A 243,793-nucleotide genomic window follows, 5' to 3' on the forward strand; every position below is an offset into this window, starting at 1 on the left:
GTGTGATTATTTCTGGCTGGCTGAAATACCTCATAACTCTTAATGTTAACAGTACTTATTTCTAAGACTTTTAAAAACATTTTAAAAATAATTTTAAAGACCATCAACTTCCCAAGCTGAAATATTACAGAATATACTGTATAAAACTAAAACAAGCATTTTCTTGTTTAACAATGCATGTAAGATTTTTTAAAATTATATAGCGAAGGAAAACAGAATTCCAAGTTCTCAACTAGCAAAGGATTATAAAAACATGTTTGCAACTGATATAATTTCCATACATGCATTTTCCTTGAGTAATTTTATTGTTCTGAAACATTGCAAAATTTACTGAGACCTGAATAAAATGGCATCATCATGTTCCAAAGTGCACATAAAGAATGAAGCTTAACAGATATATATATACTAATGTACTATGCTTAGAATACAAAAGTGGTGAATTTATAAAGTAGTTGTCTGATATTAGAAACTTCAATGTTGTTTTAAAAAAACTGAAATAAGAGTTATGGGCCATATTCAACTTAATAGTGTAAAATTAGCACTAGAGCAAGATTTGCTGCTCCATCCCTACATAGGTGCCCTGTGCCATCTGCAGATCTGCCCATAACAGATTTAGGGGGCACACAGGTTATGTCAGGGGAGGAGATCTGCTTAACGCTACCTTGAATTCAACCCTTTATTTTTAGTTTGACCAAATAATAAAATTTTCATAGCTTTTTCTGTACAGTAACAAAAAAAAGATACAACCTTAATTTTCAAATTTGTTTTCTCTAGGGTGGGCAGGATATCCTCTCCATGATGGGACAGTTGATGAAGCCTAAGAAAACTGAAATCACAGGTACAATAGTTGTCTCACTTTCAGCCTGACCCCTATGCTTATACAGAAGTAAGTCCCACTGAACATGGTGAGACTTGGGTGTATAGTATTGCATCCTTAAGCTTTCAACAAGGCAGAAGGAAGGATAGTCGGAATGTACAGGAAGCGCGATGTGCATTACACAGTGCTGCTAAAGTTGAATGGGTTTCGGAATATTGTGTTCCAGCAGTTCAGTGACTACTCATGTGTAACACTTGAGAAGTGCTACATAGGGCATCTGGTTGGTACTTGTGAGCATTGATCAGAATCTGGTGGTGTTGCCTCCTTTCCCCAAATGGGGCACCAGCAGAACAGGCATCAATGCATCAGCTGTTACTTCACTCTTACACTCTTTAAACAGGCTTTATTCATAGTATGTTTTACATTTATTGACCTACAATTTTGTATACATAGTTGAGCACTATAGCATGTGCCCTACATTCAGCATCCAGCATTTTGAAAACATTATCAAATCCTGAAAATATCAGTCATTGGTCATTTATTCAGAAGTTATGCGGCCTTTTTTGAAGTTATCCACAAACTGCAAGGATGAGAATTTACCTTACTGAATGTGAATAGTATGCATGGAAGGATAGCACAAAAAAGTAGAATCCTGGAGTTTTGGCAGATAACAAATAATGGGCTTGCAAAAGATCTGAGATTGAATCCCCAGCATCTTCAACTGGGACTGGAAAGACCCCTATCTGAAGCCATGGAGAGTCATTGCAAGACAGTGTATTGTTTACATTGTAGACAGTTACTGAGCTAGATGAACAAAGTTGTCTGACACGCTAAATTTAGAATAAGGACTTCTATTCACCAATCTTCATTTATTTTTGTTTGTTTGTTTAAAAAAAACCTGGTGTAATCTTGGGACAAAACAGCAATATTTACAAATATTGAATGTGGAAATCCATTAGTAAGATTGGTTTCCATCCAAAAATAAGCAGCTGAGTAATGATTGACTTGAATCCATAATTATGCAAAACCATTGTCTCAGCCTCATCCATTTTAAAGGAGTTTAATTTAATTTAAATTTTCTTATGCATAAGATTTTTGTGTGTGCATCTGTTCAGAAAAGGATACTAAGAAGTTGGTGCAAAAGGGGCCGCTCTTTTATTGTAAGTTGTCTTGGAGCTTTCATTATAAATAAATCAGGTTATTAACCTTTATCTTTCCCTTAGACAAGCTTCGAGGAGAGATCAACAAGGTGGTGAATAAATACATTGATCAAGGCATTGCTGAGTTAGTCCCCGGAGTTCTCTTTGTGGACGAAGTTCACATGCTGGATATTGAGTGCTTCACATATTTGCACCGAGCGCTGGAATCTTCTATTGCTCCGATTGTCATCTTTGCTTCCAACCGGGGGAACTGTGTAATCAGGTACAGTGCTTAAAGCTTAGTCCTGCATGGTTCTCGTCTTCCCATAAGCCTCAGTGTTAGCTGCTTCAGCACAAAGAGCTATGATCTTTGGGAGCTTTTTATCCGTGGTGCTGATACACCTGTGATAATCATCTTGATGGGTCACAACCATATCTGTTGCTGCAGGGCTGCTTAAGGGCTTCACTGCAGGAAAAACCTTCACACTGCGATGACCAAGAATTAGTAAGTTTCTTTAGAGTCAGGTTTTTCAGGATCTTAATTTTTTTTCTCCCCCGGTGCGCATCCCTAGATCTGTTCCTTTACAGTTGCTTTGCTTGTCTTCTCCATAATGTTTCAAATACCACATGTTCATATCTTTTTTTTTTTTCTTAGTATCCGGCTATAGTGGTTCATCTGTTGGCAGTCTTTGCACATGCTCATCTTTCATCCCATACAGTCAGGTTTCTTTTTATAATGGCGCCATCACCCTCAGAGGTGATCTGTCGTCTTTTAATAATTTGGAGTAGGTTTTGTATCTCCAAACGGCTTTGAGCTGCACTGCTTTGCTGTGAACAAGTTTACATATTGCACTTGGATAAAAAGAACCCTGCAACATCATTTCCTTAATAAAAAGAAATAAATGTCTTGTTTACAATATTCCCTTTCTTTTTCTTTTTGTAGCATGTTCATTAGATTTCGGGTGGGCAAGGGCTTTTTTTATTGATTTTTGCTCCAACACTTAAAAAAGCATTTGGTGCTTCAGAAATAATAATAGCAACGCCACTACCTGTTTTCCCTTTTCATAGTTTAGCTGGATCCCATCTTGTATACTGTTAACAGCTAAATGCTAGGCTGGTGGCTTTCAGGTATTACTGCTATTTCTGCCTTTACTTAAATAGACTACTTGTACTCATCAAAGATTCATCCCTATTCATTACTGTTGTCTACTTCTTGTGTCACTTCGTAGTCTGCTTACAGCATTTTTTCCTGAAACTTGGTTTATTTCACTTATTAAAAACATATCTCACCGTTTCCTAGGCAGCTAACAAAATCCACATTGTGTAAAACAGTGACAATGGAATAAATTGTGCTTGTCTTGATATAAATTGAAAAAATAATTAAAATGACGATTTCTCTGGCATTGAGGGTTGCTACCTTCTCTTTCCTCTACTGCGAGCAGTTTGCCACAGAAAACATGTCAAATGGTGGGATTTGCCCCTTCTGGCACTCGATTGGGATGGGAAATGCATCTCTCCCACTTGCATATATATATATATAGGACAGAAAATAACTCTGAGAGACCAATGTTTAGAAAAGCTATTTCAAAGCAGCATTAGTCCACATGTCTGTAAAGCCTTCCACTATTGCATGATTCACACACACCTATATTTGCTGAAGAGGGAGGCCCTGCCAGTGTATAAGGGACCACTAAGAATTAAGTATGGGCTTTTTCTTGAACGTCCACATTCTTTGCTGCCCACCAACATTTTATACAAGCTTGGGCACCTGCTCTGCAACCTGTGTGCAGAAGACATTGGCTTAGATGCAAAAGTGTCTTGTGCAAGTGGAAAGATTCTTCCACAAGGCAAATTCTACCAATTTACTTGTCCCACTGTAATGCAACCCCCCCCCCCCAGTTTCCCATCCCTTTCCCTTAATTGAGCAACTATTGGGGGGTGAGGGGAGGGTGCAGGAAAGCAAGTGAATTTATGAATATGTACTATTTATTTTCTGTTTTAAACCACTTAGCCACCCACTTTTAAGACGCTTGGGGAAGGGATTTAATACCCACAAATCATAATATGTACATTTGGACAAAAGGGTTGAGGATGGTAGAGAAAAGAACATGCCCAGATCCATTCTCTTATCCTAGTGGAGAAGAGACCCAGTCCACTTTTTTCTCTTGCCTTACTTGCACTTTATGCTCTGCATGTTATAGATTTTTAATAAACTTAGATTACTGTGAAGTAGTGTTGTCTCCAGATACTTGGAATTAAGGCCTACCACACCATAAACACCTCCAGTCATCTTGTCAATATGTTTCTCCTTAGGCCAGGTAACAGTAGAAGTGAACCTCTCAAAGTTAAAGAACAGTCTGCTTCTGGTAATTGTTGGGTGATTTCTCCTCATCAGCTCACAGTGTTATCGGTAGACTCTTAGCCTGTCTTCCTCCTTATAATTTGTATCACACCCAATCTTTCATCGGCTTTTGCACAAGATATTTTGGCCCCATGCAGTGAAAGCACCTTCTTTTGTAGACAGAAGTTTCCTATGAACCAGGACTAAAATTGTATCAATAGTCTTTCATGTTGTGTTGAAAGAATTTTGAGTTCATGATTCTATTATTAGAAATAGAAGCCGCTATTATTTAGAGGAGGGGGAATAGATTAACATTCTACTCCTATGCTCTGCTCCTCCCTCCCCTCTGCTCCTCATATTCCACAACTGAGTAGGATCATGATTTTCTAGTAATCTCCTGAATAAGAAATATTTTTAGATGAAACTGGAGTGCCCTCTAATGGAGAACAGAAGATATTGTTGTTATTATTATTATTTGTTATTTATTGAATTTATATACTGCCCTATACCTGGAGGTCTCAGGGCGGTTCACAGAACAAAATCAAAATATAAAACCACAAAATATATAATCAAAATAAAAACAGCAACCCAATAAACGCCCCCCCAAAAACACATTTTAAAAGGGCAAAGTCATTTTCTTGTTTTACATAGATACAATATATTGGTGGGAGTGGAAGGCAGGAGTTTTCATCAGTCAAATACTTCACAGTATTTGCACTAAGATTGCAAATTAAGGTACCTTGTGATGACAGAGTTTCACCAAGCTTCTTCTTGAATCCAGATTTTCTGTTGCCTAGCTCATTTATGTAGAATACTAGCCAATCTTCAGGAGAGGTATGTCAAAGTCTGCCTCTTAGGACAGTGCGACGTAAGCCACCACCAACCAATATAATTTCTTAGTGTGTTGCTTTGAATGTTAGAAGAAAAGCTTCCCACCAGCAACCCTATTAAGGTGATAAATAAATATAAACCTGAACTTTTCTTTATATCCTTGCAGAGGTACAGAAGATATAATCTCTCCTCATGGGATACCTCTGGATCTTCTGGATAGGGTGATGATAATTAGAACCATGTTATACACGCCACAAGAAATGAAGCAGGTAACTCTCTTACTTATGTAATATTTTGTCGGGCAGGCAGCAAAGGTCCCTCTCTAGAACCTCAGCCAGTGGTGCGGGGTGTGAAACACTACTGGCTTCTTACCTATAACATGACTGGTTTGCAGGATTTGTTTTTTAGAAAGTTTTGGGGTCCTATAATTTTTTTAAACAATATTTATATGCTGGCTGATAACAAAGTTCTCAGAGTGGCTTACAATAATGTGAAAAATATTTAATACAGTAATATACGTGGCCCTTTCCAGAAGGAAAGTTTCGTCCAAGTAGGAATTCATCCTGCAGGTTTCTTGCTTTGAAACTATGAAGGCTATGGTTTCCTCTTTAAGATATTATTATTATTATTATTATTATTATTATTATGTTTTATTTAATTTTATTTTTAAATGTCTGCTGCGTTCTTTGCTATTCAGACATCACCAGAAATGGTTCGCAACAAAAGTAAAAACCTGCAACTTCTGATAAAATCAGAACAGCTCTCCAATAATGGGTAAATAAACAGCCCACAAAAAGATCTGTTTAAAAACAACCCATAAGTCAACAGGAAAAGTGCTTTAAAAATGCCAATAAGTATGAAGACTGTTCCACTCTCCATATTTATCTCCATGTGAACTGATTTTTTAATTCATCATAATGGTAATGTGATGGGAACAGATCTTCATTACACTTCGCTTGAAAGGGCGGTCCTGCTTACATTTTTTGTGTTTCTTAATTCCAGATCTTAATTTTTTCAATATTTGCTCAGTTTGAAATGAAACCACTCCATGTTAGTATTTGAAGTATGTGCATTTGTAAACTCCTGGGGTTCGTATTCCGTCAGTGATTTGCTTACTGTATTCTTGGATCCATTTTATAGTTGATCTAGACGAGATTTTTTCAATGATTTGCTAGAGCAACAGTCCAGTAAGCAGCAGGACTCCTCTTGGTGCAAGGAGCATTGATTATAATCCTTGGGTGCCATTATGAGGCATCTTGTCAAAGATCCCCCCTCATTAGTGTCTCAGTGCTGTGGGCTGACACCATACGGGAGCCATTACGGTTTATCATGTCAATTCTTTGTATTATTTAGAAGATAGTGTCAATGGCGGAAAGCATTGTCACCAGATAATAGTCTCTGCTGCTGAATAAGTGCCAAGGTGAAGCAGAGGCATTTATTGAATATAAACGTACCAGCAAAGGCTCATTTCCTTTGGTATGAGGAAGCTTTTGTGTGGTGCCTTCTTTCAAAATATGCCATGGTATTGATGCTTGGGATGTTTTTGTGTACCTGACAGGATAGCTGTAGCACCTTGATATAGATTACAGCAGAGGTGGCTAGAGGATACAGCTGTACAATGAGGTTTTCATTTCAATATTAGCATAATACTATGTATTATAATATTAACGTTGGGCAAAGTAATTGAGAGTGGCCAACTGCAGCTGTGCCTGGGTGAAAGGGATTATCTAGCCCAATTTCTGCCTGGCTTCAGACCTGGGTATGGCACTGAAACAGCCTTGGTCCATCCTAGTTATTAACTTTCATCATAGAGTGCTACCCTGTTGATTCTGCTCAATCAACCCCTTGGTAGTGTTTGATACTGAACATTAGGAATAACTTAATGAAAGTAAGAGCTGTTCAACAGTGGAACAGACTCCCACAAGAGATGGTCGACTCTCCTTCGTTGGAGGTTTTTAAGCAGAGGTTGGTTGGCTGTCTTTCGGGGTTTCTTTAGTTGTGATTCCTATATTGCAGGGGGTTGGACTAGATGACCCTTGGCTCCTTACCCGCTTTTGATTAATTATATGCTGCAGTTTGCCCTCTTTTGCATCTCATTTGGACAAGGTTTAGATTTGCTTAGTGATGTGTTCAAAGTGCTGGTTTTGACCTATAATGCCTTAAATGGCTCAGGACCGCAATACCTCAAGGACTGCCTCTTTCCATATGAACCATCCTGGACCCTGAGATCATCTTCTGAGGCCCTTCTTCATGTGCCTCCTCCTTGAGAGGTCTGGAGGATGGCAACATGAGAATGTGCCTTCTCTGCAGTGGCTTCCCATCTGTGGAATGCTCTCCCCAGGGAAGTTCACCTGGCACTTTCTTTATACACCTTTAGGCAGCAGGCAAAAACGTTCCTTTTTAACCAGGCATTTGGCTGATTTGATTGACATCCTATGACCTTCTAAAATGTGGGTTTTATGGGGGGGGAGTTATTGGGTTGTTGTTTTTATTTTGATTATCTATTTTGTGGTTTTTTTATATTTTGATTTTATTCTGTGAACCGCCCTGAGACCTCTGGGTATAGGGCGGTATATAAATTCAATAAATAAAATAAAATAAACATTGTCCGCAGCAGATGAGGAAAGGCAGGGCACAGAATAGGATTCTTTCTTTCTCTCTTGAGCCTCCCCTCTTCCTCAGGTGCTTCCTCACCTGACACTGCTAAAGAGTTCTGTTCCCCCACAGTTTTAATTGACCCTATGGAGAGGGGGAAATGAGGCTTGGGGTTTTCCAAGAGCAGTTACACCCCTTCTCCCCGCACACAGCCTGCAAGTGGGGCTTTCCACCCTTATAGTTCACAGCAGCAGTGGGTAACCTGTGTGCCTTCAGATGTTATTATACTCTCAACTCCCATCAGCCCTGACCTTTAGCTGGGGATGATGGGAGCTGGAGTCCAACCCCTGGTTTCAAGGATCCTTTGGCATGCCTCTCTGTGACCAGCTCTTTGCAGCTGAGTTGGGGAATGTTCAGTTCCAAGTACCATTTATATGCATTCCTTTAAATGCTTACCAGTTGAAAAATGCCTCCTTGTCCCTGTCCCCACCAAAGTAAGATTTGCATGCATACCACCAGAAGACTGTGTGCCTACTGTAGGAGCCACCTGCATTCCAGAACTTTCTCCTATTTTGACATAGATGTACCTGCACAAAGAACACTACCTTGCAAGTAGGGAATGTGATATGGTGTGACTCAATAATCCAAATAGGTATTTGATTCTTGCATGTAGCCTTAGAGTGCTTTACATATTCTGGGTTGACTATGGCCCCCCCATAAACTGGCTACAGAGATTATTTGCTGGATTGTGTATTCTTTATCTGTTTTTCCAAAGAAGAAAGTATTACACAGGCCTTTAAAAATTATATTCAGGTTTAGTCTTTATCTCAGTTGTAGTGGTTTAAGGGTTGGGAGTCAAAGAGAGATTTTAGTTCAGGTTCATTCAAGAGCCTGTGCACATTCAGAGGACTTCTGATTTACCCTGACCCAGTACCTAATCATCAGCCATTTTTACGACTTGACATGATATATTGTGGGTTGCTGATCAAGGAACACAACTCCAAAGCCAACTTAGGCATACAGTTCTTCGGATCACAGTCAAGTTGAATATCAGCTAGAAACTCCATATTGGTGGGGGGATTTGTCTGATGTACTTATATTCAAATTTGATGACTGAGACTATTTATAGGAGCACTGTTTTTTCTTTTCTTTATTGATATATTGATATCTCAATACATATACAAAATGTTTACATAGTATAACATATACATTATACTTGTAAATTCACATTTTTCTGTAGGAGCGCTGCTAATTGTCTCCTTGTGTTTCAGAAGCCTGACTAGCTTCAGCTGGAAGTCAGGCATTTAGTGTTGCCCGTCCCCAGCTGTGGAATACATTTCTAGCAGGTGGAAGACTTTTATATATGTCACCAGGCCTGTTCAGAATGATTTAAACTATTTAAGATGAATGAGTCATTTTATGATTATTCCATATTGTTTTTATGGGTGGGGTTTTTTTGTAAATTTTGTTGAACAACATCTGGTAGTTTTGTATGAGGTGCAGTCTAAATATTTTAATAAACAAAATGAAGTATTAGCCTTAATATTTTGGTCAAATTTGAACACTCCCAAGAGCAACTTCAAATTCTAATGCTCCTTAAACTAGCTGCCTAGTATGTGAAGCCCCAATTCTGTGCTCATCCCCCTTCCCCCTCTTCCGCACTCCGATTCCCTTGGTGCATTTTTATGGCTTTAATTTAAACGAGTGCTTCTTGATATCTTGTTTACAAAGCTGCCAAAGTGAAAAATACCTGTATTATATGAGACTCGCAGTTCCAGAGTTATCTCAACACTACAACACAACATCATTATCCAGTCTGCCCCTTATCACTCAGCTGGTAATACGGACTGCAGGGAGCCTGGTGCCACTTTTGTTACAGCTCTATGTGCTCAGGCTTATTGGTGATATCTTCTTCTTCAACTTTACAAAGATCTTCAAACTGGTACAAGCTGGAGACTGTTCTTGATAGATTAGATTTATCTGAGAGGTTTTGTGGGAGTAGTTGAACCTTGCAGAGAAACTTACTTATTTATTTTACCGTCTTATTTGTCAAGAGGCTAAAATGTCTGGCATGCATTTGAGCAACTAAAGGACAGTTGAGACTTTCCAAGCAAATTGTTCTGAAGATTTATTCCAGGTGGGGTACGGATGATCTGTGATTCTGTAGGTCACTATATGTATATTCCATATCATTCTCATAGTTTAGGAGTTACAAAGGTTCTTGAGGAATGCCCCAAAATATTATTCCATTTGCAACCCGAAAGGATCCCTGACTCTGTCGCAGTTCTAAATTGGATGCAGTGAAAATGGATGTTAAAATAAACCAGCCCGTGTTTAAACTATGTTTTATATATGATTTGCATGTGATGCTAAGGTGTGTTCACAGTTTTAAGAAATGCATTTTTTAAAGTCCAAACTGTGTTAAATATATTTTTCTGCTTTAGATCATAAAGCTTCGTGCCCAGACAGAGAGTATTAATATTAGTGAGGAGGCATTGAATCATCTTGGAGAAATAGGCACCAAAACAACATTAAGGTAAGCTTGTTGACTATAAATGTCAAATAATGACTGGTTTTGGAAATGGTATGAAGATGGGCAGAAACAGGTAGCTAGGGGGTAACCAGCAGACCATTGTGGATTTCTGGTGAAATACTAATTTGCTTGAATGACGGAGCTCAGAGTTCCACCAGTGTTGCATAATCCACTTTTATTCATGACATTCAATTTCTGCATTTAAGGTAGTTCCTCTTTATTATTAACATATGAAATACTTGCATATACGTAACTTACAGACAAGCTAAATTATAGGAGTGAAAATCCTTTGCAGAAATTAATAGTTGTATGATAATGATTGGTCATTTTAATGGACTGCATATTACTTATTAAACTGTTTGACCGCTCCTTGCCATTTTTGCAGGTTGATACATTCAGTAATTTTGGACATGGGAGCCCAATGTCTTTTGCAGCCACCCATTGATGGCTGGCGAAATTGATTCTACCCACCTTCAAGGCTAGTGACATTTTTGCAAGAGTTAGTAAATTCCAGACCACATGAAAATAGCCATTGCAATAGAGTTCTGTAACAATCCTAGCAGGATATATAATAGAATAGATTCATGTGCAAAGTGTGGCCGGCAGATTGTTTTTACAACTTCCTTGCAAGGCAGTGAGGAGTCCTGAAAGTAGATTCTAGTGCTATTGCGAATGTCACTGGGGGGACCAGGGTCTGAAGAACTGCACTCATTTCCGAGCAATATGAAGTTGTGTTTCTCAAACCACAGCCTCATTTCCACATCACAAATAGCTTTTGAAATTCTTCATGTTTTTTCATCTGGTATGGGAGGTGGCATCACTGCTCAAAGTGGGAAGAGTCAAGTTGGTGGGTGTGCTTTAAGTGGCTCTTTGGCTCTTGGCTTAAATGTTTAATTTTCCCAGCTATAAGGTGCATTGGACATTTCTAGAAGCTAGGTTCATTTATTCACCCTGTGGAATATTTCTGTAAGTGTCTCTTTTGAGGAGTTTTCTCTGTTCTACTTTGTAGCTGGCATGTTAATTTGACACATGCTCTTATTATTTTGCCATAGGTATGCTGTGCAGTTACTCACACCAGCCAATCTGCTAGCCAAGATAAACGGGAAAGACAGCATAGAAAAGGAACAAGTTGAAGAAATAAATGAACTCTTCTATGATGCCAAATCCTCGGCAAAAATACTGGCGGATCAACAGGAGAAATACATGAAGTGAAGAAGTTTGTTAGCCTTTCTAGTCCTCAGAGCCTCTTTTAACATTCTCCAAATTTTAACTTTCACTGGAACTGAAAAGTTCTTAAATATCACAATACTGTTTTGTAGCAAGAAGAAGCATTTCCTTTGTTCTTAGTTCACCGAGTTGGAATGAAATCATTTCGATGTCTGTGGTATCTTCTTGTTTCATATATTGAGTGCCTATATGAAATGGATGCAGGCTGGCATACCCTTATATTCCTCTTCTAGATTTAATTGCTAAGTTGCTTAGAAAAGACAATTTATTTTCATTGTTGGTTTTGTTTAAAAATAAATGTGAACTTGTTTTTAAAATGTTTTAAGTTTGACAGACTAGTGGTGTTTTGGAGTGTCCATCAAACCTTGTCAACAAAGGATGGATAACCCAGTAAAAGTGATGCTGTTGCCTACATTTTCATTCTTCGGAATGAAAACTTGAAGGTGCATTCACTTGGATTCTAGGCTTTTGCTTGGTTTTGGAGAGGTGGGCCAAATTCTCCAAGTTAAATTGCTGAATAACCAAACTTGGATGTAGCACAGTTTGTCACTCTCCCAGGTGGCAAACTGTACATGTACCTGCCCGTGTAATAGGAAATACCCCTGCATGTTTAGTCTTAAATATCTGTGCTGTATTAATTACAGGAATATGGCAGACGCATGGGTGGCTGTTTCCAGGACAGACAGTTCAAGTACAGTAGCACCAGTGGAGAGGAAGCATGGAAGAGCAGGGCAAGTGGAGGTGTGATGGGATAGATTGCCTCCTGGACAGCTATTTAAAAGACTGATCTTGTCTAGAAAGAGTAAACACTCTGGTGTCCAGTCTTGCAACAAGCACTGAGTATGTCTGTCTGGAATTAGAGTTGGTGGGGAACAAATGGGCCTTTAATTCTAACCCCTGCTCCTTCTCAGTGTGACTTGAGTAGAGACCAGCAGCATCACAGAATGATGCTTACAGAGCACAGACGCTTGAGGGGCCTTGCACTAGTGGGCCATGTTTAGCCGCTGCAACCCAAAATTCCTTTAGAGATCTAATACCACTCCATGAAGCTTATACAATGTGTTTCATAGTACCAACTTTTCGCTCAAATTGTTGTTTTCTAACATGATTGCAAGCAACAGTTTGCTAAACACATTTACGCCCAAGCCCATGTTGGATGATAGCCAATAACTTCAAAGACCTTGGCACTGATGGAAACGGAAGAATTCTTACACACTCTACACTTTCTTCTCCATAGTTGTTGCTTTGTGTGTCTTTCACTAAGCTAACCTTCACAACAATAATGATTGGTATGATGTATGCAATCCCAAATTAAAACTGAACTTCCAGTTTACTATTTTGAATGTAACAAAATTGTGAAGTTTATGACACACATAGTTCATTCTAAACAGAAGAATGCAAGCCTCTGTGAAGTGTGTGCTGCTGCTGAATGTACCAAACTAAGGTCTGTGTAGACTTCTCTGATGCAACTAGCAGTGCTTCTAATCAGGCTTTGCCAGCTAAGCCCTTTGAGAACCTAATGCATTCTTTATAGCAAAAATATAACAACCAGTATCCAATGGTGAGTGTTCCCAGATGGAACAAAGTGGGAGGCTATTTTTGGCAATCTCTCCTTCCCTTTGCAGCACTCCATGCCCCCTATAAAACTTCAACAAAAGGTTGAGGGACTCTCCAGAGCAGATATAAGGGGGAGTATAGGATTTTGATGGCAATAGCTAAAAATTGCCTCATTCTGCTGATGAATTTCCTACAGGCAGAGGACAATCACCATTGGCCATCCCCCTTTCATTTGTCATACAGCTCTAATGGTTTCTTATGATCAAGTCATCTGCCCCTGATCCTTCCTCATGCAGCTAAAGCTAAATGGCAGCAGGTCAAATTTGTAATGAATGATAGTGAAAATAAACTGCAGTAAAAAAAAATCCTCGCCAGAAAAACTGCAGTGTATTGAAGTCTGTTTGCTCTGAACAACTCTTATGTAAATCATCTGCTTCTGGGTATGGTGAGGTTTCCTGTAAATTTGTCACGTATGATACTATTGTGATCTGTTTTACTGCTTTTTATAAAGAATGCCCATGCCTGAGAAGTTGAGCTGATTCACCATAATTATTCATGGTACATGGAGATTTCCAGAGCAAAGTACTTTTCTCAAAACTTTTCATGTGTCCTAAAACAAAAAGTACATGCGCAAGTCACTTGTATATCTAAGTACAGTACGAAGAGAGGGACTTGAACATCACCTGCTCCTTCACCATAAAATGATAAGGATTAATTTTTCTTAAGAAAAAAAGGTCATATAAGTTTTCCTTTCTGCATCAGTCAGAAGTGTGAGTCATTTATAAATCAGATTTCAGTTGCTTGTTGGACCACACACACAAGTAACGTATTTGAAATTCATAATCGGATCTTGGGGAGCAGGTAGAGTGGTCTTTGTTTCTTTGTGTATTTAATTTATACACTACCCCTCATCAGAAAACAAGGTGGTTTACAAAATACAACACAAATGTTATCCATCTACACAACGTAAAAATCAAAACAATTATATAAATGCAATTATAGGAGAGGTTATTTTAGAAGGTCTGGGCCTGAGCCATTTAGGGCTTTAAAGGTAAGTACCTTGAAGTGGCCTGGAAACAAGCATGTGTGTTCTTGTATAGCAAAGTTGTTAAATACAGAACCTGCAAACATGTACAATGAGCACTTGGGATCTCCCTCTGACCCTCGTGAGGAGAGAGGGAAGTTCCATTGTGCAAGCAGAGATTATTGTGTTAGAGCAGGGCTGTTCAGCAGCAGCAGCAGTAGTAATTAAATTTGTATACCATGCAGCCCTCAAAGCCTTTCTTGTCAGCCCTCAGAAACATTTGACCACACCCTGCAGCCCTTGTGCTGCTTTCCCAAAGACGGGTAAAGAGGCACTGGGTTTGGGAAGGAGGTGTGGGATCTAGGACCCTGCCAGAGTCTCACACCTAGGGGTGCCATATTTCAAACTGAAAATTCGGACAGAAAAGTTGTTGAGCAAAATTAGCAGTTTTTGATCTATTTTTATGGGAAATCGGCAAAAACAGCACTGCCGACATGGGCTGCCATATGTCTGGATTTTCCCAGACATTTTTCCTATTTCCTATTTCCTACACTGCTGCCAACTGCAGTATTCCAGATATGCCTGAGAAATCCTGGACATGTGGCAACCGTACTCACGCCTCCTTCCCAAAGCCCAGCACTTCACTTAGCCAGCTTTGGGCAGGCAGCACAAGGGCTAGATGGTGGCATCAGATTTCGCCTCTGTTTGATTCCATTCCGTATATTTTATTTTATTGTGGAACAGTTTGCAAAGAGACAAGCACCATGCTTCATAAAGAGCAGGTATTTTAAAAAAAATCCAGGAAAACCAACCAAGCTGTAATATAAAGGATTAAAACAACAGCAACCATTGAATGCTAAATTGTACCTGAATGTTTATCTGGTCTATTAAGTGATTCCCATCAGAATTACTGGTGTCAAAGCTCTGCCCATGAAAATGGCCGTCATATAACTGATAAACAGTTCAATTGAAAGAATAACAGCACCACGCACTATAACTGTAATTCTCCTTTAAAATCAATCGAAATAAGAGTGTTCTTATATATGGAGGACACGATGATCTAGCAGAGGGAGAAATCCCATCTCGGTTGCTTAAGGTTTCTTATTAAATCTGGAAAAAAATAACTGCATTATTTTAATTCAGCTCTGCCCATTTTCCAGAAGTGCTGCACTTATTGCATTAATCTTCAGAGCGAAGTTTTTACGACCGATTGCCTGCAGACTATGAGAAGTTTCTCCATCCATTAACCACAGAGAAACGGGCCCTGCAGGGTAGGAAAATATTTGTTACATCTTATCAGGGTGACACATAATCTAACAACAATTACAGCAGGCCCATATTTTGTACTATTTCAGTTTCGGTGTGAAAAATAGTTCTAATATTAAACCTGTGGTGGGTGGGAGCTGCAGGAACCAGTTGAATATTATAAGCTTAGCAGTGGTGATTTCCCTTCAGGTTGTGGGTCTCGTCATTACTGGGATACGGCCCTAAGGAAGTGACTACACATAAATCCAGTGTACGTGCCCCCTATGCAAATGGCACAGTGTGCACTGGCAAAGCAGCTTGAAGGATGATTGCATCCATATCAATATGAAGTGCTGAAATTGCATTCTCCCCATGCTTGATGTTTTTGTTAATGTAAAAGCTTTTCGAGGCACTTCAGGTCACTCTCATTCTTCCAAAGGTTAAAAATGCAGAAGAAGTGTTTCAGCCTTACCAAGAGAGAGAGAGAGGGAGAGAGAAGCTACAATAAAAATGCAGGTTACCATAAAAGGTTTGCAAAATTATGTGTGCCCTGCCTTTTTTGGTGCAGTAAGGTAAGGTAAAAAGGTAAAGGACCCCTGGATACTTAAGTCCAGTCAAAGGTGGCTGGGGTGCGGCGCTCATCTCACTTCAGGCCGAGGGAGCCACTGTTTGTCCACAGACAGCTTTCCAGGTCATGTGGCCAGCATGACTAAACTACTACTGGTGCATGGAGGACTGTGACAAGTGCCAGAGCGCACTGAAACACCATTTACCTTCCCACTGGAGCGGTACCTATTTATCCACTTGCACTGGTGTGCTTTCAAACTGCTAGGTTGGCAGAAGCTGGGGCAGAGCAACAGAAGCTCACCCCCTCACGTGGATTTGAACCACCAACCTACTGATCAACAAGCCCAAGAGACTCTGGTTTAGACTACAGCACCACAGGCGTGTGTATGTGCAGACCAGACTGACCCACCTTATGCATCATCCCTAAGACATGTTGTACAATAAAGAGAACAGGGACAAGTAAAGAACCAGAGACGTCCGCAAGACAAGGAACAATTAGAGTTAGGAAACAATACTATATGCCAGGGGTGGCTAACACATTTGGGGGGGGGGGTTGTTGTCTCCCCTTACACACATACACACGTTTGGTTATTTTTTAAAATCCTATTTTTTAAATACTGCACCAAACTGTCCCATGCAGCCTCCTTTATTGTGATACCACAATGCTAAAAGGTTTTTTTGTTCTTTTTTTAAAGTAATAAATTTGATTTTAAAAGAAAGACTATACTGGTTTCTCCTTGGGGAGGGCACTTGGAAGAGGAAAGGGTTCAGAAAGCTGAAGCGTTTTGTATCGATCCCTAATATAAGCTGGGATCCACACAGTGCAACAAGTGGAGAAAGAATGCTGCATTAAACTGGAGCTGTGTGTTTTCCTGTGTTTGCTTCTATTATTCCTACTCCTGCTGAAGAGACTAGTAGCTGTTTAAATGGATCAGCTTGTTTCTTCAGCAGTAGGATTTGTGGAAAACTTTGTCCTGTCCGTCCTTTCATTACTCACACGTGTCACTTCCTTGGATTGGGGCAAAGGACTATGGGATCCAGCCCCCTCTACTGGACTAATTGGATTGGGGTGGCCGTTAAATCCCTCCCTAATAAGGAAAGCTTGTCTTGTGGTGATGGTTCAAGGCAGAAAGAGGCTTATTGGGACAGGATTGGCAGTTTGTATGTAAACATTAGGAATTTAACTCAGGTGCATACAAGGATGTGACAGGTAACCAGCAAGAGTTTTACTGCTTTGGAGATCAGCGCCCTCTTTTATCACCTTTAGTCATGCCACAGTAACAGCACTGGGCAGCCAAATGTAGACCATATCAGCCCTACTTAATTTTCAGTCTTTAAAAATGCAAACCTGTGTTACATACTGAAATAACACTAGATTCTGATGTTGCCAGGGCCCTCTCAGTGTCAGCTTATGAGGGTGATTGATGATTTGTCATTACCCACAGCATAAACTCAAAGTCTGTTAGGAAAACTGGGGACGTGAACACCAGAAGCCAGGGACTGAGAACATCATTGTTTAATTGGATTCTCGGCCTGAGGCTGAAGCAATAACATTTCCTTATCTTGTTCATCATTAGACACACACACACACACACACACACACACACACACACTTGTTTCCATTTTACAGATGTAAAGTTGCTGGTGCTTGGAAGATACTTATGGAAAGCTATCCAAGAAACAGCAACAACTAGAGGATTCTGACACCGTATTTCCCTGCTTTTCTTTTGAGAAAGTATTATAGGGCAGTAACCGGAAGATGAAATGGTCCTGCAAACATGTCCATTTAGGTATCTTGGCTGTGTATTTATTTATCTGCAATTACATTGCAAAAGTGTTTATGTGGGGAATGGAGGGAGGGCAAAGCACATTGTCAGTCTTCTATTCAATTTTTAAGCAGTGGTTTTCAAAAATTTCAACCTTCAGCAACTACTTTTATACCTTCTCATCAGCCCCAAAATTCCTGTACATTGCAAAGGATTGTAGGGCATGTATTGTGTGCCCTGCTCAGAGCACAGTTGAGCTCAACCGTTGCCTCCAGTAAATGGGCAGTGGTCCAATTGTCTTCTAAAGCTGCCCACTAAGAGGAAAATCAGTAGTGGTGAGCTAACTTTATTTCAATATAACTTGTCTACCAGTACAGATCTCACCAGTGAAGAATCCCCTGATAAGTTTCCAATGAGGCCCATGGCTCACTTGTGTTTAAGAACACAAGTTTGGGAAAAGCTGGTTTTGAGGCCTCCTGGAGGTTGGAGGGGGCAGGTGAGGAAGAAGTTCCATTGTGCACACAGACAATGGAGTAGCGTGGGGGGCTTTGGTGCATTTTTTGAGGGGGTGAGACTCTCCCCTCCACCCTCCTCTATTCTTAATGAGTTATTATAAAACAAGAGACAGATATTCTATATGTGGACCATACCCTCCAACATTTCTCCAATGAAAACAGGGACGTCCCATTCCATAATGATAATTTTACTATTTATGCCCCACATATATTACTGGGTTGCCCCAGCCACTCTGGGAAGCTTCCAACATATAAAAGGTAAAGGTAAAGGTACCCCTGCCCGTACGGGCCAGTCGTGTCCGACTCTGGGGTTGTGCGCCCATCTCACTTAAGAGGCCAGGGGCCAGCGCTGTCCGGAGACACTTCCGGGTCACGTGGCCAGTGTGACATCGCTGCTCTGGCGAGCCAGAGTCGCACACGGAAACGCCGTTTACCTTCCCGCTGGTATGCGGTCCCTATTTATCTACTTGCACCCGGAGGTGCTTTCGAACTGCTAGGTTGGCAGGCGCTGGGACCGAGCAGCGGGAGCGCACCCCGCCGCAGGGATTCGAACCGCCGACCTTTCGATCGGCAAGTCCTAGGCGCTGAGGCATATAAAAACATAATAAAACAGTAAACATTTAAAATACTTCCCTATGCAGGATTGCCTTCAGACGGATCGGGGGTTGGATAACTCCATACCCTGCAACATTTTTCCAATGAAAATAGGGACATCCTAAGGCATGGGTAGGAAAACTAAGGCCCAGGGGCCGGATGCAGTCCAATCGTCTTCTAAATCCAGCCCACCGACGGTCCAGGAATCGGCATGTTTTTACATGAGTAGAATGTGTGCTTTTATCTAAAATGCATCTCTGGGTTATTTGTGGGGCTTAGGAATTCATTTTCCTCCTTCAAAATATAGTCCGGCCCACCACAAGGTCTGAGGGACAGTGGACCAGCCCCTTCTGAAAAACTTTGCTGACCCCTGACCTAAGGAAAAGTGGGCCATTCTGGGATAGAATCAGAAACTGGGACAGCTTCTCTAAATCAGGGACATCCCTGGAAAATAGCAACCCTTGGAGGGTCTGCTGCAATGACTGGCAACAACTCTCCAGGGTTTCAGGACTGGAGACATGCTTTCCTACTGAGCTACAGCTGATCAGAAAATGCTCTGACATGGTAGAACCAAGCTATAGACCAAGCTTGCTCACTCTCTTAAGCATTAATATATGAAAGCAGCTTTACTAGTTCCTGCTTAACATTATGTGAGTCAGTCTTGAGCTCTTTCTAGATAATAATTTGAATAGCAAACATTACATCCACAAAGCATACGAGTCATGTGGACATATGTCATTCTCTCCATAGTAATCTGAGGCTGCAGGAATGTGATCTTCCTCTTGCTGATATTGCATGTAAATATCTCCACAAGATCTCAGTACTTCAAGAGTGGAATGAAGGCAGCAGAAAATTCTAAATACATTAAGGTAATCCTGGATACACCAGCCAACAAAAAAACAGGCTGATGTGTCAGATGACACAATACAACCTCTTAGTTCAGCACTAATCTATAAAAGAATATATATGGCAACATGGAAAATGACAATGTCACTCTTGGTCTGTTCCAGAAAAGGAACAGTATTAGTCTGTTGTGGCACAAATCAGAATTCTGTGGAACTTTAAAAATTAACCATTTTATTGTAGTTTAAGATTTAGAGACTATTTCACTGGATCCGTAACAGAGACAGCAGCACTGTAGAAGAAATGTCAAGTACATGAACCAAGCAAAGTTAAACTGCAGTCTTATGCACATTTATATGGGAGTAAGTCCCATATCCTACTATAAACACAAACACATATAAACATGCAAAGATTGTGCTCTAAGCTCCATGTATTTCTATGGGAGCCAGCTAAGAATGTGCTTAACTCTGCCATTTACCGTAATTCAATAGGATCCTAATGTGCATAATGCTGGCTGGATTCTGGTTCAATTTAACAGAGCGAGGAAAATATAATGGCAATATTTGAGACAGACCCCAACAGTAAGAATAACACTGCACTTCCTGCATTTCTCATAATGTCACTGCAAGGGTGAAGTACTCTTGCCTATGGATCTGTGCACCCATCCTTGCACTCATTCCCATGGGAATGAAGTGACAAAGGGTCACCTTACAAGTTGACCCATAACTTCTGAACCAACATTTATGGAAGGGATGAAGCAAGAAGTAAGACAGAACTCTCCAAACTGTGTGTCACGACATGTTAGTGTGTCAGCTGCAGTGTGTCGGTGTGTTGCACAAACACTCTCCGCACTCCTCTTGGGCCTGGAAAGGGGTTAGTTTAACCTTCAGTATGCAGTAAAACTGAATTACTGTGTCACAAAATGGTGCATGTCTAAAAAGTGTGTCACCAACGTGAAAAGTTTGGAAAGCTCTGGATTAAGAAAATGGAGACTCTGGGGATAGAAGGCACCTCTCCTGGAGGACACTCTTTGCCCCCATAAAACAGGAAAATGGAGAAAAGGATAGCTGTAAGGATTATGCTCATAGCCCAATGGTACACATTGAGTTTCTGTGATTTTACAATGAGATGAAAGCATAAGCTTTAGCTCACCAAGTATGGCTCTGATCACAGCCTCTTGGCAAAGAAGAAAAATGAAGTTTCCAAAGTTGATGTTTCTGTGGGATGGATGGATGGAAGGAAGGAAGGAGAAAGTCACTCCTCCCCCGCTGTGAGAGCATCCTCACTTTGAGGTGGCTCAAACGTAACAGGAAGTTTCAACCCAAAGGTCCGCACACCATCCACAAACCCCATATTGATGGCACTGTCGCTCCCGGCAGCCGCCATCACCCCCGGCTTCACTTTTTGATTAATGCTCTTCCAAACTTTCCCTGGCTCCCTGCGCTCCCACTTTCTGTCACACTTCTCATTATGAATGTATCTTTGCATCGAGGAAAGCGGGAGGAAAAATTGTTCTTTCAGGGTGACAGCTGAGCGAGGGCTATATTATTAAAGGTACCAATCATAGGTGCCCAGCTATCATCTCACGATGAATGCACTTGTCAGGAGAGCGAGGCGGCCGGTGGAGGGGGGTGGGAGAGGAAGGAGGGAGCTGGTGGGACAGCACCGCTCGCTTTCTCTCTCTCCTCTCCCCCCACAACACCCACCACCACCAACACCCCCGCTTCTCTTTCTCCTTTAATGTTGGCCACCTCTGCTTGCCTGAACTTGGACCTTCAGCGGCGACAATTTCTCTGGCCTCGACAGCACGATTAATTTCTCCTGCCCTCCGCAGGGCCTGTGAGTGCTGTGGAAGTCCAGCTGGCCTGCTGCTGATAAGATGTACCTTTTGATTTGTTTTGTCTTTGATTGCCTTTTCTGTCACCTACAATGGCTGGCCGCCTAGAGACCTTCACATCGCCTGACTGACGGATCTATTTATCTATAGGCCTCTCCCTGCTTCTCCCGGCTGGTCTCCCCCACCACACGTCCCCCTTTCCAAACCTCCACGTCCCTTCTTCCCTTCTCTCTCTCCCCCCCCCCTTTCTTTCAAACCACCACCTTGTACCACTGAAGTCCCAGCCTAATAGAAGCTGTGAAGGCTCATCCACCATAAAATACATCTGCCATCCTCCTTCTCTCCAAGATAAAAGCCTGTCAGTGTTACTTTCCAATTCCAGGCAGCTTGATTAATGGTGAAAAGCCACGGCAAGATCGACTTCTGGTTTTTACAAGCGCTGTCAGCCGGCCCAGGGTTATGCGAAACACACACTCATACAAAACAAAACAAAATGAGAAAAGGTTGGGTGGGGAGGATGGGAGGTGGGGGGCGGAGGGAGAAGCGGGAGGGGGGAAGAAATGTAACCAAATCATATGAGGTTCAACACTAAATAAAACAGGAGCCTGGAGAGCCATCAACTGGCTGTCACCCGGGTGCAGAAATATGTTCGCTGGCTCATTGTACCAAGGCAAATTATGCCAATAATAAATCATTGTTGAAGGAAGATTGTTGATAATTTTTTTTTTTTGGGGGGGGGGAAGGTGGCATTCAGTGGAAGTATTGGGACACCTGCTACTGGGCCCAGAAAGAGCGGGGGTGAGATTATTAGTCTTGTCATTCACGCTTACACTATACTAAAGAGAAAGATGCAAGAGGCCCGAAATTCAGTACAGAACGAGAGATTGGGGGGTACTATTTAAAATGGTAATCTAAAATAGTAAAATAATGATTACATTCCACACAGGAATGGGCATGGAGGTTTGCGTGTGTCTCCAAAGTGAGGCTTAGAACACTAGTCTTCAAGGTTTTGAAAACTAGGATCTAGTTTTAACCCAAATATGCATTTGGGGACCCATATCTTATTTTTTTGAACCACATATTTGTATGTCTGACTGCTGCTATCACAACCCATCCCAAATCAGAGTCCCTCTCCACCAGTTGAAGATCAATGGTTCCCTTCAGATGCTTTGGATTACAAACCCCATCCTGGCTGCTCACTCCTAACTCAAGAGCATTTATGAATCTCAAATAGCAACAGTCCCCAAATTTATATTTGGGAAACACCCCCCCCCCCCCTTATTTCCCTATATTTTTGAAACTCTGCTTGGCCTCTGTTTCCTGTTCTTCACTTGCTACTTTCTCAAAGAGATTTGAAAGGGGTAAGGGGTTAATAGAATCATAGAGTTGGAAGAAAGCATACTAATACTTACATTAAGGTTTGCTCTCCTGTATCAGACATGGCTAAACTCCAGATCCAGCCTTCTCCAGAGATCCCAACTCCCATTAGCCCCAGCCAACAGAGTCAATGGTCAGGAATGGTGAGAGTAGGGAGTCCAACTATACCTGGAGGGTCAAAGCTTAACCGCTCCATCTGTATGTTAGAAAACATAATTATTAAACATTAAACTTGAATAACACTTTCTACAGTTCACCTGGAACAGGAAAAAGGTGATTTCCTTGCTCATTCCTGAATCCCTTTCTTGTCAATTAAACCTTCAGACATTATTCCTCATAACAGTGTTTCATATGTTAAGTACTGAACAGCTCTGGTTGGTTCACCAGCTACAGCAATTCCTTGAATGAGAGCTTGTTTTCAGTGATCCATGATCTAATAATCTCCTGGATAGATGACTGCAGCGCCTTTTACACGGGGCTATTCTTGAAGACAGTCCAAAAGTTACCAGTGATATAGAATACCACTGCTAGATTATGGTGTAACAGGGAGCGGGTGGCTCTGTGGTCTAAACCACTGAGCCCCTTGGGCTTGCTGATCAGAAAGTTGGTGGTTTGTATGAGCACAACGGTGAGCTCCCATTGCTTCTGCCAACCTAGCAGTTCGAAAGCACACCAGTGGCAGTAGATAAATAGATAGCACTGTGGAGGGAAAGTAAATGGTGTTTCCATGTGTTCTGGTTTCTATCATGGTGTCCCATTGCACCAGAAGCAGTTTCATCATGCTGGCCACATGACCCGGAAAGCTGTCTGTGGACAAATGCTGGCTTCCTCGGCCTGAAAGTGAGATGAGTGCCACACTCCATAGTCGCCTTTGACTGGACTTAACTGTCCAGGGGTCCTTTACCTTTACCTTTTATGGTGTAACAAGAGAATATCCTATTATCTCCTTTCCTTAAGCCACACCACTGGCTATTTGTGAGTTACTGGGACCAATTCAAAACATCAGTACAGTGATACCTCTGGTTAAGAACTTAATTCGTTCCGGAGGTCTGTTCTTAACCTGAAACTGTTCATAACCTGAAGCACCACTTTAGCTAATGGGGCCTCCCGCTGCTGCCGCTGTGTGATTTCTGTTCTCATCCTGAAGCAAAGTTCTTAACCCGAGGTACTATTTCTGGGTTAGCGAAGTCTGTAACCTGAAGCGTCTGTAACCTGAAGCGTCTGTAACCTGAGGTACCACCATACTAGCAGCAGAGGTTTCACATGACTTGGGAAACAAGTATGGCATTTTCATCAATACATTGAGACCTCTTGAAATTCGTAAGCTGTGGAAGAGATTCTACTCATAGGACCTAAAACAGGGCACTCTCAGTGGCAGCATCCTGGCTGTGGAATTCCCTCCCAATGGATCCCCCTCTTTAGCTGCATTCAGCAAGCATGTAGACTTATTGTTAATCCAGGCCAAAGAGTTTTATGAAGTTCTTATAAAGCTGATGTTAACTGATGACTGAAATATGTTACAGTATTGTTTTAAAACACTTTAATGTAAATTTACTATTGTGAGCCACCCTAGGCCCCCTTTGGGAAGGAAGGATGAGTTATAAAATTGAACTAATAAATATGTAACTAAATAATTAAATATTCCATAGTGAATAAAGATGCAAACAATTAAACTTTTCTGCAATTTCCCATGCCTCCTTTGCTAAACCTTTAACATCTTTGGCATTTAACCAATTCCCTGGCTAATTTCCTGCTTCTGTATTTAAATAAATTTGATGTTCTCAGCAATACACTCCTCAAATTATCTTTTATTGGGGGTTGGGGAATTTATTTTGCCAGCATTTGAAGATTGCATCCTGGTTTGGTGAATTGTTCATCTAACACAATATATACCCAGGTTACAGGTGAGCAGTCAGCTAGCTGGATTAATGTTGGCCCACAGTTTGAATTCATGCCATAGGCATTTTGAGCAATTCACTGTATCTGGCAGCATATCAATGCCCAACAGGGCTAACCACAAAAGACACATGGAAACTTACAAATAGTGTTGTGGATCCACACTGAATTTCAGCTACTGGTGCAATGAACAGGTGTCAAATATGAAGATTCAGTGTTCTTCTTTCCAGGTCCCTCATATGGCCCATGATGCTGCTTCTACAGTCCACACAAAATCCTACACCATCTCCAGGAATCTGGTGCTCTTAGAAGTGACTTCCCAGTGGTAGCTACTGATACTGTCCTCCCATTCCTTCCATATTACCACTGAGGCTTCAGAAAAACAGAGAATGGGAAAATGCTACAATTACCGTATTTTATTTTTTCCGTCTATACGCCGCCCCCCATGTATAAGACGGGGGACTCCAATTTAAGAAAATGGGGGGAAATCTATCCGTGTATAAGATGCCCCCAAATTTTGGACATTATTTTTTTTGGGGGGGGACTAGTCTTATACACGGAAAAATACGGTAGGCCAATCATTGGTGGCAAAGTCGAAAGTTTTAAATTAAAGTTGAATTGACTTTTTTGTAATAAATTAAGGTTTCATCCCCCTCTCACACTGCACCATCTACTAGTTGAGGAACTTTACTACCCTAGTTTGGCACCTTCTGACAATGCTCCTCAGTAATTAAAAAAAGGGAAGAATTGACTTATCTATTAAAAAAGAAAAAGAAAAAGAAAAAAGATTCCACCTTCTATCAAATTGATGTTGCAAGGCCTCTTAACTACAATATAACAACCAACCTATATTAAAACAGAATCAAACAATGCAGTCACAGCATGAACAGTAGTAGAAATCACAGGGCTGAATGAGGACATAAAAAAGGAACAGTTTATTTCCCACCATCTCAAATGCCCCCCAAAATAGCAGGGTCTAACTTGTCATCTGAACCCCATTACTGAGGGAGTCATGTGAGCCTCCTTTGGAAGGAGGCAATTACACATTGGTGTAATTTGGAAATGTGGGCAAAATTGCACTCACTGCTTGGTCTGGAAGGTGGAATATTTTTTTTAATTACTTCCCTTTTTTAATTACTCAGGAGCATTGCCAGAAGTTGCTTTATCCCCACATCTGAATTCTGTTCAGGGAAGAATGCCAGCTGTGGTGGGCTGTTAGAAACAGCTCAAGGCTACAGACTTCTGGCATTATCTATCCATCCTCACTTTCTCCAAAAGAATGTGTGTGCATGCTTATAAAACCAACCAGTTAGAAGTGAGGAGTTTGGATTAAGTGAGTGGATCTCTCTGTATATCTGGATATCTAAAGTTTAACCTCTAAGACTAGATAATCGTACTTAGTAATAGTTCATGATGCACCAGTATCTCTTCAGCATATGTGTATAGTGTGTCTTGTATTTTGTCTTGAGACAATAAACACCTAACACCAAACTGTATGGGCAGAGAGTCTTCGTAGCTGACAACTGTGAAAAGGCTAACAACTAGAGAGTAAGAGGCTTCTAATACTCTTGATGGACTTCTCTGCTGCAGCTATGCACACTGCTGATCACACTGGTCAAGGTGTGATATCATAAAACTATATGTTCCATGATCTAGGCATCACCACCAATAAGGCCATGTCTTTGATTGTCATCCACTACTAATCAGACAGCAAGGAAATCTGGAGCAGGGCCTCAAAATCCTATGCAGGTAAGGGGGAATGTTCATGGGGTATAAGCCTGCCCTTAAGGCATCCTGGCCCCAGATCAGGGGTCAGCAACCTTTTTCAGCCATGGGCCGGTCCACCGTCCCTCAGACCATGTGGTGGGCCTCGGCCCAGTATACCTGAAGGAGCGTCTCCACCCCCATTGTTCTGCCCGGACGCTGAGGTCCAGCGCCGAGGGCCTTCTGGCAGTTCCCTCATTGTGAGAAGCAAAGCTACAGGGAACCAGGCAGAGGGCCTTCTCGGTAGTGGCGCCCGCCCTGTGGAACGCCCTCCCATCAGATGTCAAAGCGATATACAACTACCTGACATTCAGAAGACATCTTGACAGCCCTGTTCAGGGAAGTTTTTAATGTGTGATATTTTAGTGTATTTTTGGTTTCTATGGAAGCTGCCCAGAGTGGCTGGGGAAACCCAGCCAGATGGGCAGGGTACAAATAATAAATAAATAAATAAATAAATAAATAATAATAATTATTATTATTATTATATTTTGAAAAAAATAATAATGAATGAATCCACGTGCCCCACAAATAACCCAGAGATGCATTTTAAATAAAAGGACACATTCTACTCATGTAAAAACACACTGATTTCCAGATTTTATGTGGGCCGGATTGAGAAGGCGATTGGGCCACATCCGGCCCACGGTCCTTAGGTTGCCTACCCCTGCCCTGGATCACCCATTAGGAACAAGGGAAATTATTAGAAAGACAGGTGTTACCTAGATTTTGGGCCACAGTAGAAAAAGCTATCCTTTAAGTAGCACATGAAGTGCTTAAATCTATGGACTTAAAAACTGAATTTCATCAGCACCCTTTGATCAGAATTGCACAAGCATTGCTCCAGAATTCTGTGATGTATGCAAGCGTTGCAATTCAAATCCCTGAAAATCTTGGGCTCTGTGATGGTATAGTAGGAAACTGCCTTATAACATGTCAGACTATTTGTCCATTTAACTCAGTATTGACCATTCTGACTGGCAGCAGCAATCCTATACATAAGTACCTGGAAATAATTTCCCTTTAAGCCAATGGAGCTTCCATGTGAGAAGAAATGCATAGGATTTCACTGTTAATAATAAATACACCAAAAAACAGCCTTTGAACCCAGCCCCTTCCACCAATCATTTGCCTATCCTATAGGAGCCCCCAACCGACACACCCTTGCTCCACCCCCCCCTCCCGATGCATGTTTGCTTTCAGCTATGCAACAGTTTTCACTATATATGCATTAATGCTCAAAAGGGATAATTAGTTATCAGGTTTAAAACAGTTCACTATATCTTTGCTGTTGAATCCATTAATAAAAGTCGTTAGCTACTCAACAGCCTAAAATTAATGATGCGGGCAAGCCTATTTGAATCAGAAAGCATTATCCTCAATGCTGCATTTGAGATGGGATGGGAATGGACAGATGTTTTCTTTCCTTTGTTACTTATAACCTCTTTGACACTGCTAGGACATCAGCCTCATTTATCACAGGGGATCTGTTTCCGAGTAAGGGTACTGGGGATCAGGAGAAAAGTTGTGGGAAATGGTTGGTCTTTAAGCTGTATTCCACACTGAGATGTGCAAAGTTAGTTCTCTTTACCTATGGCAAATCAATTAATAAAAAAGTGTGGGGGGGGGGGTCATCCCTTAAAATGAGAGAGAATAATGACCAACCTACTTCCCTGACTCCCCTTGATAGGATGGGATGATCAAGCTTGGACTAGTCACTCCCTGCGTCAACAGAGAATTTTCACATTAAAGGCAGCAGCCCTGACACACAGAATTTAACAGGGAAAGCTTCTCTCTCCCCTGCCCCCACCACCCAGTGCAAAAATCCATGGTGTGAAAACCCTCACTTGCAACTTCTGTGCACCCAGCTGCTGCTAAAAAGCACATGAGCAGACTTTATTCTGTCCTTGTTTCAGGGAAGAGTTCACTGCTCTCCTAACAATAAGTTGCACTGCTAATGTTTGCTACTAGCAGGGTTCCCATGCCTAACAGATGTAGGGCATTCAGAAAATTGGCAAGTGAAGCCTTCCCCATTATTAAAGGTGTGTGCTGGAAAGGTGGAGAATGAGAGCTACCAGTATTGTCCATCTAGCAGCAGATTGAATGCAGTTAACTAAATTATCATTCCTCCCCCTTACAACCCATCCCCGGGCACCTCCAAAATCTTTGGAGAGCTGGTGTAAAGATGTGGGGTGCACATGGGAGCTGCAGGGTGGTGGAAGAGGAGCAGCCGTCTGCTCATACATTGTTCGATGTCACCCATAAGAAGCTAGGGGAGAATGCAAAGTAGCAGTGGCGTAGCGTGGGGGGTGCAGGGGGGCCCGGCTGCACCGGGCACAACATCTGGGGGTTAGGGTTAGGGGGCGCAAATCCACGGGTTAGGGGGCGCAAATCCATGGGTTAGTGGGCGCAAATCCATGGGTTAGGGGGCGCAAATTACTTGCCTTGCCCCGGGTGCTGACAACCCACGCTACGCCACTGCAAAGTAGTATCAAAAGTAGCTCAAAAGAGGAAACAGAGTTTTCGGAAGGAGATTGAAGTATCTGCAGCAGGTGGTGTATGTAAAATGCAAAGTTGTGGAGCTACAACTAGTATGCTTGCACTTCAACTTTTGTTTGTGTGGTGTTGACTCTGAATAGATTATCTGAAATTTGTGCTGAAGCTGGAAATAGAAATGTCATTGGATCCCGGTTTTGCATGGAGCTGCATCATTCAAGAACAAATAAGCCATCTAGGTAGGTTTGTGGGGGGTTTTGGTTCCTCTCCTAGTTTCACCCATCCTTCATTATTTTTACATCTATTATAAAAAGTAAAATTGCTGATTTCTTCTGCTTAGCTGCATTTATTTCCCCCAGTGGATTGTTTTAGGACTGCATTTGTTCGAATGAAGATGGCTGGGGCAGGTGGTGGAAGTGGAAAGAGACTGCAATTGCACCTAGTTGTTTCATTTTTCTCAGCTTGGTGATTATTGTAGAGTTTGGACAATGACATAAGTTTCTAACTCTGAAAGAGGGCATTCCATCACTAGCAGACAGCAGCTAAGGATGGGATCCTCAGCGTCAGATTTAGTGGATTTCCATTCAAGCTCTGTTTTGCAGTATGCAAAGAAGAACTGGGAAAGAAAAGTTGCTTCTGTTCAAGTGGATGCAGTTTTTAACACACTATGTATCTTCATAACATTATGCCTGCGCTCTCACCGACATATTGCAAGTGTGAAACTGTGGACAAGAGCAGGCAGATCCACAATACAGTAAGGACACAGCAGCACAGGTGCTTTTCAGAGATGCAATGGTCAGCACCATCACTGGATACATATTTCAATGCAGATAGTTTCAAGCAACAGCAGCATTTCCTAAGGCAGATAATGAAAGTCATTATCATTAATGGGGTGCCTAAAACATACTAAGCACTCTGGAGAGGGTGGGGGAGCAGATATCGGCCCCTAATGACTTGATACTTAAGAAGTGAATGAGAATAGCAAAGAAACAGGGAAAACACATAGGATGGAGAGGGGAACCTTGTACCCCAGATGCCAACTCACATTAATGTATCTGACGTCAAAGGAGGGCAATGTAGCATCCTATCTTTGGAAGGTAGCTACTAGTTTTACTTGAATGCATCTAATTTTAGAGAGCGAGAGGGATGTAAAGAGATGCTGTCATTGAGCCACAGATAAGGCCTGCATTAGCAATATAGATCTTCCTTTTCACACGCTTTCAAATTCATTCAGAAAATGTGCAGTCAAGAGCCTATTCCTCGAACTTAGTGTTACCATTACTTACTTGGCACCTGCCACATGGTCCTGTGCACTAGAAGTTGGTCTTAATGTTTCTCTTCGTCTGTGGCCCTAACATCCGTCAGACTGCTGGCTGTACCATTGGGGTACAGTGCTCTCTTTGCACTGGAAGGTGGGGAAGGGGTGGATCGGTTTTGATCTTGTACCCACTTCACTCCTTAGAACTTCCTGCACATATTCAGAGAGACTCTGCATAATAGTCCCCATTGTCAGAAAACTCCTTGATCTTTCCAATTCAAATACCAACGATGAGAGCGTTTTGGCAATAGTTGGTCACAGTGGGATTTCTGTACCCTAACCCTGCTGATATGAAGAAGCATACATGAAGTGTGACAGAAGAGAGGGCACGCAAAATAGGATTTCTAGCAAAATAGGATTGAGGGTAGAGATGATGTTAGCACCAAATTAGCTAAAGACCCCAAATGTAATGGAGTGTACCAGCTAGGGTTACAGAGTTACTTTTGCTGCTCTTGAACATGTTTTACGCACGTTTTGCATTTACACAAGGGTCAAAAAAAGTCAGGGAGGTTAAAAAACAACAACTATAGGTTTCTTTTCAAGAGATGCATACTAATGGATCCAACATGGAAGTTAGAAACTACAGACACAGAACTATTAAGACAGGATACAGTGCTTTCAGTTTAAACATGGTGTTTAGGAAGCTGGCAGGATAGCAATCCAAGAGACTTAATACTGTATGATCACCAAGGCAGCGTGAGGCAATTTTCAAATTATTCTCCATTTCTTACTTCCCTACTGACAGCAAATATATGTACTGGTAGCAGCACAGATCTGTTAGGCTTACTTGTTATTAGCATCAAGGAACTTAAAACTGCAATAAAACAGCATCCTCTAGTGGATACTCATGTGTTGCAATTTGAATGTTCCTTTTCAAGGATGTCTTTGTTAGCTAGACTCTCCCGTTTTCCAAGCTCTTGGCAAAAAGGTCCCTACTTGAAAGCTGCTTGCCTTCCCTCTCTCTATTGCAAGGTGGCTTGCAATATGAGGCTGGCCAGCAAACTTCAGCCTTCTTTAGGCAGGAAACACGTTAAAAGCTGGGGATTCCTATTCTGTTTTGCAGCAAGAGGAAGAAAAACTGGAGACCATAGACAGATCGATCAGAATTCCCCATCAGCTGCCCAACATGCCTGTAATACAAGAGAAACAAATTTCTAGGAATTTCATGTATTGTTGCACACTGTCTGCCAGGGAGGTGTTTATGGAACGTTCAGTCTCAGGTGCCAAAATAACTTGGCCAGCCTTGGGTGCTACGCATTATGTCTTGTAGGAGATAATTCTGCAGTTTGAAATTTTGCAACTTTCAGCTTCCTTGGATGGTTGCAAATTTCAGTATTATGAGAAACAGGTGAAGGTAAAGGTACCCCTGTTAGGTCCAGTCACGGACAATTCTGGGGTTGCGGTGCTCATCTTGCTCTATAGGCCAAGGAGCTGACGTTTGTCCGCAGACAGCTTCCGGGTCATGTGGCCAGCATGACTAAGCCGCTTCTTGCAGTTTACCTTCCCACTGAAGCGGTACTTATTTACAGTGGTACCTTGGGTTAAGAACTTAATTTGTTCTGGAGGTCCGTTCTTAACCTGAAACTGTTCTTAACCTGAGGTACCACTTTAGCCAACAGGGCCTCCCGCTACTGCCGCGCAATTTCTGTTCTCACCCTGAAGCAAAGTTCTTAACCTGAGGTACTATTTCTGGATTAGCAGAGTCTGTAACCTGAAGCGTCTGTAACCTGAGGTACCACTGTATCTACTTGCACTTTGATGTGCTTTCAAACTGCCAGGTTGGCAGGAGCAGGGGCCGAGCAACGGGAGCTTGTCGCGGGGATTCAAACCGCCGACCTTCTGATCGGCAAGCCCTAGGCTCTGTGGTGTAGACCAGTTTTTTCTTTTTCATCCTGTGCATAGTTTTATACACCTCTATCACGTTCCTGTTTATTTGACTTTTCTCTAAACTAAAATGTTGTGACCTTTCTTTATAGGAAAGTTGCTCCATTCCCTTGATCAGTTTGGTTGTCCTTTGCGAGGAAAGGTAACCAGAACTGTTCACAGTATTTCAAGTGTCATTGGCTAACCTGGGTCCCTCCAGATGCTCTTAACAACAACTTCTATCAGCCTGAGCTAGCATGGTCAATGATGATGGGTGTCTGTAGTCCAACATTTGGAGGACTGAGAGTTAGGCATCCCTGCTCTAAAGCTTTTCTTTATTTAACTCCAGTGCACAATGTTAGGAGGCATGGGGTCCATCTCAGGCATTATCTTCCAATTTTATTCTTCTCCAAGCACAGAAGAGAGCTTAGGTTTTCAGGTCCGTATTCAAAATGATTACAGGTCCATTTACACCCATTTTCAAAATGAGAAGGAAAACAGTGCAAAACTATCACTTGTATGGAGTTGGAGAAGGGCCTGGAGCTCAGCGGTAGAGTACAAGTAAAGCAAACCCTGGCACTGGAGAGTAAAACAGCTGGAGGTGGCAGACAGGACAAAGGGTGGAGAAAGAACTGAGAGTGGAGGAGGGCTCTTCCCCCATCCTCTGGACTTGCTGGAAAACTCAACAAACCTGCTGTACCTGGAACTGGGTGCAGCTGAATGGGACATAGTAGTGGGCAGCCTGAGGAAGCAGCATCCACTTTGGGCCTGCAAGTCAAGTCAGACTAGGGTGATGTCTGCTGCTTCAAAGATCTCTTCCCATTGTGAGAATTTGTTGAACCCTGAGTGAGAACCCAGAAGCAGAGAGGGTGTGTCAGAAGGAAATGAACCGATATTTATATATCAGTAACTTTGTGCTAATGTAACATTTCTATATGTAACTTTTTTGTAATACAGTAGTGTGTTTAAGTTCTGTTGTTGCTTCAGTTTTTTCCACACCACTTTAAAAATATTATTTAATATATTAAGTGGTATAGAAATTAAATAAGCAATCAATGATTGCATGCCCTAGGGAAAGATCCTTGTCTGAAGCCTTGGAGCAATTTTAGAATGAAAAATTAATGAATGCATTGGATATTTTGTGTTTTAAGGATAAAGCCCAGCTTGACCTCTTGAACCATTTGGGAAATGATGGAAGGCAGAACAGGTACAGGCCTTGATGGCAACCCTATGCCCAATTACAGTCGTACCTTGAAAGTTGAACAGAATCCGTTCCGGAAGTCCATTTGACTTCCAAAACGTTAGGAAACCAAAGCGCGGCTACTGATTGGCTGCAGGAAGCTCCTGCAGCCAATCAGAAGCCACACCAGATGTTTGGCTTCTGAAAATCATTCAAAAACTGGAACACTCACTTCCAGGTTTTGATCGTTCAGGAGCAGATTTGTTCATGAGCCAAGGCGTTCCGAGCTCCAAGGTACGACCATATTTGGAAGCAAGACCTACTGAGCTCATGAGACTTCTTGACTCAAGCTGACTCAAATGTCACCTTCACAATGTATTACATGAGGCTAGCAAGCCACTTACTCTTAGCTTGATCCACTCAATCTGAAATATGAGGGCAATATCTCACAGCTGATGGTTAAGGCTTATGTCAGCGGAACAGGGAGAGAAAGTTTTCAGCAATTCTTCATCTGTCTGTAACCACACTTGTTCTGCGGCATCTTCCAACCCTGTGCAGTAGGTCTGTGGAGAGGGAACTGCTGAAAATAGCTTCCCTCCCCATTCCATTGACAGAAGCCACACCATCAGTTGAGTAACACTGCTGGATACAACAGAGTGTTGTAAAAATTACAAGGAATGCCAAGTCTCATTTTTCAAGGGGGGTAGGAAAGATGAAACACGTAACACAATGCACCAGCAGGCAAAACTGGAGAGATTACTATAAAATATGGTTTGCACCTTTATGCATGTTACGGTCTGTTTAAAGTTCAACCTTTTCAAAATGGGGAGGGGGTAGAAAGGGAAAATGCAGTATTTGCCTTGGAGATATTGGAATGAAAACTGGTGTGGCCATTTTCACAAAGAAACCCAAGCATCATCTCATTTTCAAGAGCACCTTGAACAAGCACTTCCTCTCAAACTCTAGTTCAAGTCCCTCATTCAGGCTCTACCTATCAAAACAACCATGATGACTCCGGTCACAGAAAGCAAGATGCACAGAAGTGTGTTATTAACTTATTTTTAAGGATCAATTGTCCAAAGTATATCCAGGCTGAAATAGGAGGATTCCAGTTCAATTGCAGTCATTGAAAAATCTGAACCCACACCTGCCCTTGCAATGGCCACCAGCTGCTTTGAACTGCCCGCAGCATATTTACAGTACATTTGAGTACTCTCCTCCACACTGTTAGCAAGGCTGTTCTGTCAAATGAACACTGGTTGAATGGTATGGCTCAGAGGCCAAGAACTCTGGTGCCTGCTTCTTTTTGTCTGGGGAAGCTGGCCTTTGTCAAGGTAGAAACAGTCATATTTTAAATGCCAGTTAAGAAATCTAGGCAGACAGATACGGACCGGCAGTAGAAGAGAATCTTTCAGCCCTATCCCTTTTCAAGTGGGAGCAAGGCAAGTATCACCTTGACAAAGGGAAAATTTATTTGCAGGCTTCCTTTTATACCAAGTGTTTTTATTTGGTCCTATACAATACACACAAAACACCTTACAACCACCAATATATCCTAACAGAAGTTGAGTTTTTAAGGAATTTTAAAGATGGGGCAAAACTCCTTAAAGACTTTATGGCTACTTCTCCTATTTGGTAGGAGTTGTCCTGGAAATAAGCAAAAGCCATTAGGCCTCCAGAGAAATGCCATCACTGCTCTCCAGCTAGGTTCGTGAGAGACAGGGAAGGTATTTCTAAGGCTGGCATCAACGTGCATGATTTGTAGTCAAGTGTTCCAGAAAAAAAGTTGGTAAAAAAAATTGTTCTGGAGCGATATGCAAGTTTTATAAGCAGCAGCTTTTGTGTATTCTTCAGCAAGCAGGATGACTGTAGCACTCATAGCTGCTAGAACAGAACTTATTTAACGTGATGGCAGATAAGAACTTTTAAGAGTTTGGTAATCTCCAGGAAGAATACTGTAGCACACTGTTCTTCTCAGGATATAAGAATACAGACAACATCCATCTTGGAAATGTCAGGCTTTCTGTGTGGAATTACTTGTAAAAGGTCTGTGTTTGTTCAATGTACAATTCTGAGGCTTGATTATTTCTTCCCATGAAGCAGGCCTTATGTGAGTTTTCTACTGACAGAAAGAACATATCACCTGCAAAAGTGAGGCAACAGTCAGAAGCCAACAGTCTGTACTGAAGCACAAGACCCAGAGTACCTGACGAGATATCTGGCAGTCCCAAAATTTGTAGTACCCTGGAGGAAGAGTGAAGAAATGTACTCATGACAAGTAATAGATAGGTGCTGCGATGATGGGTGAGAAAGATCTCTCTCGCTACCAAAGAGATAGGGAGAAATCCAACATCACACAGGCAGACATGACTTCCCCTTCTCCCACCAGTTCTCCTGGACCCAATTTTGGAAGTGCATGGGGAGTAGGGAAAGGGATGTTCCACATGGAAAGGATGAAGCCCACTGCACAAGTGAGCCAACACCATTGGGTGTCACTTAATTGTGCCACTTTAAACTGCAGTTGGAAAAGCTCGAGAAATCCTGGGATAGGACCAGGGGAGAGGGAGAGAAGAGTAAATAACCAAAACTAAACCAGATTTTAGAAGTTGCTTCCAGCAATAATTAACAAAAAAACCCTTCTTTTCTAAAAAGTTTTTTTTTTTTGCACATTTTCCAGCGATTTATAAAACATTAACTGAATATTAACAAAGTCTGAACCAAAGGAATGTGCTTTGGAAAACATTAAAATAAGTGTTCCTATTAATGCAGTGTGCCCATGTTACTATGCCGTTGTTAATCTTTTTCACCTGATTTTTTTAAAATCCTAGAACACTCTTCATACTCCCCTAAGGTCCATGGGACAATGCATTTAGAAGAGAAGCGCTCCCATGCTGCCAACTTCGCTCTGCTCCTTTACAAAGATTTCAAAGTACTGGTAAATGATAGTAACAGCCAACAAGATTCCTGTGCCTGATCCAATTGCCCCAAGGAAGTCTGCCAGCACAGAGAGAGCACCAATGCAGAGGCCACCAAATGCAGCTGCTGTAGGAATGTATCTGACAAGAGACACAATGGGAAGGAAATAAATTAGGTATTAAGAGACATTACTAGCATCTTCAGGCACAGCTAACACCGAGTCAGTGGAAAAAAATGTTTTGTAGGTCTAGATAGTTAAGACACAGGGGAAGAATCCAGAGAAAGATAACTATGCATCAAACTGCAACAAATATTAAGACTGTTTGGGTTACCCCCCCCCCATACATCTTTTAGGTATGTGACTTAAGGAGGCACTTCAAATATGACCCATTGCTTATATTTTGCACTTGTGTGTCACAGTAATGCTATTTGAAGCAGTAAGAAAACTATGAAGGTAAACCCTGACTTTCTGTAGCCTCAGGATCACTACAAAAGGATAGTGCTCATTAAAGTCACAAACAATGAGGCTAGAAACAAAAATGAAATTGGGTATTCTCAGGAATTAACAGAGGCTCTTATATAGCTAGGATCTTGATGGCATGCAAAAAAAAAACACCTTAAAAAACCAAAACTACAACACTGCAAGAGCATTAGAAGCATAATGGCCTCAGTCCAGTAAACCTGAAGGAGCGTCTCCACCCCCATAATTCAGCCCAGACACTGAGCTCCAGCACCGAGGGCCTTCTGGTGGTTCCCTCATAGTGACAAGTGAGGTTACAGGGAACAAGGCAGAGGGCCTTCTCAGTAGTGGCGCCTGCCCTGTGGAATGCCCTCCCATCAGATGTCAAGGAAATAAACAACTATCCAACTTTTAGAAGACATCTGAAGGCAGCCCTATTCAGGGAAGTTTTTAATGTCTGATGTTTTATCACTTTTTTATTATTACCATTAATTCTGCTGGGAGCCGCCCAGAGTGGCTGAGGAAACCCAGCCAGATAGGCGGGGTATAAATAAATTATTATTATTGACTGAATATAGCATTATAATCATAATGAATCTCTGCATGTTTGTAACTCACCTGTTGAGTTCATGAACCATAGAGGTTTCTCTATGACCCCTCATAACCATCTGCTGCTCTTTCAGTTGTTTAGCAACCTGCATTGGCCAAACAGAGAAAAGAAGCTTAGATCTTTTTACAGTCAGTTAGTAAGATGAACTGCCTATAAATGAGAAACAAGAGATTTCAATGCTCCTCATTTAAGGACTATTAAAAATGGCAAGGCTGGACTTCTGATGTAGCAATATTATAAATATTTCTGGAAACCAAACTAAAGAGATATACAAGTTGATGAGAGGCATGTCTCAATATCTGCCCATGGAAAGCAGACCATCTTTTCAGGTAACCTCAAGAGAATGGTTTGCAATAAGAAATGAACTATGAACGTTCACAAGCTGAAACATGAAAGAATCATCTCCATGTTAAGGACTTAATATATTGCAGCATGAGCTTTTGTGGGTCTAAACCCATTTTGTTCAAGGTAAGCTCATGGCTGTCCCCTCTTTTGTTAAACAGACAACCTTGAAAGATACCAGACTTAGCTTAGGAAGATGAACAGCTTAGGCAGGGAGTGACATTTTGAGTAAGAGGGAGGTATCATGGAGTCATGTTTTAAAACTAAAAATGCTTGCTAGTATCCTATTCTCCTTAGTCAAATCTGATCCCTCCAAAAATTTATTTAGTGACAATAGAATGCTAGACACAGAACTAACTGCACCTTCTGCTAAATGACAAAGCAAGGGAAGCATTATGGTTTTTCAAGAGGGAGGAGAGAAGCATCCAGAGCTGTGGGGTCAATGTTATTTACTTACATCTTTGGCAGAAGAGCCAGACACTTCAATCCAAGTTTTAGAAAAGAAAGCACAGGAACCCAACATGAACACGATGTAAACAACTGCATGGACAGGATCTTCCAGAACGGAAGTAAATGACTCCGGAGGCGACAGGTAATAACAGAGACCACCGACGGGGTATGAACGGGCGGGACCACCAGACGAAGTATCCTGCAATGAAAGTGGACAGTTTGGATTGTGCCTTAAGTGGACAGGTATTATGCAGCCACCAGAGGTCACTTTTATGCCCACAGAATTCAAATATAGCAACCGTAAACCTGCATAGGTTTCTTCATGTGTGTGTTGAGAAACTCTATTATAGCTACTGCAAGACAAGTGCTAAATATAGGAGGTGGCAAGGACACAAAAAGCCAGCAAGGCATGGTATGAAAGCCACTTGGCTCCTAAAACAAACCTTACACGTTCATCACTCACAACACAATCCTATGCTTGCCTATTGTTCCATGGGGTTCAGTGCGATTTATAGTTTTATACTCATTTATAGTTTTAATTCTATACAGGTTTAATTGTTTTTAATTATGCTTTTTTCCTATGTTTTTAGTGATTCTTGTTTTTACCTCAAGCTGCCTCGAGGTGGGGTATAAAAAAAGATATATAGAATAATTTACTTTCAGATGTGTATAAAATTGCAGTCTCAGTCTTCCTGCGAGCACCTTCGTGCTAAAAAAACTAGGGCTGTGCATGGACCCCCAATCTGATTTGTGGGGTCAATGTGTTAACCTGATTTCACCCAGCCCAATCCAGCCCAGCTCTAGAAAATACCCATTCATGGAAATCCCATTGACTTGCATTAAGAAATAAAGCCAGCCAAAATTAGATTGTGCTTTCACATTGCAGCATGAAAATTGGCAACAAGTTAGCCTCTACAAAGGTGATTTATCCTGCCGAACAGGTATTTCCTAGCATGACCTCCCTGCTGTTAGCCCTTGACTGGGAGCATTAGGTGTGAATATAATAAAGCTCAGTTCTGTTCCTACACCTATCCCCTGAGCCTATCTCAGCATCTTCTTTATATGGTGTTTTAGTGGATTCTGTTTTAATTTTGGAAACATGGCGACACTGAGTTTGGCTTTTGTGAGTAGTTTGTTCTTCTGGGTTGCCCTTTTTTTTAATGGGTCATCTTGGGAAAGAGGAAATTGCTCCAGGACTAGCCCAACCTGCCCCATAGTCACTGCAAAAACCCCTGAATCACCCCAATTCAGCTCATTATTTATACTTTGTACGGAGTCGGTGTACAAGCCCAAATAAAAAGCAGGTTTTATGTTTAAAGCTGCAAGATCCAGGACAGATCTTATCAAGCGGATACTTACCGACCAAGTGCCCAGCAGGCTGACCAGTAAGTTGCCACTGAAACGAGCAGAGAGCATCTGGGAGATCACATATAAATTGGACACCAGCGCAGACTGAAGGATGATGGGAATATTGGAGGTGTAGAAGAGTTTGATTGGGTAAGTGTTATACTGGCCACGGTAGCGGGCAGATTTTATAGGGAGATCCACTCTGAAACCCTGCAGGTTGCAAAAGTGAGTGTTAAATACAGAAACAAACACTTCTTAGTAACAGTGCACTTGAAGAGAACCTAAAAACCTTCAGTAATCTTGGAGCTCTTTCGGATTACCGGTTTCAATATTCCACCCTGACTTGCTTGCACAAAATTTACACAGTGGTTAAAGATTGCTGCTTACTGAGCAATTGTTCCGATTTGTTTGCATGGAAGTTATGTGATACCATCCAGCATCATTCACACTTCCCAGTGCATTAGGGTTGTTTTTAAAAGAGAACGTTATGCAGGAGCATCAAATCTCCATTAATAGTGCAACCCTTTCCCTTCCCCCAGTATATGATTGATTTATAATGGGGGGGGGGATAACTTGTGAGCAGAATGCTTTTTAGAAGCAAAGAGAAACATTTTGCGTAGGAGGGTCTATTAAGGCATTAAGGCCAATATGAATACACTTGCTGTGGCCGTAGCATGCTTTGCTGTTATTTATAGAGTGCTATTATAGCCAGAGTAAGTAGGGCTTTCCAAATTTAGGTACGCAACAGGCTGCTCCCCTAAGGAACTAGCAATCTAAAACAGTACAGAAAAAAAGAGAGAGAATGGGTAAATCCCATTACAATATTTATAGCTTGGATAAAGTTGGAAATGATTAAGAGGATGTCAAAGGCCATGAAGAAAGGGTCTTCTGAGGATTAGTTTGGATGAACTTATGAGAAACAAGGGCCGAAAGATAACGTGGATGAAAGCCACTTATGGCTTAAAAAAATTAGGCCATGGAAACTGGTAGAAACAGAGTTTAAACTCAGGGACATTTTGAACAATACTTAAGATCCAGTCACAAATGTTGTAACAAGCATTCTGTTAGCAAGCGGCTATTGTTGTCATCTTGCTTAGATTTAAGTAACGTTCCATAATTCTACTTGCCTGGAAGTAGATGACAACCGCAAAGACAAATATGGTGGCAATCAGGTTCATAAGGTTAGGGAGGTTCTGACGGTAAAAGGCTTCCCTGAGAGCTCTGACTTTATCTGTGCGAGTAGCCAGCAGATGGAACAGGGCAATGATGGCTCCTTCAAATTCCATGCCTTAAAGTGAGAGAGTGATGGAGAGATGGTTAGTTGCAGATAATTTGACATTTATTACTCTGACTTTTGAACCAACTGTATAAAATTTGTAATAATTTCTTTTAAAAGCTTATAAACTGCTTTTCACCTGTGTGGTCCCAGAGTAGTTTACAATGCAATTAAGCCAACAAACACACAAAATGCCGTTAAAAACCAGAATATACCAAAGTAAAGCAATCATAACCTCCAGAGCAGGTTAGCAGATCATTGAAAGGTCTGAGGGGAGATGGTCTTCCATAGCCTAGTCAAGTTGCATCAATGATATAATGGGGAGAATGCCAGAGACTGGGCATAATCACTGAGAAATCCCCCTCCAAACTGATCTAACAGCCCAGGCAGTGATAACATAGGAGGGACTAAACGTTCTTACTTGCAGCTACTAACAATCATTGCTTACAGAGCTACATCACCCCCTCTAACCATGCATTAACATCACACACAAAAATGAAACTCATTGAAGCAGTCATCTTAAAACTGGAGTTTACAAAGGAAAGAATGAACTCTTCTTTATATTCAATTTATTGCATAGAAAAAAAAAAAAGCCTAAGTAAAGGTCCCTGGGTACCAAAAAAATGCAAGTGAGAAATAGTAAAGTAGCTTCCCCAGTCAGCCAATTCTTCGGAGAAGTGAGACCTCCAATAAAATGAACATCCTCACCTCCAAAAAGAAGCAATCCTGCTCAGGGTTCCAGCCAGCCAGTCAAGATACTGTTAATTGTTAATGGTTCAGGCAAACCAGTTCACTCCCCACTCTCAAGTCTTCCATCTCTTTTCCAATTGACACTCAACATTTTGTGGCTTCGGAGGAATACTGACGCCCTTATTGTACTGGTGTGCATTTGTATGTGTTTAGGTTTTTTAACATTTTCCCAAAGAATACCCAACTTTAGATCCAATCCACAGGGGCACCGAGTCACTTAACTGAGGAACTGATATGCTTCCAGTGAAACAAAGAACACGCATGTATGAGGTTACCTCGGCCAGTGTTTACTGTGGTTGGGCTGAATGCCTTCCAGACAATAGTCTCACAGATGTTAGTGGCAATGAAGAGGGAAATGCCAGAACCAAGACCATACCCCTTTTGCAGAAGTTCATCCAAGAGAAGAACGATCAATCCAGCCACAAAAAGCTGCAAAACAAACATAAATTATTTTCCAGAGTCACCACAACCATATCTGATCACTTTAATAGAGGGGCTGCGAAATAAAAAGTGTCAGTGCTTTCTGTAAATGTCTGCTTATGCAGCACACATGACAATTACCTGTTTTAATCTTTGATTTATACTTTTTGACATGGTTATTACTGAAAGCATAAGTCCACAAGTCAGAGATACATGAACTGAAGTTCCTTTGTATGTGAGGTAAATAAAGAGATCATGTAAACTCAACTTTCTAAGCTGTTCCTAACTTAGCTGCAGCTAAGGATTTTCAGGGGGTGGGCAGGGAAAATTGATTGTACAATACAACTTTTACACCTTTTAAGTAAGTTTTTAGCTCTTGGACTGGTTCTTAGGTTTCATGCGCAGCTGTTGATCAACTGTGCTGCATGTATTGTTTGTTAGCTCTCCCACAGCATCTATGTTTATCATGTATATGAAATGATGGTCAATGCCCCTTATAGAAGGGGAATAAGTCAGAGTGCAGCTCCAAACACTAACCAATAAGTCAAGGGCAGGAAAGCTGTGGCCGTCAATGTTTTTGGGACTATAACTTCCACTATATTGGACCACTGGCTGGCTGGCTGGGGTAGATAGGAGGCATCTCAAGGGGTTTCCCTTCCCTGCAATAAAGCAACAGCTGTGCACATACTGAACCCCTGTTTTCCTATTATTATTCCTAGACCACATACACCACCATCACTTGAGCTACACTGGTTCAGCTCACACAATATGACTTTGATGGCCCAGGTGCACAAAAGCAGCAACACAGGTCTAAATGATTTATAGTGAACCCAATGCCCTTTGGCCATAAACAAAAGAGATGTACTAATGTTCCAAAGTAAATACTGTAACAACCCATAGTCTACAAACCAGCATACAGAAGGTGAATTGAACTGTTACTCTGAGGATCAATATGGCATGAAAATTCTTACATTGTGTCGAGCCAAATGTTAGTACAGTTCAGATATCCTATTTTGGTAAGACTGGTCAACATACATAGCAAGGAATCACTCTGAAGTAGGATGCCGTTAAGTCATCCTCCATTTGCTCCTAGATTCTAGCAACCAGCTCTGGGAGATTTTCATTCCTAGACGTCATGGCTAACAGTTGGTCTTCTATAATAGTAATAATAATTTATTATTTATACCCCGCCTAGGGTATAAATAGCCATGCTGGGTGGCTATCAACAGAATACTAATAATAAAAAACTGATAAAACATCAAACATTAAAAACTTCCCTATACAGTGGTGCCTTGCAAGACGAAAAGAATCCGTTCCGTGATTCTCTTCGTCTAGTGGTTTTTTCGTCTTGCAAAGCAAGCCCATTGACAGCTTAGCGGATTAGCGCTATTAGCGGTCTAGCGGCTTTTAGCGATCAGCTGAGAAGCGGCTTATCAGCGGATCAGCTGAGAAGCGGCTTAGCGGCTTAGGAAAAGGGCGAAAAACCCGGGGGAAAACCCGCGGGAACTCGCAAGACATTTTCGTCTTGCGAAGCAACCCCATAGGGAAATTCGTTTTGCGAAGCGCCTCCAAAACGAAAAACCCTTTCGTCTAGCGGGTTTTCCATCTTGCGAGGCGTTCGTCTTGCGAGGCACCACTGTACATTTATCCATAAGATTTACGAGGAACCTAGAAGCTAACTACGCACTCAATATATCTAGAGATGCAAGGCTTCTATAAAGAATACCATGCCTAATAAGAGGGACGCAGATGGCACTGTGGTCTAAACCACTGAGCCTCTTGGGCTTGCTGATTGAAAGGTCAGTGGTTCAAATCCGCACAATGGAGTGAGCTCCCGTTGCTCTGTCCCTGTTTCTACCAACCTAGCAGTTTGAAAGCACACCAGTGTAAGTAGATAAATAGGTACCACTGTGGCAGGAAGATAAACGGTGTTTCTGTGTGCTCTGACTTCCGTCACAGTGTTTTGTTGTGCCAGAAGCGGTTTAGTCATGCTGGCCACAGGAACCGGAAAGCTGTCTGTGAACAAAGGCCTGCTCCCTTGTCCTGAAGAGAGATGAGCACTGCACCCCATAGTTGCCTTTGACTGAATTTAACCGTTCGGGGGTCCTTTACATTTTATTTTTTTAGCCATGCCTAATAATGAAGCATCAGGATGATTGGCAAATGTATTCTAGATTCAATTAATATGCTGCAAGGACAAGTAGGAGATAAAGCAGTGTGTTTAACTTTAAAATGATGGTGTCTGTAGAAGCTCAACTGAACCACAGATCTCCTAGGTCCACTCAATGAGTAGTCCAATACAATAAATAAATAAATTACCTGAATGGTAATCAGCAGACAGATTCCAGCTCCCATCTCTGATGGGTCTCCATACATCCCCGTCATTACATAAACGATAGATTGGCCAATGGTGATAATCATGCCGAACACTGAGGAATGAATCCACAAGAAAAGACTGAATTAACATAGTCTCCAATTACCCGAGAGGATACAATTCATCAGTATCTGCATAAGGCATTAAGCCAATCCAGATGGCAAGCTCTGTAATGTCTCCTGATACTTACATTTCTGTGCCCCATTGAACAGAGCTCTGTCTTTTGGCGTATCCCCAACTTCAATTATTTTGGCACCAGCCAGCAACTGCATGATGAGACCAGAGGTGACAATGGGAGAAATGCCCAGCTCCATCAACGTGCCTGTTGGATGTGGAAATCAGAATGACAGATAAACGGTATGGAAAAAAACATAGTTTTCCTGCCAACCCTCCCAGCTAGTCACTGCACATGTAGAGAGGGCCAAAGATGTGCACTGTGGAGGGGAAAGCATTTGGATCATAACTGAAGCTCCACTCCTTTCCAAATGATTCATCATTCTTCTGCATTTTTGTATCATGGTCAGCAACCCAGACCCCAATCAGTAACACAATGACAATACAATAATTCTGGAATATAGGTGAGGAAGGACTACTGAGAAAACATGTATGAATTATGTCAAAGCCACTTGAAATGTTCTGAGCACTATCACATTTACATATTCCAATTTTTATACTATAGCATCATCACGGTCATGGAGATGAGCCAAAATTCCATTTTCCAATTTCAATATCCAGGCCATGGTTCAGTCAGTTATGCACATTGATGTTTCACAGTTTTCAATGGGCAAGTTAGGTAGTTGCTCAGTTCTCTAACAATGAAGTCAGTGGCACCTCAAAATGCTTAAGTCAGTGGTAGGATCCACTCGGTTTTGCTACTTAGTATTTAAGTATAAAATTTCACAGCAGATAGCAGTGTCATTTGCTAAGTGAGACATTCTTACCTCTGTTTGAAGCCAAAATTACTCTCATCCAATAGAATGGATCTGCCGAGTCTGATGACATAATACCAAACAGGGGAATCTGAATTTCCAAGAGAAGACAATTACATTAACACAGGCTTAGCTCCCTGGATTTGGTTTAAACTTTAAATTTAAAGGAAAGTTTGAAATAATGTAATATGCATACCTGGCAACAAACCAAAAATATGAAGAGGGTGATAGCTGTCCATAGTACTTTTTCTTTAAACTGGATCTACAGAAGGAAATGTAATTATAAAAGAAATCACTACCACCATGTGTTTGGGGCTAGAAGAATTTGTTAAAATACAAGCCTTAGGTTCATTGAAAACAAGGTGGAGAAACGGTACCATGGCAAAAGAAAACATAACCAGGACTTCAGATGAATATAAATTTATTTTCCAATTGCTTGGTAACATTTGAGCATAGAATTGCTAATGCTGTACTCTTGTACATATGTTGTACAGTCCCTTAGCTGGGAATCCAACACATGTGCTTAAGTTACAGACATGCCTGCACAAATGTACAAGGTAACATATGGCAACATTTAGCAATCTAAGTGTATTCAACATATACAGCTTTCTTAACACTGGACAGCAGACCAAGGGGCCAACTGAAGGTTCAACCCCCTGCTTTCCATAAATAGCATCACAGCAAGGGGGAAGATCAGCTTGGCCCCATCCATCAGTCAGGGGAAGAGCAGCAGCAGGGGTTGCCCACCCCTCTCTTCCCTAAGAGCTCAGCTCCAAATGCCTTGGAATTGGAGAGCCTCTGTCATTGGTCAGTAGAACAAGGGCTGGTGAGTTAGTTGCAGGACCTCAACCCAAGCAAGACCAACAGTAAGGGGAGATCAGAATGCTATAAATGCCAGCTTACAACTCATTAACTTGTTTTTACACTACCAAACTGATCTCCTTTCCATACCTTTCCCCTTCATTCAAGTGCATTTTCTGTTATAAAGCCTGAAAGCATTATCTTTCTGTCATTTTAACTATGCAAGCTGTTTTGAGAGACAATATTTGTCTGAAAAGTAGAATAAAATATAATATAAGCAAACTCTCCTCTTAGCAGTAACTCCTGCAAATATTGATTTAAGGATACTTACCTTTCTTTCTGGCTTTTGGATTTCAGGTAAGATAACACAGAAGGGCTTGATTACTTCAAGAAATTTAACTGTGAAAAAAGGTATGAAAAGAGAACGGATATATAGATTTCACAAGGTCCTTATCAGTCAGTTTAAGAGCTAGGGTGTTAGGCTTGAACCTAGAAGTCCCAAATTTAAACCTTGCCCAGCCACTAACCTATATGATAACCCTGAGTAAATCACAGTGAACCTTCATTCCCTGTCTGAGCAAAGGCTCAGGACTGGCACAAGCCTATTTCCCACTGCACTCCAATGGAGATCCTATGCATTGAGGTGGCTGTACGTTCAGAATCTTATTTCCAAACTGAAAGGCTACTTTCACTAGAATCACTGCTGGTGTTAGCATTACTTTGAAACTTCACATGTATTCAAACTAGTGCTTATCATGCAAGCAACCCAACAATGCAATTTTTAAAAATGCATTTTTACTAGGCATGTTATCAAATTTTGGTTTTGTCTTTTCCTAGAAGCAGAACTAAGAAGTATAAATGAAGCTGCCAGATAATAAGGAAAGGCTATCCAATAGTAGCACAGATGAAAATCTAAGAAATTAAAATTGCCTTGTACTTCCATGAAAAGACTGCCCAAACTCACATGTTTCAATAGTGCTAAGAGAATGAAATGTGTTAATGCCATCAGTGTAAAACCAAATTTAAAGTTCAAATAAAAGGAATGCCTCCCAAATACACAACCCACCTTAGTGGCCACCCCATCACACTATCAAGTGGAAAGCACAGTACAATGGAAAACACATTTCCCATAGCAGTGATGTGGCAAGAAATTGGCCATCATCACATTACAGCCACAGTTATTCTGAAGGAATGCAAACAGATAGCAGGAGCAGCCCACTGTGGCTTCCACTGTGGGTCATTGTGCCCTTAAACGGCACACAGCATGAAAAACATGTTTGCACTGGGAAGCATGAGGCAAAAAGAGAAGGAAAGAGTTATCTTCACACAAGGGTCACAATTAGATACGCGTGTAAAAGAAGAATGATTTCTGCATATTGTAAACAATATCTGAAAGAGTTTATCTCCCAGTAAAGAGCATTGCTGCATAGTGTACTTGAAAAGTTATGATTATGCAACCCCTGAGCTTTTTTTTAAAAAACACATTATTATTCTAAGCCACTCAGAAAATTTGTGTTTACAGGGTGGCACTGCAATGAAAAAGACAAAGTGCTTCCATAATCCAGACTGCATTGTGTCAATTTATTAGCTGATTCTAGCTTCCCATATAAAATACTTACTAGCTTCTCATATCTATCTATATATGTATAGAAGAGCCCCCCTGGGTGTCAAACAAACAGCCACCCATTTAAGCCGCACTCGGGCGCACTCTGCGACCTTAGGGCTGGCTGGGGCTTTCCTCATCTGGAGGGCGGGGCGGGGGGGGGTGAGGATCCCTCATCGGGGTGGGGGGCAACGCCGAATTTGCCATTCCAGGCCGGCGCTGCAACGATCACGAAGAGAGCGAACGTGGATCGTTTTAAGGGGCGGCCACGTAAGCCTCCGCGTCTAAACAGTGCCGGGTGAGGGCCGCCCCCCCCCCCCAGCGCAGTCCTGGCAGGGCAGAGGCACGTAACGGGCAACTGATCCCCCGTAACGAAGCTGACAGTTCCCGCACCTGCCGTTGAATCCTCCCCGCTTCGAGGGGAGTCGTCCTCCACCGCCACCACCAGCCTCCCTCCCCAGCCGCCATTTCGTCTCCCTGCCCCTGACGGAAGCGCTCCGACCTCCCTGCAGCCGCCTCGCCCCTCGCGCCCCCGCTCTAGGCGGGCGCCCTCCGCTTCTCGCCCGCCACGGCGGCGGCGGCGGCGTCTGCGGCAGGACCGGCTCTCCACCTTCCCTCCCTTAAGCAGCGACGCCGATACTCACTCCCCATCTTGGGCGCTCTCGACGCGGAAAAGGGAAGGACCAAGCAGGAGCGCAGACTCCAGGCTCCTTTCTCGGAGAGACACGTCAGTTACTTGAGCCTTCACGGCCTCCTTCCGCTTCCTGCCACGCACCGCCCCCCCCCTCCGCACCTCGCCCGCGCGCTAACAGGCAAGCATATCCACGCAGGCGCAGTAGAGACTTCCCCCTCTTTCTCCATCCTCCAACGGCTCTAGTGACCTTCCCCACTCATAGGACTACAGTTCCCAGCGTCCTCCGAGGCCTTGCCTTAACGTACGCGGTTTACGTCACGGCGGCGCGTCACTGAGCGAGTCCTCTGTAACCGAGCCTAGCGCGGTATCGTTGGGAGTGAGGGAAGAAAATCGTTTCCTTTCTGGTTCTCAGTGCGGGTGTGGTAGTTGGAGGCGGCCTAACGGGGCTGGGAAGCGTCGCGTCCCAAAGCGTCAACGGTAGCCCTTGGCATGCTGGGAATTGTGGTTCTGCCGTTGCCGCCATGAAAACAAATCAAAGAGAAGCAAGTCAAGGGCAATTTCCCAGGCGCGGGTCGGCTTCCAGGCAAGAGAGGCCGGGGGTGGTAGGGTGACGCGCCTTTAAGGATTGCAGCCAAAGTAATGCTCAGTGGTAGTTGCAAGTCGTCCTATCCGAAAAAGGGGACACTGAAAAGCTGCGAGGATTTTGTAAATAGTGGAAGCAAGTGAGACCTTCCACAAAAGCGTTGCAATGTATATTCTCGCTTGCTAGGGAGAATTCTTTTCAGCAGCCTTGCTTGTCCTTCTGGTTTTTCAACGGAGGGCAGAGCTACGCCAGGTATACAAAGAACCCTGGGCGCTATGGTTTCCCCTCAAAGAGCACCCTTAACAAACTACAGTTCCCTGGGTTCTTTGAGGAAGGCGTGTGGTGTGGAACTGTTACCCATCCCCTGCCAAAATTGAGTTCTTTGATATAATATCCCCCCAGCCCCGAAAATATTTGGATTTGAGCATATGGATGTCTCACTCGCTTCCCGATGGCCCCATTTTGGTTCTTCTCTCAGTGGCATTTAAGCTACCTAAGTTCACTTCTAGAATAAGTGATCCCTGAAATTGCAAGGTGTCATTCAATCATCCACAGTTCCACACCAAATCAAGTACGATACGGTCCACAGTATGCAAGGGATCCCCTTTGGAATGTGCAAGCAGTGTACCTTGAGAGATCTGGTATAAACAAAACGTGCACTTGTGACATTGTTTTATTGAAGGTGTATGTAGTCACCAACCTTTTAAGATCTGGTGCCAATATCTGAGGCAATCATGCCTAGTTCTAAGTTCCTTGGGGCTGTTTGTTTCAAGAGTGGGTAAAGAAATCTCTCTCAAACAGCAAGTTCACATTTAAAAACAAAAAAATTAGAAATTGTTGTGTATGGTTTTGACACCATAAAGGAATCCAGTGGATTTTCAACTTAACTTTTTATTATGTGATCAGCCCGGTTCCTCGGAGAAATATAAAAGCAGATACTGATAGTGATAGAAATCACTTTTTCTCCATCACTTGGTAAGTCAAAATTTACCAAGGAAGTTCATTTTCAACTGTCATAGTATGAAGCCATATACATATTTTTCCTCCATTATTTTAGAGGGATGTTCTTGGAGACTGTCTCTTTGGAAGGTTGCCAGATTTCTTTTAATACAAGACCTACAGTATTTGTGTGAGATATGGGGGAAAGGAATTGAAGCAAAAGAGGACTGGAGGATAGAATATATGGATAGTGACTGTAAACAAATAAATATCAGTTCAATTCCTAATAGAAAAATAATACTTTCTTCTTAAATGACAAAGAACATCTTGAGATGTTAAAACCTGACGTGGCAATGGCATATTGAAAGATGGCCGAATACTACAGATTGCCATGCTGCTGCTGCTGTTCCTTAAATAGAAATCCACACTCTTGTCCAGGTTGTCCATAGCTAGACAGTGAAAGATGACTGTGTTTCTCCTTGGGGAGCTCAGCTTGTCTTTTTCTGAAAACTCTTTCTTCAAGCTATACAGTCCAATAGATTGTTTATGCTAGTATTCCTTTATCTGGGAGATAAGAATAGCTAATAAAAGCTGTTTGCACTATTCATGGCCTTGAGCAGCTGTCAGATTTTGAAAGGTGGTGTTGGCTTTGGGAAATAACTCTAAACGACTAAGGGTTTTTGCTCTCTGTGCTACTACTGTCCTAATAAGAAATGGACAGCTAAGCCCTCAAATATATGCACTGCATACACCACACACACAACTTACTCTTATTCAGACATATATGTTTGTACTCAATGATCTGAACTTGCACTAACTTTATACTTATTTTTCGATATGGCATGAATAAGTCATCCATTATTGGATTACTGCAATGTGTTATACGTGGCACTGCCCTTGAAGATGATCCAGGAACTTCAGTTAGGACAGAATTTGGCAGCAAGGTTGCTGAAGGGGCTTAAACTATCAGAACATGGTTTGCCAGTCCTCATTTGTTTATATTGGTCACCACTACATTTCTAAGCCCAGTTCAAGGCGCTAGTTTTAACTAATAAAGCTGGTTTGGGACCCCAGTATCCGAAGGTACCCCACTTACTGTACGGGACTATCCAGATCTTAAGATCATCTACATTACAAGATACACTCTTCCGGATGCCACTTCCTGCTGAAATTTGAATGGTGACAACGAGAGAGAGAGAGAGAGAGAGAGAGAGAGAGATCTTCCTTATTTGGAAGGTTTTCCCCTAGGAAGCTCACATCATTGCATCTTTTCAATACCAGGCAAACGCTATTTCTGTTAATATACCATATTTTAAGAAGCATGGTATTGAACTAGTTTCCTCCATCCTCAGAAGATGAAAACATGATAGTGGTTTTCAAATTTTCTATTATATAGATATAGATATATATGTGTATATTTTATTTTATTTTATTTTATTGGACTTAAGGAATTGTTACCTTCTCATCTTTTAAATCCTTTCCTGCTGTCATGGGCTTTGCAAGGCATGTGAAGTCCTAGGAATTGAGGTACACTGGTCTTAGAGTACACACCACTCCTAAATTAATTTAAGCCCCATTGATTTTAGTGGCATATGCATGTGTGTGTAACTGGGGGCTATATTACAACCTGGGCAGAACAACCCTACCCTTCAAGGGAGAGAAAACTGGAGTCAGACAATCCACCAACTTCACAATCCTGATTGGCTTGCATGGCAGAAAGTGGGGGCACATGCGCATTCCCCCCCCCCCGGTTGCCAACTTCCTAAAAAAAGTTCAATAACTTTGGCCATGCCCATATTGCCTGGGATGCATTTGCAAGGGCCATGGGGTTGTGCCCTGAGCCACAACCTGCTGGGAAAATATTGGGAGCTTGGTCTTCTGAACACCTTTCCCTTGGAACTCTGCATTCATTCTTTTTGTGGCCATGCTTAGAATTCTCACATGGATTGGCCAACATAAAGAAGCTCAGCTGATTCCTTCAACTTTCTCTTGCCCCTTGGAAGGTATAGGTGATATCATGTGGAAGAAGGAACTGGCCTCTGTCCTCCTAAACTTATCACAAGGTCTTGCTTGGCTTGTGCTCAGGTGGGATTGCACTGCACCCAGCCTTTTGGCAGATCAATGCTCAGCAAGTGTACATTGTTGGGCTTCGTGGGGTGGTGAATGCTTCCCTCCGTGAGGGAGCCTTCCCAGACCCGCTGAAAGAGGCGGTTATTGAACCGTTTCTTAAAAAACCATCTTTAGATGCGGCCACAATGGCCAACTATCGCCCAGTCTCAAATCTTCCATTCTTGGGCAAGGTGATTGAGCAAGCGGTTGCTGAACAACTCCAGGCATGCCTGGAAGAAGCGGACCATTTGGATCCCTTCCAGTCGGGATTCAGGCTTCATCATGGGACTGAAACTGCCTTGGTCGCACTGGTTGATGATCTCCGGCGGGTTAGGGACAAAGGTGAGAGCTGTTTCCTAGTTCTGCTGGATCTCTCAACAGCGTTTGATACCATTGACCATAACATCCTTCTGGACCGTCTTGAGGGGCTGGGAGCTGGGGGCACTGTCATACAGTGGTTCCGCTCCTTCCTCCTGGGCCGTGTTCAGAAAGTGGTGGTGGGGGATGAGTGTTCAGACCCCTGGGCTCTCACTTTTGGGGTGCCTCAGGGTTCTGTCCTCTCCCCCATGCTTTTCAACATTTACATGCAGCCGCTGGGAGAGATCATCAGGAGGTTTGGGCTTGGTGTTCATCAGTATGCGGATGATACCCAGCTCTACCGCTCTTTTAAATCAGAACCAGTGAAGGCGGTGAAGGTCCTGTGTGAGTGTCTGGAGGCGGTTGGAGGATGGATGGTGGCTAACAGATTGAGGTTGAATCCTGACAAGACAGAAGTACTGTTTTTGGGGGACAGGAGGCGGGCAGGTGTGGAGGATTCCCTGGTCCTGAATGGGGTAACTGTGCCCCTGAAGGACCAGGTGTGCAGCCTGGGAGTCATTTTGGACTCACAGCTGTCCATGGAGGCACAGGTCAAATCTGTGTCCAGGGCAGCTGTTTACCAGCTCCATCTGGTACGTAGGCTGAGACCCTATCTGCCTGCGGACTGTCTCGCCAGAGTGGTGCATACTCTGGTTATCTCCCGCTTGGACTACTGCAATGCACTCTACGTGGGGCTACCTTTGAAGGTGACTCGGAAACTACAACTAATCCAGAATGCGGCAGCTAGACTGGTGACTGGGGGCGGCCGCCGAGACCATATAACACCGGTCTTGAAAGACCTACATTGGCTCCCAGTACGTTTTCAAGCACAATTCAAAGTGTTGGTGCTGACCTTTAAAGCCCTAAACGGCCTCGGTCCTGTATACCTGAAGGAGCGTCTCCACCCCCATCGTTCTGCCCGGACGCTGAGGTTCAGCGCCGAGGGCCTTCTGGCGGTTCCCTCATTGCGAGAAGCAAAGCTACAGGGAACCAGGCAGAGGGCCTTCTCGGTAGTGGCGCCCGCCCTGTGGAACGCCCTTCCAGCAGATGTCAAAGCGATAAACAACTACCTGACATTCAGAAGACATCTTAAGGCAGCCCTGTTCAGGGAAGTTTTTAACGTGTGATATTTTACTGTATTTTTGGTTTCTATGGAAGCCGCCCAGAGTGGCTGGGGAGGCTCAGCCAGATGGGCGGGGTATAAATAATAAATTATTATTATTATTATTATCTGTCTTGAGAGGCAATGGAAGAATGCACCATGAGGGGTAAAGTCAAACCTGCTGTGGCTGTAGAGACCAATATGGGAGAGACATGTTTTATTGCAGTTTGAGCAGATGAAGGCATCTGATTTTGCTGTTACAGATGCACCATGGCATTTCCTCTCTTTGCACTCCTCCCAGCAGTCATTTCTCCTCTGGTCACTGCTGTGGATACCTGAGCTGACTGTCTCCAGCTTGCCTGTGACCCATGCATGAACTTGATGTGGTCCAGCTGTTCAGCAGTGGGGAGAATTGGGAGTTAGCTTGCCCCTCTCCACTATTTTTTGGTCATGGCATCGTTGCTATAGATTTTCCCCCACCCTTCAACTGCATCCTTAAACGTTTGCACACAGAGACCAAATATGATATTGTGAGATTTTCAATTACATTTTGAGAGCTGGAAATCCTTGAAACAAGGAAAAATTGCTACATCTTTATATAAGCAGTAAGCCATAACTCAATGGCAGAGCACGTGCATTGCATGCAGAAGACCCCAAATTCAATCCCTGGCGCCTCTATGTAGGCTGGAAACCCTGTCTGCAGGGTTTCTGTCTGCAACCCTAGAGAGTCAGTGTAAATAATACCAAGCTAGTTAGACCAATAAGGCAGCTTTTAATGATTTTCTGCTCCACCAGATTAGGGTAATAGTCTCCATTGGGTAAGAATGTTTTTTTCCCACCTTGTGGACAGATTTTTTTTATTACATGTGAGGGATATTGATTGCAGTGGACACAGGTCTCAGCCTATAGAGATAATTTGTCAGCAACTGCCCTTTGTGCTATAGCTCCTCTGGCTCTTAAATAGGCGATGAAAAGTATTTGCGGAGCATCTGACAGACTAATCACAATGTTAGGTGGAGCAACTTTAATAATTACTGTATGAAACACGTTTCACACGCAGCTTCCGGAGTGTTAAGATGGCACCCAAGAAGAGCCTGCTGGATCAGGCCAATGGCCTATTTAAACCAGCATCTGTTCTCAAAGTGACCGACCAGATGCCTGTGGGAAACCTGCAAGCAGGATTCGAGCACGAGAGCACTCTCCCCTCCTGGAGCTTCCAGCAAGTGGTATTCAGAAGTATTGCTCTCTCCAGCTGTGAAGGCAGAGCATAGTCATCATGGCTAGTAGCCATGGATAGCCCTCTCCTCCATGAGTTTGTCTAATCCTCTTTTAAAGCCATCTAGGTTGGTGGACATCGCTACCTCCTGCAGGAGTGAGTTCCATAGTGTGTTGCAAGGCAAAGTGCGTCCTTTTAACTGTCTGGAATCTTCAAACATTCAGCTTCCCTGGATATCCACAAGTTCTAGTGCTATGGGGCTTAGGAAGAACTTTTCTTTATCCACCTTCTCCATGCCGTGCACATTTGGGATGAATATGCATTTACATCCTCTGATTATTTAACCCAAATGCTATCTTGGCAGTAATATTCAGCTTAGCCACAAGGTGGGAGAACTGTTTAACTTATAAATCTGCCTTTGCTTAAACTTTGTATGAAATCTACACATATGCCTGACATTATTCAATGGCTATTCTAATTGCAAAGCTACATGATGACGGCATTTAGAGAGACCCATGTATGCATGAGCCTCAGATCTCCCACCATAGAGGAGATGGCCCTTGCACTCAGTAACCTTTGCTGGGTTGTATTGAGATCTCCACTCCCAGGAGAGGAGCCTGAGAGAGGATTCAGATGCAACACAAGTGGAAGGGCAGCAAGAAACACCAGTGTCTTGAACAATATGCAATACAGCACACAGCCTTCCTTCAACATTAATACTTTTCAGAATTTTGCAGTGCAGTTCTCTACCCCAGTGTGTAGAAAATGCATATATTAACAAAGATAGCAGAAAAAATGCATATATTAACAAAGATAGCAGAAAAAAATGCATAACCTTAAGGAACATTGCTTTGCAAGAACTTGTATCTTAAGTAAAATCGCATACAAACACGTAGATAGGAGAAAATTGCACTAAGATGTTAATTCATTTCCATTATTAATTTTAAAGGGGGGGGGAGATTAACTAATGTGGAAATGTGTAGAATTGAATTTAAGACTGGAAAAATGAGATGGAGACAAACTGAAATGGTCAGGTTTGCCCATCCGTACACCCCATGTAAAGAATGATAAGATTGTACTGTCAAGACATTAGCAGCAGAAACTCACCAAGCAAATTCCCTGTTTGGTTTTAGAGCTAAAGCTGAAATCAGACCCCATGACATAAGATGTGCAGTGAATGAACGTTGTTATCGTGCTGTACTTGTCTGCTCCTGCCTTTGCAAAATAGCTCCCTGGGACATTTGTAAAAGGCTTTATAAATAAAAGCTATATTGTATTGTACCCCCAATCTCCCTCTGGTACTTAAAAGACATTTTATCTATTAGGAAATCTTATAACCATAATGTGCCAAACAGATAGACTGTACGTGATGAAAGACCTGCTATAACCAAGCTAGGTGCCACCCTGGGCTTTCTTAACCTTGTTGTCCATGCATAAACCTGCTCCAGCAGAGCCAGCAGTTGTGTTCATAGCAAAAGTTCCTATATGTTGGCTTGAGGCAATTGATATTCAGCAGCTGGCTTTGGGGTTTTGTTTTGTTTTTTAACCAAGTTTAGTACTACTTCTAACCCTCTGTGTGGATCCTCATAGGGTGCTTTCAAACAGGGGCTTAATATGCAGACAGATTGCTGAGATACCATTGTTGAGATACGTTTACATGTAACTCAACTTGGCTTAATTCCTCCATTCCCAAACTGCTGCCATTTTAGCTAAAGTAGACTGTGTTTGTAGTAGACCAGGATGCTTGATGTCATAGGACCTATATGCTTACAAAGGTTGTGTGCCACCTCTGCTGAGTGGTAGCAAGATTCCAGAGGGTTACAGGGTTGTGTTTCCATTGGGAATTCAGGCATGTCAGAGAGTGTAGCCCTTTAAAACACATAGTTTATTTTACACCTAGATACTTCATGCCTGGGTGGAGGAAGAGAGTTCACAGTATTACATCTCAAGCGGGGCTTATTCCCCACAGCAGTGCAGCTTTGCAGTCCAAGGTATCCTGCACACCATTCTCGTTCTTCTGTCCCAGCCTGCCAATATGGTTCTGGTAAACAATTATGGTGGGTTCATTGTAATGGTCTTATGCTGTGTGGGAATGTTTGGAGATGCAAAGGGGAATGCAGAGGACCTTCCTCTCCACAAATGGAGTCTATCAGACCTTATTCCTCTGATTAACTGTTGTGTTGACATTGGCAGAGTAATTCTTGTGCAGAATGTGTGAAACCATAATCACCTCCTGATGCATGTGAAGATGCTGTCTGAAAAATGTGTGTGACAATGGGAGCAAACCCCAGGCTATGGCTTCCAGATTATTATTAACAGTAAAAGATGAACCCTGTTCTTAAAAGGTAAACTGGTTTTTATGCCAGTCTGTAGAAAAGACATTTTCTGAGAACCAGTGCAACATTGAAAATACAAAATGGGGTGGGACAGCTTCTTTGGACTATATTGCAGAGAGGAAGGGTATTTGTAGTGTGTTGTGAATTTTTGCTTCCTTAGGAGTTGAACTTGCAGTTTATGATGAGAGGATATCTCGTTAATCAGGAATAGGCATGGGAGAATCAGAATATTGTTTATTTGTTTAGATCATGGATCATTCATGACACACCCTGTATGTTTCTCCCATGGATAAATAAGAAAGGAGGGGGGGACAGAAAGGAAGGAAATGATTTTGCATGGTTAAGCAGCCACTCTCCTTCGGTTTTGCTAAAAGTGGCAGCCTCCTGCAGCTGTTTTCGTTTTTTAAAAAATTGGGAGACTGTTACACCCATCCCAAGTGTAATATCTAGTTTGGCCTGAGTCATGCAAAATTGCTACCCTCTCAGAGCACAGATCTCATACTCTGTACAAAGCCAGCATAATTGTTACCAACTTAGCTATCATAAACAGACATTTGATTTGCCGATCTATATTGCCGTCTCAGTACCAAAAAGGAAGATTTAAAAATGCTACTTCCTGCTTTCCTGACATGAGGCTCTTTAAGTCCAGTGCTGTGGATGTGACAGAATGGGGGGGGCACTCTACAGGTTCCCTAATCTATGACAGCAGGTGGAGACACTTCCTGTTCATTTAGCATTTTATCCCAACTCCTCAAAACAATCTTTTCCATGGAATCCTGATTTCCAGCTGAATTTAACCATTGTCTCAATTACATAGAGAATCTGAAATCCTCTTAAACTTACAAGTGGAATTGATTCCCAACCAGCATCATATATATCATTTCAAGTTTCCACCTTTAATTTCTTTAACCTAGCCCATCAATTAAATCCAAAAGATAATGATACTTTATTTTTGTGAATATTTCACTTCTATTCTCAGACAACCTGGTCCATCCTATGCAGTGGAGGCTGCCCGACCAGCACCAATCTATCACTAGGGATGGAGGAGAAACATGATTCAGTTTGCACTTGAAGGTGAGCTTACCTAATTTGCACTTTCCAAAACAATACATGAACCAAAGCACAGCCATTTTATGAAATTTGCACTTCTCTGAAATTTGTAATGCAGTTTTCCAGCCAAGTGACGTATACAAAAAATGCATGTGCTAGGGCAAAGTGTGCATAAACACACACATATTAGTGAAAAATATATATATAAGTGCATTATGTTAGCGGAAATTGCTTTGCAAAACTCCATACAAAATGTGTGTGGTTAGAGAAATAAAATAGTAAGGAATTTTCATGAGGATTTTTTAAAATTGCAAACTGGTGAGAAATGTGGAGCACTGAACTTCAGATTGGCAAATGAGAAACTGAAAGAAATTGAAACCACCAAATTCACCTACCTCACGTCTGTTCTCAGACAGCCCCTACCTGCCTGATTTCTTCCAGCCAGTACAGTGGGGTAGAACGGGCTGTCACCTTCCTCCTCCTTAGTCTCTGTTTTCCCCTTCTTTAACCCAGCAGGGATGAGAATGAGGAGGACAAAACTAGAATTACTTGGCCCTACCACTGGTCACTGACTATTGAGCTCCCTGCCTTCCACCCCACCAGCCCCCAGGACCACCAGCCACCACTGATTCTAGGGCAGACACCTAGGGTCTCTTTGTCTCTTCCTTGTAAAATTCCACTGCAAAGCTGGTGGATCTAGCAAAGTGCCATTTTCTTCCCTTCCCTTTGCTCCAACAAATCCTCACTAAGTTTCTCAACCTTTATGGGAGGGCAGAGGGGCAGAGGTAGACACATTTATCTTCACCATTAAAGATACATATCTTTGTTGGCATGATCAGGTGGGGAATTTCTCAGGTAAGGAAGGAACTAAATTAATTCAAGGCCATTAGACATGGCACGGGAGATCTGTAATCAGCTCTTGACATTCCCCCTTGCTTTTAGCTGCAGAGAGGGCAAAGGTGGGTTCAGTATGAATATATAATATATGTTGTTTTCCCGTTTCATGGCTAATAGCCTCTGGGAATAGGGGAAATTAGAAGGGAGGAAAATAGCACCAGAGGGAAGGGTTGGTATCCCCTCTCCTTAGCACTGTGGCCACAGTGCAAATCTTACATCACTTGCATATGCCTTTATAACAACAACAACAACAACAACAACAACAACAACAACAACAACAACTTGAAGAAGACTTCAATAAATCCAATCTCAGACCTAGTTGGGACCTCAGTCATTGTGGGCTGGGCTTATGTCCAGACATATGTGGAGGAGCTTGTATACCTTAAGGATGGCAATTTTTAAAATTGTATATAATGCGGTCACAGCAGTTAATGGCAAAACACTATTTAATTTCATCTGGAATTGGTTCCAGACTCCAGCGGGGGATGTCTTTACCATTCAGGTTCTAGAATTACATCATTCTTATAACTAAACAGAGATAATACTAAAGAGCTGGTCCCATAAAGCATGACTTAACAATTTATTTTGGCTGAATGGGTATGAGGATTTATTGTCCTGCTTGCAAAAGAGGCCAGCTGATAAATCCATCCTAAGTAGATAAGCTATACAAATTCACTTGAAAGAAATGCTTTAAATCCCTCATCTACTTCAGGTTACAGAATTGACCAGCCAGAAAATGCAGGAGTCAAGTCTTCTGAGCTCTTAAGAGAAACCCCATGCTCTTGGCAGCAGCCATTTCCAAATCACTCAGGGCACAGTTTTCTTTGCTGTAGCTCTTAGGAATTGTTGTATTGCACAAGAAGTTAAAAGGACTGAGCAGTTAAGGGAGCAAATTGCAGTTCTTGGTGAGGGTCAAAAGAGAAGCAGGGTGAGAAATGTGTGGCCCTTTCTCCCAATTTATCAAATTATTATTAACTTTAAAGCAGCATGAAACAACTCTGATTTCAGTTGTAGGAGGAGGAGCCCCTGGGAGAGGGTTTTAAAATCAGCTAGGTGGTGGGGTCAGGAGAGTTGGTGGATTATTCCATCTGACAAGCTAACCTTAAATAAACTTTGCTCTGTCTGCCTAGTATCCAACTGCATTTGGCAAAATTCCAAAGCAGAAAAAGATAAGAATGACCTAATGAAATAGGACTTGGATCCTCAGAGAAAGTTTTCTCATTGCCTCTAGATAGGATGCTGCAACCTGCCCAGTGGGAAAACAGCATAGAATTAGGCTGCATTTTTGTTTACAGTGGTTAAAAACTGATGTAACACTTCTTTGAAGGTTACCTCATATTAGTTTGTTCCCCTCTGGAATTCACTTACTTGTGAATTCAATTACCTTTCCCTGTTATTGGACAAATAAACAAAGAAGAGAACTTATGCCTAAAAAACTTCCACAGCATGCATTTAAAGCACATTCAACTCACATTTAAAGCACTTGGTTTCACTCAAAGAATCCCGAGAACTCTAGTTTTCTCCTCAGAGAGCTACAGTTGCCAGCAACCTTAAGAAACTACAGTTCCCAGGAAACCAAGGAAGCAGCAAGTTGCCAGCTGCAGTCTCTGCAAAGTATCCCTTATCTTTAAGAATTGTAAAAGATAACATTTTGCCAGCTTCTTACCACCATTGACTGGATTTCACATATTAAAGTGACCTGTCATGGACGGCTAAGAGGATACATTGGTCAGAAAGCTAGACAAGAACTTTATTATCCCTCTAACCCAGGCCAGCGCCACCTAGTGCCTAACTATAATCACACTATCTGCATGAACTAATCAAGCGGTTCTGCCCCACCTGCAGCTTCTAGTTTCCTTCCCCTTCTTGCTCTTAAGTCCCACATATGGTTCCAATCTTATTTAAAAAAAAAATCAAGACAGGAAACAAAGCAAGGTGAACAGTTTCCTAATTAAGATCCAGTCTCCTTTGCCGGCTAATCCTCTCTCTGTGCTTATTTTATTTCTGGATAGCTGCAGGAAAGCAGACCAAAACTTCCACCTTTATTTTTATTAAAAGTTCCTGATTACACTGTGTGTCTGTCTGTGGAAAGCTAGTCCCTGGAGCATTTCCATTTTGCAGTTCATGCCATGTTGCGGCTGAGATTTAACAGCCTAAGCCTATACTTAAGCAAGGGGCAAGCAGAGGGCAGAACTCCCCGGCAGTGCTACTCTATTAGCTTCAGTGAATGAGGTCCCTGTGTATGAGTCTTGAGACCTCACACTGCCTAATAAGTGTTCTCCGCATAATGTCTGGGCCTGAGCTGCGGCTGGATTTGGAGAACTACAAACACATATTCCTCATGGGAGTCTCAGGAGACTTTCACAAGCTGCTTTCCTAATCAGAGTTGATGTGGTGTGTAGTCTAAATTCAGCTCAGGTATCACTTTAACCAGCCATGTCTGCTGTGCTTTTACAAACCGCCTTCTGTTTCTTCCCTGTTGCACACAATTTCTTCCTGCCGCCTATATATTCTCTCTCTCTCTTTTTTTAATAATATTTATTAGCTTTTCAACACGGAAAAAGTTACAAAAATAATGAAAAGAAAGTACAAACAGATGCAAAACCAAAAAAGAAAAGAAAAATTCAAAACAGTTAAAAATAAATCCCTCTTTCTATTATCTTACCGCTCTTTTACTTATTTTCATGACTTCCTCACACCTCTCTTTTTTGTATTCCAGTTACAAATTGGTTCAGCAAATCCATACCCTCTTTGTTTACTCTTAAGTCTTTATCTTCACATCTTATAACTTCAAATTTTCATCTAATATCAATCCATTTTTACATATCCCTATTTTATCTTATTGCTAAGACCACTTCATTTCATTCCAACATCATTAACATTCAATAATTTTACAGTGTTTCTGTAAATAGTCTTTAAATTTCTTCCAATCTTCTTCCACCAACTCTTCTCCCTGGTCTCGGATTCTGCCAGTCATTTCCGCCAGTTCCATATAGTCCATATATAGTTCTCACAGAATCATAGAGCTAGGTCATCTGTTCTGTTGCTGCCACCACTCCACTTGATGCAGGAAACCCAGAGCTACAGCATTTCCAATAAATGGCTGCCCAGCCTCTTCTTGAAGACCTCTAGTGAGGGAGAGCCCATTACCCCTTTAGGTAATTGGTTTCCATGTTGGACTGCTCTTACTGTTCAGCGACTTCTCCTAATGTTCAACCCAAATCTCACCTCCTGTAACCTAGGCCCGTCAGATCTAGTTCTGCATTCTGGGGCAGGAGGGAAAAAGTCTTTGCCCCTTCTACAGTGACAACTCTTCTAGTATTGTAACAGTGCTATTATGCCCCCTCTCTCAGGTACACACTGCACACACTAGCCTATTTGTAGCACACAAAAACATTGTTTTTCTTAAACTAGAATCTTCATGCTTTTCCTTACCATGCTGCTTACAATCTACAGTAGATGCTCAGGTTGCGAATATGATCCGTGCCGGAGGCACGTTTGCAACCCGCAGCGTCACATCTGCACACACGCGTGTTGCGATTCGGCGCTTCTGTGCATGCATGAGCACTGAAACCCGGAAGTAACCTGTTCCAGTACTTACGGGTTTGGCGTGGTGTGCAACCCGAAAACGCGCAACCTGAAGCGTCTGTAACCCAAGGTATGACTGTAGTTTGAGTCCAGGTTCTGCCATCCACAAAGCTGGGTTAGGTCACTTTGTATGTATTTTGAAAACCATGCAATCCATATATTCTCCAGGCTAAGCGTATCCAGTTCTTTCTGCCTTTCTTAGAATCATAGAATCATAGAGTTGGAAGAGACCACAAGGGCCATCGAGTCCAACCCCCTGCCAAGCAGGAAACACCATCAGAGCACTCCTGACATATGGTTGTCAAGCCTCTGCTTAAAGACCTCCAAAGAAGGAGACTCCACCACACTCCTTGGCAGCAAATTCCACTGTCAAACAGCTCTTACTGTCAGGAAGTTCTTCCTAATGTTTAGGTGGAATCTTCTTTCTTGTAGTTTGGAACCATTGCTCCGTGTCTGCTTCTCTGGAGCAGCAGAAAACAACCTTTCTCCCTCCTCTATGTGACATCCTTTTATATATTTGAACATGGCTATCATATCACCCCTTAACCTCCTCTTCTCCAGGCTAAACATGCCCAGCTCCCTTAGCCGTTCCTCATAAGGCATCGTTTCCAGGCCTTTGACCATTTTGGTTGCCCTCCTCCAAGTTCTCCTCCAAGTTCTCCTTCATAGAACTTGTTTTCCAGACCACTGACCATCTTTGTTGTCCTTCTCTGAACCCATTCTTATTTGTCTATGACTTTTTTTGAAAAGCAGTGATAAGATCTAGACACAATACTCTCAAATGGATTCATTTCCTAAATTCTGGGGGGTGTTTTTTAAACAATATAAACAACTAGTATGCTCACAGTTTTGTTCTGTAAGGTCACAACTCAAAATTGACATCTGAATGCAGATATGACAAGGGTAATAATCTACCCTCTTGACCCTGAGCCCACCTGATACAGGCCACAGTATAAGACCCTGGGGAGGAAGAAACTCAGTTGCAATGGATAGGATAGTCTTTAGTGATTTTACACCTCCAGTCCACCCAAGTTGGACCTTGTGTGGTGCAGTTGCACTGGTAATAGTAGTCCATGCCACAGATCATATTGTTTTTTTGCCTTGCACAGCAGTTTAAAGGATCAGGTTATTTGCTGCCCAACCAAATAAAAGAAACAATTTTTTACAAACAGACAAACCTTAACAAAAAAATTCCTTCCAGTAGCACCTTAAAGACCAACGAAGTCAGTTCTTGGTATGAGCTTTCGTGTGCATGCACACTTCTTCAGATGCGTATCTGAAGAAGTGTGCATGCACATGAAAGCTCATACCAAGAACTGACTTAGTTGGTCTTTAAGGTGCTATTGGAATGATTTTTTTTGTTTTGACAATGGCAGACCAACACGGCTACCTATCTGTAAGACAAACCTTAAGTTAAGGATGATACATACTTTGGCAGATACTTGCAAGAACAAAACTCAGACTCGTATTTCTCTTCTGAAAAAGGCTTTGAATGTTCATTGTATAAACATTATGTGCTGCGATAAACAGCACAATCCTAAGCAATTCTACTGCTGTATTTTATATATATATATAAAATACAGCAGAACTTCACTTCTCTGGGGCTTATGTTTTGTAGAATTCATGCTCTCATGAAGTAAGAGGATATTATTAAATCATTCCATCAAGTGCACACAAGGCATTGAAGCCAAAGGAAAATAAGGGAGGAGCATCAAAGGACGTGCTGTGTGTGTTTCACAGGCAGTTTTATAAACATCCTTTCCTTTCAATCTCCAGATCTGGAGTAAAATGCTAGCACATCAGCTGCAGCTGAGCATGACTGGTAAGTGAATTGCATCTCTTTGAAGAAATGCTCAGATCTCTCCGATCCATTTTAAAATATGAAGTTCTAGAGAGATGTGAGGAAATATTTTTTGATTTCTAGCCTGTTGGGTTACTTACAGTATGTATGTTTGGAGAAACGATGGCCCTCAAGAGATGTTGCTGGACTCCAGCTCCTGTTAGCCCCAGCTGGCATGAGCAGATGAGCAGAGATGATGGGTGTTGCTCAACAATATCTAGAGAGCCACAGGTTCCCTATCCTTGGCTTACAGCATTATTTTGGTCTGATGTGAGACATTCATTGTATACTGCAGTGCTGGAAATGTGGGCACTCATCCTGATTTGTTGGAGGGAATGGTAGATTATATTGTGTCAAGCCAAGGGCTATCCCACACTTTCCACTCCATTTTCCTGTTACTGTACTGTATACCTAAAGCCCCAGCTGGCATGAGCAGATGAGCAGAGATGATGGGTGTTGCTCAACAATATCTAGAGAGCCACAGGTTCCCTATCCTTGGCTTACAGCATTATTTTGGTCTGATGTGAGACATTCATTGTATACTGCAGTGCTGGAAATGTGGGCACTCATCCTGATTTGTTGGAGGGAATGGTAGATTATATTGTGTCAAGCCAAGGGCTATCCCACACTTTCCACTCCATTTTCCTGTTACTGTACTGTATACCTAAAGTACAGTGTTTGGGGGAAATTGGTTTTTTACGCAAAACCTCCCAAACAACTATAACTGTGTGACCAGAGTTTGTTGATACATGATTGTTACTATTTTCAAGTGAGATTCGATCTGGAAGCTCCCTATTGCTAAAAACAACAGTTAGGGAGGACCAAGTCACAATGTTTTGCTTCCCCCAATTCCTGGTCCTTAGTCCCCCTGTTCTGTGACTACAACACCAGAACATGCCATTTCCCTAACAGCAAAGAGGTGCAATTGCATTACATTGATTACATTAGCTTGCAGTGAATGGATTTTCTTGTTGCAGGCGGAAACAGGTTTTATTTAGTTCAGTTCTGCAAGTAACAGGAAGTTAATCCAAGGCCGCTATCAAGCAGGGATGGGGAATCTGAGATTCCCCAGAGGTTGTTGGACTTCAGCTCCCACTGTTCCCAGCCTGCGAGGCCAACAATGATGTAAGCAGGGATGATGGGATTCATAGTCCAGCAACATCTGGGGAGCCATGGGGTAGCACTCAGTAGATTTCCCATTGAAATTAAGGCACTTAATTTAGGCTTGAACCCTAAATACACTTATTATTTGTTAAATTTATAATATATATACTGCCCTTCATCTGAAGATCTCAGGGCAGTTTACAATATAAAATTACAGGAAAAACCCATTGACATGCATAGGTTACACTGTTAGCCATCTTCATGAATTTCAGTGAGTCTACTCTTAGTAAAACATGGGCATTTTTATTCCTCAATAGCAGTCCCTCCAGAGCCCCCCAACTTAGCATGGTTTTCTCTGTCCTGGTTCATTCTGGACACAGAGAACACCATTTTTAAATTGGGAGCTTCAAGGATGCTTACTTCTGATCTTCTGGCCCGCAGGCTGGGGAGGGCAATTTCATGGTTTCTTGCCCCCTTGCAGGAGGGTGTAAATGAACCATATAAATGTCTGAGGTGATCTGCTGCCTTAATCACTCATTAGAGCCCATAGTTAAATTTGGAAAGAAGACAGCTATTAGCATGGTAGGTACCATGGAAACAAAACTCTTCACTAATGAGAGTTGCCACTTCCCTGTTTGGGGGGGGGGAGTGCAGTGCATGGGGGGAAATGAGAAGAGGAACGCAGAGAGGGAAGCATAGGGTGCAGTGGTGGGAGGGCACGGAGGAGCAGGTTGCAAAGGAGGTGAGCAGAGCAAGATGTGAGCAACCACCCTGGTGAGATTTTATTTGCAAGTTTGTACTCACAGACCTCCTGTTCCACATTTCCAAGTGGGCTGAAGGTTATGTAAATAGTCTTTATTTAGAACTGACAACCACAGTGTTAGCGATGGGCAAAAAGCTGTATTTGTTTTTACTTTTTGAAAGTGTAAAAATAATTATCTCCTTTTGTTCCTCCCCCCTCCCCTTTTGCTAAAGCTTAGCTCTGTTGCTCCTTTGTCTTTGAAATGGAATATATATATGTGTGTTCCATTTCAAAGATATAGAGGCATGCAAAGATTAGGAGTTCTTCCAGACAACCTGATTATTGAGCACTAGCAAGATGTACCTGGCGCTGCTCAGCAATTTGAAGGTGGGGGAGGAATAGTGTTATGAGTTTGAGGAGGAAGTAGGCTGTACTTGCCTGGGTCCAGCAAGTGGTAAAATCTAATTAAGGATGCAAATTCCTGGAATAGCCAAGCTAGCTTCCTGGTGAGGTGATAGCCTAGGACCAGTTAATGGGCACTTAAGGGAACAAAGAAAGTGGATCTGTGCCTCAGCTCGCCAGTAGTTGGAAAGACAAAGGCCAGAGTGGAGAGTGGCATTATGTGAGCTAGAAGGTTGAAGCAGAAAAGGCAGCAGGCTAGGGAGTCAGTGATGGTCGATTTCTGTTTGAATCCAAGGCTGCAGCTACGGGAGAAGCAAGACCTTCTTGGGTGTAAATGCTGTGAACCCCTACATCGTAGGCTCAGGTTGTAAATAAACCATATACTGTATAATAAAGACACCACAGTCTCCACTGTGCCTCATTTCCAGAAGGAAAAATGAACCCTGGGTAAGCGCCTGGAACCCCTGGAATCTTGCACCGCTCAGAGATTGGGTTGGTGTGTAGCAATAGAGTTTTTTAATTTGTGAGTTCGGGTGCTGTGCTTGCATGTGCACACACTCACACATAGCTCGTACAGGGTGTTTATATGTCTTCTTATTAATAATTTGTTCATCTTATACTTTTCAGTGTATTCCCAATTCTCCACAAGGTCTTTTTTTTAAAGGAGGGGAAATGTGGATTTGTTATGCTAGAGCAACAAAGTGCTTTAATCCAATTTAACTGCACAAACTTAAACTCTGGGACGTGCTTGAATCCCTCCCACAACATGCTGACATGTTCTGGAGGTAATCTAGGTAAAAATATAGCAGCTTTATTGGACAAACTGGACAAATATAGCATCAAAACGTAGGGCATATGTGGAGAAAGTTCTTCAGTACTGTTTATCATCTCTAAACTCCAACAAAGCGATGTATACTTTGTTTGTGTGCACTTGCAAGCATCCCAATGGCCTTTTCCCCACATCAGAATCAAGATTCAATGTAATCTATGGAAGCAGCACCCACATTTCCCCAGACTATAGGCTAAAACCTTTTCTTCTAGTGTTGACAGTATAGCCGTGAAACATTCAAATGCAAATGTTTTAACTGTCAAATACATCCTACCTACAAAGCACACAGGAAGGAAAAGGTTGAGTCACAGCTCCACTTCTTTTCTAGATTAATTCTTTCTATTAAACACATACACATGCTGATTCAACCCTAGCACAGTGTTCTGCATTGAGCAAGTTCTTGTGAAGTTCATGCTACCTTTGTGTGTTTTATGAAACGTTTACTGATGTTTCAAGGTAAAGTTGATGAGTCATAAACAGGGTAGGAAATATATCTCACTCTCCTCATTTTTCCACTGTTCAAGTTCCTGCAGCAGGAATTTTAAATATGGGCTGGCTACACATTACACTTGAAAAGTGAATGATTGCTTCCCAAAAGCCCTAGACCACTCATTCTGGACCCTCACACCTATGATTCTCTTCCCTTTTCAGCTCTTTCTCCCTTTCTCACTCCTAGGATCTCCAGGGCTACTACTGATGTGACATCTGCATTCTCAGATCACCCTTTCTCTACCTCAGTACAAACCACCCCAGGTGATGATAATTCCACTAGTGGCAGCAGCAGAGATTGCCCTTCCTTAATGCTCTAGTGTCAAACTCAGGACAGATGAGATGGGTAAAGGACCAATAAGACCAACCTGGGTGGAAAGTTCTGAATGTCCCAGCCTGCCTTATGGTAGCAGAAGACCGACAGAGAAGGGCTCTAACTCAGTAGATGAACACATGCAAAAGGTCCCAGGTTCAATCCCTGGCATTTCTGTGTTGGGATAGTGAAAGATTCCTGCCTCAAACAGTGAAGAGCTACTGTTAGACATAGCAGACTAGGGGTAACCCATGTGGTGTGCTCAAAATGTTGCTGGACTACATATCCCATCATCCATTGGGCATGTTGGCTGGGACTGCTGGGAGTTGTAGTACAACAACATCTGGAGGTCACCAGTTTGGCTATCTCTGTAATAGACAGTGCTGAGCTAGAGAGACCAATGCTTTGACTTTGTGTCCTACAGCTTTGTATGGATCTCCTCTTCACTCCATATGGAAACTATAAGAAGCAAGCCCCGAGGTATTAAGGCAAGCAAAATCCTTCAATGTATAAGGCACCAAACCAGAACTTTAGGAAACCATTGCTGATAGTTTATTCCAAACTTCAAGAGAACTAATGTTCTATCTGTTCTAGCTGAGATTCAACATCTGGACAGTTATGGTTGTACAGTATGCAGGACTGTATGAAAGAAGGCTGCTTATCTGCAAACTCCGCCATCAATACAGGCCCAATGCAATCTGACTTTTGAGCCAATTCCACCTGATTATGAGACTAATAGCACAAGCCTATGTGTGTTTACTCATAAGTAAGTCCCAATGAGTTCAGTTGAGCTTACTTCCAGGTAAACAGGTACCAGATTGCACCCTAAGGCCATCTTTCGCATTCCATTTGGCCCTCTGCTGACAATTTAATGGTTTCACAGTATTTATGTTGGTATAGAATTCTGATTTCTGAATGTGCAAATGCTTTCTTGATTCTTTAAGCGACTGCAAAGGCTCGCATTCGCTCCAGATGCTTTAACTAACAGTTGTCCTGGCATTTTTAGGTGTCCAGGAGACATTGCCAGCCATTTATATGAAAGTCTTTGTTCTAAGCTCCACATATCAACTGCAAGGGAAACCTGCATGCCTATTACTCCACTAAATCAGGAGGAGGAGGAATGAGATCCCGTGGGTTCAGCTGAGCAACAAGACAGACATCATAGCTATCATGCATGAGGACGTTGACAGCCACAACATTCCACTGATTTTCCCAGGTGTCCAGCTCTAAGATCTCTTTGGTGATAACTTCATGGCGAGCTGCAACCAAAAAAGAAAAAGAAAAATGAAATGCAACATCAACAAAGGAGTCAAGAAACCATCTTTGATGTAAGTAACAAAGCAAAAAATTCTTTTATGTTATGCTTAGATTAAAAGGAGATATGGCAGTGACTGAAGCATGATTTGCAAACCCAATATTTGTATTCCAAGCTGTACAATGTGTTTGGAAACTCCAGGTTGTGCTGATTTGACTTAGGAATGCCAAGTCCTTTTTTGTTTGGCTTATAACAAAAAAAATCATTCGTTGAGTATTGGTACTCTGCTTTGACCACTGTATCTAAAAAGGAAATGAACTTGTTCTTGGATGTGCCCAAACTAATTGTATGCTGAATGCATTCTAAACTAATATAGTGCTACATGGTCCAGAATTGTCCTTTTTCTATAAAGTTTGTTTACAAGTAAATCTTTTCCAGCAAAGTTCCTGTAATGGTATAGTGTGGTTACTCGTGCGTAAACTGCCTCCACTTCAATTAGATGGTTTGCTCAAACATGTTTAGGGTTAGAGCTCGCCCTCCGTGACCTGTTAGTCACTTGCAGAATCTGCCAGTGGGCGTTTCTTGAATCTCTTCCAGCATAAAAGCTGCTTGACCCCAAGTCTCCGCCTATGTTCCCTGCGCGGAACGCGTCTGCGCAAGTAAGGGGATGGCAAGGGCGTGCCAGCGCTCTCTCCGCTGGTTTCGGTTGAAGGGTCTTGGAGCCCTGACACCGATTCCTCCATCTCCTCTCTATTGGTGTCACGCTGAATTCCTTCCTCCCGACTGGTTCCCTCTCCGGCATCGCTCTGGAGCCCTGCCTCCGCTTTTCGCTGTGATGTCAGTTCCCTGACATCCACCTCCCCCCCAGGACCCCCTCCACCCCCGGCCTGACCCGGTGACGTGACCTTGTCCCCATCTTCAGCCGACAATGCAGGGAACCCTTGAAAGGAGCTGTCGTCATCGTCCGAGGACTCAAACCCCGCTTCCCACCCGCCCCGGTTTCTGATGGGAGGGGCTTCCCAATCTGATTCCTCCTCTCCTGACGACTCCCCTCCTTCCTCTGGGGACGCTGGAAAACCCACAAAATCCTCCTCATCATCATCGGTGGTGGCAAATTGCTCCTCCCAGAATCTCTCCAGAGGTTTGGGCTTCCTCGGATACCTGTTGTGGAACTCTTCCACTAGATACCCATCATCTATTTCCCCTTCTGGAACCCACGTGTTTTCTGACTCGGGCTCCCCCTCCCACACTACTAGGTATTCCACCTGCCACCCCCGCCACCGCGAATCCAGGATCTCCATTATCTGCTGGTGGTGTTCCTTCTCTTCCTGTGGTGGGTGTCTGAGCCCTTCTCCTCCTACCTCCCGGACTCTCCGCTCCCCTCGGTACGGCGAGAGCAGTGACCTATGAAATACCGGGTGGATTTTCATGTTGTCTGGCAACTTGAGCCTGAATGCCACCGGGTTGACTTGGTGTATCACCTCGAAAGGCCCCAGCCGCTTCGGCCGGAGTTTCTTACACCCACCCTTGAAGGGCAATCCTTGAGTGGATAACCACACCCGGTCCCCCACCCTAATGGTCTCCCCTTCCCGGCGACGTTTATCCACTTGCCTCTTGTACTCTTCCTTGGCCCTTTCCAGATTCATCTTAAGCTGCTGGTGCAGTGCTTCCATTTCTTCCACGAACTGCTCTGCGGCGGGCACGCTCCACCCTTCCTCCCCCCTCCCGGGAAAGGCCCTGGGGTGACACCCATAATTAGCCAAGAATGGGCTCATCCCCGTGGACACATGCTCCGCATTGTTATACGCAAACTCGGCCAGTGCTAGCTTATCTACCCAGTCGTTCTGCCTCTCGTTGACGTAACAGCGGAGATATTGCTGCAATATGCTGTTCGCCCTCTCTGCCTGCCCGTTAGTTTCCGGGTGCCTTGCCGTCGAGAATCCCACCTCCACCTGCAATAAGCTCATAAGCTTCCTCCAGAACCTCGAGGTAAATTGTTTCCCTCGATCAGAGATAACCCTCGAAGGATCCCCATGCAACCTGAAGATGTGAGTAACAAACAGTTGTGCGGTTTCCTCGGCTGTCACCGCATGAGAGCATGCTATAAAATGGCACATCTTGGTTAGCAGATCTACTACTACCATGACTGCTGTCTTACCTCTGGATTTGGGCAAATCTGTCATGAAATCTATTGATACCACCTCCCAGGGTCTCCCCGGCATGGGCAAGGGTTCTAGTAACCCTGCCGGGGCTGCCCGCTCCCCCTTGGCTCTTTGGCAGCGGTCACACCCTCGTACATACTCTCGTACATATTCCCTCACCTTCGGCCACCAAAACTCCCTAGTGACCAGTAACATGGTCTTGTGTTGCCCAAAGTGTCCCGCTGTAGGGTTGTCGTGAAGTTGTCGGAGCACCCTTTCCCGTAAGGCCCCCCCGGGCACATACATTGCTCCCTTGTAATACAGTAACCCTTCCCTTACCTCGAAGTCCCCCCGGTCTCTCCCATTTTCCCTTAGTTCCCTGATTCTGGTTTGGGCAAATTCGTCCTGGCGAATCAACTCGGTTAGTTCTCGTTTCCCAACCAATGCCCCCCCACAAACCCATCGTTCCTCAGGGAACACATGTCGAGCGTCCGGTGGTCTTCCTCCTTCCGTGTACTCCGGTTTCCGTGAAAGCGTGTCTGCTCTCACGTTCTCTTGCCCTGGCACGTACTTGATCTCAAAGAAGAACTTGGAGAACTCCTGTGCCCACCGAATCTGTCGCTGGTTGAGCACTCGCGCTGTCCTCCAGTATTCCAAGTTCTTGTGGTCAGTGCAAACCTGGATCTTGTGCTGAGCCCCTATCAGGAGATGTCTCCACTGGCGAAACGCAGCATAAATAGCTAACAGTTCACGATCATACACCGTGTAGTTCTGTTCCGATTCGTTCAGCTTCCTTGAGAAGAAGGCGCACGGCCTCCATGTGTCTTGGGCCGGTCCCGGCTGGAGCAACACCGCTCCTATCGCTCTGTCCGACGCGTCGGTCTCTAGCCTCATCGGTTTCTGCAGATCCACGTGCAGGAGCTGTTCCTCCGAGGCGAACGCCTGCTTTAGCCCCTCGAAGGCACGTTGGGCACCTTCCGTCCAGACGAACTTCTTTTTGCTACTGAGACAATCCGTGATGGGTGCGGTTAAGTGGGCGAAGTTCTTGATGAACTTCCGGTAGAAGTTGCTGAACCCAAGGAACCTCTGCACATCCTTCCGGGTTTTGGGGGCCTTCCATTCCAGCACTGCCTGCACCTTGCCGGGGTCCATGGCTAGGCCTCTGTCTGACAACCTGTATCCCAGAAATTCCACTTCCTTGGCGTGAAACTGGCACTTTTCCAGCTTGACCCACAGTTGGTGCTCTCGTAGCCTTTTCAGCACTTCCCTGACGTCCTGGACATGCTGTTTTTCATTGTCCGAATAGATCAGGACGTCATCCAGAAATGCTACGCAGTTCTTGTACAGCAGGGGACCCAGCACATGGTGCATGAAGCTTTGAAAACAGGCAGAGCCTGACTGTAATCCAAATGGCATAACTAAATATTCAAAGGCCCCCAGGGGGGTGAACATGGTGGTTTTCCATTCGTCCCCCTCTCTCATTCGAATCAGATTGTAGGCCCCCCTAAGGTCCAGCTTGGTAAAAATCTTACCCTTCCTTACCCTGGTCAGAATATCATCAATTCTGGGCATTGGGAAGGTCACGGGTTCTGATACCAGGTTTAATTTTCGATAGTCCACGATGAGCCTCGGCTGATCCGTGTTTTTCTTATCCACAAAAAACACAGGGCTGCCCCCCACTGCCTTAGTTTCTCTTATAAACCCCCTTTTCAAGTTCTTGTCTATAAAGTCTCGCAACTCCTGCATCTCTCTGTCGGACATGGCATACAGCTTACCCACCGGCAGCTGCGCCCCAGGGAGAAGGTTGATTTGGCAGTCGAAGGGCCTATGTGGCGGCAGCCTGTCCGCTTCCCTCTCGCTGAAGACCTCTTGTAAGTCTGCGTACTGTGGCGGCACCTTCCCTTTCTGCTCCAGCGTGGTTGCTGCTGCTCTGGCCAACCTCACCCTGGGCTTCTCCCCTCCTAGACAGTGTTCCAAACAGTGGGCTGACCCGAAGGTGACCGTGCGTTGGTGCCACGCCACCACTGGATCATGTAGCACTAGCCAGCTCATCCCCAGTATTATTGGGGGTACCGCCAGTGGGGCCACGTGAAAGGCTATGGTTTCTGTGTGCCTGGACACACTCATTCTCATTGGCGGGGTTTGATGTGTCACCTCCCCCCCTAGCAACTCTCTGCCATCTATCGTGGTGACTTGGAGTGGGAAATCCAGTGGCAGCAAGTGGATCTGGTGCTCCAGCGCAAACTCCTTACTAAAAAAATTACAGGAGCTCCCTGAGTCCAACATTGCCTTCACCTTGACTGGGTGTCCATTTGGGAGTTCTAGCGTCACCTCCCAGCCTTTGCCTCCCTTTTGACTACTTGGTGGGCGTTCGGCACCTCGCGTGCGCGCGCCCCATCGATTTCCATTGGCACCACGTCATCGGAAGGCTGCCTTGGCATCTCAGGAATGCGGTAGTCAGGGCAACACTCCCCTCTCCCTTCCCGCCTTTCCAAAGCGCGCGCTTCCTGGCGAGAGCCTATCGCCAGTGCAGATTTCGTCAGCTGATCCATAGTCTCTGGGTGGGGCGCGCGGGAGAGCTCATCTTTAACGGCTGGGGACAACCCCTCCTCAAACAGCATCCGTATGGGCGGGCTGTCCATATCCCATTTGAGCCTGTGTATTAGCATCGCAAAGCGGGACCAATAGTCTCTAACGGAAAGGTCCCCCTGCTTACATCTCATCAGCTCCTGTTGGGTCACACTCTCCTCCAATTGGCTGGAATACATAGCGTCCATCGCCTGAAAAAACTTCCGGACGTCCTTCATGGCGGGGTTCTGCGCGGCCATTAGGGGTCTAACCCATTCCCTCGCGCTGCCCTCAAGGTGCCCCACGATATAAGCCACTTGCGCCGCCTCGTCAGCAAAATCATCATGCTGCAGCTGCAGTGCGTACTCTATTTCTGTCCGGAATCCATTATATTCTTGGGGTTTTCCCCCAAACTTGTGTACCAGTCCGGGTACCTTCTTTGCCACTGGGGTGGGTCTCACCTGCGCGTCCTGGGTGCGCCTCTCGTCCAGCCGCGCCATCAGCAGTGCTACATGCCATTCCAGCTCCTGGTTCCTCTTCACCAGGTTCTGCGCCCCCGCAGCTGGCTCCGCTGCCCCGGCGCCTCCTGTCTGGCTCATGTTTCCACTGCTTACTCACGAGTAACAGCAAGAGACTGGCAGATTGCTGTAATGGTATAGTGTGGTTACTCGTGCGTAAACTGCCTCCACTTCAATTAGATGGTTTGCTCAAACATGTTTAGGGTTAGAGCTCGCCCTCTGTGACCTGTTAGTCACTTGCAGAATCTGCCAGTGGGCGTTTCTTGAATCTCTTCCAGCATAAAAGCTGCTTGACCCCAAGTCTCCGCCTATGTTCCCTGCGCGAAACGCGTCTGCGCAAGTAAGGGGATGGCAAGGGCGTGCCAGCGCTCTCTCCGCTGGTTTCGGTTGAAGGGTCTTGGAGCCCTGACACCGATTCCTCCATCTCCTCTCTATTGGTGTCACGCTGAATTCCTTCCCCCCGACTGGTTCCCTCTCCGGCATCGCTCTGGAGCCCTTCCTCCGCTTTTCGCTCTGATGTCAGTTCCCTGACAGTTCCCTTGCAATGTTAATGGAAAACTCCCTCCTTACAGGTTTTACCTGGTTTATTGCTTCCTTGCAGAGATAGGAGATCTTTAACTATTGGTTTTCTTGGACTTACTTTCTTTCCTTTTTTGCAAAATGAAATAAAGATCAAAAATAAATGAAAAGGAAGTCAATAATTTAATTTCTTATCCTTATCTATACTGAACAGAAAACAAGTAACATGGGCATTCCCTGCTAGCAGGAGTTTTAATGAAAGGGCCTGCTTGCCCGTAAAAGCCTCGGTAGCGTTTTGCCTATCAATGCTGGTGCTACAACTGTGCATCAGTTCAGGGGTTGGGGAAAAACAACACTGAAGACACTGGAAGACAGTGACCAAGCAATGATAGCTTCTGGGTTATCTGTAAAAAGTGAGTGTCGGAGAAAGGATAGCAGTTATCGAAAAAAGGGCTAGTGTGCAAACAATCCAATTTGTTTTGGCCGCTTGGACAGAAGGATTCATGCAAGTGAGTTAACAGTTATTTGGGCCCTGTCCCCAACCCCCCCAATTCAAGGGATGGTGGGGACCTCACCCACGAATAAAAAGCTTGCATGTCAAATAATCTAATATTACTCGCACATAACTTAAACCTAGTGCTATATTTATTTCGCTGCAAGTAAATGACTTGTTTTACTTTTCCCAATGGCTGCAATGGAGTACTCTAAGTGATGTTAGGATAGGAGCCCTCAGAAAGGACTCTAAATACCAGCTGCTGAGGAGCTCACAAAAGAGTGACTTTTGCCCTTATGTTCTGCTGATGAGCTTCTCCTTGGCATCTGCTGGGCCACTGTGAGAACAGGAGGTTGGGCTAGATGGGCCTTTGGTCTGGTCTAGCAGGGATCTTTATGCTCTTATGACTCCTGGCTCTGGGCCTTGTTGTCACACTTGCCCTGCGTTCACATCTCGAGCACTAATTTGCCATGGCTGGAATCTTTTGGTGTGTGAAACGGCATAACCCTGCAGAAAACACATTGCAAGGAATGTGGGATGGTTTCCCAATGTTTGGCGTGATCATGGAAAAAAGAGAAACTAAAATGAGTAACTTCTGCAGGCAGCTGCAAATCACACAGAAGTGAATGAACTAATTAGAGTGGATGTTGGCTCACAAGTAGATTCAGCAATGGTTAGATCTGCATTAAAAGGTACGTATGCTATCCTAAGTATGCCATTCTGATCCTGGTTATCTTACATTGTTTTGTTGTTGTGGATAAAACTGAGGGTACTTTTACTTACAAGGATGAGACCTGCCTCTTTAAACTTAACTCGGAATGCAGTTACTAAACCTTTATTGGCTGCAGTGAACATTCAACATCCTTTCCAAATTCTTCCCCAAATTAGTAGCCTTCACATGCGACACACAAAGACATGTCAGACATTCTCAAATGCATTGTGTAAGAAAATGCCCTCCAGGCTGCTGGAAACTGAGTTTTGTGGTTTCCATGGGCATGAGTGTTAAGCAGCCATCTCCTTCGCAGGGTGGAGACAACTTTCAGTGCCTCTCTTGTACTTTGCCTGTTTGGAAAAACTGATGGATTTGGCAAGAGCAGTTAGATTCAAGCAACTCTGTTAAAGCCAGTTTTTATAAAGAGCAGCTTTTAACCATGGCTGAGCAATCGTACCATAACAAAAGAGCCACCAAGCAAGAGAGAATTTTGCTTCAGAGTTCTTTCCCCCCCCCCTTCTTTTATAGGTGAACGGAAGAGCCATTTATTTTCTAGCACAAAAGCTGGGCTTTTTGACACCTATTATAAAAAGCCAACTGCTTTGGTATTAATGAGAAGTTCTTTTTAAAGCTACCTCCCCCCCAATACCAGTTAGAAATTTTCAGCTGAACTTTTGCTGTAGCTAAAATGTGTGGATAGGATTTGCTCATCTTTTTCATTCTCTGCTCTGAGGAATTTCTAGGTCTAGCCTGGCTTGGTATAGCCATTGGGGTAGTGGATTATAACTCTTTGAGCAATTTCACACATTGTACAGCAACAAACTTGGGTTTGCCACTGCTCACCCTCAGCAGGGAGTCATAGCCCATTCCAATGCACATCCTCCCAAATGTCTGTTTGTTGCATTCCCACTGAATTTCCAGCGAATTTCTTCACTGTTAACACGGGAAATTATTTACTGGACTCTGACTGGGGCTTTCTCTTCATTTGTAATATCTCCATTATAATCTTGCCCTTTCTTGAGGACTATAAAAGTGGAACAAGAGGAGAGGCTATTTTGCTGCTTTTCAGGGGTGCTCATTATCACTTAATTTATGGATGATGAAATTATGCCATTGGAATAATGTGCACAGTGATTTATTTGGCATGGGGTAATTGTTTGTATTATGATGTTTGCATTCTGTGTTTTAATAAATATTTTACTTATGGATTTTATTTTTGCATGTCCTGAGACTTTTGAGATGGGGAGGATAAAAAACAAGTTAAATAAATAAAGTAGTCCTTTATCACTTTGCATACGTAACTGTAGCCCTAAGAAGTGAAACCAATAAAGTCACATACGGTACATTTCATTTCTCTAGCTTTTCATTGCTCACAAAATTGACATAGGTCTGCAGGAACGGGAGATGCAAGCTTATGTGCTGAAGAGGGGAGTGAACAGCTGTAAAAACATTGATTTTTTTTAAAAAAAAATGGAATAGATCGTTGAAATTGTGGAAGCAGCGCTAGGAGAAAAGGAAGCAGCATTGCTAGGTGTCGATGTTTACATAGATCAGATGAGGATTCTTGCTGATGAGGACTCCTTATGGTCTAAAAATTAAAACATTTTTTTTTAAAAAAATGCATATAATGGCAAATAGGAAGGAGAGAAAGGAAGGTGTCATTAACCAGTCAGAATTCCACAGGCATTATCTGTGCTTGTCATGGAACCAACTACCAAAAGTAAATGTACTTGTCTTGTTTTGACAAACTAGGTAAAATCTTAATGGATCATTGGAGATTTGGCAAAGTGTCACTTATTGTACAATTAGGTCAAGCCTTAAATTCATCTGATGCTGGCATTTAACACCATTATAAGCCAGTTGTGTCCATAGTACAGTATGGCAAGTAATTTATGTTGGAGGCATAAGGCAGCTAATCTGGAATGTTACATTTTGAGTTTACTTTAAGGCTGTGAAATTTTGGACTGACATGGTAAAGGAGATTGAAGTGATAACAAGGTATGTACAGTACTACTAATTGATCCTTTATTTTATTTGCGCTGATAAAGGATCAAACACCATTGGAATATAGGGAATTAGTTCAACAATTATTGACAGTTCTTAAACTGATCATCTTTTATAATTGGGAAAAATGAACTTAGCAACAGTGGAGGAATAGATATTTCAAGTATGAGATATTGTACATATCATTAAACTAAAGTGAGACAGAGAGGGAAGATAATCTGATGATCTCTTTGTGAACAAATTGAATGTGTTTATTAGCTATTGGTGCAATAAAGTACAGGACTGTGCAAACCCACACAGACTATTGGGTTTGTTGTGAGCATGGCAAGCTGGTTTCAGTTTACAGTGGTGCCCCGCAAGACGAATGCCTCGCAAGACGAAAAACTCGCTAGACGAAAGAGTTTTCCATCTTTTGAGGTGCTTCGCAAGACGAATTTCCCTATGGGCTTGCTTCGCAAGACGAAACGTCGGGCGAGTTCTTGCGAGTTTTTCCCCTCCCCCCCTTTTTCTAAGCCGCTAATAGCCACTAATAGCCGCTAAGCCGCTAAACCGCTAATAGCGCTAAGCCGCTAAGCCGCTAATAGCCGTGCTTCGCAAGACGAAAAAACCGCAAGACGAAGAGACTCGCGGAATGAATTAATTTCGTCTTGCGAGGCACCACTGTATATTTTTATGTATAGCTTTGTTCTTACTTCTTCTTTTTTACATTATGGATAGTATCCTTGATGTATCTTTCAAGTCACAAATTTAGCAGTGAATTATTATTTTTAAGGACCAGGTAAAACTCCAGTTTTCACATTTGCACCTCTGTGCAGGATAAGTGCCACTAGCTTAGTTTTATTTGTTTTTTATTAGGAAACATACTTGCTTCATATTCCCAGCCATACTATGCTCTGCAACATTCTTGCAGATGCTCTACAAGGGAAGAAGCACTACTTGGAGGCTCATAAACTTCCATTTCCAAGTATGAATGCATTTTGCCACTCAGACATAACCAGACTGGGTTTTGCTGTTACAGCTGTATGACAGGCTGATTCGGCCTGCTCCACTCACGGCTGGCCACTGCATGGGGAAGCTTACAGATTGCTTTAGGGTATGCTGGATAAATATTTAATCTGCCTCTCTGTTCTTTGAAAATTGCATTCCATATGGGGTTAGAGTTTATACTTACCCCTGTGGTACGACATATCGATTGCTGCTGCTACTTTCTCTCTCTTTTTATGGGATAGTTGCATTTTTCAGGAAAGCCAATTTCAAAGATGAAACTCCAACTTCATTCATATCTATCTATCTATCTATCTATCTATCTCCAGCAAAGTGTCTGCAATTCAATATTTGAGTTGTCATGTACTTTTTAATGTTCTTCCATGCAAGAACAGCAAAAAATAGGAAGTTGGAGTCTAAAGCACATGACTATTTTTTTAAAAAAATGGAAGGGTTGAATCTTATTTTATTTTATGCCGGATGGTTGCCTCCTGTCCTTTGAACTATGAAAAGGAATCAAATCAAAAGAGTTTGGTTGTCAAAAGTACATATATGCACATGTCTACACCATCCCAGGGACCGTAATTTGCAAATTGTAGAATGGTGAGGTCAGAACCATTAACAAACTAAAGTTCTCAGGATTCTTCCAGCGCCTTAAATGTATGGTGTGGATGTAACCCAAGTCTGATAGTGCTAGGTAAGTTACTTTCATGAATGCTATAACCCACAGAAACAGATGTTGGCAAAAGGAGAAAAGAGGATAAATGATCTGAACAGTGTCAAACAGGAAGGCTGTTGCATAGTTTGGGAATAAGATCTAGTTCCTGAGTCACTGAAATTTCTAAGTCTTTATGTGGTCAAGAACTGCAATAGCAAGACCCCAGTCTCCCACACTGTTAATATTGTTCATTATCCATGTGATCTAGTTGAGATTCCTGCATTGCAGGGGGTTGTACTAAAAGACCCCCAGGGTTACTTTCAACTCTACAATTCTATGATTCGGTCTCCCTGCTGTTCTGCTACCCTTCTCATCCCATCTGTGCTGTCCCAGCCACACCCTCTCTTTTCCTTAATGGGCCCTCAAGATCCTATCACTTTCCCCCAGCACTACCACTCCTTCTAGCCCTTGCACGACCCAAATATTTCCCTCTCCCTTCTCAGAAGCAGAGGTGGGTCTATCAGAGGGGATGAAACCATTGTGAACTGCTGCTCTTGGTAATTTGACCCGCCAGATATAAGAGAGAGTGCCGCTGCTTTTGCAGCTGTGTAGAAGCAGAGACATCACCTTGCCAACAAAGGTCCGTGTAGTTAAAGCTATGGTTTTCCCAGTAGTGATGTATGGAAGTGAGAGCTGGACCATAAAGAAGGCTGATCGCTGAAGAATTGATGCTTTTGAATTATGGTGCTGGAGGAGACTCTTGAGAGTCCCATGGACTGCAAGAAGATCAAACCTATCCATTCTTAAGAAAATCAGCCCTGAGTGCTCACTGGAAGGACAGATCCTGAAGCTTTGGCCACCTCAAGAGAAGAGAAGACTCCCTGGAAAAGATCCTGATGATGGGAAAGATTGAGGGCACAAGGAGAAGGGGACGACAGAGGACGAGATGGTTGGACAGTGTTGTCGAAGCTACCAGCATGAGTTTGATCAAACTGCGGGAGGCAGTGGAAGACAGGAGTGCCTGGAGTGCTCTGGTCTATGGGGTCACGAAGAGTCGGACACGACTAAACAACAACAACAACAGAAGAGAGAGGGCAAAATCTCCGCTGCTTCCTGAACCTAGCATCCTTATCCTTGACATTTTCTTGGTACTCGACACTGCATGGCTACCTCCTCAGCAGTACCCTGCTATCCAGACAACAGTTTTCTTTATTTTTATCAGATCAATAGATGCTTGAAATCCAGACCAGTTAATTTTACCATTCCATGCATCAGTCTATGGCCACAGTCAGAAATAATTCCTGCCCTTAACAGGTTATTCTCCTTATGATCCATCTTCTAAGTTCTCTTTGTACAGTTGCCAAGCTACTGGTTCTAAATCAGGGCCAGTTCTATAGGAGGAATTCCTTCCTGTTGCTCTTGATGTGGGATTGCCTGAAGACTGCTACAGAAGTGGCAAAAGAAGCACTATATGTGCGAGTGTTGCTTTCTTTCTCTCGCTAAAGCAGTTAGGGCCCCAGGTGAGGGCTGTTTAAATGGCCAGGGAGTGGACCTGAAGGAAGCCTTCCCACTCCATCGGCTCCGCCCCCTGGCACAGCCCATGTCCAAGCCTACATCCCCATTCGCCAAACCAGGATGCAAGCCAGGATCCGGCTCCTGATAGGCAGCAGGGGCTTATGCCCCTGCCTCCTATCAGGAAGGGACACTGAGGCTGTGATTCCCAGTGGAGCCTCTACCGTCCTGCAATGCCGCAGTACCAAAAGGGTGAGCGGACTTCTACAATCACATGGTACTCTTTGAGCTGCAGAAGTCATCAAATTTCCTCTTGCGTCCTGAGAGCATCAGTTGGAGGTGCTGTTGAAACTGATGTTATTAATTCCAAAAAGATACTTTGCTAGCACTTTCTAGAGCTTTCTCTTCCGTCCTACCGCTATCTCCCATATGCTTGTCTTATTGTACAACACAGATTGTAAGGAAAGCATTGTATAACGTTTGGATTAGATACAAAGATTTGTTGGAAAGTAAAACCCCTAGGTGGGTGTCACCAATGGAAGCTAGGGAAGTAAAAAAGCTTAATATGGATTCTAAATGGCCAAAATATCATGAGATTTTAGAATATGATGGCGAAAGGGTGAAACTTCAGAGTTATGAGAAACTAAAGCCTAAGGTTCGAGATTGGTTGCATTACCATCAGATAAATGAGACGTTTAAACAGGACAGGAAAATAGGATTTCAGAAAGAGAAGTCAAAACTAGAAACAGAATTGTTGGAACCCAATACTAAGAACTTATCAAAAATGTATAACTTGCTGTTAAAATGGAATACACAGGATGAAACGGTGAAATCAGCTATGATTAAATGGGCACAAGATATCGGTCATGATATTATGTTTGCTGACTGGGAACAGTTATGGACCACCGGTATTAAATTTACTGCATGTAATGCCTTAAAAGAAAATATTATGAAAATGATCTACCGGTGGTACATGACCCCAGTCAAGCTTGCAAAAATTTATCATTTGCCTAATAATAAGTGTTGGAAATGTAATGAGACTGAAGGCACTTTTTACCACCTTTGGTGGACCTGCCCAAAGGTTAAAGCTTTCTGGGAAATGATCTATAATGAAATTAAGAAGGTCCTTAAGTGGACTTTTCCTAAGAAACCAGAGGCTTTCCTCTTGGGCATGGTGGGCCAAGTGGTGTCAAGGAAGGATAGGATTTTCTTTATGTATGCCACTACAGCAGCAAGAATTCTACTGGCAAAGTATTGGAAGACGCAAGAACTACCTACTCTGGAAGAATGGCAAACAAAGGTGATTGACTTTATGGGACTGGCCGAGATGACGGGCAGAATCCGGGACCAGGGGAAAGAGACAGTGGAAGAGGACTGGAAGAAATTTAAAATATATCTTAAAAATAATTGCAAAATTGAGGAATGTTAAGATGTCAGGGGGTAAGAAGTAAAGAATTGCAGCAGTAAACAAAAAAACTTAAGAAATATTTATGAAAGGGAATTAAGACAATGGACCTAAGGGTTGCTAAAGAATTATTAAACAAGGATGCAGGGATGGGGAGGTATGGGGGAGTCAAAGAAAGAAGGGTATGAACTGATGAGCTTGAAGTTATACTGTTCTATACTGTTCTTATTATTCGTTTGGAAAATTAATAAAAATTATTTAAAAAAAAAATAATATTGTACAACACAGAAATAATAATGAGTAATGTTTATACGATTGCAGTAGATTAAAAGCATCATATGGTTATGCATTGTCTTGATAGTTACTATTCGAAAACAGAAAGAACATAGCCCATTTCCCCATAAATCTATCTGGCTGATTTATATGTGTTCTGTTAAAGCAAGTTAATTTCATCATTGTTACAGTAGATCATATTTTCTCAGTCCAATCTAATAAGGATGGTACATTGCTGTTTTGCCAGTTCTTTGCTTGCATTATTTTTTAAAGCTGTTAATAAATGGACTGTCACCTCCACAAAACCTTAAAAGCACTATTTTAGGCTGAAGAAGTGTATAATGATCACCCATTTCTATGACGGTATTATAACTATATTCCAAAAAAAAACTGGATGATAAGGCACTATCAAAATATATCCATAAAATCTGCTCTTCTTACCCCACATCTCCAACAATTATTTGATATATTAAATTCAGCTTGTATGGTGTAACATACTATTGATACAGGATTTTGAAATTATTTCCCCTTAAATCTGCTTAAATCTGATGATACCAGCCTACATAGAATATGACTCTATAACCATTTCCATTCATCTATTCTTATTTTAGATCTAACATCCCTTTCTCGCTTTCTCATAAAATTACTGTTTGTTCTGTATCTCAAATCATAGAGTAGAATTTACCTATGGCCCCTTTCATGTTTACTTTATTAGTGTTCCATATTTTGTAAGTATAAAAGTTATTGCTCCCCTAATCTGAAAGAACTGAAAAGTTGGGTGTCTTGTTCCTCCCATTATTTTTGTAATTTTCTCATAGGCAATAACATCTAACCCTGTGATTTACCAATCTTTAAAAACTCCTATTAGACCAAAATCTGGGTTTATGAATTCATTATAGAAAAATGAAGTTAATGGGAAAAGTCCTGGGCATACCGTTACTTTAACTTAGACAATTATGCCTTCCCAATTGTCATTGTCATACCACAGTATATTTCTAAAATCTCTTTTTTCCAAGTAATGACTCTGCTTCTATGATTTTATCTGGAGAAAACCAGTCCTTTATTAAAGCTCATTTTATCGCTTGACAGTACTAAACTATATTTGGAATTCCCAGACCTTTTCTGTCTACTTTTTTATATAACATCTCCAATAATTTTGTTTTAAAGAGTTCTGTGTTACAGCCTCTTGTGCCTGGTAAAAATATTGGGCAAATGTGCCTGTCCGACAGACTGAAAAACTGAATAGCTTAGAAGTGGCAATGGGGATTCATGAGATAATGGGGATTCTTAGTGTATTTTTCATCTTTGTTGGAAGCCGCCCAGAGTGGCTGGGGAGGCCCAGCCAGATGGGCGGGGTACAAATAAATTATTATTATTATTATTATTATTATTATTATTATTATTATCTATCATGCATCATAGAACCAAAATGTTGGCAGGGGTTGCAAGGCCTTGTGTGGTAGGAGTGTGTGGTTTAGGGACTTCTCCAAACAAACTGTTTATTGAGTGTTCATCCCAATTTACTTGCACAAAGCCTGAGCGAAGGTTATACAATATCTGCTCTTTGCCGAGCATTTGTTCTGATTTGTTTGCAGGGAGGTTATACATCTTCCCATCAGCTCATCATGATTCCAGACTTTTTAGTGCATTTCCCCATCACTTTTCTAACTCCAAAATGTGTGTTTTTTAAGTTGATTTGTTGCATCAGAGCCTTTAATCCACTTTTGTTGTGTAAACCTACATTTCTAGTATGCAGTTGAATCGCTCTCACAAAATAGTGACAGTCTCTGGAGGCAACCAAGACCCGTGTGTCCCACATGCAAAGAAGGCATTCTGCAGCCCCAATAGCAGCATATTACTCTGGCTCGGGAGTCATGTACACTGCAGCACATTCTTGGTTTGGAGCTAGCCATGCGGATTATGTAACTCCAATCCTGTGACAACTGGTTTTGGGGAGTGTCCTCCCTTTCCCAACTCTATGAGTAAAAATCAAATGGAAAGACTTTGCTTTGGGTACTACTGCCATCAGAGTTGGAGCTGTTTCCCACCAGAGATAGGACCTTTTCTGTGGTGGCACTCAAACCATTCACTGTCCAGTTGAAGCCTGCAAAGCCCACCCAGTTTAGGCCTATAGCAAAAACTCACTTTCCCATGTAGTATTTAAGTTGAGTCATCTGTGTAAACAATGTGTTGTTGCAGCCCCAATATTGCTGATGTTTTCCTTTCTCGTACTGTTTCTCTATAATTGTTTTTATAATGCTGATATTCCTGACTTGTTATTTTAAACCACATCAAGGGCCATATTGATGGAATAGCATAGAATAAAATTGATGGCTTAATGCACAATCATTTCAAAATAGCAAAATATCTGCCAATAAGCTGGGTAAGTGGGGGGGGGGATACATTGCAGGTACCCATGGGTCTCCTCTTAGTAGAAGTCAGACCACGCAACACCAAGAGGCAGGTTTTAACCCTATTGTTTATGGCCATCTCTTTATATTTCCATTTGGGAGCAAATGGTAGGCATTCTGTTACAAAAGAACATAAAAGGGGTACTTAAGTCTTAGGAGCACCACTGATTCCAGTTTCTTGGGAGAACAAGCGGCGTAGGGAGGGGGGCGGGCCACCCCAGGTGACAAATTATCAAGGAACAATTACTGCCCTACTAGGGCGGTTCATAAAAACGTTTTTTAAAAAATGCCTGCTCCAAAGGTCTTATCATACTACACTAGGGATTATATAGCTATATATGAAATTTCATGCATATCAGTTAATATCTTGACCCTCCTCCACAAACCCTTGTTCTTGCTTACTCCCACCCCAAAGCAACTCCCCACAAGGGACAACACCCTTTCTGCTGGCTAAAGGTGCAAAAAGGCTGGCTTCCTCATGAGGCAGGGGAAATCCAGCAGCCGTGGAGGAGGGCCAGGTGAACTGCTCACTTTCTCCACTGATGGCCTCTGGCTGCTGCTACCTCTGCAAGTGAAGCACCAGTTGACCACCACCACCTAAAGTTATCTGAAGCTGGTGCTTGCCCTTTCCTTTAGTGAAGAATACTAAATGTGACAATTGTGTCAGGCAAACACAGGCCACAGCTGTCAGCCCCTGGAGGCCCGGAGGTTTAGCTTGAGAATGAAAGAGCCGTAATAGAAGCATTGTGCTACCAGTCTGCAACAACTCTCTTGAAATCAGTAATACACGGGCAATGGCTTAGCAGTCAACCCACTTGGAAAACACAAGGCAGCTCTTGTCCACTGCATATTCCTGAGTGTTCATTTAAAGACAATAGACTCTTGGGGCAAGCAAAGCTATAAACTGTAATTGACATAGAGATTCTAACGCAAAACAGCCTTGCTGAACCTCCCACTGCTGGATTTAATATTGCTGACAACTGGAGGACATCACTATTTGCGACACTAGGATATAATTGGAGAGGTAGAGGTGGAAAGGAGCTGAGCGGGCAGAATCACCAGAACAAAAAGATTGATTCCTCCCTGCCTTCATGTTATCATTACATGCATATTAGCAGAATCAGCACAGTTAATAAGCAAATAACTGTTTTACTGCTTTAATGGAAGAAAGAGTGTAGATTCCTGGCTGATGTCAGAGCAGGTTGGAAAAGGGATTTCAAGCAGAGTTTTCAAGCTACTTATAATGAGCTCTCTTAATGCTTCAGCCATATAGAATAACGGGAAGACAGCAATTACTAATAGCAAGGATGAGCCAATATTAAGCAGCAAATCAAGTACGAAAAATCATAGCTGCCTGCAGTCTCGACAGTTCTCTGAACAGACTCCGCCTCAGTGTCAAATGGACGCCATAGCTGCCTCTTCAGCCCAGCTCACTGTTTATGCAAACTTTGAAAACAATGAGACTTGAGAGCATGTAGCTGTGTGCTGATCTGCAGCCAGTATTGACGTCCACTGGCCTGAGCACCACTTGGGATTCTCAAATTGTAATATTTATATTGTAATATAAATAATTATTTTACAGACATTTCAGATAAATGCACAGTCTTGAAAGCAGCTGTCAGGGGCTGTGGTCACATTTTGTTCACTTTGCAGTACAAACACATACTGAGTTTTGTGAGTTCATGCATTTGGGAACCTCCAGCACTAGTTCAGGATCTTGTTTACATGCTGTTCCCCCAGCCTCCAGCTTTGGGCTACATTTTGCCATCCCTTTAAGGGCATAGGGGTGGAGGAAAGCTATTCCACATCTAAATAACAGGGGGAAAGTGACTATTCCAAGAACTCTCCAAAGCAAGTAACTTGAGCAGTTCAGTGTGCAAAGTCAGTTTTTCGTGATGATGAGATTTGAAGTTTGTCATTAGCCTTTCTTTCGTCGTGGCAAACTTTTCTGTGGAAAACATCTCCCTTTTTCCTTCCAGTGCCAGTCCTGCCTTTCTCTACATCAGGATAGGGCTCCAGTTCCCATCATGATGGCATTTTTGACAGGGTGTTTATCATGGCAGTTCTGACGTACAAAAGGCCTTATTCAGAAACTGTATGATGATAAGTCAGTTAGTCATGCTGAATCTAATTGCTTCATTTACTTGATGCATGCCATCAGTACTCAGAATTTGTTCACCTACTAAGTTTCAGCTTTTTGTTTTTCAGATCTGAATGAAAATAAAAGATGAATAGAAGCCCACAAAGAATAGGCAGGTTAGGGCAAATCAGTATGTGAAATCCACCTGCAGACACACACAACTGTACACACAATTGCTGGGTTCAGAGTCCTTTCATTCTTAGCATGTGTATATCTTTTGCACCCAGCTCCAGGTGGCAGAACTTGAGATTTCATTTAAAAATAATGAACTAGAACCCACAAATCTGCTAATCCCTGTCCTATGTCACAGGATCTCTTCATAATCCTTAACTTGTTCCTTTGTGAGATTTTGAGCCATCCAAACTTTTCCGTGTGACATTTAACTACGTCCTGGCTAAGGTCACAGAAGCTGGATTGCAAACTGTTAAGTGCTACACACCAGCTCAGCCAGTCAATGCTATAGGCTGCACTGTCACAAGTGCAAAACACCCAGGGCCCCTTCACTCTGGTGTTTTATTGATGAAATAATTGTGCAATTATACTGAACTGTCCATACAACATTAGTTGTTCTGCAATGCTCCCTCAATGTCACCGCATGGTTGCCCTCTGTCGAGGTACTCTTGCACTATAGCACAGCGAAAGTGGGAGAAAAGACACACACACACTTTGAATACTTGTTTTCCACAAAGTGACACAATTTAGGAGGAAACTATGGGACATGCTCTGACTGGAAACAAAACAGTAGGTACACCCCAAAACTGTTGTGAGGGAAACCAGCATGGGGCGTAACTACCTTGATACTGTCGGAACCTGCGTTCGACCGAGCTGATAAAGCTCATCTTCCGGAATCCCCCTCTGACGTGATTAATGACCTGAGCCTTTGATGAGGCCTCCAGGCACGTTCCCATTACGCAGAGAATCAAAGCAGCAGGCGGAAGTGATGAGATTTATGGCTACATCGCTATGCTTTATTTTCTAGCTAGACAGAAAAGAAATCATCCTCTCTCTGTGAGAGCAGAGAGCAACTGAAAAACAAAGGAACAGGAAACCAGTAACGTCACATCCGTCTCCTGTGATACTTCCAACAGCCTGGAATGTCTCTGGAATGTAAACAGAGTCTTGTGACTCTAAAGCACTGCACAGTGGCAAACAGAAACTAACATCCTCCCCCTTTCTGTGAACACCACTGGGCAGTGTGTCAGTACAATATCAGTACAAACCCAGTTTCTGTACATAGGTATAGTGTTGATCCTTCGAAACAACCTTGGACAATATAAATCAGCAGGAATTTCATTACCTGGCGTGTAGGACACCATTATGAGTCCTTTCTGAAAACATTCTCCAGCATATTGCAGCTTCAATTGCAAGTGCTTTGTGCTTTGCTTACAACCTTCAGAAGTCAGCAAAGCCAAACATGCTTTGTTATCCTGATAAACCTGGATTGGACACTTTACAGGAATTCTCATGTCTTTACACAGTTGTAACAACCATTCACAATCCACGAGTGAATAAGACAGTGCATTCAGTTCAGCTTCACAAGAACACAAGCTTACTGTTGTTGGCTTCTTGCACGACCAATCAAATAGAACCTGATTGTACATGTAGCAAACTCCAGACATGCTTTTCCTGTCTATAGTGTCACTTCCAAAACTCGCATCAGCAAATATCTCAAGACCGCCAGACTTCTGATTGTTAAATCTCAGTCTGTAGTGCATAGTGCCTTTCAAATAATGTGCTATGCATTTCAGAGCTTTCCAATCCTTAACAGTAGGATTGTTGACACGCGTTGAGCTTTCGCTGCGCTGCTCTGTTGCCTTGGCATTGGGATGTCTATATTCCCTCTTCACGTGGTCTAGACGTCCACACGAGTAGCATTTCACTGCCTTTAAAGCTTTGGTGCCATCCTTCAGATACCACCATGAGCACAAATCATCCTGAACGCACAATAAAAAGAATGCCTGGAGGGGCCCACAAGATTTACCACAGAAATACAGCGATGTATTATTACCATCATCACCAGTGTTCTGAGCTGTACAGTTCCAGGCCTCTTGAGAACGCATGAATATGTCTGTCATTTTTATTTTATTTTTAAAAAAATTTTAAAGAATGGCAGTGGGAAGAAGGGTTAGTTTTGAATAGAATCCAGAACACAGAGCTTTAAAATGAAGTGATATAACAACTCAAACCTAGCCCAGCTGGAACTACTGTCACATAAAAGATGGATGCATGTTTTGTGGTGTTCCTAAGCAGAGAATCTGGGAAGTAATTAACCTGACTTGACATTCATTAGTGCTAGATAATGTATCTGTCTGCCGGCGTTTTCCTTGTGAAAGGAACTGTGGCAGCAGCAGCTGTGTCAGGTGGGAATACATGTTTGATGTACTTAAGACCTAGGTGTATTTGGCAGCCGGGGGGTGGGCAGAGAAAGAAAACAGTATGAGAAGACTGCATGCCTGAAGCCGCCTGACAAAATATTTTTAACCAATCGTATCCAAGTATGCTGATGAGTTAGGAAGCGAAGAATGCCGATTGGTTCAACAGCTGCTACTATGACAATGAAAAATCCATGCTTAGCGTGCTGGTGTGTGTGAGTGAGGCTGGCCTTGTGAGACAGGGACCAGATTTTACACAAGTGGGACAGTATTATTCTCACTATTTGGGAACATGAAATCTCTCTCGGGACTTTAATAGTAATGATAAGATAATCCTGTTCTGTGCTTCCTTAGTGCTTATTCTCCTGTAAGCTCCATGAATATATGAAAACAAAGAAAGCAGTCATGCGCGGTATCAAGGATAGGGAACAGTACACATTGCACACTAGAGTGGAAGTCTGGCCAAGGGCATTGCTGTTTTTAGTTTCGACAGCTGTGAAGATCCACATATAGAAGCTGAAGGGCAGGCAAGCATTCAGATTTTTTCAACATTCTGGTGTAAACACACCAATGCTCACTACACAGGCCTGGGATGAGAGCAGCAAATGGCACCCACTACTCCAGTAAAGCTGTATAGAACACACATCTCCCTGTGCACCCCCCCCAAAAAAAATTCAATTCTGGGTTTTTGTCGCATTCAGCAGGTAAACAAGTAGAGGAAGTTCTTGCTTAATTGGATACAGCCCATATTAAATTAAATATCTATCAATCGGCTGCCCTTTCATGAAACCCAAAATCAGCTGTATAAGGCTTACCCTGCCTAATACTAGGGCCAGCCCTACATACATGATGGATGGCTGCGGAGCCATGTTCTCAAGGCCACATCAGGTGAAATAATATAAACTACAGGGTGGGGTCTCATTTAAGAGGCACTAGGAGAAAGCTGAACCACAGATATTGCTGGGAACTCTGTTATACCAACATTCTCATTTTTTCTGCCTAGATTTGTGTGTGTGTGTTTGAATATATGAATTGTAGAGTTGGAAGGGACCCCATGGATCATCTCGTTCAACCTCCTGCAATGCAGGAATCTTTTGCCCAAATGGGGGGTCGAAACTATGAACCTGAGATTAAAATTCTCCTGCTGTACCAACTTTATAAAAGTAGTCAGCAGCATGAAAAACAAACACCAGCCAGGACATAGGCAACATACAGAGGGTTGAAAAGCTTGGGAAAATAAAAACACCCTTCAGGTTTGGTTCCAAGGGAACAGGCGACATGGTGCTCAGTTTATTCAAGTATCAGAAGAATGAAGGGATTATAAAACCTGGTCAGGATCCAACTTGTATCTCTTAGGATGATGGAATTTGTATTCAGATGCCTTGGTGGCCCCTAATGCATATTACAAAAACAGCCACATTCTCTTTGGATTTAACCAGTACCTGCTCCACGAAATCCCCCACAGACATAGAGCTTCCGTTCCACGGCACCAGCAGAGGTGGAGTTAGTTCTCAAGGAGAGAAGAGGATAGGGAATGGGAGGACCATCTCTCCAAAAATTCCTTTCAGGGTTATAGATCTCCACTGCATCAAGACATTGCCGTGACTGTCCTCTGTCTCGACCAAGACAGCCAATCCCACCTGTAGACAGAGAAAGACAAACAGACAGAGACATACATTAATGATAGCAGAAAACATGGAGGAATGCATTGCCACTAATGGCTCTTCATAGCAGCTGTGTACACAAGGCTGGTTAAAGTTGACTTGATTGATGTGATATGTGCATGTCTTACACGTCATCCACACAACATTATCCTCATCCAAGTGTTACCGTACACTCCCCATACATTTAATTCATATTTTCCTGATCTATGGATAATGAGGTGCTGGGGAGGGGGGGAATCCAATATAAAATTGCATGTTACCCAACTGGATGTACTGCATTGTATGGTGTGTGTGTTTTTAACATTTGTATGGTGACATTTTGCTGAGTGTCTTCTATGAACACACCCCATACTTGCTTGGCGAGGTGCTCCTTTGTGGCTGCTGATATGGCTGAGAGTAACACACACAGACATACACTCTCTCTTTTTTAATCTGTTGTTTTTGTGCAAGTCGGGTATATTGGAAAACTTGTATGTCAAAAATATTATTTAAAAAATTGTCCATCAACACCTGGAGGACTCCAGGTTCCTTATTCTGTCCTATGTGCATATAAATAGGAGAAGAGAGGACTAAATGGTTTTGGTGTGCTGGAGAAACTTAAACTGTTGCTCACCCCTTAAAAAAACCAGGCTGGATGTGCATTCCATAGCAAGAGAGGCAAAGCACTGCACACACCTTCTAAAGAATTAAGGATGGACAAGTGAATATATGAATGAATAAAGAAATGGTCACAAGGTGGTGTGGTATACCTTGCTGCTCTTTTCCCCTTCCCTTTTCAGAATTATGGCTGGACACACCATACACACACACACAGAATAATAAATTTGTCTATTGCACTGGCAGAACCCCATTCCTCATTTCCGCAACCAAAGCAAGGAATTTAGTATCTGGGGAGAAGCGTCTCGTTTTCCAGGGTAAAAAATATTTTAGTTTGAGTGCTGGGAAAATATGATATCCCCACAGCAGAAGTGAACTGACCCCTGAAGGAAGAATGTGGACTGTGTACAACAGATAAGAAACAAATGCAGACTTTCTGTGCGAGCACACACACAAATGGATCAGGTGGAAATGCCCCTATTCAGATACCTCTTAATTAAACAAAACATGAATTCACTGCCTCTTTGAAAGAGAATTCCCACAACTCTTTATCAAAGCCAGATGTGGCAAGAAGTACATTTTGAACAGGCCAATATATTTTACTAGGATGTGGCTGCAGTGGTTGTGCTCAAGTTATAAACAGCCAGCTCAAATGGTGCATCGTTCATAATGGGCAAGATGCTCAAAAGTTAAGCATTTTTAGTCTGATTGAAGCCAACACAACTTAGGCTGTGTTCACTCTCCTGTTTACTGTGCAATGGAGAAGGAGGAGAGGACAGAGGGTGGAGAAAGAGATGTAAATGGAGTGGAACCTTTTTCCCTATCCTCTGGACCCCCTGGGAAATTCAACAAATTTGCTGTACCCGGAACTGGGTGTGGGGAGTCCAGCTAAGTAGGACACAACCTGAGGAAGTCCTGTCCACCTTGGGCCTGAGCATGAAAAGCAAGTCTAGAGTGAGAGACTAGGGTGATGTCCCCTGTTTCCAGGAACTTCTATTGTGAGACTTTGGTGGGTGAGCTAAAAGTTTGCTTGGTCCCTGGGTGAGAACTCAGAGGCTGAGAGGGAGGGTAACGTCAGAAGGAAAATGAATTGATATTGATTTATATATATATTTAAGTAACTTTGTATAAATATATTTTAATAATGTAATTGTGTAATATTTGCTTCAAGTTGTCTGTTGTTGCTTCAATTTTAGAAATATTTTAATATATTAAGCAGTATAGAAATTAAATAATCAAAATAATTCATCCCTCAGTGTGTTCCCAGGGCTGGGTTTTTATTCTGTGTTCACAAAACATTATCCAAAATGTTTTATATATCCTCTGTTATGTTGTAAAGTACTTCTGTTCAATGCATTATTTTTTTAAACAAGCTTCACACTGATTCAAGTCCTTAAGCCATTTCCAGTTCATCTCTAGCTGAGGTACAAAAACCTTTACATAGGGTAAAGACGTAACTGTCCCCTCGGTGCCCCTGGTGTGTACATAAATAGAAATGAATCTGACACTAATGAAGTTGTGCTGATGTGAACAGCTAGAAGCAAAGACCTGGAAATGCACAGGGTGAGATGAGGGATTCACTGCACGGTCATGTGAACACACCGTTAGTTGCATGCTGCATTGCTTCCTCCGTATTTAGATCACAGGTGCTTTTCTACCACTCCTTCCCTGCTTTAAAACCATAATGGGAAGTTTTCCTTCATCTGTGAAGTTCTGTGACTTGTCAAGGTTCTAGGAATGGCTCAGAGGTTTCTGAATGTCCTCAGAAGCAGAGCCATGTACCTCTCTGCGGGATCTTGCATTAAATAGATGGGGGTGACCTGCCATACCTATGATCACAAGCACACATTCCGGGGCCAGTATTTCTTTGTAGGATCAGAGCTCTGATGCACACATGGAACTCCTCAAATTCAAACCAATGGATGAGAGAGCTCAGTGGCCTTAAAGGAAATCATGCCTATAACCGCTAGTTCTGTTGAAGAGAATGGGTCAGCTTGCTGAAGCACGCACAGGCTTCTGAATGTGGTACATAAGCAATCAAAGCTTGCATGTATTTGCTGTTGGGGCTAAAAACTCACTTCATGTACCAAGAGGCATGCCGTGTTTACTTAACACAGAATGAAATGTTAACATATCTGAAAGTGGATGTTTGCACAAAAGCACATTAATTTTAAATGGGGGGGGGGTATCTGGCTGAGTGACGAGTCTGGTATTAAAGCACTATTTGGCCTTGGATGATTGGGTGGAGGAAATCTGTATCTGAATGTGTAACTATTTTCAGCCTTTGGATGGAGGCCATGTTTAAAAGATGCTAGCATATTACCCAATAAGGAATGCACAATAAATTATATTGCTAGCTGAGCACTGCAAATGTCCACGTACTTACGTTGGAATAAATATTTTCCCCACAAAAGTCAACAGCAAAACTTTTAACTAATCATATGAGTTGGGATCAATCCTCTGCACAATTGCCTGGGAGTAAGTTCCACTGAATATAATGGGGCTTACTTCCAATAAATATCCACAGGATTGCTCTGCACATATACTGATATGGAGGCATAAATAACCTTGAAGTTTGGTAGTCTCTTCCTTCACATGGTTTGCTACTTGAATCCACACAGTCTAAAGTGCTCAGGGAGCGTAACAATGCACTCATTCCAGCCAGATTGCAAATGGGAGCTTTCCTTCCCGCTGCAACTTATAATTATGCTCCCCCTGTCCATGAATCAGACTGCAGTGGGGAACAAACAGTTAACCCCCCATGCCTATTGTGCTCACGTCTTGCTTGTAGGCTGCTGATTGGCCAGAACACTCAATTAGATAGGCCTTTGGTCTGATCCACCAAGCCCTTTCTTATGTTGTTATATCTCATCTAGTTTGGCTTTCAGGCAGTGGTCTTTCCTAGCTCTAATACCTGGCATTATTTTAACTGGAGATGCCAGGAAATGATCCTATTGCCCTCTGTGTGCAAGCTCTGCCACTGTGGCCTCTTGTATGTATCGCTCTGCTGTTGAGCTATGGGCCCCTCCCCTGACAAAAGTGATATGATGGAGGCACAGCACAAATGATTCTCCATTCTCAGGTATCATAAGAACGAATTGCCTGCCATAGTGAAAGATATATGCTTTGAAAACACCACACAAACACGTACATAACAATATAATTTTATGTCACCGCTACAACAATTTGCCAAGCCCTAATAAGCATGCTTGGGACGCGGGTGGCGCTGTGGGTTAAAGCCTCAGCACCTAGGGCTTGCCGATCGAAAGGTCGGCGGTTCGAATCCCTGCGGCGGGGTGCGCTCCCGCTGCTCGGTCCCAGCGCCTGCCAACCTAGCAGTTCGAAAGCACCTCCGGGTGCAAGTAGATAAATAGGGACCGCTTACCAGCGGGAAGGTAAACGGCGTTTCCGTGTGCGGCTCTGGCTCGCCAGAGCAGCGATGTCACGCTGGCCACGTGACCCGGAAGTGTCTCCGGACAGCGCTGGCCCCTGGCCTCTTAAGTGAGATGGGCGCACAACCCCAGAGTCTGTCAAGACTGGCCCGTACGGGCAGGGATACCTTTACCTTTAATAAGCATGCTTATTATAATTCTCCTGTTGAACAAAAGAAACTCTACCAATTACCAGTAAATTGAGAGGTCTGAGCTCAGCGTTGATTGGCTAGGACAGATTTGCAGCATCCCAGAGGCATCCTCCATCTGTATGCTGCTAACAGTACACTCTGGAGCATCAGTGTTGCTGTGGTTCAGAGCAAAGTGTCCCACAGAGCATTCAGATTCTCCTAGGTGCTTGGCACATCTCACAAGCACAGAAACAGATCCATTCAAACCTTTAGAGGTCCACTCTTTCTGAATGTCCATGGCTGATTCCAAAGATGTCCTCCTCAATTTTGACCCAGCAGGAGGTAAGGCATCATATACAGAACATGTATTTTCTTATCCTTCAACAGTTAGATTGCTTACACACACTTATTTCAACTCTGTTTCAGCACTTGTTTTGCGGGTGGGAGGAGAGAGATGCCAGCAGGACATTCAGCATAGCCCTCTTCTCAAAATCTCGGCAATGCTAGTACACAATAAGAATGACCTTCATGGAATATACAATTGAATTTATTCTGGAGCATCCTGTTGGCTTCAGTAGGGCTGCTTACAATCTCCCCCACCGAGCAGTTCTAGGTGGGCAATCTGTAATTGTTAAATTGCAGAGATGAATGTGCTAGCATGACCCATAAACTTCTGCATCCACACTGCTGAATGGAGCACCATATAATGTGCATTGATTCTATTTCCACGCCAAAGGATTATTATTTAGGAAAGGTGGAGTGACCAGTTTTAAACATAAAACGACAGCTGTGTTCTCGGATTGCCACAGGAGGGCCAGATTTTCAACAGGCTCTCAAATCTGTTCCTGCATTAGCAGAACCCACATTTTGGGTGAGAAGAAAACAGATGCTTTCTGTATCAACCCTAAATAGTGAAAGAATTTGTTGTGTTGAAGATTTGGTGAGCAAATTAAACTCTACTGAGTTACTGCTTCTTCACTTACTGGAGAAAATGAGGACTCACTTCAGGAGGCAATAAAATGAAGGATTTCCCTATGACATACACAGTCTTTTTTTCTGCTCGCAGTATGATCATTTGGAGATTTCCCATTTAAACAGGTTCATTATATAATTAAGTGGTTCAGCACCATATGGTGGTCTTAGGACTTGTTTCAAAGCCAGTTAGAGCAGATACAAGTTTTTCCATTTATAGCTCCAGGCTGCAATATCTCTTGTCACAGTTTCCAGTGATATCTGCTTATGAGGTAAAGTACCTATTTGTTTATGCATATTTGCTTGCTGAAGCATATTGAAATTGTACCCAACAATAATTGGGAACTTCTCTGCCCACTGGGCTTCTTAACGTTCTCTGCTTTTGTAACTGCATCTAAGAACTTTATTAATGTGCACTGAATTTTGAGGCTCTTTGGGTGCTTTCAGAATAAGATGGGCAAATTAAAAAAACACAACCTTACACATTCATGAAATCTAAATATGTGGGGCTTGAAGTAGCAAAATGTACAATTTTGAAGATACGGTTTCCAAACATCTTTAGTAGAAGTGACTTGCTGATTTGCTTTGCTTGGTCTTGGAAAACCTTAAGCAACAGGGGATTTGGCTGGTGAGCTGTCACAGACTGCTTCAACCTCAGAGTTCTCTTTTGAGTATCAAAAGAAACAGAGGTGTACAAGGCCAGGAGCTGTTATAAATACTAGGAGCCAGGCCTTCTGCCTTTTCTCGGTCAACAGAGCAATGCATCCTGCTTGCTCCATTCCAGTTGTGAGGATAAAATGAGAAGGGCAGGTAAAAGAACCATCCCATGCTCCCTGAAGGAAGAAAGGGGTGGTGGTGGATATAATAAATAAATAAATACAAATGGCTTTGAGGAACAAGCTTTTTCATAGAATCATAGAATTATAGAATCATAGAGTTGGAAGAGACCACAAGGGCCATCGAGTCCAACCCCCTGCCAAGCAGGAAACACCATCAGAGCACTCCTGACATATGGTTGTCAAGCCTCTGCTTAAAGACCTCCAAAGAAGGAGACTCCACCACACTCCTTGGCAGCAAATTCCACTGTCGAACAGCTCTTACTGTCAGGAAGTTCTTTCTAATGTTTAGGTGGAATCTTCTTTCTTGTAGTTTGGATCCATTGCTCCGTGTCCGCTTCTCTGGAGCAGCAGAAAACAACCTTTCTCCCTCCTCTATGTGACATCCTTTTATATATTTGAACATGGCTATCATATCACCCCTTAACCTCCTCTTCTCCAGGCTAAACATGCCCAGCTCCCTAAGCCGTTCCTCATAAGGCATCGTTTCCAGGCCTTTGACCATTTTGGTTGCCCTCCTCTGGACACGTTCCAGTTTGTCAGTGTCCTTCTTGAACTGTTGTGCCCAGAACTGGACACAGTACTCCAGGTGAGGTCTGACCAGAGCAGAATACAGTGGCACTATTACTTCCCTTGATCTAGATGCTATACTCCTATTGATGCAGCCCAGAATTGCATTGGCTTTTTAAGCTGCTGCGTCACACTGTTGGCTCATGTAAAGTTTGTGGTCAACCAAGACTCCTAGATCCTTTTCACATGTACTGCTCTCTTTTTTTTTATTAATTTTTTAAGAAAATTTTTCTTTTACAAATTTAAATAACACATTCGTATCCACTATAATACAAAATTCTTCTGGACTTCCCCCCGCTCCCTCCACAATCCTCATAATTTTAAATTTAGTTCACATTTCCTTTGTAATTGTATTGCCAGTTAATAAATCTTTACAGCTCTTTTCCCTCTTACAATACCCTTTCTCCTCACAAAGCCTCTTTAAATCCAACTAGCGTTGTCTGTTCATCACAAATATTTTCCAGATAAATCGTAAACTTTCTCCAGTCCTGTGTGAACTTGTGATCTTTTTGGTATCTAATTTTTCCTGTCAGTTTATCTAATTCAGCAAAGTCCATCAGTTTCCGTCTCCATTCTTCCAATGTTGGTAATTCTTCTTGTTTCCATTTTTGAGCCATTAAAATTCTTGCCGCAGTCACTGCATATTGAAAAAGTTTATAATCACTTCTATTAATTTCTCTTCCTGTAATTCCTAACAAAAAGGCTTCTGGTTTCTTCACAAACGTATATTTAAACATCTTTTTCAACTCATTATATATCATTTCCCAGAAGCCTTTTACTTTCTTACACTCCCACCACATATGATAAAATGACCCTTCCCTTTCCTTACATTTCCAACATTTGTTACATGTCTTATACATTTTTGCTAATTTAACGGGAGTGATATACCATCTATATACCATTTTCATAATGTTTTCCTTTATCGTCATGCATGCAGTGAATTTCATATTTTCCTTCCATACCTTCTCCCAATCTGCTAACTGTATATTATAACCAAAGTCCCTGGCCCAATGTATCATAACCGATTTAACTTTCTTCTTTCCCGACCATAAGTAGGCGTGCCAGCCAAACCTGTTGTCAAACCCTTCCAGATCCAATAACTTATTGTCTTTTAGTGTTATCCAATCCTTTATCCAACAGAGACAAGATGCTTCATAATAAAGTTTCAGGTCTGGCAGGGCGAAGCCACCTCTTTCTTTCGCATCAGTTAGTAACTTAAATTGTATTCGTGGCTTTTTGCCCTGCCAGATATATTTTGAAATCATTCTTTGCCACTCTCTGAAGATCTTTGTCCCCTTAATTATTGGAATCATTTGAAATAAGAACAACATCTTTGGAAGCACGCTCATCTTGATTGAAGAGATTCTGCCCCAAAAAGATAGTTTCATCCTACTCCACGCTTCGAGGTCTCTCTTAATAGTGTTCCAAGTTGTCACATAATTGTTTTGAAATAAGTCAATGTTTTTTTGGGTTAACCATATTCCTAAATATTTTACCTTCTTTGCCACTTCCATCTCTGTTTCTCTTTGCACTTCTATCAAACTTTGGTCCAAATTCTTCACCATAAGTTTAGTTTTCCTCTTATTTAATACAAATCCGGCCACTCTTCCAAATTGATCAATTTCTTTTATAACTTCTTTTAGACTACTTGTCGGATCTTCCACCGTAATTACCAGATCATCGGCAAAGGCTTTAACTTTATATTGGTTTTGACCTACTGTTACCCCCTTTATTAGTTCATTTTGCCTAGTAGAACTAAGCAGGACCTCCAGAACCGTAATGAATAACAGTGGTGAGAGGGCATCCCTGTCTTGTACCTTTCTTTATATTCACATCCTCTGTGATTACATTATTTACTATCAATTTAGCTCTCTGTTCTGAATATATTGCCTTTATACCGTTATAAAAGTCTTCTCCCACTTCCATCATTTCCAAATTTTTCAACATGAATTCCCATGAAACATTATCAAACGCTTTCTCTGCATCCACAAACATTAAAACGGCTTGTCTCTCATTACTGGCAGTCAAATATTCCAGAATATTTATTATATTTCTTACATTGTCCTTCATATGTCTGCCAGGAATGAAACCTGCTTGATCTTTATGGATATGTTGTTGCAATATCTTCTTAAATCTTGTTGCCAAAATACCCGAGAAAATCTTGTAATCTGTGTTTAGCAGAGATATCGGTCTATAGTTCTTCACTTGTGTGAGATCAGAGTCTTGTTTTGGTATGAGTGTTATAAAGGCTTCTTTCCATGTTTCTGGTATGTCCTGTTGTTTCAAAATATTATTCATAACTTCTTTAAGTGGTACCGTCAGGGAGTCCCTCATTTCTTTGTAATAAGTTGCTGTAAATCCATCTGGTCCTGGTGCCTTCCCTTTTTTCATCTGTTTTATAATTTCTACTATCTCCTCATTCTCTATTGGGGCATTCAGTCTGTCTTTCATTTCTGTCACATGTACTGCTCTCAAGCCAGGTGTCACCCATCTTGTATTTGTGCCTCTCATTTTTTTTGCCCAAGTGCAATACTTTACATTTCTCCCTGTTAAAATTCATCTTGTTTGTTTTGGCCCAGTTCTCTAATCTGTCAAGGTTGTTTTGAAGTGTGTTCCTGTCCTCTGGGGTGTTAGCCACCCCTCCCAGTTTGGTGTCATCTGCAGATTTGATCAGGATGCCCTTGAGTCCATCATCCAAGTCATTGATAAAGATGTTGAATAAGACCAGGCCCAAGACAGAACCCTGTGGCACCCCACTAGTCACTCTTCTCCAGGATGAAGAGGAACCATTGATGAGCACCCTTTGGGTTCGGTCAGTCAGCCAGTTACAAATCCACTGAGTGGTAGCATAGTCAAGACCGCATTTTACCAGCTTCTTTACAAGAATATCATGGGGCACCTTGTCAAATGCCTTGCTGAAATCAAGGTAGGCTACATCCACTGCATTCCCTTCATCTACCAGGCTTGTAATTCTGTCAAAAAACGAGATCAGGTTTTTTAATGCCTTGCCTTTTGTTCATAGTCTCAGAGTGGCAAGTACATGCCACCTCTCTGATTTAAATAGTGCCCTTGTCTGGTCAGCTGGTAAATTAGGCAGATAAAGAAGAAAAGCTCCTTAACAGCATCTTTCTTACAGCTGGCTTTGGCCATTTCCATGTATGCTTCAGACTAAGCCCCTCACATCCTCTTTAGCTGGGCACAACCTTGCTAATTAATTTCACATTTTAAAAGCATCTCTCAGTCCCTCACTAGGATGAAGCTGTTTGGGGGAGGAGGAACAGCCTGCTGGGTATTCTGTTCCTCCTGACTCAATTTGTATCATTGTCCTTACGATGGCACGGATTAATAGGTGCAGCATCATTCGCAGTTCTGAACTCATGTCTTTACAGTAATCCTGTTGTCACAGTAATTGGCAATACTTTGTCAGCTTTGTTCCCCTTTTACAGACAGGTTAACTGAGGACTCATCCACACTTTCACTTTCCTGCAAATCCCCACCCCCAGAGGAAACCTGCCCTATGGTGCTGAATTGGAGCAAACGTCAGTCAGGTTTCCCGTGGATTAACGTTTGCTCCGATTCAGCGGTAAAGAGTGTGTTTTCCCCAGGAAAGCAGTGGGGAAGACAGAAAACCACTCAGACCTGTGCATGGAAAGCACAGGACAAGTGGAAAGCCTCCCCCACCCCACCCCCAGCTTCTTGGATTATTTTTTGTGGCATATAAACCCAAATTTACAAGGGTCCGCCACTGTAATATTTTGGCCAGTTGCACAGAGTGTCAGCAGCACAGTCAGCGGCAGACCTTGATGCGGCAACACGGCTGTGATGAGGCTGCAACTCGGAGGGAGATTGGCATGGGGCAGACCAAGGGCATTTCCTGCAACAACATCAATGGCGTGGCTCAAGGGAGCCTGCACATATCAATCATGCCCTGTGGAAGGTGAACCAAGCAGTGCGGAGCACCTGGGTGGCAGAGTCATACGGCACCCAGGCATTGCATTTGTCAAAAAGGACTTGTACCATCCGGATGGTGTGCACTTATCACCTGCCGACAATGCGTGTTGGTTGCTAGATGTGTACTGGGGTCTGTGCAGTTGTAGGTGGGTTTGGTGGCGAGCCAGCAAAGTGGGGGCCAGCTCATGTGGTGGATAAGACATTGCCTTGAATCCTTGCTCTATTCCCAGAATGGGTGTGTGAGATGGTGCATTATCCCCTTGCAATATCTCAGTGTACCCGGTAAAGGGGTCTGAGTGGAAGATTCTGTCCTGAAGCCCAAATAGGGAGTGGACGGGCCATAAACTGTCCAATGGTGGCCAGGGGTGGGGGCAGCTTAGTTGATCTGCATCTTGAAGTGACATTAACCCAGGCACAACCCATATCAACAACTTCAGGCAGGAGGCTGAGTCAGGCTACATACCCAATGCGTAAGCCAATGCCTACCTACATCTGTAATCAATACTGTGGTGGCCATTTTCAATTCCAGAATGTTGTTGTGTCCATTTTTTCCACCTGTTTGCTGCCTTCCCCACTTCCCGTCCTCAGGGCACATTCCTCATGAGCTTGCAAGGGGCCACAAACCCACAGTAAGCTCTGTTGTGGACAAGCCCAACATTGCATCAAGCAAGTATTATCCAACACTTTGCAGTCCATTTCCCCACCACTTCCCTTGCAGGTCAATGCATTGGACTTCCCATACCCCAACCCATATAAATAAGAGACCAATCAGACTGGGGTTTTGGGTCAAAACAGGCCACAACTTTATTTAATACAGATGAAAGAGGTTTGGCTTGGGCATGGGGCAATCTAAATACTTCTGGCCTGCCTGCCAGAAGTGACGTGTCGTCAATCCAGGCAGGGGTTCCGAAGACTTACAGCAAATAGGGTGACCCCCGCAGGGACCGCCATCTGGGGGAGTGCCTTTGGCCTTGCCCCCCTGGGCACGTGGACATGACCACTCCCCCGGATCCCTTTAATGGGTTTGGAGGGGCAGGCGGGGACTGCAACCTCCCCTCCATCCAAAACAAGGGATTGCCTCAATGCTCAACCAGTTGTGACAAACTGCTATGAGGTAGGCAAAACCACTAGGTCAGTGCCATTGCAAATTCCTAGTGGGCAAATTCCTACCCGGCCCTGTAAAGAACAGGGACCACTGTAGCCACAGCAAAGTCATTGCCTATCAGTGTAAACAGTGGGTGGGCGGGATGGGAGGAAAACCCAGCGCAGGAACAAACAGGCTGTGCCCCAGGTATGGGCTGCTTAAATGGGCAGGGGGTGGATCCGAGGGAAGCCCACCGTCGGCTCCATTGGCTCCGCCCCTGGCTCCACTCACGTCTCAGCCTGCATCCCCAGTAGCCAATGCAGGTGCAGGCTAAGATCCAGCTCCTGATAGGCTGCAGGGGTATATGCCTTCTCCGCCTATCAGGAAGGGCACTGCCGTTTGAATTCCACCGTCAGGGCCCCAGTGAAGCTTCTTCTGTCCAGCAACACCGCTGCACCAAGAGAGGTGAGTAGACTTATTGCAAAAAGTCTGATCTTTTGGAGAAAGTAGTTTGTTTTGCAAGAGCTTTAACTCTGCTTGAATTGTGTGGCCTTAATTTGCTCGGATGTGAGTGAATCCCACCTGAAAATAGTGACAGCCTGGGAGCATCATTACAAAATGTTCTGATGTGCAGTCAGGGCTGTGAGTGACAAGTCAAGGGAACTATCCTCAAGGTTCTTTCCTTCATTTACTCCAAACAGCATTTTCAAAAGGTCCCTTATTGCAGGTGCTCCCTCTGTCACTGTTATTTCAAAATGAAAATTGCAATCAAAAGAAAATTATTTTGCAGCGCTGCAGTTCTGAAACAAAGCAGGGGATTTATGTTGAACTGGAACAGAATGTGTACAGTTCTCTTAATAGTGAAAAGCCAGCTTTGACAGGGCATTCAAAATCATTATGTACTAATGCGGGCGTAAGCCCAGGGAGGGAGATTGGACACCTCCTCATCAGAAAATGATGGTAACTACTTGGAAAGAAACCAACTTCAATTATGTTGGGGGCTTGGAAATTTTTTTTTTGGGGGGGGGGTGGAAATGCAGTTCAAAATAAATAAATTTAAAGACACCCTGATGAATAGTTTGGTGCTCAACTTGCATTTGCCTTACGGGTATGCTCCTATGGGAAAGGCCTTCTGATTCCAGAATACCTGCTTGTTTCCTGTGTGACCCAGATATACCACAACAGAGGACTCAAATTGCAGTTTAATTCCAGGCACATTTCCTCTCCCCAGTTATATGCCTGACAGATATAAAATAATTGGGATGGGGCAGAGAAACCAGACCACATCTATGTTTTCAATGGTTTCACAAATGTACAGTAAGCGGTGAGTGCCCTTGTAAGGTTCTTTTAATTGAATCCAATTCCTAGTAGAAGACATCTAGCCCTCACTACAGTTTTCTGTGCATTCCTAAGTGATAGCTTGAAGCTTCTCAAAGACTTCTAGAACCAGCAGATAAAACAGGTGAATGCTCCAGGAAAAGACCAAGGCAAGCTTTTGTTCTCTTTAGGTTTTGTTCTGTTGCTATGGAAGCCAACAACTCCAGCCTAAATCCTAATAAGAGATATGACCATCACTGCAATATAACAAAGAACCGTGGATGGAGCTTTTCCAGAGGGGCATCCATGCTTGTCTGTTGCAGCAAAATCAACCAAGTGTCATGCGGTACCTTAAAGACTATCACATATTTTTTTTATTGTAGCACAAGCTTTCACAGACTTGAAAATCTATGCTGTAATGAAATGTGCTAGTCTTTAAGGTGACACAAGGCTCCTTGTTGATTTTGGGGGGAACCTGCTTTCTGCCTGCAATGAAGGGCAGCTGTGCTGACTGTAGGGCTCTCTCCAGCCCAAAAGCCCTCCCTGCATTGCTGGTGCTTAAGGGCAACACCAAAAGATATATGATTGTGACTAGTTATGATCATCTGGAGAAGCATGCTTAGGTGTCCTATGTGTTAGAGAGGCCCAACTGGCTTCAACTAGAAGTTGGGCCTTTAGTGTCACTGGTCCCATGCTGTGGGACATTCTTCCAGCTGAGATTCGCCAGGCATCCTCACCTTTGACTTTCAGGCATCTCTTGAAGACCTTGTTATGCCAACAGACCTATTTAAGTAGCTGCTTAAAACTCTTTCGATTAGCCAGTGATTTATTTTAACAGTGCTTTATTGTATACATTTTGTTGTACACTGCCATCCCCTCCAACATTTCTCCGATGAAAACAGGGACATCCCATTCCATAATGATAATTTTACTATTTATGCCCCACATATCTTATTGGGTTGCCCCAGCCACTCTGGGCGGCTTCCAACATATGTAAAAACATAGTAAAACATGAAACTTTTTTTTTTTAAAAAAAAAAATCCCTACATAGGATTGCCTTCAGAAAGCTCGGGGGTCAGATAATTCCATACCCTCCAGCATTTCGCCAATGAAAATAGGGACGTCCTAAGGAAAAGCGGGATATTTCAGGATAAAATCAGAAACCTGGACTGCTTCTCTGAATCAGGGATATCCCTGGAAAATAGGGACACTTGGAGGGTCTGCACTGACCTGATTTTTTAATGAGATGGTGGTATCATTATAAATTAAAAAAGGGAAGAGTCCCACTTAGCAGCTGTGCATCAAGGTTATTATTAATTTTTCAATGTTCCTTTTCTCCTGTGTTGATGTTTCTCTTGGGTTGTGTTTATGCAAATAAGGATTTTTGAGTTTACACAAATAAGGGTTTCCCTAGGCAATCAGTTGATAACAATTTATTGTGGCAGATCCAAATGTATTTCCTCAAAGGAATGTTGCTGTTATCTGAATTAGTATTCCCACCAGCAGCAGCACCTAACATGCAATATTTTGAAGCTGGGAAAACACAATATTGTTTGGTTGTGATTCTTAGGGCTGTTCAGAGTGCTGTTGTGCAGAATCCAAGGCAGGGAACAGTGGAATGCAATTGTTCCAGTGCAATACTGCCAAGTTCAAGGGCAGTGGTGCGTGAGAGAGGATCTTTGCTGTGGTGGCCCCTTGTCTGAGGTGAATCTCACACCAACATGGTTGGTTTTTCATCTACGGGTGCAGGCACACCTCTTTCTCCAGGCCTTTTGTGGGGAGAGTGATGGTGTGCAGTCACCTTCTTCCGTGGAATGCTCTTTCTATTATTTTAACTGACTGTTTTATGATGATTTACATTTTCGATTTTATGTTGGATTTATGCATGGCAAACTGCAGTTAAAAAATGCTGCAGGTAAACAGGAAATAATGAAAGAAGTGTCTCACATACCCTTTGAACTGAGCATTGTAGATAGGGATGAAGTAATGTTAGAATCTGACCAATCATGTGCATGTCTTCAGCAAAAGTGCCGGAAGAAACAGAGGCACACAGTACACACCTGTGTGGATATGCTCTGCCCATGACATTTCCTGGTGCGTCTCCCAGGAGTGACAGTAAAAACAGGACAGTCCCCAAAATAAGAAAGTATGTCATCAAAGGGCTGCTGTTGTTTTTGAGCTAGTAGTGCAGTTCATTTCCCACATCTACCCATTTTGATAGTGCATTAGACCTATGGATCAACAGTGATCAGAAACGCCCCCATCTTCTACTGGAACATGTGATTTGTTGCTGACTTTTGCTTGATTTAAAGTAGTATCACAGCACTTTAAACAGTCATGGCTTTCCCCAAAGAATCCTGGGAACTGTAGTTTGTTATGAGTGCTGAGCGTTGTTTACAGACTCCCACATTCCCCTCACAGAGCTGCAATTCCTAGAGTGGCTTAACAGTCCATTCTTCCTCCCAGGAACTCTGGGAGCTCAAGAATGCAGTTTCTCTTGCAGCTCTGCCGCCTGGAGAATGTATGCAGGGGATGGCTTCTGCATCAAAATCTCCATGCAGCTGGAAAACTTTTAGGTCAGAAAAAGGCTTCCTACGTACCCACCATACATTTGAAGTGCACAACTGTCAGAGCTGCCTCTAGGTCCCAGCTCACAGAGGACCAACGCTAGGCTGTAGTTATGTACAAAAGTCTTTATTGAGGTTCAGTTTCCATTTTAAAGCCGCAGCGCGCAGCTCTACGTCTCAACCCTAGACCGGCGAAGTCCCGTCTGAGTCTCCGCCCCTTCCACACCAGTTTAAGGCTCTCGCTTTGCTCCACCTCTTCCTAAGTTCCTTTCTCCTCTGGGCCCTCCTGCCCGCTAGGGTTTCATCCTTTCTGGACTCCTCTGACGCTGACCTTGATGATTCTTCCCCCTCCTTCCGGCGGGCTTTAGGACCTGGTTCCCTATCCGGGCTACCTTCTGTGCCGCTCGCCTGTACATTTGAACTTGGCGCGCGCGCCCAGCCTGCAACTTTCCTCTTGACCGTTCCCTCGCTCTCCGATGGAGGCGTGGCCACCCCTGACTCATCTTCTCTCGCTGGTGGTGAATATGTGGGCTCTGATACCTGGGACTCCTCCCCCCCACTACGCTCTGGTGGGGAAGCTGGTCCTGATTTCCAACTGCTGCTCTGGGAGTCCCCGCTGGCCCCTTGTTTCTGGGGTGTCCCCCTTGGGTCCCCCCTTGCCCTGCCCATCGGCGCCCCCTTCTGTGAATCTTCCGATTCGCTGGAGAGGCTCACGGAATCTATCGGGCTGCTGTCATCCTCTCCTACGCTGCCCTCGGATTGCTCCCCCTCGCTCTCCATCTCCTCTCCTCCCTGCGCTCCTGCTGAGTCCCTGACAACAACTTTCCCCTCAAAATCCTGGGAACTGTAGTTGACCTTCCGCAGAGCTACAATTCCCAGCATTCTGAACAAACTACAGTTTTCACGATTCATTGGGGGGGGGGAGCCATTGTTTTTAAATGTATGGTGTGTATGCTGCCTGAATATCTGAAATATTTCACTATGGGTGATATTCAGCTATGTCTTACTCAGACTCAGGGCTCGTCCACACTTCTGCTTGGCCTGTGCTTTCTAGGCAGAAATCCAAGCAGTTTTTGTCTTTGCCCCTCTGTTTTCCCCTGGAAAACCCACTCTTAAGTAACAAATCAGAACAAACGACAATCCGCAGAAAACCTGATTGCCGTTTGCTCTGATTCAGCAATAAACAGTGGGTTTTCCCAGGGGAACAAAAGTGTGGATGAGCCCCAAGTGAGGTCCACGAATTTCAATGGGGTTACTCTGAGTAAAACTTAATACCACCCAGTGTGTCTGGGCTTGTCTTTTTATCATGTAAAAAGGGGCAGAATTTTCATCCAAACAGCGTTCCCTAGTGCCATAAATACACTTTCCCCTCCTCCTTCAATGTGAAGAAAGAACATTATTTGTTTTATCTGGGAAATAGTTCATATGTCACAGCATAACTACAGCAAACCAGCAGAGACATCTTTGTGTTATCAAAGCCATTAATGCTTCCGAGCTTTCTATATCACGCTTGGATAGCTCTGCAATCAAAAAGCGTTTTCGCTCTGCAAGCAATGAGTTTAATGGATTTTAAATTTTAACAAATCTCTGTTTATAAAACACATATATAAATGGGAAGGAAGACACAGCCATTAAGAAGCTGGGATTATCAAGCAAGCTTTGGATGTAAAAACACAATGTGGTGTCAGTGAAAGGATATTATCCTCAGCATTTCAGCCCTGAACTGCAAGGCTGGCCAGCTTGCAGCAAAGGTGTTAGAAGTGGCACAGGTGTTAGGAGTCTGTGTGGTGCACCTGGCGGAAACAGGAGAGGCTGCGTGGTTGGCTAGAGAGTCAGGTTTCTACTCCTACCAGCATCTTCAGAATTGTCTACTTGTTAAAAATAATAGACTAGAGGCAAAACCACCCCACAGAACAGTGCATGGCCCACAATGCGCCACCCTGAACTTCTGGTAGGAGAAGTGGGATAGAAATGTATAAACAAACAAACAAACAACCTTCGATTTCTCCAGCCCAATGTCTTACCTCAATAACGTGACATGAGCAAAAACATTTCTTTTGAAACGTTTGAACTTTTGTTCATTCCCTACCTTTTTCAAAAAACGACACCTTGAATTCCATGTCACATGGAGACTATAGTAACTCTGACCTCCTTAAGCTCATTAATTGCAATCAGTGAGTTGCTGATGTTATTTTTTTTTTAAATAGTGCTTTACAACTAGTGCTGCCTCTTTAATGGAAGAAGAAAAGGGGGGGATACTCCTGCAACTGAGCGCAGTTTGTGAGCAAGGGAAAGAAACTAATCTTTTTCTCTCTCTCTCTTTCTCTCCAAATAATTCACTGTTAAATTGATCTTTGGAATACACAATGGGTTTAATAGCTGTAATCTCTCTTGTAACATTTCTCTTCACTAGTCCCAGCAGTCAAGCTGAGAGCCTGAGCCCATACATTGCTCTCTCATTCTCTGTAAACCAGCTCTGCATAACTGGTTCATGAAGAAATAAAGAAGCAATAAAGATAGACCTGGCAAGCTCTTCTAAGACTGAAATGGAAAAGCATTTCAATTTGTTACGGTTGCCCCTTGGGCCAGAAAGGCTGCTGTCTAGGCTTATCTGGAAGTAAATCCCACCAACATCAATAGGACTTGCTCCAAAGTAAATGTGGTTGGGATCAGAGGATAAGTGTGTGCTAAGCCGCACAATTGGTTTAGCGAGCTTGGCAGCAAGACAGGAGGGAGAAACTGGGCTAGGTATAGCAAACAGAAGCCCACCTAAATACTTCCCATAATTTGTTTCCAGAAACTGGACAGAGGCTGTATAAACACCACACATTTAAAGCACATCCCACCCAAATCCTAGGAATGGTAGTTTACCCTGCACAGAGCTACAATTCACAGCATCCTGAACAAACTACAGTTCCCAGGAGTGAGTGAGAGAGAGAGAGAGAGAGAGAGAGAGAGAGTGTTTGTGTGTGTGTGTTAAATGGAGGGTTAAAGTTGTTCACAGCTTTTACTGTTTCACAGTCAGCTCTTGGTAAATCACTGACTTCACTGTCAAACACACAGACCAGAACTGAGCTGATTTGCTATCACTCTAAGAAACTCCTAAAATAAATACAGTAATGTGTTTACTTTAGAAATAGTGTAATTTATTCAAACCAAACCTGTTTACTAGAGCAATGCAGCTTCCTGCCTATTCTAACTTTTCTTTCTGGAGAGATCCCTGGGTGCTGTTTCAAATAAGTATTTTATGATGGAGATATTCAGAATTTAATTGAACCTCACTTAACTGCTTAAAACTTTAAAAAGAAGCTCTCAGCAAGAGCCCCAGGGAAAACGGGATTTTAATGAGGTGGAATTCCAGACTGAGGAGGATAAACAAAGATTCTTTGATTTCCAAGCCTTTTCTAATAGGATTTCTCCTTTAATTCCTTCTGTATGTTCTTATTTATAAAAAAAAACCAGGGATTACATAACAGGCAAACAATGCAGCATGAACACCCCTAATGGTAAGGCTGTAGCCCTTGCTGATGACTTATATTTCACAGACTGTCATTCTTCTGGGAGTGTTTTTAAGTTTGTGCCCTTGGCAAGGCTTTTTTCTAATTTGCCCATTGCTAGTAATGAGTTTTCACAGACTCAGCTGTGAGGGGGTTTTTTTTTTTTGCCTCTCTCTCTCTTTTTTTAATGTGAGAGATTAAAATGCATGACCTCAAACAGTGCCTTCCCCCATCTGGTTTTCTTCCAAAAAGTGGCTGAATTCAATTGGCTCTGTCATTAGGAACACAATACTACTCTTTCTTGGGCTTCTGAACAAATATAGTTATGTTCCTGGGAAAATATGGAGAGAAAGAGCTAAGATCAGTCAAATACTGTGAAAAGAATAAAGGGTTTGGAACCTCAGGAAATGCTCTTCATTTCCTTCAAAAGACTGTGTGGCATTTAAGTAGTAAGGGAGTCTTGAGGATTTTTAACCAATGCATCAAGACAGGAAATCTGATCAAAGACACAGCACAGGTTCCCAGTTAATAATGCTATCAGATGCCCAAGCAACCTGAGCTTCATTCTCATTGGAATGTAAGGGGACTGTCATCTTGGATCAGATTTGTGTCCATCTATTTCAGCATTTTATATGCCTGAGTAGCCGAAGTCAGAAACCTCAGACTAAGGTTGTAAGGAGCCGCATGTGCAGCATTGGGAACACTGAATGAGTCCCACGTAGATCATTGAAGGCCTGCCAATCACATTAAAAACATGAAAGCTGGGCATGGTTTCTTCTGGCTATACATTTGCTTTGGGAGGAAATGTACCCCTGAGATAAATTGAAATTCACAGAGCGACATTCCTATGGTGCCAGCCACTTAGCCGCAGCTATCACTTTGACATGATTTTAATCCAGGGGTAGTTTTGTAAAATGCTCAATTTATTTATTATTCAGAAGATTTATAAACCGCTCAAAAAGCACACCAAGTGGTATACAAATAAAATAGGTAACGGAAGGTCTACTGCCAATAATATTTTCACACAGGGTAACAGCAATGGAAAATAAGGTTAAAAAGCGGTATAAAAGCCAGTACTAGATGATGGCACTCCTAATCTCGGAAGATCCCCTTGGCCCTGTCTCTAGGCCTTCCACCAGCCAAGGCCCCACCCGCACTATGATCTTTAAGCAATATCATCCCAGTGGGAATCTTGGGAACTGTAGTTTGTTAAGGGTGCTGAGAATTGTCAGGAGAGCTCTGTTCCCCTCACAGATATAATTGCGTGTGTAGGTCCCCAGGCCACTCCTCAAATAACTTCACACATAACACGTAATTTTAGTTTTGGTTTTTGGGCACTATTTTGGCCACAACTTTATTAAAATACAAAATCAGTGAGTGGTTGTTTAGACATTGGTTATGACTATCTGTCCCCCCGCCTGGGACAGAACTGACATCCCGAGGTCCGATCGGTAGCCAGTAGAAGAGAAAGTCAAACTGGGGGTCATTTGAGCTAAGCGTCGGACCCACGCCGCTCACCCCAGCAGCTCCCCGAAAGCTTGCCTGCCCGGTCCTATAACAAGGATTCCCATAACAGGGATTGGGCGGCCCTGGTCCCATAACAGGGATTGGACGAAATCATGGCAAGCCCCAGGATTCCTTTAACGGAATTCCCTTCAGCGCAATAGGAGGGGCAGGCACCGCCTGAACCCCTCCACCACCAGCATATTATAACCAATGCCTAACCGCCACCCGAGCTTTAACGCTCGCCGCCAACCACTCACAAACCCAACCAGGAACCTAATTTTTTAGCCACAGCATCCAACCAAATCATTCCCCAAATCAGAAAGGTGCACTCCATCCGCCCGGTAAAGGGCTGCCGCCTTGAAATAAATGCTGGGGTGGGGAATAACCAGCCCACCCAGCTCCAAAATCTTCTTGCACACTGCAGAGTTAATGCATATCCTGGCCTTCTCAGCGGCCTCCGGGCGGGAAACACCGCGCCAGGTTTGCCTCTGCAACAGGTGAGACCAAATATTCTCACTGAAGGTAATAAGGCTGCCAATGCCTCTAAATCCCTTTTTGGATTGAGGTGTGCAAAGCAAGGCAATCAATAGTTGCCACATCATTTTCCCCCAGCTGCACCACTATGGCCATAGGGTGGGGAGGTCCGAGAGCAGCCGGCGACCAATCAGCGGCATAAACTCTCCCCATAACATTCCGCGTCTGGAAAACCATGACACTTGCATGTGCTGTGGGAGGCCGAGACACGCTCCCCTTGCAGACTGCCTCGCTCTGCTGCCAGCCCAATGAACAATGCTGTGTCCCACTATCCAGATGCGGACCAGCGTGGGATCTACAAGGGTTGAAACAAACAAGCATTAGTACCAAACTCAGCATTTGTTTCGCACATAACGCTTGAAAGCATCAGATTTCCATGTCCCAAATCCTTGATCCTGGCAGCTGAGAAGCCCCAATGGGCCACCATAGTCGCTGCACCTATGTGAAAGGAATGAGGGGCGAAACCAGAGGCCGAGATCCCACAAGCAGAGATGGCCTTACGCATGACTTTTGTGAAGTAGTGTTGCGCCAAAGGGTGATCATTTTCAAGCATGAGTAGCGGGCCGTCCCCAGGAGGTCTCAAGGCCAAGTACTTCCTTACATCCTTGACCGGGCATGAGCCCACCTCCCCAGTCGCTGGGAGGCGGACAACCTCCCCCCGACCCAGCTGGTCAGTTTTGGAGTTGCGCACTACAAGTCTCAACTCCAAAAGGGGAACGCATATATCCTGAAGGAGCAACCCATGAGAACCAGCAACTTCTAGGATCGAGCCAGCCCCCCAGGGGAACAAAAAGCCAAATATTTCTGTATTCAATAACAGGGCAAGGGCCCACCTTACCCGTGACTGGAAGCCTGATGATGGCAACCCTGCTCACTAGGTATGACTTAGAGCTCCAGACACTTATGACAAGCTCCAAAGCAGATAAGGAAAAATCCTGAGGCAATAAGCCTCCAAACTCTCCGCCCCGTGCTGGCTCCAACACAATTTCCCCAACCCTCAGTACACCAAAATTACAATGGAATACTGAAATATGTCTCATCTAGATTTAGAACCAGGAGACAAGTCTTAACTTGTTGCGGATACTGCATAGGTCAAGATTGACCGGCTTCCTGCCTGCAGTCCTGTGACGGCTGGAGTCTTTTCCAACCTTCCGAGACCCTGCGCACGGCACACTTTTAGAAGGGTCTCTGAAAAATTAAAGCTTTACTCTAGCAGGCATTGCAGTGGACTGAATTCTGATAGATTTAACAGTGCATCCGATCTGCAGCAGGTAGGCCAATTACTGCAGGTCCTGCTCAGAGAATGGAGGCAAGTTCCTCTGAATGGCTGAGGACTGCCAGCTAAACGCTAAGGAATCAGTCCAGGCCTTCTCATAAGACCTGAAAGCAGAAGGGGAAATGTAAGCTACTACTCCTCTTAATTATAAATTGTTGCCAAAGCGCCACGGGAGCTCCAGAAAATCCGGCTATAGCTGGGCGTCCGGAGCCCAGGATCTGAAGCTCTCCAACTGAAAACGGGATAGAGTGACAGCGAAAACATTAGATGATCCCGTAATAAAGCGAGCAGAAACACAATATTACACCTTAAGCAGTGCAGCTGGAAAGCACATAAAAGGGGGCGGAGACTCTGCCAAAGCATGAGGACCATTTTGCCAGGACCCTCACACTGCCTGGTTATCAGACCAAGGCAGACCTGGCGGTCCCCGTACTCCTCAGTCTAGATGTGCGCTGACACTACAATGGGGAGAACTCAAGAATAGTTAGGTCACATGAGATAGCCTTGCCCTGCCAGGCTCAAGGCCACTGTACAGGATGATGAAGGGACCCTGGACCATGAGACCACCTGGCCGAGCAGGAATGGAAGGGGCAGCCTGGAACAACCACCCTGCATGCCAATTTTTTTATTTTTATTTTTTTAACTGACTTAGCAATGATAGAATCTGACAAAGCAACATTTGCTATCAGAGGAAGTATTACAAGAATAACGTCCTTCACGGCAAACAGCTTTTCCACAGGCAAGCAGAGGTATGAGCAACAATATCCAGCTAGCCCCTAAATACTTTAAAGGGGGCAGTAGGAGCCACTGTCCTATCCACTGCCAACGGAACACCCAGCTCCTCAGGGAATAAAAAGGGCATCCAGTAAGCCCAAGCAGGGGCTGGTGTCACACAAACCAGCCAGTGAGATAATCCAAATAATGGTACCCCCAGTTAAACAAGTCTTGACTCGCGATGTTCAATCCAGAAAGACGCTAAAGGACTCGAGTGCTGCACAGCCTGTAGCGCAACACATTGGCACTGCCTTTTCAATGTAAGGACCATCCAATTAAAGCCCAACTAGTTATAATCTTGAGGGTGAACCGGCAGCAGCCTAACAGCCAATTCAATATCGCATAATGCCAACCAGGCCCACTTCCAATTTGTTGGTAAGCTCAACTGCCTGATCCAAAGATGCATATTTCACGGAACAAATTCCAGAGAGTCATTCACTGAGGTGCCTTTGGGATGCGATAAATATGGATTATATGGGGCTTTCTTAGGGACGATCCCCAAAGGGGATAAATGAAAATCAGGAATAGGAGAAGAATCAAGGGGATCCCACCAAACGTCCCAATGAAAGCTGCTTCCTAACCTTCTTACTTGCTACCACAGGTAGCTCTCTGACTGGCTTTTGAGTTGCTGTATTCTGAGCCACTGGTTGAAAAGCCAGAGGAATCCCAAACCTTGGGAAAACCCTTCCCACAAGCACAAAATCACTGACCCATCTAGATAACCTTTTAGCCAGGCTTTCAAGGAGGATATTTTTATGGAAATAGGGGCGAGAGGTATTGAGTTATTGCTTGCCAGCCCCCGCTTGGGCAAGATGCCCTGCCTTGTGTTGCCACCATGATGTGTAAATTTACAGGGCCAACACTGGCCAGAAACCCTAAAGAAGTCCCAACAAAGCTGCCACCGGGCCAGCTTCCTGCATACCAGCTTCAGGTTCTATTGCTCAGGGAATTTCCATTTAAAATGTGGAGCTGCGCAAGTGGTCCACATGTCCCTGTTCCTGCGATCCTAGCGAGCTGAGGGGGTGATGGCAGCCCTGCATCTAACATTCCCATCATAGTGAATTACCACTAATAGAATAATGGGGTTAGAAGGGACTCCGAGGATCATCTAGTCCACTCTCCCACAATATAATAACAACAACAACAACAACAACAACAACAACAGTAATCATCATCATCATCATCATCTATTTGTACCCGCCCATCTGGCTGGGCTTCCCCAGCCACTCTGGGCAGCTTCCAACAAAATTAAAATACAGTAATGCATCAAACATTAAAAGCTTCCCTAAACAGGGCTGCCTTAGATGTCTTCTAAAAGTCTGGTAGTAGACATCTGGTGGGAGGGTGTACCACAGGGCGGATGCCACTTCCAAGAAGGCCCTCCACCTGATTCCCTGTAACTTGGCTTCTCACAGTGAAGGAACCACCAGTAGAGTGATGAGGGAGAGTGATGAGGGAGCATAAAGCTGTCCCATACAGGGACCAATCCTGCAACCTAGGCATTACTGGCACCATACACTGACCAGCTGAGCTATCCAGGATGATCCCTAGAGACCCGGAACAGCCTCACCCTGACCCCTGGAGAGGTCCAAGGTGATGTCTGAATCATCATCAGAGCCCAGGGATGATTTACCTGCAAGGAGGTGTAAGCATCATCCCTGCTCTGCTTTTTCCTGCCTCTGAAGACGCTTCCTTCTGGAAGAAGGCACCTGGGGCATCAGCAAGTCATCCTCTGCAGGAGAGGCAAGCTCTGGAGGCATCTGCAAAGGCCCTGTCATAGTCTGCAAAAGAAAAACCTAACCAATGTGAGGAACAGGTGAAACTAATGCTTTGTGCACCACATGGGGACACTATTCAGGCCAGAAACGCTGCCAGAGGCCATCAAATTCTAGGGCCAAGCGGGCCAAGCCCTAGGATCACCTGCTAGGCCAGCATAAATGTTTCCAATGAGATAACAAACTCGAGGCAGCCCACCGCCTGTCCAGGTACCCCTGTTAGCCCTTTAGAGGGAAGCACCTCCTCAAGAAACCCAGAGTTCTTTTTGGGAGCAATATCACAAATGGGCCAAACTACCCAGCAACAAAATAGTCCAAAAGGAGCAGCTTGTTTTGCTTTGTTATAACAATGGCTAAGTGGGAGATATGAACCCTGTCTCCCAGGTCCTAGTCCTGTACTCTAGCCACTAAGCCACAACGGCTCGCCTCTAAAATGGCAGTTGCCATTATCAGGGCAAAACAAACTTGAAGAAAATAAACTTGTTCAGAAACAGCATAGTTAAAGAGCATACAAAGAGTGCTCATTGGAGGCACAGAGAGCCTCTGGCTCCACTCTGTCTACCTAAGATATACATTAGCAACAAGTGAGCCTGCAAACAAACAGATACATTCTTAATAGAGAGAATGAGTCACATGTCACAGAGACTTAACAATTTACTGTACTGCTAACTGTAGCAGGCTTAGGCTTGAAAAATATGTGCAGGCCGAGCAGGCCGTGAAGGCCTCCCTGCTTCAGCTCTCTGCCTTTTAGTCTCATTGCAATATTAAAGGAACTCAATATAGAGTGCCCACCCAAGGCTAGATTAAAACTCGGCCAACAGCACTGCATGCACCCAAAATAAAGCCAACCTTTGGGGATACTATAAACGAAAGTGATACCAGCCGAGCTGGGAACAGCCCTGACTAGCCCCACAATTAAACAGGCAAAAAATGGGGAAAACTTTTTTGCAAAAGAAAGCTCCTAATGGGGGCTCTCTCCCTATAGGGAAAGGCAAGCCACAGATACAGGGAGAATCTTCCCACAGGCAGGGTAAGGGATGGAGCGAGAAATCAAACAGGAAAAAAAAGGGAAATTAGATTAATTAAGGGACTAGAGAGGATTCAAAAGAAGGGGGAAAATAAAGAAATGTAACCAGACATGAGAAGATTGCTCTGATCCGATGCACTCTGCAAAGAGAAAGAGAAACCAGAGTGCACCAATATTTAAAGACTATGGTCCCTCCCACCCAATTTGCAACATACAATTTGCCCCAGCAACCCGGTTACCCAATCATGATGCCAGGCAACAATTATTAACCTGCCTGGCAACAAGAGGCCTGGCCTGGTGGCCCACACCGCAACACGTGCTCTCATTTATTGGAGAACACGCTTTCTCAGAGTTCTCTGGGAAGAGGGATTTCTTGTTACATCGCTCTGGAAACCGGAGCTACAATTTTCAGAGTGGTTAAACAATCCATCTTGCTGGAAACTCTGGAAATTGTTTCCTAACAACTCTCAGCACCCTCAACAAACTACAGCTCCCAGGATTCTTTTGGGGAAGCCATGAAGTCATACAGCAGGGCCTTAAATATATACGGCAGATGGGCCCAAATACATTTTTACTCTGGAAGGCGATTGACCTGCTGGACTGAGAAGTTTTAGTGATTTAACCCCTTGCTTTAGGATGCTTTTACTGCTGTATCCATTTCTGTGTAATTTTAAAGTTGCTGCAAACCAATCTGAGCTCCATTACCATAGTGGCAGGCAGGGTGGGATATCAATATATAACTTCTGAAAATAAATAAATTCTCATGTTTGATTAGCAACATCATCATCATCATCATCATTTATTATTTGTACCCCGCCCACCTGGCTGGGCTTCCCCAGCCACTCTGGGCGGCTTCCAACAAAGATTAAAAATACATTAAAATGTCACACATTAAAAACTTCCCTGAACAGGGCTGCCTTCAGATGTCTTCTAAATGTCAGGTTGTTGTTTATCTCTTTGACATCTGATGGGAGGGTGTTGAAACATGCCCTTGAAACATGGTCCCTCCTTTTCTTGCTCTGCAGGGCCAGCCCTACCCGTACGCAAAGTGAGGTGTCAACCTCAGGCAGCTGATTGTGTTATGAAAGGACAGTAAATTAATATGGAATGTATTAGTGTTTTATGTTTGCCATCAACAAGAGGAAGACGCCCTTGTAAGATTTTTCTGTTTCTGGTGGCCAAAGTGGAGGCAGCAAAAGTGTCTTCCTGGCCTAGCCCTGTTGGCATGGCTAACCACACTTGCAGTTTAGCACTAAACTGCCAAAGCAGCAGTACATAAAGCTCCTGCCTGTCACAATCCTAACAGTTCCTCTTTGGAGGGGGGAACCATTGTGAATCCTTTTCTGAACACAGCTGTTTGACACTTGTGAAGCAATTAATGTCTCGAGGAATCATGGCTCCCAGACTAGCAAGCTGTGTGAGTTTTCTGTTCTCACGGCAGCCACCATTCTTTTGCCTGTCACCTCCAGCTCTTGCAATTCTCATTCTGTCATTGCTGTCATAGGAATGATCAAGAGCTGAGCTAGCCAGAATAAGGCTGCGATGCTATGTAAACCTGTCTGGAAGGAAGCCCCACTAAATTCTATTGGACGACTTTCACCAAACATGCGTAAGATTGTGCCACAAGAAAACTTTCAACTTGCATGTTGCAATGTTATAATCTGCCTTTCTCTCTGTCCAGGTAGGACACCTTTGATATTGCCTTTAAAGCAAAGATTCATAACTCACATCAGCTTGCAGTAAATCTAGGTGTTCCTCATCATTGAATGTGCCCCCACCAAACCCCAATTGCATGCCATATTTACATGATGTTATCTGGAATCACAATGCAAAATAACAATGACATTCTGCCTGTAACTAGATAAGGAGGAGACAACCTGTGGCCCTCCAGAAGTTGCTGGACTACAACTCCTGTCACCCCTGAGTATTTGCCATGCTGGCCGGGGCTAATGGGAGCTGGAGTTCAACAACATTTGGAGGGCAATGGGTTTTCCATCCCTATTGTAAAGATTGGTTTAGCCATAACACTCTTTGCTCACCCTTTTAAAATAGAAAAAGTTGGGTTGGACATACACCCCAAGCCTAGGGTAAATATGCAGTTAAAAGAAATGGAATCTTCTGTGACTACCTGACAGTTTTCAACCTAAACTGTTGAAAATCATTCCAAAATTGTTACACTACTAGGAAGTGTAAATCTGGAATAAAGCCACTGCAATTTCTTTTTGGCAGTTTGCAGTGGTGCTGAGGGAAAAAAACCACATCTGATTTTGTGTGAGAAAGCCAGGAAATTGAGCACAGACTGACAATTGACAGGATGTGTTGCAGACTGAATCTCCTTCTTGAGAGAATATCAGCAACAGATCGGGTGGAAAAGAGTTAGTGTTGATTCAATCCAAAACTGAAGGTCGAGCACAAATGCTTCATGAACTTCGGTTTTGGGAGAGATCTGTATATTTGAAATGAAAAGCTTATGCATCCATCCTAGTATGAGTCATGAACCCTTTATCATTGACTAAATCTAATTCTGCCCCATGTGGTCCAAATTATGACACCTTTGCTGAAGGATGCATGCATATAGCAATGAGGATGTACATGCAGAGCCCTTTTAGGTCTAAACTATATGTTAAATGAAAATGTGCATAAGCTAGCCCTATGGCCCTTTGCTCCCAGGAAAAGCCACTTTGGGATGCAAGATTGGGAGGGCGGAAACAGCAAGGAGACTAGGCTCAGCCTTTTCCCCCCTTGCACACATTAATTCTCTGCTCCCAATCATTCACTCCCCAGGTGGTTTTTCCTGTGAAAGAGGCATGTTGGGCTTCTATTTGATTATAACAAGTAGTTAGGACCTTAGCAGAAATCATGTTGATCAGGTATTCAGCAGGGAGGGGAAGCAAAATGGACTAAATCCAGCCCCCCCCCCCCCCCCCCGATTTAGAGTGACAATGAAAAGAAACATGCTCAGGCCCCATAGGGGCATAAAATTCTTCATCTATTCCCATTCTCTTCCATTCCCTTTCCTTCTTTGTGAATAAAACTGTGTCATCATGTGTCAACAAAAATCCCTTGTTTGTTCCCCAAGATGCTTGAAGGGAGAATTACAACGTGCTTGCCTTAAAATGCCTCGCTTCAAAAATATGCGAAAGGAGAGCACCCAAAATTAATAAGGACAAATGCACATGGAGAGAGCTCTTCTTATTTTGCTAGTGCTCCTGTACATATTTGTTTGAATGGCAGAAAGAAAGGTGGGCCATTCTTAGCTCACTGATACCTGGGGCCCCTTTTAGAATGGCTTTATATTATCACCACTTTGGGCCTGGGTGTCAAACCTGTGGCCCTCCTGATGTTACTGAACTCCAACTCAAATAATCCTCAGCCATGCTGATGGGGATGGTGTGAGCTGGAGTCCTAAAGCACCTGGAGGGCTACAGGTTCCCTACCTATGACCGCAAGTGTACTTTCCTCTTGTCCCAGTGCTTTTTCTTTAACCTACAATACGGAGAGAGAAGGGGTGAAATCTTTCACTTGGCAGAGGCAAATTGCTGGGGAAAATAAAAAGTGGCCGCCCTATCTGTTAAAAATCTGTTTGCTCTTACCCAGGACATAAATCTCATTGTTGACTACAGCTGTGCTGAAGCGGTATTTCGAGTACTTCATTGGCGGGCACTCTGTCCATTTGTCTTGGCCTGGGTCATAGCGCAACATTCTGTTGCTTAATCGATCAGGCTCATCGTCAGGAAGATCCATCTGTATGAAATATGACAGCCATATAATAATACAACATTTGGAGCCGTCCGGGCACGCCTGCATGCTATTAATCATGGAAGGCAGCTGAGCAGATAAATAACATAAACACATCAATTATAGCAGCGAAGTGATTCATACTCACTAGGCTTTAACAGCACCCATGACTTGTGGCTGGGAAATACATTGTGGAAGGCGCATGAATAACGGCACATTTATATTCTGCAGTTAGGGAGCTGAGGATTTGTGTAATAACAAGCCATCTACGGACACAGCGCTGACAGAGCATAGCTCTTGTTATAAGGCTGCTGTGAAGTCTCCGGAAGAAAGTAAAAACCTCTTTATTCCCTCCCTCCCCCAGAGATGGAATTTTAAAACGTTCCTCTTCTCCCAGGCCTTTGGTTAATTAAACAATATACTGTATATGGCTTTTTAAACTGGAGAGGGGTAATTGTTTTTGTTTGTTACTATGTTGTTATTTTTGTGTTTTTATATTGTAAACTGGCCTGTGATCCTCTGATGCAGGGTGGTATAGAAATTTAATAAATAAATAAATTTTGTTTTTTCGGGTTGCTCAAATGTTTCCAGAGTGCTTTGAAGATTTGTCAAAGAACACTTTGGGGGGATCATTTATTAATGACAAAGCCATAGATTCATAGAGATAGATGATAGATAGATAGATAGATAGATAGATAGATAGATAGATAGATAGATAGATAGATACATTTCATTTTGCACATAATCTGAATTTACTGAAGCACTTCCCTCTATCACTTGTATGTACTGTCTTTCTCTTTCACACACACCCTGGTAAAAAGACCAGCAAAGGTATGGCCGGCTTCTGTACACCATATGAACAAGAATAAGTCACAGGTTATTGCCAATCTTGGGATCCTGGCGGGGGGGGGGGGGAGAGACAAGTGAACAAAGCCTAATGGTGCTTTCTTAAGCTGATGGTGTTGATCGCTGAGAACAAGGGGTGTTTCAACAACAGGTATGCTTTCTTCTATGGCTGATAAGGAAAAGACCAGATAGACTGTAGTTCAGGTGTGGGGAAGCTTTGGCCCTCCAGATGTTACTACACTTCCCAACAGCCCCAGATAGCATGGCCAGGGATGGTCAGGGATGATGGGAGTTGCAGTTCAGCAACATCTGGAGGGCCAAAGATTCCCCACACCTGCTGTAGTTATTCAAAAGGGTATGCTAATGTATAAGATGAATAGTTCTTGAGTTAATGTAGGGAAGATGTTAACAAAAAGAACTGTTTTTAATAAGAAAGCAAACAAGTGAGGATGAGCTGGGAAAAATCCACTTCAAATGTCACTGCAGCTTATTCTTAGGCAAGCCACTTAGCTTTAGCCTACCATCTGCAATACAGACATAATAATACTGGACTATGTTACCAGATTATTGCAAAGAGCAATGAGATGGCGGGTGTGTTGAAAGTGGTTGTTGTCAGTATTGTTTGTTTGTTTGTTTATTAATTATTAATTCCATAATAATTAATGCTGGTCAGCTTAATGAAAGAGGGAGCTGTGTGACCCTCAGACCCAATCATCAAGTTTATGTTTTGCTCTGGAAAAGTTGCCTTAAAGTAATTATACTATGTCTACTTCATCTTGTGACAATTTTATTTAACTGCACTCCCACATAGCGAAAGCTGGCATTTACCACGCCAGCATAGACCAACGAAATTATAATATGATGAACTCACTGTATGAAATGCATATTCAGATTGAGTATTCACCACATGAAAGCTGAAATGGTGTTATCATGCCAGGAAAATAATCTGCAAGTCAGGCCTTAGTTAGAAACATTATAATTAAAAGATGAATTACCTCTAGATAATGTTGTTGGCCATTCTGTTGCATTGTGTGAAGTGAAAAGAAAGGTCTATGCCGAAGCCTAGCAAAACCTCATCATCAATGAAGTGTCTGGACACGAAAAGGCAGTTTGACTGCACTTAGTCTGAGAGTCCATCTTAGACAATTCAGTGGGTTTCACATTAGTTAGAGAAGAGTCTGTGCATGATAATTTTAAAAGAACCATTTGGGCTCTGGATTTTGAAGGGCTGGGCTGTTATTGTGAAACTGGTACTGTCTGTGTATTTGCTTCATTTTTCAGTCCTGTGTTATTTGTCCCACCTGTATACATATAAGTCAGTGGATCACAGCCTTAAATCTGGAGGATTCTCCCTTCCAAGAGAAGCTTACCTGTTGCTTGTGAAAGAGGCACAAGGAAATAATAAAGAAACACACCTATGTGGGATGTCCTATGCAGACTATGAAAATGATGGATTCTTACTTTGAAAACATGACAAGGAGTCATTCAAAAAACCATTGGCATGTATTGTTGGGTTTTGGTATCTGAGTCCTAAAACCATACTTAAATTAAGCAATCATTGTTCACTATGCAACTGACAGAAGTCATGAAAAGGCCATTGAGGCTTAATCTTGTGTAACTGTAAGATTAGGAGTTGGCATTTTTATGCAGCCTATAATTACATGAGGATTAAGCGTCTTCAAAAAATCATTGCTCAAAACCACATGTTCTTTTGTCCGCGTGTATGAAAAGTGCCCATTACACTGCATCATAGGGCTGCTGGGTTGTTTATGTATGTGTGCTGAAAGGTAGGGAGGCCTGCCTGCTCAGATCAAAAGACACTACTGAGCTTTCGTAACTTTTAGAACAGCTACTTGAATTTGATTGCTTTCATCTTCCCTCCCCATTCCTTTTTCTTATTGTGTCGTGCCTTTTAGATTGTAAGCCACAGAGCAACGGCTGTCTTGTTTCGTTTTTAATCTTGGTACAGGACTTGGTAAACATTTAGACACTTTATCAATTATGTTAATATCAGAGTATTGTGAGGTAAATAAAGCACCTAAACAACACTCTGGAGCAAAGTGAGGATTCCCAGGTAAGATCCTCCCTCTTTTGTGTGGGCAGGTAATCCCTCCCCTACCTGGCCTGGTCTCCTTGGCAACACCTACCCCAGGTGGGATTGGACAATTGACTGAGGTAGGCAGAGACCTCTAGGTATCCCACCTGAGGGAGGCAAAGCCAAGCCTATGCTGTTGGAGCCGCTTCAGATCTAGGGGCTGCGCACGTCCACGCAAAGGGCACCCCCCGTTTTAAGCAGGGAGCAGTCATTCCCATGATTTTCACAGCTAATAGCTAAAACAATAAAAGTTACATTGAGCAGAACAGGACAGGACATGAATATTTGAGCACATGAAATGTATGCCTGTGGTCTTACTGGGGTTACATCCACGCTGTATATTTAAAGCATATTAGACCACTTTAGCAGTCATGATTTTCCCCAAAGAATCCTGGCAACTTTAGTACCTATACCTATCATAGAGTTACAATTACCAGCACACTTAAACTCCAGTTCCCAGGATTCTGTGGTGGTGGGGAAGCCAAGCCTGTTCAGGTGGTATAAAGGTACTTTAAATGTATGGCATGGATGTGGACCTGCACCACTGGAACAAACAATATAGGCAAGTATGTTTTCATATGTTTTCCCACATTCTGTGCTTTCAGATTTCCAATATATCTGTCAATATATCCTCCATGGGAAACCAACTAATCTACTACTTTAAAAGGTTAGCTGAACAACGGGGAGTAATAAATGAATCATCAGCAATTTGCTGAGATAAAAGTTAGTCATGAATTGCAATTAGCCTCTTGCAGCATGCAAGGTCAGCATTAAGAAGGCCCTGGCTCACATGTGAACACATGACAAGAATCCTGCTGCATATAGACCCATCTAGGTCTTCTTCCTGTTTCTCACAGTGTTGGTCAGCCAGACGTTTTTAAAAAGCCCAGAGGGTTCACCACATCCTCTCTCCACTCTCAAAAGCCTCTCGTAAGCAGCCAACTGACAAAAGCCACCTTTGCATTCTCCCAGCCAGATCCCGTGCATGTGATAGCCTGTCTACCTTCCTTCTCTCTGCACCCTGCTCCTTGGCTCACGGCAGTGGCCTGAAACAGCCTTGCTCAGTTTCAGGTTCCAATTTCCCTCCCTCCATCATCCTGACTAGAGTGATATTCCAGATCTCCTTGCTCCTCCCAGACACAGCTCACCCTCCACCCCTTGTGCATCCTGCTCCCCTTGTCTTACCCATCTGGTACTTGGGCCAGCCTTGGGCCAGAGTGAGATAGCCCACCCACAAGTGGCAGACTTTGAGGTCCTGTTTCAGGAGCAGCAAGTTCTAAATGACATCATGCACATTGCATTTTTACTGCAAGGAGTGGGCACTGTTTGGATTGTGTGTCTCAAACAAGGAAATGCCTAATTCATTTCTACACTTGGGGGCTACAGTGGAAAGAGCAGTAAGAATCACTGTTCCTTAACCTCGTGGAGGAAATTAGGCTAATAAGTACACATAGGATTGCAAGCTGGGAAAGGTTATTCTGCCACAATGCATAAGCATCTTATGAAGTCAGTGAGCAGGAAGGACGATTGACAGCAGGAGAGTGTGATGGGATGGTAGGGGCAGAGTCAAAGCAGTAGACAGGTGAAAAGTGTCTGTGGAGAATGACAACCGAAGACACGGTTGAAAGTAAGGCTGTGTGTGCATTACTGGCTTAAAATGCAGTTAGGTCATTCTTTTTTTCAACTCAGATGCCGGTTTGGAGAAAAATGCATCAAAATGCAGTATTTCATAAGAAATGTCAGGACAGATACAGAACACATATGAATTGTGGCTAATGATATATGCATAAAGGTAAAGGTAAAGGTACCCCTGCCCGTTCGGGCCAGTCGTGCCCGACTCTAGGGTTGTGCGCCCATCTCACTTAAGAGGCCGGGGGCCAGCACTGTCCGGAGACACTTCCGGGTCACGTGGCCAGCGTGACAAAGCTGCATCTGGCGAGCCAGCGCAGCGCACGGAAACGCCGTTTACCTTCCCGCCAGTAAGCGGTCCCTATTTATCTACTTGCACTTTGAGGTGCTTTCGAACTGCTAGGTTGGCAGGCGCTGGGTCCGAGCAACGGGAGCGCACCCCGCCGCGGGGATTCGAACCGCCGACCTTTCGATCGGCAAGTCCTAGGCACTGAGGCTTTTACCCACAGCACCACCCGCGTCCCAATGATATATGCATACTGCTTCTCAAACCAGCAGTGAGAGCACACTCGATGAGGTAAACAAGAGTGTGTACATGTTCTTAGAGGAGAGGAGGCACAGGGAATATGTACAGGCCTCCACAACAAGCACAGGCAGTATGGGTGGAAGAGTACACCATAAATGCTAAAAAGCTCTGCGATATTCCTCACCTGCGGTGTCCAACCTCCCATGATGTACAGCCTGTTTTTCACGGTTACTGCAGCATGGCAGGCCAAGGGCACTGGGAGGGGAGCCAAGGCCCTCCAGTTTTCTTGCTCCATTGAGTACTTCCCCACACAGTTTGTGATATGGTATTGGTTTTTCAGTTTCATCTGACCTCCTGTGATATATAGGTCATTATGGATGGTGCCTAGAGCATAGAGCTCACGAAACTCTGCAGTACACAGACTTTGCCAAGAGTGATTCCCCCGACTGTTGTACCTGTAAAAAAGAAGAAGCAGCTAATATTAGAATTGTGAGGGCAACAGGTCAAATCGGAAACATTTATACCTAATCCCTCTCTTTATGTGTCATTTTTATTTTCCAACAATGACAAGCAATGCAATTCTAAACATGTACATTTGGGAAGAATGGCAAGATAGAAATTTAATCATGATAATATGATAATGATAATGGTGATGGTGATGATGTATGCTCAGAAGGAAGTACTATTGAGCTCAATGCGTCTTTCTCCCAAGTACGTAAGTGGGAATAGGATTGCAGCCAAAATGTGCCAAAACAACTTCATACCTTGGTAAACTTCTACCCTAAAATGATTGCAATATATATGCCACATGTTTGTGTTAGGTTTATACAGCGGGTGGGTTGGTGTGAATCTGTGGCTCTCAAGTTTGAGGTGCTGGTACTGGAACACAGAGCCCTATTGCAGGTTGGAACCAGGATGCCTAAAAGTGTCTCATCCTTTATATACCAACCTGACCACTGCGCTCTGTCTGAGAGGGCATCCTGCATACCCCCTCTTATCAGGAGGTCCGTATCTGATAAGACAGGTCACCCATTCTGCCCAATGTCAGAATAAGTTCTTAGCAAGGCAGCAGCTATCCTGCAGAATTTCCTCCCACATCTGGAGGGCATCAGAGTAGGGAAGGCCAGTGGAGAACATACTGACTATTAGGAGGGTGTGGCAATATCAGCGAGAAGGATAATTTTCTGTCAGGAAAATTCTTCCATCTTCTATCCTGTTTTCTTTAAGAGGTAGAAAACAGAATGAGCAGTGTGTATACCTAGCCTTACAGCTCGGTCCTAACCGAGATTACTTCAAAATAATTCCTCTTGATTTTGTTGGGATTTATACCCAACCTCAGGTTCCCTTAAAACATCGTGAAGACTTTCAGTAGTAATGATACTATTGAGTAAACAAGAATAAGAGCACTAAACTTGCCTGTGATTCAACAGGGACTAAATCATTGCAAAAGGAGGAGGAAAAAACAATAACTAGTAGCCTATGGAATTATTTGTGGCACATAGAGGGCACTCTAGCCATTGTTATCAATGAATTGGGCTACGAAATAAAAGATTTAGTCCACAGCCTGTAGAAATCCCACTTGAGTGACTGTTGATTCGTATTTATATTGTACATAGTGTACTAAATATACTGCAGGAGTCAAGGGGAACTCGGTAGAAGCCTGTGTCTTGGCAACAACATAGCCACCCAAAGCAGATACTTTATGGTAGTATATTAAATAAACTGGTATTGGTGAATAAAATAAAATAAAAATAAAACTTATCAGACGCCACCAGTATAAGTCAGATGAAGAATTATAATTGTCCGAAATCTTTCATAAACAGTTACATATGGTATCTTTTTAATCAGCACTGTTATGAAATAATGGATCTGAGGTTAAAGCCCTAAAAAGAGGCTGTTAGTTTGCCAGCCTCTGAAGTTAGGCAGAATACCAGAAGATCAGAGGAAGAGGTTTGGCCACACAGCATTAAACAGGCATTGGGGTGAGTGTTGTAGCCCTTAAACCTTAACTTCTATGCACACATGGTAATTTGAAGTTTATGATGGGGTGCTAGTTGTATTTAGTTTCTTCATGTCAGAGGATACAAACCTATAAATTTCAATTTTCTTGCTCTTTTGCCTAGACATTTTGGCAGCGCTTGCCTCCCCGGCCACAATGATATCATTATTCTCAGTAACCACACCGGTGCATACACATCCCAAGCCTTCTCCATATTTCGGAGAGGAAATGAAGTATGTCTTTTGTGTAACAGGAGCATAACAGAAACTGGCATCGCCGTAGTTGCCGTGTCTTGATCTGATGCCCTGCGAGTTATTGCCAATGCAAAGCAGAAGGGTAGTGGTCTCCATGCCATAGCGAAGGGTGAGAGAAGGTTGGCTGGTTTTCTTGATAGTTTCTAATGCTCTCTCAATCATCTCACTACACAGTGTATTACTGAGAAGCACTGTGTTTCTTTTCCGAGCTTCGACTAGGAACGAAGGGCTTATAAGCACCAGCCTGACTTGCTTCAGGAGCTCAGAGAGGTGATCTGCTCGCAATTTCCTGCTGTGGTTAACCCATCGGAGGACTAAATCCAAGACGCTCTCTTCCCTGGACACATTCAGATCATCTGATCTTATGAGATTTAGCAACTGCTGCATTTCAACCTCCAGTATTTCTTCATGCAGGCTCACCTCTGCAAAGTGCAGGTACAAATACCTCCTGGCTTGATCGGACAGCTCTTCGGCCCCAATGTGCTTGGCAAAGTAATGGATTCCCACGCAGTTGGAAGCATCCATGTGCTCCATTATGTATGCCTGACACATGCTGGAAACGTCATCCATCTGCATGAAAAAAGCAGTGGTGGCCACACCCTGTACATTGGAATTAGTGAGGTGCAACTCAGCCGTGTACATGTACTGGAGAAGTATGGACACACTCTCTGCTGACATGTCATGCAACTCTACTTCTTTCTGTGTGCATTCAATCAGGCCGCAGGTAAACATTGCTTTGAAGTAGGGGCTGAAAGCAGACAGCATCAGTTTGTGGCAAGGGAACTTTTCACCTTCAGCCACCAAAACTACATCAATCATTTCCGATAAATCTCTCATACTTTTTATTTGATCCAGTAAATTCAAGCTATGCCGCTGCTTCCTTTTACCCTCGGACTTGTAATCCATGCTAAACATTTGGGTGTTGTTAAGATCTTCTCTTGTACTTGCTTGAGGTTTGAAAGATATGCTATTGGCATATCTAACAGCTTTGAAAGTGAAGTTCCTTCAATATGATGTTCCTGGAAGGGAGAAGGAGAAACATGTAATTTTCTTATGTGAACAAATCTTCAAATTGTCTGACAATCAAGTTTTACTGTTACAGCCTAAAGGCAGTAAATATTTTGAGAAGATGAATTTGCAATATATAATTATTATTATTTTTGCAAATTCAGAATTTTCAATTTCTGGTTGAACAACAACAAAAACCCAGTGTTTTTCCACTCCAGATTTTGAGGATTGAACAATTTGCACCAGGAGTTGGTTTCATTTATGTCCTTTGTCAGTGACAAGATCCTGAATAATGCATTACTATAGCAATATTTGAACAAATATGCAGAATATTCATATTGTGAATGTCTGAGGGATTTGACATTGAGCTAGAACATGCATAACAAGGAACGCTAAAGAAGATAGATTGATACTGCTGCAGAACGCTGAGAAACAAGGAGCGGCTGGAACTGAAGGACTCCCCTGAAGACTTCTAGAGCCAAAACAAGACAGCTTCCCTTTAGAACCAGGAAATTCCACAAATTCCACGGCCAAAGGAGCAGAAGAAACCGCTGAAACCGCTGAACTCCATTGAGCCTAACTTCGATAAGACACCACCTTATACCGTAAACCAACTGACCGACAAACATATCTACATGCCTCTAGCTACCATCCCAAACATACCAAACAGTCCATTGTATATAGCCAGGCACTACGTTACAGCCGCATCTGTTCCAATTCTACAGACAGAGACTCTCACCTAAGAGATCTACAGCAAACCTTTTTAGAACTAAAATACCCAGCAGATGAAGTTAGACAACAGATCAACAGAGCCAGACTGATACCCAGAGAGAACTTGCTGCAAGACAGACCCAAAAAAGAAAATAACAGAACACCTCTAGTCATCACATACAGCTCCCAAGTTAAAACAGTACAACGCATCATCAGAGATCTACAACCTCTCCTGGACAATGACAGTTCTCTTTCTCAAGCTCTGGGAGGAAGACCTTTCATTGCCTACAGACAGCCACCCAATCTTAAACAACTCCTAACCCACAATAATACTACAACCAGACTTAACACGGACACTGGCACCAGAGCCTGCAATTAAACCCAGATGCCAACTTTGCTGCCACATACACCCGGACAACACCATTACTGGCCCCAACAACATCACACATACCATCTTGGGACTATTTAATTGCTCATCGTCTAACATTGTGTATGCCATCAAATGCCAACAGTGTCCTTCAGCTCTCTATATTGGACAAACAGGCCAAACCTTACGCCAAAGAATAAACGGACATAAATCTGACATCAGGAACCACAAGACAGAGAAACCAGTAGGAGAACACTTCAATCTCCCAGGACATTCTATACAAGATCTCAAAGTAGCTGTTCTATTACAAAGGAATTTCAGAAATAGACTGGAAAGAGAAGCTGCTGAATTGCAACTTATTACCAAACTTAAAACCATGGAGAGACCTGGTCTGAACAAAGACATTGGATTCTTATCTCATTATACATGACAAAGCCATTTTTCACCTTCTCACCCCTTGCTTTTTCCTGTAAGACCTATTGCAGTCGTTAAGAGTCGTCAACAGGCTCATCACAGCTATCTGCCAATCACCCAATCCCACCACCCTTCTGAGTATTACCCCTCCCCACCTTCTCACTATATAGAAGGGTCTGGTGACTTCTGTTTCAGTGTATCTGAAGAAGTGTGCATGCACACGAAAGCTCATACCAAGAACTAACTTAGTTGGTCTTTAAGGTGCTACTGGAAGGAATTTTTTTATTTTGTTTCGATAAGATAAGTCCAAGAACTCCCCCATGAATACTCTCCCGCCCCAAGCTAAGGCTTAAGGAGGGGAAAGGTAGGGAGGCTTAAGGAGGTTTAAGCAGGGAAAGGTAGGGAGGCTCCCTGATCCAACAGCCTAGATACTGGACTTCCAAACTTTACCTCTAACTTTACCTCTAAACCAAAAACAGATAAAATAAGCAATGCTGAGAGACAACACCCCCACTATTGGTCCATAGACCGCACTAGGTACGGGGAGCTCACGGAAATAGATGAAGAAGGGGTGGGAGTTAATCTGGCAACGGAAATAAAACAAGTTACCAAAGAAAATGTGAGTCAACTGGGGCTGGAGCAGGAACAAGAGTCACAAGAGGAAAACTCAGTAATTAAGACAAATGAGCCCTTCCAAAGACCTAGGCCCGGGGAGAAGATGGGTTTTCACACTGTGACGAAGGAGGACCTGGAGGACACAAGAGCCCAATATCTGGACTTGGAATGCCTCCCCTACATACTAACAGGGCTATATAATGATCTGTTAAATGAACAGAAGTTGCAGATAGGCAGAGAATTGGGTCACATCAAAGACTTCCTCTCACAATGCTTGGGCCTACTTACCGCCCTGATTGAAATAACTAGGAGAATAGACAACCTGCATTCACATAAAGTTCTCTCTAGCACACCAAACGATAACAGCATTAAGGAAAATAAAAACCAAAATGATGCGGGGGAAAAAAAGAAAACCCCTAGGATCAAATCAAATCAGAAGGGAAACTTATTTGATCCTAAGAAACCCCTCTCAAAGGGGAAGTGTCCCAGGAATAAAGAGAAGAAGCCCAAGAACGTAAAAAGGGGAAGGAAGACAAAGCTCCTATCCCGAACAAAGAAAATGAACTTCACAAGACTATTTAAGCTATTAAACAACCTAAATCCAACGAGCCCAGCTAATCCAGTTTTGCCACCCCTTGATAAAAGCCGAAGCCCAAGCTCAAATAAAAACCTCCATAAGGCTGGGCTTTTTAACTTAACAGAGGAACTCCACAAGGCTGGGCTTCACAATTCAACAGAGCAACTAGCGCTCCCGTATGGATCTGCGGGAAAATCAAGGGAAAACCCGATCCCTAAGCAAGAAACTCCTCTTAAAACAACATATTCTTGCAGAAATCTAATTCTAAATAAACAAAAACTCATCATCCTACCCGTATACATGCACAAAGATCTCCTCTCCCCAGCACAACAGAGAATTTATATTCTCAAGAAAACTGAATTAGCCATCAGAGGGTTCGTCCCAGCAGAAAACATTATCAATGTTAAATTCCTGCCATCAGACAAGGACCTAAACAGAGTTGTGGTAACATTCAGAGACTGGCACACAACCAAATTAGTTTCAGACAATAAGGACAAGCTACAAAGGGTTGGACTGCAGGTGACCCGCCTATTCGAAGTGTCCAGTACTCCCATTCCTCTCATCAAAACAATCAAGACTGATAAGATAAAAACAAAGCCGACAATGGCTATGATGGACGAGAACTGTAAGATGCTACAACTAGAGGCAGATAAAGCCCCAAACCAGCTGGCCAAAAGACCAAAAACCCCATCTTCAAATCACGTACCAGACGAAAGCTCCAGCATAGAGAAGGAAAACCATTTCATAGCAACTATCGAACAAATACATAAAGCCCAGGACGCTCTAATTGAAAGATTAGCATCCATAAGGAAATCTATTACCCTCCTAGCCACACCTGTCACCAGGGAATTTAACTATGCAACTTATACTACAAAACCTTTATCCAACAGCGAGTGGATATCAAGGCTATTCCTATCGCCAGAGGAACTGGGACCTACGGAACCACCGATAACAAAGAAAACAATAACACATCAAGTTGAAATAGCGGTCCCACTGGGCAAGAACGGTTCAATCTTTGTGGACAACCTAGGGACCCTAGACACCATTTAAACGGATGACTGAAATAAGGTCACGGGGGAAGGATGCCCCGCCGGGACACTAAAATATGTCCAAGTACACACCGTGCCAAAATGTCCTACAACACACCTCAAAATGGACACAATGAAGGACAAATCTCAAATTGGCCATAAACCTGGGGCACCACTAAAAAAGATGGAATACCCAAATGAGGATAGTCCACCTGAGGATCTCCACAAGATAACCGCCCCAACACTTGAGACAACTAGGCTTGATTGCCCCTCGAGATGTCTCCCAATCAAAAAACACAAGCTGGCCACCTGTACGTGGAACATCGCAGGGTGGGGAGCTAAAAGTAAAGATCCCAACCTAATGGACTTCCTTACTAAATTTGACATCCTGTTCATCCAGGAAACCTGGTCGATAGACGAGCTCTACCTGGATAATTACCACTCGTGTATAAAGAGAGCAACACCTAGCCAAAAAGGGGGCAGACCCAAAGGAGGCTTAGCCTTACTGTTCTCAACGCAGATACAAGCAAATATTACCCAATTATCCTCCAATGACGAATGGTCTGTAGCAGCAGTTTTAGATTTTGGACAAATCAAACTGCTATGCATAAACTTATACTTACCCACATGCCGACGGCAGGCACAAGTAGAACAACTATGGAAAGAAGTGGAAGCCCACGTGGTGCAAAATCTGTCAGCCATGATATTACTAGCTGGCGACTTAAACGCAAGAGTGGGCCCCAACGACATCGCCCTATACACACATTTTCACCAATGGCCTCCAGAAACGGAAATTATCCCACCCCTAATGATAAGATCATCCTACGACAAGACATGTAACATTGGAGGACTACATTTAGCACAGATGGCCTACAGACAGAATCTACACTTACTGAATGGGGCTATACAAGGAGACTATCCTGGTCAATATACAGACTGGTCAGGACATAAACTGTCAGCGATAGACTATTGCGTTATTTCCCAGGACTTGATTCCTAGAATATCTAAATTCACCATTACAGCAAGAGCCGAAAGTGATCACCTACCTTTATCCCTCGTGTGTGATCTACCCTTTGATCTGCCCAAGCCACAACATAGATATCAACCAGAGCTAACACCCGGAACAAGCCTCAAGAAAATCAAATGGAATGGACAAGTGAGCGAGCGGATATCTAATTGGTATAAAGCTGACGAGAGCTATCGTCTCTCAAAAGCAATTATGGAACGGTGCTTAGAAATAGAGGAGAGCGCCCTGAACATGATGACAACATATGAAATGCTTATACAAAAAATTCAAGAGTTTGTTGTAAAACCGAATTCCAAGTCTCCCTACCATAGGAAAATTTCCAGGGAGTGGTTCGATCAAGAGTACATAGCTGTCAGAGCTGCCTCTAGGTCCCAGCTCACAGAGGACCAACGCCAGACTGTCGTTATGTACAAAAGTCTTTATTGAGGTTTAGTTTCCATTTCAAAGCCGCAGAGCGCAGCTCTACGTCTTAAAGCCTAGACCGGCGAAGTCCCGTCTGAGTCTCCGCCCCTTCCCCACCAGTTTAAGATCCTAGCCCGGCTCCACCTCTTCCTTAGTTCCTTTCTCCTCTGGGCCCTCCTGCCCGCTGGGGTTTCATCCTTTCTGGACTCTTCTGACGCTGACCCCCCTGATTCTTCCCCCTCATTCCGGTGGGCTTTAGGACCTGGTTCCCTGTCCGGGCTACCTGCTGTGCCGCTCGCCTGTACATTTGAACTTGGCGCGTGCGCCCAGCCAGCAACCTTCCTCTTGACCGTTCCCTCGCTCTCCGATGGAGGCGTGGCCAACCCTGACTCATCTTCTCTCGCTGGTGGTGAATACGTTGGCCCTGATACCTGGGACTCCTCCCCCCCACTACGCTCTGGTGGGGAAGCTGGTCCTGATTTCCAACTGCTGCTCTGGGAGTCCTCGCTGGCCCCTTGCTTCTGGGGTGTCCCCCTTGGGTCCCCCCTTGCCCTGGCCATAGGCGCCCCCTTCTGTGAATCTTCCGATTCGCTGGAGAGGCTCATGGAACCTTCGGGCTGCTGTCATCTTCTCCTACGCTCTCCATCTCCTCCCCTCCCTGCGCTCCCGCTGAGTCCCTGACAATAGCCTTCAAAAAATCATTGATCCACTCCTTCATCAGTCATAAGGATAATCCAACAGAGGATAACAGACAAAAGATGCTTGAAGCCAAAAGAAGCTACAAAAAACTCCTGACACAAAAGAAAAGGTACGCAATGAAGTTATTATGGCAGCAATTGATAGAGGCCTCCAATTCCAGTAACCCATCATTATTCTGGAGAATCGTTGCTGTACAGCCGGATAGGGGCCTATCACATCTATCCTGCTGCATATCAGTGAAAGCCTGGGAAACACACTTTCATAATCTTTACAAGGAACCTAGCGATGAGTCCTATGTATTAGACATACCGGAAGATCAGATTCAGCCATGGCCAGCAGTCTCAACAGCAGAGACTCATCTGCTGATTGACCAACTAAAGAACGGGAAAGCCCCCGGAATTGACTGTATACCAGCGGAACTTTTTAAAACCAATGCGACCTGGTGGGCCCCCTTGCTAGCCTCTCTGTTTACATATATAGATAGAACTGCACAGATTCCACATGACTGGGGGACTTCCATCATTATCCCCATTTACAAAAAAGGCTTGAGGGATGATCCCTCCAACTACAGACCTATAAGCCTCCTGAATATAATAAGTAAATTATATGCTAAACACCTCAGCGAGAAACTGTGCGAATGGTTAGAAAGGGAGAAGATTCTTGATGATGCACAGGCAGGATTTAGACAGGGGAGATCCACAATGGATCACTGCCTGATCTTACAGCACCTAGCTGAGAAATATACGTCGCATCACAATCAACACCTATTCGCAGCATTTGTAGATTTTAAAGCAGCCTTTGACTCCATCTCAAGAACCCGACTCTGGGACAAACTCAACAAAACATCCATTGACCGACGTCTGCTGCTACTAATATTCAAATTGTACAACAACACACGACTTCGTATAAGATGTAGTCAAGAAGGTCAACTCTCTAATTTCATTAGAACAACAAAGGGAGTTAAACAAGGATGCATTTTGGCCCCCTTTCTGTTCAACATCTATATAAACTCCCTAATAGACCATCTACAAGGAGCGGACACACACGCCCCAAAATTAGCAGACAAAAAACTGCCTATCCTACTCTACGCAGACGATGCGGTTATACTGTCCCAGACTCAGATGGGCCTCAAAAGAGCTCTTAACAGCTGATCCCAATATTGTAGAGAAGAGAAACTAGCAGTGAACTACCAAAAAACAAAATCATGGTTTTCTCTAATAAAAGAAAAATATACAGATGGAATTTAGATAATCAGGAGATTGAACAAGTGTCATGCTTTAAATACCTAGGAGTTATATTCCAAGCATCAAGGAAGAAGACTGCCCACATAAATTACAGCTCCTCTAGAGCACAAAAAGTACAACAGCAATCCTAAGATACCACCGCACAACGGGAAGAAATTTCATTCCTGCTACAATTAAACTATTCGTTGCAAAACCAACAGCACAAATACTATACGGCGCACCACTTGTCTCCCTCTCTAATCTAGACCCATATGAAAAGATACAATCAGGCTTCCTTAGATCACTCCTACAAACACCTAAATGCGTCCCAAACGCCGCCCTACGACTGGAAGCGGGCTTATACAGTATTAAAGCCAAAGTATGGATAAGAACCTTATGCACTTGGCTAAGACTTAACAATTTGCCAGTTGGACTACTTTCCCTGATGTCTCTTGACAAATTCCAATCTAGTTGGAGGAAGGGCATTCTCAGAAAATTGGCCACATATGGTCTCTCCCCAGAGTATTTATTAAGCTTAGAAAGGGGAAGGGCCAAGAACATAATCAAAGAAAGACTCAGGGACATTGAAGCCCAAAATGATTTTAATCAACTTCCGATAACCCATAAACCCCTGTACAATTCCCAAAGGCCCCATCTAGCAAACTATCTTAAAGTTCTAGACAACGCAAAACACCGATGGGCATTTTCCAGGGCCCGCTTTAACGCTCTCCCTTCAGCTCTTCTAGAGGGAAGATACAACAAAATACCGATCGAACAAAGATTATGTCCCTGTAACAGCGACGAAATCGAAACCATCGGGCATGTCATCTTATACTGCCCTTTATATCGAGACTCAAGAACCGATTCTGAGGAAAATACCTCGTAGTACAGACGACACCTATATCAGACACCTCTTAGCCGATAAAGACCCCGAAATTAACAGGCCTGTGGCAAAGTACTGTTACATTGCAACAAGAATAAGACGAGCAATGATGTCAGCAACGGAGTTCAAATTGTAAACATCGAAGGAACGATAATAAACAGTAGCGACATTTGAAGTTAATTTTTAAAACCTTAAAAGACGAAACCTGGTCATAAATATAAGCACCAATTCTGTGAATTGGACATATTTCCACTGTTATTTGTAGCACAATACTGCTTATAATGCCGTATTTCTTTTATAAACTGCTTTCTGGTCATTGACTGTATTAAAGATATTATTATTATTATTATTATTATTATTATTATTGTTATTATGCATTACTATAGCAATATTTGAACAAATATGCAGAATATTCATAGTGTGAATGTTAAGAATTCATGAGAACATTGAGACCCAGTATATAAATCTGGATTCTAATGGATAAATTCTGCAGTCTCCATCCATCAAAACTCATGCATTTTTGTAAACCATTCACTAATTCATACATGTATGCCTACTTAAAAACACATTCTTTTTCCTATTTAGTTTCCAACTCCATTGCAGATTCCGGCAAGGAAACATTGGTGCAGAAACCTTGACTGGGCATTAACTGATGCTGCAACTTTGCTCTGACATCCAGTGTCCAATATAAATTGTTGTGGGCAAAAACTCAGCTAATGGAAGTGTTTTGATTCTGCAGCCTATGGGAAGCAATGCACAAGCTCTTCGCTATAATCACAAGTAAAGGCTGAGTGCTTCTATACTCACAAGTCCAAATCCCTGTATTGGGCTGAGGTGGAGAATCTGTCCTGCAACTCCAATAATCACTGAGCATTAATTGTACCATGTTATTAGGTTTCTTAATGTTTAAAAATGCCTTTAGATGTTTTTGTTAATTAAATGAGATTTTATTTTGAATATTTTTATCACTTTGGTGTTTGCTGTCCCGCACACCTTTGGGAGGAAGGTTAGGATATACATTTAATTGTTCTTGTTACTGTATTAATGTAAGGTTACCAGATTTTTTTTCAAAAAATCCGGGGACACTTTTTTAACAAAAAAAGAGGAATTTTTTTTTAAAAGTTATTTTTTTTAAATTAAGAAGTAATATCTTCTCTTTTGTGGTCTCCTCTGTCGTGCAGCCTTTCTCTGGGCCCCAACCTGCTCTCTTGGAGCACTAGCCACTGTGGAGTAGGCTCAGGTTGGGCCTGGGCTCGGCCATGTGTCCTTGCCCTTCTGGTGCTCTCCTACTTCTCATCCTCAGTGGCACAGCAAGGTCGGGGCTCCCCTCTTTTTTCTCCTTCCTCTTTCTCTCTCTTCCTTCTCCTCCTCTCCTCCTTCTCCCTGTGTCGGCCCCGGAGTGTCGCTGGGCTCTCGCTCACAGCTCGATTTGGGTCCCGGGGGGAGGGGGAGCAGTGGTTTCCCCAGTTGAAGCGGCAGGCGTCCCCAGTTCCCCCTCAGTAGTGGTGGCAGCAGCAGCAGTCTCAGCAGCCCGGAGCCAGCCTGGTAGCGCAGTTGGCTCTGGCTGGCTTCAGGAGCTGCTCACTGCCGTGGCATCCACCATTTTGCCTCGCCAGAAGTCCCCATATGATGTGTCGTGTGCCGTTGAACCAATCACACAACATTCATTCCCTACTAATAAATCTACAACACTTAAAATATGAAATCCAGGGACATTCTGGGGATGGATTTTGTCCAGGGACAGATTTGTAAATCCGGGGACTGTTCCCGGGAAACGGGGACGTCTGGTAACCATATATTAATGATACAGATGTTTGCTGGGGCTGATGGAAATTCAGCACATTCTGGAGGAACACAGCTTCCCAAAAGAAAGCGCCTGTTCTAGTTTAGCTCTCTGAAAGAGGAGGGTAGCTAGATTTTGTTCAAAGAACAGTTCCTGGAGACAAATTGCCAAAGAGCTATTAATACATGAAAATAAGACTCCCACTGAAGTAACATTTTGATAATATTTTGCATTAGACATCCTGGATTGAGGGAGCTTCCTAGGTAGAGCTGAGAATTCAACAGCTCATAGGGGGGAATGAAGAGAAGGGAAGACAGGAAAGAACATTTTTTTCTTCATCATCTGATGGTTATGGACTAATATAGCAGCACATCTAATAACGAGGAGAGAATTACGAGGCTGGATTGGGGACCTATAAACCATACTATTTTGGACATGAAGGTTGCCATGGGAGACAAAATGCTGGCAAAGATGTAAGATCACGGTCCTGAGCAAAACCTAATTCTCTCACATAATGAGAACAGCACAGTTGTCACTTTTTCATACATGCATCCCAAAATGCTCTTGGTTAACTTGCCAGGAGGAAATAGCCCACCCTGTTCAGTCGGACTAATTCCCAAATGGGTGTGCATACAGTTGTTGAAGCCATAAGAGGATAGCATGCTTCTCCCAGGTGTGTGATTTCTATATTCTTATGTAATTAGATTTCTCTCTCTTTTTGATCTTGGTTACATAAGATAGAAAGCATTTTAGGAGGGATAGGAAGAACCATGCTAGCCCCATATCGGTGAAAGGACATGCTGGAAAAAGGAACTGAGAAAGAAAGCTAGGAATGGGACCTGCAGAAAACAGCTTGCCCTCTTCCTTCTGAATTCTCACCTTGCAATCAAACCCCTTTAAAGCACATGGTCTCCCTCAAAGAATCATGGGAACTGTAGTTTGTTAAGGGTGCTGTGAACTCTGAGGGGGTTAAAGTAACAGTTCCCAGGATTTTTTTCGGGGAAGCCAGGACTGTTAAATTGTTAAAGATGCGCTTTAAACGTATGGTGTGGGTGTGACTCCTGAGAAAGAAGCTCAATTTTCTGAAAGTTTGGTTCAGACCCTGAGATCTGTTAACTCTAGCTATAAACCACAAATATTGAAGACTTATAAGAATGTAGCTCATAAAATTAAGTCATGAAACTTTAATTTTATGAAATAACAGGGATCAAGCATAATTTTGGGGAGGCCAGTTCAAAGTTGTGACTTGAGCCTGCTCCCACAAATACCTGCAGGCTTCTCTCTATCCATGGCCCTGAGTGGAGGAGAATTTATCCAAGGAAGTGTGGAATAGCAAGAAACAGTTATGATTTGTTCTTCTTCAAAACTATATTACAAACATGTGCCTAGACTTGGGGTTTATTAGGACCCTCAAATCTCAGTCCAATATATTCTGCTCCTCAAATACTGCTCCCCCACAACTAGGGCGTGCACACACACAGGCTGGGAGCTTCAGTGGTGCCCCTCTGGAGGCTTCACCCAGGGCAGAAAACCTAGCTAGCCCTCTGAAGCTATGGCTCTGCCCTCACCGCAATAAGATCCCAACTGATCTGATTTTCTAGAATATATCTTGAGCATAGATTGGGGGTGGGGGTGGGGTTCTAAGCAGTTCATGCTCAGTGGACCTTAATATAGTGGTACCTCTGGTTAGGAATTTAATTCGTTCCGGAGGTCCATTCTTAACCTGAAACTATTCTTAACCTGAGGTACCACTTTAGCTAATGGGGCCTCCCGCTGCTGCTGCTGCTGCCGCCGCCACACAATTTCTGTTCTCATCCTGAAGTAAAGTTCTTAACCTGAGGTACTACTTCCAGGTTAGTGGAGTCTGTAACCTGAAGCGTTTGTAACCCGAGGTACCACTGTAGGTGCAGCAGGGTTGTGCTGCTTGTAACAACCCAGGAGGTATTTCCTGTGAGTTTACTGCAGATAAGGAGAGGAGGAAAATGCTTCACTATCTGCAAATACGTTGGTTCTCTGGGTTTGCACTAAATTTGCTCCATTTTATTTTTTTTAATCAATACAGGGATAGTTTCTTTATGTACTGATGCAGTTTGGTACCTGAATGAAATATAGAAATCCTTCTCTGTGTCTAATGAATAGCACAATACAATAATGAACAGTAAAATATAATATGGTATGGCTTTCAGTTTTAACTCCCTGCTTTACTGTAACACCATCATTTCCCTAATATGCTAATTGCTAAGGCTTGAAAGGCTTAAAAAACCTTGCTTTACTGTGTATAATACAAACACTTGAAATACCACATTTAAAGAAAAGAAAGAAAGAAGGCTACATTCTCCCTTTTTATTACTTTTATTGGTTACCCTTTGTGTCCTGACAATGTTAATTTCGTTTTCCTTCTAGTAAATCTGCTTTAAATTTAGTAATTATTAGGGTAGTTAACACAGCATGCTTTCTCATTCTTTAACAAAACCTCTAGCAGTTGTGCTTTGGCAACACTCTGTACATCTGCTCTCCAGGACTACTGTTATGAAATACCCCAAAACATTGTGCAGAAATAGAGCATTAAGGTGGCAATACAGGTGACTCTCAACTTATGCGGGGGTGACATTCTGGGGATAGTGTGTAAAGCCGAAATTGTGTATAGTCAAAACAAATTGGGGTCAATGGCAAGTGGGATTGCCAGAGTATTTTCTTCCTCAGACGCCTGCCCTGTTTCTGTCTCCTTTCTGCCCTCTTTAATTCCCCACCCACTTTCTTGCCAAGCACGTAAGCTGAATGCACATGTGTTAAATGCATATATAAGTTGCGAGTTACCTGTATTATATCTGTATTATTACTTGGTTGTGGATTCCATTGAATTCAATGGGGCTTACTCAGTGCTTTTTTCTGGGGGTACTCGGGGGTACACAGTACCTACACCTCCCTCCCAAGTTAAGGGCCATAGCTGTGGACTCAAAGAGGAAGTCTGGCTCTGTGATCTCTGCTCCAGACAAGACTAGTTCCTAGTCTGTTGTCCACCTCACACTCTGATGGCATAACCTCCAACTAGGGAAGGAGAAGTGGTCTGTCTCCTTTTAGAAGCATCACTAACTAGTAGTTTCTGTGGCGATGAGTCATCTGGACTCTAGTTCTGCACAGTGGTACTTAATAGTCTTGGCTAGGGCCATCAACTTAACGAAGAGACTATTTTGACCACTTTAGTAGGCCCCCTCTCATCTTGCAGATATAAAACCACAGGTTTGGAGGAGATCGAAAGATGACACCCGGACTACCCCATGCTACAACAAAACATTTTGATCATCTCTAGTATAAATAACAAGTTGATTCACAGCATAATGACATCTGACATTTCCAGTGTCCCTGTTAGCTAAGGGACTCACAAGTCATATGTGGCAAATGTATGTTCCATCATACAACGTACGATGGTGAATTAACACTGGCACTACACAACTTTTGTCACTGGCTCCTGTGAAGGAGCAGTTTTGCAGCCTCTTAATTTCCACCAATGGTATGAAAACTCTTATTTACTCAGCTGTGTACACACAATAGATTGAAAGCACTTTATCCCCCCTCCCCCAAATAAGCCAGAGAACTGTGGTTCACAGAGCTGCAATACCCTTAATAAACTAGTCCCCAGGATTTTGAATGTAATGTGTATTAAATGTGTACACATTAAAGTAATGTGTATTATATGTGCATGGTGTATATGCAGCCTTACTTTGCATTCCCTTCTCGCTGGCAGTGTTTGACCAATATGTGTAACTTTAAGCAATTCTGTCAGACTCAGGTACTCTACACCCAAATTAGAACTCCCATATCAGCAATAGAGCAATTATGCATCTAAGTGTGTATTGTGATCTCACAGGGCACAGTAATATACTCAATCTGAGTCTGTAACTCCATGGCTGTAGCTGATAAATCATCTGCAAATATTTTCAGTGAAAATATTTCTCCAGAAATTGGTGTTGATTTCAGTTTCTAGGCTTTCTGTAGTTGCCTTGTTTGATGTCTGTAGCCCTGGAACCTAATAGTTTAATGCTCTTTCCATCTCGTTCAGGCACAGATATTCTAATCTTGACTTCAGTTTCAGGCAGTCTCATGCAATCACAATGGCAGTTCTGTATAATTTATCATGCATTCGATGTACATTATGGCTTCATATTGAAGTACTGCAAAGAAACCTTCTTGAATGGCTACCATTGTCTGCCATGCTAGTTTCAAAGTGTTCCCATATGCTGGTGCTCTCATCTCTGTAGAACACAGTTAAATTTTTCTTTTTGTTTCTCAAGGCCTAGTTTAGGCCCCTATTCCCATCACAAATACAACCCCATCACTTCTCTGCCACCTAAAGCTCAGCCTTGCTACCGCATTTGTATCCATTTCCAAAAGAGGGCATATTTACCTTTTTCTCTCGGCATTTCAATAATTTCTGTTACTTCTGGGTCTTTTCTGCTTTGGGCAACCAGGATGGGAGGAGTAGAGAGGTACAGACGGAGAGGCGGAAAAGCAAGCCTCCTTTTGCCTGGTGCATATACCAGAGTCACATGTGGATGGAATGAAAGCCAGAAGATATAAATAGGCTTGGCTCAATATTATTTGACTTGGCACTTTGAGAGAGCTGTATTAATGTCACATCACGGGGGCACATTGGGACTTGGTGAGACAACTCACCACCTGGCATTTGTGCTTCCCATGTATAAATTAACATGTAGCTATAAAAATAAAATGGTGAACCAATTTTAAGAGAACTGGGACTTGGAGCTGGACTTTATTAACTGGGGCAAGTCAGCCTTTGCTGTACTGGTGGGGAAGGACTATGGTGGCCATGTGCTCAACTTTACAGAGGACAATCCTCTATGTTAAGTTGTGGGTGAACATATCAGACGACACAGCAATTCTTCAAACAGCTCTTGTTTATTCAGAGATCAGAACAGAACTGAGCTGAAGGGTTCAGTCAGCCTGCTTATATAGAGCTCCAGTACACATAATTGTAACAACTTTCTAAAACTATCCAATCACAGAATGTCACTTTCAATCCCTTATTTGCATAACTATCTACAGTATCCCCCTGCTGGCCCAGGATGAGAACTTCAGTACATAACACTCTATTTGTGCTCATGCCCCACTCTCTTCACATTGGCCTAGTTTGCATGTCAAGGCATGGCTTAGCGTGAACATGCAGGCTCCCAGAGAGAAGCTAAGCCAATGTCTGGTTTAGTGTTTTGTCCATATCCAGACCCATGATTTAGCTCTCTGCAGGCTAACCATGAGCTGTCATTAAGGCACAGCAACAAAAATAACTGGGGAGGAACAAAGGAACCTGAACACATTCACACAAAGATATGGTTTGATTTAGCATGATATAGAAACCAGTCCATACACAAGGTTGTGTAGACGCTGCACATTTAAAGTGTGCCACCCCCAAAAATGCTGGGAATTGCAGTTTGTTAAGGGGGATAGGAATTGTAGCTCTGTGAGGCATAAACTGCAATTCCCAGCATTCTTGCGGTGTGTGTGTGTGTGTGTGTGTGTGTGTGTGTGTGTGTGTGTGCTTTAAATATTTTTGAATGTATGGTGTGTAGGAGAAACTGTGCTATAACCTTAAGAACTCTGCCAGGGAGTTGCATAAAGCTTTGTTTAATAAACCTGTTGTTACTAACTTCAGTGAGGAGCCTTAGTAAAGGTTCCGCAGACAATGGCAGCTTCCCTCTCAGCTGCTTTGCTTATGTAACTTTGTACTGACCACAGTACAAAGTGGTGTCTTCAGAATAAGAAAATGTTGGCATGGGGATCAATTTATGACTGAAGATTAAAGAGCTATTCTTAACTGAAGATTAAGCTTTAAAGATCAGCTCTGAGTAAGAAGGAAAACTGAAAAGTTCTTTAGACTTGTGGAATTAGCTATGCAGACATGAAATTTAATTTTTCTCCCTTGGTTCTCAGAGGTTCAGATCAAGAAGACATCCAATGAGATTAAGGAACCAAATGCATGAAGGGGTTTTAATTTACACCATCCAGATCACTTTTGTTGTACCACTGAAAAGGACTTTCCATATCTAAATTTTGACCTATTTTTAACTAGCAATTTAAAAAATAATATAGAATGAGGTACTTACACTTTTTCTTTAAAAGGATAAGCAATTCTCGTAATATTGAAACATATACTTTAATTTTTTTTACCATTGATTCACTGTAAACATTTCTCAGAACTGAAATTGTTTCTTTATCAAGATTTACCATTCTAACTAGGCTTGTTATCTTAACGGACTCTCAATAACTCTTCAGTTGTTTTAGCTCACTGTGTGTCTTGTGTTTTCCTTTTACACAAACACAAAATGAGGGAACGAAAAAGAAAAGGGAAAATATTTGCAGATTTGTCTTTCCCCATGACAAATTTATATGTCTTCTTTCATTTAAATAAATAAAAATTAAAGGTAAGTACCTTTTTTCTTGCAAGAAACTGGATTGATTGATTGATTTGCTAGAAACTAGAAACAATCAAGACTGGGAAATTTAGAGTACAGGTGTTTAAAGAAGTATTTTTGGCACACTCAAGGGCTTATGCCAGGCTTGCGTAGTGGTTAAGAGTGGCAGTCTCGTAAACTGGGGAACCGGGTTCGTGTCTCCGCTCCTCCACATGCAGCTGCTGGGTGACCTTGGGCTAGTCACACTTCTTTGAAGTCTCTCAGCCCCACTCACCTCACAGAGTGTTTGTTGTGGGGGAGGAAGGGAAAGGAGAATGTTAGCCGCTTTGAGACTCCTGAAGGTGAGTGAAAGGCGGGATATCAAGTCCAAACTCCTCCTCTTCTTCTTCTTCTTCTTCTTCTTCTTCTTCTTCTTCTTCTTCTTCTTCTTCTTCTTCCTCAAACTGTTAATGAACCAGTGCTTACATTCTTACTTTACTCAATATATTTGCTTAATCATGCTTCCTTTGGGTGTGAGATGTATTTGGAGATGCTCTTGGAAAGTCTGGGATCATGCTCAGGCATGCTGAGACTTGGTAGTTGGTTGGACCCTAAATTTTCAGATCCAACACTTGACTCATTTCAGATACAACATATGTTCCATTAAAAGTTCTCTTTGAAAAGATACAGGATCACCTTCAGGCATTTTGGGAGCTAATGGATGGACACTGAGTTTTCACATCCAATTTTGGCATTGCTTCAGAAGCAATTTGCAATATAACACTGTCTCAAAACAAACATAACTGATCTGTAGAAAACACAACCTGAAGAAAGAGACAGTGCACATATTTTTGTAAGCAAAGAAAATGTTTAATAAAAATTATTTTAAAAAACTTCTGGAAAACAGCCTAGACTCAGAAACTGGGAACTGTAGCTTGTTAAGGGGGCTGGGAATTGTAGCTCTGTGACAACTACAGTTGTCCAGATTCTTTGGGGGAAGTAAACTGCTTTACAAATATGGTGATTACATAGCCACAAAAATGTATATTGTGCTGCTACTACTCTTGCTAAGTGAGAAGAAAGCTTTGAATTTCCACAGTAATATTCTTAAAGGTCTGCAACCATTCTTAACTCAGTCCTCCCCAGTGCTAGTCACTTCTTACCAGGACAGTGTTCCTAGGGTCTTCAAAGATTTGAGACCCGTAAGCACGTAGTAGCATAAAATTTGCAAATGGTAACCACCTCTCAACATTTACAAACTATGCAATATGGGCAAGTTTCAGCCACATTTTCACTATTGTTGAGGGTTTGTCATCTTTATATTATGCAGATGTTGCCTTAGCAGACAAAAAGTCCCACTTCCTGGCTGGGAGAAACAGAAGGGACATAATTATGTTATGATGAGCTGGAAAAGAACGCATAGAAAAATTGGAATGCAAAGCATGATGGATGGTGCTTTTGTCAATTGGGAAGGCAGCATGAGAGAGCCAGCCTGCACAATAATAAAACTTCCTCCACAATTCTGTCCACTTTGGCTGCTGAAATGCGGCAATGTGCCATCCAGCAAAGAATTACAGTTTCTTTCTCTCTCTCTCTTTTGTTATATTAGTTATGTGGGGCTTATAAAGTAGGTTATGTTGACATCATCACCAGTAATAAAAAAGAAGACGAAGCATTAAAAAGGCACTTTTCTGAAAGGCTGGGCTATAAATACTTGAGAGAATTTATATTTATCCATATGAATTTGATATTACAAAGATAATCTGCTTCCTTTGTGGACAAGTGAATAGTATGCTATCCCTGGAGTCTAGGGGGTTTAATTCAAGATCTTCCTTGGTGGCATGACAACCCTTGCTCCCTTGACAAAGCTACTGCCATTTTCAAGTTCCCAGGCTCCATTTTGGGAGACCACAGATAATGCACAGTTAGTTACGGTAATCAGTCCTGCTTATGTATTTTGCTTGTTAACCTGTCTTTAGAACATACAGAAATTATGGGCGCATTTTAATGCGTAATGCTAATTGATGTGACAAAGTTATATTAGAATATTATCAGAAATAAGAAATAAAACACTGAAATTATTGCGTAACTGCGGCATGCAACAAAATTATCATTTTTGGTTGGCCCTTGGAGCTTGTTGACTCTCATGCACTGCACACCCTATATGGCTGGCACAGGGTTTGGGTAGGAGACACTTAGCCAGGGTATTGCTGCCGTAGCGTATGAAGGGCTCAGAAGCCATGCAGTCAGTGCCATAGTGATATGCCTTGAAAGAATTACTAGAGAAGATGTATGTGTGGAGCCCTGGTGGGCAATTACACCCAAGCTAAGCAATGAATACATGTATGGGGAAGTGGTCGAGTATCTGCTTTGCATGCCAAAGCTCCCAGATTCAGTTCCCAGCATCTCAAGCTGTGGCTCAGAGAGACTTCCTGTCTCAAACTTTGGACAGACACTGCCAGTCAGTTTAGACAATACTGAGCTTGATAAACCAACAATTTGACTTAGTATATGGTTGCTTCCTATGTTGCTATATTTCCTGTGTCTCTATGACAAATTGGTTTTGCTACTTTTTATACTACACTTTTTCTAACCCCCCCCCAAATAAAATGTTATTTATTTATTTATCTGCTATCATCAGTTACCACCAACCCGCCCTTCACTATAATGGCCCAGGGCAAGTTACAACAATGTAGAAACCATAATATAAAAATTGGTTTGAACAATTTTCAATCAGAAGTCAAGCAGCTGGGTCTTTCAAAATAGGTGCCAATGGACAAGGCAAAGAGGTGCATTTTCAGCATACTCTTATGTAGTTGGCACAGTATTGTGCCTAAATATTCTATTTATTCATTGCCAATTTCACCTCACCCTTGCTCAGAAGGTGCTCTGCGTAAAAGTATGCATTTTATTTTCGTGTCAACCTGTAAGGTAGGCTAGACTTCGCAAAATCACCGAGTAGGCGCCATGGCCGAGGGGAGATATAACCCAACCTCCACATAAGCTTTGTGCAAGCAGATCAGGGTGACTGTTGAATAAACAGGTTGTCTGGAGGGGTCATTACTCTGGAGCAGCCCTCCAGCACTCTTTAGCTTATTCACTAAATTGCCCATAGGCTTCAGAATGTAGAATGAAAATCTGGTGACATATTGCAGCTTCTCCTGCAGGGGAAAAATCCTCAAAGTTTCCCTCCCACAACTATCTCAACAGCAGGGAAGGCTGGGGCAGCCTGAAAAGGGGGGCTGGACCCTCCCCTTCTCAACTCAACAGAGCAAGAATAGCTCTTTGCTGGAGAGAAGGAGTTGTGCCATTGTCTCACTGCTCCCCCCACCCCCCCCAATCTTCCGGTGTTTATCTGGGGAGGATTAGCTGCCGGAAGATGGAAAGAAAGCCCTGCCAGAAGGAAGACAATGGCTTGGCTTTTTCTGTGAAACTAGCATGGATGTTCAACAAAACTCTTGTGGGCCTGCCATGCTGCCAATGGCTGGGTCCTTTCAGCTAAAAATATACACAAAATTCAGGGTTGTTTTATCTGCTTATGGAATTAGGCAGATCGATGTTCTTGCCAGTCCTGGAAGTACGTAGTGCAGGCCAGGTTACAAATGTAAATGAACAGAAATATGTTTTGAAAAACCGCTGTGGCTAATGAAATGATTGACAGCCTCTCCAGTATTCACAGGGCTCCCACCATGGCAACTGGGGAAATGTCATCAAAGAACAGATCTGTTGAACATGTTGTCTGTATCCACAATGAGGAGATTAAGATCTCCCTCCAGGCACTTCATTTAAGTCCTCCTCTGCTCCAGGAAACGGGTGCTGCTCCCTCTCACAGCAGTTGTGACAGCGGGACAGAGAGGACTGTGACATCTAAGGCGAGTCAAAACCCGTTGATGGGGAAGGAAACAATAAAAGGCACATGACAGAGCAGGTTTCTAAGAAGCAAAGGTTGTTCAAAGGTGTCAGTGGATACCCTTGGCAAATGAAGTCATCATTACTCTGCCCTCTAGTGCTCAAAACTACAGTAAGTATTTGCCTTGTTTCCCTATGCTGTACTAAATGCTCTGTAGTGCATCTATATTCTTTTGAAAGTGGTACATATAGGATTCCCATGCAAATTCAGTTGGGGGCGGGAGGAAATGCAAAGCATATTACCGTAATTTTCTGTGTATAAGACGCCCCCGTGTATAAGACGCCCCCTATTTTTTTAACCCAAAATTAAGAAATTAAGTTGTTTAGCTTTTTGGGGGGGTGGGTGGGAGGTCGCTTCCACCAATCGCTCACCCACCTGCCCACCACTGCCGATTGCTTGCCACAGCCACTGCCGATCACACACCTTGCCGAAGCCGCCAGTTGTCTGCCCACTTGCCGCCACAAACAACCCACCCGTCCACTTGCCACAGCCGCCATTCGCCTGCCCAATTGCCGCAGCCACAGCCAGTCGCCAGCAGGCCTTGCCACAGCCACCAATCACCTGCCCAATTGCCGCTGCCAATCTCCTGCCATTAATCGCACGTCCCCCCTCTGCATTCACTATCTGTGTATAAGATGACACCCAATTTTTGCCTTTTTTTTTTTAAGCAAAAAGCATTGTCTTATACACGGAAAAATACAGTGTATCTTGTTGCCCCAGTGCGGTTCCGCCTTCTAAAATATTTATAAATATAAATATAAATATTTAAATGAACATATTTATTTATATTAGAACATTTAGAATGTAATATCAAAGATTCTTCAGAAGTTTACTTTGAATACAACCGACCAAGAAGTCCTCCCATACAACCTTCATTGAAAGGAGTGGAAGCTACATAAGAGCACATGTTCAACATTGCATAGTTCCTATTATTATTATTATTATTATTATTATTATTATTAACCAACCTTCATCTGAAAATCACAGGGCGATTCCCCTCCTAAAAATACAAAATGAGAACACAAAATACATAATAAAGCAAACAAAAACCAAGAACCTTCAACACATTTAAAGACCATAATCAGCCAAAGTTCTGGTTATAGAGAAATGCCTAAATATATGCGATGAAGGTGCCAGGTGAGCCTCCCAGGTGAGCTTATTTCACAGGCAGGGAGCCACTGAAGAAAAGGCCCATTCTTGTGTTTCCACCCCCTGGATCTCTTGTGTAGGAGACACACAAAAAAGGGCCTTAGATGATGGGTCCAGAGCTGTTCATATGGAGACAGGTGGTCCTTGTGGTATTGTGGTCTTGAATTGGGATTATGCAATTAAATGGGGATTATGTAAGCAAATTTGGCAGTTAGAGCCACTCCCATTCATTTCGATGGAGCATGCACACAAGGCCTTTCCAGCGGATGGTGTCCTTTAATACAACAAAATATAATATTGGATGGGGGAGATATGAGAGACCATTGGCAAAGCTTTAACAGGAAGGAAAAAAAGGAAATCTATTTATTACAACATATCAATGCGAAAAATAAAAAGAAAGAAAGAATTGGGAAGCTGTGAGAATGCCTTGTGGGCATAGTTTGTTTCTTTTTAATGCTCACATGAAGGGTTCCATTGTGGCATACTGGCATGAGGCATGGAAAGGGCTTGACTGTATGTTTCATGCAGTGTACTTGGACAGTGATGCCAATATTTTGTCTCTTCTGTTCCTGGCAGTCAGAGTGCAAAAAGGAATTGGTTAGATATCAGTACTGGCCACCCAATCTGCACAACCAACTTTCTGACTTCACAGGGGATGGAAATTATGTCTGCTTTGGAGGAGATGCTTTCCATGTGTTCCCCTTGCTTCTGGTTTAGTGCCATAATGATAGTGTGGAACACAGCCATGTAGACATGTCATTAGACCCCCAGTAAGAGCTTTACCATTAGTTTTATTGTCTTTAGGGTCAGCTACGCCCTGGTAGAGATTCCCTGCTACATGTGTTTCTTGCTTAAGGAGAAGGATTTGCTTATTCACTGTATGCTGTAGCCAAGGACCACCCAGCATCTGTTTATGATAAATGTCACATTCACCTTTGTCAAGGACCACCCAACTATAGATAAATGCTGCCTATGCTCACAGATTCTTAAAGTGTTAACTAGCTTAACTTATGAGGTGCAAGTAGACTTTTTCAAGGCCAGATGCTTTTCAAGGATGCTCTGTCTAGGCCAAGCACTAGAGTGCCTGTTTTGCTCTGTAGCCATTCATATGTGTTGATTTATAGTAATGATAGGATCCGAGAGTAGCTCCTATTTCTCTATATTGTTTTCTTCTCTAGGAATTTATAGTAACGGTAAACGGACCCGTGACCCACTCTGGGGTTGCGGTGCTCATCTCGCTTTTTTGGCCGAGGGAGCTGGCGTACAGCTTCCGGGTCATGTGGCCAGCATGACTAAGCCCCTTCTGGCAAACCAGAGCAGCGCATGGAAACACTGTTTATCTTCCCATCGGAGCGGTACCTATTTATCTACTTGCACTTTGACATGCTTTCGAACTGCTAGGTTGGCAGGAGCAGGGACCGAGCAACAGGAGCTCACCCCGTCGCAGGGATTCAAACCACCGACCTTCTGGTCGGCAAGTCCTAGGCTCTGTGGTTTAACCCACAGCGCCACCCGTGTCCCTCCCTAGGAATTTATAATGTAATGTAATGTAATGTAATGTAATGTAATAATATAATATAATATAATATAATATAATATAATATAATATAATATAATATAATATAATATAATATAATATAATATAATATAAATATCCCTTTCTTTGCTAATATTTCTTTGCTAGAATCCAGAGCATCTCATGGACATTCATGGATTCCACACTTTGTGTAGCCTTGGGTCTTGAACAAGAGTGAGAGGTGGCAAGAGTGAGAGGTAGCAATGACACAAAGAGCCCCTCCAAACACCCATTCTATTGTGCTTTCCCGATGATTTGTGATTACGATGGTAGTGGGGCAGTTATATGTTTATGCCTGCAAAAGTTTTGCAGCAATTATACTACTTCATTTCCAATCAGTGCATTTAAGTTCCTGTTTACATCTTGCATGTTTTTATACCACAAATGATCCAGATTATTTTTTTTGACCAGCTTTTCTTGTGCTGTAGTGCAAGAGTGTCCTTCCAGATGGCAATAATGTGGTAACATTGGCGAATCATTGCAGAACTAATAAAGCCAAATGATGTGTCCATTATAAACCCACCACTAATGCACTGTCATTGCACTGTTGACATGTTGCAGAATATACAGTAACCACAAAAAACACCAGTCTAGTGTGGCCCAAAATCCAACACAGTGGTTTTCAGTGCTTTTCGACATTATCTTCTGGGGCCAAACATCTGACGCACACACAAAAATGTATTTGTGAATCTGCAGGGTTGATATTTTTCCGGCCTGTACCCATGCTTTGTGCTACAGCTCCTGGCATCCATCCTTGGGTATCAAGAATCATATCTCATCCAGTAACCTGGTCCTCTCCTTAATGTCCAATCTCTCCCAGGAGACTGGTTAATGACTTCTCTGCCATTTATAAGCAGGTCACCTGGATCATGTGAGCATTTTGGATGTCCCTTTCTCAAGCCACTTTGCATGTTATTGGAGCGCTCTGTGTGTGGGATTTCCCACACACATGCAAATTCCTCCTGTTCATGCTTCATATCCCCTTGTTTCCTTTGTCTGCTGCTCTTCCTAGCAGTTTCCTGCTACCTTAACTTAGAGACATGGCTCGTTCTTAATGTTTCTTTGTCCTATCCATATTTCCCAGATTTGACATTAATACTGCTTCTTGCATAATTTTTTTCCTACACATTGCTATTGTCATCATCAGTGAAGCAGATCTTCATGCGCCTATTCAGCAGAATTGCAAATGGCTTGGCACATGCATCTGATTAAATCTTCTTCACAAATCAAATTACCCTTCTGCAATTAAAGAGGTTGCTGCAGTGAAGTGGAGCAGAAGGATCTTATAAATTCTATTTACCTGTGGATGCCAAAATGAAGTAATCCTTTGCAAATCCTGCTGTAAATGTGTAGCGGCAGGCACAACACTGTCTTCTCACCCCCTCTTTATGGTCTTTCTATCTATCATCAGTCTGTTCTTCCCCCACTCATTTCTACTTCTTTCCTCCATTGTTCTCACACCAACTATATACCCTGCTTTAATTATATGCAGTTGATTTCTTTCCTCTATTAAAAGGCAACCATCCCCACCCACCCAAAACACCCCTGGCATCATTTACCCTCTTAACAACATACCAGCTTGGGTTCATTGCATTCATGCAAATATAGTGGGAGTGAGATGTGCCGTTTGTACGCATGAGGGGTTTGATTCTACACGATGCAGCGCAGCCAGTACAGTTTCTTCCAGCAAAGCACTTAAGCACCTGCCTAACACACACAGAAGACGCAAGTGGTCCCATTTGCATTATACATGCCTTTTAAGTAAATGGCAATGTTGGGTACTTAGCTGGGTTAGGCAGGAGTTCTTTCATATTCGAGTAAGATCACGCTCACAGCAAACCAAGCTCCTTTGATACACACATTACTTTTTCTACAATTACTCTCTGAATTTGAGAAGGCAGCCACCAAGCCTGATGTACACAGAATCGTACTCCCCTGTTTTTGCTTCTGGTTAATCCAAATAAATAGCATCTCCAAGTTCCAAGCTCACAACCGCTAAAAGCATTTATAATCAGACAGCAGTAATGTGCATTTTATGTGATTGATTGGTTTTTATTTTTAGCTCATCTTTCCTGCAAGGAACAACTTGGGATGGTGGGCATGGTCCCCTCCCCCCGGGTTGTTATGGGGATTAAATGAGGAAGAGGAGAACCATATATTCCACCATAGGCTCCTTGGAGAAAAGGGTGGGAGATAAATGCAGTGAAACAAGCAAGCAAGCAAGCAAGCAAGCAAACAAAGAAACAAATGTCACATTCACAACAATCCTGTGTGGTAGGTTAGGCCGAGAGAGAGTGACTGACCCAAAACTACCCAGGCAGCTTGCATTGAGAAAATAGAAATAGAAAGAGTTGGGAGTACTATGTCCCGTATTAAGTACTGTGTCCACATATTAAGGATTTTGACAAACTGGAGCAAGTCTGTGTTAGCTATTCGTCATAAAATCATAGAATCATAGAGTTGGAAGGTACCATGAGGGTCATCTAGTTCAGGTCTTTGCAATGCAGGAATCTTTTGCCCAACATGGGCCTCATATCCACAACCCTGAGCTTAAGAGTTTCATACTTTACCAATTGACATATTCCTTACACAAACTTGAAATTAAATCTTTACTTGTCAGGTTGGCAGCAGGTGAACAACAAACATTCTCATATATTCTCATATATGAATACAATGCGTTTCTCTTCCCTGAGTCCAAGAGAGGGTTTAGTCCTTTTGTTTTCAAAACTCCTTCACAGCAGTGCGTAAGTTATTTATCCACAACTTGACTGTCCTCACAAACTCCTGCAGAAAGTGTCTGCTTGAAGTCACCACACTCCCACGTTCTCAAAGAATGAACTAATGGAATAACCAACCAACTGCCAACTGCCACCTCCTTTCCCCAGTAGCATTTATTCTTTGTGAAATACATTTACAATGCAAATACAATAACAATCTAGAGGAAGGTAGCCAGGATAATGATGGGTTTATACACAGGCTTTACTAAGTTGGCACTGAGAACACAAAAGAAGTCACTTGAAACACTGTGCCATTGTTACAGACATGCCCACCTCCAAGCATTCATCCCCCTCCTGAGATGTCCCTGGAACACCCCCCCCCCCCCCGCTTCTTACCACTCCCCATTGTCTCCCTGCCCCCTGTCGCCTGCCCTAGTGTGTGCCCGGAGGATGGTGACGGGAAACAGTTGAAAGAGGTGGGCTTGTTAGAAGGTTAAGGGGAGACTTGATAGCTGTCTTCAATAACATAAGAACAGGCCTGCCGGATCTAGTCCAGCGTCCTTTTCTCTCAGTGGCCAACCAGAAAAACAACTAAACAATTGCATCATAAGGTAAACAAGCAAAATTACAACATGAATTAAGCACAAGTCATCGTCTTTAGCTAGGATAGAGGTGACTAGCCTTTTGGGGGCCAAGGGTCACATTGGCTCATGGAGAACACTCTGGGAGTTGCACATCAACATGGGTTTTTGAAAGTGCACATTTTTGGGGGGTGGGAAGAAAAAGCTTTTGGAAGAACAGACTCGCAGCAAGGGATCTGTGGGAGTAGACAGTTGTTATTTTAAAGGATAACTTTCGGGAGCCCTTCAGGAACCTCCCAAAATACTTTTAGTATCACAGTGGGGTTACTGTGAGGGCACTCAGGAAAGAAAGAAAAATGGACAAAGGGCTTGGCATCACAGGGGGTGGGGCATGGAAACAGTCATTTTTCCCCCTTAGCTTCATTAGAAAACAACAAATTTGAGGGTGGCTTGGGAACCATAAAAACTTTGGGGGAATACGTGGGCCATGGGTTAGCCACCCCTGTGCTAGGGCTTCAAAGATGGAGAGATGAATATACCTAATGTTGGTTGCCAACTCATCTTTTCAATATGAATATTAAGGGCTATCACACCTGAAGTAGTTTTGAGCAGGCATCCTGTGATGTACCATTAGAAAATATTTGCAATACCCAAATATAGCAGTATATCCCATAGGCAGAAATGGAAGGGATTCAAAGTGGGGGAAAGAAAGGGCTCCAACCCTTCATTACACGACAGGGAAATTAGAAGTTCTTGTAACTGTCTCATGAGTAAGCCTGTGTGTGGTATGTGTCCAGGAAATAGGCAAAAAGTATTTATTCCTTGTACATATCTCAGAGGCCAATGTGGCTACTTTTATTTCTTACTTCCTGTTTTGTGGAAGATGAGAAAGAGAAGGTAATTTTATTCGCGTAGCAAGTATAGCCACTCCCCCCCCCCCCCAGTTCCCCGGTGTAATGTAACATTGCCAGAAAGGGGAATGACATTTCCATTATGACTCAATGGAAACTGTCATGTGGTGAACTCCCTTTGGGGAACCAAACCTTTATGTATACCAACAAGCAAACATGACCCTGCTAGAACAATTATATGTAAACATGCCATTTGTTCAAGGCTGCAATTGAAAATGTTGCTGGCTTTAGCATGTGTGCTTCCGCAAAGTCCTTAGCGAGATGCAGCAACGGGGTCACCTGCCTCTGGCTGTTCCCATACAGGCAGAACTGCTTGGAATTCTCAGCAAGCAGCCACGGCTGACCGGGACATCTATATTTTGACATGACCTTGCACAGTTGGGATCCCTTTCTCCTTCACTATGGAATTTCCTCAGGTGGCCATTCTTATTTCAGGAACTAAACCAGGATGAACAGCAGGCCGCCAGCCAGCTGCTGCTCATTAATTTCTCCTATGGTTGTGTCAGAGTACAAGAGGTGTGTCTGCAATGGCATTAATCCAAACTATGCAGAGGGTGATTCTGCATTCCTTGCATACCCAGGGCTATCGAGGAAGAAATGGGAAATAGGTATCATAGAATTGTAGAGTTGGAAGGGCCCCCGAGAATCATCTGGTGCAACCCCCTGCATTTCAGGAATATGCAAGTGGCCTGTAAACAGATCGAACCCGAGATCTTGGCATTTTATTAGAACATGGGCTAACCTAGGGTGCAGGAAGCTGCCATTGTTCCATTTAGTTCGGCCTTGTCTGCATTAACTGGCAGTGGATCGCCAGGGTTTCAGGCACAGATTTTTCCTAGCCTTGCCTGGAGACCCCGAGGAATGAACCTGGGACTGTCTGCATGCAAAGCATGGGTTCTACTACTGAGCTATGGCCCTTTATCCTACCCTGGGAAGGTTTTGGTACATATTGGCATGCATTACATTTTCATTTTAGCACCGCAGGTACTTTATCCATCCGAAACATACAGTAAGCAAGTAACAACTTCTGTTTAAATGCAAGTCTCGTTCAGGGCACTCTCCACTTCTATTGGTGTGCTGTCTTTTTCCTGCATTTTTCAGCAATGGATCTGATCACATGGCAGCTTTGAACAGGGATGCTGGTGCATGTGGCACATTCTTTACAGCCTGTATTGTACTGCACACAGCAGACCCACAGGGCTATGCACACGGCAGGAGTCATGGTATAATTCTGGGGTGAAAAGAACACCTGCTTTTGCAAGGTATCTGCTGTGGTTGCTTCTCGTGATGCTGGTTTAGTGCCCTAGCTACTGAACTGAAGAGTCTGACATCTACATTCATGTGCCACTGAACCACACCTTTACTGCCCATTTGCTCAGGACCCAGACTTTGCCTTCCATAGATGGATATAAAGGCTCCTTCCCTGTTCTAGTGCTGTAGTCTCCAGCACCACCTCCCACACTTTTCAGGTAGGTTCCCTGATCCTCTGGAACTGTGTGAGAGGGCACTAGTTGGCCGGTGGAGGCTCCAACTAGAGGAGGGAATTGGCAAAAGCACTGGCAAGAGCATCCTGGGAGCAGAACTCTGCTCAGGTGATGCTCTCAGTGGCAGGAATGAAGTCTGAAACCAACCCCCAGCTTAGCGAGATCTTTTTAGAGCTCTCTGCAATCTCATTTTTGTTTTTACCACCCTGAATTTGCTTTCACAGGAACTACTGATTAACACACATTGTAACCCAAAAGTTCATTGCACGTTTTACATAAATCCGAAAGGTGATTTGACACTTCCTGAATCTTTTAAATAGGACATCAAGCAATTACAGCTGGTTGACAAATAAGTCATTTTAATTTATTCGTTTTATTAAAGACATTTTATACTTAAAAGTTTAAAAGGCTCTTTCCCCCATTGCCTGCTCTATTTGGAGGCCTCCATTCTGCTTATTGAAGAAATTCATGGACTCCGAAGATGTTACAATATGTGGAAGTCTGTAATTCTGCTTTTTACTATTTGAAGTTTTAATAAAATCCTTTTATGTGATTTCATATAAGCTATAAAAGGAGGAAAATCTGCTTTGGATTTCTTTTTTATTATTAATGTGGTTTGAGAGTACTTTTTCAATTTGTTGTTGTTGTTGTTGGCATTTTCATTTCCTCTCCTTGGCTTTTGTTCCATATTTGAAATTTACCTGGGCACAATGCCTAGTTTTTCAGATACTGTTTACTGTAATTCTTAAGGTGCTAGAGGCTATTGGACATTGATAGGCATCTGAAAGAAAAAAATATATATAATTGGCTGCATTATGAGGATGAGACTGAAAAGGTTTGACTACCCATTTTCCCAGTAGGTTGCATAGAATGTGCTCTAAATAAAATATTCAGAGGAAAGTATGAAACATAATAAAAAATTGTACCTGATTTTATTTTATTTTATAGCTCATGATTGCACTACTTCAACAAGCATCAGGGGATCTTTGGAGGTGCCAGTCCCATCTTATATTTAATCCAGAGACATGCCTGTGTGATTGCCCTCCCATGGTTACTTCAGCATCAGAGTAGCTTCAGTTAATCTTGACCTTGGCAGTTGTGTATTCCAGAAGTTCATAAATGGAACCAAACCAAAACATCCTTACATAATTTTGGGGATGTTCAGAAGGGGTTGGCCTTTACAATTACTTTGGAAGGCTCTCCAAAGAATGCCCCCACTGGAAGGTGATGGCATGTTACTCTGTTGATGTTTCATCTGTATGGAAAGTTATACTAAACAGAATGTAATTGAACTGTGTTTAGACAGCATGTCTTGGCAGAATCATATAAGAAAAAGCAAAGGCTGGCTGAATGCGTGCCAATAAACTACAGTTGAATCATGACAAGATGGAGGTGCTGTGGGCATGTCCTGGCTATGTCCAGGGAGATGGTGTTCAGCCTATTTTATATGAGGTTGCACTCCCCTGACACAGCAAGCTAGCAGTTTAGAAGTGCTCCTGAATCCTCATTTTAATAATGCACATAAGCCTGAAGAATTCTTTACAGCCCAACAGCTTGCTTCTATCATTTCCTTGCTTGTTTTGTGTGAATAATGCTATCCATCTCCTTTGCTTTATATATATTTCTTCTGCAGAACCAATACATAATAAGGCTCTGATCAGCTTTGCTAGTATATCCCTTTGTTTTGAAAATGTGAGCAGTGACATTTTGTATTTGTGAAGCATCCTTGAAAACAGACAAGACATTCTGTGGCATCTCAAAGCATTGATTAGCTTTCTGGATTACAGGAAATGGCATAATATGAAGGCAACATTTCAAAATCCCAATAGAGTCTGTTGGGATTAGGAAAATCTGGCACATGCTCTGAAAGATTCACTTGTTTGACTTGTTTGTTACCATGCCATTAGATCTTCAGTCACTTGAGAGAATGTAGATTTCATGAGCCAGAAGTGTTCAGATCCAGCTGGAGCCTTAGGATTTTAGCAGTTCAAAAATCACTGAAATAATGCAGCAGTTTTGAAGCAAAGAGAGAGCCTGCCTAGGCCTCATAAGGCAGTAGACTATTTTAAGGGCACAATCTAACAGAAACTGAGCCCTTTATATACCACTGTTTTTCATGGGAGAGTTTTAAACATGCACATGAAGTCCTCATTAAATCAAGAAGTAACTTTGGCTCTTAAGTCAAAGTTAATTGCCATAAATAACTTTTCACTCAATTTGTTCGTAACAAAGTTGGCCTACATGTTTATTATAGTTATCTGACCACAAGTAGAACTCATAAAGGATGCTCACTGTATTCTACAAGGACTTTACTTTCTAGGATGAAAAGCAAACCTTTAGAGAAAATGGCATTTCCCATTGCATCTGTTATTCTAGGCCAGACTTTGCCAAGCTGGTGCCCTCCAGGTATTCTGGATTAAAACTCCCATAAGCCCCAGCTAGCCAGATGGTTGGTGCTGGTGGGAGCTGTAGTTCCAAACATATATATCTAGATAAATATATGAGATTATATGTTCTGATGTTTGTGATTTGAATGTATATTTATTAATGACATTTGTGTGCCACCATATAACATAAAAATTTCTGAGTGACTCTCTGTGCTTTTTAATTTTTAGTTGACTCAGGAGACCATTAATAGTAGCAGCATATATGAGCAGCCTTTGTACAGTGTATTCTACATAGATAAACTCAATAATTCTGAATGGTATATCAGAACAAGCATATGAAGCTACTTTCATGTAGCTGGATATTTGGTCCTTTTAACTACCTATGACAACTGGCTGCTGTTTGTCCTTTTGTATGCCACGCGTAACCCTATTATTATTATTATTATTATTATTATTATGCACATTAGAGCCGTGGGGCTGAGGTCACCTAATGAGTTTATCGCTGAGGCAGCATTTGAACAGGAGACTTTCCAAAGCTTACACTCATACTCCATACAATTCTGACTCTATAGCCAGGCCCATGTATGCAGAATGCAAAACAAAATCCCTATTATTATTTATGCTGAGCACTATTAATAGTAAGGCTCCTAACTGTAATTCACAATAAATTACAGCTGTGTACCTAAGGTCCAGGAGCTACTCTCAGATTTAGTGCTCAAAATTACAGATTGTTGGTGGTGGAGGATTAATAAACCATAAACCCCAAACAATCTACCACCAATTTTACTCAAACCACACACCTTCAAAAATCAGCGGGTGAGAGACGGTGCCGCAAAATGTATTGGGGGGGGGCTCTGTAAATCAGTGCTGGTCTCCTTCCCCTTGTTTAGAATAGCTACAGTCAGGGATGCATCTAGGCCATGGGTAGGCAACCTGGGCCGGATCTGGCCCAATCGCCTTCAAAATCCGGCCCGCGGACGTTCCTGGAATCAGTGTTTTTACATGAGTAGAATGTGTGCTTTTATTTAAAATGCATCTTTGGGTTATTTGTGGGGCATAGGAATCCGTTCATTTTTTCCCCTTCAAAATATAGTCCGGCCCCCACAAGGTCTGAGGGACAGTGGACCGGCCCCCTGCTGAAAAAGTTTGCTGACACCAGATCTAGGCAATTTTAAACTTTGGTCTTATGACCACCCCCCCACCCCCCTTTTCAATAGCAGTATAATGTGGTGACTCAATGCCGTGAGCCAAGTGTGCTGTATTCGAGGCCCTCACCTGCTCATTCCCCTAAATGAGGCCAGATCTATTATGAAACTAATGAAGCTTAAATCTTCAGGGTCCCTAATCCTGGAGGGGTGAATAAAGAAGCAACTTTATTCACACACGTATATAACACTCCCCTAATTTTCATCTTCCTCATAACTTGAAAACTATAAAGGCATTGGGGGGGGGGTTTCAAACGGGACTTTGACATGTGAGCCAATCCAGTGCAGCAATTTAAATCAAAATCTGAAATGTAGTAGTAAAGTTGTTTTTTAAAAACAAAACAAAACAAAACAAAACACACAGGTGGAGCAACCCCCGTGAAGATGATAACAATGGTTACCCAGGCCTTCTTGCTGGTTGCGAAGAAGCCCCCCTAACAGTTCAAGCTGCAGTCCCCCCCAAAAGCTTCAGGGTCCGCCACTGAGCGGGGCCCAGGTCTTCTGCCCTCAGAACCCCCGCCAAGTGGCACCACCTGCCCACTGGCAGCTTTACCCCTCGAGCGGAGGTGCTTGGCAGGTATGCGGAGGTGGAGGCCTTCTTAGTTCCTCCTCAAGAGGCGCCACCAAAGAGGAACTGCACCGCGCTGCCCTCCTTGACACCCAACAAGGCGATGCCCTAAGATTCTGGGTTCGGCGCGGGGGAGGAGGAAGAAGGGCTCCGCCCGCGCGCCCCAGGGGAGTCACCCGGCCCCGGGCGTGGCAAGCAAGCCAGGTCTCCGCGCGTGGCCACCAGTGGGAAGATCTCTCGCAGCAAGGCGCGGGGGAGGTGGGGAAGAGCTCCTTCTGCCGCCGCCGCCGCCGCCGCCGCTCCTCCTCCTCCTGTGCGCCCGCCTGCCCTACCAGAAAGGGAAGGCGTTTATTTCCTCGGCCTTAGAATAAACCCCTCGGGCGCCTCGGGCGCTTTGTAAGGTCTACCTGCCTGCGAACGGAGCGAGCGGCTCCGCGCCTGGCACCATCTCCGGCAAGCAGCCCGGCGCGTCTCGGCACCTGGTAACGAAGCCCTCTCCTCTCGCCCGCCCGCCCGCCCGCCACAATCCCCGCCTCCACCGCCGCCGCCGGGAAAGGCAACGCGCGCGCCTCGGCGGAGTTGCGGATCGCGTCCTCTCGCGGCGGGCGCCTGCTTGGATCCGAATCTGCTCCTTGCTCGAGGCTGCCGCTCCGCAACACGGGCTGATTCAGAAAGCGGGTCTCCCCGTTGCCTTTCCTGAAGCCCTAAAACACACAAGCAGAGGGCGTGCGGTCGGGGGGAAGGTTGCTTGCTTTTCAAATGCAGTAACCCGGTGGCTTTAATCCCCGGGTGTTTGGAAGCAGATCTTGCGGAAAGGAATAGGCAGCAGGGACCCCAGGTATTTTCCAACCGGGGTCGCAGCAGTAAAGACATCTCTCTCCTCCCCCTTCCATCTCTTCCCTTGACCTCGTATTGGCAGCAAAGTTTGAAAGCAACCTGCAGCCGGCCCCGCCTGGGAACTTTCAGTTTAACGGGTCCATGGCTGAATGTTCAAGGTGCCTTTGATGTTTGTGTACGAGCGCGTGTGCGAGTGGGGAGAGAGAGAGCAGCTTCTGGGAAGCGGACTCTTGCTTGCTTGCTTGCTTGCTTCCTTCCTCCCCCCCCCCCACCCCGGCTACACTTTATCACCCACCTTCTTCCTCCCACCAGCCCACACGCGCGATTTGCTTAAGAAGAACGGCGCGGGGTGGGGGAGTGTTGAAATTAGCAAGAAGTGGTAAATTGATTAAGACCAGTTTCCTCCTGCGAGAAAGCGCGCGAGAGAGCACTTGCAAAGAGGAGCGCGGGAGGGGGAAGAGCTAGAGCGAGAACCGATCGCAGGCAGCCCAGCCCCTGTAGAGCACAGGAGCTTGCAAAGGAGGGGTGGGAAGTGAGCATTGCTGCTGGTAGCGGCTCAGTTAGCTGCCGTTTGCAACGGTGAAGAATTGATCTAGCCACTAGCGGGGTGCTGGGTGTTAGGCGGGGTGTTCCTGCGGCTCCTCGGCGACGTGCAAAGCGCTCTCCTTGATTGCATTTGACTTGCAATGCCGGCAAACCGTGCACAGGATGAAATCAGGTTTGTTACGACGTTCTGTATAGGGTTTTCTTTTACCCTCCCTTTCCTCACATGTCAGAAAGGATCATAGCAACAAGGCAGTGTCAGTCACCTCATTACAGTGTCTCTTGTGCCGTTCTTTGGAGATATGTGTGTTTTTTTAAAAAAGAGATGATGAATCTTTTATGCAGCTGGCTTCTTGTATCCATACAGGAGCTTCACAATTTGCACTTGATTGCAGCTAAAATCTTTTTTGTGTGTGTAAGATCCGCTTCCCTAAACTGATGGAAAATAAACACAGATGGGAGATGAGGAGTGGGGGGGACTACAAGCCATAATGAGGCAGTGTGGTTGGGTGCTCTCTCTCCTTTCTACCCTTTGAGCATTTTCTTCCTGCAAAAAGAAAATGTGAGCCTTCAATCTGCAGAGCAGTTGCATGGAGCAGAAGAAATCCAGCCTAGGTTTGTGCATCTTTGGAAAGTGGAAGAGGTTTACTTGAATAGTGCAAGTTGATCTGTGGATTACTCTCTTCCCTGTATTCACGGATTCCTTTGCATGCAGACTCTTTCCAACAATTATGCTTAAAAGTGTCTATTTCCTCTTTCCACACCTTGTAGGTCACTCTTCTAGAATGCCAGAGGAAAGTTCCCCACGGAAGACTCCCCAGAATGTTCCCTATCGGGACCTTCCTCATCTGGTCAACGCTGATGGGCAGTACCTTTTCTGCAGATACTGGAAGCCATCCACCCCACCAAGGTGAGCACTGCAAAGGGGAGCGTTTCTTGTGTGTAAATAAATAAGACACCTTTCATTCAGCTTCACTCCTGTTTGTTCTGCTGTACAGAGAGTAGCACAAAGAATGTGTTCTTTGTCAAACAGATCCTTGCCCCAAGCAACTTCACTTCAAAGGCTGTAACACCCTTGGTCCTTCAGTATTTGTGATGGAGTAATGTTGCATGTTGAAATATTGCACTAATATAACTATTGGTAAGCCCATCTTGAGTAAGGCATTGCATGCTGTTGCGGTAAGAGAGGAGCTGTCTATTAATCATTCATCCTCCTACTCATTAGAATAGGCCTTAAAAGCAACTCACATGAGTAAGGCTTGGAAGATTGGGACAGTTCTGTTTCTTAACCCAGTGAAACCAAATGCCGTGAGAAAATTCAACATGTAAATAAATATGTTAATCAAACACTGTTGAGTTTCAGAGCTGTGTGAAGCTTCAGGTTGCACAGTCCTTACCATTATTTTAGGGCAAGTAAGTAAAAACTTCAGAGCCAAGTTAAAATGGTTATACATCTCAGTTCAATGGCAAGTTTGCCCACATGTTGGATGATTATTTACTTTTCCTAATGGTAGCTGTGTACTGAGATGACTCTTTAGCTTGGCCATAGGGTTCTACTGGAACTCAAGAGCCCTGAAGATAGGTTCAAATAACAGTCAAAATTACCAAATAATCAGTCATTTAGATAATCCCATTTTCATAATCCCCTGCAGAATAATGACTTCTTGGATATGGTTCTTCAGGAAGCATGAATATTGCACTCTAGGTGGACTTATGTGGATTTTCCTCATTTTTTGTTATTTCTGTCCTTTTTCTCTACTGAAGCTGGCTTGTTGAATATAAATGCCAGCTCTAGCAATGGAGGAGAGTTACATATAGAAGAGTGAGACTATTGTTCTGCTCTTTGTCTTTTCTGCAGGCGAACAGGATAAGCTCTGTTTATTTTTACATTGCAAGGCAAGAAATCATATTTGGAAAATGGTTACCCAAGGAACAGTAGGGAATTCAGCTTTCCTGTCTCAGTGGATTCTGTAGCTACCCCAACTACAGTAGTTAGGCTTTGCATGATGCGACACCTGGCTGAAGACAGGGACATAAAATTTCCATATTGTGTGAGAGCAATGATCCATTCTAGACTATGAACTTGTCTCCAGCAGCACTTCTAGAAAATGGGAAGGGCAGCAATGGGGCAAGCACGAAGTCATTGATCTAGGTGATCTTTCCCATTAGCTTTTGAAGCTATGGAGATCATTGGCTAGTGTTTTCCTGTGAGCCTAAGAGAGAGGTTACAAGGCTCAGTGGACTATTGATCTGACTGTGGACGTTTTATGTTGCTCCTGCCTTCAGTTATTTAGCATATAAAACTTGTGAACTGCTGAAGTTTGGGGATACTAAAGCAGTTCTTTCAATAAAAAGGACTCCTGATTCTTCTTATAAGCTGCTGTCTTTAGTGCATTGTGTCCCATATCATTCATGAAAAGAATCCATTAGTGTAATTTTGTCATCATTCAAGGCCTACCTTAAGCTTTCAACCTTTCACCTAGAAACAAAACCTGTAGAATCCTTGGGCTTTGCTGTTTACAGCATGCAGAAGCCACCCTCCGAAATGGTACTTCTGTATCATTTCAAATGAATTGCTTCAGCAGCTTGCACCTGGGTTTGTTTTGTTTTTGTTTTTGCTACTTGTAAGTCAAGGATGTGTTCATTTTAGAGGCTCTATCCTGAGTCCTCCCAGGGTCAGTGGACAAACCTTACAAGATTTGGAGATGTCTGTAAAGCATCTACCTTGGCCAGACTTCAACTACATGATCCATGTGGCAGCTCTGCCAAACCTGAGGGTAACTTACTGGCACTGCTTGCCACAGGAGTTCTGGCATCATCCTTAAAGATTTCCTCTACTGAACAAATTCAGAATCAAAACAAGCTGCTTCTGTGAAACCAGCCTGTCACGTATTATAATGCTAATTAATCATTAACTGCCCACAGTGTTCTTCAGTGAGTTTTAGAATTGCGTTCCCCTTTCATGTTTAATTTCTTAGCAAATGAGTGGTGCTCACATGAGTCTTTGATCAAGAAATGAAAGGATGGCAAAGCAGTGAAAGTTAGAACTTGGCATTTCATTCCTCCTGGTAGCTTGGTGTCTGCACACACCAAGTGGTTAATTGAGAGCAAGATTGCCCTAGTTTTGTGACAACAAAGTAAACAGGATCAGGGCTGCTCACTTACAAGTGGCTCTTAAGTGTGTGGAGCCGTTTATTTTTAGCCTCTGATGTATTGTGAGTTATGTGTGAGAGAGGGGGAAATTGTAGGTTGCTGAATAATAATTTATCAGCCGCATCCGACTTTCATGGGACAATCTTGAAATACTAGGATACTTGGAGAAAACGCATTCCTGGACACTTTCCAAAGCATCCTTTAATTCCCTGCTTCTTCTTTAGAAGCACTACGGCTTTTGTCTAATTATTAATGATAAACTATAATAATACTGAGGAAGACAGTTATATTTTGTGACTCTTTTTTGTTTTGTTTTGTTTTACCTTGATCCTATTGAGTATAGGGTTGGACTAAGTGTTCATAAGAAAAAACTCTAGAACTTGCTAGGTAGGTTTCAGGCATTTTTCTGTGACATAGCAACTTTTGAATCTTTAAAGCGGCAATTGCTTCACACATACATATCCCCTTGTGAATATAAAATGAGAAAGCCACCACATGTAAACTTCCCGAACTTGACACACGTGCATAGAAACATTAAGTCTCATGAAGTTTAGGATAGAATTCCATGTAGTGTTATGGCGAGTGTTCCAGTGGTGCAAGGATTTTGCACGCTCTCCCTCTTTCCCCTCTTGCGTTCCTCAAAAGAGCTTCTGGGTGTTCCCCAAACCTCTGGAGCAAAGGCAAGAAAGAAGAGGAAGGGAAGTGATACACTGGTGCAAGTGAATAATGTCTGAATCTGTGTGGAATTGTGTTTCATCCAGTTGGTCCACATGCCTGTGGCCTGTCTTGAGTGAAATGCTGACTTACCTGTGTCTCCCCATCTCCCACTATATTCAATATACAAACCCAGGAGCCAACAATCACAGTGAAAAATTCAATTTTGCTTTGAAGGTGATGATCACCAGGCTGTAGGCTCTAAGGTAGACTAGAAGTTTTCACTTAGGATGTGGGGTGGTTTTTTGCTTTCACTGCTCAGGTATCTCAACAGGGCGATGCAGATGTGTCTTTCCAATTGCAGAAGCTGTTCAACTTGTTGAACTTGATCTGTGGGAAAATATGTCAAAATCCATTTGAAATGTTATGTTGCAGTCTGTTTGGTGTGTAATCTGGGTTGGGTTAATTTAGTCTTGTTGTTTCATTTCTAATAATGAGAGAAACACTGTTTGTTTTAATTAAAGCAGCACACAAATCGCTCGCAGGAAAGTAGGTACAATTACCCAATATAATTGAAGCTATAGCTACACAGTGAAAGAACAAGTTCGAGGTAGTTCAGCAATGTTTGGAAGTTCAGGTAATCATTAATGCAGGAAAATTGTAAACTCTTCCTAGGGGTGAGGGGAGAAAAAGCACATTCCCCTATTTCAATATTAGTTAAGCCAAGTCTTTCCAATAAAGGCTAGAAAACCCCTGCTTGCCACATGTAGAGAATATACACCTCACATTACAATAAAATACCCTCTTCTCCCCTCCCTCGTTCATCTTGTTGCATTGGGTTTTTTGGTCTTCCAGAAAATCAGTCAAATCAGTAAAGCACTTCATAAATAGCTACATTTTTTGGTGACTGTTTATGACTGCATAGGGACGCGGGTGGCGCTGTGGGTTAAACCACAGCGCCTAGGACTTGCTGATCAGAAGGTCGGCAGTTCAAATCCCCGCGACGGGGTGAGCTCCCGTCACTCGGTCCCAGCTCCTGCCCACCTAGCAGTTCAAAAGCACGTCAAAGTAGATAAATAGGTACCGCTCCAGCGGGAAGGTAAACGGCGTTTCCGTGTGCTGCTGTGGTTCGCCAGAAGCGGCTTAGTCATGCTGGCCACATGACCCGGAAGCTGTCTGCAGACAAACGCCAGCTCCCTCTTTTTTTTTTTTAAATCATATTTATTAGAATTTCCAGAAAAATCCAAAATATAAAAGAAAAAAGAAAAAGAAAAAAAGACAAAAAGAAACATTTAAATTTAAGCCTTACTTTCATTAACATCTTTCCAGGACTTCCCCACCTCACCCCCTCCTGTATTCCATTTCCATTATATTAGTTCCACAAGTTCTTACCCCAAATTTTAAGCTTATTATAATTGACCCAATATTCAATTTAATTCATCTTGTATAACCACTTTCCCTTTAAATTCGACCGTCCTTCAGCTTAAAATTTTTCCCCCCTAAGATCGACCCCTGTTCCCTTCCACGAACTCCCATCTTTAATACACCGAAAATAAAAAATAAAGAAAACATAGTTCAGAATATAGTTTTACACCCTTTGGATTCCGAATTTCCCTCCCCCCTTTCCCGGTTTCGATCCCCAATGTCCGTCAGTCTATCTACTGTCATCCTGGAGACCCCACATCCATGTCCAGATCTCTCTCAGCTCCACTTTGCCGTCTTTTTAGTAGTCTTTGCCATCTTTTTAATAGTCTTTAATTTCGAACACCCAATCTTGGAAAAGCTTTATCTCAAGAAGGTCCATTTTTCTTCCATCCAGATCTCTATATTCAAGAGTAAAACTCAAATTTTGTTTCTTAATCCTTTTGAATCTGGATGTTCCAAATGTTCCCACTTCCAGCTTAGTCCAATTCTTGTTGTTCTCTTTCCTCACTTTCCTCAGGTTTCTTTTCCTGTTCCGCTGCAAAAACATTCTAATCCAAAAGCTTCTAGTTCCTCTACAGAGGCTTTATTTATTTATTCAGGAACAAAAACTTGCGTCAAGTCCCTTCCGTTCTTCAATAGATATATCTATTGTCTCCTTTAGTGTAGAGACCTCTGTAGACAAAATAGTGTTTCGCTTTTGCAACTTTCCCAGGAGATAAAAAGTCCTGTGCAGTTCCACGAGTATTTTTCCACTTACAACGATTCTTGTAGTGTCCCAAAGCTCCCTCTAGAGGGATTGCAGTAACTTAATTTCCTTCCAGATCACACCCAAAAGTCAAACTAACATTGTTATTCCTTGTTTTCAACAATTTATATCCAAATTGTAACAAATCTAACCGGCAAAGTCGTCGTAACAAAGTTCTCCTTTTATTCTCCAACTTTGACAGCTGCTTTAACAGCTGTCAAAATCTCTATATCTCCTCTCCAGGCTCTCTCACGGATCACTCCCGGTTCCCGGGGGGTTGCGCTTTAGCTCATACAATCCACTTTTCTCCTCCAGCACAATCTTGCAATTTCCCATCGTGAAATTAATAACTTTTATCAATAAAAAACAGACCCTTCTCTCGATCTTAGTTGTCAGATCCTTGCTTTAAATCATCTACAACAGGGGGGAGGCGGACTTCCTTTTTGCACCTCCCCCGCTCGTTCCGAATTTTAAAAAAATTAATTCCTTTTAGATACGATTTCCCAATTACTCACGGGTTGTTATTTTTGGTCCAACTTTTCAATGGAAGAAGTCAGCGCTCTCCATCGAATGGCATGCGGCTTCGCTCGGCAGGGGAAGCGGAGGACTCATAGCACCACACCACCCCCCGTCCCCCGCTCCGCAGCCTTTAAAAAGGCTCCTTCGTGGGTCGGGGGGGCGCAAACGGTGCCCGCCGAGTCACCAGGTCCATGGGCTTCTGCGCCCATGGTTTTTGAGGGTCCCCGCGTCGCTGGCGCGGCGGGACCCAACCCCTGCCGAGCAGACTCCCTCCGGAGCTCGGAGGGAGTCCGCCATTCGGCGATGGCGCCAACCCGGAAGTGCAAACGCCAGCTCCCTCGGCCAATAAAGCGAGATGAGCGTCGCAACCCCAGAGTCGGTCACGACTGGACCCAATGGTCAGGGGTTCCTTTACCTTTACTTATGACTGCATAAACCATCTGAGTCTCCTGAGTTAAAAATTATGCTTACTTTTTTGAGAATATGGGCCAGCCACTTTTCATGTTTAATGTCCTAAAGCGAATCATATACAGTACCATTTTTTGGTTTTTTAAAATGTCTTTGGAAATGGTTTTCCCTTTGAACACAAGCACACACCATTTAAGGTAGAGGCCTGCTCTGGGCCTTTGGCTCTTAGCTTCAGGTGTAGTAGTAGAGCAACTGAGCAACTTTCAATTTCTTCTGTCAAACATGGAAACCAACCAGCAGGCATTGGGGAGAATCATTGTGCAAGGGCTCATTTGGTCATTCTAAAGAAGCAAAGGCAAATACCCCTTTTTGTCCTAAGCTTTTGAAGGATTGTACTGGACAGCTATTGATATTTGGAAGTATTCCCTTTTTTGTCAGTATTTCCATTGTTTACTTGTTCACCCTGAACGCTTAATTCTTCTAAGTGGGTTAGGCTTCTTTTACTATTTATTATTGCCTATTCAAGTTTCTAGCCCCTAAGTGTTAGTTATGTAGGTTTAGGGAGAGCACTGTTTAATCCTCCTGTGTTGTGATGTTGCTGTCTTACACTGTTTTGCTTGCTGAGTAATAAGAATAATAATTTCATTATTTATATGCCAACACTAGGTTGCCCCAGCCACTCTGGGTGGCTCCCAACAAAATATTAAAAACACAATAAAACATCAAATTGATATACAGCATTTTATTGTACGTGTGTGTGTGTGTTTCATAGAATCATTTGTTTGTGTTTGCATATGTGTTTAAATTCTTTGGGGGGACACTTTGGTTTAAAAAGCAGTATATAAATTAATGGTAATAACAACATAATCATTCCGTACTAGGAGAAGGAGGAGTGTGCTATTGATACTTTGAAGGCCGTGCATTGCACTTAGGGCAGTGCCTGAACTCTCTGAATTGTCCATCAAGAAAGCCTACCCCTTTCTTATGTAACTTGCTTATGTTATTAGAGAAAGGGGTCTTTTTAAACATACAATCTTTGAATAAACTACTGTCTGCCTGACGTCTCTGCCGGTAAAGGAGCAATTTCTGGTTCACCTACAAATCTCTTGTAAAGATAACTATCTTTCCTTCAGACCTAAAGCCAGGGGTGGTGGCAGCATTTAGGAGAGTAGGATTGGCTCCTGGCCCAACACGTCCCAATGAGTTCAATGGGACTTGCTCCCTATTAAGTGTAGATAGGGTTGCTATCTGAGTGTCCCTTGTCTCCTACCATCTATTAATTGAAGATGAGATAATGATGCTTGTGTTGGATCAATGCCAGTGTTAGTGAAGCCTTGAAAGTAGGGGGATACAAAAGGTTTTTAGCATCTGGAAAGACCAAGGTGTTTACGAATGCTGTTATTTATTATTCAGTCCAGCTAGATTGCTTCCTAATGTGTTTAATCTGAAATAGTATACTATGTAAATTGTTGTGTTAGGCCTGCTGAAGATATTGCAGAGAAGTAGTTATGTGTTTTAGGAGTACATAATTGCAGGCAGGAGGAGACTTAGCACTGGCAAATCAGCACCCCATCCCATCTATATCTCAATGTCATGAGTAGCTTTCAGTCTTTCTTCTTTCCCAGGGAGTCATCTTATCTATTCAGTTCCTCTTAGTGTTACTGCATTCCTCTGCACCATGGCGACTGCCTTGTTAATTTTCAGTGGGACACCCTTTATGATTTTTTCTCTCGACTCAACGATGGAAAAAACCCAGCTTCAAAATAAGAAGATATTTTTTAAAAAATACAGAAGTCCTGCTTCACATCTTGCTGTTGATGCTCAAACAGGCCTCATTAGTGCGATAATTTTTTTCCAGTTGCCACAAGAATGCTCCATAAAAACAAATCTGTCTTTGTTTTGCAGTGGGAAAACCCATGAAAGAAGGCAAACAAGCTGGTTCATGAATCATGGTTAATGACACCATGAAGATGACTTGGAACACAGGTCTCTAGCATGACAGACACTGGCAGGTGGGGGAACCCTTGCAGGCAGTCACCACTTACGGATGCTTCTGCAGCGGCTGTCTTCATGATCACAGAAGTCCCCCCATGACCAAACAGTCAGTCATATTATAATTGTTTTGTCTAGAGCCACGTTCAGATGGTAGCAGTTTCATTTTTAAAATTATCTTCCCCATCTCCCCCCCAAAATGCCCCTGCAGATGGTATTATGTAATGATATGGCATCATTCACATTGGGCCCTTGTAAGGAAGAAAATAATGCTAATGAGTTGCTGACTGAAGCAGTGGCAATTTTGTTGTTGTTGTTGTTAAGGAAAGAATAGAAAAGTGATACTGGACTAGAATCTTCTGCTTCCTCCTTCTTTTCTAATGCTAACCAACCACCACCTAATAATAATAATAATAATAGCAGAAGGCACTTGCGTGGTCAGTTCACATCAAGTCCAAAGAAATGAGAGATTCCATGCGGTATATATATCCTCCAGGCACCCTCTCCCCCCTTCCCCAGGAATCCAGCCACGTAAGCTTATACACGTAAGTTGACATCACAGATGTTCCTGCTCCTGGTGGAGATGCCAGGGATAATAATAATACTGTAGTCAAATTTCTATACCACCCTTCGCCTGAGGATCACAGAGCAGTTTACAATAATAAACAACAACAGCAAAGCTGCTTATGCAAGCTGCTGCCATTCACTGTAGACAGTACTGAGCTGGCTGGACCAATGGACTGACTCAGTACAAGGCAGCGTCCTAGGTTCCTAATAGAAAACTGGTTAGAAACAAAAAAAGATGCAGCTCTTTTTTGCTCTACCTTCCACTCTGCAAGAATGCCAAACAAGCATCTGGTGGAAATTTTGACCTGGTGCCAGCTTATTTGCTTTATTCGTTTATTATTTACTTGCAGTACTTATAGGTTGCCCTGTAACAAAGCTGTCACAGTGGCTAGCAAGAAATAAAACATTTTAAAATTAATCAGCAATGAAACTGCTGTAAAGCTTGGTCCTCCCCACCCTCTATGCCAGGTATTCATTACAATAAAATAAAACTAAAGGCTTGCAGAACATCATGCTTAGTGTGGCCCTTAGATTTGTGTCCCCATGGAGAACGCTGGCAAAGGGACCTCATACAAGTGGAGGGACAAAGGGCTGGGAACAGGTCCGACTTTCTCCTGCCTTTTCTGTATCCACCCACTGTGAGTGTTTGTAGTTCTCAGCTTGTCTCCTTACTAATAAGGAAAGCAGCAATCCTTTGTGGGCACAGTGTTACAGGGGTTGAACAGGGAAGATGGAGGTGACTATATATAGTGTAGATTTTCAGACGCACATATCTTTTCCTTTTTTTAAAGGGCCAAATCCCAAATAAAAGATACAAGCTAGCCGCTGATTTCCCAGCAAGGGGAAAACGAACAGCCCACATACAAAGAGAGCTGAACTTCAGTAAATTTTCCTCTAGGAAGGTTTTCTGCCAGGTGACTCCAAATGTTACTTCCACTTTTCAGCTGGAAATTACTGCATGATGATACTGATCAAGTAATGGAAGGAAATGTACCACATTTTAAGTATAGGCCAAGAGCTCACGCTTGCTTTGGGTTTGTCCTAATACTTGTAGTAAATCCATTTGTAGAAAGATTTTGCACTCCGTTAATGCGTATAGATGGTGACGGCCAGATAAGGAGAAGGTGCCAGATGAAAACAAATTGCATGGTTTAAAGATAAGAATGATTAGTAACCTCTTTTAAAGAAAGTCCCTGATCTAGCAAAATACTATATATATCTTAAGTCCCCCCCCCCCCCCGCCCCCGGGTTTGGAGGGTCCAAGGGTGCAAAATATGGTCCTTTCTAAAAATGGAGAGCAAATGTAATTTTCTGGTCTGTCAGTGCTTTTAGCCAGTTTGTGGGCTGCAAGGGAATATTTTAATAACGTTTCCTCCGTTGTTATTCAGTGCAAGGTTTTAGACTTGTCTGTCAAACATGCGCAGAGACATAGTTTCTTTGTTGTGCCAGGCCAGAGGGAGAAAAAGGTATTGGGGAAGCGGTTAGTAATTAAACTTTAGGGAGATCAGTATCTCACTGACCTAGTGGTACATATGGAATAGTTAAACTTCAAATTAAGAATTCTGCTTCATGCTGTCCATTTATAAACAATAGATGACAGGTCGGCATTAAATTTAGTAGGGCCATGCATTTAAAAATCCTTTGGATTGTAAACAAGCATGTTTTTATCTTTACTGTGAGAGCCTCCAGACACAGAGGGTAACATGCTTACTTGTAATGGGTGCAGTGCCATTGCATTCTGGGCGGCTCACAGCATACATATATCAGAAAATAATAATAATAATAATAATAATAATAATAATAATAATAATAATAATAATAATTTATACCCCGCCCATCTAGGTGGGTTTCCCCAGCCACTCTGGGTGGCTTCCATCAAAACACTAAAATACAGTGACCTACTGAACTTTAAAAGCTTCCCTAAACGGGGCTGCCTTCAGATGTCTTCTAAAAGTTTGGTAGTTATTTTTCTCTTTGACATCTGGTGGGAGGGCATTCCACAGGGCAGGTGCCACTACCAAGAAGGCCTTCTCTGTCTGGTTCCCTGTAACTTGGCTTCTTGCAGCGAGGGAACCGCCAGAAGGCCCTTGGCGCTGGACCTCAGTGTCCGGGCAGAACGATGGAGGTGGAGACACTCCTTCAGGTATACTGGACCGAGGCCATTTAGGACTTTAAAGGTCAGCACCAACACTTTGAATTGTGCTCGGAAATGTACTGGGAGCCAGTGTAGGTCTTTCAAGACCAGTGTTATATGGTCTCGGCGGCTGCTCCCAGTCACCAGTCTAGCTGCCGCATTCTGGATTAGTTGTAGTTTCCAGGTCACCTTCAAAGAGCGCATTGCAGTAGTCCAAGTGAGAGATAACGAGAGCATGCACCACTCTGGCGAGACAGTCTGCGGGCAGTTAGGGTCTCAGCCTGCGTACCAGGTGGAGCTGATAAACAGCTGCCCTGGACACAGAACTGACCTGCGCCTCCATGGACAGCTGCGAGTCCAAAATGACTCCCAGGCTGCGCACATGGTCCTTCAGGGGCACAGTTACCCTGTTCAGAACCAGGGAGTCTCCCACATCTGCCCACCCCATCCCCCCAAAACAGTACTTCTGTCTTGTCAGGATTCAACCTCAGTCTGTTTTATGACTTCATTATGAAAATGTTGCCCTCAAATGTGAAAAATAGAGTTATACATAGTGGCGCCAATTCAATGCCTAAATGTCATTTTAAAGTGGAGCTGTGTGACCCAGTCCTTTTCATATCTACTCTGAAGCAGGCTCCACTATATTTAGTAGAACTTACTCTCAAGTAAGTGTATATAACAGTGTGGTGTTCTGCACTTCAGCAGTGTGATTAATATCCCAGCCCTGAAATCCCATTGATGTGGATGAAGCTGTGTCCATTGTGGGAGCTCTAATTTTCAGTCATATTCCTCCAATCACAAGATGCAGAATTCTACTTGAGAAAAAGAAAGAAGACAGCAGCTGAGATTTTTAGAATATAACCTTGCCCTGACCTTCATAATATGCCATGGTGACAGCATATATAGCCTGGGATATTAGAATGAAATCTTAGTAGATTAAAGGGGTTTTAGCTGATGAGTTGGGCAGCTTCACCTGATTAATCAATCAGTTACCCAACTGTAAATAATTATCTGTACATCTGGGGGCAGAGAAGAACAGCACATAAGAGTCTTGACTTTTGCTGCTGTTATTAACCCAGATAGAATTCTCATACCTATTGGAGAGTAATAAAACAATATTAGAAACAAGAGAGACAAAAAATATTATCTAGTTCAACACCCTGGTACCAAGCAGAACCATCCCTTCTCAGATCAGCGTGTTCAATCGACAGTATGCCGCAGCCAGAGACAGAAGTGTCACAGAAAGCTTCTTCCAGAGCATGTGGCTGCAGAATACTCAACTAGTGAGCCCAGTCAGGTACAAGTAAAATCCCCCTCCCAACATTTTACTGTACCTTCACCACCACCTCCTCCTCCTCCTCCTCCTCCTCCTCCTCCTCCTCCTCCTCCTCCTCCTCCTCCTTCTTCTTCTTCTTCTTCTTCTTCTTCTTTTACTTCTTCTTCTTCTTCTTCCTTCTCCCACTTCAGCTTCTGCCATTTCCTGCACACACTTCCTTCTCTGTTGTCCTTCCTTGTGTTTAAGGGAGACCATAAAAAGCCTAAGAACAACAGTCTTGGATCAGACTGAGGACGCATCTAGTGCATCCTGGCTGTAAGCCAATCCCTGTGGCATCACATCGTTCTTTAGCCTTGCTGGGACTAGTAAAAACAAGCAGAAATTATACCACGATTGCAGATGGAGAGCTGTACATGCATGGACAAAGGCCATGCAGTAGGAAGGTTTTGGGAAGGGCAGTAGCTCAGTGGTGGAGTTCAGGCTTTGCGTGCAAAGTTTCCTGGGATGAGTCCCTTGCATCTCCAAGCTGGACTGCTGAAGAGCAGCTTACATAACTGAACTATTTAGACCAATGCTCTGACCAGGTATAAGGTAGTTTTCCACATCTACACTGAATGATGGGTGTGGGGACCCCTTGGCCCTCCAGATGTTGCAGAACTACAACTCCCATCAGCCCCAGCAAGCATGGCCACTCACCAGGGATGATGGAGGCTGTAGTTCAGCAACATCTGGAGGGCCGAAGGTTCGCTGCTGTACGATAGACATGGCATAAGTATAACGGCTACAGTCCATATAGCAGGAGCAGGGAACCTGGTGCTCTACAGATGTCGTTGGACTACTGTCCCATCATCTCTGACTGCTCTGCCGACTGTGGCTTGCGAGAATTGGAGTCCAACAACGTCTGGAGGTTCCCCATCCACAGTACCTGCCATAGAATCATAGAATTGTAGCGTTGGAAGGAACCACATGGGTCATATAGTTCAACCCCCTGTCATGTAAGGTTAGGCTGTGAGCATGTACTTTTATGTCAGTAAGATGTACACGTGCAGAAAATTCACAACTAAGCATGTTTCCCCCCCCCTGAAATTTTAATGACGCTGTGTGTGTATCCTTGCACATATTTCCCATTTTAAATTACTGGGATATATATGCATATAACTGTGGTAGTATAATCATTTCTATTACTTACATAATTACTATCATTTTCACCATTTGCATCCTCAGCGTAAAGAAGCTGTAGGATACAGCCCAGGCAGGGTTAAAATTAGAGTTCATAGCATGTTGAGGCTTCTGCGCAGTGCCTTTTAAAATGTGCTATAATTTTTCTGCCTTCGATGAAAAAGAACCCCATAAAGCACAGCTCTCCTATAAATGAATAACAGCTTGAGGCTTATGCGAGAGTCGTTATTTTGGCATTGTTGTAGGTGTGCATGTATGTTTTGGTTCAGCAGTTGCCAGCTATGCTACAAATGAGGATTGATTTCCTTTTCTGTTTTCAGTTTGGGTGCAGAAATGAATTCCAATGTTCCCTGATTTTTGATCACATATTTGGGGACTTCTCCCATCTCACTGGCTGCTTGGTCTAGCTTAGTTCTATCCATCTATTGGATACTCTTAGTGCTCTTAGTCCCCCCCCCCTAATAATATAGGGTAAAAGGTTACAGGATTGTTTGTGTAACCTCAGTGCAGTGCTCCATGTCAAGAACCAGTTTAAGATAATACAGTATTCATCTGTTTGTTTGTTCAATTTGCATTCCTCCCTTCATCAGTTCCATTGATCCAAGGGTGTGTTACATCTTAACACACTGTAAGATTGCAGCTCACCATCGCTAGTAGGCAGTGGAGTGTTTACTCAGTTCCCCCTGCTGTGCCCAAAAACGTGGGCAAAAAGGGGTGTTTTTTGGCAGTGCCGAAAATCAGCAACAATTATTTCTGCCTTATCTCAAGGTGGAGGGGATACCATGACTGAAGTGTTGCCTCAGACGTGGTCTTCTCTTGTGCCGTTATGCCTTGGGCCTCCCCTCGCAGTAGGTCAGAAGACATCCAGCTCAGGAAATCCATTTTCTTTTGGACACTTAACTCTCTCTTTTTCTGCCTGATATGCATGCAGCCATTGTTAACACTTAAAAAGAAATCTGTGCTGAAGATCTGAGATAATTTCAAGTAAATAATGATACATACAGTACATACACAATGATACCACTAGCAGTTTGAGCCTAAATACAGTTATGTAAAAATAAAGTCCTACTGAATTTGACAAAATTTATTTTTCTTACAAAAGATCTTAACAAATCTACTTTTGGGATGTATGTATGTATGTATGTATGTATGTGGTACCTTGTTTTACGAACTTAATCCGTTCCGGAAGTCTGTTCTTAAACCAAAGCATTCTTAAACCAAGGCGTGCTTTTCCATAGCAGCAGGGGGACTCAGTTTACAAATGGAACACACTCAACAGGAAGCGGAACATGTTCTGCTTCCAAGGCAAAGTTCACAAACCAAAACACCTACTTCCAGGTTGGCAGCGTTCTTAATCCAAGTTGTTCATCAGCTAAGCTGTTCTTAAACCCAAGGTACCACTGTATATATTTATTTAACAGGATTTCCATACTGTTCAATCATCAAAGCCTCTAAGCAGTTTACAGAAATTTTAAAGCATTTTACATAATTTAGATATCTTTAAAAATATTACTCCGCTGTGGATAACCCAATTTATTTGTCAGCTTTTAAGGATTTTTGATCAGAGGAGTTAACTGTAAGTCAGCTGTGGACCAACATAGCATCTAGCGTAAGCAAGAATAACTGCCAAATCCGTTGCACCCTTTAAAACAACATGAAACCATGACTCAGCCCTTAAAGCACATGTTCTTCTAACAGTTGACTTAGCAGAATTGTTGTATGTTGTATTTCAGGGTTCATTTTTTAATGTTACTTTTCACATGTCAGTATATGCACAATACAGGGTGAGTCTTAAAAGAGGCCCTGTGAAACATGTGTACTCTGTATCCATTGGGCCTCTTTTAAAGGGCTCGCCCTGTATATGTATGTCTGTGAAATATGAAAGGAACATGCTTTTAAGACCCCAGGCTTATGCTTTTCTCTGACACTAAAACAGCAGAGTATTTCCTCATGTCATACCCCCTTTCTCAGCAGAGTCACAGAATGTAGCTGGGCAGTCAGTGCTGAAATACAGGTTTTTCATACACTGACGTGCTTATTCTCTATCCAGTTTAAAAATGCACAACTGCCTTTCTCTTTGGAAAGAAATCAATACTTGAAATTTGATTCATGTCACATAGGACTTCAAGATTGTGATTCAGCTGTATGTGATATCACTGTGGGAAACATTCAGTATTTATGGCCACATACATTGCTAGTTTATGTAGTGCTAAAACTGTTTTATGGCCCCAGATACCACTAGTTCAAATTTCCTAAGCTGTTCATACTGCTTTAAGTTAGCTCTGGAAAACTCAAGACTTGGAGAAATACGAATGTAGAGGTAGGGGGAAAAAATGATATTGGGTAGTCCCATACTCAAGAGATATTTTGAACTTTGCACTCTGCTATGGACAATTGAACCTCTTAATTCAATAAGATTTAGCTTAAGCTGTAGCTGGGTACAGGATGGCTGCCTGAATATGTCATGTCTTAACTGGAAGCATTCCACTTTTTCCAGCCGGAAGTACCGTATTTTTTGCTCTATAAGACTCACTTTTTCCCTCCTAAAAAGTAAGGGGAAATGCAGGCTGTGCAGCTATCCTAGAAGCCAGAACAGCAAGAGGGATTGCTGCTTTCGCTGTGCAGCGATCCCTCTTGCTTTTTCTGGCTTCTGAGATTCAGAATATTTTTTTTCTTGTTTTCCTCCTCCAAAAACTAGGTGCGTCTTATGTTCTGGTGTGTCTTATAGAGCAAAAAATATGGTAATTTTGAAGCCTGCTCCACATCCCTTTACCAGTTCTTCAGAATCTCAGATGTTTATGCCTCTGTCCTTCTGCACTCTCTCACTCCAGGTAGACAGATAGTGCTTTATTGACTGTATGGTGCCTTCCACAGTGAGCAGAGTTTGAAATGCATAGTCCAGCTATTTGGAGCTGAGCAGCTCTCTGATGTGGGCAATTGGGAATGCTGAATAGCATCATATCACCCATTTTCTTTAACAAATCATTACTGGGAAATTTATGTTTGTGGCTATTGTTTAGGATAGCTTGTAATTTGAGCCTGAGCTCCAATTCAGATGTTGACATAGTAATCTGGTTGGTACTGCAGAACTGTTCCCCTGTAGCTGGTTCCCACATAACATAAGAATGTGTAGATACTTCCCACAACAGTGTCACCCCTCCATCCTTGCTGATGTAGAAGGTGCTCACATGACTCAGTGGGACAGTGTGATCAAACTATGCATTTATTGGCTTGGGAGCCAATAGGAAGTGAGCATCTCTGTGCTCACAATCTTGCCTTAAAGATAAATGTATGAATTGGGTCCAGATTGGCTTCTGCAGAGAACCCACACTCTCGCAAGTTAAAATGTGAGTTTGCTTCAGAATCAATCCCCAGTTTTTATTAGCTGATTTCCACACACCCCCAACATCATTTTTCTGTAGGGATTTAAATTTCAAGTGTTCACTCTGAGTATGTCAGCAATGCTATTTTAGAACTGGTCTAGTTATTGCGCTGAAACCTTTCAAGTAAAAGAGGTTCTGTACTTTTCCTCACACACCCTAACATATTCATAAGCTTAATGATAAGCGCTCTGGCCTAGCACGCCCCCCTCCCACCAGCAGACTAGCTCATTAACTTCCCTGTTCTGGGCGTGGATTGTGCACATATATTAAGGATTGTTATAAAGGGATCAAAAGGAAAGCAATAATTATTATTATGCATGCATATCAGTCTATGCTGTGGCTGGAGGATAGTTGCTATTAGCTATGAAATTTAAATGAAACCTCCAGAAACAGAGGCAGTATATCTTTGTATACCAGTTACTGGGGGCAAACATTTGGTGAGTGGCGAGGAAAGGGACTGTTGCCTTCATGTCCCACTTTTAAGCTTCTCAGAGGAATTTGACAAGCCGCTGTTGGAAACCGGAGTTTTGGCTGCAACAATGGTTGACCACTGTATTTTGTAGTATTTTCCTGTGCCAGGAATGTACAGCATTGGTGTGAATATTCTTTGGGCAGTGAGACCAGTCCATGCTGTAAACAGCTTCTACATCTACACATTACAGCAGCTGTGTGTGGAGCTGTGTTTTCAGCAGCCTCTACGTAGTTGTTAACCAGCCCTCATTTCGAAATGAAAGGAGGCACTGAATTCCATCCTGCGTTCATCACAATTAGTGCTGTTTCTGTTCTGCTACAGTTCGGCTCTCGCTAAAACCTATACTGTTCATCTCCCTGTCTGCTGTGGCCGAAACTAGCATAAGTAATTATGTAATTAATTTTATTGGTGTGGGAGGGGGAAATGAAGGGGGGGAAAGGAGAACTATTTCCGTAACGTTTATGGACTAAAAAAATGATAGCAAATCCTGCTTTGTATTTGCTTGTGTTGTTTCCATACCTGACTTCAGATGAAAGTGCAAATGGTGGCAATTTCGCTTTCCATTGGAATACTTCAGCATGCATACTCTTGTCTTAGGAAGAGTAATTAAGGTGAATTAAGCATCTTTATTATTTCTTCTGGAGAATATTTGAATTATCCTTGATAAATAGGGTGGTATATAAATTCAAATAATAATGATGATGATGATGATATAGTTTCTACACAATCCAGTTCTTCCTACAGAATCCTGTGGGCGACAGTGATGAAAAAGGTGAATGCCATGCTCGGGATCATTAGGAAATGGACTGCCAGTAAACCTGCCAATATCATAACGCAGTTATGCAAATCTCTGGTGCGACTGCATTTAGAATACTGTGCATAGTTCTGATTGCCTCAGCTCGGAAAGGATATTGTAGAATAAGAAAAGGCTCAGAAAAGCGCAATCAAATTGATCAAGAGAGAGGCAGCAACTCTCCTGTGAGGAAGTATTGCAGCATTTGGGGGTTTTTTAGTTTAGAGAAAAGGCAACTAAGAAGGGGACATGATAGAGGTGTATAAAATCATATGTGGTGTGGTAAAAGGGCATTGAGAAAAGCTTTTCTCCCACTCAGAATCCTTGAATGTTGGACTATTCAGGACAAACAAAATAAATTACCGTATTTTTCGCTCTATAAGACGCACCAGACCACAAGATGCACCTAGTTTTTGGAGGAGGAAAACAAGAAAAAAAATATTCTGACTCTCAGAAGCCAGAACAGCAAGAGGGATCACTGCGCAGTGAAAGCAGCAATCCCTCTTGCTGTTCTGGCTTCTGTGATAGCTGCGTAGCCTGCATTCGCTCCATAAGACGCACACACATTTCCCCATACTTTTTAGGAGAAAAAAAGTGAGTCTTATAGAGCAAAAAATACGGTACTTCTTCACACAGTGGATAGTTAAACTATGGAATTTGCTTCTACAAGGGGTAGTGATGGTCACCAAGGTTTTAAATGAGGATTTGACAAATTCATGGAGGATAGAGCTATCAATGACTGCAAGCCATAATGACTATGTTCTATCTCCATGGTCAAAGGCCATGTCGCTGAATGCCAGTTGTTGGGGATGCAGGTGCATAGAGTGCTCTTGCACTCACATCCTTTTTTCAGACTCTCCATAGGAACCTTGGCCACTGTGAGAACAGGATGTTGGACTAGGTGGGCCTTAAGCCTGATCCAGCAAGGCTGTTCTTATGTAACTCACTTAGGTTTGTGTAAGTTCACCACCTAACTAAGGATCCGTGTTCATATTTTGGATAGCCTGATAGAATTTTTAAAACCTGCTCTCTTTCAGTTTAGGAACTTTTCTGCCTGGTTCCCTAGGTGAAATTGTTAATTCTCATAGGAAAATGACAAGTTACAAGCCAGGTATAAGTGCACTTGGCAAAGCTTTAAGACAGCCAATTTTTTTATTGCTCCCTTCTCCTTGGCCTGTAGCAGTGGGTTGAGCTGCCAACCATCTCTCTTAGTGCTGGGGGGGGGGGAATACCTGTTGATTTTGCCAGATCTGTTGCAAGAAGGCCAAGAACAAGTCCAGCCAGCTCCCTACCCACCTCCAGTGATTTGGCAATCTGAAAATTGCACCACAAGGTGACTCTCCCTTCTTTCACCTCATTCGTGTTACAGAAAATCCTCAAGGTAGAGTATTATTAGTGCTGGTGATGGGGAGAGATAGAAAACTCACAATTATACCATTGTGGGGATCCTTTCTCACATTAAGCCAAGCACCACTTAATTGCATTGCTTATTGGAAATTCTGACAACCGCTGCTAATACTACAGCCATGGTGTGTTATATAAAACACCTGTGTGATGTTAGTCATGTTGCTAGGTTCAGCAGAACGCCGTCCTACTCACTTGCTCAAACTTAGGCATGTTGTTGGCTTATCAGTCATAAATCCATTTACTCCATTGGATTCAATGGAATTTGTTTCCAAGCCAGCATGCTTAAAACTGCAGTCTTTAGGATTTGCTGACTCCTGGCCACGTTTGTTGTTTTAATCCAGTTTATAGAAATTGCAGGTCATTCATGCAGAGCCAGTTTTCAGGCTGTGCAGAGAGCTATTTTGGCTCTGTTACTTATATGAGGGTTTTTTAAAAAAAAAAAATGTGCAAGAGAAGCCTTTCATGCTGCCTGTGCTGGTTTCTTCTTGGAACGTGTCAATTTCAGAGTTTCTTGCTAACAGAATTGTAGCATCTGGAGATGAAAATAACTGCAAAAGAAGTACTGTGGTTAGTAGGGTCTTGCAGTGTCCAAAAGATGGATGTTTCTTTGGCCGTTCTGTAGGCCTGAGCCATTCATTGTGAACACAGCCCAGCAGTGGCCTGAGAGGTGTTTAGCAACTGCCTGTTGTTGTTTTTTAAAGTCTCGGGCATGCCTAGCAAAAAACTCAGGAGCCACCAAATGTGGCTAGCGGTCTGCATTCAGTTTGGTGGGTAACAAACTGTGCAGGCCTGTGTTATAGTGTTTACATTTTCCCAGATGTTTTGAATGGATGGAGTGCTACTGTACTGCAGCGACCAATGAAAAGAGAAAATTCAGTTTGTGATCAGTCAGCTCTCATGAGTCATGAAGCAGTTGTGTGGCTTACTCAGAGAGATTTTAACATAAGGTTACCAGATTTTTTTCAATGAATCCGGGGACACTTTTCAACCTCAATGGATTTTGTATGGGGACTGATTTGTAAATCCGGGGACTGTCCCCGGGAAATGGGGACATCTGGTAACCTTATTTTAACAACCATTACCAATACACTAATATCCCCTGTGGGGGGCAAGATACCCAAGAGGGTGGTGGTTTTGAATACTTTGGGATGAAACAGATTTCTTAGATCCACTTCAATCTGGATTCAGGCCCGAGTGTGGCACTAAAGCTGCTGTGGTTGCACCAGTGGGTTAACTCCGTTGGGAGAAAGATGAGGGAACACAACCCTGTTGATTCGCCTTGCCCTCTCAGTGGCTTTTGAAACTGTGAACCATGGTATTTTGCTTGTCCTCTTAACAATTTTTTGATAACAGTGTCCACGGTATCATCCTGGACTGGTTCTCTGGCTAACATGGGCATGGGAACAGAGTGATTCTGTTCCTACCTGTGGGGTTGGTTTCAGAAAGAAGCAGCATGGTTCTGTCTTACCTACTATCTACCACTTCATGCTTTTTAATGAAGCAATTTTGGCAGACCATCAGAGGGTTTGGAGTGAGGTGTCATCAGCATACTGAGCTCAGTGTACATTCAGCTCTGTTTCTCTGTCATTGGAGGCAGGTGAGGCTGGGCAAGTGCTGAACCAGTGTTCAGTAGTCGGCTGGATGAGGGCCAATAAACCTGAGGGGCTGCACTTAACAGGCTATGGGCAGGATTCAGCTAATGAATCCTGTCAGCGGAAGCCCACGCAAATACTTCTTATAGGACGTCTCACTCTTTCCCCAGGTGATCCTCAAACACCCAGAAATTGACTCAGAGTGGGTCAGGAGAACCCCTGGAACAGCATGTTGGGGGAGCTGAGGGGGATCTTTCCATCCAGCAAACAGAAATGTAATAACAGAATGACCAGCTTAGTTCCATTCCATCCTATTTCTCCAATTATCACATGCCATGTTATCAGTTGCAATTATATTATGTATAATTTTAATTTGTAAAGTGTCTTGAGATGGATTGTAATAGGTAGTATTAATATTTTTATAAATGAATAAATAAATCAGGAGGCAGGAGGGGAGCCCCTGATTATGATCTCAGTAAATGGATGGGCTGGTATAGAAGAAGGCAGTCTGGTAAATATCTGGGTCCCAGGGCTTTAAATGCTTCAAAACAGCATTTGTAAATAACAATACTGAAGCTTTTAAATCTTGCTCTTTTAAACACAGCTTGTTTGCTTTTATATTCCCTGGTTTCTAAATTGACACATTCTACTTTGATGCTCCATTTAGGGGCCTGGTGTTCGTTGCTCACGGTGCTGGAGAACACTGCTGTCGCTATGATGACTTGGCCCAGATGTTGACGGGAATCAACTTTTTTGTATTTGCCCATGACCATGGTGAGTGCCATTGAAAGAACAGTGCGTGGTTGAGATAGCAAAAGGGATGAAGTCAAATGCTCTTCAGTGTTTAGAAACAGACGGTGAATTAATTCTAAGCAACGGTAAGACAGCTGATGTGGCTCCACCCATCTGCATTATTTTGTCTGAGTGCCAAATGAATGTGTAATGCAGTTGCTTACATCCAAAATTTTGAGATAATCAAATATGAGGATTGATTGGAATGCTGTTTACATTGTAACCTTTACTTGAGATTGTGTGTGTGGGAGGGATGGTGAAATACGGAGAACGTGTTCTAATAACATTGGTGCTCTAGGAATATGGTCCCAGAGTATGAAAGCACATAAGGTGACTGAAACTAGGGAGGTCTGGGTCTGGTCAGTGCCTGACCAGGTAACCAACTGGGAACCACATGAACAGTGCCTTGGGTTCCATGACAGAAGAAAGATGAGATATAAACACAATAACAAAGTTTTGGTGTATGACACACTTGGGTTCTTTAGCTTAGATATGAAGGTTTCAGTTTTTGTTGCATTTGCCCTTCATTCTGGTTACCCCTGCTATACCATAATTCTAACTATTCTGGGAATTATGGGGACATCTGTGGAAGGAAAATGTTTATGTTTTTGTCATAAGGACATGCGAAAAGCCATGCTGGATCATACCAAAGTTCCACCTAATCCAGCATCCTGTTTTTCATAGCCAGCAATCAGAGTCATCTTCTGGGAATCTCACAAGCAGGGCATCTCCCTGGTTATTGCTCTCCAGTAACTACAGTTCAGAGGCATGTTGCTTCTGACTTGGAGATTCCATAGCATTGTCATGGCTAATAACCATTGATAGAACTATCCTTGCTTGGATCTATCCTCCATGAAATAGACCTATCCTTGTCCTAAAAATGCATTGTAGTCCTCAGTTGCATAAAAGCCTTTCTGGGTAGCTTAGCTGGGGTGGGAAGGGAACTCTGAAGAAACAGAAGGATCTGTCTCCAGAGAAGAAGTGGGCCTTTTTCAGGCCTACTTTGTTTTTACTAGAACCCCAAGATCTACCTATAAGAGTCAGGGTAAAGCACAGGGTGTCTGTCTTCACACATTTTGAGCCTAAAATTTTCTTTTCAGTACAGAAATGAGCTCCTAATCCTGTCACACACAAGTCCACATCTGGTTGGCTTTCTTCATTTCAGCAGTGCAGTTTAGGCGGTGGTGGAGAACAACTTCATTTTTTCCATTGTTAAACAGTTTAGAGTCAGAGACCTTTGCCAATCTATACTCAGATCTGCCAGAAGATCCTGCTTTCCTGTCTGTCCCCACTTGCTATGAAGCCATATTGTCTTCAAGAAAACAAAACAAAACTTTATATAACTTTTAGATGTTTCTCTCCTTCCTCCCACCCCGTCCCAAATGACAATATTATTAAGGATTTTCTTCTACACACCCTAATTTTGCTTCCTTCCAAAGGCAGAACAAAGTTCTTCCATTTGACTTGTTAATTAGAACAGGCAATTGAGGACAAGTGGGTTGGAGCCAACATCTGTAGTGTGCTCTCCCATTTTAAATTCACACAAGAAGAGTGACCCTACTTCACTTTGCTCCATTCTCTCCACCCTCCCAATGCTTGATTTTTTTCCTGACAGATCCCACTGTTTTCTGGGGAAATTCTCATCTGTTTCTGCAGGTTTAAGGAAGGCACATGGATTGCCATGTCCCCATGTTTGTCTTCCCAAGAAACCCCAATTATTTCATTAGGCAGCCTTAAGCTGAAGCCATGCAGCTTGAGCAATTAAGTTCATAATTCCCCCTAATGACCATCTGGGAGTGTGCACTTGAGCTGCATCCAGGGTTGAATATATCTCCTCTCCCCCACACCCAGCCCATGTTAATGACACTTAATGGTGGCTATTATGCTTTGAAAGGTACACACATTCTGTTTCCTGATCCATCAGGAACCTACAGGGAGAAATGCCTTGTGAAGCATTTGTTTGGGCTCTGCTACTCTTTTGTCTCTCACTAGAAGAAGAGCAAGGCGTGAGGGCTGCATTGTAGGGTTTTGCTGCTGCATATATTGCCCATTCATCTCTTCAGTCACAAGGACTTGAAACTTGCTTGGTTTTGTTTTTATTCTCTGGTATTTGCAAGACTCTGACGATATTCAGTCAATCATACAAAGAGATTTTTTTGAAGCCCCAGAGCTCTTCATGGAGACCAGAAATGGACAGTGACTGAGGGCCAAAGTCAAAAAAACACAGAGAGAGATTAATGTAGCCCAGCCACAACCCCCAAGAAAACTGCGAACCAGCTAGGAAATGAAATGTTTTTAAAAGGAACTTCTCAGCTGTTGCACAAAGGAATATATAACATTTTAAAGCCATAAAAAAAAAACAAGTACCTTCTTGTGGAACCAAATGGAGGGGAGGGGCAATGGCACACACCTGGCCTCCTGTGTCTTTTCAGCAAGGAGGGGTGGTGGAGAGGTTGGCATTGTGCGAATACACTGGCAGCTATTCTGGTGAGCCCCCTGGTGTGTCCACAGTGCTGACCTCCCCATTTACTGGCCCCTCTTCCTTCTGGTATGCTGCAGTGACGCTGCTGCTGGAAGGCAAAGTGTGTACCTCCTGCCCCGCTGGCTGCCCGCCTTGATACATGAAGCATTGAGAAATAGGTATGCTAATGTATGACAAACACCAATGTATAGCAAATACTAGTTAATCTATAACAAATACCAAACATGTTTTGACCAAGCATATAAGCATTTCTCTCTTTGTCCATTGTTCATATAAGGTATGTTCATCAAGGTATGTACATGTTTGTGTTATAAAGCTTAATAAAGCGGTATTTAGTTGCGCGGTATTTGAGAAGTTCTTTTTTATACAGTTCGTTTCCCATCTTGAGGGCCAAACTCCACATTATGCTAAAAGTATTTTTTAAAACTAACATGGTTAGAAAAGACTCAGCCATGGGGGTGAATTGGGACCATGGCGTAGCTGGGATAGGGCTCGGCTCTTCTCCTTGCAGTTTTCCTGTCAAAAGTCACTCTCCCCCCCCCCAAAGGTGTAACACCTGTGGGAACAAATAGGAGCTTTGGGGTGTGATTTCCAGCCCAGGAAAAACAGCAACATGAAAACCCTCTGCATCATGTTGTTGTTGTAAAGAAAGTAATGTGGCCAGTTTTATGATATACCGTATTGGCCTGAATATAAGCCACACTTTCCCCCCAAATTCCAACTATGAAAAGTTAAAGTGCGGCTTATATTCACAACCTTACGGTACGTAGCCAGGAGCGCAGGGCAAACAGCGCCAGGAGCACGGTGAAGCAGTGCCTGCCCCATGCGTAATTCCCCATCCCCTCCCCCAAGGTTGGGAAGGGAGAGAGCAAGGAAGGGGAAAGGCCTCCGGCAATGCAATGCTGCTCACCCCCCACCCCCCAAAGTATGCAGCCAGGAGCAGCGAGGAAGGGAGTGGCTTATATTCGGGTATTTTTTTCTTTTCCCCCATCAATTTTAAAGCTGCGGCTTATATTTGGGTGCGGCTTATATTTGGGCCATTACGGTCCGAAGGACTGTAAATCAGCTTTTATGTTATTGTACTGGAAGTTCTGTATTGTTGTTTGTGTGTGTCCTTCCTTTTCATTGACTGTATTTTTTAGATTCATTTCAAAATAGAATTACACAAAATGTATTTTTTGGCCCTGGCCTTGTTCAGTCTATTGATGGAGACAACTCCTGTAAATAATAATAATAATATCATCTTGAATTGGATCTCAGTGAAACTGATGCTGAGGTATCTGGCCTAGTTTGTCAGGAGCTGGCAACAGCCACCTGTCAAAACTCCTTGTTTCACTATGCAGTAACTCATTGTATGCCCATGCTAACATCATACATTGTTCAGCTGTTCACATCATGCCCAGTAGGTTATCAGAAGGTGAAGAAAGTTCATACTAATGAGAGATCCAAAATCTATTCTTGGAATATAGTCCTTGGTAGGCCTTTTGTGATGTTAGATAAAAGGGCACTGTATGGATGGACTTCCAACTTTTTCGCGCCTGCACCATTATTGTAGCTGGAAAGAAGAGCTGCTGAGTTGCTTGTCAGGCCAAGCGCGCCTTTAGGGGAAGGGCTGTAAGTTAGTGGCAGAACATATACTTTGTATTCAAAACACCCCATGTTCAATCCCAGCATCTCCAGGAATGACTGGGAGGAGATGCGACAACTGGAGGATGTGGGACCAGTTGTTCTGTGTCTTTGTGAAGGTGTTGAAATATGTCTGCATACCCGTATTCTGGGCTGGGACCATAACAGTTGTAAGTGTCTTACCATGTTGACTGGGCCTGTTGGGTGTATCACTACATGATTGGCTGCATCCACGTAGGTTACAAATGTTTTGGCTCCTGTGGAGTTCTGCTGTGTGAAACCAATTTCATGCCTTCTAAATGGGAACTGTAGACATGCTTGCACCCAGGCCATTTGTTTGAGTGCCAGGTCTTCAGAAGCTTTCATCCTTTGAGTTTGGGGCTGCAGTTAGGACTTGTGAGGCCTCTACATTTTATGCTTTTGGTTCTTCATCTTCTTCAGTTTGAGACACATGCATCCCCAGGTTGTATAGTATATGTTTAAACCCCAAAGAGATGAATCCTTCAGAGGAAATACTTCAGAGGAAATGGCACATCTGGAAACTGGGGAGGGTGGAAAATAGAAGTAAAGAGGCTTCTGTGGCACTGCGTGATGAGGGCTGTGCTCCCTCCGTATCCCTTGAATGTCTTTTATGCTGGAGAATAATGAATAGCTTTTTTAGCCACAGATGCTTTAAAAACACACACTCAAAAATCCCTTTGAGTTTCCAAAATAATCCATTAACAGTTTGCACCTGGTAAAGCTATTCCATTCAGTTAGTTTATGTGAGTCAGAACACATTATCAAGGCGTTAGAGTCTTGGAGATGTTTTTGGATGTGTCACCAAAGCCTTCTGTGTAGTAACACCCCCCCCCCCGCGCGCAATTGAAAAGTCATGCAGAGGAAAGTGGATCAAGATTGCTTCATTTTGTCACGTATGTGCTTCACAGTATTTTTAGATTTATTTTAAAACACACGATACAACTAGGAGGCACCACTGTTTTCTTCACTTATGCAGTATTTTATAATGTGCTTTCCCATAATCTGGGTTTCTTTCGAGGTTCACTGCAGTCGGCAAAGTTAATGTTGCTTGGATGACATTGTTCCTCACTTCCATATGTTCAAATATTTGGATTTATTTGAAGTTGAGCCTTAAGTCTGAATTTCTTCATTGTTTCTTTTCTACATTCTTGCAGTCCTTACATCACTGATCTAGTCTCTTAATGTTCCTTCACAGTTTGGGGGCTGGTTTTATACAAAGGTGTGTAAGTGGTGCATTTCATGAGAGGCAACAAGAGGAAGGGGGGAGTAGGGGCCATTTTGAGGGAGAGGTCGGAGGTACAAGGGTTAAGCTGTTCATCTCAAGGCCTCCTGAGACTGCTTTTGGTCTGATTATTAATCACTCTGAAAGATACGGGTGATTTGGGAGGAACCTCAAATGCTTTGATTGAGGCTGTTTTCTGCTGTATACTCATGGGGGTGGTAGAGGGTTGATGAAGGACCCCAGGTGAGAGATAGGGAAATGCTGGTGTCCTTGGGTGAGAGGTTGGGAGGAGAAAGGAAAGATATCAGGAGAGAGCTGGGGGGAGCTACTCTCTTCTGTGGGAGGTAAGGGCTAAAAATTCCTTTTAAGAGAGGACTCCATATTCTGCTTATTTTATTTGTATTTTTTTAGCCACTATTTTATTGAATTATGAAAAACTTTAACAGAAATCTCATAACGCAACAAGAAGAAGATGTATATGCCGAGGGAACGATACACATTAACTATGTGTCCTTTCTTGTTTGTCCACTGTGGGCAGTGCTTATCAATTTTGACTGGATAATTGATTTCAGTAACTTTGTAGCCTGCTTCACAACTTTGAAAACTTCCAAATTGGCAACAAGCGTTTTAAAAACAAATAATGTGGTTTTCTCTCAGCTATCGGCAGCTGCTCCTTGATGACAGCCACACAGAATTTAGCGTTGTGAAAGGCCCAGCATCTGTTTGGCTCTTAATAAAGCAAGTAATCAATAATGAAACATAACCAGATGCTTCTTAGCTCCTTCCCATAAAGGGGCCTGGCCATGGAGTGTTAAAATGCCAGAAGTTTCCATCAAGCGGGAAGATGCTGTCATATGTCTCCATCCCTAACAGCTCCCTTTAGAGCAGGAACTCCTTGGACCAAGAGACCAAATGTGGCCTTTCAGGCCTCTTTTTCCTAGCCTTTGGGATTCTCCTTATGTTTCACCTCTTCCCCAGACCACAACCCTCACTGGCTCTTCTTTGCTCCCTCCTTGATAATTTTTGCCTAATGACTCCTCGCTGCCTGGAGAAAGAAGAGAAAGGGCTTTGTGAGAGTCTGTGTAGAAACTAGCCTACTGTACAAAGTGCAAATTTTACATTTGTTTTTCTGCCCACTCTTCCCTCTGGCCTCATCTGCCACTGCCATGTGGCCCCTCAAAGGTTGCCCAAGGGAATGGGGTCCTTGGGCTGAAAAAGATTCCTCATCCTTGGTTTAGAAGTTGATCCTGAGGTGCTTCATCTATTCAAGGCTGAGCAAAAAATAGATGGGGCAGGCTGGGCTTTGCAGCATTGCATATTCCTTTACAATACTGAGGACCAAAAGATAAATGTTCTTTTCCATTCACTTGGAAGGTCAGATCAAAGGAAAAAGGAAAGGCTGTTTCTTTCCTATTATTCAGAAGTCTTTTAAGATGTTTGCGACTGAAGTGCACATTTCTTTCCTCCAGAGAGTCCCCATTCTGACCATGGCATTTTGCATTCCCCAGGAAAGAGCCCTGTCATTAACAAAGGCTTTACTGTTCCGTTCTGTTTCATGAAAAGCAGGAGCAGTAGGAATTGTACATTTTAAAATATTTGGGATTCTTCTGCAGGGGCAGGGTTTTGATCTCGAAGCCTTTCAAGGTCCATTGTTGCAGAAAGCAGAGAAACCTTTTAGTGGTGTGTGCTGGTGTGCACCATTTGAAAGGATGATTTACAAGAAGAAGTTGAAATGGAGTACATTTGTTCTTGTTGGGGGTGAGGGGAAGGAAAGAAGTATGGCTAGATATGCAGTTACTGAAGAGTTTTTGGAGAGATTTGTTTCTGGTATGGTGAGGTTGGTTTGCGGCAAATAAAAGGAAAGGAAGGTGGGGGAAAGAAGATAATTGTGTCCAAAAATATTATAGGAAAGACATTGTCTAGTACAGGCATCCCCAACCTCCGGCCCTCCAGATGTTTTGGCCTACAACTCCCATCATCCCTAGCTAACAGGACCAGTAGTCAGGGATTCTGGAGGTAACCATCATGACTAGTAACTACTGATAGGTTCATCTTCCATGAAATTAATCCTCTTTCAAAGCTGCCCAATTTGGGGTCATTCAGCATAAAGTGACTTTGTGAATGCCATAGTTTAAGTAAGTGTTGTGTAAAGAAGTACTTCCATTTGCCTCTCCTAAATCCTAAATCCTAAATCCCAAATTTTCAGTTTTATAGAGCAGTAGTTTTAATTCTTGGCTTAGCTCAGGAAAATCTGAGCATCTCCAGCTTCATAGACCTTGCTTGGTTTTGTATATACTACCGGCAGCAGCTGCTGTTCTTATATCCTGCAAGCTCCAATTGAATTGCATTGCACAGAACCCATTAAGGAAACCAGACCTTTGGTCCTTTGGATAGATCTTGCAAACGCCATCATAAAAAGGTGAAGATACAAAATTACCATTCAAATTAGATGTGCTCTGACCTTCCTCTACATCTTTTTACGATCTTTGGGGCTAGATGGGGATGCTAAGACATGACTAAAGCCTTGTTTCATGCCCTGCATCACAGCAGGATGGATTAATGAAGTACTGTAATAATGTTATCCTCAGTTCCTACAGCTATTAGGAATTCAGAACAGGGAGCTCCTAAACCTAAGCTGTAGTAATTAGAATATTTTACCAGCAAAGAAAGCTTTTAGATAGGTAATTTCGCAAGCATCTTGGTTGTTTTATGGGAGCTCTGGAAGCTGTGATGACCTATTGGGAATTCTCACCCGCATCTCATCTACCTTCATGAAGAAGCAGGGGGTAGGAGGAGAAGCAATTATAAACATTCCCCTTCTTCTGAGGCAGATGACAGTGCAGGGGATCAGAAATAATTTCAACCACCAATCTGCTATATCACCGGGGGGGACATAATCCCCATCCCCACCCTAATCAATCTTCTTTTAACTTCTGAAATGGGATAGGGCCATTAAACTGCCAATGATTATGTTTTTTTCCTCCCCACCCCAACCCTTTTTAAGTCTTCATTTTCACCTTCCAGCCAAAGCATTTCAAAGGACACGTCTTTATGTTGCATTGCACTGTATAATACATTTCCTGCCAAGAAGAGCTAGAGACAGAAGGTCCCTCTACAATAACCAGGAACAAAATCCCATGAAAGGCTAGCAGATGACTCTACAGATTGCGCATAACTTGGTTGTGGTTTTCCAAACAGTTTCACAAATTCAAGCACTCAAGTTATGATCACTCAGCAAAGCTCTGATACCTACTCGAGCTTGGGTGTTAAATCTAAAGAAAGAGAGCAGTATTCAGCTGCCACAGAAATTCCCACTTATTCAGCTGGACTTTCCCCCCTCTCCTCCCACCACCCCACCCCCAAATCTGCTCTAGGCAGCTGTGGGAACCCCTAGAACAGATTTAGCAGGTAAAGGGGGTGGGGTCCATTGTGGAAGCAGAAATCCTTGCGACAGGCAAAATGCCTGGTTTCATGCCCAGTTTTTGCACCCCAGTTGGAGGTACCGGTAACTCTTGTTACAGTAGTTCCACTCCTACATGAAGTGTTGCTACCAGAAAGTAGTACAGTACTTCAAGATTGTTGCTTGGCTTCTTGGCTTTGTTGGGTTCCACAAAGCTCCATTCTGCCCCCAAGCTATTTAACATCTATATGAAACTATTGAGCACTGCCATCTGGGGATTTGGAGCATGGCACCATCAGTTCTGCCCAGTGCTTTTTTTTTCTTCTAAAAAAAATGTTTCGGGGTACTCTCATTTTGACTCAAGAAAATCAGCATTTTTTAGTTCAAATCGGGAAAAATAAATACAGTAAATGGACAAAAGTACAAAGGTTCACAAAATGTTTAGAGGTATGTGTACCCCTAGGAGAAAAAGCACTGGTTCTACCTCTCCATTTCATCAGAATCCAGGGAGGCTTTGAAGATGTTGGACAGGTGTCTGGAGGCTGTGATGGATTGGATGGGGCACAACAAACTGAGGCCGAATCCCGATAAGATGGTAGTACTGTGGTTGATTGGTTTCCGGATCTGGGAAATAGATGCACAACCTGTTCTGGGAAAGGGGTGCACTTCCCCTGAAGGAACAGCTTCATAGTTTGGGAGTATTCCTGGATTCCAATTTGTCACTGGAATATCAAATGGCTTCTTTGACTAGGAGTGCTTATGCCCACCTTAGGTGGATTCTCCAGCTATGGCCATTCCTGGGAGTAGACTAACCTGACCTCAGTTGTCCATGTTCTGGTGACCTCCTGTTTGGATTCCTTCAATACGCTGTATGTGATGCTGCCCTTGAAGATGATCTGGAGGCTGCAGCTAGTGCAAGATATGGCTGCTAGGTTGGTAAATGGGGCAGCCCAATGGGACCATGTGTCACCAGCCCTGAAAGCACTGCACTGGCTGCTAGTGAGCCTTAATTCAAGGTGTTAGTACAGCATACAAAGCCCTAAATGGCTTGGGACCCAAGTACCTAAAATACCTAAAAAGGCGCCTTCCCCAGTATCAACCATCCCAGATCCTGTAATCAGCAGGTGATTACAGCAGGTGCCATCACTGACGTGGACCTGTGACAGGGGCTTTTCAGTGGTGGTTCCTCGTTTGTGGAATGTCCTCCCTGGTGAGTTGAGCCTAACCTCCTCAGTATTAACTTTCAGGAAGAGCTTGAAAACACTGCTGTTTACCCAGGCATTTGATGTCTGAAGGACACTGTTCCTGGCAACCCTGAGATCACTGCATGAGACAATGTTTTGACTGTAACTGTTTTAGACTTTCCAGCTGTAACTGTTTTTAAGAGTGCTTTTTAAAAGTTGCTTCATTGAGAGGGTGTGATGTTAATTAATTAAGGCTACATTGAATACAACCCAGATTGTAAGGGAAGGCATAGCTAAATTGGCCTCACTTCTGTCCAACCCAATGCAGAACAGATTTGTGGACCCATTGACACAATAAAACTGCAGGTAATACAAAGTAAGAACGACGTCCCTGCATCCTTTTAAACATTAAGTGCCTTGATTTCAAAATTCAGTCTGCTGCTCAAAAGGCAGCAAGCAGGGAGAGCGTGGGGTGGCTGAGGGACAAACTACACATGACTTTAGTTGGGCAGGTCTCCTTTTAAGTGCATAACTCTTGGTTTATTTACATGAATTGCCAGCACAATGACCCTGATCTGTTTTGGGACCCTAGCATGGAAGTCCTTTGTCCTTGTTATGGACTTAGTCCAGGTTGAGCTTCCCACAGTTTTGATTTGCATAGAGAAAAAAGCTCCTACTGAATCAAATTAAGGTATTCCCCCCCCCTTAAGTGCAAATTGCAGGTGCAAAGGGCCTGTTCGGGATCAGTTCCACAAAGGAGGTAAAGAGTTAAAGCCCACCTACCCCATACAGGTGTACCAGTCTGGATCAGGACCCCCACTCTGGTAATTTTTGTGAAAGTAAAATAAACCCCCTGCACTTAAAAAGCAGCTACATAGCTCAGGTGATACGGAGTTATGGTCCCGAATTTGCTACAGCAGCTGAAATGAAGAGGCCAATTGGTATGGAATGCAGTTGGAACGACTTTTCTCGGTCAACATGGATGGGAACAGCCTTCAAATGTAAGGTTGGGGGAGAGTCAGCATGAGATGCATTTTGATCAAGACACAACATTTAAACGAAGAAGACTTTGTTGGCAGTTTGTCAAGACCCCCAGGCTGTACCTCGCAAACTTCAAAAGGAGACCCTTTGGGCTTTTCCTTTGGTGAATGTTAAGCAGATGACAGCCACCCTTGTCTTTGGAGTACCTCTTTGTGATTCCACAGTGGTGTGCCTCTGTCCTGACTCCGGGTATTTTCCCATCCCCTTTTTTTTCCAGTTACAGGGAAGTTGAATGGTTCCTCACTTTGCCCAGCGAAAAAAGCTGCATTAGTCTTGGAGGCAAAATCACCTGCAGTTTCTTCCGCTCTGAAAGATGCATCCTACACAGACAAGTGTGCCTTTTTCTCACTGTGTGTAATGCTCCCAGGAGGCTCAACGGAGCAACATTGTCAAGCCAAGAAACAGCTGGACCACACAGAACTAAAAATAAAAAGACAATGAAGCTGCACATACAGCCTGTGCAGCTGACTGTGGAATGAATTCTCCAAAGACATTGAAGCTAGGAGTATTGACTTACTCGGCATGTCTTAGCTCCCCTCCATTATTTTTGGCACCAAGCTGAGTATTTAGTCCAAGTTCCCAGCTGTAACTACTGGATCAACCAAGCCTTTTATCCTCTCACCTAACTTAGAGAATGTATGGATTTCTGACATACTCCCACCTACCATTTGACATTTCAGAGATGAAAATAGGAATACTCCTAGAACATGTAAAAGATGGATGCAGAAGATTGATGGCCTAGGAAGAAAGAGTCAGTATTTGGATGTCATTCATTCCACATTTTCAAATAGGCTAACATAGTTCACAGTTACATATGGTCTGGAAGAAAATTCATAATCAGATTGTGCACCTTGAATTTGTATGCTAGTTTTTTGATTTATTTAAAAAAGGGGGGAATGCGGAGAAAAGCACACAAAATGCATATGTTAAGGAGGAAATGCATGCAAAAAATCTAGAGCAAAGTGCATGCAGATCCTGCTAACCACATGCTTGCTATCCCAAAATTCAGTCATCTGCAGGTAAAGAATTATGCTGGAACCTTGTTACACGCTCTGCAGATTCAGATATCCAAACCACCAACCTCCATAATTCCTTGTTTGTTTGTGCTTCGCTGGTCAGTGACATCCATTTTTAGGCAAAAACCACAGAGAGAGGGAGTGGAGAGCAAGTCCCACATTAGAAATATTTCCATAGGAAATAATGGAAATTGTGGGCTCGTTATATGAACAATTTCCAGTGAACACCATGTGTTTAGTAAGCGGGACCTGTGTATGCTAACAAAAACTCCTACATTTAAAATTCATCTCCTCCCCATGGTTAAAAAAACACCAAAGAAAATGTGATGGAACGGATTTAGGATTGAAGGCATTTGGAGCTGAAATAGGCTGATCCATCCATCCTCAGTTCTGAGCACATCTATCAGTGTGCCTTCATGCCTGGACTAATTCTTCTCCCTAAAAGGAGTGCTATTGAGCAATTCTGGTTTGGAAGTGATATATGGGCAATATTCCAAAATGAGAAAAGAGCTCCTGTAATACTTCTTGCTTTCAAAATAAATGTAATCAAATAGAATGGCACATCTACCATTCAAAGCAAATACATTTTGATCAGCACAAACACTTTATTATGCCAGCAGGGTAAAAAAAGGAGCAAACACCTCAAGAAATTCAAGAACAACAAGATGGGAAACAATCTAATTTATTCTGTTGTTATAAAATAATTGAAACAATAACATTGGCTTTCCCCAGGATGCCTATAAGGAAATGATTGCTGATATGAGCAAATGGGGTCTGTTGGAATGGATGTGTCCACATTAAAGTTAGGTCCAAAGCTTCTTTTTACTGCTGCAACTGCTATATACCGGGAAGTGTCTGGAAAGGTTGTTTCAAACTCAGGTCCTGCAGATTAGATTTTTGCTGAGGGTTGCAGTCTGTTTCAGATTGGTGCCATCCCTCTCTTCTTGCATTTTGGAATACACAAAGAAGAAACTGTAGTTTGGGCATGGTAGGACATGATGGGCTTCTTAACACAGAAGTGCCCAAGATTGCTAAATCAGAGTTCATAACCAGGTGTGCAACTTTTCTGTTTGAATTTATTGTTCAGGTAGATGGAATCCCGGGGTGCCTTGAACTTGCACCCTTGCTTCTTATTTCAAGACACTATGTGCTTGCTGTTAATTTTGCTTACTGCTGCATTGTTGGCACAATCAGGTATCTCAAAGTGAGAAATGTGTCCAGAGTGCCCTAATTAATCTGGGAATCTTTTTTTTTTTTGCAATTGACTCACATCAGTCTTTGGTTAAACTCCTGGAATGTGTTAAGAAAACAAGTTAGTACATTAGTTGCTATCATCAGTTTTCCCCTGAAATAATAGTGTAGGTAAGCCCACTGCAATTGGTCTTAATTTAGGTTATATCATGGAAGTATCATTCAAATTATCTTCAGGTGCATGTCATGTTTGCATGTGTATGGTGTATATGTGTGTGTGTGTGTGTGTGCGCGCGCAAGCAAGGCATTTAAGTCATTGGGCTGTATTCCCCGTAGGAGCCGGCTGGCCTTTTTGTTCTCCAAAGACTTGCAGAAAAATTTACCCCATTCCATATAAACTCTCATTTGTGTAAAATGCTCAGAGCATTTCAAGTTGAGATATAATGGGGCTGCCATACATATCCGGGATCATCCATCAGAAATAGTGTATGGGTGGAATTTCCGAAAATCGTAAAATTGTCTGAGATGTATGTCGGAAGTGTTTATTAATTGGCAAAGTTCCTTTAAAAATGGCAAAAAGCTCAATAACTTATGTGTCTGGATTTTCAATTTTTGAAATATGGTAACCCCTAGATCTGATCAATCCATTTGTTAGATTGGTAACATTTTTCATTGACTATACATTAATCCACACATGCTCTTTGGTTATTTCTCCAGCCACATCTGTAAGATCAGTACAGTGGTGCCCCGCAAGACGAACGCCTCGCAAGACGGAAAACCCGCTAGACGAAAGGGTTTTCCGTTTTGGAGGCGCTTCGCAAAACAAATTTCCCTATGGGCTTGCTTCGCAAGACGAAAATGTCTTGCGAGTTCCTGCGGGTTTTTTTCCCTTCCCCCCCCCCTTTCCCTAGGCCCTAAGCCGCTTATCAGCTGATCCGCTGATAAGCCGCTTATCAGCTGATCCGCTGAAAGCCGCTAAACCGCTAATAGCGCTAATCCGCTAAGCTGTCAATGGGCTTGCTTCGCAAGACGAAAAAACCGCTATACGAAGAGCCTCACGGAACGGATTAATTTCGTCTTGCGAGGCACCACTGTACTCAAGATTCCAGGTAAAGTTTCTCTAAAAAGGAGTTATCCCAAACTGGGAGGGAGGCACATAAAATGTACTGGTCTATTCCTTCGCAATCTCCGATCATGTGACCAAGTTGAAGTTACAGTGCAGTGTTCAAGTTCTGATCCCACAGTAACACATGTGCAAGTCCTCGCATGACCATCAAGTGTGTGAAGTGTCCCTTCACTCACAATAGTATTCAAATTTTGCCACAAGAGTAATGGAGCAGTGATTGAAATAACTCTGAAAACACTCCCAAGCAAAAGGGAAAGTAGGTTTACTGGCCATTGTTCACTATTTTTTTCTGACCCTGCTCTTGTCCTTATTTTTAGAGGTGAAGGGATTATAAAACAACAACTAAAGAAGGAGAAGGATTACAGGGGCTCCTGCTGAAGCCTTTAAGATGCCAAAGAGAGAAGCTTTGGGGGAAATGTTTTTCCTTTTGACACTCCGTCCTGACAAGTCCCAGTCAATGCCTACTCTGGGAGAAAGGATCTCCCTAGGGACAGCTCACCTCCCACATTAAGACCTGCTGCTTCACCAAGAGCCTCAAGGGATACACTTGCCTCAAGGAATTTTTATTCTTTTCTCTTTTTTTGCTGTTCTTTTAATTCAGTCTCCAGTCACTTCTGTTTCACAGAACAGCCAAGAGTGGGTCTGCTGTGAAGCTGGCCTGCTTCAACCACAGCAGAAGAGGAAAGAAATGACAGGTTGTTAGTTCTGGCTAGGCTCCTAGTGTATTTTATAATTATTCTGCAGGCATGCGTATAGGGGGGAGTGGATTATTCGATGAGGTAAACTCATCATCAGCTGTTCTGTTGGCTCTTGCATTACAGCACCCTGAAGGTGTTGTTTCAGACACCAGTAAATCTGGAATTGGAACAAAAATGAGGCGGGGTGGGGAGGTTTTGGAAGGCATAAAGCTTTTCTGCGGCTGTTCTTTGAGCACAGTTCCCTAGCTGCCAGTGTCAAAGTCAAGAGGGATACATAGGGATGTAAGAGACTGCTGATGGTAACAGAACTGAACCCTCCTCATTTTATCCTCACAGCAACTCTGTGAGGTAGGTTAGGCTGAGAGTGAGTGGCTGGCCCCAGGATACCAAGTGTGCTTTGTGACTGAATGTGTATTTGAACCCTCGTCTCCCAGGTCTTAGTGTAATACTCTAAACAATACATCACACTCACTCTCTACGCAATTTTGCAGCTAGACTTAGAAATTCACACTTCTCCAAATCTCATGAAGTGATTTTCCGCACAAAAATGCACTTATGGGGGGGGGTGTACAAAACATATTAGGGGAAATTGCTTGTTGAAATGTATATATTAGGAAAAAATGCATACAAAAAGACATGTATTAGGAGAAATCAGCACAAAAAATGCATATGGCTTTGTGTGACTTTTTAAAGGGGGGGAAATCAATTTGATGCAGAATGGGGGCTAACTAAGTTGGAAAAATTGGGAAACTGAAAGAAACTGAAATCAACCGATTTATCCATCCCTTCTCTCGATATGCACCTTTGACAGTGCAATCCTACCTTCTGGTTGTGCCAGTCTGGTGAAAGCAACCTGAGACCTAGCAACCATGTTCTTCTCCTGGGGGTGTGGCTTCTCCCACTTTGCAGACCGGTGGGTGTGGGATTTTTAAGAGTAAAAATAAGTTGATGTTTTAATGTGCATGATGTGGGCTGGTGTGACACCATGCTGTAGATTTGGAACATTTTTGTAAAAAACCTAACCAAAACACACCTGCCGTGTGTAAGTAGCATGCATATTTTCTTCAGTACTGGCTTGCTAACCAAATCCCTGATTATAGGGATGATCTGCCTATCTCCTGACTTTGCGTTTATTCTAGTCGGTTTCACCTTTGCTTGACTGTATCGAACAATGTTATTGTAATCAAGGCTTTCCCAGAGTTGTGCTTGCCGAATCCTAGTAAAACATTGCAACCTAGCATAGTTCTTTGGAAGATGATCAGCACTTTGTAAAATGCTTGCAAAGGAGGTCAGCTATCTTGCACAGTATGTGAATTGCAAATTACTATGGTTACGATCCAGAAAGTTAAGCAGTTTTACATTCTATTTCAGTGGATTTATTTTATATCCATAGACTTGAAAACGTGCTTAACTGTGGATAAATTGCACCCTAGGCAGCCGCTGCCATCATTACTGCTGCTTACTGCCCTGGGAATCTGTTGAAGGGTAGGGTACAATATTATAAACAAATATACTGATTTTAAACATTTCTATTCCACCTTTGGAGATCTATATATATCTATTATAGCCAAGGCAGCTCACACACACACAAAATACCTTACAAATGCTTTGCTTAGATCCAGTGAGAGTCCTTCAAGGTCATTAGTAAATGTTTTCTAGAATTTGAACAGCTAATATTGAAGGAATGGGTTTCTGTGTAGTAAGTTTACAATATCAAGACTCCTTATCAGTTGAATCCTTTGCTTCTCTACTCAAAAGTAACTGCCATTGAGTTCAATGGGCTCACTCACAGGTAAGTGTGTATAGAATTGCAGCCTTTATTTATCTGTTTGTAGAACATTTATATACCTCTCTTAATGCATATCCTAGGGTGGTTCACAATAAAAAAATAACAACATTGTATTTTATTTTAATTGTGAAACTACCACTGCATATGTACGAAGCAAAATACAAAAGACATGAAAAGCACTTAAAAATGACAGTGTGAGCTACACAGCAGCTTTTAAAAAATGTTAAAAACATTTAAAGCCCGGGGAAATAGAAAATCTTTTTTCCTGGCACCTAAAATATAATGGCAAAGGCACCAGCCATGCTTCTTTATAACCAGGTTGCCACAGTTTAAAATGCCCTCTCCTTGGTTAACGCCGTAACACTTCCACAATGAACATTGTGTGATCTTTATTGCTTTGAGGAGGGAAGCAGAGGAAGCCTTCCTTTCACTTGGGGGGCATTTGTTAATATAGTGCTGGGGGATCAAAGGAGCTCCCCAAATAAGTGCCCACAGATCCTTGTGGCTCCTGGCTTTAAGATCAGTGTCTCTTGAATGCTTGCTGCCATGCTGCTCAGAAATGAACCACACACGTTCACCGATCAATTGCCTTTCCTTCTTGTATGTGGCATAGGTAAGCTGATACCTTTTGTTTGGCAACAGAAGTAGGTCAAGTTAAAGTTTCACTTTACTGGCTGCATAGCTCATTCTTCGACACCTAAGCAACAGTGCTTTCCTGCGCTTTCTGTAAGTGAAGCACGATCTTCTTGATTCTGTTTTAAAAGACACGTTGCTTTGAAAGCATGTGTCTTCTTTCGCAGAAGCATGTCAGGTGCATTTGCTACAGCCAGAGGCCGAGTTTAAATTCAGCAGCCTTCATTTGATTGTTTGCAGAAAGCTCAGGTATTCCTCAGGAAGCTGTCTTATACTGAGTCAGGTCCACTGGTCTAACTAGCTCTGGACTGCCTACACTGACTGGCAGCCACTCGAGTTTCGGGCAGGAGCTCCTTCCCACTTAACATCATTGTGAATCACAAATTTCCCTGTTGCACATTAACTGATGCAAAATGGTTTTGACAGGCAGGGCAAAGCAGAAACAGAGCTCTTGGTGATACTTTTAATAGGTTGTCAATCATTCACACCAGAGAGCGCTTCCCACAGGAAAAAGAAAATTTGACTTTCATCCACGCTGGGGTCACCTGGAGCAACTCCACTGAAGTGCCACCAGGAGTAGAAGCTGACTTGATTATCAAATGTCAGTAGATCCACGTTGGTAAAGCACAGTAAAACCCCCCACAGAACTACAATTCCCAGCACCCTTCACAAGTAACAGTTCCCATGATTCTTTTTTAGGGGGGAGGGGTGTGTTTTATATGTATGATGTGGGTGTGACTTAATTTGCAAGGGTGGACAGGAGGACATTCATTAGATGGGATGACTCTTCCCACAATTTCCATTTTTCCCTTGAGAACAGGGAAGTGACCACAACTACCGTATTTTTCGCTCTATAACACGCACCAGACCATAACACGCACGTAGTTTTTAGAGGAGGAAAACAAGAAAAAAAATATTCTAAATGAAATAGTGGATATATGATTTTTGTGGTTCATGCTGTGGCCACAGACATGTGATCTGACAGTGAGTTTGGAGTAGCCCAATGCAAAAATCCTGAGGATCCATGTGGATCCATGCTTTGTAACCACGGAGGAGGGAAGGAAGGGGAACCATGGATCCTCTGCTCACGACTGCAGCAGATCCCCCCCGCCACCCACAGGCATTCGCTCCATAACACGCACAGACATTTCCCCTTTCTAGGAGGAAAAAAGTGAGTGTTATGGTGCAAAAAATACGGTAATTTGTGCGAGCCTTAAGTTGTAACGGCATGCTGCAGAAAGTGAGTCTGCAACCAAATGTTTTTGTGAAAATTAGAAGAAGGCAGGTAAAAGCGGGGCAGGGTTTAGCATCGCAAGCATGTTCCTACTGTACACTAGAGGTTATTAGCAATGTTGCTTTAATAATGGCCAGGTGAGGTCTGATTTGAAGGGAAATGGTTGTAGCTCAGTGGCAGAAGATGTATCTATATGCATATCCCACTATATCCAATCCCTAACATTTCTAAGTACGGCTGGAACTGCTAGCTAAAGTCCTGCAGAATCACTTTTAGTCAGTATAGAAAAACTGAGCTGGATGTACCAGTTGTCTGATTCACTGTCAGGCAGCTTTTCATGTTCCTGTGGTATGTGAATAAGTAGATCTTCCTTGACTTCAGTTTAGCTAGGGATCCGTGGGTTAGAGTTTTGGGATTTTTGAAAAAGGGCATTTAAGAAACTGGGGCTTGTGTATTGGTGCTCAGTAATATAAATTTGCATAATCTCCCATCTGTTGGGTACATCTGGCTATACACAGTTAAATCTGAAAATGTTGGGAGGGAAATAAACGGATTATCTAAAATATTGTGCCAAGATTGTGGCCTACCCTTCTTCAGAAGATTTAATCCTTTAGGAGTACTACAGTAAATGCAGAAGTGTGAATCTGAGTGTCCCCCTTATTTTACTGTTTATGAGGACCGTGTTTTTCCATAGCAACAGCATTTCATTAGTGTGATCAGCTAACTGATTTCTATATCGTTTACTTGCCATGAATGCCTGATTAGAAAGGTTGCTTTTTATTTTTCTATTAGGCAGTTGTTAGAGGTTGCTCTCACCTAACACATCTTGGTGCATTGTCATTTTGAGGAAACCAGGTGATGTGGAATCTAGTAAACCTGTGATGAGTTAAGCTAAGCACAACCTGCAAAACTCTTGCTCTGCAGGAGGTAGGAAAAAAATGACCAGCTGTGAAATGGGACAGTTTTGAAGAGAGGATGAGCCAAAACTGTTGAACATGTGCTTGAACCTCTATCACTGAAATTAATGGCAGGTCCTGCAGTTCAGAAGAGTATCTCAGGGACAGTAGGATGCATCAGATCTCCTACTTTGAGGGTGAAGAGAAAGCTCTGGCCCAGGCATAGGCAATCTCAACCCTCCAGAAGTTTTGAGACTACAACTCCCATGATCCCTAGCTAACAGAACCAGTGGTCAGAGATAATGGGAATTGTAGTCCCAAAGCATCTGGAGGCCCAAGTTTGCCTATGCCTGCTCTGGCCTCAGAGAGATTGACCCAGTGTCAAATTTCTGCTCCCTGACAATCCTGGCCTGTTGATGTCAGAATTCCACCATCAGTATAGCCAAAAAGAGAGTGTTCTGCGGGTGGTCTTGAGGCATGCCTCAGTGGGATTGGAGAAAGGCATGGCTCTAAAAGGATCCATTGCCTTCCTAGTTGTCCAACACACCCTCAAACCAAGGAACAAGCTACTTCAGTCCTGGAGCTAGTATAGTTTCTTCCCTTTTATTTCCTCCTATTGGAAACAGGTTTTTGGAAAGAACAGAAGAGTACAAGAACGGTTTTCAGTTACTGGGAAGTTTTACTCCCCCCTCCACATTTCCTTGGAGTAACCTCCATTGAACTCAGTTGGGCTTACTTCTGAGTAGACTTGCATTTTTTAAAAAGGGTGGTGGTGTGGGCTAGCCAACATGGTGCTCTCCAGATATTGATGGACTGCATTTCCCACCAACACCAGCCAATATAAGCAATGTTCACAGATGGTGAGAGATGTACTTCAGCAACATATGGAGGGCACTGTGTTGGCTACCCCTGGTAAAAAGTGTTCAGCTTTTGGTTGCATTGGGTCCCAGGTCTTTATCATCTGAAGTTCTTGTTTGCAAACCTGTCACCATAGTATTAAAGCAACTGCTTAGCATTTCCCTGCTTTCTACCCACATGTGAATTTGCAGCATTTTATTTAAAAACTCCTATCCCTGTTTAGAAAGAAAGCTTTAGTATTTTAAAATTTGCTTTCTTATTACGATGACATATATCCCATCCCATTAAAAGGATTTTGCCTCCCACCTCAGACATTTCTATTATTAAATTACTTAAGACGATTCATCTCTGACTGTGCAAATTATATTTTTGATTTGTGTGTGTGTTTAAGAGAGAGAGAGAATTTGAAAACCAGTCGAGAGCTTTGTGCATGCTCCAGTGTACATAAGAAGCTCTTGCACAAGAGGCATCTTTCATAACAGCAGTGGACGGGATAGTTTGGTACATTTGTCCCTTTGTGCACACAGAGCTGTCTCCTGCATTGAAATAAATGCCATTATAATTTAGTATAAGTGTTGTAAGTACAGAGAATGAAGGCTAAGAGATATCTCATGCTTTGATCTTTTTCTTTTTTAATCAAAGGCCGGAATTTTAAGGTCAAAGATTCATCCATACCAGCAGATCACACACAGAGATGTAGGGAATGTGCTATTTTTTACAAGCACACAGAGCATAGCAAAGAGAAGCTGAAGTGGGAGCTTTGGTTAGGAGACAATGGAAGTTAGTTTAGCAGCTGAGCCAGTGTGACTAGGCAATGCTCAGAGGCAGACACAGGGCTCAATTCACAAAGAAAGTGTGCTGAATATAGTCAAAGGACAGGCTTTTCCCAGCATCTGGATCAGGCAAAATCTTCCACCCACATGTATCTTACACAACCATGATTTTCCATTGCACTGCCGCTTCATATTAGCTGAAGCGTACTCTCCTGTACTCTCCCAATGCCTACAGTGGATGAATCTCCTCTGTGTCCCACTCAGGTTTGTCTATTTTACGTCAGTTGGTCTGGTCAGGGATTATACTCTTTTCCAGGTCCTGTAGCACCTAGCACAATGTTGGTATCAAATTAATATTAAAAGTGGCAAGAATAATTTTCAAAATAGTAAGAATATTATTCCCCTGTTTAATTCATACCTTTATTGTTCTACCCTTCCTTTGAGCACTCTTGGATGAGACTGATTTTCTAGATCCACAACTAGCGGGGCTCAGGCCTGAGCATGGAAATGAGACTCCCTTGGTTGACCTGAATTTTGTTGAGTGTGATCCTATTGGTTTTCATTGTCATCTCAGTGTCTTTCAACTCCATTGACCATTATCTCTGTCTGGTCTGATGGAGCTCTGTCAGCAGAGCTGGAGTAGATTTGGACACAAAGGCTGTGCTTGGAAAATCCTATGTCAGCTTATTAAGCCAAGACATGGACAAATCTTTTGACCACACATGTGGTCCTTGGCTGCCTCTTTCAACGTGATTCTCAATTAAGCCATGGTTGGAAGTGAATTAGCAAATTATGGTTTGTGGCATCCAATGGTTTGGTGAGAACCATTGGCAAACCATGGTTATTTCAGTTTCTCTTCCTGAGGACAGCAGTAGACCTGTAAATCACATTGCTGAACAAACCAGAAATGAAAGTAGACAAGGAGCTCTAAGCCGTGATCATCTTATTCATTTGGAACAGTGTTAGAAACTGATATATGCAAGTTAGGAGCTAAATTAGACCTTAAACCTAGGTTATGGGCTCAACAACAAAATGTCTAGGCACGATTTTTTGATAACAAGACAAAGCTGAAAATAGTATGTTCATTTTATACATGGTCTGGTCCTTCCCCTGCCCATCCCCTAATATTCTTAAGAGGGTCCCTTCTCCAGTCTTCAGAGAGTAGCTGGAAGTGGGCAGGCAGAAAAAGGTCCTTTTTTCCTTCCACTCTGCAGTTTTAATCTGAAATCTTAGGTGCAGTACTGTGCCCAGAGCTCAGAAACTGCTTGTGCTAATAAAATTCCCTGTTGCAAAATGCGCCTAGAATAATGGGAGTTTCGAACACTAATTTGGAAGCTCAAACTATAGTTGGGGTTTTAAACTACAGCTAGCACAAACTGTTGTGATTGACTTAAGCAAGAGTTTTAAATCACACAAAACTCAGAAGATACTTTTGAAATATCATGCAATCTTTATAAGATAAAGCAATCTACTGGGAACTGTAGCTTCTCTCTATATATTTTTAAGCCAGCTGCATTTATTCAACATACTGGATGAATGGCAGTTGTATTGGCTAGTCATGACAGGGGAGGTGTTTTGAGAAGAATTTTTCATTTAAAAAGAATGCAGAATACCAAGGGTGACAAAGGAGTCATCAAAGGAAGTCTGTGTTCCAGCTCTCTCACAAGGCCTACTCTCCGCTCCTGCTAGAAAACAGAGGATTCTTTCTTTCTCTGGCACTAACATTATTTGAAACTCAAACTTTGATTCTGCAACATAAACAGAACACAAGAAGGTACTCCGATGTGCCTCTGCGGAAAACCCCCTCCTTTCTCCCTTGACCAACAGGTCTTACTTAAGCTTAGTAACACTCTTTGAATCGAAACCAGTCAAATGGGTTATACAGAACTCATGAGCAGAGTGAACAAAGCCCCACAGAAGAGCTGGAAATGGATGAGTTTTGTTGAAAAGAAAATGTTTTCCAGCTAAGCAAGCTGTCATTTGGGACTTAATAGCATGTGCTGCTGTAAAGCACAGCTGCATGGATGCCCTCAATGCCCATGGTGTGAAAACACATGGTGTGATCAGCAAATAATCTACCACCACCACCAAACTGCTCTGGCACTGTGTTTCAGCTGTTTCTAAAACTCTTGAGTTATTAAAGGTAAATCCTGTGTCCCTCCTTATCCTCTTTCTCTCCCCCCCCCCACACTGTCCAATGTTCTTAGTTAAAAACAGCAGAGACAAAATGGTAGGTAGTGTCTCTTTAAAACTTGAGACATGTTGCCATAATGATTTTGTGTAAAGGGAAAGCTGTCATCGTGGTGCTCATAACAGAAAAGCACCATGTTCAACATCTTGAAGCTCTGAAATTGGTGGGAAACACGAGGGGCTGGGGTAGGGGCTAAGTGCAGTTCTCCATAGGTCTCTCTATATGTCACTCAGGGCTCTCCTCAGGCCATGTCCCTCCCCATACCACGTCCACCTTTCCCAGGGCACACCCTCACGGTCCCTGTCCCATACCATCAAGTGCTTCTCGCTTGTCCCTGAACTGTGGTAGTGGGTCTTTCATGCCCAGGTAGAGGATGGAGAGGGGAGATTGTCTAGAACCCTCTCACATTTGAGTAGTTGAAATTCAGCTTACTGGACAAAGGTCACAACTGTTGTTCTGCCCACCTTTTCCTCTGATCCTGCCCAGTGCTGGAATGTGGGCCCTGGAAAGTTGTGCACAAGGGAATGCCTCCCTCAGACCAAAAAATGTTCCCCACCCATTCTCTAAAATAGCTATGCACTATAATTATTTCAGTCGGTGGTCTTTATCCACATTGTTGCAGTGACTAGCATGAGAAATTAGCAATATAAAACCCCCAAAGACTTTTTCTCATAGGAGGCTTTGGCAAATGATCTGGACCTTCTCAGAACCAGTTTTCCTAATTAAACTGTAACAGTGCACCTGTTCCAGCAAATGATGTTAAGAAACCTGGTTCTTTTAGAGAGCATTGCAACTAAGTTCATGAACCTTACTAGCGCATTGAGAAGAAATGGCCAGACTACCTGTCCACATGTAGTCACATTGTTGACCTGAAAGAAATGGAGAACAAGTTATTGTGATGTGGGTTTTCTTTATGGGCTTCTGATACAATTGTGTACAATGAAAGTATGTTATTCTAAAGCAAGAGACACTGCTGTCAGGTATTCACTGGTGTCTATTTTCAGTCTTTTAATGAGCAGATTGAGGCTACAGAGAGGGGAAAGAAAGGGGTGGTCCCATTACTGGCCATTTCCCAGACAACTTGTTGATTATTTCTGGCTATAGATGTTTGCAGGTCAAGCCCCACCCCCCACCTCTCTCTCTTGGCTGCAGTCAGATCTGGTCTTGCCAGCTGGCCAGACAGCTTCCTTATCCACCTGTTTACAGCTTCCCAACCTGCTTGTTCCAGCCTCCTTTGATCAGATTCCTCATCTGCCTGAAACCAGTTCTTCCTTTCTATTGACCTTCTGTATTGTTTCTCTGCTAACCTGCCTCCTAACCCCTTCCTGAGGTGCTCTGGTGCAGTGCCTCATCCTGCTCCTGCTCCTGCTTCCAATCCTGCCAGGACATGTACCTTCTACTCTCCACATACATGGCTGCCCGTGGCCCAGCGCTGACTAGTCTGCATGTAAGAAGTCTCTGATCTCTCTTCAGGAAACTCATTATATTCAGTGAACCTGAGAAATCCTGGATATATTTTGTTCACCTTATGCTGCCTATTAGCAAAGGGAAGAGGCGATAATAGTTTGTTCATGAAGAATTGTGAAAAAGTCACATGGCTTTCCTGTGCATTCCGGTTGAGGACTCATTGTGCGAAAAAAGAGCGTGTATGCCTTCAGCCAGGTGAGGTTGCCTATATTGGCGTGATGCAAGGCAACAGATGCCTTCATCTGCCCCAGCTGCAACAAAACATCTCTCTCTCGTATTGGTCTCTACAGCCACAGCAGGTGCTGTAACTCTCCAGTGGTTTGACTTCACCCATGAAGGTGTGCTCTTCCATTGTTTCCCGAGACTTCCCGAGAAGGTGTGCTCTTCCATTGTTTCCCGGGATGCCAACCTATATAACTTGCAATGTTTTCCAACCGAAAGGCTTACTTTTGACATGATACCCGTATATGTGCATGGAAATATATGTGCATGGATAGTAGAATAAGCCATCCAGGAAGCATTCTTGGAGAACGCTTATACACTAATTGGATCAATCCAGGAATCTAGCCTCAGCTGAAAAGCCAGTGTACGAGCAGGCTCTGAGGACATTCTGAGAAGAAGAAATCATGAGTTGTGCACTTAGCAGAGCCATTCAAAATGCAAAATATTAACCTCAGGGATATGGTTTGCTGTTTTGTAGCCTTTCTATTGCCCCTGATTCTGTTCACTGAAATAATTTGGTGTGGTTCCCCCCCCCCCCGCTCAGTTCTGTGGTACTGTTGCCGTTAACAGGTGAACCTCGCCAAGAATGTATCACTCAGTCTGTTTGCTTTAAAAAGGTTTTGTAGAGACTGCTGGTGAAAATAGGTCATTTATGAAAATATTAGCAGGAGTTGCATATCTGATTCCCCATGTCTGAATTTGGCCCCCAGCACTGATAGAAGCAGAGGCATGTCATTTTTCTTACCGAGCTGTTCTATCCGATGGGAATTAATGTTCCTTCTGATATTGGGGATCATTTTGTTTAGCACTGGAGGGCAGGGGGGGGAACCCCTTGCAGTGGATTTACCAGATGAGAGATTTTCTGCTGCACAGCAATAAGGCAGAAATAATTTTAGCCTAGAAAATTGCCTCTTTCCAATTATTCTTCCCACCCCTCCCTCCCAAGACAACAAAACAATAATGTAAGTGTTGTGCAGGCAATAGTCTAAAAATATCTCTGCTCTCCAAAAATGTGAGCCTGGTGGGAGGAGATCCTTCTCAATGTGTTGTACTGTGTGAGGCGGGAGAAGAAAAGTAATCTTGCGAACACTGAAAAGAAATGGATGTTGATCGTGCTAGAAACAAAGATTGTGTGTTCCAGCCAAGCGACATCAGTAATATAAAAAGTAGAACTGATACACGCTTTTGCAGAAAATAGAAGCTGAGCTCAGCCAATGGTAACTGCAAGTGAAAGCCAGCTTTTACTAGTTTCCAGCAGCATCAGTGGTTGGTTTTCACCAGTGCTTGTGCAGTTCAGCTTCGGCACACTGACCCTAAATGTGGCTTAGAAGTAGCATGCTGAAAGTCACACATATTGGAGAATTCTTAGGACTGCCTTGCCACAGGCAGACAACTGAACATTGGCATAGACTAGTTTTTGACAGGTTGAAATCGTTAGGGAAGCACGCCTCTGGGTTTGCAATGAATGGGAGTGGTTTGGATGCATCTAGGCTGTAGATTAATCTGTTGCTTTTTCAGTGCTGTAGTGCATTTTGGAGCCTGCAGGCAGGATACCATTTTTTAAAGTCCCAAAACACCCCCGTACTCAAAGCTAGTAGTCAGCTATGCGCTGCACTGCCCATGCTGACCTTGCAAAAGTTTGAGCCAACCAAATGGACTGACGGGGACAGAACAGGGGGAAACACCTTTCAGAGGCATGTTAGTCTGTTGCAGGGAAACCATGAAAGAGTCCTCTATCTACACGATGCACTAATTAATGCATCAGACCCACTAAAATGATAGCTATGTGTACATTTATGTAGCTCTGCACATGGGAAGAATGAAACCACCCATTACCTAAGCTGCTCCAGCACAACATGCAAAAGTTGAAGCTTCAACACGTTCCCAGTATGTACTAAACCAGATCTGATCCACTTGTCTCTAAAAATAAGCTATAACCACTTAGTGAGGCTGTTCTCTGGCTGTTCCAAAGGTGCAGATTATTCACCTTCTATCTAAAGCTGACACAGCAGCACTGATGGTCCCTAGCTTAAGGGTAGGATTGCTTCCTGGTACGGAGCTAGGATGGATCCGTCCTCAGATTCTTGGAGCCAAATGCCAGATCTTCACCGCTGCCAGATTGGTGTTTCTTTTGTACAATAGTGTTTGTTAAAGAGGGAAAGCAATATAGAAATTGTGGTTTGCTTGTTTTTAAAAACTAAACAGCTGCACGTAGACTAAGGCTTTTTAAAGCTCTTTCTTCTGCTCAGTGTTAAAAGATGTTTCCCAGATTGATGTTGCATGTGTCCTTGTGTATGTGCTTGCTTGAGGTGCTTCCTGTGCTCTGTAAGAACAATGTTGACTTTGCATGTCCAAAAGGATGCGAGCCCTTGAATTTCCAGATGTTGAAGAGGTGCCCCGCCCTTGGGATTTCCTTCTTCTTGGGTACAATGGTTGAATTAGCTGTGTTGCTTGTTCCTTGAATAATTAAATGCCATGTATTTTGTTAAATTCAGTGTTTCATGTACAAGCTCCACTCCCTTCCTAAAAACCCGTTCTTGATTTACGTGCTTTTATTCTGTGGGGAATTCTTCTGACATGGTCTAAAATAATGTGTACAGAACTGATCCAGCTGAAACCAGTGGCTAAGTTACCATACATCCTCCCCTTCCCATGAACTTCAGCTACCCCAAGCTCTTCCTGCACCTACCACCAATGTGTATGTGTTCCATATAGTTCATTGTCATTATAACTCCAAGGAAGCTGCTTTCTTGTTTATCCAGACTTCTCATTATCCAAATATTTTGCATGGCTCCCAGGCCATCCAGGAAAGAGAGGTCATGCTGCACATATTCATTTTCCCTTTTTATTTAAACTTGAAGTAAACATCTGTACAAACAGAGGACAGACGGGAATGGGAAAGCTTGTTTGCTGGGTAGAAGACTAAACTAAAATGGCCCTTTCCCCATCTCTGGTCTAGCCACTTCTTTTGCTGAACCCAGGCTTTCTCTGGATTGGCAAAATATTTGTTTACCTTTCAGAGATTTCAGATGACCTGAAAATCACAATTAGCCACTATTATTTCCCATGAGGAAGTAATGGTGAAATACACTCTTCAATTATCTTGATTTTTTTAAAAAATAAAGGCTCTCTTGGAAACCAAAGGCAAATGATATGCTCCCTGGTTATGTAGCTTGGATATTCATTTAAAGGATCCAGGACCTAATAGGAGCATGAGAAGAAACCTGTCTGATGGGAGCAAAATCTTTGTTCCTAACAGTGGCCAGCTAGATGCTTTTAGAAAACCTACAGGCCACAAGCAGGGCACGAAGCCAAAAACAACAGCAACAACAACCCTTCCCCATTGTATGCCTCCGGCACCTGCAAGTAGGAATGTTGGAGAATTCTGATGAAAGTGGATACAGGAATGTAAATTGCAGGTATTCACCTCTTTGTTCAGTGTCCAGAATGAAATAAATCCAGTGAATACAAATAGTATTGCTTTCAGTTAGCAAGCAATTACATTTCATTACGTTTCCTTTGCATTGAAATGAGGTGCATTTCCTTTGCATTGAAATGAGGTGCATCGTAATGACAATGTGATTATCATAATTTATGTAATTAGTTACGTAAGTTACATAATTTTGCCGTAGCGGACTGCAAGATGAATAAGGTCCTTTTGGGCAAAAGATGAACTGCAGCGGAATGGAAACACTGCTGCTTGCTACAGGGAGGAATGGAAAATGCTGCCTTCTTGCATCCCTATATTGAAGTCATTCACATATTGCCCCTGAACATGAAGATTCCCTTTAGGCACCACAGAATTCTGTCCTCCAGGAATTTCTCAATTCCCCTTGCACCAGCTCTTGCACGCCACAATCCCTCTCCCTTGGCCACTTTGGTCACCAACCGTGCTTTGCACCCTCCTTAAGTGCTTTGGCCTGGGTGGAATGTGTCACTGAATTGTGATTGATTTCTAGGATGGAGGGGTGTGTGTGTGTGTGTGTGGGTGTGTGTGGAAACCTCTTACTTTTGTGTGGCTGGAATGTAGCCTGCTGTCCAAAGGTAAGAATCACAGCTGTAGCTCCACCCTCATTTTGCCTCTGGCCCCACCCACAACATGGCAGTTGCCTCCACCCCAGAAGGTTGCTGATGGGGGAATGCAGTCCTTGGGTTGACAAAGGTTCCCCACCCCTGATTTATTAGAGTATCAACAGTAAGGTAAAAAAATGTAAAGGTAAAGGACTCTTGAATGGTTAAGTCCAGTCAAAGGTGAGGGAACCGGAGTATGTCCACAATAACAACAGTAGCAATCTGCGCAACTGGAGAAGTGTAAACACTAGAGAGCGGGGAGAGGACTGCTTACTTTAAAAGGAATTAGGAGAGATGAGGCTGAGGCTTCTGAATCCAGTAGGCAATGGAATAATCTGTCAAGTAGTGCAGTAGAAGGATCATCATCTGGTGTATGTAATTAAACTAAGGGAGAGAAGAAACAATGCTAGCAATTATCTCTCTTCTCAAAAAGAATCTCGGAGGAAACAGGAGAGCTGAGTTACGTGTCCAAGTAATCCTAGGAAACTGGATGAAAGTCCACAGCCTCTGCATACCAAGATACTGGAGTGTTATTGTAGCGGCTCCCTCTGAACTTGAAAGATGCTGGAATTAGATTGAATTCACTACTTACAAAGCAGTCAAGGAGGCCTGCTGTGAAGTGTCTCAGAATAAAGAACTGCATATGGCAGCTTCATCTTTCTGAGGGATGGTTCAGGTGTTAAATTTTGCTCTCCCTAGCCTTTTTGTTGTTGTTACTACTACTGTGGTCAGACCACGATCCCACCACAGACCACAGCACTGTGTTTAATGGAAGCCTTCAGAAAATGGTCTCAGTTACCTAAAAAATGTTTTTAAAATCCTGAATGCTCACAGATTCTTGGGGTAACAGACTTTGAGACTCAAATGGCATGTTCTGGAGCTCCAGTGATGGTGGAAGTTGCTGCAGGTGAGCTCCTCCTGACTTCTATTCAATCAAGGCAGCTCAGTTAGGTTTAGAAAGCAGCCCAAAGTGACAGGCAAACTGACCTTTGTTTATTACAGGGTTCTGGGGGTGAAGGAGGGCAATGAGGAAACGAGACTGGATCTTTTTCCTTTTCAGCTACAATCCATTTGGGTACAAGGGGTTAGTATGTTTTGTAAAACTGTTTGCAAGGCTACCTCATTCATGTGTAGAAGACTTGTGTGGTTGTTGGTTTCCAGCCAAACCAAGGGCAGATCCATGTAAAAAATATGTTTGCTTGCATGCTTGATTCTCCACTCAGCTATGACCCAGAATCCACATGGCACAGCTGCCAACCTTCTGCATTTCTGTGATTTCCACCTCTGTTCTGATCCTAAGTAAACAAAATAAGATACCAAGCTGTGTGTTAATTGGCCCACGAGACTTAAGAGTCCAGCAAAGTGCCCAGTACATTATCTGTTTTGAGGAGTTGGAATGGTACATTGCAGAACTTCTATTTTTAAACATATTAAAAATTCACCTGCTTCCCTTCCCCCAGCCAATCCTCTTGCTTCCTACAAATGTGTTGATAATGTAAAGCTGTCTAATGAGCCTGAATTAGTGTTTTAATAGGAAAGCCTTTGCTGTGTCTGTTTTCGAATTCATTTTAAGAGTGAGATCTCACTAGATGGAGGTGTCAGAACTGAAGAAGCACTTGCAGAATTTGTATGAGCAGATCTAGATAAAAACCTGTGGTGCAGCAAGAGAAACACTTTATACCAAATGTTCCTCTGATGAGTGACAGAAGTCTCTCAATGATCTGAATTCTTCCTCCTCTCCCAGCTTGGCTATTCAGCATTTTCCTCTTTGGGAATTAGAGCTACAGTGCAGGAGCTGTAATTTTGGCTCAGTGATATGGCACCAGCCCACCTATTCAGATCAGTTTATCATCAGTGCTTATTGCTGCTCTAGTTCTGTTCCTCAAGGGATAATTACGGATTTCAATAGTCCAGTGCCGCAAACAATCCTTATCTGGCAAGAGATGGGTAGTGGGGGAGGCTAATAATTATTTTTCTATTTTTAAGAGCAATGGGCCATATTCCTACAATTTGCAATCAGTTCTCATTCAGGCTGTGAGCTGCATAAGACCCCTGCTGTACCAAATCAGATGCCTCTGAGATAGTCCAGAAAAGGGGTCAAAAAGCCTTTTGCCACTGTTTCGTCCCAGCAGTGGAGGTGCTTTCAGCTGTTATGGCTAATAGCTATTGATATACACATCTTCCATTATTCTGTCTAATCTCATAGATAGTAGCCAGCCCTGCACCTTGCTGCAAATAATTCTGTGATTCGGTTTCACATTCACATGTCATACTAAAACCAGGGATGGAAAACGTTTTTGAGCCCAAGGGCCACATTCCCTCCTAGGCAACCTTCTAGGGGCCACATGCCAGCGGTGGGTGGAGCCATAGGCAAAAGTGGGTGGAGCAACAGATGATAAATTTGCCTTTGTGCAGGAAGGCTAGTTTCTACAAAGCCCCTTCGGTTGTTCTTTTTACCAAGCAAGAAGCACTGTTTCCCATCCCTCTCTTAATAATCTGTAGTATGAAATCTGAATTTTTCACTGCTGCCACATACACAGTTTCCTCTAAGATTACCTAAGAGCATAAGAAAGCAAAGACTTTTCTGGACTTGCAGCCTCTTCTCACAGATGCCTATGGGAAGCCCACAGCCAGGACCTGAGCACAACCCACTTGTGATTCCAAGCAACTGGCATTCAGATGCATGCTGCCTCCAATAGCGAAAGTAGGACATAGCTATCATGGCTCATAGCCACTGATACCCTCCCTGAATTTGCCCAAACCCCTTTTAAAGGCATCCACATCCAGACCCCTTCAATGCATATGTGAAATTAGAGTTTTTTGCTCCATCATGCACCTCTGTACAGTTACTCATACTGATGTTTCTGAATAGTTATCAGGAGATCTGTAATTTTTAATTTATCAGTTATCTTTTAGGGAGCTATTGAGTTTTTATAGAATTGGGTAGGGGAGGAATGGGTTCAAGAATTAAAGCACACGGACTGCCTATGGATCAAAATAGACACTACTTTAACTGTAATGACCAGTGTAGAGGGGGTAATTTTCATTGGGACCAAAGAGTGTCAAGAGTGGAGATTTCATCCTTTCCTCCCAGTCCTGATCCCAATGAAAATCACCCCGTGCCACAATTAGCGTGAGAGAAAAAGCTGCCTCCCATTCGTGCCAATGGGAAATGTTCTTCCTAATACTAATTGTAGTGTAGGGGGTGATTTTCATTTGGACTGGGAATGAGAAGGAAGAGTTAAAACACCTCACCCCACATGCTGTGGTCTGGATGAAAGTTGACTTAGCCTCGCCCTCACTGTGCCAGATACTGCATTTAAAACAACAAAACAAAACAGATGTGACCGCTAGCCATGCAATTAAATTAATGTCTGTTTTTGGCTCTGAGATTCCCCAAAGATGATTTCTGAATGTCTGATGAGGGCATAAAATTTCCTTGCTGAAAAGTAATAGACAAAATTTGGAAATGTCATTTTCTTTCTCTTTCCTCTGCATCTCTTATGATGTTTAACATCTGCATTTCCAACCCCCCTGTAGTTAGATTCTAGCCCTGAAATTTACAGTAAGAGCTGATGTGTCTCCTTCTCAGCTTCTGTTGCTCATGCATTTCCTCTTTCTCTGCGTTGTGGACCCTTTTCATCATTTCCTTAACTGTCAGCCATTTCCTTCACTCACTCCAGTATCCAGGTTTGGATCAAGACATCTGCTGCCTTTGAATCAGAAATGCCTTTTTAGCTGCTCCCAGCACAATCAACATCTCTTTTCAAGCTGAATGCTTTAGACACCGGCAGCGCATAGTGGGTGCCAATAATCTTTGTGTAATTCCTGGAAAATTTATTTCTGCGTGCGTTCATATGCAAGGTATTTGTGTAGTCATGATAACTGACAGACATTCTGGCAGGCTACCAGTCAATGAGTCCCTCACTCTGTGCATCTGTGGGCAGATGCATCCCCAAGCTAACAAGGGAGAGCCACTCACAGAAGCACATTCTGGAGGGCAGCTGAATCCAGGTCCCCAACACTGAGAGCGAACAGAGCTAGCTATCCAGGCAAGAGTGTGGGGGCAGATCTGTTTGCATGCTGCAGCATTATTTGAGTCCAGGCCATGGTGGTTTAGCCTTATGTTTACATCTTCATATGATTACAGCTAACCAGAAAGATGTTTTTGCCATTGGTCATCCCTGACAATGCACAAGAGCTCTTTGCACATCTCTAGCGCCCCCCTTCTCCATTGAATTTCAGATACGATGCTGCCTCGAGCATCTTTACATTAAAGGTGTTGAATATTTTTGATGTAGCAGGTCACTTTTCCTTTCCCCTCCACAGTTGGCCATGGGCAGAGTGAAGGAGACCGTATGGTTGTGTCAGACTTCCATGTGTTTGTCAGAGACAGCTTGCAGCACATTGACCTCATGAAGAAAGACCACCCAGGCCTCCCTGTGTTCCTTCTAGGGCACTCCATGGTAAGCAGTCCTGCTCTATCCCTCCTTAATGGACTCTCGGCTTCCTACCAAGGAGCAGAGGACACTTTTCCCCACTCTGGTCTTTTCTGTTTCCCTACCCCTTTTTCTTCGTTTTATGTTCATTCTACATGGATAATTGCTAAAAGCAGTAATTGCACCATAGAGTTACTTGCGAACAGGCATGACCATGAGGGATGGGAGTCACATTCACACACACGGCACTCCCAACTCTTATTTATCTTTGGGCTCCAAAGAGCAAACAGATCTTCCAGAAATGTAAGACAATTGTAAAACACTAGGTGCATTTGGGATATTGTGCTACCCTGTACATTTTCTCAGCCTCACTATGGCCCCCAGTCTTTCCCCAACATTACCAAGCCAAGAACTCTCTCTCTCTCACTCACACACCACTTTGCAAGTTGAGTTAAGCTGTTTCCCCTCTTACTGTTTTTGGCCAATACATTTCTCTACAACTCAAGGACCGTAGTTAGTGTAACAATGGAGCACCAGTGTGGTGACTAAACAAGCCACTTTGGTGAGCTTTTTTGGTGAGAAGCTGTGAGAGGCAAAGAGAAAGAGAACCCACATGACTGGCCACAATATGGCCAAGGTTGAGAGACTAATCAAGCTCAAGGCTGATGTAGTAAGTAAGGAAAACACAACTTTTCCAAAGCTAGGTATGTTTTATTTCTTGTTACTCCATTAATTACTATTAATGGTTAAAGGATGAGGAACTGAAATAAGCCCATTGCCTTCTGGGATGTCCCACTCTATGCAGAGTTATGGCTTTCCCATTCAATTTCTTCTCAGGCACTCTGAAATGTTGGGTAGGCACAGATTCCTTTCTCCACATATGGTTTTGATTAACTGTAAATCAGATGGCAGTTAAAGGAGCAGAAACTACCTAGTAGAAGTCTGTTGGTTACTAGAAGAGCTAGCCTACACTAGGGCAAAGCTATGGTCAGAGAGATTCAGCACCAGGAGAAGGCAAGTGGGAAAAACATGTGACTTTTAATGTGGCACTTTGAGCCAGAGTTATGTGTTGTCTTTGTTCACAAACCATGCAAGCATGGAAGTTCATAGTAGACACGTAATAATGACCTGGACATCTCTGTGTTCTTTTCCAAAACAAAGCTAGCTCCCCCAGGTGCTTAGTCCCTGTGATTGTGGAGATAAGCTAGAGATAACCTAAAAATGGATAATGCCTTGAGAAAACTTCAGAAACCAAAGTAAATGCTGAGCAGGACTACTTGTGATCTCGGAATGGGAGCTTCAGCATAGCTCCCTCTGCCATTTAACAAAAGAAGCATGAATTATGCAAAATAAGCGAATATATACAAATATGCACAATTTACTCATAACTCCAAATTCTGCTTTCCTTGATGAAGACTTTTTGTTTCCTTATTGCATGAATGGGAATAATGAGTTTTAAAACACAGAATATGCACAATTATTATATGTTCAATTATTATTATTGTGTATATAAGCAAAACATAAAAAGGATCAGGAATGCAAATACAAAAGGTAGTATGTTTAAGCCACTTGCCAGACACTTCAGAGGAATGGTATGCCAGTATAGGGCTCTAGAGCATGCAGTTCAACAACTTTCATTATGGGGATACATGCCCTGTTAATCTGCATCTCCAGTCATTAAGGGTTGGTATATTTACCTGCAGTGTTGCATTTGCTTGCAAAGCAAACCCAGACTTCTGACCTCTGAGCCAGATCCCATGGCATAAAACTGGCCCTGGCTCTCTCCTTGCTATGTAATTGCCTTTGCTTGGCTCAGCTAAGCAAGGGCTGGAGGCAGCTATCAGCGCTGCAGGAGTGCCAATGTCCACTCCTGCATCAATAGTAGGAACGGGATAGTTATTCAGTGTGTTGTTCCTTTCTATAGAGTGGCAACCAGTAGGATCAGCTCATTAGTTAAGGCCCCTGGAAGATCTTCTAAGCCAATATGATGCCCCCTCCTTTTATCTAGCATTACTACCATGCTGTTAGCCATCCCCATATCCCACGGCATTATGCTTCAAAGACTTGCCACATGAAAAGTGCATTATCTATTGTTAAGTTTAAAAAGAAAATACTGAGTCAGGATTAGTGGGTGCAGTTTTGCAACCGTGGAAATCTGAAACATGAACTCCCCTAGTTCTAAAAGCTTCACTACCCTTTGAACAGGACCCCTATTAATTAATTCAGTTGAATTTGCCTTAGGAAACAGAGACGACTACAAATCCCATGCTCCCTGGCAGGAAAATGAAAACTTTGAACATGCTCAGGACCATCATTTTTGGTTCAGTAGGGGCTAGGCAGCCTTCTCCTGTTTCTAGAAAGACTTTTCTTTGTTTGGAATGGGTAGTAGCAGAATTCAGCACACAAAAAATAATTAATTTTAAGTTTCTGAGTGTTCCCAAGGAAAGTTCAAAGCAAAACAAAAATGATTTTTGAGACAAGCTGGTTGAGTTCACCCGTTATTAGTCCGAATGCAACCTACTTGAATAAAGATGTTTGGTTTGAAGCTCATAGCATACCTTTAAAGGCAAATTGACTATAGCAATAGTCTGATTCCTAAATCCTCATCAGAATGAAGTCTTACATAGTCTTCTTGTCGTTTCTACATGTAAACAGGATTATGACTCTCCAGCTCCATAGAATTTCACCAAGGCAATTAATTGTTTGTAATTCCCACTGAGCACTCCCTGCTTATTGGTGCCTGAGATATGCTCTGTCCTGGTTGTACTAATTTGTGATCCAAGATAGCCTTGCCATTTGATTAGTTGAAACAGTGTTGTTAAAAGACTGGTCAAATATTAGCCAACAATACTCAAGCATTTAAAGCCTTAGTTTAGTCTCTAATTGCAAAAGCCCCTGTCTCCAAGAAGATTCTAGAGTCCAGTCCTTCACAGGATTTTTAAAGACCACCATACTAGGCCTTCCTCCCCATGTAAAGGACTCTCTTTCTCTGTTGAGCCTAGTTCCTACCAAGGTGTTTGTGACCTGTGCTGCTGTGGTGAAAACTCGCATATGTGTGCTTCATGCTTCTTCCTAAACTTCATGTTTCAGTTCAGACCTGCTTTTATTATTTGTACCCCGCCCACCTGAGTGAGTTGCCCCAGCCACTCTGGGCGGCTAGGATAACTGGGCAGTAAGAATAACTAGGCCCAAATGATTCAGCCTTAGTTCTCAAATACCTCATATGCATAAGGGAAAAGTAGGGGTTTTGGCTGAGAGCTGTGCTCTGAATGCCAAGGTACCTGCAGGCCATTCACACATGAATTTGGCTGCTCTATGTGAGGCAGCCAGTTAGAGCCCCCTCTCAAGCAAAGGAGCCCTACACGCACGCACACACACACACACACACACACAAATTTAAGAGGTGACGTGCTGGATCAAACCAAGGACTTATCTAGTCCAGCATCCTGTTCTCACAGTGGCCAACCAGATGCCTGTGGGAAGCTCACAAGCAGGACATGAGTGCAGCACCGCTCCCCCCATTTGAGCTCTCAAGCAACTGGCATTCAAAGGCATGCTGCTTCTGATACTGATACCAGAGGTTGTGTACAGCCATTGTGACCCTGAGCTGTTGCTTCTGGAGGAGGAAAAAACCCCAGAAATTTTAAAGAAATGTCTGAATGTCAGAAAACAGCTAGCTTTGCCTGGGTGTGTGTGTTTAATAGCTGAGGTTTTACTCAGTGTCTAGCTGCACAACTCTCTTACTCATTCAGTTTTCTCTTTGTCTTTTGTTGGTATCCTGGATTTTTTTTTGGCCAGCCTGTTTTTTCTGCCATCTCCCCTTTTCCAGTTGCATGGCTCATTAACTCACCTTGTCTTTCTCGATAACATACAACCATCTCGTGCCCCTTTGATTGTGTCAGTTCTTCCTCCATATTCTTTACCTTTATATGCACATCAGAGGCATCCTTCCTTTCCATACCACCAGGACAACCATACCCTTATTTCTTGCACCTTGTTGCCCCACCCCAATTACTGTTTTAAATTTCATAGGTGGGAGGGTAGTAAATAAAGTAGTTTACTGTTCTTATTTCTCTCTGCTAAACTATGTATAACTTGAGATTTATATATGGATGAGCTTGAGCTTGATGTAACTATCACAGAATAGCTCCGTGCAGATTGACAGGATGCCTTTTTCATATAATTGTGCCTCTGAGTGTTGCAGTGGCTGCAGCAGCACTAGAACCCCCTTTGAAGCACAAAAAATGCTCTGCTGGGATTGGCAGGTGAATCACACCTGTGATACACACTTGTATCCATGTTATAAAAATTGAGATTGCCAGCTTCACAGGCATTGTGATCCCATGTTGGCACTTCAAAAAAATAGTTGTCAGTTGAACTCAGTGGCATGTGAGGATGAAACTCTTATCTAAAATTGTTTTTTGTTGTGTGTAGAAGGAAATTCAAGTTAACTGCTTTGGCTCAATTGTAGCGCATCACTAGAGCAAATCAACAAGATACCTGGGTACAGTAACAGACCTGGTTACTGTACTTGCCTATAAAATACTTAGAATCCCTCTTTGCTCTATTGGGATTAATATTCCTGCATTGCGGGGGGTTGGACTAGATGACCCTTGGTGTCCCTTCCAGGTCTACAATCCTATGACTATAATACTCATTGTACTTGCCAGTGTTTTCACTCAAAATATTGCTTGCTTTTTCATTTCAGGGAGGAGCCATCTCCATCCTCACCGCGTGCGAAAGACCAAATGACTTTTCAGGCATGGTATTAATTTCTCCTCTAGTAGTTGCAAGCCCAGATGTAGCAACACCGATCAAGGTAAAAATACAGGCATAAATTAATTTCCAACACACTAGCTAAATGTCAGCTGAGCTTCACACAGTCTCCAGCCAGTAGCTCTTTTTTCCCACCAGTCCTTCCTCTCTGTACATGTCAATTTGCACTAAAAAAGAAAAGAAAAGGGGGAAAGGATTGATTTAAGGTCCTTACCAATTTTAAATGAATTTCAGAGGAAAATTCATGGTCACTACGAAGACTATGGGGCTAAATATGTGTTGGAAACATGTGAATAGTAAAATCCCAGTGGCTGCCTTTTAAGAAAGCGCATGAGGCAGCATTGAGAGTGAGAGATATGGAGCAGAGAAACCTGCAAATACCTAACAACTGGCCTTTGCTGTCACTTTACCTTTACAATCCCCCCCTCCCCGGTTTTTTCCATATTCCAGGTTCATGTTTACCTTTGTAAAGTCACTATGAGTGGAAGGACACTTGACAGTTATAATTCTGCCTAATGACATACATTTATGTGATTAGTGGGCTTGGGAGGCGAAGTTCAACCTGGTTTGCTTTAGCTTCATAGGTTTAGTCTCAGTATTACACAACAAGCAATTTTGAATTTGCTTGCATTTAAGTGGATGTTGGGGGGGGGGATGCCCTGAGATTGGAAAAGTAGCCTCCATCCCTATAGCCAGTCCCGTCATCTGTTAATGGTAAGCATGGGAGCATGCATACAGTTGATGCTCTACTCAGACTTTATAATGGTAAAATTTAGATTTTTAGAATGGGGACATATCCTAATCTTCATTATTTATATCAGTGGAATTCAGCTAAGTTTTACTCAGAGAAGATCTATTGAAATGGATGCCCCTAACTTGGACATATTCGTTAGTCTACTCTGAATAAAACATAGTTGAATCCCACCTTATTTGTCTTGTTAAGAGTGCATGCAGTGCATTTATATGTACCATCATCTAGATCAGGGTTTCCCAAACTTTGGGTCTCCAGTTGTTTTTGGACCACAACTCCCATCATCCTTAGTTAGCAGGACCAGTGCTTGGGGATGATGGGAACTGTAGTCCAAAAACAGCTGAAGACCCAAGTTTGGAAAACCCTGATGTAGATGGATATGCACCATAATGATACCAACCACAACTCCTGGCAGAAGACACTGTGCAAGAACCTGCTCAGATGAGTTCATTAGCTTTTCCTCAGATATTTTATCTATGAAGGTACTTGTTACACAAAGCTGTTTAATTAAAAGCCTGTTGCTTCACTTAGTATCATCCCCCAGGAAGCCAGAACATCTCATCTTCTCAGGCCAGTGCTAGGAACTAAGCCTAGACAAAACACACTAGGCAGAGTACAAGTAGTAGTGCACAAACAAAGCACAGGGTCACATTCATGTCATATATTTAAAGCACTCTTATACGTCTTTAATAGTCATGGCACCCCCCCCCCAAAAAAAAAAAAAAGAATATTGGTAACTGTAGTTCATTAAGGGTGATAGGAAATACAGCTCTGTGAGGGGGTCTCCTAACATGTAGAAATATGTGCATTAGTGCCAGTGGAAAGGTGAACTTTTCCAAGTGACTTGAAGTTGCAGGACCACATTTGCATTTCTGGAGAATACATTTATGTCCTAAAATCTCTCTCTTGGCCCATGTGCTAAATGGAGCTCATGAAGCTTTGGTACAAAAGGAGTGTTCCATGGCAATGGCATTTGCAATGCCTGTAAATGCCTCTGAAATCTGTGACTGCTTTGATATTTGGTACCTTGGAGAAACTCTTCATTTCATCCTTTTATCTTTGCTCTAATACAGTATAATTTCCCAATCCATAGCAACTTTGATGAAGGAGGATGAGAGAATGTTATGTGACTGGGCGTACTTAATGGATTTGTACTCTAGCAAGGTCACACTTTATACTTTGCAGGAAGTATCTCTGGATACAGTATTTGACATTCAAAGAGACTATAAAACAAAGGCCCAGCTATTTGTTTTCTTGGTTGTCAACATTTCCAAGCAATCACCACTTAATTAGAAGGTAATTTTCAAAAGATCAGAGGAGAATTTTAAATATTGGGCTTGATTGCAAAATGCTTTTAGTGGGAGAAAGAAATACATTTTCCTTCTCTTCTGTGGGCATTTGTATGCTCCAGAAGTTCAGACCTTTTGCATTTAACTCCCAGAGGGCAGGTATGCAATAGATTTCCTTAGTCAATGCCTGCACATTTGTTCTTGTTTATTTGTGTCCCCATAGAGAATGTTCCTCGCAGAAAGAGTTGCAGCCTAGGCAAATGCTGGGTGGATTGCACAGGCGACAATTTGCATTGTAACACTGAAATTAGAAGTAAATGGTGATGAGACAAAATTGGACTGCATTGAAAAGTGAAACGCTGCCTCAGTATTAGCTTCTTCAGCAAGGACATTCTCCCTGCTTATTTTGGTGCCAGGAAGAAATGCAGGAGTCCTGAAGCTGGACAAAGATGTGTTGAGGAACACTGCCTGTTGCATCATGCTTGTCCTTGTAAATGGCCGTGGGAACTTTTCCTGCCTTTTCAGTGTATTTGTACTAGAGCTGTTAGTTGGCACTTAAGACCGGATCCTCAGCTGGAATATAACATTGATGTGGTGGTACAGCAACAGAGAACCTCGAACCATTTCTGCCACCTGCCGATCTGGCTCCTGCAATTCTCTTCTTTGCTGTCCAAGTTACTAACTACATTCATCTCCCTCAGGTTTTTGCAGCTAAAATACTTAACTTAGTTCTGCCAAACTTGTCCCTGGGATCTATCGACCCAAACGTCGTTTCCCGGAATAAGAAAGAGGTGAGAATTTTATTGCTCTTGCAAATCACTGCGGTGTCTGTTCTTGTTTCCCAGTCTTGTCCATTTGTTCTTGCCTCAGCAGTTTGACTGAACTACAAGTGCCAAGTTGCATCTTGGTGCAAACTGATGAAATGCCCTTGGAAAAGGGATGGGACCTTTTCTGTATAGACAATGAGAGAATTTCATACGGCACTTAGGAGGAGAAAATTTAATCCAGCCTGAAATGACTTAATCCTCATATGTTTTGCATCAGTATTGTGAAGCAGGGAAAATTCATTCTGTCATTCTGTGTCCCTCTTCTTCATCTTAATATGGAAGCAAATGGGTTGACTTCATAGTTGCCATGATGCACCAGTGGTGGAGGCTCCCCAGTAGTCGACCTTGCATTTTGCAGTAGCTCTGTAGACAAGCACCTCTGTGCTGCTTACAGACATTTCCTGAAGCTCAGGATGCAAACCTGCATCTGCAGCCGCTAGTAAAACCAGAGATGTCCACAGCAGCTTTAGCATCAAAACAGTAACAAATAAAAATGTACTTGTTCTTTAAAGCAGAACATAATCATGGGCATACAGGGAGGGGGGAATGAATGTAAGCAGAGCCTGACAAAGGATTGCTAGACGGGGTTGTAGTTCATTGTAAAGATCAACTGAACTGACAGGAAATGGCACTCTGGGATTTTGAAAAAAGCAGGAGACTATAGCATGTTAGTGAACGCACATTCCTACCAGCTCAGATTTCTCTCAGATGCACTGTAAATATATTGAATGCTGCTAACTCGCTAGGTAAGCTGCATTGCAATGATTAATACATGCTGATGGAGCTCTCACCCTGGAAATGCTAAGAAGGTGTCTGACAGCAAAGTGCCAACAGGGTGCCAGCAATGCAGTAAGGTTAAAATGCTTCTTAGCACATCCAGCCTGTTGTAGTCAACATTGTCAACAACACTTGTACTTAACAGAGAGGTCCACACATAGCAGCTTAAAGGAGGATTGGGTGTATGTGGCTAAGTAATTGAGCACATGCTCTGCATTTAGGGTCTCAGATTCAATCTTTGGTATCTTTCATTGAAGAGTCCATGAGCCAGACTGCATGCTAAATTTCCTCTGTTTCTGGGCTTTTCAGTACAGGGATGTTTTAACTTAAATTGCCGGCACAGGGGCTGCAACATACCTGTAGCTTGCATAGTAAAAAAAAAACATTAAAATGCTCTTATTGAAATGTATGGGATGGTCCGTCCCGTCCCCCCCCCCCCCGGCAAATTACAGACACACAGGGGCAATAATCCAGATCAGAACCACAGCAGGTGGCAAAGGGTTAAAGCCTTCCAAATCCCCATGCTAGGGTCCCAGCAATTGGTGTAGAAAACAAATCAAATACTTAAAGGCACAGCTACATAGTGAGTGTAACTTGTAGTTTGCCCTTCTGATAACAGATCTGGCTAGGAAAGATCCCTGCCTGAGAGAGCCTGGAGAGCCATTATCAGTCAGGCTAGACAATATTTGACTAGGAAGAAACAATGGGCTGCCTCTCCGGAAGGCAGCTTTTGGCAAGTGTTCATGGAAGGCATACAATCCTTATAGTCCAGATGTGCAATGTATTGGACCTGTACTAGCAGTAGCAGCTCGCATGGAGTGGTGGTGTTGTGTAGCCACCCTCCCAACACTGGCACAGCATACCTGGACAGTGCTGGGGCAGGGAAGGGCAATGGTGTGGGTAGGACTGTGCAGATGTTGGATTGGCTCCACCAGTAAGGCCATGCAGTCCTGCCCCAGCACCGCCCAGTTAACCTGTAGCAACACTGGTGTTGGCTAGGCAACTCTGTGATGCTGTTCCACTGCACTGACCACTACTGCTTAACAAATGGCTTTGGAACCAGGAACACCTCTTTGATGTGTCGTCATACATTACAAATACCTAGCAATTTGGAAATATTGTCTAGTCTGCTGAGATTAGATTTCTTCTGAAACATTACCTATAAAAGTTTGGACAGTTTCTCTCTCTCTCTCTCTCTCTCTCTCTCTCTCTCTCTCTCTCTCCCTCCCTCCCTCCCTCCCTCCCCCCCCCCCTCTCTCTCTCACACACACACAGCAGTCCCCAGTTTCTTAGTTCCACCTACACTCAGAATCTTCAAAACACGAATTTAGAATCTGCTGGGAACAGCATGGGAATTTGTCTGATATGCACATGAGACTGTATCAGATTAAAAGCTCATCCAGGCCTTTCTAGGGCCTCTTTCTGCACAAGTGTGCTCAAGACCCACTTCCCGACACCTATAAGGAGTGTGTATTAGGACCCACCCTATTATTGTGGCTATAGTTTGTTTTAAAACGTTTTTAATGCAGTATTTTCAGTTGTTGTAACCCAACTTGGGAACTTATGGTGAAGGGCAGATGATAAATTGATATAATAGTAGTAGCAGTAGCAATAACAGAGCCCAGCGATGCAAAAATGCCCAAGGTGAGTCAAAGCTGATCTCTGACTCCACAGTTTGTCCATCTCTGCTATGTGCACCAGAACTTCCAAGCAATTTGAAAACATTGCCGTGTCTGCTGACATTGGGTTACTTTTGAAAAATGACCTCTCTGTAGTTTGACAGAAATAAATCCCCAGCATTTTAGTGTCATCTACCCTCAAAACCTGCAGAATACAAGTTTAGATTGTACTGGGAACAGCCACTATTTACATGCTGCACGTATTCATCTGCCAAACCAATTTCTAGTCTCTATAAATATCATTGGGATGTCCTCCAAGAATTTCCTGACTTGTTTGTGTTCATAGCAGTTTGGTTTTGCAAACCAGGAACTGAAATGTAAATGGTGGATTTGAGACATTTTGGTTAAAAAAAAAATTCTTGCTTGTTAAATCTGATGCAAAACTCCAGATGTGTTGGGGTGCAATTTCAAAAGAAAGCAAGGCTGTCACCATAATCTAAAATGTGTTTGATGCAAAGGCTGTGTTGCTATAGGTTTATACTTGTTGGGGGGGGGCTTGCCTGCCTTAAAAACCAATAGCCCCTGAATCTAGTTGAACAATCCCTATTGGTCCCATATTATAATGTGCATCTCCATCTGCATTAAGATACATCCAGCTGGTTCAGTGGACCTGAGTGATCATTACAAAGCAGATGGGAATCCAGAATCCAACCTTCTCCCACACACCAGCCTTCCCCTCCCAATCTCTGAAAAGGTCATTAAACCAAATTTTAGGGCTGAAGAACTGTATCAGGAAAGGATCAGGATATTAGGAGGAATTCAACATAGAAAGCATTTGTGCAAGCATTTGTGCTTACCTGATGAAGAAAGCGCTCCCCCTGCACCCTGTTCTGGGGGTTCCCCTGTCCGCCACCCCCCGAGATGGGAGAAGCCCCGTTTCACTAGCAGTAAGTAGTCCTTCTCTGTGGTTTCACTAACAGATGAACCCAGGCAATAGTTTCTGTGCTGGAAACTTGGGAGGGGGTTGCAAGCATCATGATTACTCTGTAGTATCAAAGCAACTCACAATGTTCCAGTGATGTCTATTGTGTTTTCTTCTTTGTTTTGCTTTACTGTACTTACTTAACCGCATTTCTACCATAGTTTTGGTTTTTTTATTTCTTTTCATTTATATTATTTATTATTATTATATTATTATATTATATATTATTTAATATTAATATGGTTGTGAGGAAGGTACAGGGGAGGTTGTATTTCCTGAGAATGCTCAGAGGATTGAATCTATCTCAGCACCTACTTCTGTCCTATTATCATAGTACCATTGAGAGTGTCTTAACCTATAGTATATTATCGTGGTATGGGAGCAGCTCTGGAATGGATAAAAAAGCCTTACAGAGAATAATTAAAATTGCCCAGAATGTTATTGGGCTCCAACTACCAACCCTGGATGAGATCTTCACGTCTCGCAGCTTGAAGAAGGCACACAATATCCTGAGAGATCCCACCCATCCTGCTCACAACCTCTTTGAACTGTTGCCTTCGGGCAGAAGATATAGGACAATGAAAACACGAACCACACGCCTTCTGAATAGTTTCTATCCAAGAGCTCTGATTGCACTAAACAATGATCTCAGGGCCAGTTGTAAGAAATAGCAAGCAGTGAGTAGTAAGGAATGAGATAGGTTTTAGGTTATGCTATGCTTCTAATAGGTTGTGTTATATTCTGGATTATGTATGTTTTAATAGATTATGTCTGAATAGGATGAGAGTGTTGGAGATACGTGCAAATGTGTATGTGAATCCGGTCTTGGGTGTTTGATTTTCGTTGTTGTGTATACTGTGTATATACGGACAATGACAATAAATTTATCTAATCTAATCTAATCTAATATCCTGCCCTGCCTCCCAGAGAAGCCCAGGGAGGCAAGCACATCCACAGTTGTTGTTTTTTTAAAAAAAGAAGCATCCTAAAACAGTTAAAAACGGTTTCAATTAAAAAGACAGTTGTGGTTAAAACCTTTATTCCAGTGACCTCAGGGTTGCTAGGGACAGTATTTTTCAGTCACTGAATGCCTGGATAAACAGGAACATTTTCAAATAAGTGCATGTTTATTTATCTTACCACTTACATCAAAGATGAATGTAGTGATGACATGTTGTGGGATTGCCACTGATTACATGCTAGAAAGGGCACATTCTTTTCCCTGAATCACAGAGCAAATTCAAGAGCCAGCAGCATATTACTACTACTGCTATTGTGTCATTTTATAGCTGCATTTTTTTTTAAAAAAAGCCTGAGGTTTTAATAAAATTAGTATAATTTACTATATGTTTTAGGAACTTGTTTGTTCATTATGCATTTGAAAATGTGTTTGGAAATAGGATATAATATCCAAATTTTGCATGATGGCTCCTGATATCGAGCAACAGGTTTTTGTCTATGGTTGGTCACCATTTTGACTCAAGATGCCATTCCAGGGCTTGTGGTTTCTTGCTCCTGTCAAGGCACTGCCAGGAGTGAGCAAGGAGTAAAATGGAGGGGGGGGGTGTTGAGCAGCCTAGAGTAGCACACAGCTTGTTTGTGTTAAACAACAGCTAAACGTTAACTATGGTTTTATTTAGTGGATGGGTGAATTATTACATTTGTTTCCCATGATTCCTTTAGGGAGCTCAATGTGGTATACATAGTTCTCCCCCTCCCATTTTATCCTCACAACAACCTTGTGATTGGCCCAAGGTGAGCTTGACAGCCGAGTGGGGATTTCAACCAGGTCTGACACTTTAAGCACTACACCGCACTGGTTTAAGGTCATGTGTGAATCACACCTTTGACTCCATCCTGTTTACTAACATTAGAAGGAAAACACAAGCGTTTAAGGGAAACTGACAGGCATTGAGGATCATCCATTTTGGGATGAATCACCTCTGCCCATTCTTCCTCTATCCTTTCATAGAAATATGCCCCATTCTACATGGTCACATCAGCTGCCCTGGTCACTAACATCCCAGCAAAAGTTGGTTAGGTTTTTTTAAAAAAAAAACCTCTCTCCTGCATTAGGATTAAAAAATAAAAAATCAGCATAAAACAAGGTTAGAAAGAAGAAACAAAGAAAATCCCATTAGGCTATTTCCTGGCATTTGTGGCTTTGCATATGAGGGTGGCCAAGGTGGTACGTCATATGAATTTATCTACATTATTTTATTCTGTAGGAAGGGGACGTCTGTCACTCCGCCCACCCACTCCTTTGTGATTTTTCTTCCCCCAAGAATTCTTTATCTGTTGCTTTTTTGTCCGGGAAGCAGCTTGAGGCTGGGCTGCCTGCATGTGGTGCTGTGTCACAGCACCAAACAAACAACTTGGCAGCTTTTAGTCTGCAGCCAGTTGCTAAGTAGCCGGAGCAACCCAGCACTTTTGTTTAAATTGGAGGAGAAAAGTCAAATTGGCCCAGGTGAAAATGTCAGAGCACACCCAGGTGCTGAGAAAGGGAGTTGGAAAAATTGCATGAACTCGCCTCAGTTGTTCCGTTAGCCATCTCTTTTCTTCTTCCCTGAAAGCACATTGAACAGGAAGCCAGACCTTTCTAAAGCAAGGTTTCTCCTGAGCAGAAATGGGAGGAGGACAGTGAAGAAGCAGGGTTTAGGGGTCAGCAAACACTTTCCCTCAGAACTTGTGGGGGGGCAGGGAGGAATGAACGAATTCCTATGCCCCACAAATAACCCAGATAGGCATTTTAAATAAAAGGACACATTCTACTCATGTAAAAACATGCTGATTCCCAGACCGTCCATGAGCCAGATTTAGATGGCGATTGGACCGGATTCAGCCCCCTGGCCTTAGATTGCCTACCCATGGTTTAGATAAAGGCAAGGGAAGAAATGCCTTTATTCATACTTGCCTACTTATTTAGAGTGGACTGTTTGCAACCAAGTTATCCCATTGGTGCAGGGACTTAGGGACTTCCACCTGTACAGAAGGATTTCCTTTTCCTCTTCTCTTCCCCCGTCCAGGCAAACAAAATCTGTTCTGGGTTTCCCCACAACCTTCCCACGTACCCTTTAGGCACAGGGACACAACCCAGCGTTTCTAAGAAAAACATTTCTGTAGGAGAAATAGAGGCACAGGATGACTGTGCCCCACATTTCTCCAACAACACTTTTGCACCCAAGCTGTGTTTCAGTATTTGACTAGAAAGCATATCTGCCTTCAAAAAAATCAAAGCAACCACCCCAAACCAACAAGAAACTGAACTTCCGGCACAAGCAGCATCTCCCATGAGTATTGAGCAAAGTCCATTTCAGAAAACCCATGTTATCTGCTGTTCATACTTACTCTTTACACAGCCGCGGAGATAAGCACTGCCAGGCAGTTTCCAGTGGCCTGAACCCTCAGGAGGGTGCACCACGTACCCCACATGCTGGCTCCAGCCACCCTGCTCCTCTCATTCCTGGTCCACTGGTTTTCCTTTGCCCAGTGCTTAAGCCCAGGTGGCTGTGGCTGGCAGCCGCCATTTTAATTCCCCCACAATGCTTTTGGGGCCCCAAGACTGCGCTGCTTTGGAGCAATAGTACATAGAGCTCCAGAGGCATTGTGGGGGAATTAAAACGATAGATGGTAGCATTTGCTGGCTAAACTGGCTTTTATTTTTTGCTGCTGCTGTGTCTGCCTTCTATTGTCCAGGGAAGAGAAGGGCCCCATGCTGTGCCAAGGGCCACTACAGGGAGTGGGGGCAGCAGGAGCCCCACCAGACCCAGTGGTGGCCCTCTTCTTCCCCCTCTACTGTAATGAGATGGAATGGCTGCTACCAACTGAGGGAAGAAGGAGCTAATCTCCCAGCAGAGTCCATGGAATTCTGTGATGAGTCAAAAGAGAAAGGAGGTTGATGCTCTCTTATTGTTAATGTAATTGATGTATCACTATGTCCTGCTTAATTTTGAAATATTTTGGAATTGAGATGGTTATTGATACTTTGTGTTGATTTTTCAAAAAACGAATTGTATTGTTTTTGTATATTATGACCTGCTTTGAACATGGTTTTCTGTAGAAGGCAGCATATAAATTAAAACCTCTCATGTGACTGCAGTCAGAACTGAGAACCTTTGTGGAGGCTTCACCACATAAGAAGAGGGTGTCTGTCCATTAAAATGTGCTGCCTTTAAAGCAAGTATCCGTTGAGGAGTTGGTTAAGCCATAAAATGTTCATTCAATGTCCCTTTTATTTCAACAGGTTGACTCTTACACCACAGACCCGCTGGTTTACCATGGCGGCATGAAAGTCTCCTTCGTCATCCAGTTGCTGAATGCCATTGCCAAAATAGAGCGTGCGCTCCCCAAACTGACTCTTCCCCTGCTGGTGCTCCATGGTTCACCTGACAAACTCTGTGATATCAAAGGCTCTTATTTGCTGATGGATACAGCACCAAGCCAGGATAAAACTCTCAAGGTTATCTTGGCTTTTTTTGTAGGATTAAGGGATCGGTGTTTACTGCTTGGCAGTTCGATTGGGCTCCTTTCCTACTGATGTAAGGCACTGTAGAGGAAAACCTCACATGGGGAAGAGGCATATGTCAACTCCTCTATCTTCCACAGGGTGAAATGAGTAAAATTCTGGGGCAATACTTAAGTAGGCCTAAGCACATTTATTTGGAAATAAATACCACTGGACGGCACCCAGCTAACTTAGAGTAGACCTGCTAAAATTAATGAACCCAGTTAGCCGTGTCCATTAATTTCACTGGGTCTATTCTGAGTAGGGTGAACATTCTATTGATTTCAGCCAAAACTCAAGGAAGTTAACATGAAGAGGTAGCAATTAGTACAACAGGCTAGCCATCTCTCCCTTGATGCTGTTAGTAATGGGAAGCATGTGCAGAAAAACAAAAACGGGGAGTGCAGTACCTACTAGGATTTCACAACCATAAAATATTTAAATTACACTTAATTTTTATTCATTCAATGTTTGAGTGAACATCTGCTCTAGCAATAGGAGAGTAAACAAAAAAGAGGGATAGAATGTATTTTTATCAGGTGTTGATGAGCAGCTTGAAACAAGCTGCCTTTCGAGCCATTTTGAAGTATTTATGAAGAATTACAGTGCATGCAGTGTAGTTTTGTACAAAAGGGATGGTGCATGCTGAAATTCGGTACCTGCTTTCAATCCATGGTTACAAACAGTAGTTAGGATAGTTGAACAAGGGAGAGATGTGGGGCTTCTTTTTCAATCTCTGTTTGGTTTTGTGATGCTAGCATTACCACTCTGTGTGCATCAGAGCATTAGAGGAAAGATGACTTGTTAAAGTGCTAGTCTAAAGTGCAGTTCTATTTTAGCAGGCCACAGACGGCCACAGTTGCTTGCAGGATGCGAGGGGGTTATTGTAAGCTTGTGGAGTTCATTCATATGCTACACAGTGCCTGTTGTGCAATCCTAACCCCCACCCTTGCTGTTGATGGTGTTGAGAGCAGAGGTTTAGGATGGCACATAGTGTCCTCTTCTCTGGACCTCCACTGACAGAGAGGAGTTGTGGGTGCCAGTGGTGGTGGGTTATCCTTTGCCCTGGCAGACAGGAAGCTACCACTGTCAGTAGGCAGCAGAAAGCCCCCAAATTGGTCGTTTTGATACATGGTGCCAACATCTTTGGATCCATTGGGTCGTTTTCAACTAAGTTTTACTCAGACAAGACCCGTTGAAATTAATGGGTCTGCATAGCTATGGCTTTGTGCCTTTAACCGTTCTTGTTTCTTCTCTTTGCAGGTGTATGACGAGGCTTACCATGCCCTCCACAAAGAGCTTCCTGAGGTGACTGCATCTGTCCTTAAGGAAATACAGTCGTGGATTAGTCAGAAACTCTCAGCAGCTGCTGAAGAAGCCCGTCACTCTTAAAGAAAAGCTGGCTTGAGACCTTCTTAAATGGTTGTTGGGCTATTCCGGGAAGATATTTTTTCCTTTTCTGTTTTTTACAACCTCTTTTCGGGGGCAAAAATGTTTCTCTTAAAGGGACTCCTGAAACACATTATTTTTAAACAGACATTTCCTGTGGTGTTGTGGGGAGGGAGGTTGCCACGCAGCCATTTAAAGGGCGCTTTCTTCCCAGGAGAAAGAGCTATGGGAATGTTGTATCAGTACAGACTTCCCGGCTGGGGGTGCTGCTTTAAGGGACTTCCTTGAATCCCCCCTCAAAGCCCACAACACTCTCTAAACATGTTCTTTGTTGTCCAGGGAGTTCCTGAGGTGCTGAGGTATTTTTTTTCCATTTTTTAATATTGCAATAATCTTCAGAATGTTTTAAAAAATAATTGGCATCTTCCATGTCATTCAGTTTCTACTCTTGCCAGGTGACAATTCCTCCCTCCTCTACTTCCAAGGCTACAAAACAGACCCAAAGGGAAACGTCGTTTATCAGATGGAGATGGAGCTAGGAAGGAAGTTAGGCTGCTGGCGGAGTCTCTTCCTGTGTGAATTCAGGCCATGACTGTTTAGATTTAGGGTCAGGCCAGGCCGAAAGGGCCTCTCAGCCCTCAGGGCTTCGAGAACAAGGAGGAGTCCAGCAGACTACAGGAACAGCGCAAGCAGCACTCTAGATGTAGCGCTGTTTAGTGATCAGCCCCCAAAATGACGCCACTGAGGAACAGGACTAACAGAGAAGTCTACAAGCCTTAAGGCGTAGACTCTTAAGCACACAAAAGAGATGCTGATGATGTTACTTCTGCTTCCAGAAACCAAATCCTTCTTCTGTGCAAGAACTGTAATCTGTAAATACGCGTAGGGGCTGCTTTTCTTGTTATTTGTGTTAACTGATAACTTAAGATGTAAAGTCAAAAGTTATATTTAAAGAAAAATATTAAAGATAATATATAATGTCTCTATAGGTCATTCAGAGGTATCTAGAGGAGGAGGAGGAGGAGGAACAGAGTATAGAATGAAGGCAGGGGATGTCACTTCTGCAACGTGTGTCCCTTTAGGGGATTTCCAGGCAGCACAAGTTTAACTCTGCCATGTTGCAATATGAATGCAATTGCCACTTGAAAACCAGGGAGTAGCCACCCGTTGCTTTTCCACAGTTCTCACACTCCTATTTCTCCTTTTAATTAGGATGGGCCAGGCCTTTGGGGCAGGGTAGTGTTTGTCTCCCTATTCTTTTATTCTATCCATGGTTGGAAGGAAATAAGGGGAAGGAGTGAAAGAAAGAAGCCAAAGTAATGGAAGAGTCGGGGACAGGAGGCGATTGTAAAAGTTACTGGATTCTCAGAGTCCGTGGTACATGGGGGCCCTGGAAGCTTGACTAGGGCTAGCATTTTTTGGCAATACTTACTTGAGGAGGGGGAAATGGGCAGTGCTAAGAATTAAAAAAAAAAAAGCCACCTGTTGGGTGAAAGTGCTTGTTGCATATGAGGAAGATATTGACGAGGGGTGAGGAAATGGATAAAATGGGCTGTTTATGGTACGCATCTCTAAGGGAGGGGATTTGAGAGCAAGATAGTTATGTGGAATCTCTTAACCGCAACAACTTTGGGGTATTAGCTTTCACTGAGACTAGCTGCTTGGCCAGCCCAGACACATCTGCACCAGGAAAATATGAAGGAGCAGCCCATGGCTAGTCAAAAACATGCCACCTAGCTATGAAACAGTGCTTTCAGGCAGCCCAAAATTGCCATGTTTGTTGAAAGTCTGTGTAAAAGTGCCCCCCTCCACCCTAACCAATGTGAGGATGAGGTGCCTGCCAACTTTGCTTTGCAGCAGAATTCTTCTATTTACTACTATTTCCCCCTCTAGAATAACCCAGTTAGCACTGCTGAGCTAGTCTCCTGTTAAAGTGACTTGGAAAGAGAATCAGTTTAAAAGTTTTCCATTGGGTGCCTACCATGATCTTTCTACAAGAGTGCCAGTCCTGCTTTTTCCATGCATTTCTGCTCTAGAGGTGTATGGATAGTGGATAAGACTTTATATAATAGATGCCCAGCAGAAGTTTGAACTCTTTTCACCTGCTGGTCTTTCAGCTTTGCACTGGAGGCGAACAACACAGCATTCCCCACTGTTGAGATTTTTCAGCTGGACCAGTAGTCTGTATTGCAAAACCACCCAGATTATGACAGTTTCACTTCCCACCTCCAAAGCCAGTTCCTTTTGGGAACTGTGAAAGAGAACTTTGTGTAATAACAAACAGCCCCCGAATCTAACTTTAATTAGCTCTGATCTGTTCTCTAATAAGGGTGTGAGTGGCAGAAGCTTAACACATCACAAGACCTCAGCAAGAGAAGCACTGTAGGAGTAACAGTCACCTGGTTTGCACAGACTTTTGCAACTCCTAGCAGTTCATCCAGATTTTTTTTAAAAGCCCCTTTTGTTATAGAATTAATTGTGACCATTTCAGGGTGCTTAAAATTTCCTTTGACAGTCCGCAGATTAATTATTGGTTGCAGATTTTATCAGTCATTTCACATCACAGAGGACTTGCCCTACCATAAAAGCTCAGCTGACTGAACCAGTGCAGCTGTAGTTGTGGCCTGTGGGTTACTAAAATGGAGACTGGGCTACGGGAGAACAGCATGCTTGCCGTTGCATATGGGTGGTGGGAATTATTTCAGCGGCAAAAGCCCAGTGAATTAGATACAATATTGTTCTTCTGGCTTCATAAGAGGCTTCTTTTCCCATTCCACGAGCTGAGGGAACAGGCAATATTGCAAGGGTGGTGACTAGCTAAGGTGAATGCCCTTGCATTTATAAGCCTTAAAAAAAATAATCAGGTAAGCTGCATGGATAAGCAGCAGTTGGCACAGAAGTAGAAGCACTCAAAATGCATATTGCACATTAAAACGGCAATCAAGGTGGAGAGTATTCCAAAGATGTGCATGTTAGCTTAATTCTTCACCTATTCAGATCAACTGGGAGTTTAGCCACAGTGTGAGAAATCTAGGTCAATGCTGGCTGCCTTGGAGGAGAAGTGCTTTTTCGCATTTAACTCCTACACACATGAGCACTGCTGTGCTGGCCTCTATTGTATATATGCCCAAAAGAGGTTCTAAGTTCAGTGCCTTTGAATAAATTTGTCCAGAGAAAGCCTGCTGTAACTCCTGAGCTTTGAAGCAATAGATAGAGTTAGAACAGACTTCCCCAGCCTGGTGCCCTCCAGATGTTTTGAACTATAGTCCCCATCCCCCGGACCATTGCCAGTGGTGGCTGGGACTGGCAGGAGTAGCTGTGATCTTCAGGATCACAGGTTGGAGACAAATGGATTGGAAACCATATTCAACTGTCATGCATAGGTTTGAAAAACCACACTTAATGGGAAAGCGATAGCTACTGTTATTGGGAAAGTGATAGCTACTGTTTGTTCATTTTGCTAAGGACTATGCATTTGGGGAAATGCAACCTGGAGAGTGAGTTAGGGAGGTTATGTTCCTTTAAGAGCAAATAGAAGCTGGCCACCTTCGCATAGGCCTATTGAGCTTCCATCTGCCATGGAGCTTTTAAAAGAATAGAACTAACTGCTTAAGTATTGCTTTTAAAAAGAGGGAGGGGCAATTTAAATAATACTCATTTGCTAGATGTTGGGGAATTCGAAAAAAGACTTATATTCCTGCTGGGTAGAATAAACAACAGTTCATAAACTGAATTGTGCTGGATCAACACCAGTGAAGGCTCTAAAACAAAAAATCATTTCTGCTGTAGTTAAACCTGTCAAGTCTACGCTTGCTTATCCTGGGAAGTTGGACTTCCGCAGTGTTCTAAAGAAAGTAACTTGGTGAGCAACCACAGCTGGCAGCCAGGGGCAGCGTTTGGATTGTTGCAGGAAAACAAGGGCAGAGCCACAGGCTGCATTATGGCCATAGCTATGGCCTCTTGCACCTGCCCTGAGAAAAGAGAGAGAGATTGTAGTGGTGATCTTCAGGAGCCTGCCTTGCTAATCAACATTAAACCAGCTGAAGCTCCTTGGGGCTGCCCTACCTCAGGCCTGCACAACTTGTGACCCACCAAACTGACTACAACCTTGCCTGTAGCCTGCAAAGTCTTCTGCTTTTACAATCCTAGACATGCAGCAGAAGTGGGAGTCTTACAGAGTCTCAGACATTGGTGAGTGAGCTGTTATTTAGCTTGGCAGGTGACAAATTGCACAGGCCTGCCCTACCTTAAAATCACAAACCAGAAGCATCTGCAATTTTAACTTGTTTGATGCATGCAGTTTCTGAAGAGCAAAGTTCTCCAGAACTTGTATCAGCTTCCAGACTGCTGTGCTGGGGACCAATGGAGTTTCCCCCTCTTTGAGAACTTAGTTCCTTTATGACAGAGCAATAGTTGTGTGTAACTAATGTATATAACCGCCATCATATGCACCGGACGTGGCATGACAACCAGCCTTCCCATAACATGTCTGGCACAACGTTTTATAATGAGCCTGCTCTTTTTATATCAGTCACCTTGCCACTTTGATGACATTATCTTACCAAGATAACTTATTTTTCCAAGTAATTCCTGTGCCACTGTTTCTGCTCGTTTCATTTGTGCTCCAACTCACACAGTACTAGACACTCAACATACATACACACTTGAAATGCCTGTATTTACAGCGAGGAGAATGTGTACAACTTAGATACTTTTGAGAGAAAAAGAAAAATAATATGTATATGAACACTAATAATAAAGATATGTTTTTTTGAGTATGGCATGATTGAGAGCATTTGTACCTACCCAATTATATCAAGAGCTGCCAAGGTGTTTGGTTGTTGCTCTTTTGTAAACAACAACAGTGCTTTTACCCAGTTAATATTTGATAAATAGACCACGGATCTCGTTAACCAAAGGGGAGTAACTCAGGGACATTCTGCAAATGATAATTCAAGTCTTTACCACACTCTAAAGACTGGGGCCTTTGGGAATGCAAACCCAGGTTAGAACAGGATATATTCTCTTTGTTGATGGCACTGGATTGTGTCAGCGAGGGCTTTTTGTCTTCCCAGTAGTTTAGAGCCATTTTGAAGTGCAGGCTGGGAACACCACATGGGTGAAGACTATAGCGTACACTTTCACATGGTTGAAAAGAAAGAGCATGGGCACAAAGAATAAATGCTAAAATGCCATTGATTGCTCATATAAATGTTTACTCATTTTCCCCTTGTGGGCTTCCCACAGGCATCTGATTGGCCACTGTGAGAACAGAATGCTGGAGTAGATGGGCCAGCAGATTCTTCTAAGCTTATTAGAGCTCCCATGTCTCCAATATGGCGCCTTCATTGAGTATAGCTGCCTAGCTTACGCTCCTTCACTTTGCACCATCACTTCAACCTCTGTCCAGCTTCTGAAATGCACGTACACTTCCCGTGATACTTCTTTGCTCTTAAATGCAGGTGTTCTTAAGCCATTTCATTCCCAGCCTAAGTGAACAAGGCCCACAGTACACCAGAGCTTAGAATCCCAATTATATCCTTTTAAGCTGTTTTAGGGCCTCTCCAAATGGATTTTTTTTTTTAATGTGTATTCTGCAACGTCACTGGTGAATTAAACAGTGGTGGATTTATACTGAACCACCCACACATTCCACTTTTTTTTTTACTTTGCTGTACTGAATTATTGCCTTTGGGAGTGGCACTATAAAGCACAACAAAAGTGGGACAAAACAACCACAACTCTTGAACATTATGGAAAGTTACGAGCATTATGGAAAGTATCAGTAATTCAGCAGGAAACCACGGGACATACTCCCAATTACAAAGCAATATGTCCACTCCAAAACTTTTCCAGGCACAAACTGTGGAAAAAAGGATCACGTATAACCATCCCAATACTAGTATTTGCACAGATCCATCATGAATGCACATTAAAAATGACATCTAGAGAGGCCCTTAGGAGGCTTCTTGCAATCTACATCCTTGGAAACGCTGAACCTCGAACAGCTAATAAAACCTGTTACCAATAAGAGATGCAAGATAGAATCCCCTTTGCCCCCTGCTGTGCTAGGGACCCTCGCCCTTAATACCTAATGTTTATTTTTGCTAGCATTGGCTGACGCTCGCTTTTAAATATCTCAGCCAGCCAGCCATATATCTTCAGTAACAAAGGCAACCACCTGTGCTCTAAGAAAATCTCATCATCTGCCACATTTTTGCATCTGCTATCTCCTATCAGGAATCCATCCTAATATTTTTTTTTCTGGGGTTGTTGAGCTGGGAGGCTGCGAGCCAAGTCTTTTCAGAGAGAGCTTCAAGCTGCCAAGGCAACAGTTCAGTTCCACTGTAAGGTGAAGGGGGGGAGGGGAACTGGAATATCCAAGCAAATTAATTGGGTGGGGTTTTATGACAAGTAGACAGCAGAATGCAAGCATAGCTAGAAGATCTAGCCAAGCCTGCAGGAGGCAACATTTAGAGCAAATGGTGCTTGTGGGTTTTAACTATTTCTCTGTACTCTGAAGGTTTAGTACTTCATAAGTAGGTGTGAGAGACTCATCATTTTGCATGCTGCTCAGGGCAGATGAAAGTCTACTACAGCCAGATATTGGGACACTTGCTTCTGCTGTGAAGCCTGGACACGCACTTTCCTCTGGTGGAATTAATGCAAGGGAGCAGGCAACAATTTGGGGAAAGATTGGGGGGGGGTGAGTTTTGGAGGCAGCACAGACTCCACAGACCTCAGTTCCAAATTCCCAGCCCTGTGGGGACAAGATCCAGGTGTCTAAACATATAGCAACAGCTTCACTGCGCTGTCAGTCAATCTGCAAGAATGAAGCCAACTTGCTGGCAAGCAGCAAGAACGCATCTTTTCTCTTGAGAGCCAACAAGTATGGGATGCAGTACCCGGTTACTGCTGCACCTGGGCATAAGGCGACAACCTTGCAAACAATGGTGAGCAGAGGTGTCTCAAGGTACAAACTGGAACTGTGGGCTTGTCCACATTACTTAGTCCAAGTCAAACTTGATTTGAGCAGTGGCTAACCTGCTGTGTCCACCCTGAAAGCATCTCCAGCTCCTGATAATGATGTACAAGTTTACAA

At 43.0% G+C, this 243,793-nt stretch overlaps 4 protein-coding genes and 3 long non-coding RNA genes across 18 annotated transcripts in view; 3 read left to right on the plus strand and 4 right to left on the minus strand.

Annotated features, from left to right (window-relative positions):
• The window catches only part of RUVBL1 (RuvB like AAA ATPase 1), a 22,147-nt gene extending 10,343 nt beyond the window's left edge, over positions 1 to 11,804 (plus strand). The window contains exons 7-11 of the mRNA XM_079964572.1: positions 775 to 838; positions 2,041 to 2,239; positions 5,295 to 5,397; positions 10,168 to 10,259; positions 11,309 to 11,804. Coding sequence (XP_079820698.1) covers positions 775 to 838; positions 2,041 to 2,239; positions 5,295 to 5,397; positions 10,168 to 10,259; positions 11,309 to 11,468 — 618 coding nt within the window. The 3' untranslated portion in view covers positions 11,469 to 11,804. The remainder of the gene's footprint in view (positions 1 to 774; positions 839 to 2,040; positions 2,240 to 5,294; positions 5,398 to 10,167; positions 10,260 to 11,308) is intronic.
• A 2,108-nt stretch (positions 11,805 to 13,912) lies between these two features.
• Positions 13,913 to 24,057, minus strand: LOC307209493. Its single transcript, XR_013835611.1, has 2 exons — positions 22,844 to 24,057; positions 13,913 to 15,328 (listed from the first exon to the last, which is right to left on the minus strand). It is a non-coding gene; the product is annotated as an uncharacterized lncRNA (long non-coding RNA).
• Positions 24,058 to 34,807: 10,750 nt separating this feature from the next.
• On the minus strand, positions 34,808 to 48,385 carry SEC61A1 (SEC61 translocon subunit alpha 1). Its single transcript, XM_079964569.1, has 12 exons — positions 48,248 to 48,385; positions 46,332 to 46,399; positions 45,396 to 45,461; positions 45,212 to 45,290; positions 44,461 to 44,592; positions 44,216 to 44,325; positions 41,752 to 41,905; positions 40,578 to 40,738; positions 39,463 to 39,660; positions 38,111 to 38,302; positions 37,320 to 37,396; positions 34,808 to 36,381 (listed from the first exon to the last, which is right to left on the minus strand). The coding sequence occupies exons 1-12, from the start codon at positions 48,252 to 48,254 to the stop codon at positions 36,195 to 36,197; spliced, it is 1,431 nt and encodes a 476-aa protein (XP_079820695.1). The 5' UTR covers positions 48,255 to 48,385; the 3' UTR covers positions 34,808 to 36,194.
• Positions 48,386 to 48,489: 104 nt separating this feature from the next.
• LOC307209483 lies at positions 48,490 to 68,087 on the plus strand. Its single transcript, XR_013835599.1, has 5 exons — positions 48,490 to 48,873; positions 56,444 to 56,600; positions 57,859 to 57,953; positions 64,191 to 64,236; positions 68,008 to 68,087. It is a non-coding gene; the product is annotated as an uncharacterized lncRNA (long non-coding RNA).
• On the minus strand, positions 67,294 to 144,055 carry KBTBD12 (kelch repeat and BTB domain containing 12). 2 transcript variants are annotated; one of them, XM_079964549.1, is made up of 6 exons: positions 143,837 to 144,045; positions 128,531 to 129,713; positions 126,626 to 126,896; positions 121,201 to 121,351; positions 91,541 to 91,738; positions 67,294 to 69,392 (listed from the first exon to the last, which is right to left on the minus strand). In XM_079964549.1, the coding sequence occupies exons 2-6, from the start codon at positions 129,607 to 129,609 to the stop codon at positions 69,226 to 69,228; spliced, it is 1,866 nt and encodes a 621-aa protein (XP_079820675.1). In that variant the 5' UTR covers positions 129,610 to 129,713; positions 143,837 to 144,045; the 3' UTR covers positions 67,294 to 69,225. The 2 variants fall into 2 exon arrangements, with proteins under 2 accessions (XP_079820675.1, XP_079820676.1); XM_079964550.1 differs by lacking the exons at positions 67,294 to 69,392; positions 91,541 to 91,738 and adding an exon at positions 103,691 to 104,076 and having other exon boundaries at positions 143,837 to 144,055.
• LOC307209486 lies at positions 77,685 to 81,943 on the minus strand. Of its 3 annotated transcripts, none has more exons than XR_013835601.1 (4): positions 81,760 to 81,943; positions 81,291 to 81,658; positions 79,515 to 79,664; positions 77,685 to 77,927 (listed from the first exon to the last, which is right to left on the minus strand). It is a non-coding gene; the product is annotated as an uncharacterized lncRNA (long non-coding RNA). The 3 variants fall into 3 exon arrangements; XR_013835602.1 differs by having other exon boundaries at positions 81,291 to 81,641; positions 81,743 to 81,943; XR_013835603.1 differs by lacking the exons at positions 81,291 to 81,658; positions 81,760 to 81,943 and adding an exon at positions 81,156 to 81,271.
• Positions 144,056 to 155,781: 11,726 nt separating the features above from the next.
• MGLL (monoglyceride lipase) lies at positions 155,782 to 241,469 on the plus strand. 9 transcript variants are annotated; one of them, XM_079964587.1, is made up of 8 exons: positions 155,782 to 155,801; positions 164,478 to 164,616; positions 186,073 to 186,179; positions 219,668 to 219,804; positions 224,486 to 224,596; positions 227,295 to 227,384; positions 235,042 to 235,257; positions 236,566 to 241,469. In XM_079964587.1, the coding sequence occupies exons 2-8, from the start codon at positions 164,492 to 164,494 to the stop codon at positions 236,692 to 236,694; spliced, it is 915 nt and encodes a 304-aa protein (XP_079820713.1). In that variant the 5' UTR covers positions 155,782 to 155,801; positions 164,478 to 164,491; the 3' UTR covers positions 236,695 to 241,469. The 9 variants fall into 9 exon arrangements, with proteins under 9 accessions (XP_079820713.1, XP_079820717.1, XP_079820712.1 ...); XM_079964586.1 differs by lacking the exon at positions 155,782 to 155,801 and adding an exon at positions 162,520 to 162,808; XM_079964588.1 differs by lacking the exon at positions 155,782 to 155,801 and adding an exon at positions 163,212 to 163,321.
• Positions 241,470 to 243,793: the final 2,324 nt, after the last annotated feature.

This window comes from Podarcis cretensis, assembly GCF_951804945.1.
Source record: "Podarcis cretensis genome assembly, chromosome: 2".
NCBI lineage: Eukaryota > Metazoa > Chordata > Lepidosauria > Squamata > Lacertidae > Podarcis > Podarcis cretensis.

Bases quoted from the DNA above. Each gene is read 5' to 3' on its own strand.
- KBTBD12 (XM_079964549.1), bottom strand. From the start codon at position 129,609: ATGTTTAGCATGGATTACAAGTCCGAGGGTAAAAGGAAGCAGCGGCAT. The intron at 91,739-121,200 runs GTAAGAGCAAAC...CTCTGTCTACAG, and splicing joins CAATGAGATTTATGTCCTGG to GTGGGATTGGCTGTCTTGGT. The intron at 69,393-91,540 runs GTACTGGTTAAA...TTTTGGTTGCAG, and splicing joins TGGGGGATTTCGTGGAGCAG to CTCGCCATGAAGTTATCACC.
- MGLL (XM_079964584.1), top strand. From the start codon at position 164,297: ATGGAGCAGAAGAAATCCAGCCTAG. The intron at 224,597-227,294 runs GTAAAAATACAG...CATCTCCCTCAG, and splicing joins ATGTAGCAACACCGATCAAG to GTTTTTGCAGCTAAAATACT. The intron at 235,258-236,565 runs GTTATCTTGGCT...TTCTCTTTGCAG, and splicing joins GCCAGGATAAAACTCTCAAG to GTGTATGACGAGGCTTACCA.
- SEC61A1 (XM_079964569.1), bottom strand. The intron at 44,326-44,460 runs GTAAGTATCAGG...TTCATTCCTCAG, and splicing joins GTTCAATGGGGCACAGAAAT to TGTTCGGCATGATTATCACC. The intron at 36,382-37,319 runs GTGAGTTACAAA...GTCTCTTGTCAG, and splicing joins ATGGTTCATGAACTCAACAG to ATACATTCCTACAGCAGCTG.